We start from the raw sequence: 272,574 nt of genomic DNA, 5'->3' as shown, positions 1-272,574 counted from the left end.
TCAGGGAGCATCTAACAGCTCCTTCTGGTTTTCATGCTCCTGTCAAATCCTTTCAAGTAGCATCTCACCCTTTTAATTCACACATTAGGATGATAGACGTTAATGGCACAACAATCTCTGCTAACACCTTCTCAGGATCTGGCAGCAGGGTGCTCGGTGCTTACCAGAGAAGCCGATCTGCATACCGACATGTTTCTCATCTTGTGGGCAAATGGAGGTGCCAGGAGAGCTGGGCTAATAATGGATTTATGGTTTTTTGGTTCAGTGGCAAGGCTGAAAAAGATACATTTCAGGTCAAACCAAAAACCCTGAAGTTTTCAGCAAATCAAAAAATAAAAATAAAAAGTTTTAGCTGGACAAAATGCTTTGTTTTGATTTTGACCATTTAAAACCTTAATTTCCTTTAATTTTTTTTTGGTCACAAAGTCATTTTGTACCAAAAAAAATCAAAATGTTTTGTTTAAAACTCCTTTGATACAAGAGTTTCAAATTATTTTGGAATTTAAGGCTTTTTTTTTTTTACTGAAACTGTTTGGTGAAACTGACACAAACCACTGTGGTGTTACTGAAGCTAGAGGGTTTGCTGAATAATTTTTTTGGTTTAAAAAAGAAAAAAAAGGTCACCAGATTCTAGGTACATGCAGTAGCTAGTCTCCCCTTTCCCTATATAAACATCACAACAGATTGGCCCACTTCTAAAAGGAATTTCACTCTGTAGGCCTGGGACCTAACTCACCCCCATACTAAACTAGCCTTGACTGGGTGCCCTAGATTATGCGGATAAAATCTGGTTTAACCCCCCACTGAAGTCAGTCACCTAAGCAGAGAATTTACCCTAGATTTCTAGATATACCTTGTGCTCATAAAATGCCTTTTCTCCAACCACGTCCCAAATGCTGCGAATTAAATCCCAACCAGGGCTGGCTCCAGGCACCAGCTTTCCAAGCAGGTGCTTGGGGCGGCATTCAGAATGGGGCGGCGGTCTGTGGCCCGTGGAGGCAATTCGGCGGCAGCTCTGCCTCTCTTCCGGCTGCAGTGGCAATTCGGCGGCGACTGCTTGGGGAGGCAGAATTGGTAGAGCCGCCCCTGATCCCAACACCCGTGGGAGGCAGGTATATATCAGCCCATTTTATAGAGGGAGAAACAGGCTCAAATTTTCAAAAATGGTCTCCACGTTTGGGTGACTAATTTGTGATACCAAGGGCTTGATTTTCAGAGCCGCAGAGCACCCACAGCTTCTGATGACTTTACTTGGACTTGTAGGTGCTCAGTACTTCTGAAAATCAGATGCAGGGTGCCTCATGGGAGGGGGGGGGCAACCAAAAACCTCGCAAAAGCCATCTTTGAAAATTTTGTGCTAAGTAACTTCCAAGGTCACATGGCACGTCTGTGACAGAGCCAGAGGAAGCCAGAGAACGGGTCCCAGTCGAGTGCTTCAACTCCAAGACCACCCTTCCCTTTAAGAATACGAATTACATTTAATTTAGCCATACAGTAATCTCCCACTTACCCAGCTCTGCTGTATGGTTAAATTGGAAGGCTCTCCTCAAAGGGCTTTAGGATGTGCTTCTCTCTGACAGTAGATTTGGTCACATTCAGACTGGAATTGTAGTTCATCTGAAAAAGAGAATGGCCTTATTGCAGTTTGTGGTGCAAAGGTGTCCACAGCCTAAAGACCATCTAGGATTCCGTCCCTCCCCCCCGCCACCCTCGGGCTGGCAGCCATAAGGTGAAGAGCAAAGACCGAACTGTCCTTTTGTTGTGTGTACAGCGCCTAGCACAATGGGGTCCTGGTGCAAGACTAGGGCTGTAATTATAATTACACGCAACAATAAACGGACATAATTCTTCCGCTCTACTCCACACTGATTAGGCCTCAGCTGGAGTATTGTGTCCAGTTCTGGGCGCCACATGTCAAGAAAGATGTGGACAAACTGGAGAAAGTCCAGAGAAGAACAACAAAAATGATTAAAGGTCTAGAAAACATGAACTATGAGGGAAGATTGAAAAAACTGGGTCCGTTTAGTCTGGAGAAGAGAAGACTGAAAGGGGACACGATAACAATTTTCAAGCACATAAAAGATTGTCACAAGGAGGAGGGAGAAAAATTGTTCTTCTTAACCTCTGAGGACAGGACAAGAAGCAATGGGCTTAAATTGCATCAAGGGCAGTTTAGGTTGGAGATTAGGAAAAATGTCCTAACTGTCGGAGTGTGAAGCACTGGAATAAATTGCCTAGGGAGGTTGTGGAATCTCCATCACTAGGGATTTTTAAGAGCAGGTTGGACAAACACCTGCCAGGGATGGTTTAGAAGATAATACTTCGTCCTGCCTTGAGCGCAGGGGACTGGACTAGATGACCTCGCGAGGTCCCTTCCAGTTCTGTGATTCTAGGAGGATACTGAACTGTCTATATTTTAGTCCTAGAGGTACCTAATCTAGAATAGCAAAGCACTTTACAGGGAAGGAGCTGGCATTGCTGCTGCCTTTGCTCTGCCTGGTCCTCTGTTTGCCGACAACCTTTGGGCTCCATGGCTGTCGAGCTCGTTTTCTTTCCCCTTTCCAAAAAAAAAAAAAAAAAAAAAAAAAAAAGGAGCATGCATTTCATGCTCACACACCTCTTGCAAAAGAGCATAAGAGAGATGACGCAACACATGGGACTGTTGGTAAACCAAAGTGGAACCAGATTGCTGGCAGGTAAAATTAGAACGGTCATAAAGGAGTTTTGAAAGTAAGGGCTCTGGGGGAAAGCCGACAGGCGCAGAGGAGCACACACTTTGGACAGGTTTCAGAGGAACAGCCGTGTTAGTCTGTATTCGCAAAAAGAAAAGGAGTACTTGTGGCACCTTAGAGACTAACCAATTTATTTGAGCATGAGCTTTCGTGAGCTACAGCTCACTTCATCAGATGCATACCGTGGAAACTGCAGCAGACTTTATATACACACAGAGAATATGAAACAATACCTCCTCCCACCCCACTGTCCTGCTGGTAATAGCTTATCTAAAGTGATCAACAGGTGGGCCATTTCCAGCACAAATCCAGGTTTTCTCACCCTCCACCCCCGCACACAAATTCACTCTCCTGCTGGTGCTAGCCCATCCAAAGTGACAACTCTTTACATAATCAAGTCGGGCTATTTCCTGCATAGATCCAGGTTTTCTCACATCCCCCCCACCCCCATACACACACAAACTCACTCTCCTGCTGGTAATAGCTCATCTAAACTGACCACTCTCCAAGTTTAAATCCAAGGTAAACCAGAACATCTGGGGGGGGGGGTAGGAAAAAACAAGAGGAAACAGGCTACCTTGCATAATGACTTAGCCACTCCCAGTCTCTATTTAAGCCTAAATTAATAGTATCCAATTTGCAAATGAATTCCAATTCAGCAGTTTCTCGCTGGAGTCTGGATTTGAAGTTTTTTTGTTTTAAGATAGCGACCTTCATGTCTGTGATTGTGTGACCAGAGAGATTGAAGTGTTCGCCGACTGGTTTATGAATGTTATAATTCTTGACATCTGATTTGTGTCCATTTATTCTTTTACGTAGAGACTGTCCAGTTTGACCAATGTACATGGCAGAGGGGCATTGCTGGCACATGATGGCATATATCACATTGGTGGATGTGCAGGTGAACGAGCCTCTGATAGTGTGGCTGATGTGATTAGGCCCTGTGATGGTGTCCCCTGAATAGATATGTGAGCACAATTGGCAACGGGCTTTGTTGCAAGGATAAGTTCCTGGGTTAGTGGTTCTGTTGTGTGGTATGTGGTTGTTGGTGAGTATTTGCTTCAGGTTGCGGGGCTGTCTGTAGGCAAGGACTGGCCTGTCTCCCAAGACTTGTGAGAGTGTTGGGTCATCCTTTAGGATAGGTTGTAGATCCTTAATAATGCGTTGGAGGGGTTTTAGTTGGGGGCTGAAGGTGACCGCTAGTGGCGTTCTGTTATTTTCTTTGTTAGGCCTGTCCTGTAGTAGGTAACTTCTGGGAACTCTTCTGGCTCTATCAATCTGTTTCTTTACTTCTGCAGGTGGGTATTGTAGTTGTAAGAAAGCTTGACAGAGATCTTGTAGGTGTTTGTCTCTGTCTGAGGGGTTGGAGCAAATGCGGTTGTATCGCAGAGCTCGGCTGTAGACGATGGATTGTGTGGTGTGGTCAGGGTGAAAGCTGGAGGCATGCAGGTAGGAATAGCGGTCAATAGGTTTCCGGTATAGGGTGGTGTTTATGTGGCCATTGTTTATTAGCACTGTAGTGTCCAGGAAGTGGATCTCTTGTGTGGACTGGACCAGGCTGAGGTTGGTGGTGGGATGGAAATTGTTGAAATCATGGTGGAATTCCTCAAGGGCTTCTTTTCCATGGGTCCTTTTCCATGGGTCCAGATGATGAAGATGTCATCAATATAGCGCAAGTAGAGTAGGGGCTTTAGGGGACGAGAGCTGAGGACAGTGACTTCCCCTAGGGAAGGATTTATTAAAGGGGATACTCTATATCCTAAAAGAGAGGAGAGCTGAGCAAAACAGACAAACGAAAGGGAGTCCCATTCACTTACATCACATGAAAGCAGACACCTAAATATTGACAAATTTTGTAAGCACTTGTAGACAAATGCTAGGAGTCTAATTACTAAGGCTCTTGAGTGCCTGGCATTAAAGGAGGATGTTGATATAATAGGCACCACAGAAACTTGGTGGATGATGATAATCAATGGGCCACGGTAATACCAGAGTACAATATATAGGAATGACAGTAAGTCGTGCAGGTGTAGGAGTGGCACTATATGTGAAAGAAAGCACAGAGTCAAATATAGTCAAAATTTTAAATGAATCAAACTGTACCCTAGAATCTCTACGACTAGAAATTCCATGCATGCATGATGAGAATATAACAGTAGGAATATACTATTGACCACCTGATCAGGATGGTGACGATGACTGTCAAATGCTCAGGGAGCTTAGCGAGGCTACAAAAACAGAAAATGCAATAATGGGAATTTCAACTAGCCCCGTACTGATTGGGTACATGTCACTTCAGGAAGAGATGCAGAGGTAAAATTTCTGGACACATTAAATGACTGTTTGGAGAAACTAGTCCTGGAACCCACAAGGAGCGAAGCAATTCTTCATTTAGTCGTAAGTGGAGCACAACATCTGGTCCAAGAGAGGAATATAGCTGTCCCATTCAGTAATAACGATCATAACGAAATTAAATTTAACATCCTTGCAGGGAAGAAAAAATACCAAGAATACCCACCACAGTAGCATTTAATTTCAAAAAGGGGAACTACACAAAACGGAGGAAGCTAGTTAAATGGAAATTAAAAGGAACAGTCACAAGAGTGAAATGCCTGGAAGCTGCATGAAAACTATTTAAAAAACACACAATAGAGGCTCAAACTCAATGATCTCCCAAAGGGGGAAAAAAACGAGACCCCCCCCAAAATGCCACCGTGGCAAAACAGCAGAGTAAAAGAGGTAGTTAGATACAAAAAGGCATCTTGAAAAAATTGGAAGTCAAAACCTACTAAGGAAAACAGAAAGGAGCACAAATTCTGGCAAGCAAAGTGTAAAAGTATAATTAGGCAGGCCAAAAGAGAATTTGAAGAGCAACAAGCAAGAGCGACCAACACAAACAGCAATTTTTTTTAAATACCTCAGAGGCAGGAAGCCTGCCAAACAATCAGTGGGGCCACTGGACGATCGAGGTTCTAAAGGAGCACTCAAGGAAAACAAGGCCATTGCAGAGAAGTTAAATTAATGCTTTGCAATTCTTCAATGAAGAGGATGTGAGGGAGGTTCCCACACTGAGCCATTCTTTTTAGGTGACAACTCTGAGGAACTGTTCCAGATTTAGGCGTCAACAGAAGAGGTTTTGGAACAGGTTGATAAATTAAATAGTAATATGTCACAAGGACCAGACGGTATTCACCCAAATGTTCTGAAGGACCTCAAATATGAAATTGCAGAACTACTAACTGTAGTATATAACTTATCGCTTAAATCAGCCTCTGTACCAGATAACTGGAGGATAGCTAATGTAACACCAAGTTTTATAAAAGGCTCCGAAGGCGATCCTGGCAATTATAGGCTGGTAAACCTAACCTCAGTACCAGGCAAATTGGTTGAAATTATAGTAACGAACAGACGTATCAGCTACACCACGGCTTCTTTAAAGGGATATCAAGCCTCTCCAATCTATCAGAATTTTGTGTAGGTGTCAACAAGCATGTGGACAAGGTGATGCAATCAATATCGTGTACTTGAATGTTCAGAAAGTCTTTAACAAGATCCCACACCAAAGACTATTAAGCAAAGTAACCAGTCATGGGATAAGAGGGCGGGTCCGCTCATGGCTCAGTAACTGGTTAACATATAGGAAACAACAGCTAAGAATAAATGATCAATTATCACATGGAAAGGAAAATAGCAGGATCCCCAAAGGATCTGTACAGGGACCAGTGCTGTTCAAGATACTCATAAATGATCTGGAAAAGTGGGTGACCTGTGAGGTGGTAAAATTTGCAGATACAAAATTACTCAAGATTGTTAAGTCCAAAGCTGACTGCAAAGAGTTACAAAAGGAGCTCACAAAACTGGGTTACCAGGCAGGAAAATGGCAGATCAAATTCAATGTTGATAAGTGCAGAGTGCTGCGCATTGAAAAACATAATCCCAACTGTACATACAAAATGATGGGGGATCTAAATTAGCTGTTGCTACTCAAGAAAGAGATCTTGGAGTCATAGCTAGCTCGCTGAAAACATCTGGTCAACGTCTAACAAGCTAATAGGAAAGGCCTAGATAAAACAGACAATATCATAATGACACTATATAAAGCCATGATATGCTCACACTTTGAAGACTGTGTGCAGGTCTGGTCACCCCATCTCAAAAAAGGTAATAATTTTAGCATTGGAACAAATACAGCAAAGGACAATAAAAATGATTCGGGGTGTGGAACAGCGTCCATATGAGGAGAGATTAAAAAGAGTGGGACTGTTCTGCTTAGAAAAGAGATGACTCGGGAGGGGTTGATAGACGTCTATACAGTCATGAATGGGGTGGAGAAAATGACGAGGGAAAATGTTATTGACCCCTTCACATAATATAAGAACCGGGGTGTGCGTGTACGTGTGTCACTCAATGAAATTACTAGACAGCAGGTTTAAAACAAACCTAAGGACATATTTCTTCCTAGAACGCACGGTCAGCCTGTGGAATTTGTTGCCAAATGTATAATTGGGTTAACAAAAGAATTAGCTCAGTTCACGGAGGACAGGTCCATCAATGGCCATTAGCCAAGATGGTCAGGGATGCAATCCTATGCTCCAGGGGGCCCTAAACCTCTGACTGCCAGAAGCTGGGACTGGATGATAGGGGCGAGATCACTCGATAACTGCCCTATTCTGTTCATTCCCTCTGAAGCGTCTGGAACTGGCCACAGTCGGAAGACAAGATATTGGACTAGATGGACCATTGGTCTGACTCAGTATGGCCAGTCTTATGTTCTTCAGTAGCTAGCTGGAGAGGAGCATGTGACCCAGGTAATTCAAATACTTCAGGGATGTGTGCAGGACAATATACAGCCCAAGCTACTTGTGGCTCTGAAGAGGGGTAGGCTACTGTTATATAGCCAGTGGCGATTTCCCATTGTTCTCTAGCTCTGTGCATCTGATGACTTGGGCTTGGCAAACATGAGGAGGGATTCAGATGCAAAACAACCGGAAGCGTTCAAGCATTCTAGCACAAGGCCATGCACACAAGCAATTATTCTCTACTTTGGAAGCCACCGCTTACTGCGCATTGGCTGCAAACTCGTTATCAGTTCATTCAAACCCCTGTCCAAAGGGGTAAAAGATAAGCTTTGGGGGCTGAGTGGCGGACACATCTCCCAGTTTTAGGGCCCTCTCCATAAGGAACTGGAGATGCTATAAAAGCACAGGTCTCAGAGCCACTGAACAGTCGGAGGAAGCCGGGAAAATGTATGTGCCTCTCAAAATTCTCGTCTCTGTGCCAAAGATCAGATCCTGCTGACCAGGGAAATGTATGCAAATATCCCACATCGTTTGATGTTTATTCCTGGGTTACTGGAATGTTCTGGTAACACTGAAATAACCTTTGGCTCTTTGGGGGGAGGGGGCTTTTGGTTAGGACCCCCCTCCTCACCCTACAGCACAAGCTGTTACTGACTGAGTTGACCTTTTTAACAGCAATGCTGCACCTGCTGCCAGCCAGAGACTGGGAATGTCAACGTATGTTACGATACATGTAGTACGCTTCCCAGACCCGAAGAAGGGCTCTGTGTAAAAGCTTGGAAAAGAGACGACTAAGGGGGGGATATGATAGAGGTCTAATGAAATCATGACTGGTGTGGAGAAAATAAATAAGGCAGTGGTTATTTACTCCTCATAACACAAGAACTAGAGGCCACCATATGAAAGTAATAGGCAGCAGATTTAAAACAAACGAAAGGAAGTATTTTTTCACGAAACGCACAGTCAACCCGTGGAACTCCTTGCCAGAGGATGTTGTGAAGGCCAAGACTATAACAGGGTTAAAAAAAAACTAGATAAGCTCATGGAGGATAGGTCCATCAATGGCTATTAGCCAGGATGGGCAGGGATGGTGTCCATAGCCTCTGTTTGCCACAAGCAGGAAGTGAACGACAGGGAATGGATCACTTGATGACTACCTGTTCTGTTCATTCCCCCTGGGGCACTGGCCACTGTTGGAAGACAGGATACCGGGATAGATGGACCTTTGGTCTGACGCAGTATGGCCGCTCTTATGTAAACTCAAAAGCTTGTCTTTCTCAGCAACAGAAGTTGACCCAATAAGAGATATTACCTCACCCACCTTGGCACTCTCATGGAACATGTGGCCTCATGGAAAGTCGTAATCAGGCTGGATTTTGTATACCAACCAACCTATATACAGATCAGTTCTGCCAGCATTCGAGAGCTATGGCTAGGAATACAGTGGGAGGGGATAAAAGGCTAGAGGCAACATCCCGGAGTGGCAGTGAAATACACTGGGCCACGAGAATTTAAATTGGTTAGTCTCTAAGGTGCCACAAGTACTCTTTTTCTTTTTGCGAATAGAGACTAACACGGCTTGGACAGGATTGTATTCCTAACAGCCCAATAGCACCTTAGAATCATAGAATATCAGGGTTGGAAGGGACCTCAGGAGGTCATCTAGTCCAACCCCCTGCTCAAAGCAGGACCAATCCCCAATTAAATCATCCCAGCCAGGGCTTTGTCAAGCCTGACCTTAAAAACTTCTAAGGAAGGAGATTCTACCACCTCCCAAGGTAACGCATTCCAGTGTTTCACCACCCTCCTAGTGAAAAAGTTTTTCCTAATATCCAACCTAAACCTCCCCCACTGCAACTTGAGACCATGACTCCTTGTCCTGTCATCTTCTACCACTGAGAATAGTCTAGAACCATCCTCTTTGGAACCACCTCTCAGGTAGTTGAAAGCAGCTATCAAATCCCCCCTCATTCTTCTCTTCTGCAGACTAAACAATCTCAAACAATCTTATTTCAATGTGACTAGCTTGGAATGTGAGGATGTGACTGGTCGCTTCCCAGCTTATGGCTGCCTCTGCTGCTTAGCCAAAGGCCTTAGCCTAAGAGCAAGGCCTCAGACTGTTACAGTAAGAAAAGGCTCTTACACCGGCAGACAGAGATTTTGATTCTTTCTTTTATACCTCTATAACTAGCCAAATGATAAGAATACACCTAAATTCTTAGAGTGTAGGCCTTTACAGACAGGCCTGAATATCTGTATCCTAACAGATGGTTCCACTCTCCCTCCCCCACCTCCCCAATAAGTCATTTGATCTCTCTTCCTCACACACAGATACACCAACATTTTCCCTGCTGGTGAAATCTCGCACAAGAGAGGGAGTGAGCGTGTGAGAGCGAGCGAGCACATGCACACACATGTGCACAGATAGAGCAGCACAAATCTCAGGATCTGGCAGGGCCACAACAGATCCACATGCATTTAGAGCAGCAATCCCAAAACGAGAAGAGCGTCAAGGCCTGAGCATATTACTGACAAACCCCCTTCATTTCGTCCTGACTCTGCTACGGGCCTCAGGCAAGTGGCTTCACTGCTCTCTGACTCTGCATCTCCTGTCTGTACGAGAAGCGAGTGCAGTCCTTCACCATAGCAGGCTGCTGCAGAGGGTGACCAGGTGTCCCCATTTTATAGGGACAGTCCCGATATTCAGGGCTTTGGCTTAGACAGGTGCCTATTACCCCCACGCCCATCTCAATTTTTCAAACTAGCTCTCTGGTCACCCTACTGGTTCAAGGCGTTGTTAGTTCATGTTCCCAGAGTCCTTTTCACCCCTGCTCCACAAGGGTCAGCAAGCTGAACACTTCACCGACTTTCACGTTCCCAGTTCTTCAGTCACATTATTTCCTACAGCTAGTATGGTAATGTGACCCCACAATCTTGATGGATGCCAGGGGCCTCTGGAGATAAAATCTCGAGTCTCTGCGGTTTGACCAAAGATCCAGGCTCTGCTGCTGTGAACAGTAACAGAATCATACCCTTTCTAACTTGGGCACAGAGGTGAATACACAGAACCGAAGGTTATAATAAATCTTGATCTGGGTACCAGACCACAGATCCAGGGCCCAATTCTGACACCCTCAACCACGTAGGGCTACTCATGGAGTAAAGTAGATCTCAGTGTGAATTGGGGCTGCACAATCAGGCCCTAAATTAGCATCTCCCACTGTTTTAGGACCAGACATTCAGATGCTGGCCTCCATTTTCGTGAATGCAGTTTAGGACACATAGATGCCTAAATTCTTGATTGCACTAACAAACTGGGCAGTTTATTATTACTTATCTGCGTTATGGTAGCATCTGGAGGGAGTAGGTACTGTATAAACTCGTACTAAAAGACAGTCCCTATCCTGAAGAGCTTACAGTCTAAATAGCCAAGACAAAGAGCACTAGGGGAAACTGAGGCAGTGATTTGCCCAAGATCAGAGGCAGAGCTGGGAATTGAACCTACGCTGCTGTCTCTTAGTCCAGTACCCTATTAGGCAGACTGTGCTGCCTCTCCAAACGGTAGGCACAACGCAGCACCCAACAAAAGCAACCTGCCTCTTATGGATGTTCCCAACATTTAGTCTATTCCCAGCCTTTGACTTCAAGAACAAATTTTATCAGCTCATGGTCCTGATTAACAAGTACACAAAAAAAATCCAATGCAAATGTGAGCTACAAATACATTTCCATGGTGAAGGCACTGGTGCTTTGCATGCAATGGGTAAAAAGGAAAGGGGGTCAGTTTAGGCTGAAGACTTTGATTTTATTATTATTGTCCTACCATAGTGTCTAGGGACTCCAGTCATGGCCCAGGACTACATCTGTGCACAGAACAAAAAAACTAAAGCAAGTTTGAAAAAAATTGCCTAAAAACAAGGGTGTTAGAAAGCATTCTGCCTTCAAACCATGCGATTTTGTGTTTGCCTTAGTTTCACTTTTTCCTGTTCAGGGGGAAAGAGGGCAGGGTTTGGGTCTGTGTGGTACAGGTGTAAGTGGGGGGAATGGTCCTGCTCTTGTGCGGGACTTTCCTGGTTTATACACTACCCTGGTGAAATGGGCTAACAAAAGGATCTGAGTCCTCGCTCCCACTTCCTTTACCCAGAGACCTGCCTGACCACAAGGACCCTCCCCTCCCCTTCCACTCTCCTAGGTGGGTGGCAGAGACCTTGTAATCCTGACAAGGCTAGGCCCAGGATTCCTGGAGGCTCGACTCCCAACCTTGTCATGGTCACTTAGGATAGGGGCTAGGGTGTCCCCCACTCCAGGGTGCTCTCTCTGCTCTGGACACTTTCCTAACCCACTGATCATTGCATACAGTTCAAAGCAAATACAATGTATTAAACAGCAACTAATTAAAAAAAAAAAGGCAAAAAAAAGGAAAAGGTTAAAGGAAAACTCGTCACCTCGCTCTGTGGCATGGGGACATCATAACCAGCCATCTCTGGAACATAAGGGAAGTTCAGTCTGTCCCTCACATGTCCCAGGCCTTCTCAGGCCCTGGCTGCAAGAATGCTGCAGGTCGGACACTTGCTCAGACATATGCCTTCAGATTCTAGGTCAGGGTGGGCAAATTTTTGTCCTGAGGGCCACATCTGGGAGGGGAAATTGTATGCAGGGCCATGAATGTAGGGCTGGGGCAGGTTGGGGTGTGGGAGGGAGTGTGGGGTATGCAGAATGGGGCTCAGGGCAGGGGGTTGGGGTGCGGCAGGGGGCTTAGGGAAGGGGGTTAGGGTGTGGGGTGCAGGAAGGGCTTGGGGTGCGGGCTCCAGCCCGGCGTCGCTTACCTGGAGCTGCTCCGGGGTGGCAGAGGGGCTAAGGCAGGTTCCCTGCCTGCCCTGACCCTGCGTCATTCCCGGAAGTGGCCAGCATGTCCAGCAGTGGCTCCTGGGGGTGGGGTGGGGCAGGTGGCTCCGCTGCGCGCTGCCCTCACCTGCGGGTACCACCCCTGAAGCTTCCATTGGCCGTGGTTCCCCATTCCTAGCCAATGGTTCCCCATTCCCGGCCAGTGGGGCCTGTGGGGGACGGTGCCTGCAGGCAAGGACAGCGCACGGAGCCCTCCACCTCCCCATCCTCCAGGGACGTGGTGCCAGCTGCTTCCGGGAGTGGTGCAGGGCCAGGGCAGGCAAGGAGCCTGCCTTAGCCCCACTGCGCCACGGGGCTGGCAATCCTCCGGGCCGGAGTTTGCCCTCCCCTGTTCTAGGTGGCAGGGTCTTCTTCCCAGTGTCAGACACCAGCCACCCACCCAAGTCTGGCCTGCAAGATCATCTCCCTGCACTGGGTCCACTGCCCAGGGTCCCCCCTTGCTAGAGTGACCAGATAGCAAGTGTGAAAAATCGGGGCAGGAGGTGGGGGGTAATAGGCGCCTACATAAGCCCTGAATATTGGGACTGTCCCGATAAAATCGGGACATCTGGTCACCCTACCCCTTGCTCTCCCTGGCTGCTCCAGCCCCACTCTGCCTCAGTGCTGCTGCTGCTCTGCCTCCTGCTCCCGGGGCTGCTTTTCTGGCCTCTCTGGCTCTGGTTGCTGCAGCTCTGCTCCCAGCACTGACCTACTCCCTGGGCTACTTCCCTGGCTCTTGCTGCAGCTCTCCCTGGTTCAATCTGCTTATCTGGTTTTCTCTGGCTCTGGCTGGCGCGCGCTCCCCAGCTCAGCTCAGCCTCCTGCTCTCTCCTTAGCTTGGCCCTGGCCGGACAGTTCCAGCTCACACACGGAGGCCTCCTGACTCTCATTAGCCTGCCTGCTCTGTCAATCAGGCTGACCTGGAGCGTTGGCCTCTCTCCATTGCCCCTGGGGACTGCCAGTCTCAGGGTCCTGATTCCCCATCGACCCTGTCCCTTTCTTTTGGTACCGACAGCTAGCCAACCAACCTCCTCCTGCCCACTAAATTTTAGTAATGGACCAACAGTCCCCTTACACTGGGGTCTGGAGTGAGGACTTCTACTGATTAGTTATATTACAACAGCACCCAGAAGTCACCTGGATCAGGAAACAGGTAGTTTGTCCTGCAAAACATTTCAAGATTTTTTTGGGGGAAAAATGGGATGAAACTACATTTCGACAATTTACTTTTAAAATTTTTTACCCAAACGGACTGGTTTATTTTCATTGCCCAAGCTGGGAAAATTGCAGAGAGAACAAGCAAACAGCTTTGGAGGTGGAAAGGCCATTAGATTTTTTTTAAAAATTCCATGATAATTGCCTAAGTTGCTCTTATTAACACAGGCAGCGAATTTAAACCTGACAGTGTCCCTTTAAAATCTCTTTGGTGTCCCGAAAACTTCACTGGTGCTAAACACAGGTGGTCAGCCACTTATTGTAGCCACCTTTAAGATTTTAAAGAGGCTAGAGGTCAGCACTTTTTGAAAATCAGGCCTCTTTAAACAGTACTTCTGATTGTGGTGCGCAGACTTTAAGACACCCAAAAATCATTAGTCAGTACCGAAAATGTAGACCCTAAATAAACAAATGTCATTTTCGGATCCCATGCCTGCTCCTGAGTCTCCCTGTTAATTGTTGGGGCTTTGTAACCATGTTTTCCTATTCTAAATTTTATATATTTTCCCCTTGAAAACAGAGGAAACTGATTACAGAGGGACAGGGAAAATGACAACACACGCCACCATCTTCCGACTTTCAAGTCTCAACCTGTACAGATGTACAGGGAAGCGAAGAGACAGGCCAGTGGCTAAATGAAGATCAGAACCCAGATCTCCAGGCAAGTAACCCTATCAATTAGGCCATGCTGCCTCGCACTTGATGAGGGCCTGATGGATTTCTGCGGCGCACTGGCAAATGCACAGGCAGGAGCAGTCCCTTAACAAACATCAGCATTACAACCACTGCCTTCTAAAAGGCATTTCTTCTTCCAAGCAAGGAGTGTCCCATCTGATGCACAGCCCTGCTGGCTTTAACTGCCCATGGCAATGCAATAGTCCATGAAAAATGTAAACACACACAAATCCTTTCAGGCTGGCCCCTTGAAATGTATGTAAATAAGTCAGCAGAAATGTGCGAAAACAAGCACCAGACCCAGGAACTGGCAGAGCCTGGGCAAGAAACTTACTCTGGGTGCTCACCAGCAGCTGCTTATGAAGGCACCATAGAAGCATGAGGAGCACAGGGGTGTTAGCTATGTGGGTTAGTGTTTTGCTGACCATGGCCGGCTCAGAGAGACAGTATTCTGATTTCCATCTGGCTGGCGATTACCTCCTCGGGGGGCTTTTCTCGCTGCATGCTGAAACTATGAGCAACCCCCATCTCAGCCATTCGACGGTACCCACGTGTCAAGCGTAAGTAGGAAACAGGCATCGCTGGGGCTGGGGAGGGTGATGAAATAGTTTGGGGCCACACTGCAGCCAGCATTGGCTTGTTCCTGGTGAAGGGGAAGGAAGCAAGGACTTTTGTGGCTGAGGCACCTGGCTGGGACTCATATACCTGGGTTCTGTTCCTCACTCTGCCACAGACTTCCTGCGTGTGACCTGGGACAAACCATTTAAGCCAAAACTTTCACGCCTAGGTGCTGGACTATAGGCACCTAAACTAGCTGCCCCCTTGTCAGAAGTGGTGAACTCCCACAGGCTTTAATGAGAGCTGGGGTACTCAGCCCATCAGATAAGGAGGTCACTAGGTGCTCAAAATTAACCACCCATGTTGGAAAGTGCTGGCCCTCAATCTCTATTCAACTATCTTGTGTCACAGCAGATGCTTCAAATGACACAAAACTGATCAGCTGTTTAATAGCTGAAATGGATCTCTCGTGATGCTTGGCTCGTCTATTTATCTGACCATGAGGATCGCTGCCGAGCTGTGCAAGCCCTTTTCCATCCCACTCCTTAAACAAATGGCTCTTGCTCATCCAAGCAGACCCATTCAGGCTAATGGGACTGCTAATGAGGACTGCTCATCAGGGGCCAGTGGATAGGCTATTGGATTGGGAGCCAGAAAACCAAGCCTGGCTGTGTCCCTGATCTGCTGTGTGACCTTGGGTATGTCACTTTGTCTCTCTCTGCCTCTGCTTCGAATCCCAGTTATGGTCTGCCTTGTCTATTTAAATTGTGAGTTCTTCAGGGCAGGGTCTCTTGCTTACTATGTATACACCCAGTACCCAGCACAATGAACAGAGGCAGAAGGCTGGTTCATGGGAAGTCAGGAGACCAATGTTCAATTTTCTGCTCTGCCACAGATTCCCTGTGTGATCATAGGTAAGTCACTTAGGCCTAGATCCTCAAAAGGTTTTTAGGCATAGCAGTGAAGCTGCAGCAGCATGGGTTTCAGCGGTGGCTGTAGAAGTTTGCCCAGGACCCTGGGCACTTATTCAGCTGGCTAGTTCAGCTCGGAGATCACTCTAGTGTAACCCACACACCTCCCGGGTGTGGCGCTCTGTCCCCTCCAGTGGCACGGAGACCACTTAGAGATTAATGAGCCTCTACTGCATGAGCTAAAAGACACGTGGCTCTTAGCTCAGGCTCATTAATCTCTAAGTGGTCTCAATGCCACTAGAGGGGACGGAGCACCACACCCAGGAGATGTGTGGGTTACTCTAACTACATCAAATCTAGCTCAGGTATGCCCTACTGATGCTGTAATCATACCTCCGATGGCAAGCGCAGACATACCCTTAGCATGCAGCCTACTCAGGGGTGCACCTTGCCCGCTGCTGATGGCCAGCATTCCTGAATCAGATACTCCTGAAGGTGTTCAGCTAGACTTTTGCCCCCAGGACACACAACACAGCTGAACTCCTAAGGGACACATCCTAAGGTCTTTGCTCAGGCCTGTGCAATTTCTCGTCTCACCTCCCAGCTTTTACCCTGGCACATCAGGCCAAAATGGGAGCCCGCCCCACCACCAAACTGACTTCAAAAGGCGTTTTGCCTGACGAAGGGCAGGACATCAGGCCAGACCGTGCTGTTAAGTCACAGGTCCATGATGGAGGCAGTGGGGAGCCGCTCGGCCTCAGGAGGGCATTTACCATGTTTCCCCAGAGCTCTGCAAGATGCAGCAGGAGCACACAAGCTGTTCCACTTCTTGGATGGGGGCAGCATGTACCCTCCTTTGCAGCCAGCCAGCTTAAGTGGTACATAGGCCCTGTTCAGGGCTGAATTTCACTCACATTGCATAGTGCTTTCATCCAGAGATCTCAAAGCCCTTCCCAAGCACGAATTAAGCTTCATGATCCTCCAAAGACACCCATTTTGGGATGAGAGGCAGGGGGTGGGATGGAGTCCAGACAGGTTAAGTGCTCAAAGTCACACATTTGCAAAGTCAGCAGCAGGGCTCACTCTAGAAACCAGAAGTCCTCGCTTCCAGAAGATAATCTTGGCCCAGCTGGTGGAGGAAAACACTATTATAATCCTGCCTTTAGTAGCAAGCATAAGAAACTAGCAGAATGTGTGTCACATCTCCCCACTGGTGGCTGGACCACTAGAGGATAACAGCCTACTACACTAACTAAGGAAGTTACTCTTCTAGTTCAACTGGTAGAGGCCTGTGCTGAGGGGATGGGGTTCAAACCCTGATCATAACAAACCCTAACTCTTATATACAACTTTTCATCAGTAGGTCCCACAGAGCTTTACAAAGGGATGTAATTATCGTTATCCCCGTGTTACAAATTGGAAACTGAGGCACAGAGAGGGGAACTGACTTGGCCAAGGTCACCCAGCAGGCCGGTGGCAGAGCTTGGAAAAGAATCCCGGTCCCTTGAGTCTCACTCCTGTGCTCTGTCCAACAGACCACGCTGCTTCCCATAATGATGGCCCATTATGCACCTGGCTCCAATTGACTCCTATAGGAGCGCTATATTCAGCGTAGAATTTGGGGCCCAATCCTGAGCTAGTGGGCGTTATTAGTGCACAGCACCTTACAGAGTTGGGCCCAGGGTCCTAAGACTGCAGTGCTATGCAACACTAAGGGAGGAGAGTCCTCTTTGAGACTCACTGCATAAGCCCAAAGCAAGACATGTTCTCTCACTGGACGGGTTCCTGCACCCATCACTCATCGTTTTACACTCCTCCTAGGTACACGCTGAAGACAGCAGGCTACAGCTACCTCCGGGCCATGAGGTTCGCAGTGGAGCAGATTAACAATTCCAGTACCCTGCTGCCTGGTGTCTCCCTAGGCTACGAAATGGTCGACGTCTGTTATTTCACCAACTCCATCCTCCCCATCTTGTATTTCCTCGCCAACGAGCACTCTGTGGTGCAACTGCAGAATAACTACACACACTACCAGCCCCGGGTGCTGGCTGTGATTGGCCCAGACTCCTCACAAGCAGCTGTTCTTGTGGCCCATGTATTGAGTCTTTTCCTCATTCCACAGGTACGTCGGTGCCCATATTAGGGCTGGACAAACCTTCCAGGGCTTGCCTCACTAACATACCTGACTGCATGAACATATCCCCTGCGCTTTGGTTTGAAGTGAGTCAGCCCCCTATAGCTTCAGCATACTCAAACCTCCTTGTTGACATGCTCCCCATTGGGTGGCAAGCAACAGGCATCCCATATTTTCATTGGGATAATCTGGTCACTTTATACCTAAATCACACCAGATGTGCAGAGTGCGGCTACTGCTGGACTTCTCACTTGGGCATCTCCTGGCTTTCTGGAACTCGGACACGCACCAGTTCTGTAGTTAGACCAGCCCCTAATTTGTGCATTATGACAGCATTAAGTCCGCAATCCAGAGAAAGCCAATCCCTAAATCAAGACGCCAACGCTGTTGTACAGGGTGTAAGTCATGTCTGAATATTCACTTTGTCCCTTCCTTGTTCCTTCCTGCCCCTAGATCTCCTACAGGGCCACCACTAATGAGCTGAACGACCGCGAACGCTTCCCCACTGCCTTCCGCGCCATTTCCAGCATGGAGCAGCAGATTGTGGCCATGCTGCTCCTGCTGAAGGAATTCCAGTGGAACTGGATCAACATTCTGTACAGCGACGATGATTACGGGCGGCAGAACCTGAAGCTCCTGTGAGCCAGGGCTACCGGGATCTGTGTGGCATTGCAGGACGTCATCCCGGTGCCCCGCAGCAGCCAACTGCTCTCACTAGAGTTGCAGGGAAAGACCAAGACCATTGTCAGCAAGGTCAACTACAGTACGGCCAAGGTGGTCATCATCCTGTCTTTGGAGCTGATGCTACCGTTCTTCTTCCAAGAAGCTGTCCGCCAGAATGTCACGGATTTGGTGTGGATTGCCGCCGAAGCCTGGGCCATTGAGCTGACCCTGTACAACATCACTGACCTCTGGAGGGTGGGCAGCAAAAGAATTCTCCATTCCTGGTTTTGATGACTTCAGGGTCAGCCTGGCAGAAGGAGCCAATGGGCAGGCGAGCGACCAAACTACGTGCAACCAAGCGTGTGACTAGTGCCTCAGATCTGCCCGAGACGCAGACCACACTATGAGGGCCCAAGGGGAGCGCACAGACTTCAACGTCTACTCTTCTGTCTACATCGTGGCTCACGCTTTGCACAGGCTGCTGGGCTGCAATACCACAGGATGCCACAAGCGGATGGTTTACCCCTGGCAGGCTGGCCACATGCTTGCACTGAGAAATCCAAGCCACGTTTTAAGGGCACGGGACAAGATGCTTGGGGCATCGGGAAAGTGCTGTAGAGTCTTTTGCCTCCAGCCCATATGGCTAGGAACAGAAAGGTTCTAGTCTCTGATGGCTGCTTGGTGGTCTGCATCAGATGGGTCACATGACCCCAACCCAGTTCCTAGCAGACAACTGTCCATGTTGCAGAATAGCTTGCCCACCGTTCCACGTGGCTGTCCCAGAAGCACTTAGCAGGGACAGGTAGATCATGCCTGCACCCAGCTCAATTGGTCAAATGACCTTTTGCAAAATGACAGCAGGTACCGAGTCCCAGACTCACGGTAGGGCAGAGACACAGCAGCATAGAGTCCACCTCTATGCAGGTGTACACGCCCTTACCCTAGTCTAATTTTGGCCCCTATCCAAAAGACGGCATCTCTATGAGAACAGTGCCCATCTCACACAAACACCGCATTGGGTGTGTGTGGCACGGGTCAGCACCGACTCAGATGAAGAGCACCACTACTTCATTTACCACAACCATTTCCTCCCGCACCTTTTGGAGCGCAGTTCTGTTCTGAAAAGTGGGTGTCAAAACGGCAACATCTTGCTCAACAGACCTGCTCCATGGTCTTCAGAGAGTCAGATCCACTTCCCACAGACCAGAACGAGGATGGCAGAATCCGCCACTCTCTCCCCTTACTCAACCAGCAGTCCCTTTGTGATCAATCGGATGCAAGATACTGCTCAGCATGAACATGGGTGGCAGGGTTTTTAGATCTTTTGCAAAGCCAACATAATTCCAGGGGAGCGAGCTGGCTTCTCTTCTGACTCATGCATCAGCCTGGTTGATCGAGTCCCAGTTGCAGAATCTTTGGGGATATGTGAGCCAGAAGAGCCCAGTTTCACTTTCTGATCCAAGGGTGAGTTTGCCATGCTGGTTCTTAGAAGAAAATTTCTGCTGACTGAGAGCATTTGACCTGGAATCACCAAGTAAAAAACCGACGGCTGCTCTTTAGGCAGCATCTCTTTTCAGAGCAGAACCAGACTTTCAGGAAGTGACACCAATCTGTAACTTCAATGCCTAGCAGTACGTGTGCATTGATCATCTCATCCTTCTCCATTTGCAGCTAGTGCCAGAGGTGAAGCGCGTGGACTTCTCTCTGCTTGAGAAGAGGATCAATTTCAGAGAGAAAGGCAACACTCCGAACAGCTTCGAGATCATCCAGTGGAAGTGGGACCAACCAAGCAACCCTTTTCAGAAAATCACCTCCTATAGCACGAAGAACCAGAAGCTGCTGTTCATCACCCAGAACATCTCCTGGCACACCCCAAACAACACGGCAAGTTCCCTCCACCCATTATCACACATGTGGGAACGTCATGGAACTACCTGAGCAAAACCCAAGGCAGTAGGGCTTAGTCAATAGAGTACAGAGCTAGACCTGGCTTCTATTCGCCATTGGCATGCTGGGTGATCTCAGCCAAGTCACTGCCCCTCTTTGTGCCTCAGTTTCCCCATCTGTAAAACAGAGAGAATGATACTGACCTCCTTTGTCAAGTGCTTTGAACTCTTCGAATGTAAAGAGCTATATAGGAGCTAGGGATTATTGTGCCATAGTTACACACACAAATGGGACTCGAGCATATAAATCCTATCACTTGGGCAACAAAAAGACAGGCGACAAGAAAAGCGGTCAGAATGGGCTGCGTGTGCCAGACTTGTACATAAACAAACAAGGCTTGAAAGTCTCACCCTTTGCTTTAAAATTTTAAATTGCCTCCTGCCAGAAGAATGTTCCTTCAGCTGTTTGTCTGGTACAACAGCGACATCCGGTGGCTGGTTAGGTAATTCCCGGATGAGTGTTGCCTTTGTGGCTATGCCCATCCCTCTTCTCTATTTAAAGGTGATGCAGTAGCTAGATTGATCCCAGGAATGTTTTGCTTATGACCATCCCAAGAACTCCATCCCTGGCTCTTTGCCATTGGAACATGGTAAACTTGCTGGTAAAGTTATTGCAGGTATGTATAACTGATGGCTGAATCCCAAGAGGGGCACAGTCTAAACACTGTTCCCTATTTAAAGGTAAAGCATATTGCCTGGTTGGCTTTATCCTAGCTGTGTATCCCCTTTCCTGTCTATGCTGTGGCTGAACTGGAATTGGATAGCAACTATTATGGAGCATTTACAAGTTCTTCTGGCTCACCTGGAAGTTACTATGAGATTGTCATTGTTTTCCTCCAGTTCCCTTTTACCCAGGTCCCCATTTCAGTCTGTTCCCAGCAATGCGAGCCTGGGCAGCGGAGAAAGCCCACAAGTGTTAGCAGCTGCTGTTTTGAGTGTATCGACTGTGAAGCAGGGACTTTCTTCAACCACAATGGTAAGGAAAATGCAGCGTACAAGCCTAAACGCACTTTGTTTTCATATCAGTCCAACAGTGCTTGTTCCCAGCAGAAGGTCTATAGTTAAGTTAATGGGCTCTAGATAGGGGTAGCTGAGTGAGACTCTCTGATCTGTGCTATGCAGGAGGTCAGACTAGATTATCTAATGGTCCCATCTGGTCCTAGAATCTATGAAAGGAATGAATCTCTTACCCGAAGAGTTGGTTTCAGGTCCTGGCCTTGCCACATTTCCGATGTGACCTTGGGCAAGTCACTTAGTCCTGTTAGGGAAAAAGGGTTCCCCTCCCGTCTAGGGTTAGGAGGGTAGCCTTCCCTAGACGTCTGTATTAGCCAAACAAAACACAGAGTCTTGGCTCTTTGATAAAGTGAGGCACTTTATTGCTAGCAAATACGACAGCTGAAGGGCTCACCAATTTCCTCTCTGGGCATCAGTCCCATATCTATAATATGGGGGTAATAAATCCTTCCTTTGTCTTCTTCATCGGGATTGTAAACTCTTTTGGGCAAGCACTGCCTCTCGCTACATGTTTTTACACCAGCTGGCACAATGGAGCCCCAGTCTTGGCTGTGATCTCCACTATTGTAATAATAATCCCCTCAAGGCCACGCTTTCTCTCACTGATTCAGATTCTCTGTGTGTGGTATAGGGAGCGGGAGCTGGCATGGCGGTAGAGGTGTAGTTAGAAAAGGGGATGAAGAGTCAGAAGACCTGACTTCCATTGTCACTTCTAACAGTGATTCACCATTTGACTGTAGGCAAGTTACATGGCCTCACTGTGGCTCAGTTCCCACATCTGTAAAATGGATTTCATACCGCCCTACCTTATCGGGGAGCTGGGAAGCTTAAATTAATGTTTGCAATGTTTTGTGAAATCCTCAAATAGAAGACCTTAGGTGTTATTTATATCTTAAATTTGCATAGCACCGTCTATCCTGAAGGATTCCAAGAAGCTTGACAAACTATGTACTCTGAGGAAATTTGGCCACCGTTGAAGTGCAGTCACCTCGAGGGTAACAGTGCACAACAAAACTACTCCAGCAGGAAAGGAAAAGGAACACTGGCTCCAACTTCAAGTTTAGGGGGAATTTGGGGATGTAGAATGCAACTACCCAGATTGGAATTTAGCCAAGACACTAGGGTTAAAATCCCTGCACTTGCAAAGAAAAACAAACCAAAACAAACCCACAGGATCACTAAGGACGGTAAGTGGCTTTACCTCTCCTTTGAATCACTTCACCTCCAACATCAAAGTGTACCCCTAAGACCAAGCTTACGGCACTGGTTCACATATTAATCAGAAAGAAGAGTTTTCGTTACTGTAGAATCACCACTACTTTGGGTTTCCCATGAGGTCTCCCAATCCAGAACTGACCAGGTCTGACCCTGCTTAGCTAGTGAGAGCTGACAAGACAGTAGCCTGAGCCAGTATGGGTGCAAAACCTTTACCATCGCTCCCATCAGTTCTGCTCTTATTAGACACATTGACTATTTACAGACAAGACAGCCCTTACTAGGGTCTTTCAGAAACACCATATTTTGTTTTGCAGACCTGTACAACTGCCAGCCTTGTCCAGCTGACCAGTGGTCCAGTGCCAGAAGTCAAGAGTGCTACCCAAGGCTTGTGAAATACCTGCAATGGCAAGAAGGCACTACAGTGGTGTTGCTGCTATTCTCGGTGCTGGGCCTCATAGCCACTATAGTCATATCTGTCACTTTTGCCATTCATTCGCACACCCCCGTGGTGAAGTCCGCAGGAGGCAGGATGTGCTTCCTCATGCTGGCATCTCTGATCATCAGTTTCGTCAACGTCCCCATGTATGTAGGGATCCCGACAGAGTTCACGTGCGTGTGCCGGCAAACAGCGTTCAGCCTCTGCTTCACCGTGTGCATCTCCTGCCTCACCGTCAGGTCTTTCCAGATCGTCAGCATTTTCAAGATGGCTGCCTGGCTGCCCAAAGCCTACAGCTACTGGATGAAGTACAATGGCCAGTACATTTTTATAACCGTAATTATAGCTCTGAAAGTCACCATCACTGTGACCAACTTTATCATCCACCCTCCTGCTCCAGTTCTGTTAGCTCAGGAGGACGACCCCCCTACAGTAGCACTGCAATGCAACAAGAGCTACAAGTTGGCCTTGCTGATGAACAGCAGCCTAGATATGTTTCTCTCTATTCTGTGCTTCTGTTTTTTCTACATGGACAAGGAGCTTCCCAAGAACTACAACGAAGCCAAGTACATCACGCTGTGTATGACCTGCTATTCCATTTCCAGGATTGCCATTTTCCTGGTCGTGTCTAGGTACAGAGGGGTGCTGGTGATCCTCTGTGATGCTATGTGCATGGTAATCAATTTGCTTGGGATCTCCATGCGTTACTTTGGCCCCAAGTGTTATCTGATATTTTTCCATCCAGAACGCAACACAGCTGCTTACGTCCAAACTGCCATCCAGAGCTACACCATGAGACAGGACTAACCAGGTACCTTGTCTTTGTATGGAGACAGTCCCCATAGCGAAAGAAGCCCCAGTTCCAACGTGTCTGTGTTGGAGGCGAGTCTTTATCGCCTCAAGAAGTGCATCAATGCTTTGTAGATTGTACAACTGTATGAATCTTGCAAATTTCCCTCCTACCCCCTCAAACAAGGCAACATGTACAACAACTAGGGTGGGCTGGAAAACAAGAGTCCTATTTCACGAAACAACTCAAGGTTTTGACATTTGTTTTTGTTCTGCATCAGAACAAGAACTAAATCGGTCAAAGTCTTCTGCAAAAAGAGAGTAAGCAACTCACTCCAGACAAGCCAACAGCCCAGTGGTGAGGGCACTCACTTGGAATCTGGGTTCAAGGTGTGAGTCCCTGCTCTGAATCAGAGCCTCATTCCCATATCCCAGCTGAATGCCCTCATCACCAGGCTATGATGTCAAGTCTCCCAGTCTCGCCTGTTGTAGCTGTTCCATTTTGTATAAATAATTAAATATCCATTGGGCCAGATACAAAGAGACTGACACTATAGCCTGGTCATCATGCCTCCCTTCGTTCCTGCCCCGCTTCCTGGAATGTAGGACCTAAATTCCATCCTGGACCAGAGAAACCTTCCCAATGAAACTTTCATCCAAAGCAATACATTTCCACAAAGAGTTTTGCTTTGGATGAAGTGGCCCTTCCCAACAATAAAGTTGTCATGAAGTTCACCCTAGGACAAGACATTAAGGCCCAGCATTTCCAGAAGTGGCTAGAAATTCTGGATGCCCCAATTAGAGGCCTGTGGGTGGTCAGCATCCCTAAAATAAACCGGGCCCCCAAAGGGTGCTGAACTGAGCACTGAAACTCAGTAGCCATTACTGAAAATTTTGCCTTAAACAATCAAAGCTGGATAGCCGTGTCCATATTTTGAGTTAGTTTCTTCTAGTTGATAAGGCCCAAGTGCATTGCTATGTGACCCTATGCAATTAGACAGGATACTATTAGCTTGGAGCTGCCATAAAAATCTTTTGAAAGCAGCCTGGCAAAGCATAGGACTAGCAGCTAATTCAAACCAACAAACATGGCTGGAGCTTACTGGACATCCTTATTCCAGGTGCACAAATCTGATGCTGTTACATTTTTCTGTTTGTTCCTCTACTATAATAAAGATTTTAAAAACTGACTTAATTTGTTCTGATAATGTTGCGATTTCGCTGAGGGGCTAATGTCCCAGATTTAGGGTTATGATGGCATTTAAAACTCCTATCTGAGATTGGAGTGCCATTGTGTTAGGTGCTGTACAGTCATAGTAAGTGACAATCCCCTCTCCAACAATCTAAATAGGCAAGACAAGTAGTTGGTGAAACTGAGGCACTGAGAGGGGAAGTGACTTGCCTAAAGTCACTCAGCAGGCCAGTGGCCCAGATCTCCTAATTCGCAGCCTGATGTTCTACCCACTAAACCACACTGCCTCTCCTCATACAACCCTGCAATCTTGGGCTCCAAGAGAGACTAGCGCAGATCACAAACAACCCGGATTCTGGACCGCATGATGCCCCTGTGCTCTCCGAGCTCGCAGACTGACAGGAGTTGGAGCTGCTGGGTCTTAGCACCTCTCAGGACAGCCCCTGGGGAAAGAATACGCTTTCCAGCCCAGTTCCCAGACCAAAGTGGTTCGGATCAGCATCCCAAAACTAATCCAAACGGCATCTCTGAACCTTGTTAATTCAGGCCATCAGCTCGTTTAAATCTCATTTAGAGATCTGACTAGCACCCCCCCTGCTCAGAAGCCAGGGAACTCGGAGCACTCAGTTACTGCCTTTGACTCATGCCTTTTGTGACTTAAGGCCAGAGTGTCAAGTGGATTTTTAGCCTTAACTCTGAATGTCATGGCTTTTGTGACTTTCAATCAGGGCCTTAATGCTATTTAAACAGTTCTCTTTTTGAAGTGGCTAAATGCTCCTGCCTGTGTTTGGGGAAGGTGGGGCGATGAGGAGGAGGATCGCAAGGGAGGAGGGATAGGAATTTCCAATGTTCTGATCAGACAATTGAGATGTTCTCCTGCCTGCTCAGATGCTTCTAACATTCTGCCCAAGCTGGGGGAACAGAAATTCTTATATCCCAGGGGAGGGGAGGGTGGAAGGGAATGGACAGCAGGGGCTATCGGTGCTGCTTTACATAATCCCAATATACAGCACACACACAATGAAGAGGGAACAGGTTAAGGGCACCTCCTTAGCTCAGGTTCAGTGCCACACCTGTATGAAGCAACAACAGCCACCAGCCCTGCACCAACCTCGGTACTTACACATGTCCCTGCTCCCCTCTCCATCACCCTTGCACCCTTAATTGCTCATCCTCACTCCTGCATGTCTAAGACCTGCTGCCGCCTGGTGATTTTAGGAAGGGGCATTCAGCCCGGCTCTCCCACTCTCCAGAAAAATGGCAAGTGGCAGATTTTTCCATACGATAACGTATAGATCCATCTGCTTTCGGTTAGCAGTTCTGACTGAGGATAATTGGCAGATCAAACCATGTGATGTACCATGTTAGGTACGTAGTTATAAGAGCCCAGATTGAGTCTGACGCTTCTTGGATGGATCCCAAAGTCATTCCTCCCCCCGCAACTCCCCCAACCACAGATTGCTCATGGTGCTAATGCAACCCAGATTGAATGCACAGAAGCTGCAGGGGTATTAACAAGTGTCAAAACGCTTTGAACTGTTCCCGGCAAAGGGCCACGCTACATTCTTCACACTGAATGGACCTTCGTGTTAGGTTCCGAGACAAGCAAGTGAAATTTAAGATCTAAAGTAAAGCAAATGAGAAAGCAGGGGTAGTGCACACCCAATAAGATGGGGGCAATAAATGGGAGAGATGGAAAAAACAGAGCAAATTCCACTGTAGAAGACATGAACTTAGAGATCATTTAATTTTTCTGAAGGAATGGTGTTTTTCTGGCTTTCAGAACAGTATTGCCTACACTGAGCAGGCAAAAGGCATGAGTCAGGCAACAACAATCATGAGATTGGCTTACAAATCATGAGATCATCAATCATCATAAATCTTGGGGTCACTGAATTGCTCTCTGGTTATTGTGCCACTAGGGGTCACGTTTTCAAGCTTTTTTCCACAGCCACAAAGGCTAGATTGTGGTGAATTCTCCATCATGGGCAATTTTTAGTTTAAAATTGGATGGTTTTCTAGAAGATATACTGTAGCTCGAACAGGAATTACTGTGGGCAAGTTCTATGACTTGTGCTATACAGCAGGTAGATCAAATGATCACAATGGTGTCTTCTGACCTTGGAATTTATTAATCTAAATGTACTTTAAACGGTGGAGATTCTCACATAATCACATGACTCCAGGAGCTTCAGCACCAAGAAAAATGCCAAATACCATGAGACTCCCAGTAAAATAATGAGTACTGGCAACACGAAAATGCATAGATACCTCTAGTGGAGCAGATATCCAGCTCAAGTCTCAATGCAGTAATTATACAGATATACACACAAATATTGACTGGTTATACTGTCAATACCAGTGAAATATTGTCCAAGGGGCAGGATAGCCCCTGAGACTGTGGCATATGAAGTGCCTGCGAACATAGTAGACAAACCCCCATTATCTCATTGCCTTGGAATAGCTAAAGCTCTAGGTAAATCAAATAAATGCACCTCAGAATCAGCAACAGGAATGCAGTTCAGAAAATCAGGGTTGAGCTAACTGGGGTTTCGCCGTATTACATGGAGGGGGATCATCAAACTGGGGTCTCTCTGCATTGTATAGTCATGGGGAGTGGGATCAGCTAATCGGGATCTCTGCACTGCACTGTGTGTGTGCGCGCAAGAGGTGGGCATGGGAGGTTCAGTTAATTGGGGGGCTCTGCATTGCACTCCTGTGTTGATACAGGGAAGGGGAGATTTAGCTAATTGGAATGCCTCAGGAAATAGTTTACCCAGAGGTAGCATTTTATGTACGTATGTACGAACTGTGATCAATGCTGGAGACTGCTGGGATTCTCCTTATGATTTCTGGGACATCCTGCTCTCCCAAACTACCTGTTGGGATTCTTGGGGCTTTTTCTCGTGGCAGAAGGAGTCTGCAAGGGAGAAGAAGCAGGCTCTCACCCCACAAGAGCAATCTTTATCCAAAGCCCAAGCACTGAACAGAGCAGTCTGCGTGGCTTGTCCTACACCACAGGAACAGTCACAGGGAGGAAGATACTGTACCCTTTCCCACCTTGCAACAACTGGGCCTGCTTCCACAAGGCAGCAGGAAGCAGCCAGGCTACAGCACCAACAAGTTTGTTTTCCCTTTACCTGGGTGGGTGAAAGTGGATTGTGTAGCAGGCTCCATTTGGAGGTGCCTGGCCTAACTGCTGCACTTAAGGCAGCCCTGTGACATGTGTGTGCTGCAGACGATGGCTGCACTGGCTGGCTCACTAAAGCAGGGACTTGTGTGTAGAGGTTGCTGCAGCAGAAGACAGAGTCTGTAACCCTGAAGTCTAGGCATCGCATTTGGTTCTGGGCATGTGTCCCCACCTCTCAGGCTCTAGCAGAGGTGATGTGTAACTGTTGATGATAGTAGGGAAGGCACAATTTAAAGGGGGGGGGGCATACGACCACCCCATGCGTCACCTCTGGCCCCTTTCTCGCCCCCCACTCTCCTGCCGCACCTGCCAAGGGTTGGCTGTCCTTAAGAATGAGATTTACAGCCCAAAAGAGTGAGATTCAAGGCCAAAGAATGACACTTCCCAGGTGGAGTGTTAGGTCATTGTTTAAAAAAGGGACTCATCTTTGATCCTTGGCAATATCCAATAGTCCAGGTTTTTAATCCAACCAGTATAATCAGATTTTCATAAGCATGGATGTTAATAATATGCTACAAATAGTGAGTGGATTTTTTTTATGGGATATAAGGATTGCAAGTTTGTGTCTGTATAACTTTGTATCGGTAACATACTGTATTTTAATAATCCTGTTGCCTTAGATAAAGGGCCTCATATTTAACCCTCATCGGGACACACTGAAAACTGTACAAGAAACAGAAAATCTTGGACCCAATACAAATTAATTCATAAAAACAATCCAAACTTTCTGAAAACATTGCACACAAAGTTTATGACAAAGTACTAGGAATAAATTACTGTACTACCAAAAAAAAAAAAAAAGTCAGCAAACAAATTACTGCTGGAAAACCCAAGTGCCCTGAAAGGGTTAATAAATAATAATAATAATAATAATAAATTAACAACAGTAATCATAATTATTAAACACATTGGACTTACTTTATCAGTGAGGGGATTTGCCATGGGTACAAAAGGAATTTGTGACTCTAAAGCCATTGCTCTGCTATTTGTGCGTGTACTTCACTCCCCAGATGACACGTTGTATCCTTTTCTCCTTGATGACCACAGGACAGCGCCGGGCAACAGAGCGTACATTTTAAAATAAGAAGCCTTGCCTTGACAATGAAGGGCCAGGAATTTGTCCAGTGGGGTTTAAATTTTGAACTGTATTTTGCAGAACCAGCAAACTTTCGATCAAGTCCTGCTTGTTTTTTGGGCAAACTCATATTTTTTTGACGGTCAGGTGTTCACACCCACCAAAAAAATCCCGCGTGTAGCCTCCTCTCTCCCGCCTACAGACTGCAGACCGGTCGTCTCCCTGATGGCCACACGCTTGCAATGTGGCTTTCCAAGCTCTAAGGCCCAAGCTTGGGGCCCAGGATGTTTGGTTGTATCTTGCAGTGCCTGAGTAAAAATAGTTTCAATCTTTATATATTTTCTCAAAATGAGTGAGATAAGCTTAGAAAGGTGTGCGAGAGTGAGCTAGCGTGCTACTGAGTGAGTCTCACACCCAATGAGTGAGGCTTGACGTGTCTCCAAACTGGTACCACCTTGCCCCCCACGTCCCTCAGAGCTGCTTCCCCACTTCTCCCACCGCCTCCCTGCATGGGCGGTGCATGAACCCCACTCTGGGGAGGCCAGCCCCCGGGCCCTCCCCTTCCACCCCAGGCCCCGGCCCTACTGTGCCCCCTCGCCCACCGGAGACCCAAGACCTCCTCCCCAGTGGCCGGAGGAGCACAGGCCCCTGAGCCCAGGGCCGCCAGCCAGCCCAGCCTAGCCCCGCCAGCCAGCCTGAGCACCAGTCCGCCCGCCCCCGCCGCCCCAACCCCTGGCTGGCCAGACCCCCAGGCTGGCCCAACTCCTGGACCGAGCACTGGTCCAACCGCCAAGTTGGCCTGAGCCGCCCCAGGCCACTGGCCGGCCCGAGCACTGGCCTGAGCCACCCCGGGCCTGGCCGCCGGCTGCCCCACGCTGGGCTGCTGGCCAACTCGAGCCACCAGCCTGCCCAAGCTCCAAGCTGCCAGCCTGAGCTGAGCCCCGCCCACCTTAGGGTAGAGGGGGCATGAGGGCGGGGCCTCGGGGTGGAGCATGGGCGGAGCCACGGCCAGCGTTACGGGAGGCTTAGCCTTCCCTGGCCTGTTAAACCCGCTGCCCATGCCTCCCTGCTGTGGGCCGGAGCTGGTTCCGGACACCTGCTGTCGAGCATCGGTACCCGTGGCGGGGCCAGGACCCATCGGGCTTCTCCGCGACCCCTCTGCCGGACCTGGGCCACCAGCTCAGTCTCTCTTCCCTGCTCCTGGCACCTCCTAGCAGGGCTCAGCGGGAGCGCAACGTGCTGGTGCCTTTCCCAGAAATCGGGGGGGGGGGGGGCATGTGATCCGACCTGTCCCCTCTGGGCTCTAGCTATTTCTGCCATTAAGCCAGCTGCAAGGCAAGTAACAGATCTTTTCATGCTGCCGCTGGGTGTTCCCTGTCAACATCTGAATTCCCTTAGACGAGTCCTGAGCATCATTTCCTAGTCGAACAAGTCAGTCTGTGTTTTAAAGGAAATGATTAGCTGCCTACAATGTTATTAGCCCCCTAGAGGGACTGTTGTCTTTAGCTTGGGCCCAAACCAACCCCCCACATACGAATCCTCCTGAGCTCTGCAGCCCTGCCTTTGCTTGCTCAGAAGTCTCCTGGAGATCCACATCATCCAGGAAACCTCTCAGACCACGTGCAGCTGCACTAGTTCTGTAAGCTCTTGCACTGCATTGCATTCACCCCGGCCTTTGGGCTATAAGTCCTCGGGGGCAGGGACTCTGCTGTTCTCTGGGCATATTTACGCTCTGCCGGGCACCAGATACATGTTTCTTGGATATTAGTAACCACATGCTTTGTGCAGATCCATCCTGGACCATCGGTAACGACCCAACACGTGACCCACTAGAGGTGAGGTGTAGAAATTTGCTCCCTTCCTCCTACAGGCAGGGGCAGTGGGATCTGCTCTTTGGGACAACCTTATTCTATGGCACCCATCGTTGTCACAGCATCACCAAAGGTTGCTCTCCCCGTGCCAGAAAGGAAGAGTTATCCTCCTTTGCACCCACCCTCCCTACCCCCCAGGTCATTCTGGGACCAGTTTATTCCCACTGCAAGCATATATTCTTGATGTGCCTGCTCCAGCATGTCCCCACGACGGGAGTGTCATTGAGCATGGCGAAAACACACCAAACTGTGCCCCTGCAACTGTATACGTTGGCGGAGTGGTAGCCGGCAATGACCCCCACCCAGAGCCAGAGTACCCCAGTGTCCTGGTCAGCAGCAGAGGCTGAAGTGGAGCCGCCAGGCAGGGGACCAGGAGAAGGGGCTGGTCCTGAGAGGCAGCACCTCTCAGGTCAGCTGGAGGCGGCTGGGAAGTTCGCGGCCATTCCCACTCTGAGCTGCTGCACCCCACGATTTGTGGCTGCCGGGCCTAGGGTGACCAGATGTCCCAATTTTGGGGTCTTTTTCTTATATAGGCTCCTATTACCCCTAACCCCCTGTCCCGATTTTTCACATTTGCTATCTGGTCACCCTAGTCGGGCCCCCTGGAGTACCAGCCCCGGGGCCCCTCCAGGGACCTGGGCTCAGCGATGCTGCTGTTTCCACCTGGACAATGCTTTGATTGGGACCATCATAGGTAACGGCCAGGCTCGGCCCATGCGCCTACCTCTGCCCTGCACTGGTGCTCCCCGAGCCCTTCCCTCGTTCCAAGGCAGGCGGTGACTATGAGGCACTCCAGGGTCCTGGGTGGGTGACTGGGGCAGGGCTGCCAGGTGACCAACTCAAGGCACTCAGCAGACCTGTGGCACCTGCCTGGCCCCTTCGCCCTCTCACTGGCTCTGGTCCCTTCTGAGGTGAGGAGGCCGTAGGACTGCTCTTCCTGATGGAGTGGGCTGCAGTACCTATTGCAGCTGCACGGGTGGGCCTCAGGGAAGAAAGTTTAGGGACCCCTGCCTCAGCTAAACACTGCGTCTGAATGTCTAAGCCCTTGCACCAAATGGAATTCCACCTGCCTCTCCTGCTTCCCCAGAGGGTGCCCCCCCAGCTGGATGTGACAGTCTGAGGCTCCTGGGGGAGGAAGTCTCCTCACAGTCACACCTGCCAGAGAGTGTCAAGCCAATTTCTTTCCCCTTTCGCAGTATGCAATCAGTGAATGGCTTGGTTTGAGTCCAGCTATGGCAGAGGTTTTCAAATCGTGGGGCGAGCGGCGATGCCAGGCTGTGGGTTTCGGGAAGGGAGCACCAGCTCCACTCCCTGCCTCACTTCAGCGGGCCACCCAGCCTGTGGGTCAGCTGATTTCTGCTCCCGGCAGCCTCCAGAGACCATTGCATGCACCTTCCCCAACCCTGAAAACCCAAGCGGGAAGAGGCAGGTATTGGCCCTTCCCTAGTGGTGCAGCCTGGGTGCAAGGTAGAAGCAGCCCACTGCTGAGGAAGCTTTGGCTGTGGCTGCAAGTAATGGTGGTGGTGGGAGGGGGGGGGTGACAAATTCCATGAATGGTAAGGGGGGGGGCGAGACTGGGAAAATTTACACACCACTGACCTATGGGCATTTACCATGGGTCAGCTGCGTCTACACAGGTCCATGAACATGCACTGCCCTCTGCTGGTTGGGATATGCCAGGCCTGCACACCTGTATTAATCAGTTCCTGCTAACAGCCAAACCCTGGGGGCTTAATCTCATTTTCTCCAAGTAGAGGGGCAAGGTTTTCAGGGTCACGAACTGTGCGTCCTATATACAGCTGTTGCAACCCTGTAGGGCGCTAAAGCTTGCCCTGTCATGCATCACAAGGTTCAATAGCTTTGGTGGATCCAACAGTGGTAGCAGAACGGGGAGCAGAAGGGGGAACCCTTGCTTGGCTGAGAACAGCTCCAGCAGCCAACTGTGGAGCACACAGGCAGGCAGGGATGCCCAGTCCTGTCCTGGCCGATCTGGTGTTTCAGGCTGATAAGGGCCCTGAGGCTAGTGGGAGGAGGGGATAGCAGAGAGACTCCCCAGGCCTGTCCCTGGAAGTTAGGGAGGAAGAGGAGAGAGTCTTGGAGGAGTGTGGGCCACAGACCTGGGACAGATTTCCTCCATCAGCTTGGTACCTGCAGCACTCCCCTGGGACAGCCTTTCAGCGAGCCCCGCGGGGCCCTAGAGGGGTTTGATGTGAGAGGGGAGGGGGAAGCAGTAGGGCACAGAGCAGGGGGTTGGAGGAGGGACAGAAGAATGATGAAGGGGAAGTGATGGAGGGAAGATGGGGAAAAGGTGGCAGCGACTGAGAAAAGGGGGGAGGAGAAAGCAGAGATGGGTGATGAAGGGGTAGCGGGAAGGGGGGAATGAGTAAAGGGAAGAGAGAGGAGGTTGCTTGTAAGGAACGTGCTGGGGGTGGGAATCAACAGGGGGAGAAAAATATGAAGAAGAAGGGAGAGAGTGAGAGGAGAGGCAAAGGAGAGAAACAGACAATGGAAAGAAAATGAAACACGGTAGGGGAAAATATTGGGAGTAAAACAAACACGGGAGAGGATTTGCTAGGGGACCGAAGGCCTCTCTGTCTGTCCCTCTTTCTGTCTTGTGCTTTCTGCGTCTCCCTAGTTCCTTGTCTGTTGGTCTCTCTCTTGCCATCTGAGTCCCTAGTCTCTCCCCTTCTCCCCATGCTGTGCTGCACTTCAGTCCTCAACACCTGGAAACCGAAATGCAGGGAAGTGGTTTGATACCCAGTTTTGGGAACTGTCAAGGACTCCAGCTGCACGCAGTGCTGGGATCAGACAGCAGATGGTGCTCTTTACCCCATTCTCCACCAGATCAGGGAAAGGTGGCCTGCAAGCCAGCCCTCATTCAGATGGAAACTGGGACGCCAGACTTTTACCAGAGACTGGCTTAAGGTACAAAGTTAGGATCAAACATCCCCTGAGTCTGAAGGGATTGGAGCACAGGGTGGGGACGCGTGGTGGTTCAGCCTGTTATAGAGAGTTAAAGCTGCCACAAAGGTCTGCTTAAGATCCAAATTTTCACATAGTTCTGGGGGGTAACAAGGACTGAGGCTGTGAGCCAGGGATGCACAAGCTCTACGAGTACAGAAATAAGGACCATGGGTAAGAAAAAGCAAGAAGGGGACAGGGTTTTCTAGAGCACATTGAAATTGCCTGCCTCCCCCATTCTCTTTAAAACGTGTGTATTAGCGTTGCCAGACTCTTGTGAATTTATTTATTTATTTGGTGCTTTTCCGGAAGCCGTAACTCCTGCAGTCACACAAACGCACCAGCATCTCACCTTTCATTACCAACCCAAACGAGAAAGTTTCTAGCCCTTGTGGCTGTTTGGACAAGCTGTGAAATGTGATCCCCAAAGGGACAAAATCCAGAATGCAAATAAGAATCCAATCTTTATTATTTTTTAAATCTTGTCATTTAAAGCCAATCTCATGATTATGTTGACTCATGGTTTTTTTAATGTTTGAGGTTGGCAACATGGGTATTTAGAGCCCTGGAGCTTGGAGTCTCCTAATCTATCCATAGGACAGATATAGCCAGAGCAGCATGTAAGTTTCCTGCACATATCACCCTGCCAATATGTCTCTTTGTGGCATAGAGGGAGAGTAGCTGTGGCCTCTCTGTGGAGGTGGTTTTGGGGATGCAGACACTTGGTGGTAAGAACATTCAGTCCCAACTCGCCTGTGCCACATTTGAACCCAAGGCGAAAAGCAGCACTGCTAGTTAACAGTGCCCCAAGTCTCCCAGTCCCCTGCACACCTAGAACATTGCTGTCTGGAAGAGGATCTTGCTTCCCTTGCCGAGTTGGGTCCCTGCTCGCAAAGACCTTGCTAGATGCTGCTACTGAGCCACAAGGGACAGAGGTGGGGAGACAGATCCAGAGGCTACACCCAGATTGCATTTAGGGCAGACACAGGTTATTGGCTCACGGAGATATGGACTAACTGTGGTCTGACAGGTGGGCAGAAGGTACCCAAAGGATATTACCTGTGTGCACATCTCCCCCTGCTCCAAAGTTCTTGGGAGCCTTAGAAATAGTGGGCCAAATTGGCAGAGCTCCATTAAATCAGTGCAGCTGATTATACTGGCTGGGAATTTGCCTCTCAGTTTGTATGCTGAGAGGCTGGGTGACTCAAAGGATTGTCAGGGGGTGCAGAGCTTTTCAGCTCCTGGTTGCCAGGTTAAATCCAGCCCAGGCTGGTAATGGCTGATTTTATAGTGTTGCCATCTGATGGCTCTTTGGTGGTGGTGGTTTGTGTGTGTGTGTGTGTGTGTGTGAGAGAGAGAGAGAGACAGAGAGAGAATGGTTCCCAGATGGCAGAGCTGATGGAAACTGGCCTCCTTGTTGGCTGTGTATACAGAAAGGCTGGGGGCAGAATGAGCCATGGAGATTGAATGGCTTTTCTCATGCTGAGGGGAAGTCCCTCCAGGTTACGGTTAAGGAACATTGGTGGGGAAGCTTGAATTACATTGTGGTACCTGTTCTGGGGACGGTCTCCAGGCCTTCCATGAGTGCTAAATTCACTTTGTATTTGTATCAAAGGATTTCTGTTTGGGGAATGAGGCTCCTTTGTATGAACACCTGTGGTTTCTATTCAGAACGTTCCAGCTGTCCAATCAGCAAGCAGAAAAAATATCAGGCTACGCAGAGAACTAAGCACACAGCCCGAATACTTTGACCAGCCAGTGGTGGAAGCGGCTGGTTTGCGAAGAGCTGCTCAGGAGATTTGTCTGTACAAATGGCTGTTCCTCCAGTAATTACCAAGAGATTAGACAGAATCAAAGTCACTGACACCTCCCCCTCCCCGTTCCCAACCTGGGACTGGACAGAGCACCTGATTTCCTGATCATTATGGAATCCAGGTCATATGCAGAAAGACATGAGACACACAGAACCTGGACATCTACTTCCACTGACAGTCCGAGCTCTGAAAGGCCCCGACTGCTCGGAGAGGTGGGCAACGCTGGCCATGAACCACCCTCCAGAACGGAGGTCTGAATTTCTCAGAGGGGCCTGCTCTTTGAGCACATAGGTGGGAAGTTTCTGGGTGTGGATTGGGAAGGGGAGCAGGAGAAGAACATACCTACCCCCATGTTTCTCAGCGTGCCCCAGGGAGGCCTGTCTGGATTTCTGATGCCTTGGAGCCAGCCTGCTTGAGAAGAATAACAGGTGAATGCCGTCTGCTCCGCTGCCAGCAGATTCTGTCTTGGAGCCTCTCCTCTTATGGCTCTCTGGGGAAACCCCCCATGAGATAAATTATTTGTTGTTGTCTAAAGACCTCAAGGTTGGTTCACATGGCAAATAAAAAGGCTTCTGACAGCCCGGGAAACCACAGCAAAGTTGGCCCAGGGCGGCTTGGGATTAAGAGCAAACTCCTCCATCTGCCAAGCCTCTGAATTCCCCCCGGTGCCTTCATCTCAGCCTCTCCTACGCCAGCTGTGCAGTGTGTTGGCTGCTTCCCCTGTCACGTTAAGGCAGTTTTGCATGGTAGATGGGGCTCCCAGGGCAGGGGCCGGGGGCAGCCAATTTGAACACTTGGCCAAGCCAAAAGTCTGTAGAAGCAAAGAGTGTTTACTGAGTGCTGAGGGGCAGCTGTAGAGGTGATCAGGGCCGCCTGGGGGAAGTGACAGAGTTGGTCAGGGGCAGCCTTGAGAAGGCAAGGAGCTGTTGAAGTGAAATGGTGAAAAGGCCAAATTGTCTCCTGTACCCAACTAGCCATTTGAATGACAGGCTTAACTGTAGGGGAGAAAGAAGTCCTCTGTTAACCCCCAGGATGGGTACAGCCTGGGCAGTGGTAGAAAATCTCCCTGCCACACTGCCTCACCAAGGCCCCTCTCAGTCAGGATGGGGGTGCAATGTCTCCACGTACACATAACCCTTGGCCTTTCTGCTGAGACTGCTAAAATGGCAGCTGGTGAGTGCCAACGGCGAAGGCAACAATTGTGACATGGACACTGCCCACTGGGAACTGGACTGAGACCCACCAAATAGCCAAGAGATGGCAAATAGCTTTAAGTTACTCCTAGCCTAGTGATCCACCAGTGACATGACGCATATCCATGTCTCAGTATACGAAATCCCATGGAATGCCCAGGGTGAAGCCATCTCTATGCCTGGGAGTAGACCTGTCTCAGCTTCGGTGGAGCTGCACCGTTGCTCACTGCTAAATGTCAACATGGGGAAGACAAAGATTTGCCCTGATGGAGGCAATAGGGATATACCCCAATGACTGGGAAGAGCTCCCCATAAACATCCACAAAACTAACTCATCCTCCTCCAACCCTGCCCTTCTGCTGACAAAACTTGACAACAGTTAGGCTACTGGTGCGCTGAGACCTTTGTTTGTGTTGTTGTTCCTTATTCTGTCTGTATCCCTCTTGTCTTATGCTTAGATTGTCAGCTCTTTGGGGCAGGGACCATCTTCTTGGTCTGGGTTTGTACAGCGCCTAGCACAAGGGGTCCTGGCCCATGACTAGGGCATCCAAGTGCTATAGTAATACTAATGATAAGGTTAACCTTGATTAAGTTGGTGCTAGGCCCTGTAAGTCCCTGCAACACTTTGATCTTAGCCCTGGTGCAGCTACACTGATCGCTGGCTACAGATGAGTGCATTGGGGCTTTTCCCAAGTGTACGTGTGGCCTTAGATTAACAAACTGGCATCAACACCTTCCTTTGAGCCCAGCAGCTGGAAGAAACAGCTAGTAGCCAAGTTTGAGAGGCATTTTCCTACCATCTCACAAGCAGTGCTGATGTTTTCACATCGTGCCGTGGGTGGTTCTGGTGTTCTTAATGCTGGCACTGGGGTGGCCTGACACCCAGCTGGCCCTGGTGTTTGTACATAAGGGCCTCTCTCCAGCTCCTGCTGCTGTCACGCCTACAGTAGACACATGCTGGAAGAGACATAACTCTGCTGCCTGTCAAGCACCTGCAACAATGCTGATGTTTAACCTAGAGGCTGTCGTGTGGAGATCCAAGTAGCCATGTGCTCCAAAAGAATCAGCCAGACTATTAGCCTAAAGAGGAAGAATGGCCAGGGGTTAGGATGCCAGCCTAGGATTTTAGAGACTTGGGTCCATTCAAGACTTCCTGAATGACACAGGGCTAGCTCCCATGGGAGTTAGGTGCCTAGATACCATCAAAAATCTGACCCTTAGTTCCTTTGGGCTTCAGTTCCCCATCGGTAAAATAGAGATAACAGCACTGATTTGGTTCATGAGGGTGTTGCAAGGATAAATACATGAAAGACTGTGAGCTGCTCAGATATTTGCAAGTACCTTTGATCGTTAAGACAGATGGATAGTTCCTTCAATTGCAAGGGCAGGGATCATCCTTTCATAATGTGTGTTTAGCGCCTCGCACAATGAGTCCTGATCCTGAATTGGAGCCCCTATGTGCTACTGTAATACACAGAAATAATCCCGATGATATTCTTTTCCAAAGGGAATAAGAGGGCTCATTCATTCACTCACTTGTTAATCACCAGACCCTGGCTCTGAGTAGTAATTTATTTACAAATAACTGTAGGATGCATCGTTCTTTGTGTGCATGATGGTCAGGCGGTTCCATAGCCCTTAATGACAAACTGATCTTTTACAGTGTCTCTTTCGCTTTTGGCTCCCCTGTGTATATAACAGAACAACGGTCTTTGAACACAACGATTAGAATGAAAAATACCTACACCTGCGTGTACCACGCCTGGGGCGATCTGGGTCCACATTGCAATTAGGTTCTGAAGTGACACACGTTTGCTGGTCTCAGGCTAGTTGCTCCATTTCTAAACCGCCATGGGTGTGATTATTGGGTGTGATTGGCAGCTTTTGATAAGAGCAGGGGACGTTACCACTCAGGTGCAAGGGGCGTCGGCTGAGTTGTGTGGAGAACCCAGGATCAGAACCGGAAGGAGCCTGAGGGCAATACGTTGCTAGAAGGGAAGGGAGCCCAGTGCTTAGGGTACTATTACAGGTCGTGGGGAAAGCCCGGTTCAGTTCCCTGCTCTGCCCCTGACTTTCTGAATGACCCTGGGTAAGTCGCTTAGGGAACGTCTACACTGCAATTGCCATATGCGTGGGCCTACCCAAGCCAGCTTAATAGCAGTAGCAGCAAAGCTGAAGCCATGCAGGCTGGCCTCCTGAGTAATTACCCAGGGTCCTGGGCAGCCTTTTCACAGCCCGTCCTGCTGCAGCCCCATTGATACGATACCCGAGCTCGCTCAGGCACCGTTTCCTCACACTGCAGTCCCACTGCCCCATTGCAGTGTAGCTCTACCCTTAGTCTCTCTGCTTGAGTCCCCCCAGCTGTAAAAGGGGGCTCAGCACTTCCCTGCCTTGCAGGGGTGTTGTGAGGATAACTAGATTAAAGGCGGCAAAGTGCTCAGATACTACAGAAACGGGGCAATCGAAGTACCTAGGCTAGACAGAGAAATGGGGGTGTAGGTAGCCCACAGCTAGAACACCAGGGGCTCACATGGTCGGATTGAGGGGCAGTGGTAGAGCCTGGAGAGACAGCATCTGCAAAACTTGTGCCAGACAGAAGCCAATTCTTTTAATCCCTCACCAGCTCCAAAATTAACCTTGTTCTCTCCCCAAATTAAAAAACAAACAAACAAACAAACAACCTTCCCCCTTCCTCTAACCCACTGTCCTTAAACTCCCCCTTTGCTTGGCGTCGCTGCCTTCACTCCTGGGCCTGAGGCCACATGGCTATCTGCTCCAATCTAATGCTTAGTCTCAGTATCCAAATGGAAAAGTGCTTTGCAATACAAACCCTTCCCCCGCCCCGTGCTCCTGGCTCCCCCCTCTGCCCCCACCTTCATCTGAGTGTTTAAAATGTATCTAAAGTTTCATCTCGGCTGCTATTTTCCATCCTTCAGTGATAAGGCATCTGTGTGTGTGTACACAGCACCCAGAAAATTACTTACAACCATCAGTCTCCTCCACGGCACTTTGTTTTGGTATCAATTATTAATATTATCATCACAGTTCCCAACCTGTTCCAGTCTTATTTTCATTTAAGATTTCCCCCCGTCTCTTGCCCCCCCCATTTAATTTTTTTCCCCTGTGTTGTGGTTGCTGATTTAAGATCACAAACCTGACATTTCAGTGCCTACTTCACAATGCCAGGAGGGCAATGCTGCCTTGAACAATTGATTCTCTCTGCATAATCTATCAGTACCATCCAAAACATTTAATCAACGCAAGATCAACCCTTCCGGCATCTCTCTCTCCTCTCTCGATTTTTTGCCAGCCCATGAAAATACAAAGGAAAAGATACCCCAAAGTGAAGCCTGTTGCACAGGATTGAATTGCAGGGCTCTGCATCTTGAGGTTTGAGGCTGAGAAGGGGAGACAGCTGAAATATTTCAGAAACTCTGCTAGGGGTTAACAGGTCAAATGGATCAGCTGACGGGGCCTCATGGGGTCCCCTTAATGTCAATTGGTGGTTTCTTTATCTGGAGTCACTTCCCCCACCCCGCTCTTCTGGGCAGGAAAGTGGTTCTAGGGCCCCACCTTTTGGATAAATCCAGGCCGTGCTGTTAGCACAGGTTGGGCTGCCCTGTTTGTATCAGGAGTGAGAATTGGACTAAGGCAGGATCCAGCTCCCGCAACACTCAATGGCCACACTCCCATTGACTTCAGCGGGGCAGGATTGAGAGACTAGTGAGTCTGATCTGGATAGCACATGTGTCTATCATAATATCTGAGCATCTCCCAATCTTTAATGGATTTATCCTCATAACCCTGTGAGGTAGAGTTTTACCTGACAGCTAAGTGCTATGATCTCTATTATACAATTGGGGATCTGAGGCACACAGAGGCTAAGTGACCTGCCCAAGGTCACACAGGAAGTGTGTGGCAGAGCAGGGACTTAAACCCAGGTCTCCCAAATCCTAGACTGGTTCCCTCACCACAAGGACCATCCTTCCCCATCCCGCCCTGAGCTGGCTATTCTATCACCTAGAATCAGGACAGTTTCTACTAGGGCTAAACCTTTATTTTCCTAACCCCAGAACTGAAGTGCATACTCACATGCAGATTTCCCAGCTGCACCCCTCCAAAGCTAGCACCTTGCTTTTCCCCCCCTTTGCTGGTGGAATCACCCCAACCAGCACCCCCAGAGCAGCTCCTCGGGGTGCTGCCACAGGCTAAAATAGCTAAGCTCATTTCACAAGCGGGCCCTCCCCTCTTTTGTAGCTCGGCCCAACCACATGGGATGGTTTTCTGGGCAGCCTAGGGCTATTCACAGTTGAGAAGCCTCCACTGACATGTTTTGTCACTTTCAGTCTTTAGTTTACACTTTTTAAATGGCTAATAATGAATTAACAAAACCAATTAAGATTTCATCATGCCCTCAGTGGACCCTTTTAATTTATTCCTCCCCTCCCTCCTCCCCATGCAACTTCCTAAAGTCTAGAGAATTCTGCCCTAACGTGCCTGACAACCACTGCTGAGGCATGAGAGTGGAGAGAAGCACTTAGGAGACTTCCCCCTCCCCCATGGATTGCATGGGCCTGAGTCTCCTCACACACTGGTGTAAAGCAGGAGGAGCGCCACTAAAAATGGAGGATCAAACTGGTGTAAAAGCAGAGTTAGGCCCAGTGGGTTATAACAAGCTCACTGCCCTTGGGCCACCAGTGGAGTTTGAACCCAGGATGCATGAGCCTCTGTAGAAACCTACCAAGCTGTCAGCCACAGTAGATGGTTATCCTTTTAGTGGACCAGACACTAGAGAGGGACAAAGACTCATTCTCCTAGTATGGGTTACACACAGATCCTGTGTTGCCACAGCCTGGGTCTGAACTGGGATCCTAGACATCTAGAGGTAGCAGCTGAACTAAACCCAACTCTCCTAGGCACGTCAGTAAGATCTGGGTTAAGCTCATCTCAGGTGGAGGGTGCTCTTGCAGAACTTACAGCTAAGAGAAGGTGAAGGCTGGATTTTATTTCTTAGCCAGGGCTGCGTTCCCAGACTTTCACGTGGACAGCTCTGAGCTTCAAGTCTGATGGCTGCTTCAGAAGCTCTGTGGTTACCTGGCTTCCCATCCAGGCGCCTCTATGCTCCATGCGAAACTAATTTGGAACATATGCCCCTAAATAAAAACCTGAACTGGATATAGGCTGATCTGGTTATTGTGCCATGCTATTCTCAACCTACCCTGCCCTCTTCTGCACAGAGTAATGGGAAGTGCTACCCTAGAGATACTCCCCCTCCTTTTGGATCTCACACGTCATATAACATGCAGAGGACATGTATGTGTCCATATTTAAAACATAATAAAGCTATTAAAGTCAGCCCCTTTCCATGATTCATAAAATCTGTACAGATATGACACGAACATTAACAAATCTATGACCCGTAGCACATCCTGGTTGTCAATATCCTGCACATTATGGCCAGTCTGAAATTCACGGCACTAGAAGGCTAAGTCCCCAACTACTTGGGCTAAAGGAGACTCTTCATTAGCTATAGAGAGGCTATGACACACAACAAAATCGTCTGAGTCTACGCCACAGTGGGCAGTGACACACACACAAGTTCATTACAAAAGATATACCTCAGCCCGTCTCCACCTCTGGAGGAAGCTGGTATCTCAAGTTATCTCAAGTGCTTATATACGAATGCACAAAGCCTTGGAAACAAGCAGGGAGAACTGGAGGTCCTGGTGATGTCAAGGAACTATGACGTGATTGGAATAACAGAGACTTGGTGGGATAACTCACATGACTGGAGTACTGTCATGGATGGTTATAAACTGTTCAGGAAGGACAGGCAGGGCAGAAAAGGTGGGGGAGTAGCACTGTATGTAAGGGAGCAGTATGACTGCTCAGAGCTCCGGTACGAAACTGTAGAAAAACCTGAGTGTCTCTGGATTAAGTTTAGAAGTGTGTGCAACAAGAGTGATGTAGTGGTGGGAGTCTGCTATAGACCACCGGACCAGGGGGATGAGGTAGATGAGGCTTTCTTCCGGCAGCTCACGGAAGCTACTAGATCGCATGCCCTGATTCTCATGGGTGACTTTAATTTTCCTGATATCTCCTGGGAGAGCAATACAGCGGTGCATAGACAATCCAGGAAGTTTTTGGAAAGCGTAGGGGACAATTTCCTGGCGCAAGTGCTAGAGGAGCCAACTGGGGGGGCGCTTTTCTTGACCTGCTGCTCACAAACCGGGTAGAATTAGTGGGGGAAGCAAAAGTGGATGGGAATCTGGGAGGCAGTGACCATGAGTTGGTTGAGTTCAGGATCCTGACGCAGGGAAGAAAGATAAGCAGCAGGATACGGACCCTGGACTTCAGGAAAGCAGACTTCGACTCCCTCAGGGAACGGATGGCCAGGATCCCCTGGGGGACTAAATTGAAGGGGAAAGGAGTCCAGGAGAGCTGGCTGTATTTCAAGGAATCCCTGTTGAGGTTACAGGGACAAACCATCCCAATGAGTCGAAAGAATAGTAAATATGGCAGGCGACCAGCTTGGCTTAATGGTGAAATCCTAGCGGATCTTAAACATAAAAAAGAAGCTTACAAGAAGTGGAAGGTTGGACATATAACCAGGGAAGAGTATAAAAATATTGCTCGGGCATGTAGGAATGATATTAGGAGGGCCAAATCGCACCTGGAGCTGCAGCTAGCAAGAGATGTCAAGAGTAACAAGAAGGGTTTCTTCAGGTATGTTGGCAACAAGAAGAAAGCCAAGGAAAGTGTGGGCCCCTTACTGAATGAGGGAGGCAACCTAGTGACAGAGGATGTGGAAAAAGCTAATGTACTCAATGCTTTTTTTGCCTCTGTTTTCACTAACAAGGTCAGCTCCCAGACTGCTGCGCTGGGCATCACAAAATGGGGAAGAGATGGCCAGCCCTCTGTGGAGATAGAGGTGGTTAGGGACTATTTAGAAAAGCTGGACGTGCACAAGTCCATGGGGCCGGACGAGTTGCATCCGAGAGTGCTGAAGGAATTGGCGGCTGTGATTGCAGAGCCATTGGCCATTATCTTTGAAAACTTGTGGCGAACCGGGGAAGTCCCGGATGACTGGAAAAAGGCTAATGTAGTGCCAATCTTTAAAAAAGGGAAGAAGGAGGATCCTGGGAACTACAGGCCAGTCAGCCTCACCTCAGTCCCTGGAAAAATCATGGAGCAGGTCCTCAAAGAATCAATCCTGATGCACTTGCATGAGAGGAAAGTGATCAGGAACAGCCAGCATGGATTCACCAAGGGAAGGTCATGCCTGACTAATCTAATCGCCTTCTATGATGAGATTACTGGTTCTGTGGATGAAGGGAAAGCAGTGGATGTATTGTTTCTTGACTTTAGCAAAGCTTTTGACACGGTCTCCCACAGTATTCTTGTCAGCAAGTTAAGGAAGTATGGGCTGGATGAATGCACTATAAGGTGGGTAGAAAGCTGGCTAGATTGTCGGGCTCAACGGGTAGTGATCAATGGCTCCATGTCTAGTTGGCAGCCGGTATCAAGTGGAGTGCCCCAAGGGTCGGTCCTGGGGCCGGTTTTGTTCAATATCTTCATAAAGGATCTGGAGGATGGTGTGGATTGCACTCTCAGCAAATTTGCGGATGATACTAAACTGGGAGGAGTGGTAGATACGCTGGAGGGGAGGGATAGGATACAGAAGGACCTAGACAAATTGGAGGATTGGGCCAAAAGAAATCTGATGAGGTTCAATAAGGATAAGTGCAGGGTCCTGCACTTAGGATGGAAGAATCCAATGCACCGCTACAGACTAGGGACCGAATGGCTAGGCAGCAGTTCTGCGGAAAAGGACCTAGGGGTGACAGTGGACGAGAAGCTGGATATGAGTCAGCAGTGTGCCCTTGTTGCCAAGAAGGCCAATGGCATTTTGGGATGTATAAGTAGGGGCATAGCGAGCAGATCGAGGGACGTGATCGTTCCCCTCTATTCAACATTGGTGAGGCCTCATCTGGAGTACTGTGTCCAGTTTTGGGCCCCACACTACAAGAAGGATGTGGATAAATTGGAGAGAGTCCAGCGAAGGGCAACAAAAATGATTAGGGGTCTAGAACACATGACTTATGAGGAGAGGCTGAGGGAGCTGGGATTGTTTAGCCTGCAGAAGAGAAGAATGAGGGGGGATTTGATAGCTGCTTTCAACTACCTGAAAGGGGGTTCCAAAGAGGTTAGCTCTAGACTGTTCTCAATGGTAGCAGATGACAGAACGAGGAGTAATGGTCTCAAGTTGCAGTGGGGGAGGTTTAGATTGGATATTAGGAAAAACTTTTTCACTAAGAGGGTGGTGAAACACTGGAATGCGTTACCTAGGGAGGTGGTAGAATCTCCTTCCTTAGAGGTTTTTAAGGTCAGGCTTGACAAAGCCCTGGCTGGGATGATTTAACTGGGAATTGGTCCTGCTTTGAGCAGGGGGTTGGACTAGATGACCTTCTGGGGTCCCTTCCAACCCTGATATTCTATGATTCTATGGTAACGTCTGAAAATGGGCAGGTAAAACTGATGCACACTTGAAGCTCTCTTGCACAGGGAATGTCTCTTTGACTATGTCAGTACATCACCTGGTACAATGGGGCCCAATCCTGGGTTGAAGCCCCTGGGGATTACTGGAGTACAGATAATAAAGGCTCTCAGGGCCAGGTCACAGCTGCAGGGGACAAGCAGATAGTATCTGGCTGCAAACTGAGGAAGCAGGGCCTTGCCTTGCCTGTTCTGAAGAACATGGGGGCTCTTTGCTCCTTATTTTGGTTAGGGACAGGGGACCAGAAATCAAGACGCGGTGGATCTGCCGCGCAGCAAGTGAGGAGCACCAAACAATCACCCTGCAGCCATTGCAATGCTCTGGAGGATACAAGCTATATTCCAGGTGGAGCTAGCTCTCAAGAGAGATGCCAAATGCCTGCCACGCTGGATTGACGGGGGATTTCCAGAGAGAGGCAGGGTAAAGAGGCATTTTAGTGACGCTTCGCAGCCCAGCCTGCATCTGCCCCCACTACAACCGCACTGTGACCCGGCCCTGGGAGGGCACTACCCTGTCTGGTCCCTTGTGCGTTTCTGCTGTGGGGTGAAGGAGCAATTCCTCAGGATGTTTTGCTCCTGGCAAAGCCTGAAGAATAAGACTAGCCCTTTGAGAGCTGAGCGTCCGGGTGCCTGAGGGATTGAGCATGGGCCTTTCCCCACAGGTTGCTGGGCTGAATCTGGTCCATCTCAGTGCTTGGTGGTGGTTTGGCAGGTTACATGGCATGTGTTTGCAGGGGAGTCTCAGGCTAGCTCCTAGTACATAAAATCCCACCATCACAATTGGCTTCTTGTCTGCTGGGGCAGAGCCAGGCCAAGGATGTGACTAGGCCACAGAAACCAAATGAGCCTCCCAGGTGGCCCCTTTTGAATGTGGATGGTGAAGCAGTGGAGGGGAAGCCGGCTGTCTTGATGTCTGTGCTGTGCACAGAGGATTTCAGGCCTTGACTTACCACTCACTTCGGGCATGCCCACACCGCAGCTGGAGGTATAATTCCCAACGTGAGCAGAGGGAGCATGTGAAAAATCGCTATGTAACCATGGCTGCATGGGTGGCAGAGAAGCGACTACAGATGACACACTCAGGCCACCGGTAGTACGGGGTGAGACTGAAGAAGGCAGAAGAGGCAGGTCCCTTCTGTTCCCCTTCAGAAGGACTCAGAATCCCAGAAACGGATGTAGAGTGCCCACCTACGTGTGCCGGGATGATTGTTTCGCCCATGAATTACAGTTTGATAGCGCAATCTCGTTGCTTAACAAAGCAATAAATAGTAAAAGTACTTTGCCCTTCTCTAGCAGCTTTCACTTGAGCATGTGGAAGTGCTTTGTAAACACGGACCTGTTAAGACTCATAGCTCCTCCCTAAAATAGGTGAGGGATATATAGCAATTGGTTCCTCCAGGGCAGCCCTCCCTTGCATGAGCTGCTGCACATGTTGACTAGTGCACAGCAAGGCTTGCTTCTACTGTGCGCTTACTGTATGTAACCCCTTCTCAGTGAAAGATATCAAAGCGCTTTGCAAAGATGGGCCAGTATTGTTAATCCCATTTGACAGATGGGGAAACTGAGGCACAGAGGGGTTAAAGTCACGGGCTCAAGGTCACACAGTGAGTTGGTGGGCATAGAAAGCAGCTATCTGGATTCCAAGTCCCCTGCTCTAACCCTTGGACAGCGACACCTCCCTGCTTCACGTAGGCTAAGGTAGGAAGTGAACAATATTTGCAGGGTAACTTCAGGGAGGCGGGATGCAATTAACTGAGCTGGAATTTGGCCAGGATACCCCTTACTCTTTCTTTAATAATTTATGCAGTGCATAAAAGCCACAGAATCTACTGAAAGCACCACGAGATTTTTAGTGCCCACCTGCAGTCAGGATCTCACCCATAAGACCACTCCGCCAATGGCAAAACAATCTCTCAACACCATCGTGCATCATTGGCTCAGTACCAATTCACAGCATGGTGGCTGAAGGCAGAGGAAGGTTTGGACACTGGATCTGCACTTCTCCTGCTCTCAGGTGAGCTTGCTCCTGCCTGGGCAGATGGCCGCAGGGATTGAGGTATTGAGGGCCATCTGCCCACTGACATCACCGCTCCCCCATCCTTGAGGGCCACAGGGCTTGAATCACCTGCTTCCCTGCACTTGAATAAACTTCTTTCTGCCCTGCTCATGTCTCAATGCAGAGGCGTGGGATTCTGGAGCGTGCGGGGGTGGGGTGGGGTGGGGTGGGGAGTGGGACAGGAGTTTGGGAGCCAGGTCACATGACTGAATAAACACACACACACACACCCGCAAATCCCAAGGAAAGGGGAAAAAAGTGCCAAAGTGACGTACGTCCTCGAAGAATGTGTTCCTACCCCTCCCCTTGGATTCTCCCCCCTTCACCCTAATCCTGCGGTGGCAACAGGATGGCTGGAGACAGCTGTGCTTGTTCCCATCAGCCCCCTGACATCACAAACCTGCTATGAAGGCCCGGGAATGAGCTACACTGGCAGAAGCTGGGCTTCTCCTATTTTTCCATCGAAGGAGGAGGCTGAGGGGGGATATCGCACGCATTAACCCTCTCTGGACAGATGGAGTTTCTGTTCGCAAGGCGCATTAACCCTGTGTTTGCCGAATGGCTCTGAAGCACATCAGGTGGTATTTAAGCCAAGAGGCTGGAGAATAAAGAAAACCACCAGCTGGTTTGAAATCTACAAGCCAGGCCGGTTCCTGCTTGGGAGCCTGCTGCGGCTGGAGATAAAGCCCTTGCTTCGAGTGGGATGCGTGTCTATAACAATGGACCGTGATGCATGCTTGGGCCGTCACGTTTATAAAATATGGACTGACTACTTAGGAACATGTACAAGGGATATTACGGAGAAGCCTAAAGTTCCCCAAAGTGTCCGCCCATGCCCGGTGCTGTAAGTCTGTTACCTGAAAACCAGCTCACGGTGTTCTCTGTCACGCCTGGAAGCAGCGCTGCATTCACTGTTTGTGGATATTGGGGGGTGGTTTTGGATCTGAAGAGGGTTTTGTGAGCCCGTCTCGTAAAAATCATTCTGAAGTCTCCAGTGACACCCCCACCCCCTGCAAATGGACTTGTACTTGTTTTCTAAAAGGAGGGGGGAACTATTCACAAATACCAAACATAAATACAAATGGGCTTTTTATTCAAACAACCCCAAAGCCTCCCACCACAGACTGAAGACAATGCAACAGCCAAACACAGGAGCCACCCGGGAGACACCTTCCACCCCTGCAGATGGAAAGAAAAGCCCCAAAGCACCAAACAGACTCAGGAACCCAGAGAGGAAGGAAAATGTTATTATTAAAGCCCTGGAGTCTGGGCATTTGCTTTTTAATCCCAGCTGTGCCACACACTCCCTGAGTGGCCTTGGGCAAGTACCTGAACATCCCTGTGTCTGAGTTCTCCACTTGTGAAATGGGAATAACAGTCCCTTCCTTTGCTTGGCCTGTCTATTTAGACTGCAAACTCTTTGGGGCAGACGCTCTCTCTCGCTTCAGGTTTACACAGTGCCTAACACAATGGGGCTCTGATCTCAGCTGGGGCCCCTAAGTGCTACCGTAATAATTAAAAAAGTTGTTCCAAAAGACAAACAGTGAGAATAAAAACATTCTCTGCAGGGTTCATTGCGTACCAGTCTTGCTTCTGATCCCACTTACACGGCTGTAAATCCAGACCAACTCTATTGACTCAAGGCAGGATCTGTCCCCCTGGCATTCAAGTCCCCCACCACTTCAAACCCAGTATGAACAGAGCACAACAAAGGGAAGGCGTTGCCAGTGGAGGTATCTTTCCAGGTGGGATGTGACACCTACAATCTCATAATGGGTGTGACTCCAGAGATCAACGTTAAAGGTACCAAGGGAAGTGGAAAGGGAGTGGGGGGGATTGGTTGTTTAACCTTAACTTTGTAATTTCATAAACTGGAACCCTCATATTAGATTTCCAGCCTGTCTAAAGTGTAGTTTGATTGATTTCTAACGGATCTTTAAGCCATTTTCCAAAGAGGTTATATATCAGCTCCAGTTCAGCGGCAGTTCTGTGCCTAGGAATTGTAACAGTTCATTGGGCAAGGAAAGTACTGTATAAAACCAAAGAGCCAAATTCACTCCCACACTACCATTACTGACCAAGTATAAGCACGCACACGCAAACAATTTACAATTCTCCTTTTAAAAACACCCTCATCTAGGACACCATAATCAGGCAGACATTTCAGAGGTCTCTCCTCTGGGCAGCGAGATATTAGAAAGCTCACTCAGTGCCATTGTCCTGGCTTCTCAAGCATGCTGGATTCTGGATAACATTGCCACACAGGCAAAGTCAGATGGTTTAACAGGGGTCCTCCTGCAATCCTTAATGCTACGCTGCTTTCAGGGAAAAACTGAAGGGGACACACTGGGAATTTTTTTCATCTGAGTAGCTTCACCAGTTCAACCCCTTAGGAATACACTCTGCCCCCTACTCTGGCTCCCATATGCCACCTGGTGGTGTATAGGGACCTACAGGGAACGTGGCCAACACAGGCTCTAGTACATACTGCTACGGAGATTCTGCATGGCTCGAGATGGCTGAGCAGCCCTTAGGTGTCCTCAGGAGGTTGCCATAAATTAGACCCTGGGGATAGCAGCCCTGGGGCTGCTCTAATTTACACAGCAGCTGTATTTGCCCCTGAGAGCAGCCAGAATCCTGAGGTGGAAAGGTGGCTTACACCTTCTGAAACTGCAGCACAGAATCTCAATCCTTGCGTGGATGTGCTGCACTGGTGTAAATAGAGACTTGAATGAGTACCTCTTACCCTGGTTTTCAAATGGTGCAGCAGGGCTACTGTAGCAATGTACACCAGTATCAGTGCAAAAAGCCCTAACCAATCTAGTGCAGATAAACTCAAAGCCTCACACTTAATGAACTAAGTGGAAAAATATAGCATCACTAGATTCATCCTATGCCAACAGGAGCATGATCTAGTGCTTTGGTAAGGGGAGAAGAAATCAGGACTCCTGGGTCCTGTTCCCATCTCTGTTGCCGACTTGCTATGTGCCATTGGGACAGCGGTTAATAAACAGCAATAATAGTATTAGGACCATAGCGTTGGTCCATCTAGTCCAGGATCCTATCTCAAAAGCAGTCAGCACCAGGCACCTCAGAGGAAGGTGGAATAAACTTTCTGGTGGATAATCATGGCATAACTTGCTCGTGGCACAAGTTTCTTACTAATCCTAATCAGTTACTGGTTGGTGAACTAATTAATTTCTATTTTATACAGTCCCATTTATACCCGGGCACTGCAAAATGCTTTAGAGATTACTCAGTAGTTTCAGACAAATCAACGATTCATAGATACCAAGGCCAGGTGGGACCATTCTGATCCTCTGATCACTTTCTGTATAACACAGGCCATAGAACTGCCTCAAAATAATTCCTACAACAGGTCTTTTGGAAACAGATCCATTCTTGATTGAAAACCCCCCAGTGCTGGAGAATTGGGAACACCACAGGAACATCCATTGGAGCTCAAGTGGCATGTAACTCACTGGGAAGGTTAATGACACCCCTGCTTTGTCCAGTCACCTGGAAAGGGCATTTCTTCCCACCCTAGATAGCACTGTATCACTGACCCTCCCTTTACTGAAGCTGCCAAGGATGTGCAATGCACCAGGGGGTTAAAGGGATAGTACTTCTGTTTTAAGAAAGAAGCTGGAGTTCCTGCTGGTGCTAGTCATACACATGGGCATTTCTGAAGAGTGGTGGGTACATCTTTGCATCTGGGCTGGAAAGCCAACACATTCTGCACTGGTGGTGGTTATGCAACGCTACATCCAGTTGTACGACTTGGAAAACGAAAAGTGGAGCTTGTTGCTCTGCTTGGTAAAATAACCACCTGCCATATTGACGGGTCAGCTGAAAGCTCCTTGGTAGGCAGGTGATACGGTTGAAGTGATTGGAAGCGGGGTGGGGGTGGGGTTAGGGTCAGACCTATTCATATGGCATTCCCTGGCTAGCCCCTTAACACAGAGGTTTCTCTTCTCTGGTAATGAGCATTCAGGTCCCCGCATGCCCGCACCATAGGCAGAATGGAATCATGCCAGTGCATCCAAACCAAACCCTTTCTGGCTCTCTGGGTTGCTCTCCACAATTGCACTCTGCAAGATCTGCATGTGCCTTCTAGTGCCACCGCCCAAGGCCAGACAGCGCAAGTGAATGGTTTGGATGCCCTGGCAGGATTTCCACCAAAGAGATGATCCTACTGCAGTGGGGGTTTTCCCCTCCTCTCTTGGCCTCCCTCCACTGCTGATTCGTTAGTGGGGCAAGGGCGACAGATCCCGGGCCGCCACGGGGCTGCAAGGGGGGATAGGATGTCCGCCGTCTGAGCCCTTGAGAATCTGATCTTTCTGGGTCTATCTGCCTGATGTTTACTTTGGAACCATCAATCAGCGCATGAGACACGATCATATTTTATAGCCAGAGTTGCTTGTGAAACCCAAGCCCTGCGGCAGCCCCAGGTTCTGCCGGCTTGGCAGAGAAAGGCAAAACTTGGTCACTCCCTTAACCCTTTATGATGGCCCCTTCCAGCTAGGAGTCTTTAGCAGCTTCAGCCATTTTCTTTGCACCATTCCTGCCCTGTCCTAACCTCAGCTTTCTCAGAGGCAGGACACCTGTGGTGAGGCAGAGGAATAGGATGTGCTGGGAAGATGTGGCCTGGGGTATATCCACACCCATCCAGTGGGCCCACCTGAGATATACCCATGCTGCTCTGAGCATTCCTTGTAGGGACTTCACTCATCGCCTCCCTCCTGAGTGCTTTGCTTCATCCTTTACAGGACCCATTCCAGGGCTTCTCCACCCTCCTAGTGAAATAGCTTTTCCTAATATCCGACCTAAACCCACTGCAACTTGAGACCATGGCCTCTTGTTCTGTCATCTGCCCCCACTGAGAACAGCCGAGCTCCATCCTCTTTGGAACCCCCCTTCAGGTAGTTGAAGCCTGCTATCAAATCCCCCCTCACTCTTCTCTTCCGCAGACTAAATAAGCCCAGTTCCTCAGCCTCTCCTCTTAAGTCATGTGCTCCAGCCCCCTGGTCATTTTCATCGCCCTCCGCTGGACTCTCACCAATGTGTCCACATCCTTTCTGTAGCGGGGACCCAAAACTGGACGCAATACTCCAGATGTGGCCTCATCAGTGCCGACTAGAGGGGAATAATCACGTCCCTCGATCTGCTGGCACTGCTCCTACTAATGCAGCCAGTATGCCGTTAGCCTTCTTGGCAACAAGGACACACTGTTGACTCATATCTAGCTTCTCGTCCACTTTAATCCCCCAGTCCTTTTCTGCAGAACTGCTGCTTAGCCATTCTGTCCCTAGTCTGTAGCGGTGCATGGGATTCTTTCATCCTAAGTGCAGGACTCTGCACTTGTCCTTGTTGAACCTCATCAGATTTCTTTTGGCCCATTCCTCCAATTTATCTATGTCACTCTGGATCCTATCCCTACCCTCTAGAGTGTCTACCTCTCCCCCAGCTTAGCGTCATCCATGAACTTGCTGAGAGTGCAATCCATCCCATCATCCAGATCATTAATAAAGATGTTGAACAAAACCGGCTGCAGGACCGACCCCTGGAGCACTCCGCTTGATACCGGCTGCCAGCTAGACATCGAGCTGTTGAGAGCCCAATGATCTTATATTCTTATGATCTAGCCAGCTTTCTATCCACCTTATAGTCCGTTCATCCAATCCATACTTCTTTAACTTGCTGGCAAGAATACTGTGGGAGACCATATCAAAATCTTTGCTAAAGTCAAGGGATAGGATATATACAGAATATAGTTGAGGTTCAGAATCAATCATTATTCAGATTCTTTCATGGAAAACCTTTAACGGCACTGGCCACTTGACCCAGCTCCAGCTTCAGAAAGTTTATCCTCATATTTTGATCCAGTTGTTTTCCTTCTCTCCAAGAAGCATGTACAGTCCAGCCTTTCCCATATATAGAGAGAGCTCACCCCACTGCGAGATGGCCTGCTCTGGAAATTGTTCTGGGGTCTCTGGTTACAGTCATCCAGGAACAAAGCGGCGCTCTCCAAAGGGAGAGAATCTTCACGGCAGGGGGAAGGAGGGCGCCTCTTTGAGACGAGGGACACTCAGGAGGACCCGGTGACACTTTTACAGCCCCGCTGTGCCAGGCTGATGGATTGCTGCTGGGAAATCAATTTTCTGGAGGCTGGATACAGCTGTAAGTGGTACTGAGAGACCACAGTTCATGCAGGGCAATGCGCTCCAGGGTGGGAAGGGGTCCAAAGGATGGGGAGTTCCAACATCCTGAATGGGCCGGGCAGGGAGGAAAGACTTTTCCAAGGTGTTGGATGTGGATGGAATTTGTTTGTTCTTTTTTATTTTAAGCTTCATGATCCTGGCAGATGCTCCATTAGCAGCCCTGGAGAGGGACAGGGCAGATGAGGGATAGCACACGTTTTCCATGCATTCTTCCATCAGTGTATCTCTGCCTAGCCCTGTGAGGTCCTTCAGTGCTTGGTCTTTTGTTAGGGGGCACCCCGAGGCCAGGTTTGTGGTGATAGATACACAAAGCAACTGTGTAGGCAGACACTGGGTGTCCATGTAATACAATCAGGGGGTTATGCAGCCTTTAGAAAAAGATACTAATGGCTATCACGGACTCTTTCATTGCCTGGGATAAATTATATTTGGGGCTGCTACTGGGCACTAGCCTTATAAATTTAAAGAGCTCATTGGAGCCAGAGTCTGTCTATGGGATCACCCAAGAGAAGCAAAGGTAGACGAGGGGACGCATCTAGGAAGCTGTAGGTTGGAGGACTATAGTGCCACATGGAAAACAATGGAATTACTCCTCTTTCTCCACCCTCACCCCCATTCTTTTCTTGTCCCTCTCTTCTCCCTTCTTTCTCTCCCTCCTTTTGCCACCCACCTCCTCTCCCTCCCCCCTGTACATTTCCCAGCTGAGCCTATGGTCAGAGTGTGACTAAAAGCAGCGGGTATGTTGTGGGCACATTGCACAAACATGGGATTTCTGCTCCTCCCAGGGGAACACAGCTGGGAGTCAACAATAAGTAACTACGCTGCTTTCACCCACCTCCTCATGATTCATTTCTAGCAGCTGGGCAGCTTTCCAAGTCTCTAATGGCTGAACATCAGGTTGGTCATCTGCCCCTTATCTTCAGGGATGCCCTTCAGCTGAGCTACCAAACAATGGGGCTGAGAAACGCCTCGCTTCTTCTCGTTAATTTAACTCTCAGTGTTGTCCTCAGGCCGCACCCAGAACTAACATCAACCTGTGGCCAGAGGGAGAGCTATTGCATCCTGGAGTCAGGAAGCCACCTGGTTCATCACTCAGGATTCTAAGCCTGGGAAGTGTCAAGCATCCCCGAGCAGCCTGGAATTCGTCTTGCCTCATCAGCTAAAACATCCGTCTGTGGCTCAATCAATGGAGGGCTAGATGGTGCCACAAGGACAGAGCCCATCGTAAGGGGGGGGGCAGAAAGTTGTGTGATCTCTGTGTGATCACGGGGGTGTGTGTTAATTTACTGCAGCAAATTGTACCCCCCCCTTCCCTTTAACAATGGAGTCTGTCTCTTATTGCTGCCTTATAATGTACTGGCTCTGCAAAGGCATGTGTGAGGTTATTCTCCAGGGGCCCAGGAAGGCTTAAGGACTTGCTGATTCCACGAGCAGTGGAGAAGTTTTTTAGCTCAAGTGGTGAGGGCCAGTTTGATGGGGCTGGAAGACCAGGGTTCTATGCCCAGTGCTCCAGCTGTGTGTAGTCGTCTGTTGACTGCAGCTCGTGGAGTTATTACAGCATGAGAGAGTGGCTTAGGCAGAGGGTCAGGAGTTCAGAATCCCGAGGCCATCTTGTGTTCTTATTTACACTGGTGTAAATCCAGAGCTACTCTGTTAAAGACTATAGTTACGCTCCATTTACACCAGCATAAATGAGCAAAGAACATGGCCCTCCCCAGGTCTCAGTTTCTGCACCTGCGAAATGGGGTAAAGCAATTGTTAGCAGCCTACGATGTGGATTAACCAGTCACTCATTGACAGAATTATTTAATTCCTTACAACGCAGGATCCTGGGGCCACGGGGTGCCCAGGTGTGCTGCATAATTCTCTCCACACATCTCAAGGGGCTGAAGGCACTCTGCTTCCTGCTTCCAGCTTCACAGACCCACCTGCAGAGCACCCGTGCTTCTGTAGACAATCTGTATATATCAATCTGTATGACTTCTGTAGTCACAATGAGACCCGGCTGGCAAATGTTGGATTATAAATGAATAAGTCTATTGAAGGAATAAATTGAATGCACACCAAGGAGATGAGCTGGAGTGGTTTCCATGCTATCAAAAATAGGAACCTGCTGATTAAATCAGGCCTTATTTCCATTGGCTTTGCAAGAAGCTGACTCTGGCATGGTACTAAGCATTTTGTTTGAAGGTTCAGGGATTGCAAGGTTACAGCTTATTGTACCTTAAGGCCTGCCAGGCATGCAGAATGTGTCAGGTGAAAAGATTGCTCTAAGAGACAACATTAGCAAACAGGGTACTAGACTGGCAGTTTGGGGACCTGGATTCTATTCCTGGCCCTGCAGGTGACCTTGGGGCATTTACACTGGTTTTAAACAAGTATAAGTCAATGGAGTTACTCCTGGTGTACCTCAATAAATTGAGACTTACATGAACTCTGGGTGTCTCTCACCATCTGGCAAAGAATCTGATTTGCATTTGTGTACTTACCAAGAATGGGTTTGGAGTACCTCCTCCAGGAGATGAATTTTAACAGATTTGCTTAGGGCGTTAGGGACTCTCATTAGTGGTTAGAGTAGGAAACTCAGGGTTTCACTCTCCTCTTTTACTCCTGTACCTTCAGTGAAGTTACTCCCTGTTTACACCAGAGTGAGGGAAAAGAGTCAGCTCTGCAGCTGTCTCCCACTGGATAAACTATTTAACCTGTAACTCCCTTTCCGCAGCTGAAAGGTACAGGCTGAGCTCCCAGGCATGTTGGGAGGATTTGGGGCCAGATTCTCAGTTGCTGTAAATAAGCCCATTTTCACTGAAGTCGATGGAGCGGTGCTGATTGACACCAGCTGAGGATCTGGCCCGTGGACACCAGTGAAGCTGGATCAGCTGAAGATTTGACCTCTATGCTGCAGCGGGCCATACAGGACTCTAAGGCCTGGTTTCTAACCAGAAATCTCCGCCAGCCTAGAATGTCCTTTGCACCAAACGTGGCATCTTAGCAGCACTGATTTACTACCATCCGTGCTCCAGGGATGGCGATAATTCCTTGGTAACACCTGCATTTATGGGCCTTGCAGTCGCTCAGCTTCCCCCTGTTCGTCAACCCCTTTTAACTGCAGCCGATAACTTCTGGGGGCTCTGATTCCTCCCCCCCCGCCAGGGTTGGCAATGTGGTGAGCAGCTGCATATGTAGAAAGTCTCATCTTTCTAGTCAAGCCAGGGAGAATCCTTCCCTAACCTCTCAACCTCTCATTTTCATTACAAACACTAAGACTTTGGCAGCACTTCAGACTTTCTCTCCTTTCCCGGGCTAGGATGGGAGCCAGCTGCAATGCCTTCTCACAGCCTGGGAAAATACTTCAGGACTCAACTTTTCCCTGAGCCCCCTGAAACCTGAGTGGCTGGCTCCTTCTCTCTACCCCTCTCCCCAAAGGCTCCCCCCCGCCTTGTCTCTGCCATTCTCTCTTTCATTTTCCCCTCCCTTTTCTCACCCATCTCTCATCTTGCTTCTCTCTCTCTCTTTCTCTTTTAAAAATTAAGCACCCTGATTTACTCATGGGGGGCCAGATTGCATCGCTCTTATCCATGCCTTATTCTGCAAGGATCCCCGTTGGTTTTAATGAGGAGTCAGGTACAAAGGGTGGCACGTTCTAGCCAAAGTGTGTGTGAGGGAGACACAGAGTGTCATTAGTAAATATTAACCCCAGCCCCTTCATCTAAGACAGTCATTCTCAACCTAACCTGTTCTAGGACACCCTTTTATTTAGCAATATAGGAAAGGCAGGGTGGCCACAAACCCCTGACACCTGTTCGTGACCCCCTTTGGGGTTGCAATCCCCAGATCTAAGACTCTCCAAGTTCTTCACAAACTTTAATGAATCAAGCCTGTTTATCTATTTTAGGCCTATATCTACATGGCCCCATCCTTGTAGTAACTGAGCACTCGCAATCTTTAAAGAGTTTACCCTCAACACCGCTGTAAAGTAGGGCTGGGCTATCGTACTTATTGTACAGATGGGGAACTGAGGCATGGAGAGACTAGGTGGCTTGCCCAAGGTCACACAGGAAGTCTATGGCAGACCTGAAGCAAAGTCCCCTAAGTGCTAGGTTAGTGCACTAACCACTGGACCATCCTTCCAAGCCCTCCTCCAAATGATAGGAAGTATTATTATCCCTACTTTACTGATGAGGAAACTGAGTTACTGAGAGGTCACCATGCACCAGCAGTAGAGACAGGAAGAGAACCCAGATGTCCTGACTCCCAGTCCTCTGCTGCAGCCACTAGACCATCTGATTTGAAAGAAATAGTGAAAAGACCCCCATTTGTGTCCCTCAACATTCTTCTCCAGGTGTTTGATTTGTCCTGCTTCATTGCTCCTTGATTAAACGGCCATGGACTGTGAGCACAGGCAGACCACAAAACTTTTGCAACAGAACCTCCTGAAAACCATGTGAAACGTTGGCTCTTCCGGAGTAGGCCGAATGTGAGAATCGCCCCATCTGAATTTTTGTGGCCAGTGACCGGATTTCTCAATTCAGATCGCAATGTTTTGCTGCCTCCGGATGGGCAGGCATAGTTTGAAACTGAGTTTCGTGGTTTCATGATGAACATCTGCTCGCACTCACATGATAGGTATTTTTGAATGAGCAAACCCTTGAATGAGCAAAACTTTGGGAGCCTATATGCACTGTAAAGCCCTTCGAAGCAGCTGTCACCAGCTTCATCTGGAGCTTTGCCATCCCCACACTGTGTTTGAAGAGAATGCTTAGGCACTGGGCCTCATTCTCCATTGCCCTGCACCATGTGTGCAAAATGCTATCAGATCCTACTAGCAGAATTTTAACACCTACTTTACACTCGTGTAAATTCTGGCATGAGGTGCAGGGCATTGGAGATTCAGGCCTTGAGGTAGAGATAGGAAGAGAACCCAGATGTCAGTACTGTTCTCTTGCTCCTTGATTAAACTGCCATGACTGTGAGCACAGGTGGAGGGCAAGCATACTAGAGACGTGCGTGACAGCCTGTTGGGCTCATTTGAGCAGGCACTCAGATATCAAGGAGAGGAGCATAGCATAAATGTCTACATCAGTGGTTCTCAAATGTTTCTGTACCGTGACCTTATGCTACAACAGAATCATAAAAATATAGGACTAGAAGGGATCTCAATAGGTCATCTAGTCCAGTCCCCTTCAGTGAGGCAGGACTAAGTATTATCTAGACCACCTCAGGTGTTCGTCCTTGGAGGTTTTTAAGAACAGGTTAGACGGAGTCCACAACCTCCCTAGGTAATTTATCCCAATGCTTAACTATCCTTACAGTTAGGAAGTTTTTCCTAACATCTAACCTAAATCTTCCTTGCTGACATTTAAGCTCATTACTTTTGGTCCTGCCCTCAGTGGCTAAGGAGAACAATTTATCTCCCTCCTCTTTACAACAAACCTTTATGTACTTGAAGACTGTTATGTCCCACTTCAGTCTTCTCTTCTCTAGACTAAACAAACACAGTTTTTTCAATTTTCCCTCATAGATCATATTTTCTAGTCTTTCAATCATTTTTGTTGCTCTCCTCTGGACTTTCTCCATGTAGTGAAGTGACATTGCATTGTCTTTTGTGACAGGATAGAAGAAAGTTTTGAGAACCCCTTTGCCATAAAGACAGGGGAAGATGATGGGGGTCTACGCAGACAGACAGTAGCTAGGTGGAACAATTTGTGCACAAATTATGCCCAAACATTAAGTGAGCACCCTACCAAGCTAAAAGATTTGTACTGCAGATTCGTGATTTTTCACAAATGTTTTTCAGTTTTCCTGCAAAAAAGTTTCCCAGAGTATAAGTAGTTCCCTCATGTCCATGTTTCCCAAGCAGCCAAAGATTAACCAAACCATTCTGAACAGGTCTGTTTCCACCTCTAGGCTACTACCCTTGAGGTCCTATCTTCACTGAAATTCCTACCAGAGTGGGGAAATTGATTTACAGCATGATAGTCCCTCAAACCAGTTATGATGATCTCTTGCAGGATAGTTGGGTCTGAACTATATTTTAGTCATGGTCCTGAACAGTACAATGCTGTAAAAGGCTAAGGATGCAACAGGTTAAATGCTTTGCATGACCAAACCATATTTCAGCTGGATCCAGAAACTACTGTTTGTAATTGTGACTGGCATCTTATAGACTGAGATCTGCCTGTATAGAACCCCATCTTTTCCTGTTATCCTTGGTCTGTCCAAAAATATTCCTCTTCCTCCTGGTCTCTCTCTCTCTCTCTTTCTCTTTTTCCATCTGAGAAACAAGACTGATTTAGCCACAAGGAGTTTGATTTCTTATTGGAACAGACTAATGGTCCATCTAGCCAGTAGCCTGTCTCCAGCAATGGACAGCGGTAGATGCTTTGAAGGCACATCTGTGATTTGCATCAAAGTTATGGGCATTGCATGATTTAGATTAGAAATTGGCCAAACTAGACTTTCAAATTTCAGGGGTAATAAGGTAGCTCAGATGTGAGTCCTTGGACCCTAACCTACCTCCATGGTTTTAATGCCAGGTCTGATCTAAAACCAGAAGGGCCTTGATTTCTGATTCTGGTTCAAATGCAAATGAAACAGCAGGACAACAGCATATCACAAGAGCATGGCTCAGTAGGACAGCAATCTGGCAAGAACAATGACTGGTGGGGTTTCCAACATTTGCAGGAAGAGCTTGGAAGTTTTTGGAGCCAGTCAATCCAAACCCCAGAGTTCAGCTAAAACTTACTCAGAACCTGTGCACCAGTGTCTGAGCCCACCTCTGCCATCACTGAGAAACCAGCCCCAAATTCACTTGAAGTTGGGCCCGGTTTTGCACCAATGGTTCATGAACTTTTCAGTGAACCTGATCTGATTTTTCCCCTCTGCAGAGAAATTGGGTAAGTTTCATGTGGTTTCACATTTTGTACGGCTCTAGGTAAATGAGGGCTGATTTCCTTTCTGTTACACCAAGGACAGTTGCATCTCCAAAACATACAAGAGCCCTGCGTAGGCATTCACCTTTCCATGGCTGATATGGCCCAACAAGGATTTTTACTTAGTGTGGGCCATTATTTCTAGGGTACAAGACTCCCAAGAACTTCACCAAGCAGTGGCCAGCAGCAGACAGAATGCTAAGGTCCAACAAGCATGGAACATATATGAGAATCTCAGCTGGACAAGAGTTAGTTGGCTGGATCTGTTGTGCCTGACCCCTACTCCACTCCCCCCAACCCCACTTCCTGCTGTTTTCCATGACTCTGGAACCTTCTTTCTCTTTAATCTCCCTCTGAATATCTTCCAGCATTATCTTTAGCAGAACTGCCAGAGCCCTGCGGAAGGGTGGAGGTGGTACAGCTTTTGTGAGGTTGGCATTCCTCCCTGCTGACCTCCCCCTCGCTGTTTGGTAAGAGGAAGTCTCCCCCATGTCCTTGGCACATCACTCAGATCTAAGCTCCCTTGCATGGGAAAGGCACATCTGGCCATTGAGAAGAATCCAAACTCCTGGACTCTCTCCGATGACCCCAGCTGGCAGGGCTCAAGCAAGTCCTGGCACTGAGACACCAGGGGGATTTACTGTAACGTTTCCTTCCATTCCATTCCTTGCCCTGGCCGGATGCTTGCCAAGAAGACATCTCAGGAAGGCAGCAGGGAGGACGGGAGGTGAGCTGATGGAGACTATTTATATATTTAGATTGTGATCTCCAGGGGCTCTCTCAGTTGCCAGGAGGGGGAGGGGGAATGAAAGGGGGAAAAAATCAGACCTTAGCTGAATGAATGGAGAAAGAGGTGGCCAGGAGAGCTGAGCCCATATCTGGGAAACAACCTTTGCAAATTAATTCTGTCCCAGGACAGCGGGGAGACACGGCAGGATGGATATAGATGCCTGGCCTTGCTGAACTTTGGTATGTGTGTCCCTGACCCTGTGTGGGGCTACAAAGAGACACGTCTTTCACAAGGAGGCAGAGGAGGGCTCCCACCTACTCTGTGACACTGGAGAAAACCGCCCTGTTCCCAGGGAGGCAGAGGGAAACTGGGTCCCCTGTAGAGCTCAAGAGAGAGATTTCTTTCACAGAGGGGAAACTGTATAGATGAGCGTGGTTCTGGGCTGGACGGATCTATGCATCACGGCAGCCAAGCTCCGAGCCATCACACTGGGAGGCGGCATCAGGGCAATGGTAATGCCACATTGCAGTAGGTTGGGTCGTTGCCCTGCAAACAAATTCCCTGCCACAGGTGGGTGTCCCGCTGGCATCTGGCCTCCTCTGGCAAGCTCAGGGGAATGGCAGAGATGGGCTCAAGCAACTTGGTGAGATTCAGTTCAGTTCTGAACGCCTCCCTCCCAGCTCCAGGGGTTAGTCTGGCTCATTATAAAGAGAAGGCCAGATGGGTGCATGAATTTCAACCCCCCCCCAAACAGCATGAGGGCTTGGGACTGTGCTTTGGCCCGCCTCTGAGGAGCAGAATCTTGTCTTAAAGGGAAGGGTAACAAAGAAACAAAGGACGGAAAAGAAAAGAAAAGAAAAGAAAAGAAAACCCGTGGGCCCAGGCAAGAGAGAGACTAGACTGCAGCCTCCTCAAACCCAGCCCAGCCCCGACCCTCTATAAGGCTTCAGGGCCTGGAGCCATCTTGAAATCTGACAGCAGTAATGAAGGCTGATGGCTGAAAGGCCCTTCGTTAATTCGGGCCTAATCACCGCAATAGGAGGAGGCAGCTTCTAACAGCTGTGAAATGCTATAGGGATCAGAGCGGCGTCTCTCTCTCGCCAGCTCTCTCCCTTGCTCCCAGTTTGATTCATTCGCTCCCACTGGCTTTCTGGTCCTGGATTTTGTTTTTGCTGGGGGGCGGGGGTTGCAGGGATGTAACTTGATCACTTGAGAAAGCTACCATGGGGTGTCCGACACCTTGCACTTTTGATGTGTTCAAAATCCAATGGGCCCAATTCATTTCCCCAGACCTCCCACCCTTCTCCACCAGCCTGCCTGTTAAGGAGGTGTGAAAAATGTAGCAGGAAACTGTGAAGGCCAGTGGCCTGATCTCTGCTCGGGAGAGGTGATTTGGAGAAGGTTTATGTTCCTCTTCACACATGCTGGCTAATTGAATTTACACTGGAGCACCAGCAGCCGATAACCTACAGCACGGGTGTTTCTGACGTGCTACTGAACCTGACAATAACTTCTGAGAAAAGTATTTCATTTCCTGGTAGGCGGAGAGGAAGGAGGCAGGTCTTGTGGTTTGGGGGTGCAAGGGGAAGGCAAGGTTGCTCACAGCGGTATGAAGAACAGACCAAACCACAAAGGGCCCATCTTGCCCTGCAGATTTAAGGCCTTGTCTCCACTATGGCCAAGATTTTCAAATGTGGCTAAGGATTTTAGGGGCCTCACATTTTTGGATACACAGCTTGAGACACCTTACAGGAGGGTGCTATTCAGAAAACCCTGGTCACTTTTGAAAATCATGATCCAAACTGGTTCATGACCCTGTTACCACTCAAGACAGAGATCTTGGAGCCATCATGGAGAGTTCTCTGAAAACATCTGCTCAATGTGCCATGGCAGTCGCAAAAGCATATTAGGAACCATTAGGAAAGGGACAGATAATAAGACAGAAAATACCATAATGCTGCTATATAAATCCGTGATACACCCCATGATGTGCAGTTCTGGTTGCCCCATCTCAAAAAAGATATATTAGAATTGGAAAAGGTACAGAGAAGGGCAACAAAAATGATTAGGGAGATGGAACAGCTTTTGTACGAGGAGAGATTAAAAAGTGTAAGGACTGTTCATTTTAGAAAAGAGACGACTAAGGGGGGATATGCCAGAGGTCTGTAAAATCATGACTGGTGCGGAGAAAGTGACTAGGGAAGTATTATTTACCCCTTCATAGAACACAAGAACAAGGGGTCACCCAATGAAATTCTTTGCAGCAGGTTCAAAACAAACAAAAGGAAATACTTCTTCACACAACGCCCAGTCAACTTGTGGAACTTGTTGCCAGGGGATGTTGTAAAGGCCAAAAGGATAACTGGGTTAAAAAACTAGATAAGTTCATGGAGGATAGGTCCATCACTGGCTATTAGCCAAGAGGGTCAGGGGTTGCGCTGGGTATCACTAAACCTCTGACTGCCAGACTGTGGGACTAGACAACACTGGATGGATCACTAGATAATTGCTCTGGCATTGGTCACTGTCGGAAGACAGGATACTGGGCTAGATGGACCATTGGTCTGACTCAATATGGCCGTTCTTATGCACTTATGACATGGTCGGCACTGATCACCTTTATGTCCACATGCCACAAGATGGATACTAAGTTAGTAATGATGGCAGCCAACCATGTGTCATCATAGCTTAGCCCAGGGCTGTCGTCTGGTAATCAGGAACATTGTTATTTTGCTGTGTAGATGGGATCCGCCCCCTTTCACCGTCCCAGGATAGTCAGTCTGGCTGATGATCCCTCCTCAGTTCTACGGGCAGTGGGACACGGCCACCTATTCTGCCGGCGCTGCTGTGTGGGCATGTCTTCTGCGCAATCTTTCCAAGGATGCACAAAACAGCTCCGGTAGCCCAGCAGGTGTGGATGCACAAACCGTGACTTGTGGTTGTGTTGTGAAACCTCCCCTGCAGTGTGTGTGTGGTGCCATGATTGCCATGCTATACCCAGGTTTCTTGCCCTCCCTGCCATGCGTGTGTTCGGCGGGTTGTTTGGCCACTCCCTTTACCTCCCAGTTGTGTGTGTGGTGCCTTGCACCATCTGAAAAACACTCACAGGCCCCTGCGGCTGCCGCCACCTGCCCAGATTTTCCCAGCATGCACTCCTCAAACACAACTGGCCAGCCTGCTCGGCGTGAAAAGACCAACCTGACACAACCCTTGGTTGTGCCAGGAAAACTCTACTTGGACGGACCTAGTGATCTGTGTTAACTGCAGCCATGTCAGAGACCAGATCCTGCAGCAGACGGGGTTCAAGCATCAAGAAAGCAATGGTGATAGAGAAACCCCTGAGAATTCAGCTGTGTCTCCAGCCTAGCTGTGCTTCTTGAATTGGCTAAACTGGGCTGAGAATTCGGTGAGATCCCCTCCCCTGAGACTTCACCTTGCAGCTACTTTTCCAGCTGGCAGTTGCTGAAAGGATCGTTGTCAATACACTCTCCCCCATTGCCTGAGTGCTCTGCTTCTGTGGAACTCCCAGCTGGGAGAAGGAAAAAGCAGGAGAAAGGACTAGGACACACGTCTCCTGTATGGGACTTTAATAATGCACTTTGATTGGTCATCTGGGCATAAATTCTGCCTTTCTATCCTAATACTTACCACTTCCACATAACTAACCAATCTTTACAGCACCCTGGTGGGGTGGGCAGGTAAACGTGATCTCTACTCTACCTGTAGGAAAATTGAAGCAGAGAGCTGCTGAGTGATTTGCTCAGGCTGTACATTGAGACAGTGGCAAAGTCAGGCCTACTTGTCAATAAGGACAAGTGCAAAGTATTTCACATAGGAAGGAAAAATCATATGCACGACTGCAAAATGGGGACTAACGGGCTGAAAAGAATCAGGGGGTTATCGTGGATCACAAATTCTCCCGAATGACTCCTGAACACACCCAGAGCGTCCCTTTCTCTTGAATTCAGTGCTCCTTCCTACACACTGTCTGGAGGGTTTCTGGAGAAAGAGGGGTGCTGGCTTAGAAAAGTGGAGTGGGAGAGGCATAACCACAGTAAGGTAACCAGGCCCTGCAATGAGCCTGAAGTGGGCATCTGATCAAGCATTTCTCTGGACTCCAAGCCCACAGACATGACCCATTTCCACGTGTGTTGACCAAGTTTTATGGCAGTTAGGCATGTGACCACCATTAATGCCAGTGGGATCATGTTCTTATGTTCTGTGTGGCTATCTCCCATGAAACTCTGAAACTTTAGGGATCTCTGTTCCTCATTGGGGCAGTTTAGGAGCCCGATTCTCCACTCGCACTAATTTCAATCCAGGGTATCTCCCCAGTGAAATCACTCCTGATTTGCACTAGTGTAAGCAAGCTTAGAATCAGGCCTTAGATCTGCTCTATTCCCAAGAACGGGGTGTTGCTGTCCTCACATTGTTGCTTGGATAGGGCTGTTTATCTGGGCGCTTTCGAAGCTCTGTGCACCTGGTGAGCAGAATATGGACTAGGATGTGATGGGGGAAGATGACAAACAAAGCAGAACAGTGCATCTGACATCCTGTGAATTAATCAGAGAGCGGGGCCAGCGTGCTGGGCAAACAAGCACTGGAATTGTGTCTCTAACCTTGATTAAATTAGAAAGCTCTCCAACTAATACAAACACCCCTCGATGAACAACTAGGAACAGGGCTAATGAAGTGAATAAGAAGCAAGTTGACAAGTGACGGGGGTTTGGCTAGAGAAAGGGAGGAACTTAGTGGCAGGAAGGGAGAGAAGGTGGAACACAGAGAGAGGGAGAGAATAGGGAAGGGAAGGAGAAGGGACAGAGGGATGGGGAGGAGAGGGACAGAGGCAAATAGAGGGGGCTGAGGGATGAAATATAAAACAGAACATGTCAGAACCCTCCCCCGAATAACCACCACAAATTCACATGTGACTTTACAGACACAGGACTAAGCCACATGCTAAATTATACATGAATGCCTCAGGCAGCTTTAAAATGGCTATAAAAATGTCAGTAGAAAAGGTTTCCCACAGCATTAAAAAAAAAAAGACACTGGATGCTTTTGGCTCACCAATGAAACCACTGCTAACACAGTGGACGACATAATTCAATCCCTTCTTACTGTAGAAGTGCACATCTAAGGTCAGATAACAGCAACAGGGCTGGAGTCCGCTCTCACCAGTGTAGTTCCATTAACTCCTGATTTACACCAGCGTTCATGAGATCAGAATCAGGCCCAATAGACTACACTTAGCAAAAATCCCAATAGAAAGCTGCTGCCGACAGTTCTGCATACAAGTGTTATACGCACACAAGAAGACGTCTAAAGCTGGCTTCAGTGAACAATGGAAATTCCCTCTGCTAATCGCTATGTAAAAGGAACAAACCATTTCTGGTGCCATCTCAATCAAAGCACCATAGAGTCCATCCATCAACAAGGACCAAATTCTGCCCTGATGTTCCTGTTTACATTTCCATTGGCTTCACTGGAGTTGCATCAGCTTACTCTAAGACCATGGCATCAGAAATAGAGATCTGGCAAGCACACAGCTCTGATGTAAACATCGCTCTCTGGTTTCAACAGCATTAACTTCCTATCGCCCTTGATCCAATCCCATCTCTTAGTCGGTCTCTCTGACTTGGTATTCTGAGATGGTTTGCTATCAGTTTACACTTAACCCAGTCAAAACTGAGCTCCTCCTCATCTCTCCCATGCGGGACACCGGAAAAAAACTAATTATTTTTTCATGGTTCTGGGTTGTTTTAAACTTTCCTTGGAAAAAACGTAATTTTTTCCCCCAATGAAAAATTGAAACTAAAACCCAATATTTTGTTCCCATTTTAAAAAAAACATCTGGGTTCAGTAAAGTAGTGGTCTAAACAATAAACACTGATCCAGACAATGAAAATGCTAACCAAAAGGTATGTAGGTGCTTTTTTGTTTTTGAACACTGAAAAGAGACATTTTTTGTTAATTTTTTTTGCTTTTTTTCCTCCCACCCCATAGAAAACTGGAAAATTTCAACTAAAAATGGTCAAAAAATTCATTTTGATCAAAAAGTCATTTTTCTTTACAAAACAGATTTTTTTGAAATTTTTTTGATCGGCTCCACTGCCAAGCCCTGTCCATTTCCCCTTTCTGTGTCTCTGACTCTCCCCCTGTCCTCTCCGTCACTCAGGCCCATAACCCAGGAATCATCTTCAGCTCCTCCATCCCCTTTGTCCTTCTCATCCAAGGTCATGTCCAAATCCTACCACTTCTTCCACAACATCTCCCAGACCTGATCTTTGCTGTGTGCACAGATACCAGAGCCGTTCATCAAGGATAACATCATCTCCTTTAACTTCTCTGGCTTCCCTGAAGCCCTCATACCACCCATCCATCAGTCAGAACCCCACCACACAGAGTAACTGGAAAGTGACATGCCATCTTAATTAAAATGTGAACCAGTTGAGAATGGAGGACCAGATCTTCAGCTGGTGTAGGTCAGTGTCACTCCAGTATCAATAGAACTATCCTGAATTATACCACTTGAAGACCTGGCCTGGAGTTTCCTCTTCCCTCCCACCCATGCTTCTTATTCTCCTCTTCAAACTATAGTCAGCTTTGGATGACCCTCAGTCTGGAGACCAAGCAGAGCCTCACTGATCTGGAGGAGAACAGAAGTCTCCACTGCTTCTGACCTTCCGCACTGGACACTTGGTTCTCCTTGTGGTAGCAAGTCATAATTCCACCACCACCTTCTCCCCGTAACGTGTCCACTCCCCAATCTAGATATTAAGACTGAAAGACTCATAGGAAGGAACCTAGAGTCTGGGGGCTCTCAGCTCTAGGCCATCCCCACCGTTACAACTGGATGGCTGCCTGTGTGAAATAAGATGCTGGTTCTCAGTTCACTTCTTGGAGGAATGGTGTCCACACCAAACCACCAGATCTGGCGCCTTTATTGACAATCTCAGTCCAGAGACCAAGGATGTGGAAACAGCTTTATCTTCTCACACTGAATGTGACTCTCTGTGGGAGGCGCACTGGCAGGGCACTGCCATGTGAGGGAAGCTTACCCTTATGTTACCTGCGCTTTACCCTTTCTCCAGCACAAAAACTAACTTCATATTTCTTTGTGTCCCCATTTTTCCCAGAGGCAGCCTCCTATGTTTGATGAGCCCAGATTCCTGACTGGAAGCGTCTCAGACCTGAGAAAGATGAGGGGATTAAAAGCAAAAACTCCACCTTGCCAAAGGCTCAGAGGTAGGGTATCTTACAGACCTGGATTGGCCAGGTGACTGCTCCCCCCACTTTCCCACCAGCTGGAACTGATGGAAATGTGGCTGCCAACATTCATCTGGCAACCGTATGGTGTCGACTCGAATGGCAGAAGAATTTTGCTTCGTCACCAATGGATGCTTCGTCACCTGCCGTAAGAACGCCCAGTTTACTTTCAAGTTGTACACCTCTTTGGACCCTTCTGCTGCTGCTGCATTAGAAAGAGTGGGAGTTTTCTTTCCTTCTTTTTCTCTTTCTTTCTTCCTCCAGTGCACGGTTAACATGGAGGCGAAGCAAGAAGGTTCGCGCCCCTCCCCACCTCTGCTATGCCAGTGAATTTCCAATTTTCAGCTAATATCAAGGTCATGACAGAAAGCGCAGAGGCCCTGGTAGGACATAATGGCAGAAGAATTGTAAATGTTGCTTTTAGTGAATGCAGAATGAGGAAGGGCCAGGGAGGGGAAATTTTCCATTCAGCTCTGGCCTCTGAATAAGCGAATACATTTTCTCTTCGAGTGTGTCGCATTAGATTTCCAGAGGTGCTCGGCGCCAGGTACATGTCATTAGTAACAGTTTGCGTGGTAATGAATCCTTTTATTTCTCTTCCACACAGCTCATGAATACATAAAGAGGCTGGTTTCAGTCGCATCTGGTTCAGCTGCAGGAGCCTCACATAACTTAATTTTGTGTCTTCTCTAATACTGTAGCAACCCCAGCTGGGGCCAGCTTTAAAGGGGCCGTGTGGCTTTTTCAACCTAAGTAGAGCTAGACTCAGCCACTCGGTTTTCGTTGAGTTCGGTCTTTACTTTGCTACACTCTTTTATGAGGGATCAAACTAGAGATGGGACATTGGGCGTTTTAACTCAGAGGAATGGGACATACTTTGGTTCAACCACCAACTGTTGGTCTGGATGCAAGAATCACGGGCTTAAATCCTGTGGCTGTGTCAAGGTGGAGATGATTATAATAGCTCCTTCTAGAACCCGCTACAGTGCAGGCACACGACAGCCCAAACGCAAGCTATGGGCTTGTGTGAAGGGGTTCCACTCGCTGCAAGTGAGCCCCCTCGTGGCTAGGTCTGGGAATTAGCTCTCACCTTGTCTGGTTGCTCATAGTGTGGCTCCACCTCTCTCCCCGAGACTCGGGGGTGCTCCCTCTTTGGGACTCCACCCTCTGGCCAGGTCACTATATAGTCCTCCACTTCCAAGGTAGCAAAGCACCACCGGACAAGCCGTCTGGACAACATCTCCATTCCATTTTTAGATTCTGTGCCACTTCCCCGTGGCTGGTAGGGGAATCCAAGCCCACCCACTACTCCATGTTCCAGCCCAGGCTCCCAATGGCGAGCAATACCCTCTGCTCAATCTCAGCTGCTGTTTCCCTAGGCTCCTTCCAACTCTACCCTCTATCTCCCGGTTTACTACTGGAGCTTCCTCTGCTTCCCATGGCTACTTCACCCATCTCAGACTCTTGATAGACTTCCTAGACCAGGACAGGATTCCAGGGCTTACTCTCCCCCTGGACTTCCTCCTTGTCCCTGATCAACTCTCTTCCCCTGTAGAAAGTGACTGCAGGCCCCTTCCCTGCAGCCTCCTCCTATGCTCACTTCCTGGCTTTATACTTCCCTCCCCAGTTTGGCTTCATCGGCCATTAGGCCTTATCAATCCCTAGTTCCCCTGCAGGTGCAGCATATCAGCTGGTGCAGCCTCCTTCTAGCACACATTAACTCTCTCAGGGCTTGTGTGGAGTGGACAAACCCTCACAGCTTGATACAGAAGTTACTGGGTGATCTTCTATGGCCTCTGGAAAGCAAGAGGTCAAACTAGATGATCCTAGTGGGTTCTTTTGGCTTTAAAAATCCACCAATCTATGAAAACCAAAAGACGGAATTAATCATATAAGTTCCAGATGGAAGAGGTCACTAGAGCCCCTTTTAAAGGAATGTTGAAAGAACACATTTTGTGTCCTTCCCCAAGCCAGACATACAGGGCAGATACCTGGTGTACATTGGAGCGGTTCCATTGGGTTCAGTTGGAGCTACACTCATTTATACCAGCTGAGGATCTGGTCCATGGCTCTGACATAAAAAGCTAAGGACATCCCCTCTCAGTGACTAGCAAAGGGAAGACCTAACTTCAGAAATGTGTCATGATGCCCCCTTTTGAAATAACATGCACCGACTTTGAGACATGGACCCTGGTAAAAGTCAACCAATCAATAATACTATCTTAGATGTATAAAGCAACCTTTCATCCTGGGGGATCCCAGAGAGCTTCAAAAACTCCTCAGCCTCCCCTGTATTACAGCCACTTCAGGGGTCAGATGTAGAGCAACATTATCCAACAGTGCAGGGAAGAGGAATCCCACAGCCAAATGTAACTGCCTGGGGAATGTAGGGCAGGGTTAGTTAGGCCCAGATTTTCAGAAGTCCTCAGCACCTACAATCAAGGGCAGATTTACAAAACAGTTCAGCTCCCATTTAGGTGAACAAGTGTGACGATGCCCCCCATAAGGCTTTATGGAAATATGCTTATGAATGTATATATGACATAACTAGAATATGTTTTATGCTACATATGCCATGTAACATATCTCTGTAAAGGTTATGATCTACTGAATCTATTAATCCTATTTATATGCATGTATCATTTTTGTATTTGAAGTTATGAATATTGGCCGTGTACTTGCTTGATTTTTAAGTAGCCTTTGTAAAGCATTTGGTCAGCTTATTGAGAAAGGAATGTGCAAATTAAGTGCCCAATCAAGGGCCCTTAAGGGACAATGGATCTTGGAAGGCTCCAATCCACATAAGAAGTCTACCTGAGGATGTTCAAGGTAGCATGTAAGCAATGGCTGCTGCCTGTAAAAACTGAGTCATGCATGGACATGTGACTTGCCCATGTGACTCCAAAATTCTATCTTGGAGCTGGACTTTGCATAGGAGAGAGGAGGGGGTCTCCACCCACAAGAGAAAGTCTATTTAAGCCCGTGGGAGACCCCTCCATTTTGTCTTTGGCTGGCTAAAGAGATAGCCTCTCCACCCCCCAAGGATACCTGAAAGAAGCTGGAACAAAGGACAGTAACTACAGGGGGAGTGAGTGATTGCTGGACCCAGACTAGAAGGAGACTAATCTGTTAAAGGAAGTTTACTGGAATTCCTCTGAGGGTCAGGTTTTATCTGTATTCAGGTTTCTTAGACAGACTACACCCCACTGTATTTTCCACTGCATGCATCCAATGGAGTGAGATGTAGCTCACAACAGCTTATGCTCAAATAAATTTGTTAGTCTCTAAGGTGCCACAAGTACTCCTTTTCTTTTTGCGGATACAGACTAACACGGCTGCTACTCTTAGACAGACTTGCGTGTTCCATTTTATTTTGCTTGGTAATTCACTTTGTTCTGTCTGTTACTACTTGGAACCACTTAAATCCTACTTTCTGTATTTAATAAAATCATTTTTACTTATTAATTAACCCAGAGTATGTATTAATACTTGCAGAGGGGGGGGGGACGCAAACAGCTGTGCATATCTCTCTCTTAGTGTTACAGAGGGAGAACAATTTTTGAGTTTACCTCTTCATACAGGGTAAAACGGATTTATTTGTGGTTTGGACCCCACTGGGAGTTGAGCATCTGAGTGTTAAAGACAGAAACACTTCTTAAGCTGCTTTCAATTAAGCCTACAGCTGTTAGGGGACGTGGTTCAGACCTGGGTCTGAGTTTGCAGCAGGCTAGCGGGTCTGGCTCAAACCATGCAGGGCACTGACGTCCCAAGCTGGGTGGGCAGGGAAAGGAAGGGCAGAAGTAGTTTTGGCACATCAGTTGGCAGCCCCAAGGGGATTTCTGTGATCCCAACCCATCACAACAAGTTCTTAAGAAAAGGTACCATGGGATTTTTAGTGAGCCCAAGTGCTTAGGATCTTGGGTTGTCATCTCATCTGGAGGACAGCACGTAGGGCCCCCAAAAGGCATAGATTTAGTACAGAGAGAGGGAAGAGCATTGCCTCCTGAATGATCACTACCATTTGCAGTAGCACCTGGGCATCTGTAGAGGATTCCTATCCAAGAACTGTTTAAATTGGGAGTGGTGGTGGGATAAATCCTTTAATCTGCTGAGTCCTTTATCTTCTGCCGCTAGAGTAAAGAAGAAATTACCTGAGATGTCTCCGAAGTTCTAATAAGTTCTCATACGCCTGTCTCTTTCCTGCAGACTCCCAACCCAGTGTCCCTTATAACGACTTTGGACCTTCCACTCAGGGCTCAATTCTACTCTCGGAGACAAGGGTGAATGTTGCTGTTGAATTAAACAGGAACAGGGCCAGGACCTTTATAAGAAAAAAACTTTATGCTTTAAAACTGTTTGGGTGTTTCAACCCTATTCCCTCACCTGCTAAGCTGAAACACTTACAAGCCTGGACTGCTTGACAGTTCTGAAGCGTAAGGGCTGCTGTGCACTGCTTTGGGTGCTTCTGGTGTATCTTTAGAGCCCCATCCCCAAACCTGCTGTTCTGGTTCCATTTCTGCAGTACTAGGAGTGCTGGTCCCTTGTGCTCTCTCTAGGCCTCCTATGTATTCCTGGGGAACCCCAGCATTTAAAACTCTCCAAACACTTGAGCAAACAGTTGGACGACAATTCCAGAGCTGTCATTTGTGTGTGTGAGAGTTTGGGCGGGGGTGGAGAATTTAATCTTCCCTGTCCATTTCTTTAAAAAGAAAAAAGGTATCATGTAAATTGTATGCTAGTGAAATTTAGGTTCCAGACTGACAGCTCCTGAGAAGGGAAGGCCTCTCTATTCTCCTTTTCCATCGGTGTAGCTCCTAGTTAGCCACTACAAAAGCCACATTAACTGCAGCTACAACCACTGTGGACATCAAGATTACAGGTGCAGTTTGGCCCATTTTCCTTTATTGTAAATCATATATTGAGGGGAAACCATTTTTTCCCCAATGTTGCAGCAACTCCCTTGCCTGCATCCATCCAATAAATGGTACAAGGATCACATTGTCCACTGGAGACCCCCCTGTGATCCGTAGACTCTTCTCAACTTGGTTGCTGGTTTTCCATTCTTGTTCCAGTGTTCCACTGAGGCTCCATCATTGCATGTGAAATTACTGGGACAGATCATGCTACACGGGATAGCACTGGATGCAAGGAGGTGCCCAGTGCACATGGCTATGGTAGGTGGCAGCAAAATGGAGACTTTAGACTGTAAATTAGAGCTGGTCAGACACTGGAATTTTCCTGTTCAGTGGGAAATCCCATTTCAAAATTTTCCTTCTGAATCAGAACAAGTCAAAATTTTGAAATGTCTTGTGGAATAGAAATTCTGAAAAATTGATATTCACAATCATCCAAATGTTTTGTTCTCACAAATTTGAAATGTTAGAATAGATCATATTTAACATCTAATAATGTAATGTAATATCATATAATATTTTAATGGAAAAGTTGGAATTGAAATGATAAAGTTGAAACTTAACTTTTACCATAGCAAAATGAAACAAAGAAAACAATTTGTTTAGACATTTTTCCAGTGAAAATTTTGTTGAAACTGACATGTTCCCTCAAAATATTGCGATTTTGACAAAACTGCATTTTCCAGTGGAAAACTGTTCCACTGACATTTTTTTTTAAAATCAGCTTTACTATAAATCCTGAGCGGTGCTGAACAGTGACCTTAGTGTGAGGGGTGAGTATTCTGGGGATCAGGCCCCTCCGCAGTATTTGTGACAGGCATCAACTTTCCAGGAGAGTTTTATTTTTATCCTGTGAAAAGGAGAGATGAGCCAGAACCAGACTCCCAGAGCCAAGTACACTGAACCTTTAGGGCTGTTTTCAAAAATCTGTATCCAAACTCTGTGGCTTAGGTGCAGCTGCTAGGAAAGCAGAGCTTGCTATGCAGGTCAGATACTCAAACATTGGGATGGTCCTGCAATTTTCAGGAAGGCTGACATGAGACTCCTACAGACCAAGAAACAGGAGTTTGGTGCATTGCAGCCTTCACAGAATTCCCATAGATGTGAAATGTGGCAGCTGGCTGGCACCATCCTCCCCAGCAGTGGTGGCATTTCTTTCTGTATGTAGTTAGCAAAGTATTTTGGCATCCTTTAGGTTGAAAGGCAAGTGAAAAGACATATGTAAACTATTCTTATGCTTCTTATTACAGGCTCTGGAGATTTGTAGCTTTTGATTCACCAAGAACTCAACACTTCGGCGACCCATTCGTTTGCAGCTTTAGTTAAAAGAAGAAACTTCCAGTGCATAAGGCAGGTAAAATGCAGGACTGTGCAAAGCTGATAAAGAAACAAATCTGAGCACTAAGCCAACCCACATTCCGTAAAAGGGTTGCACTCTTACAGGAATACTTACTCATTCAGGGAATAGAGCCTTCAAGAGGAACTATTTGCTTTGTGTGCTAAACAGGTTTCTGCTGGAGATTTTCCTATAACTAATTTCATAATTCCACTCTCTGATAAGAACAGGAAGAGTTCATCTAGCCCTGAATAGCTGATCTTAATCCCCACCTTCCTGCTTTTTATTTTTTTCCTCTAGACTCCTTCAATCCTCTCCTTCTTTAAGAGAAAAATCATGTCTCTTGAACTCATTTATGCTCTTTGCTTCATTTGCCTTCTCTGGTAACTTATGCCATATGTTTATTACCTTTTGCATGAAATAGTTTTGCTCAACTTCCCGCATTTATTCCTGGCTGATGTTAATCAGTTACAGTCGCAGAAACAGGTCAGCAGTAGGGGATGCAGCAGAATTTGGATCGGAACTGTCCAACATGCTAAGTACTGGGGGAGCGGGGATAGGTACTGCTAAGATATAAACTGCACCCCTGCAGTATCCAAATGGAGGTTCTAAAACTGGATCAAGTTGTGAGTTTTTACAAGTCTTCCCTTATTTACACCCATGCAACCCCACGGCAGACAATGGGATTGCACACGAATAACTGAAGGTTGAATTTTATCATTCGGGTCAGATTGTCATCCCTTACGCCTGTATAAATCAATGGTGTCTTCATTGGAATCAGTTGAATTACTCCTGATTTACACCTGTGCACTTTAACTGAGCTCAAAACCTGCCCCTTCATTTATTTGGCAGCAGGTATTCCAGATGACAGTAGAAGGGGCTGATTAAGTCAGGTGCAGCGGAGATATACTAGCTCCTGATAAGCTAATTCTGAGGGGTGAAATGAGACCCAGACCCAAGCCTGGGTAAATTGGAGATTCCCAATGCAATTCAATTCTGTCTGGTATGGTATGGCCAGGAGGAGAGTTGGAGCTGAGGCCACACAAATGTACATCAGTTGTGACCTCAGCTTGAACTCATACGCCAGCAAAAGAGGAAACAGTCTAAAGCAGCAGAAAATCTGCTCAAACCTTTGCCCCCTCCGGAAGACCTGATCCAAATGCTACTTCCAGCGTTACTGGTGACACCATAACTGACTGCCCTCCTATGAGCCCCACAGACATTCACATCCTTGAAAGCTGCTCCAATTTTTTTTTTTAAGAAACTTCTTTTTCCTGATAAAAAATGATTCCTCAATAAAATAACTTTTTTGGAAAAAAAATCTGTTCTCATCCACATTTTGGGGGGTTTCATCAAAAAACCCTAACCCCCCTTTTTTTTTAAAAAACACTTTTTCATCCGTTGAAAAGCAAACATTTGTGGTATTAAACCTAAATATTTTGGCTTTGGGGTTTTTTTGACAAACACCTGAAAAATGTCAAAGAAAAAGTTTGAGGAAAATGAAAAATGTTTTGCAGGGAGGAAAAAACAACAACCCAATAACCACCCCTGACCTGCTCTTGTATTCTTCACTTTAGTATCTGTCTGGCAGAGAAGTCAAAATTGAGAATTCTCCATCAAGAAACTCACATTACTCCCCAGCACACACAATGATCATGTTGTGCTCCTCTACGGAAGATTTCCTCTAAGAATCTCAAAGCACATTATGAAGTTTAACTAACTGAGCTTCACATAACCCTATTGAGATAGGTAAAAGACAGAGGGAATGCTTCACCTATTGCTGAAATGAAGCGACCTTTGGAGTGGAATAAGAACACCCTCTCCTACTACCCTCACCCCGCACTCAGTAGGTTAGAACAGGAAGTGAATAATACTACTGCATCCAACAGAAACGGCCATTAAATCTTGAACGACCATTGGTCAGAGCCTCAGTTTTGCTCCTATGAGTCAACAGTGTAACGCTGTTGCAGGAAAAGCAAACATCATTCTGGGATGTATTAGCAGGAGTATTTTAAGCAAGACGCAAGAAGTAATTCTTCCACTCTACTCTGCACTGATTAGGCCTCGAAAGGAGTATTGTGTCCAGTTCCAGGTGCCACGTTTCAGGAAAGATGTGGACAAATTGGAGAAAGTCCAGAGAAGAGCAACAAAATTGATTAAAGGTCTAGAAAACATGACCTAGGAGGGAAGATTGAAAAAATTGGGTCAGTTCAGTCTGGAGAAGAGAAGACTGGGAGAGGACATGATAACAGTTTTCAAGTATGTAAAAGGTTGTTACAAGGAGGAGGGAGAAGAATTGTTCTTCTTAACCTCTGAGGCTAGGACAAGAAGCAATGGGCTTAAATTGCAGCAAGGGCAGTTTAGGTTGGACATTAGGAAAAACGTCCTAACTGTCAGTGTGGTGAAGCAGTGGAATAAATTGCCTAGGGAGGTTGTGGAATCTCCATCACTGGGGATTTTTAAGAGCAGGTTGGACAAACACCTGTCAGGGATGGTCTAGGTAATACTTAGTCCTGCCATGAGTGCAGGGGACTGGACTAGATGACCTCTCAAGGTCCCTTCCAGTCCTACCATTCTATGATTCATCTGAAAGGCAGAGCCTTTTAGCAGCACAGAAGGGCATTGTTTCCACACTGACTCAGAAGCATGTCATCCTGCTGTGCGAATCACCATCATTTCTTCCTTCAGCACCACAGTTGTGCTTGGAGGTCTCCCATTCCCCAAAATGATCCTAACCCTGCTTAGCTTGTGAGAGCTGCTGGGATAGACCCTCGCCGTGGTTCAGTTTAATAGCTGACAACCCACCCAATTGCTAGGGACTAATGTTGCTCCATCCTAACTTGTTCTTCACCCTTATGCCCTTGGGCACACCTTAAATATCAGCCTTTGACATCCAAGATGGGTGCCAACCCTCCAGGATTGTCCTAGAGTCTCCAAGAATTAAAGATCATGTCATGCGATGATGAAACCTCCAGGAATACGTCCAACCAAAATTGGCAACCCAAGGTCGAGCTCACTCTCTTTGCAGGTTCGTGGGACTCCTGGGGCCAGAGTTAGTTCCCAGCATCTGAACTCTGACTAAAACACAGTGCCATGCCTGAGCTGGACCCTAACCGGGTGTAACTTATAAGAAGCATTCACTGGCAGCAAGGTGTAAATGAAGCTAGGTGCAGACCTCGTGTCAGCCAGGATGGAGGATGCTAAATTTGCAAGCCACACCCACTTAGCATCAACACAACCTGAGACTACTCTTGAGATGATCCATATACTCAGGGTTGGCTAACTGGGGTGAGCAGGGAATGAACCCGGGAAGCCACACTGGTTAAAGTGCTTGCCGCTTTGCGAAGCAGGTCCATTCCAGCTGTCCAAAATCCAGTAGTCACAAATTTGACCTTTAAAATGTATTTCCAGTTCTGGCAAGATACTTTTAATGCATTTTCTAGTAAATCACTAAAAATGTGTGTTTCTCTGCTATGGGGCCCTGTGCTGGTCTTAGACAGTTTGTAAGACCCTACATGGGGTTCCTTTGCGCAGTGACCTGAGCAGCAGGAAGGGATGCTGTCTGCCTCTCACTGGTGCTGCCGGCTGGGCTAGTGAACCTCTTTACTATGGGTAGGGCCCTACCAAATTCACGGTCCATTCTGGTCAATTTCACCATCACAGGATTTTAAAAATAATAAATGTCATGATTTCAGCTATTTAAATCTGAAATGTCACAGTGTTGTAACTGTAGGAGTCATCACCCAAAAAGGAGTTGTGGGGAGGTGGCAAGGTTATATTGCGTGTGTGTGTGTGTTTGTGTGTGGCGGGGGGGCTTGCGGTACTGCTACCCTTACTTCTCTGCCGCTGCTGGTGATGGCTCTGCCTTCAGAGCTGGGCAGCTGGAGAGCGGCAGCTGCTGGCCGGGAGCCCAGCTCTGATGGCAGATCTGGAATTGCCACCCTTACTTCGGCGCTGCTGCTGACGGGGCACCGCCTTCAGAGCTGGGCGCCTGGCCAACGGCCACCGCTCTCCAGCCACTCAGCTCCGAAGGCAGGGCAGAAGTAAGGGTGGCCATACTGCAGCCCCCCTCAAATAACTGTGTGAACCCCCCTGCAACTCCATGTTGGGTCAGGACTCCCAATTTGAGAAACACGGATTTCCCCTGTGAACGCTGTATAGTTTAGGGTAAAAGCATACAAAAGACCAGATTTCATGGAGGGAGACCAGATTTCACGATCCGTGATGCGTTTTTCATGGCTGTGAATTTGGTAGGGCCCTAACTATGGGCCTCTGAAGGCAGGTGGTGCAGTGCTCCTTGCCTGTTGATTGCATTGTTCTGGATCTTACATATAGCAGGGTTTGCCCCACAGAATTCTAGCTTGATTTCATAGCCTTCAATGTGACTGTGTTACACTTGTGTGGCCATTTTAAACCCCATTATGGCTCAATGTGTTTATGATATCCCAGTCCCCTTCCTGCCTTCTTTGGAACTCTTCCACCCCAAGGAAGAAGTTGATATAAGTTCGATGTACCCACAGTGAGCAGTACTAGCATGAATTGGGGGGTGGGTGCTGCTAAAGGAAGAGGGTCTGGGGCCCACTTGCAAAATTTTGGTGCAAATGCTTTACTGACGGGAATCGGTCTCTTAATTTAGCACAGAAACCCTTTAGTCCACCTTCCCACACGCTGAATAACATTGAATGGATGTCCCAGAGTCTGGGCTTTCTTAGAAAAAACAAAACAAAAACGAATCACCCAACGCTTCTGCCTCACCTGCTTTGGGGAAAACCCCTTGAAAACGTGCACTGAACTCGACCAAATCTCTCTTCTCAACTATGATGACTAGAAACATTCTAATAGGCTCCCCCTCTCCCGCTGGCTAATGTTGCAGGTAGATGTGTTTTGAGAAAGGATGGAGAAATAGGAATTGAAACAAAGTTCTTTTGTTGGGTGGAGGTGCTGGTCGCCAGCTCTAGGGGAGGCAGGAGCTGCTGTACGAGGACTTTGCCTGGGTTAAAGTATGTGGGTTTTTTTGACAATGTGGTCTCTCCTTTGGATAACCCTGAAGCTACTCTAGTGGAAGGAGTGGGATGGAAAAGCGGGATAGCCTGCATACCACTATATATAGATTTTAAAACACATGAGCTGATTCTGAGGACTCAACAAGACAACAAACGTATGACAACAAAAATAACTATCACTGATCGTCACAACTAGGAAAGAGACAGGACTGAAAGGGAGGCTCTCGAGCGGGGCTATAACTGAGCTCAGCATAGCTCGGGAGGTATTCATGCAGAGTTAATCTGGGTGATTGGCACTCGGGTTTGAGTGCACAGGTTAGTCTTGCCCAGGTGAGAACAGCTGCACTGCAAAGCCCTGCCCAAGTTACTGTGTCTTGGCTGGTGCTGCACTTACCTATTCGGCACTGGTGAGGCCACATTTAGAGTATTGCGTCGAGTTTTGGGCCCCCCACCTCAGAACGGATGTGGACAAATTGGAGACAGTCCAGTGGAGGGCAATAAAAATGAGTAGGGGCCTGGGGCACATGACTTATGAGGAGAGGCTGAGGGAAATGGGCTTATTTAGTCTGCAGAAGAGAAGTGTGAGGGGGGATTTGATAGCAGCCTTCAACTACCTGAAGGGAGGTTCCAAAGAGGATGGAGCTCAGCTGTTCTCAGTGGTGGCAGATGACAGAACAAGGAGTAATGGTCTCAAGTTGCAGTGGGGGAGGTCTAGGTTGGATATTTGGAAACCTGGGAGGGTGGTGAAGCACTGGAATGGGTTCCCTAGGGAGGTGGTAGAATCTCCATCCTTCGAGGTTTTTAAAGCCTGGCTTGACAAAGCCCTGGCTGGGATGATTTGGTTGGGGTTGGTCCTGCTTTGAGCACGGGGTTGGACTAGATGACCTCCTGAGGTCTCTTCCAACCCTGATATTCTATGATTCTATGACTTCTGGGGGCACATCCCATGGTTCTTAGCTCTGCAGTAAGTCGAGCTGCTCTATGATTCTTTTCCAGTGAATTGGGGGATAACTTGTGTTCTTCTAGGCACACGGGGGGAACTGTGGTGTATTGGAGGACTATCAGCACTCAAGTGATTTAGCCTGCATCCTCACTGCAAAGTGGGTTGATTATCAGCAGTACTCAAGTACTCTAGTACTATATCTTAGGACTGGCCAACTAGCCTGGCGTTAAGCACATCAGACTTGGGTGAGAAGGTTTTATGTGGAGATGGGAGGGGCTGGGGCAACACCCAAGTAAGAGCAATGGTTAACTCTGCAGTAAAGACGGGACCTAGGAGTGTGTGTATGTGAACAGGTGTCTTTAAGCCCCCTCTGAGACCCTTGGATCCCAGCTCAGCCTCTAGTACAACTTGTCTTCCTTGCAGCGTTAATATCTGTTCACACACAAAACCCTCTCACCCTAGTTAAGTGATACTTTACACCCAGGCTTGCTGACCCCACCTGGGCTATAGGCCAAAGCCCAAATACTGTTTACACTCAGGCCTGTAACCTGCCCACTTTGCCGTGAGGATGCAGGCTAAACTGCTTGACAGCAGATAGTCCTCCAATGCCTTCCCACAATTCACCTTTGTGTGCCCAGAAGGACAGACAAGTTCTCGCACAATTCACTTCAAAGGAAGCAAAGCAGCTGGGCATACTGCAGTGCTAAGAACGGCATTATTCCCCCACCCTCATGACACCCCCATTCCAGCACACTAGTACCTTCGCCAACAACACTCAGTTTCAATTCAACAATACTATCTCCCTCCGTGCACACACCAAACAACCGAAAAGTCACAGTGCAGAGCACAACCTTCACGCTGACCTGCCGATTTGGTAGTTTGGCATATCACATATTGCGAACAGGCCTATGAGAGATCATAATTATTATTCAATAACAGCACTGGAAAGTTGGAGGTAAGGGTGAGTTTTTCAGGGTGATTTTCACTTTGAAACTAAAATGGTACATTTTTACTGTAAAATCCCTTGCACCTGTCATCTAATGATCTCCCAGATACTTCACAGGCAACAATTAGACCTCAACCAAACACCTGTGACATGGCTGAAGGATTGTTACAAGCCATAACTGAGGAGCAGAGCTAAGACTTGATTCTGCTTGGTGCCGAGTACGCTAACCCTGATCTAGCAAAGCACTGAAATCCGTGGGTCTACACGTGTGCTTAAATTTAAGCATAAGTTTAAGTACATTGCTGGATCGGGGCCAGGGTGCTCAGCACCATGCACGATTGAGCTCATAAAGAAGTTCCGAACAATATTTTCAAGCATGTGCATCTAAAGTTAGGCACCTAAATCCATAGGCACTTCCTGGAAATTGTTTTCAGACGAGATGAGGAGATTGCTGGGAGCTCTGGGTTTTTGGGACCGCTGAGCATCAGACCACTTTGATGTCTAAATACAGATTCAGGTGGCTCACTTTAGACATCCAAGTTGAAAATTTGAGCTGAAGGAACTTGCCTAATTTATACCCTGGCAGTGCTGGGAAGCCCAGAATTCCAGACCCTTGTCTAACCATTAAACAATGTTTCCTCCAATAAAGAGCATTAGCCATAGCTAAGAGCGCTCAGAATACATAGGCCAGGCTTAGGCAGAATGCAGACAGGCCAGGGAGCAGATCAAATGGCTGCAAGCCCCAGCGCTGCTCCTCTCTTGGGATCACCAAACTTGTCACTTTCACACTGCAGGGAGGCAGCAAATGCTTCTTTCACATCCCTCCCCTCCCTACTCTCCTGTCCCCATTCCTCCACCTACTTCTTCCACAAAGTTTCATTTTTCTTCTTTTTTCTCATGTGCGAGCCTGTGTACTAATTTCTCTGATTTGCCTTGTATCGCCAGCCATAAAAAGAGGACATAATGGAAAAATAATTAAAAAATAAAAGGGGAATTAAAAAAATCATTTTAAGGGAGGAAGGGAGGGGGGGAATCTGCAAAGTTAGTAGATAACCAGCAGATGTGATTTTTGCAGATAAGCATAGTAATTTAGATAAATCTGGGGGCTTTAGAGCCTTTCGCTTGCGTTCTCTCTCTCTCTTTCTTTCTTTCTGTAAGATTTCTTTTTTTCAATTTTATCTCGCAACTCGAGGGGAGGGAGAACGAGAAGAGGGGGGGAGAAGCTTAATCTTTGGGTCGTTTTTCTTTTCTGTTTAATGTGTTTTCCCCCAGAAGGTGGGATAATGCGAACAGCACTCACACACACATACACACAGAGAAGCCGGGGCTATGTTTTTTAAAAGCGGCGGACAAAAATCAAAATATTTGAAAATGTATTTCATGGTAATTATGTCATATTTCATGGACTGATGCCACTACTGAAAGAGAGCCTGAATGCCTTAATTTGTATAGAAATTGTAATCATTTGTTCATTTCAAGGTGAAAATTGCATTTTTTAATTTAAATTGTATCCTGCGTGATAGTCTATTATCTAGTAAAATTGTCTCCATGTCTGAATGCCTTATATGCAGCTGCAATGCTTGTTACAAATCCAGTTATATTCATAAAAGCTTGGTCGATGTCTCGGGAAATGTGAACAGTTTCTTGTGGGTTTCTTTTTTTTTTTCTTTTTCTCTCTCCTCTCTTCCTCCCCCTCCTTCATCCCCCCCCTTTTTTTGGTGAAATAAACCCATATCTGTTATTAATAATAATTAGCCTGGATGTATATGAAAGACAATCAGAGGTGGGTTGGGGATACCAGGGGTGCCACGTTTGTATAATTTTTGGTGGTGCCCAGAATGGGCCCAAGCAGAGCCGTCCTGTCCACAGGACGGACCTGTGCTACCGCCCCAGGCCCGTGCTTTGGGGGGGCCCCGCACTTCAGGGGGACACGGGGTCCAGGCAGAGCCGTCTCATCCATAGGATGGACTGGGGCAACCACCCCGCGCTTTGGGAGGCCCCGTGCTTCAGGGGGACTCAGGTCCAGGGCAGCCGGGGGGGTTAGCGAAGGGCCTGGCGCTGGCAGCAGCGAGCAACCTGGCCCCAGCCCACCCCTGCTATGCCCCCTCCCTGCCCCCATTTCAGCCCTTCCTCCAAGCCCCTGCCCTGCTTCTTTTCGGCTTCCACCCCCTCCCCCAAGTGACACCAGGAGCCACTGGGACGGAGCGGAGTGAGGTGGGCTGGGCCAGGTCACTTGCTGCTGCCAGCGTCAGGCTCCCCGCTACCCACACAGTCTGCCTTGGATCTATGTTCCCCTGAAGCGCGGGGACCCCCAAAGCACAGTCAGCCCAAACATTGGTGGAGCCAGGCCCATGTTCCTAAATACTGGGGGAGCACGGACCCATGAGCCCATATAACTCGCTGCCTATGGGGGATATGTAGAAAGCCTTCCCTGTTCCTGCTTTTTTAAGTGAACCATTTTGAGGTTGCATTGGGTGGGAACAAGCGGCTAAAGAGAAAAAAAAAAAAGAAGCTCTCTTTCCACAGATAAGGAAGGCCCCGATCCTGCAATGAGTTAATGGGCAAGATTCTGTGGAGTGGCTCTTGGAAATAGAGCACACACAGTCTCAGCACAAGGGGGAGGGGGACATGGTGGTTTTAGGCCAATTTGATACCCTGGTGAGTCTGGGCCAGCTGGGGACTAGTGTGGCCCCCTGAAGGCAAATTTAGGGGACCCCTGCGGCTGCTCTAAGTTATGACAGCCCTGCCTGGGGTGTCTGTGGGCAGCTAGCAGTGCAAATTAGAACCACCCGTGATCCCCATCGTAGCTCTGCAGGGACTCTCCTTCCGCCCCCCCCGTGGCCGCCCCCTCCCCAAGCGCTGAGGATTCTGAGGGAGGTGGGGCTTGTGCAGGGTGACTATGGCAATGCTGGCTAGTGCCTGCTCTGGGGGAATTTTCTCTCAGTAAGTTGTGAGGATTTTCCCTCCCTCTGTTGGCTGCAGTGGTTTGTGAGGCCTCTAGACAGGTGTGGAGCCATCCATTCATCCCCATTTGCACCTTCTTTCCTATGATTTCATAACACACGCACAAACTTTATTTATGCGGGTGTCACTGTCCCCACTCTGAGGTCAGTATTAATGATCATCCCCATTTTAACGGGAAGGAAACGGAGCCTGAGACGTTAAGCATCTTATCCAAGGTCCCACAGGGAGTTGGGCACAGCAGTGAAAACCAGGTCTCCTAACTCCTTATATTGTACTCCAAGCTCTAGACACTCTGGCTTGCTCAATACCTTGACTGTTTAGAAGGGAAGTCAAATAGGATATCTACATCATACTTATTCTCAACAGAGGACCAGTCAGTTCTCCATAGGAAACTGTCCACTTCTTTCTCCTCCTCTTCCTCAATCACATCGACCTTTCTCAGGCAGGTAAAAATGGATGGGTCTCCTCCCTCTCACACCTTGAATGGCCACAGGGTCACTGCACAGTGATGCCAGGAAATCCCACCTCTCCAAAAGGCTTTACGCTTCCACAGACAGTTCCTAACCCCACCCTAGCCCAGAAGGTGAGAGACAGTGTCCGGAAACCAAATCAGATTCTCATGTGATTAACCAGAGGGCTATATAATGTGACCTTACTAACAGGGTCCTGTTCCCCTGCTCCACCATTGTGATCTTGGACAATTCACCCTCCCAGTGTATGAGTTCAGTAAAACAGAGCCGAGGTGTGGTACGGATTAAAGTTTGCATACTGCTTTGAATTCCTCAGAAAGGAACATAGGAATTGCCACACTGGATCAGACCCAAATATCCAATCTCTGATGGTGGCCAGCACGCAGCTGCAACAGGGGAAGTTGCAATAAATCCTGCATCAACAGCTATGGGATAACCTGCCCTGAGGAGGCTCCCTTCTTAACCCCCACTAGTTAGACGTTGGATTAAGGATGTTATGTGTTATAGATATGCAGGATAAGATTCTCAGCTGGTGTAAGATCAACCCAGCAAATTGACTTCTTCGGAGCTAAGCTGATTTATGCCAGCCGAGAATCTGGTCCATAAAGTACAGAATATTAATTACATTAAACTTCAGAAAATGAGACCCACATGAAAATCCTTTTAAAGTCATTTAATTCTCTTTTCATGTACCTCTCCCTGCTCAGAATGCCCTTATTTTATGCAAGTCCACAGTCTATGGTAATAAACTTTTCTATACCTATTCAGAAAAGAAATTGATCATGAAGTGCTGTAATGCTGAAGGCTTCCAAGCTAAATTTGACAGCACAGTAACTGTACGATAGCTACTGAGATCAGTGACAAAAAGACTAAACACAGGTCATGAGGTGTGACAGACATCTGAGGCAAGTGAATGTACCCTGATAGTTAAATTATTGGACGGGGGTGTGCCAGTCTGGCTAGCAGTGTAGTTCATATAGTCAATGCTACAGGATGCATTAAGATCCACTCCAGACATATCTGGATTTGTGTGTTAGGAGTTGTATTGTCATGCCCTATGTGGCAACATATGGCAACTTCCAAGTTCATCGGGGAGGCTCAGCAGATAGTATATAGATAAAACACACACAGCTAAACATACAAACCAAATCCTATCTTTAAGAGGAAATTATGGAGTGAGGTGCATTGCTTTTGAAAGTGAAGTGGTGGAAGTGACTAGAACCAGGTATCATGCACAAGGTCCTTGAGCAAGTTCTCCCACAGCTGTGTCATCACATCTAAATCCTGATCTGCAACACCCCCTGCTATCCCAGTCATAGTTTTCTACCTTGTGACACCGTGTCAGCTAGAAACAAGCCATCTAAGCTCATTCCACGAGTGACTTAAATAGGACTTGAACTCGGCTGTGCTGTGAGGAAAAGGCTATGGCTGAAATTTTCAAAAGTGGCTAGTGATCCTGTATGCTCAGCATGAGACCCTTAAAAGGGGCCTGATGATCAGAGGGTGAGTGCACAGCCCTGACTTTTTCAGAAGTGCTTTTCTGGAGGTCTCAAATTGGGCACCCCCAAAATCAAAATACTCAAAATCACAAGTATCACAGATCTGGTCAGGTTCCTCCTGCTGGCACCCAACCAGATTCCTGTGGGGGAATTCCAGCCTTGGGATCTGAAGAGGTTTTAAGTCTCCAGAGTCAAAATAAAGTCCATGAACTGTCCCATTCTTCAGGTTCCTAGGCACCTGAAGTTGGAGTGCGGACCCTGTATCTAATACTCCCTCCTGAGACTTGCAACACATCCCAGATGCTGATCCCAGAAGCCCCAGTGCTGACTCCTCTCGCTTAAACACACCCTCTCCAAGAATCCCACCAAAGGCTCACCCTTCTGGGTTACAGTTTAGCTTTCTCAGGAGGCAGATGTAACACAACACACACAAACACTTTGCACAGAGTTCTACACAGCTTTTACTCTCTACTTAATCACATGAAAAATATAAAAAGAAAAGGAGTACTTGTGGCACCTTAGAGACTAACCAATTTATTTGAGCATGAGCTTTCGTGAGCTACAGCTCACTTCATCAGATGTTTACCGTGGAAACTGCAGCAGACTTTATATACACACAGAGAATATGAAACAATACCTCCTCCCACCCCACTGTCCTGCTGGTAATAGCTTATCTAAAGTGATCAACAGGTGGGCCATTTCCAGCACAAATCCAGGTTTTCTCACTTTAGATAAGCTATTATCACTTTAGATAAGCTATTACCAGCAGGACAGTGGGGTGGGAGGAGGTATTGTTTCATATTCTCTGTGTGTATATAAAGTCTGCTGCAGTTTCCACGGTAAACATCTGATGAAGTGAGCTGTAGCTCACGAAAGCTCATGCTCAAATAAATTGGTTAGTCTCTAAGGTGCCACAAGTACTCCTTTTCTTTTTGCGAATACAGACTAACATGGCTGTTCCTCTGAAACATGAAAAATATACAGATCCCTGCAAGAATAATAAATCCTACATATATTTCCCCTCACTCTAACTCACCCTTCCCTTGGTAGGCCATCTGTGTTCAGGTAGGCAGGATCACCCTGCCTCATTTGGCTCCGGCAGCAGCTTCCCTTATCTTAAGCTGGCGAAAAATGGCCAGAGAGGGAATGGAAGAAGAGCAGCCTCTGCCCTTTCTAATCTTCCTGTCTTCTGTGTCAAGTGACTTCCTGATCAGCGCTAACAGGTGACCACAAAGCCCTACCAGGTGACTTCATTGAGAGGCTACCACTCCCCTGACAAACCACTTCTCCTACTTGGAAGCTAGTCTATCATCAAGAGTGATTAAATTTCAGTGGTCCAGCCCTTAAATAAACTACCCCCTTCTGCTAGTCCTTTACCACCTCCTTTGGAACTTCAGTCCAACATGGAGGCAAAAGCACAAAGAGAAGGCAAGTAGCTTCCATATTCAAAATGGAGCTTGCCGCTTGTAAAGGTCCATACAGAGTGTTCAGAATCTCACACAGAATTCATAAATTGTATAAGACAGACTCCCCAAATCAACACAACTAGTCACTTCCAAAAGTCTTGGTGTATTTGTTGTCAAAAATGTATAGTGATGGATTCACAGCGTACCTTTCAAATGTACCCTTTTGGGGCTTACTCTCAAAGTCAAATACATTCCCATACATTTCTTATCCTCTGAACTTTGTTTTTCTAAAGTATATATACATCAGAAATAAAGAATCATGGAATTCAAGTTATAGAAACAGTAATTTAAAGAATTTTGGGTTCCCTGCATGAATAACCTTTGTATCCCTCATTTTGGGCCAGTCACACATAGCATCCCACATTTGGATGGGGGTGCAGGCTCCGGGGTAGGGCCGGAAATGAGGGGTTCAGGGTACTGGAGGGGGCTCAGGCCTTGGGGTAGGGGGTTGGGGTGCAGGTCAGGGTGCAGGCTCTGGCTGGTGGTGTGGGCTCTGAGGTGGACCCAGGGATGAGGGGTTTGGGGTGCAGGAGGGGGCTCAGGGCTGGGAGAGGGGGTTGGGGTGCAGGCTCCAGGAGGGAGTATGGGTGCAGGAGGGAGCTCAGGGCTGGGGTAGGGGTGTGGGAGGAGGTGCAGGGTGTGGGCTCTGGGAGGGGGCTCAGGGCTAGGGCGAGGGGTTGGGGTGTGGGCTCTGGGAGGGAGTTAGGTGCGGGAGGGGGTTCCGATCTGGGGCAGAGGGTTTGAGGTGCAGGCTCCGGCCAGGCGGCGCTTACCTCAGGTGGCTCCTGGTCGGCGGTGCAGCAGGGCTAAGGCAGGCAGCTCCCATTGGTCATGGTTCCTGGTCAATGGGAGCTGCAGAGCCAGCATTCAGGGCGGGGGCATCGCGCAGAGCTTCCCTGATCGCACCTGTGTCTAGGTACTGCAGGGACATGCTGGCCGCTTCCAGGAGCTGTGCAGAGCCAGGGCAGGCAAAGAGCCTGCCTTAGCCCCACTGCACCGCCGACCGGACTTTTAGCAGCCCAGTTAGCGATGCTGATCGGAGCTGCCAGGGTCCCTTTTTGACTGGGCGTTCTGGTTGAAAACCGGATGCCTGGCAACCCTACCAATCTGAGTGACATGTGACTGAACTACAGGAGGTGAGTTAAAAGTGGTGCACAGTGAGAGGATAACACAGTGGTTAGCTTGTTAGAAATGGAGCCGATTGAAGACTTTAGAGGGGGTGGGACTTGAGGCCCAGTGACCTCAACCAGGAACAATTTTTTAGGAAAACATCTGCTGTTTAAAGCAATCTGGTCCATTCCAAGAGCAAAAGGTTCCCCCTTTCACAGGTTTTATGAGCCCCTCAGGATAAGCCTTGCCTAGCTGGAGTGACTGAGTGGCATCCGCAAAAAAGGGAGGTTACCCTAATCCAGTGGTTCTCAACCTTTCCAGACTACTGTCCCCCTTTCAGGAGTCTGATCTGTCTTGCATACCCCCAAGTTACACCTCACTTAAAACTACTTACTTATAAAAATGCAAAAGTGTCACAGCACACTACTATTGACAAGCTGCTTACTGTCTCATTTTCACCGTATAATTATAAAATAAATAAACTGGAATATAAACATTGTATTTACTTTTAAGTGTACAGTATATAGAGCAGAATAAACAAGTCATTGTACAAAATTTTAGTTTGTACTGACTTTGCCAGTGCTTTTTATGTAATCTGTTGTAAAACTAGGCCAATCTCTAGATGAGTTGATGTACCCCCTGGAAGACCTCTGAGTAGAATCATAGAATATCAGGATTGGAAGGGACCTCAGGAGGTCATCTAGTCCAACCCCCTGCTCAAAGCAGGACCAATCCCCAATTTATGCCACAAATCCCTAAATGGCCCCCTCAAGGATTGAACTCACAACCCTGGGTTTAGCAGGCCAATGCTCAAACCACTGAGCTATCCCTCCCCCCCAGGGTTACCCCTGATTGCGAACCACAGCCCTAATCCACCTTCTGTTTGAGAGCCACCTCCAGCATGTCATGGGCTCCTGGAAGTAACTATTGTCTTCAGAGGAGGAATGTCTTTCTTCCACTACTCTGTCCTCCATTTAAGAAATCCAGTCCCCCTAGTGTAACCAGCCCAACTCTCAAGGTGCAAGTGAAGGTGGGGAGTTGCACGGGTAGGCATATCTGGCCTACCTTAAATCTGGCTAGCCCGGGGAACAATAGTTACAGCTCCATTACTGCGGTTACTCATGCTCGATGGGATAAAGCTACCACAGGGATGCCTCCATGTGCTACAATCACACCTTCTCTTGCCGTGTAGACACACCCTCCACAGATGGGTGCTGTGGAGAGCAACCACCAGCTATTTTATAACCCAGGGTGGTGGGGAAGCAGACACAGAAATAAAAGTTGGTTGGAACGATACCCCAGTGGAATATATGGGCTGCTCCCCATGTATACGTACGTGTGTGGGTGGGTATATGCTAGTCCAGTGCTAACGAGATGATGTTATCACTCTAAAGCGACCCTTGGCATGGCAGTTCCTACGCTGGAGGTACTGCATATTTGCAAAAGTTGTCAGCTGGTGTCAAATTGACTCCAATTTGATTTAGCACCGGCTTATCAGCAGATTATAGCCAATGACTGCTCAGAGCCATAATTGACCATTGATACTGGTATATGGAGCTCTGTCAGTAAGAGCAGCTCCCTCAAGGGACAGCTTGATGTCTCTCAGAGGGTAATGGATCGAATCTCACAAGGTCTGGCGAATATCCTGTTCCACTTAGATAACGGTTGGAATCATTAGGCGAAAGGAAGCAGAGCACTTGGGACAGAGGGGGGCAGTGTTGAAACACTAGCAATTGCAGGGCCTGAGGCAACAAACGTCTAAGAATGATCGTTGTCAGAGCCAAGACGCAGCCGCAAGGGACTGAGAGGAGGCACAAGGATTTCACCTTTCTACAGCAGCACTGGCCAAAGTCTCTGTATTAAAAAGGGCATGCAATTGGAGGTCATTTTCTCCATTCCTACAGTTACTGTGTAATAATAATAATCTCTTGTTTATATGGAGCCTTTCATTCAAAGAGCTTTCCGAATGTAAACTCAGCAAGCGATCACGTCAGTCCCCACTGAAGTGCAGCCATCTCTGGGGTGAAACACCACAACTGTTTAACAGCGCACAGCAGCATCATGTGACACGTTAGGGCAGGAAGAGAAGACTAATAATGTCAAATTTGCAGAAGCAGGATGTAATTTACCCTGGAACTTGGCAAGGAGGCCAGGGGTAATTCCCGCTTGTACATAAACTTCTGGGGGATCATTAATAGCCACAGCGGTCAGAACCTCAATTTTACATCCTATCACAAAGCCAACAGGTCTGATAGATAGCACAATGCCCGTAACATTATGGTAGGCCATTGATTTAGAGGGAAGAGTGCTCCCTATTAGACCATCAACACTATTACTGCAGTGCCTAGATTTCTCTTGGAGGTCTCTCATCTAAGCACTGTGTCAGTCCTGTCCGGCCTAGCTCATTGGAGCTAACAGGAATATAAGATGGCATAGCTGCAACACATCAGATCCTTTTCAAAGCTGCCTGCCATTGCAAGGCATCTGATCAAGCTGTTAGCGAAAAAGAGCACTGTACAGAACAGAGGGGTGGCATGGTTTAGAAATAGCTCAAACTCCTCTTGGTTCTGCTCCTCGGCTCGGGAGGTTTTGATGCATTCTGACCCCAATGCTTTGTGCCTTCCAATCATCTGATTTATCCTGGTGGGCTCGGGGTGAAACCTCTCATGCAACGTCGGCCGAAGAATGACAAAGCTTAGGGACTTCTGCTGAGCTCTCCCCAACCATGTCATGAATGCAGCATAAAGGGGAAGATTTTCAAAGGCACAACAGGAAATTATGTACCCAATTGACTTTCATCATTTGTACCTTTGAAAATCTCCCCCTACATGCCTAAATAGGTAGAAAAATGACTAGAATGCTTTCAGCTCTGAAGCCCTGTGGGAGGCCGAGCCACTTGACCAAGTCCAGATCAGAATGTCAGACAGGTGCTGGACGTTGGATATCAAGATAAATACTGAAGAAAGCTGCTCTCCTGTTCAAGTGAAGCAGATACCCCAGTGGTATCCTCTACAGATAACACTGCTCCTCCCTGGGCAGAGGGGCACAGTCCTGACCAGGCAAGGCCACAGTGAAGACAGACAACAACAATATGTTACAGGGTGCTCATCACCTGCGTGCCTGGGCATAATGTAGTCATTCTGGACAATCACTGGTTTTACTGCCAACTCCATGGGACACTCCCTTGCCACGCCCCTCTGTGACAACTTGGACAAAGGGGTGGGGGTTAATTCTTGGAAGTGTGCAACTTTGCTCCAAATGACCTGTTGGTGACATCAAGCACCACTTGACTACAGATGGTCCCGAATGAACCCTTCGGATCCAAACACTCTCGAGCTTTGGAGGAGGCAAAATCGAAAGTTAGTGGCTCAGGTCCAGTGCTACCCAATGTGGTTTTACACCATCCTGCTTAGATAAATGCAGACAAGATGTTGCCAAAATAGAAAAAGGGCAGGAAAATATGACCTTTCATCTCTGGCTGTCGGCTTTCCTGCCCTTCCTCTCCACCTTCCTCAGTCACAGCAAAGGGCAGGATTTATACCATAAATGGTGGTTTATTTACCATAAATGGTGGTTCCCAACCTTTCCTCTGGCGTGGCACCCTTTCATACCTTCAGTTATTTTAAGGCAAACCACCATATTGTCTTCAAGTGAACCCATCTCTCACCACCTCGGTTTTATCTGTTTACCACCCTGGCCATTCACAGTCTACAGGGAGTGTGTGTACAGAGCGGGGTAGCTCAGGGTGCAGGGAGAGGGTAGCTCGGGGCGGTGTGGAGAGAGGGGGTAGCTCAGGGTGCAGGCAGGGGCTGTATCCGAGGGGGTGCTGCTGCAGGACCTGGCTGTGCTCTCTCCCGAGTTGGCACAATGGGGGCAGCTCTGCTCCTTGTGGCCGTGTGCGCGCCGGGCCAGGCCAAGCCAGGACATGCCGTCCTACACAGAGACCGTGGGCACCAGCACCCAGTGGTTTGCAGGCACCAAGGACTACATACCTGAGCCTGGAGGGCGTGGCGGCCCTTACCCAGCCCAGGTGTGGCAATGACCTGGACACACGCAGCATCTGGCATCGCTGCTCACCCCCCGTCCCTGAACATTCCTCCGAGCCCTCATAGGGGATGTGGCCAGCCTGAGCCCCCTGTGGGGGGGGAAAGAGGGGGAGGTGCGTGGGGAGGCAGCAGGGCCAAAGGGAAGGCAGAAATCTGCCCCCGCATGTGTTGCCTCTGTGACGTATTCAGTTTGGGGGGGGGGGCAATGCGCCAATACCCTCCCCATCTCTGCCTATGCAGGTGGGGGTAGATGCCCTCCCTGCCCTCCCTAAATGCCTCCCCTTCCCCCAGCCCCCATCAGTTCTGGCCTCACCCTCCACCAGTTCACTCCCGCACCTCACCACAATTCAGCCCCACCCCTATTCCAGGGCTTCCACACTGCTGAAGGGCCACAACCCTCATCTCAGGGCTCCTGCCAGTGGGCTCCCAAGGCTTCTCCGCCTGCAAGATGTACCCTCTGCTGAGTGCCTCCAGGATCACCCTCTTGCGTCTGGTCTGCCCCTGGCTGAGCTGGTTCTTCCCCCTTCCCTGCATGAGCCTTCTTCCTGGCAGGTTCCCCAGTTTTGGCCAATTCTGTGACACCTTGTCTGCACCAGCTCTTCTCCACCAAGTGGCTTCCAACTACTGCTCTCACAGTATTCATGCAGCTGTCTACAGAGACCCTGCTGTTAACTTCCTGTTACCCCTGTCTTCTTCCTGTCCCCTAGCTGCCCCCGGCTCTTTATAATGGCCAGGTGCCCTCCTATTGGGTCATAGGTGAACTGGACTCGTTCCCTCTTAAAGAGGCCAGTCTCTCTGTGACAGGACAGCTGTCCAAAATGGACCTCCTCTAGGAATGAGAAGTTAGTTCATCCTTTGCACCTATTCGCAAACTGTTCTTTCTGCTGAGACAACTGACAAAGATGCCAATTGTTGTGGTAGTTTTTGTGATGTTGGCCCATAGAAATTGGACTAAAATAATCTAATTTCACAGACATAGTGCAAGAGTCATCAGATGATAATGACTTTTGACCTCTAACTTCTGTATTTGAGTTAGAGGTGAAATGCTCCATTCCCAATTGCCAATCCCATGAGCCACTTATTCCATCATTTGTGATTCCCTATTAGAAACTTGAAAATACTTTTCCTCCCATTGATTTTGTACTTTTCCATTGAGCAAACTCCAGTTTCTTGACTGGCACTGAAATTAAAATGGTGCCTTTTGTTCAACAACATATTCAGCTCACACGGTGCCTTGCCAAGCCAAAACACATTTGTTTGTGCACAAAAAGCATTGGTTATGTCTAGACCTGGTTGGGAAATAATCTTTTTTCCCCTTTGAAAATTTTGATGCAAATGAAAATTGCTGATAAAACTTTTTGTAGAATTTTAAAGAATTTTTTGGTTGAATAACAAACAAACAAACAAATACATAAACCTGTCAACCGCCTTGAAAATAAAAATTGTGGTTGCCAGCAAAAAATGTATAGTTTTCAAAGAAAAACAATTTTTGGTGAAAATTTCTGATTCAATGAAAAGCCATTTTCCATTAAAAAGCAAAACAAAACAAAACCCAAAAAGTTAAAAAAGAACAACAACAAAACAACCTTCTGATGGAATTTTTTTGACTTCCACCCTAGTTAACTATTTAGAGTCTTATGCTGTGCCCATCATCACGGTATCTGAGCCCCTGCTGGCTCTGAGAAGTGTGTGGGCTAATGAACCCACTGCTGCCAAGGAGAGGTTAAATCAGTGTGTTGTTGGTCCTATGAAAACAACCACTTTGTGAAAATGCATTTCTTTGCATTTCATAATGTGTGTTAATATGATTAAATTAGGTATGTAGGGCCTGAGTTGCCCCTCACTTTCAAATGACCCTATTATTAGACCAAGTACCCATAAAACTCCAAGATCTTTGACATGCAGCACCCATTTTATTGTATGTGACACACTGCGAAGTGAATGAACTAATTCCTCCAAAGACATTTTTAATTCTTTTTTTTTTAATGTATAACAGTTATGCCTGAGTTACAGAGAGACACCTACAGGCAGCAGGTAGTTAAAGCAAATACCAGTTTCTCTTTCTATTCTACTACTCCATATAGCTGAATAAATTATGGTGCGATTATATATATACACACACACACACACGCACACACACGCACACACACACACGCATACACATGGAGCAAAATGGCTATGAGTCAAACACAGAAGCAACATATCCGCAGTTACTAGGAATAAGGAATGTTCTATAGTGCTATGTAGATATTCCCCAGATGGGTATATGGAGGTGTCAGGGGTGATGGGTTAGAAGCATTAAATACACAAAGTCTCTGAGCAACAGGGGCTAATCTGCTGAGCTGCAGAACGTGGTGAGATAGTGACCAGCATAGTCTTGGAATGGTGCCGGTGGGTGGGGAGATAGAGCAAATCCGTTACTTCTTTTCCCACAAGGATCATGTTCACAGGCATGGGAAAAAATCAACCTGAGAGAATGTCCATTGAATGTGTCCTTCAGTTGGTTTGTTTTATTAAGCACGGGATTTGTTGGGGTTCCCAGGTGTCCCTGCGTCCCCATGATTGGAATGTCTGCTCATGGCCTGGTCGTTTCACTTCAAGTGACTCTGGCCAGGCGTTCTCCAGGCTCCTGTGAGTCCGATGCTTGCCCGTTGCCAAGAGCCGCAGTTCCACCCTTCCTAGCGGTTCGCCTTTAGGGCATCTCTCCCTCCGTTTTGCTTCCCCACCTCATCCCCCAAGTTTCTCTTTTTTTTTCAGCAGAACTGAGGTTGGCAATCCATAAAACAAAACAAAAAAAAACCTTTTGACTTTCATACATTAATGTACCTTAAAAAAATTAAAACACAAAAAAAACACCCCCCCCACACAAAAACAAGCCCATCCCACCCCAAAGATTCTGGAATGTATTTTGAAAACACACAATATGCAAATTTCTACCGTTTGCCCCGTTTTTTTTAAACTAGCACAGCACTCACTGTGTTTTTAGTATATAAAAAAACTCAACTTTCTATAAACATACAGCACATGACCAAATATCCAACTAATGTACATAAGTGCGACCTCAGGGAGAGGGTCAGAGAATAGCTATTCGCATGGGACGTTTTTCATATTCCTCTAAGAACTCTATTTACAGCAGCAGCCAGGATGTTCATGGACTTTCTGGTGAAGGTAACTGGTAAACAGATTTCTATAATGCTCCCTCTTTTTCAGACACTTTATCTTAGGCTCCTGCACTCTGGCTCTTAGCTTAACTGAAGTTGTCTGTTAACAACATACCCACTACTAGAACCTGCTGTATGCTGTTAAGGGCCACCTTACAGACTGGGAACTGTTGCGTGTCTCTTGCTTTTGTATATATGCGCACACAAGTACACAAGAAAACAAGGCAGAGAGAAGAGGAAGTTCTGTGGGCGGGATAAGCGGCCAACCGTTTCTCGTTACAAGCTGGGTCTTTCCTGCTGGTTGTATCGTGTAGCAGATGAGGAGAAATCAGTCTGGTCAAAAATGGCTTTAATTAGTCGAAGTATAAAATGGCTTTTAGGACTTGGGATATGATTAGAGCTTTTTGACTGGCTGTCGGTGATCACAATGCTCAGTTAATACAGGGGACTAACATCTTCCCTCTGTACATTACATTTCCTAACAGCACCAAGAAATACCAGTTTGTACATTTCTCGGGCATGACAGCCCTTCTTGGGTGCTTCTCCTCACTGAGCTGTCAATATTTTTTGCTGATTAATGCAGCTCATGGCCCACAGTAACATCCCCGTTCTATTGCCCCGGCAGTACTTACCGGTGTCTGTTCAAAACCCGCAGGTAACCGTGAGGTATTAGAGCAGGTTAAAATGGATGTTTCAGTCACTGACCCCATGGATTCAGAGGAACAGCCGTGTTAGTCTGTATTCGCAAAAAGAAAAGGAGTACTTGTGGCACCTTAGAGACTAACCAATTTATTTGAGCATGAGCTTTCGTGAGCCACAGCTCACTTCATCAGATGTGTCTATCTCATGGAAACACCCTAGCATCTGCTTTGTGTTTCCAGATGTTCCTTTGATTCTCCAGGTTAGATGTGGTTGGGGTAATAATGTTATTATATTTCTCTCCTGCTGGTAATAGCTCACCTTACCTGATCACTCTGGTTACAGTGTGTACGGTAACACCCATTGTTTCATGTTCTCTGTGTATATAAAATCTCCCCACTGTATTTTCCACGGCATGCATCCGATGAAGGGAGCTGTAGCTCACGAAAGCTTATGCTCAAATAAATTGGTTAGTCTCTAAGGTGCCACAACTCCTCCTGTTCTTTTTGCGGATACAGACTAACACGGGCTGTGACTCTGAAACATGTTATTATAGTTACTCGGAGGGACAGTCAAGCCAGAAATGGGATTCAAAAGTTGCTCTTCCTCATTTCAGATCCAAACCAAAAGCACATAACTCTCCATTTTCCTTTTCTATCACACTAGCTTTAGGCAACACCTCTTGTCTATCATATCTCAGTTTGCCAGTAACCTCTAAGAAACCAGGATTCTTGCCTTCATCCACTCCCGCTTTATATGCAGTATTTAGTCTTGGAAATGGCATTGTGAAACGCAAGAACTAGGAAGTTCTGCGATCCCAGGAAATTCTCCTGTAGTCGAGGGGAAGGTCTGGAATCACCGTTTTATTTGTTGCACAGTTGGACAAGTAAAAGGAGGGATTTGGATTCCCTGTACAAATCATTGCAGAGGATTCTGTGTGCAATTGTTAGCAACCCAGCTGCTGAACAGCAGTGTGTGTGTATAAATAAGAGAGATGAATCTTGTGTGTTAAAATGCTTCCAGGAGTTCGGAACAACAAATCCCAGTGAAGCAGTGGGCTGGACGAAAGCCATGGATGGTGTCCGATACAATACAGAGCAACACATGAAGCAAAAATTGGCTTTGGCTAAGAACTGGCAATTTGCCCATGTGGGTTGCCATGTCCACGGGAGTTGGCCACTTTGTGGTTAACAATAAAATGCAGCCAAGGGCAAGGCACCAGAAAGCCTGAAACAGCCCAGAAGATGTTGCTTCAGGTGTAAAGACAAGGACTGATGGTTTGAGGGAAATGCAAAAAGAAGAAGCTGAAGAATGCAGGGAAGAAATCCGCCCCCTCACCCACCCTTTAATCCTCTGTCACTGGGGGGCAGAAAGTAGGTCCCCCCACATCTCTCAACTCCACTGAAGATACGTCCAATATAGACACCAGAAAGTTGTATCTGACTGACCCAGTGTGCAGCATCTGCTGCCAATCCACTGAACGTTGGACCTTACAAATTAGTCACTGGCTGGCACAAGATCATTGAAAGGAAAGGAACAGGATGGGTTGTTTCAATGGCAACTTTCCTCATCCTCTTCAGGGTGATGAGTAAACAGAAGTGTGTTCTTGGAGGTGAGTCATTTAAATGCAGTCAGAGAGTGAAGAAAGTCTAAATGTTTAGGGACCTGCTACAGCATTTTATCGGGGGGAGTGAAGATTGTTACCACACCATATAAATAAATTGTATAAACCCCACGTGGTTCGTGATTCAGATATAACTTGTTATTCCCAATTGGGTTTATCTGAACATTGAGCTGAGCAGGATCATGGGTTGGTACAGAGGAAAGAGTGCTGTATGCTACAGAAAAGAGGGAGGCAAATCTGAACAAGAACAAAATCTGAGGCCTAGAGAGAAAGCACCTCCAAAATAAACAACACAGAAATATGAAGAGAAGACCAAGAGATCAACCTGTCCGGTAAAGGACCAGAGGATGGTGAAAATGACGAGTTACTTAAGGTAAGAGACAAGTACTTATCCTGGTAGGTTGGGAAATAAAGAGTTGTGTGCATAAGGGCACAAGAGTCTTTCCTCTTTCGTCCAGTACAGCACAAACAGGTGCATTATGTGGGTTTATGCCTCCCTCTCTCTGTGGCCAGTTGGAGACAGACTGTCGTGGTCAGACCATTCCTACAGCCCTCTGTCTCCCCAGCGCATGATGCACACTCCAGTTTTGTGTGGCACTCTGCCTTAACTAATGCACTCCCTCCATCCCAGCAACTAACTTGTCCCTCAGGCCTTCGCTTGGCGGGAGACATCCCTGACAGGTGCCTTCAGAAAGAATCTCATTTCATTTCAATCATTTTTCTAGCAGCGGAAGAACCCAGTTCTGAAAGCTGAAGTATCTCCAGCTAGGCCAGACCCAGGCTCGCTACAGCACCCATTGGGCAGTGCACCTCCCTCGCCGACATACACAGCCACTCTCCCTCACTGCCAGGATCGAACTCGCTGAGTGAAAGAAAGAAGGTCCTTGTTCAGTTCTCACTCTGCCCAGTCAGACACCACCTGGCCCAAACATTGTCCACGCCAGCCCTCCACATGCACATGTGCCAACATTTCCTACTGAATCTCCTGCTGCTATTGGATGCAAGTGGTTTTCAGCCAGCCCCACACCATCCTGTCAGGATCTAGTTGGTCCCTAAGAGGAAAAGTGAGCGTTGCTCATACCTGCCCCCAAATTCTCATAACCCCGCTCAACAATTTACATTTACGCTTTCCAGAGGTCCCAGGTTGGAGCATTTATAGCATCCATCGAATCCCACCCATGTGGAGCAACATCCCTGCCTACTTTCCCCTTGCTACGGGATCCTATCAGCAGCGTGGGGGGTGGGACAGGTTTGCTGTAACTTTCATTTGTTTTTTAAACACCTTCTTATATTTGGTCCAAAGGTCTTTTGGTCCCGAATGACATCACCCTTAGTGATCAGCTTGGTTACTCCTTCTATACAACGTCCACCAAGTTACTACAATAAAAAAGAAGGGGGAAAAATAAAAATATATATTTTACAATGGAAAAAGAAATTCAGCGTTGACTGTGCCAACTACCGAGATCAATGGAAAGTCATTAAGTGTGGGCAGCATGCCAAGCTGACCAGGTGGGCTGGAGGGAGGGCATGAACATTAGGATTAATAAATGTATCCAACCCATTGTCTCTGGCCACAGAAGGAGTCACGGTTAAAGAGGCTGGGTTGGCGTCTTAGAAGAGTGCTTGGTAAGGAACTGGATACATGGAGAGCCTTCCCCCCTCTTTTCCATCTCCTTCACAGCTTGCGTTGGTGCAGAGTGGTGGGGATTTGGAAAGGAGCGGGGTCTGGGCAGAGGTGGAACCCTGGAAGGCTGCTGGTGGTGTTTTCTCCGGTGGTACCAGGTTGCTGGAGTGGGTTGTTGGCACAGATGGACTCTTCAGTAAGCCTGGCCTGTCTCTACTGGTAGGAGGCCCAGCACAGCTGAATGTTCTCCCAGCTTCATCCTGCGCTGTGTAGACAGGCTGACATTCTTGGCCAAATAGTCGACAGCAGCTGTGGGGGAAAAGGGAGTGGAAAAAAAACACAGCATGAGGATTGGGATTTGGGGGGCATGAGGCATTTTAGGTCCATTTAAAAGAGGATAATAAACAAGCCCTGCCACAAGGGGAATCACTAACAGACAGGCCCAGCCATGGCGGGAGTTGCAGACACATGAGCCCAGCCATACGGGGGAGTCACAGACCCATGCCCCACCATGGGGAGCAGTCACAGACAGACAGGCCCTGCCACAAGGGGGAGTCACAGACACATGGGCATCACCACAGATAGAGTTGGAGATGTGCATGCCCTGCTGTGGAGAAGGCGGCATCACAGACACAAAGGGGTCCTCTGTGGTGGTTGGGGGAGAGAGACAGACCCCGCCACTAGGTTAGTTACAGATGGACCCGGCCACTGAGGGAGTCACAGACAGGTGGGCCGTGCCGCGGTGGGCAGTCACTGACAGACAGACCTTGTCGCAGAGAGAGTTGCAGACAGGCTGGCCCCACCATGGGAGGGGAGTCACAGACAGATAGACCCAGGCCCTGCTAGAGCAGCCTGACAGAAGAGGAGGCCCTGCTGGAGCTAAATGCAGTGATTGCCTTCACAGAATTTTGCACACGTTGCTACAGATGTACTCATCTTCCCCAAACCTAGTGAAAATGTCTGGAAAAAACACAAGAATTCCCCATCCCCCATAGACAATGGAATCTCCTGGGGAGCTGCCTAAGGATGAAGGTTGAAGAGGACAACAGCTGGTAAGAGCGCTGGGTGAGCGCAGAGATCTCCATGCTCAACTCCCTGTGTTCCCTCACAGCCACAGAGCCCACCACTGATCTGAGTTACGCTGGTGTAAATTATTTCACTAGTTTCAATGGCGCTAGCCCAGTGTGAGTGAGATTAGAATCTGACCCAGACACCGTATGTTGATACATCTCTGATAGTTTCATTCCTCGCCTCCTTCCTCCCGTTCTGGGAGAAGCCTCTGTTGATCATCATCATGGAAGACATATTGGCAACTCCCGAGGTGATCCGGGGACTCCATATCCCAAGTTGTGACCAAGTTCCAGCTCAACAGACCGCCCCATGGACTGAAGGGGAAGAGGGACAGGGCAGGATGGTGACACCGCTCATTAGCAGAGCTTCAGTCAAAAGTCTCTCCCTCTCACTAGCTATAATGTCTCAAATTAGATTAATAAGGAGCTGGCAGGAGACGTACCATCGGTGCCAATGAGTAAACAAATTTCAGCCATCAACATCTTGTCAGATGCCTGCCCCAAAGGGGGTCCCTTCCAGACACAAATTCTTATTAGACTTGTCATATCTATTAGAATTCCTTTCACGCTTCTGCGTTCCATCACCGGCATCATTAGCATGGCTCCGGCCTCTGGGAACTGTAAGGACCACATTAATCTGGCACCCCTGCTCCCCACCGGCTGGGACAGAACATGCTGTGTATTGCCTCTGTGTATGAGTGTTCATGGCTTGGGACACGTGAGCGGCAAATGGACTCAGGCACAGGATAAAGTTACATTGAGGTGTGAAGGGCAGCATGAGGCCTGTTAGGGAGTTCAGCCCCTGAGGTGGCCCACCTGCACTGGAGTCTGATGGGACCACAAGACTGGGAAATGGGGGGTGGATTGGGGTGCGCAGAAGATCCCGGAAGAATGAGATTCCCTTGTCCCTAGTTTGCTTGGTCCTAAGGCTTAGCCCTGTATCTTTGTGCTGTGGTGCATGTGTGTTAGGTGACTGTTTACATGTGAGATGGGCTAGTAGACCACATTCATTCCTGACACATGGCCAAATTGCCCATACAATTAAGAGTGCTGTGTGTGTGCGTGGGTGTGTGTGCGTGCGTGTGTTTGTGTCTATGCCTGTGCTGGTTCTGTGCATCCATCCTTATGTATATCCCCACACACGTGCTGACATTTGTGCAAGGCACGGACTCCGACACGTACTTGCGGAGGGAGGAAAAGCAAGGCCAGCTGGGAATGTTAATTCTCCTGGGGAATTAGTACGTTCTGAAGGTTGGTCAGAAGTTGCTCTCCCTGTTTTGGTCATCACTTAGGGATAGAAATGTGGTGGTATTATTATTAAAAACCAGCCAACCAACTAACCAAAGCCACCCATCCGTCTCTTTCTGTGCCTCTGGGAAGGGTTCATGGGAAGTGGGTCATTCCCTGCCAGAAATCAGAGTTGGTTTAATACAGAGTGGAAATCAAAACAAAAAGAAATGCACAGGAGTGTGTGCGAGCGGGTGTGTGTGTGTATATGCCTGGTGCTGACTACCCACAGTTCTCATTGACTATACCAGGTACTGCATGTGCTCAGCATCTCTTAGATAGACAGATAGATCATGTTCTCTCTGGACCTGATCCAAACCCTATTGAAGTCAATGGGCTTTTGAGCAGGCTCTGTACAGGGCATCATATATATATATAGGGATTTTGCAGCTTCAGATGCCTCTGATTTTAACACACATAATGTTGGTTTGTGGCCACAGTTGCCATCCAGCACCCAATTGAAAGGCAGGAGTATTACACAGGGAACAGTTGGGCTTCACTGGCTCATCTGACTGAGAGTGAATCCAGTTCCCAGCAATGGGAAGAAGTGGTGGAGGTTGTCTGTGTGTGTGTGCGTGTGTTAAAAGCTTCTCACCCTACCTTCACCTCGGCAACAGGAAGGGACCCTTTGTGGCTGGCTACCTGAATGTCTCTGGGGAGCGCGGCACATCTGGTCTAACTCTGTCAATCGTACGAGATTTGCTGCTGGGCACAGAATGTTTGGGAGACCGGGTTCTGATTGAAATAAACCGGAAAACGTTCCCACTGCAAACCACGCCCGGTGGATTGAACCGTAAGCTCAAAACCAGACTTTGAAATTGGATGAAAGTCTAAACACTCTGCAGAAAAGAGGGAGACACGAGACAGAAACAAAAAAGGGGAGACAAATAAAAGAATATCAAGGGATTTGAGCGGATGGTTTCATAAACACAGAGAGCCCCGAATAAGAATCCCTGCAGCAAAACAAGACAAGCATTTCTTTCTCTTTTCTCCTCCTTTTTGATCTTTTGCTTGTCTTTTCTCAACTCCTTCTTTTTATTTTAAAATTTTATCCCCCCCCTTTTTTTTTTACACACATGGGGTGTGACTAACGTCCTGCCCGAAGGGACCTTTATTGGAAATACATGGTATTGGAATTTGTTTAAGATTTTTATCAATAGCACGTGTGTCCAGCCTTGCATCCAGAAGTGAGGGGAAGGTCAAGGGGTCGCAGATCAAGCTCCCTAAAAACAAAAAGAGGAGGGGCGAGGGGGAAGCAGCTATTGATCCTGTCTGCCGCCACAGCCGGTTCTCATTTAGCCATAGAAGTTAAAGACATTAAAGGGCTGTGACGGAGGGGGGAATAAAAAGCCATGGCCGAATGGAAGGAAAGGTCACCGAGGACAAGCCATGGGCATGCGGGAGAGCTAGGGGAGGAAGAGGATGCACCTTTAACCCATTGCGGGTCACTCTCTCACAACACACACTTATTATTAGTTTAACACCGGCAGGTGAGCCCTCTGCCAGGGTCTCTAGCGTTTTTGTGACCCAGCCATTCTGGAGGTGAAACTGACCCTCCCAACCGCTGTCTTTTGGGCCTGATCCATAGCCCACGGAAAGTTTCCACTTGATTTCAGTGAGCCTTGGCTGAGGTGGCAGACCCTTGGCACCAGCCTCGCCTCAGAGGCAAGTGAGGATGCTCAGAATGCCTTACACAGATTTTGTTGCCAAGGTGAGCCATTCCCCCAGCCCTCAAATGTTGGGGGCTCAAATAAGTCACAGAGGGGTTCAGTTCCAGATCTAAATTTCACAAAAGTTTGACTGTGTTCACACCCAGGATTCTGACTCTGGCCTATCTCTAAGTTTCCTAGAACCAAACCTGGCTGACAAGGTTTTGCCAAATAATCAATCCCCAGTGTTGCCCAGTGAGAGTCACAGATTCCCATACAAAACCTTCTCGAGAGGCTGGCACCCCTCTGCTCCGTACACACACCCCCACTCCCCCTTTAAGCATTTTTCTTGACTGAAGCAACAAGTGAGATTTGATGGACCAGGCCTGCCATGGTCACAAGGGAAATGGTGGGCTGGAGGCATAAAAGACCCAGGGGCTGTGAGACACTAAGGTTTGGAACTGGCACCAGGCTTGGAAGGGACACTTCAATTCCACCCGTGCTGGGACTCCTGGATATGATGTCGCCTGTGAAACACACACGTGCCTGGCAATTTCCCCGTCAGCATGAATTTTAACATGAGAAGCCCTTTTCCACAGTCAGCAATTTCTGAATGTTGGGAAAGGCGTGTTACCTCCATTCATCCAACCCCCCATCCCCATCCTTGAGGTCAAATGGAGGCAATAGCAACAATAATTACTATGCAAATTTGGAAGGGGGTGGCTGCATTCAAAGCACCCGAAAGTCCAGAACCTACCTGCACAACTGTACCTGCTGACATGTCGTGTAACTCCTAACGAAAAGGCTAGAGAAACTCTCTCTCTCTTTCGTTTTTGTTTCTTTGCTGCTTGGATTCTGTTCCCAATAGGGCTGCATGTGTAGTAGCAGAGTGGCCATGTATCCCACCTCCGTGTGTTTGGCATGAGTCTCCTCTGGCTGAGGAAGCCCCAGAGCTGAGAGGGTTTGTCACCTTAAGCATCTATCTTAAAGAGGTGGTGGGGGTTTTGGCAGCTGGGTCAGAACGGGGTGACGGGGACTGTGAATTGTTTGAATGGGATGGTTTTGGCCGCTGAGGATCTGTGGTGTGCATCAAATGTGGTTTTCCAATGACGGACTCACGCTGTGCTGATATCCGCCCTATATTTTTATTGACAGGTTGGGTTGGTGCAGCTGAGCTCAGTCCCTTGGCTAGTGATGTCATGTTAGGCATGTCTAACTCTCCTGGGACAGAAGCAGGGTCACCAGGATGTAGGGTCTTTGAGGGAGCAGAAGTAGGAGATGGGGAAGCAGAGGGATCCTGGAGGTACCCCTCCTTCCCTTACAATATAAATATTTCTATTCAATATCTTTCATTCAGACTTTTCCAATAGATGGCAAGTGCGTGGGGGACCCTGTACAGAGCATGGAGAGAGCGGGATGGTGTCTGTTTGATTAGTCCCTAAAGAATGATTCTCTGTACAAACATCCATGGGAATCCAAGCCAACACCCCATCTGACTGCTGGTTCCTCTACCCCAACTCCCCCCCCCCACCTAACTCTGCTTAAGTCCAGCCGACTTTCTGGTGGGATCGATACTCACTTTGTCCGTACTGTCCGTACTGGTAGCTGGCCACGGGGTCCACGCTATAACCAGTGGTGCTGTAGGTGGGAGGGCAGTAGGACTGCGAGGTGGGGAGGCTGTCAACAGACTTGATGGAGTCGGTCCGCTGGCTGCAGCTGGCAGAGATGGAGTTGGTGGTGTCCAAACCACCGTGGAGGGGAGAGATGGAGAAATCAGCCTGGGGCTGTGGTGGAACGCCGCTCGGGTTGCTTAGGATGCTCATCACCTGGGGAAGCAAAAGGGGAAAGCGTTGTTGATGGGCACATGAAGAGAGCACGCTTAGATCCAGCAGGATCTGCCTCCAGGTGGTCTTGTGACAGCCAATATCTATGGTGGCTTTTAAGTCAGTTTACATTTGCCAAACGGTGCCAGATTGAAGACCCTGGAGAATAAAGTCAAATAAAGATAGAATAAAAGTCATGAGATTTCTGCCATCTTGGGCTCCTGTTGGAACCAGATCTGAATAGTAACCTCCCGGTTTCGGATCCAACCCGGAAGAGCAGGCTTTGATCTGGGGATTTGAACTCGCCCACCCCCTATCCAAAAGCACAGGTAAAGGAAAGGGGGTTAAATTGCTGGTAGAAGCTCAGCCCATCTCAGGATTATCCTTGGCTGTAAAATGTAATTAAGGCTGCACCTAAACTATCTTACCACTTTGGGACTGTAAGCACAGTTGGTTCATTTTGCAGAGAAAATGCCTGTTAGAAGAGAGGTGTTTGGAAGGCAAACAGGAGCAGGATGGAGCGAGTCAGTTTGCTTATAGGGATAGGAACCGGGGCCCTGATCCTACAAACCCTTGAGCACCTGCTTAACTTTACTACCACACGCAGCCCTATTGAAATCAGTGAGGTTCCTTGTGGTTGTCAAGTGTATAAGTGTTTGCAGGCCGGGAGCCCTGACCAGGAGCTGAGGGGAGGAGAGGCGCCTTTGACGCAGCTGGGCTGATCTCGTCACCTGTCACTGGGTAAGTGCAGGCTTGCGGCATTTGTGCTGGCTGCTCGCCCGGGGATGGGCAGCGGTCACCTTGGGAGCCAGTGTGGAGCTCGAAAGCAGAAATGTTGAAAATCTCCACATTTAGCATAACCTTATTGACATCAATTAAAGTGGCAAATTGAAAATATTTGCAGCCCAGCAAGAGGCAGAACGAGCCCTTTATCCCCTGCCGGTGGCCTGGGGAGCTATTGTGCAGAGGGTTCATTCTTCGGAATGACACAAGGGGGGATTCCATAGAACAGCTATTTCCCTCTCTACTCAACCCCATCGCCCTCCTCCCCTCCCTGCCCTTGCTAAGTCAGGAGCTTATCCTGAATGATGGGGGGGGAGGGGGCGGATTGACATTTGCTTTTTCACCCTCCCTCTCCCCTGGAAGGACTCAGGAGTCCAGCAAAGACCTTTTCCCTGGACTCAGCGTCACCTCCCGACTCGGGCAGGCTGAGTCCCTTCTCGGGGATTTGTCTCAGCGTTGGATTCACAGATCAGCAATGGCTGGAACCCTGAGGAGAAGAAGGTGATGGGGGATTGGAGCGGGTGTCAGCCTATCAGCTGGAAAATCAGTATAACCCCTACCCGGGGGTCTACTGGGCTGGGGGGTTCAGAGTTCCTCCTCTTCCTTGCACATTATTTCAGCCCCAGGCTGTGTGAGCCAGGGCATCACAAAGCCAGCAGCAGTAAGTGCTACATATCCTAAAGCCCTGTACATACTATATGGAGCTGTCCACACTTCAGCTATATGTATCATCAAGAACTTCATTGCCTTTTCCCACAACATTTTTGGAAAGGGATGTAAACCCTCCTGCATCATGGCTTATGCCAGCCTGTAGCTGCTGGGGATTAGCGGGGAAATTTCTCTGAGAGCAGGTTATCCTATAACACTACTGCAGGGTTTCTTGTATCTTTCTCTGAACAAGCTGGTATTGAGGACAGGTTGCTGGACTAGACAGATCGCTGGTCGAACCCAGAATTGCAATTCCTATATTTTTAGGCCTCTGGCTCCAGATGCATACTGCCTCCTTTGATTCCAGGTACAATACAGATAAGGGGGCTCTTCACCCTGGGATCCCAGGGGTTTCTATCATCTTTGCCCCAACGTGAATAGCACAGGGTCCTAACTTCCCCCAGAACTCTAACAGTCTCTGGGAGCTCAGGTGATTTCAGATGACAGGATGGACTAATGCAGTGGTGTCAAACTTCTGTGGTGGAAAGGGCCAAAATCCACTTTAAGTCCTGGACCGGATGCCCAATGGGATCAATCTGGCTTTTAAATGCTAACTAAACTTTTAGTTACTATTGGATCCCTCAGTAGAAAAATAAGTGTCCCTTTGGGCCACTACTATTTCTGCCCTTCACTTCTCTTCTTTCCCCACCTCCTTTCGCCCCTTCTTCCTTGTCTTTTTGCGTCTCCTCTGCTCTTCCCTCTATGTTCCCTTACAGCAACACCTGTTTCCAACCTCCTGGGGTTTTTCTCCTACCCCCTTCCACATTCCAGCTGCTGAAATGATCAGCTATGCAATAGTTCATCTTGACTTTAAAGTGCAATCATTTGAGTTTGACATTCTAATGAGATTTATAGGGACTGGGGATTTTACACCTCTCTGAGCCATTGTTTCAGGCTCTCTGAAGACTCAGGAAGGCAACACTGCATTGGTTTTCCTTCCGTTCATATCTGGAAGTGTTCTTCACCGTCACGAGGGTCAGAAACTTGCTTTTTCCCTTTAAATAGACGCTGAGATTCTGCTTTAAGTGGAATCTGAATAGGACACGCAAGTCACACAAATACATCAGGCAGCCTGGATCAGGCTGGCCGACTGTCTGTTTGACACCCCTGGTCTAGTGTAACCTGATTTCATATGGTCCAGCAGGAGCTTCATGACTAGGAGAATTGGCTCAGAAGGAACTGATCATCAATGAGGCAAGTGGCTTGGCTATTTATTATTATACATACATCTAGGGCACCTGTCCCAGGCATATGTGGGGCCAGACTGAGATATTAAATTCAATTCATGACTAGGAGCAGGTGCACAAATGGCTGTTGTTAATTATTTTTGGAAAGCCATAGCTCGGCTAACTGAAGGCTAGGATATCACCTCCTCTCTCCTCCTACACTCCTTAGTGAGCTGTCCAGTGCTTGTAGTGCTGTACAAGTGAAGATTTGGTCATACTACAAATTCAGAGATGCTGCAAGTAGAAATCATGTGGAACTGGGTGGTTTTCTTTCACTTTGAGTTTGAGGGATTCTATGAGCTTTCAAAAACGTAAGGTGAAACTCGGGCTGACCCTCGCTTGCACTCTGGCAGTGTAAAAGGGCCTCAAAGTGGGTGCCAGTTACAACTACACTCACTTTCAGACACACTGACAAGATGGAGTGAGGTGAAGTGGTCTTAGTGTAAACAAGTCTCAGGCCCACATTATCCCAACCTGTGAGAGCTGAAACTGGAGAAAAGCCTGCCTGAATCTCTGCAAAAAACAACAGCCGAGTTTCATGCAGCTGAAGACAAGACTCCTGCGCTCTGTTCCCAGCTCTGCTCCTGACTCTCTGTGACACCGTGGGAAAGCCACTTAACTTCTCTAAAGCTTCCTCATTGCAAAATGGGATTGATACTATCTCACAAGGGTGTCGAGATCCTGAATTAATACATGCCTGTAAAGAGCTCTGAGATCCTAGGACATGAGATGCTATGGTACAGATGTGCAATTACTGTTATTATATTAGAAGCCAAAAGGGTCCCAGAATATCAGCACCCCGAGGAGCCAGCAGCATAATTCTGAAGCTCTGTGCCCTGAACCATGATGTGGATTCTTGTTCTAGATCCCTGGTACTCTTAGGCAAAGAACATCAGCTAAGAAGACAGCAGTGTATTCCAGATGAATGCTCCCACATGGCTCTAAGGGAAGAAGGGTGGTGGCGTGTTTCAGGTAGTGGACTGTGTCACAGAGTCACTGTGTGAGCTTGGACAGGTCTCTCAAACACTCTGTTCCATGGTTCCCCAACTGTGAAATGCTTTTTTGGTCTGTCTTGTCTATTTAGCCTGTGAGCTTTTTGGGGCAGGGATTGTCTCGTCCTATGTGTTTGTACAACCCTAGTACATTGGGGAGCCTTATCGCTAGATGCTATTGTATCAAAAATAACAAAAGGTGGACCCTGGATTCTTCCACCCCAGCTGACATCAGCCACCCAGTGTTGAACACCCTCCACAAGAGGGGGTGAAGAAGAGGCCTCCAGCTTGGGGGAAGGCTAGCACTGTCTGGCATTTCACGCCGACTGGTGCAACTCATTTTCCAGCAACCTTTTGAACTTGGGGAAGTGGAGGGCAGATGGAGTAATCCCCTCCTTAAGAATGCAAAGTCCTTTTACCTTTCCTTTTCTGACCTTGCTTTCCTATAATTTATTACTTCTTGGTGCATTACCATCACTAACTAAAAATCAATACCCACTCCACATCTGTAAGGTTTTATCTGGAGGGAAATCTGTTACCTGTCAATCATGGCAATGGACAGCTTTGCCTTCCCCTCCCTTTTGTCAATCCCCCCCCCCCCAATCTCCTTTTCCTTTGCTGCTGCCCCAAATCAGTCACAGGCTTGGTGTGAGCTTGCACTTAAGGGTAAGTCAATAATGGCCATGGTGCTATGAGGCTTTGGCCTAATTTCCACCCTTTTAGGAGACTGCTTGTCATGGGGGAAAGGAGGATCTCAGTGTGTCGGGGTGGAGGGGCGCTGAGGATAAGGTAAAATGGAGCCTCCTGGATGAAATAATAGGAACCTCCTTTCCTGCCACTGCCCCCCCATCGTCTCTGCGGTCCCCCAGTTCCCCCCCGCCCCCCCCCGGGACGTTTCATCACTCTCTCCTGTACTTTAAAAGAAGGGGAGTTTAAAAAATGTAATTAATTCCCTCCATTTCTGAGCTGGCCCTCAGGGCCTCTGGCCGTGGAAACTGTAGCAGGGGAAATGTGCACCCTTTATGATAAACGAATGTGGCTTTGGAAAGTGAAGTGCAATTAGGAGCCTCAATCTCTGCAATCAGGGCTCCAGATTTTGAGGTTTGGAGGTTGTGTGGGTAGGTATGCGGGGGTGTTGTGTGTTGTGGGGGAGGAGTTTGAGAGGCAGCGAAGTGATGGGGCGATATTTTTTTATATACAAAAGGGAGCGGGGTGAGGTGGGGGGGAAGAGGGGAGAGAATATTATGTAAGTTTCATGATCTGTAGAAATGTGAAGAAAGACAACCCCCAAATATCCCCTCCATACAGTTAACTCTAGAGACCCCTGCAGCACCCCGAGGCTGGAGTTGCTGCTTTTGGCCCTGTCTTGTTTTCACTGATATTCTCCCCCTCACTCCAGCTGCTCATTGCCAGGATGGGGAAGGGCCAGGTTAGTCCTTGCCCACTTTGCTCGGTGTGGAAAGGGAGTACAAGCTTAGGGTGCTCCCACCCTGTGAACCTTGAGTCAAATCCCCGTCTGCTTCCTTCCCAACACACAAATGCCTTTATGCCAACTCAACACACATAATACCCGACACAGCTTCTAAGGAGCTAGAAAATGGGTCAGAGAAGGACAATGTGGGAATCTTTCAATCTGTCAGCTGCACAATGATTGATCTTTCTTTTGGGAGGCAGTACATTGGGGTGCACCTCCACAAACATGAAAACAAACAGGATCAGGTCATCCACTATCCCTCGCTCTGGAGAGGAGACAGGCTGCAATGAATATGAAGGGGACTCCTCATTGAGGCTGCTGGACACAGACAGAGTCTGTGGTTCTCTCTAGTTCTTAGATTGAACTAACAGCCTGTGCTGGCTAGTGTCATTACACAGGGTCTGGGGAAAGCAGCCATGAAAGGGACTGCAGATATCCCACAGGCAATCACTCCATCTAGTTCTGCACTTTGTTTCTGGCAATGGCCAGTGTGACACTGGCGGACTCATGCCAAAGCCCCAGGCCAATTCACTTGTGAATTAGTATAGATCAAAGCAATTGTTAAATGTATCAGAGTGTATTTGGTGTTTAAACTTCATGAAAAACAATGGGATGTTACTAACATTGTTTTCGCGTATCTGCACCCTGTTATAATGTAGTAGCAAACATTTACATTGGGTAGATCCCTGTAACAAAATAACCCGTCAAAGGAGAAAGAAGCCTTGTAGAATGCTAATGAAGAACGCTAACAGAAAAGAGCTCATTTCAAAGCGAGTGGTCACTGTGTGTGATGACTGGAGGTCAAAGACTGAAAATGCATTCCTCACTCTATGTCATCAAAGGAAAAGCCCACGTGGGTAGTGACCCTGTCAGCGTGTTTTCTGTGAGAAGATGCTAGATGCATGGATTCAAGGAAAGATCCTTCATCTCTGAACTGTTTGGACTCTTATAGGGAAGTGTACCAGATGCAACGCAGAGATCCCCAGAGAGAACCTGGGTACCCAGAAAAGACTTTTGGGAGACTGTTTATTTTGTTTATTACATCACTATCACCATTTGGAGTTACAAACCATGACTCAGCCATGCATTTATTTTACCTGCTTTAACCTCTCAATAACTCTCATTTCCTTTTCTTAACTAATAAACCTTCAGATAGTTTACTATAGAATTGGCTGCCAGTGTTGTCTTTGGTGTAAGATCTGGAGTACTAATTGATCTGGGGGAAATGACTGGTCTCTTGGGGCTGGGAGCAACCTGAAGTGGTGTGATTTTTGGTTTGAGTGACCTTTTATCACAAAATCCAGTTTGTCTGGGTAGCAAGATAGGGTGGAGAATCTAAGGGGACTATCTGTGACTTCATTATAAGACCAGTATTGTGATTCAGGAGTTCTCATTTGTTTCTGGCTAATTATAGAACATACCACCAGTTTGGGGTGTCTGCCCTGTTTTTTGACAGTCTGCTCTGAAGTAGGCACTCACAGTCGTGAGCCACTCCAGACAGCGTGACCGCCCACATATGATATGGCAGAACAAGGCAAGAAATTCCTCCCACAATGCACCTGACCAGTGGGGGAGAAAGGGGCTAACATCAGTTCCTCTCTGACCCCAGAAGATAATCAGCTTATACCCTGAAGCATGAGATTCAATTGCCCCATCATAGTCTGACGTTGCCTCGCTACAAACTTGAATGATAGAAAATTATACAGCCTCCTTCAAAAATCTCTCCATTGTGAAAATGATATCCATGGTGTGCAGGGAGGGTCAAAGCAGGTGGCTGGGTGCAGCAGTTCTGGATTCTGTTTCCAGGTCTGCCATGGACTCACTGTATGACCTTGCCCAAGCTATGTGGGAGAGGTAGTGTGAGCTAATGGTTAAAACACAGGCTTGGAAGCCAGGAGACTTGGCTTCTATTCCCAATTCTCTCATTGGTTCACTATGTGATGCTTGGGCAAGTCACTTAACTTCTCTTTGCCGCTTACAAGGGAGGATAATAACAGATCCAGGGATGAAATTTTCTGTGTCAATGCACATTATTGTTGTTATTGCAAAGGTGGGACCCCTATGGGCAGCTCTGTGGCCCCTGCTCTCCCTGAAGCGCAGTGCCATGGTTTGTACCATTACTTCCAGAAGAACAAACACCAGAATGTGGCACTGGGCGGAAAAACAATTAAGGGCTAGGATTGCCAACTCACTGCTGCTACAATGCCTCTCCCAGGCACAGAGACATCTGGAAACAACTTGTGTACGTTCAAATGGTTACACCAAAGAGCAGCAGCTCAGTATGTAAGGAGGAGAGTACTCGCTGCAAGGAGAGACAGCTACCAGGGAGAAGGAAGTCTCCTCATTCATCACAAGGTGGCTGATCATATCCCATCCATGAATCTTGTACTTAGTCAGCAGACTTCCTTCATGTTTAAGTGTGAGGTTTCCAATAAGCAGATTGCTAGACTGATGTAATGTGAAGGCTAGACAGGTGTGACACCAAGACTAGATGAGCAAGATATGGCCACCAGGTCAACCCCGAGGAAAATGGCTATCAGAACTAGAGAGAAAAGATACCGGGTGGTGCTGGGTTTGAATAACCAATGGCAGAAAATTGCACCCTATGATCATTCCCTAAAGAGCGGATAAAGTAAATCCTTATTGGTGGTGGGCATAGATGTGGTCATTTTTTTGATACCCAGGGGAAGGGGAGCAGGGAAGGTTGATATAATTTTAGGTGCATTTATAGAGGCATCACATCATGTAGCAGGATGGTGACATTGCATTTACTTCTGGACCCCTCATTACCAGAAAGATATGAACAAATTGTAAGGAGTTCAGAGAAGAGCAGCAAAAAATGATCAGGAGGCTGGATGGACTGGCTCTGGAGGAAAGGAGAACAGAGCTTAAGGCTAATAGTTTCTCAAGTGATTCTGAGTGTCTCCGTTGTCGGGTGTCCATCTTCAGACACCTTAAGGCATCCAAAATCCATGGCTACTTTAGAAAATGTTGGCCTCAATATGCATAGCTTGGCTAAATTGTGAATAAAGGAAGGCCATAACATTCTACAAATATTTGGAGTGCAAACTCCAACGAAGCAGAAATCTTACACAGGGTTGTACGAGAGAGTGTAACTTGGAGTAATGGGAAGACATTCAAAAAGGGAAACTTTAAGAAGAGCATCCTGCCAGGGAGATGTATTTATTGGGCAGTGGAATTGTCTACTAAAGGATGAAGCGGAAAGCCCCTCACTTGGGAAAGAGGGGAAATGCTATCACTTGGAACATTTAAAACTAGGTTGGACAAAACACTAGAAGATTCCCTCTAAGGAAAAATCCAACTTTGACTTCTGTGGTGACACCTGTAAATCTCTTCCCTTTAGTTTCACTTATCGCAGCATTTGCAAAGATTGCTGGAAGAGGAAAAGGTTGACAGAGCCCTAGATGTGTTCTTGGAAACATGTCAGTTCCTCCAGCCCCACTACCTGCATGGAGCAGGTTCTTCCTCTGTTCTGAATTCCAATACAAGGAGCTGATCCACACCATCAGTACAGGTGACTCAGTTCCCGCATTTGGAAATTCATTCTCTACTCCCCAAGTCATTTCAGAGATGGTTTATTTGTACCTAACTTAATATTTCCCATTTCTACTTTGAGACCCTCTCACCTCATCTCACCCCTCTCACCTACTGAATAAGCCCTAATCTTTCTTCATATCAATACCTTTTTAATATCTTACTGTCATAGGGCCAAAAGTATAACTGGGTTCAAAAAATCACTCAATGATTGCCCTGTTCTGTTCATTCCCTCCGAAGCATCTGTCATTGGCCACTTTTGGAAGCCAGGATACTGGGCTAGATGGACCATTGGTCTGACTCAATATGGCCACTCTTATAGGTAGAACAGATTATTTTAAACCTACATTAAACAGTAGCAGAAGGGAAATGTTACTGTAGGACCGATGAAAGACTTGGGAGGAGATAAATAAAGTTATAAATAATAAATAAATAAATAAATAAATAATATGGAGACCCAAAGATCTTCACATTAAAGGAAGTTGACTATAACCAAATGTGCCCATGGGTAGAGAAATACAATGATTATATTGTAATCATCAACACTTTACTTACAAAACCAAGCACTTAATTTTGAACTTCTAAAAATCCCCAGGCCCAGATGCGTTGTATCCCAGCATACTGAAGGAACTCTGTGAAGAGTATGGTAACCCATCAGGTGCACAAATTAAATATATCCTTGCAGTCAGGCATGGCAGCAGAGGACTAGATAAGGACTCATATTATCCACAACTTGAGAAAGATCTAATCAAAATGATCGTAGGTCATTTAGTCTAACTTCAGCAAACAGAGTCAGTCCATTGGCCAGTGGAATCAGTGGGAACCAGAATGGGTCCAAATACATTATCTTAGAAGAGTGTGTTTTACTTCTGGAGATTTAAGTTATGTAAAATGCAATCAAGCTTTTAAATTAGATTTTAAATGACTGGGGTGAAATCCTGGCCCTAGTGAAGTCAATAAAAGTTTCAGCTCTGACTTCAGTGGGGCAAGATTTCACCCCTGGAATCTATTACCTTATAAAAGATAGCTTGGTGGAATGAGCTCTGCCTTGCTAGATATTTATCATGCAACCATCAGCATGGGATCTGAGTATCAGAACATGGTGTCTAGGGCTGAAGAGAATGGGAACCAATGTAGTCTTATAAAAATTGGAAAATTCTTGATCAACAAGAGGCCAGTAAGGCAACTGATAAGGGAATGGTTCAAATATTATCTATCCAGAGTTTATTATAACTTTGGACGAAGCACTGCAACAATGTTCGATTCCTATACTAGTCAACGTGTTTCGGAAACTCAGGTATCTTGATTGGATAAATATATATTGAATGGCCAGAAGCCAAAGCTGGTTATTGCAGATGGCACTGGATTGCAGTGATGTCTCTAGAGTGGTATCTCAGATGTCTTCAGATAACAAACCTTTGCTTTGATAGCGTTTTCCATTTGCAGATTTCAAAGTGCTTTACACAGAAGGGCAAGTATCATTCTGATGCAAAAACATGCAGAGAGAGGGCATGCTCAAGGTCACGCTGTGAGTCACTGACAGAGCCAGGGACAGAACACGAGACTCCCGACTCCCGCTCCAGCGCTATGATACTCGACTATGCTGTCTCCCTTTTCAATGTTCTCATAAGTGGCTCACTGTGGACCTGTGCATGGGGAGTGGTGTAATTTGACAGCCAGCAATAAAATCAGAAATACCATTAATACCGTCAGTGACTGAAAACATCTTCCAGGTTTTTTAAATACATAAGGGGAGTGGTTTAGGGAACAGTTGATGAAATGGACATGAGCAGTTTTATTTTTGGGTCTAAAAATCCTAAGCTGACCTATTCACTGATGGATGAAGAATTGGCATGTACTGACAATGGAAGAGACTTATGGATTCCCATTGGGAATGACATGAAGTTGGGAATACAGTGTCACTTGCAGCAACGAAAGCCAATAAGATTCTAGGCAGCACCACGGGAGTATTAGAAACAAGACAATGAGAAGTTATTACCTGATTATTCAAGGCTATCATGAGGTTCCACCTGGATAACTGCCTCTTGGTTTGGACACCCTGCTACTGTAGAGATGTAGAAATTATGGAGATGGTCCAGAGAAAAGTTTCTAAACTATTCAAAGGTGGGTCTTAGCTATGATGATAAGATGAGTTACTTGAGCTCGGACAGTTTGGAAAAAAGAATGGGGATCTCCTTTCAGAGCAAGTCCCTAAGAAAGTAAGAAGGGCGATGGGGAATCTTCTTGCAGCTTAAGATTAATTTCCCAGGGCATTGTTACATGTGGGGCTTGAACCCAAAACATCTGGATCTAGAAGCATGAGTCTCTATCCCTTGAGCAAAAGGACCAAATCCAGTGTATCAGAAGTAGTAGCAGACTCAACAACAAAGAGCCACACTATGTTAGAGCAGGTTGCCTAAGGTAAAGGAGGATTCCAGTTATGTGCATATGGACTTACGGTAACTAATCAGACATGGACACACTTCCCCTGGAGACGGAAGAAACCTCAGGCCAAGAGATTCAAAAGTGATTAGAGATTTTGGCACCCAACTTGAGATACCTGAAATCACCCTCCTTCTGAAAATCGAAACACCTTTCTTTAAGGTGTTTCAGGTAAGCCATCCAAAATCACTAGTCACTGCTGATAATTTCGGCCCCAAGATTAGTTAAATGCGTACAAATGGTTCCCCCACACCAACGGGTCAATTAATGTGTGTACGGCTCTGCCCAGGAAGCATTTTCAGAATACTGAACAAAGATAATGGGCTTGACTCTCCTCTCAGGCTGGTTTTACATCAGTGTAACCCCATTGACTGTAGCAGAGTTACATTTGCACTGGTGTAAGTGAGAGGAGAATCAAGCTCAATAGTATCTCAGGTTATAAATGGGATTCACTGATAGATAGCAGAGGTTCTTGATCACATGCATTGATCTGAACAGACTGATAAATTTAGGATTGGGATGGAATTTCTCCTATGGAATAGTAGCAGACTCTCCCCCTCCATCTGTAGAGCCCTGTGTGGATACAAAATTTGTATCCGCATCTGCTCCGCGATCCGCAAACATAGTCTGTGGATATAAAGTGGATAGCTGCAAATTTTCAGGGCTCTATTCATCTGAAGCTCTGAACATAGATCTTGTTAAGCTATTCATCACCAAATAATGGGACAGATCCTGAAGATATGCTAGCTTATACCAACTGAGGATCTGCCTCATCAACTTAAATGGAGCTACATTGATTTACACCAGCTGTAGATCGAGCCCTATGTCTGTTATGAATTTATTTCCCCTTTTGGTTAATGAATTGCTCGTGAACTACTCCTGATTTCCTTCAGACACATTCCCTATGTGTAAGGGGTCATTGAATAGCTTTTCCAGCTTATGAGTTGTTTCTGAAGTATTCTTTTTGACCATTAGTTATTTATGTTGGTTGGTTACCTAAGTCACATGGTACTTTTTGTGCTCCTTGATTGGATGGCTAAAACATTTTAAACAGAGGAGTAACAAATAAGTAAGGTGAGTGGTTCTCAAACTATCACTTGCCAGAGAGCTGGCTGGTCACATGGGGCTGGCTCCTCCTCCTCGTTTCCAGCTGCTAGATTCCATTAGAAGAAGCTAAACATACATTAAACACTTCCCTGAAGTTATTTCCCCCCTCAAAAATATTTCCATGTAAAATGCCACATGGGTGGAGTGGGAGGGGAGTTGTCCATGGGACAATCTCTTTGTTAAGACATGGTGCAACTATGAAAAAGTTTGAGATCCTCTGAGTTAGGCATACGGGTTAGGCACTTTATCCACAAAATGATAAATTACTAATTTAATTATTTCCAGGTTCTGATTGGGAGACAGCTGTCTGGAGAACAGTCTTGCTCATGGCATTTCAGCACTCACGGGGTCACCTGGGATGCAAAAGCAGAGAGGAACAACGACGAAAAGTAAGAACCCCCAAACATTTCAGAATCTTTAAAAGGGTTTAGTTTGGGTTTGGCTTTAGAGATGGACAAAGGTTTGGGGATCACCTTATTCTTATCTTCTGCAACTGTTTGTCCATCCTGGGGTGATCTCTGAAATTGGCTGGAGAAGGGGCTGGAAAGAAAGGGGCTGGCAAGAGATTTACAATAGCAAGAAACAAAAAAGGGTGCCCGCTAAATTTGTTGCGGTGCATCGGCTGGATGTGAATAAAGGCTGGACGTGGGTCTCAAACAGGATAGCTAAGTCCCAGCAAATTAAACCTGGTTTATAAACTTCTTCTGTCATTCAACCCCTGAGAGCTCTCTCCTATCATCAGCTCCATACCAGAGACTGACAAAACCAAACCAAAATCCACAGAGGTGTCTCCTCTCTTCTCCCTTCTTTGCCATTTTTTCCTCTCTCTATTTTTTTTTTTCAATTCTCAGCTAAGCTGATATGTGCTCACTCACTATCACAACCCCCCGCGGACACTGGTAATAGAGTGTGGGTGCTGACTTATTGCTTCCAAACAAGATTTCCTGAGATCCTTTGAGTCCTCCCCACACCTCCCCTCTCTGCTTCTCTCCCTCTTTTTTTTTTTTTTTGGAGTGTGGAGGGAAGCATCTATAAATGTGAAAGGAAGCTGCACTACAAAGAGTCCCCCGAGTGGCATATCCCAGCCTCAGGCAAAGCTGCCTGGTGCACTGATAGCCCTGCGTATCTCCTCTAGAACTCCTCTCTCTCCCCTCTCTGATCAATCAAGGGCTGTAATCAGTTAAGGCCTGGCTTAACTGCACTGTAAGATACACTAGTTAAGTCAAGCCAATGCCTTCAGGGTCCCCATCGTAAATACGGAGAGGTCATGGGGAGATGAAATAACCCTGATAAGTTCAGCCACTGCAATGCTAGCTAGACTCAAACCAACCATTTAATAACTCAGGCTGGCAAAAGAATGAAAGAAAGGGAAAATTAGCAGCATCCCATACTGCCACCTGCTTGGCTGTCTGTTCATTTGCTCTCTTGCTTCTCAGCTTTCTTGGGACGTTTTGCGTTTTAAAGGTAGGCCGGCTCCTTTTCAGCTCATTCACCCTAACAAACTTGTAGCAACTTGAGAGAATTTTAGGTTTCTGGGAACCTGCAGCAGGGATGAGTTTTAAAGTCAAGGGTCTTCCCTTCAGTCCCGCAGGACAAGCCAGGAATCCAGTGGAAGTGGCTTTTCGCAGCCCCACAGTTGGTTTCTACGGGTCTCTCTGCTGCGTGAGGCCGAAACAAAGATTTCAGGGAGAGATTTTCAAAAGCACAATGGTGATCTATGCTCCCTGTCCACCTCTAAATCAAAAAACACACTCAGAGCTCAAACCTTCTCAGAATATTCAAGTCAATGGGGCTCTGTAGCTTTGCACCAGCTGCGGATCTGACCCTAGAGTTTCATTGGGATAAAGGTACCACTGAAGGTAAATGGGAGAGTGATGATCTTGATTGAGATTTTAGTCTAGGGCTTTTTTTTATCTCATAGTCCCTCTCCCCACCCAGTTCCAGGTAGAAAGTGGAGTTTTTTCCTTCTCTCTGGCTGCGTGTATAGTTACTAGAGACGGGCCAGAGAAAAGAACCTTGAAATTGAGCTCCTGTGAATTTATTTATTATTTAATGCATTCAGCATTGTACAAGGCACAAAATACAGACAGTCTCAGAGCTGAAGAGCTTAAGATCTAATGATGCTTTAAATATTAGGAGGGCTTGGATTCCGCTTTGGATCTTAAATCCACCCTTATGTTTTTGGTTCTATGCAGGAAATGGGGGAAGAACTGTTTTCCAGTTACAGTTCTGATGCAACTGAAACCTCGTGGGATTTCAGCCCAAGATGGCAGAAATCGAGTGAGAACAGCTGATTTCCACTCTTCAAGATATCAGAAAACTGGTGAGATTTTGACACAGTGGAATCCTGACCCTGACTCTATATCTGACTGGATCTTAATTCCAAATCGCAGACTAAACCTAATACAGATCTGGATCAAAACACCACTGCATTGGCCTGTCTCAAAGATTTATATTGCAGATAGGAATGAATGACCACAATATACTAAAATTCCCAGACAATCCTACAAAGTCCAAAAACTCAAAAAGGTTCCAGAGCTTCAGATGAGATAAGCATCCACTGTTTCTCTGAACCACCCAAACCTCTTGAGTGTAGTTGGTCTGGAAATCTCATGAGAACAGGCTTTTTTGTGTAAATAAGATTACTAACTCTTCTTGTCTCAGATTGAGGAGCACCTTCCCTTGATATTTTGGCATTTTCACCCCCTGCTGGGAAAAGGCAGCACAAAATGAAAAGGGGAAGAAATAATAAAATTAAATAAAAGTTTAGCAAAGTTTTACAAAATGAAATTCAAACCCAGGTCAGTTCATGTTTTAGGAGAAGCTGCAGCTCAGTTGGCTTTTTATCTGAATTAGTCATATTTCCCTAATTAGTGCTAAAAATATCACCTTAGAATAACAATACTGTCAATGGAACAAATCCTGGAGTCTTTACATAAGTCTTTGGTTATAAGACTTCAGACCCATTCAGCAGTTCATCCCTCTTCAGGAAAGCACTAAGAACGTGCTTAACTTTTAGGAACATGCTTAACTGACGTCAATGGGCTTAAACATGTGCTTAAATGCTTTTTTGCAGAATAGGGATGGACATAAGCATGTGCTGAAATGTTTGGCTGAATTGGGGCTTTAATTCTATGCTATGAAAAAGACACCATCCGTTTATCAAAATCACAGTGCCAGATTCTCTGTTGGTGTAAATGTGTTTTAATGGGTCTGAGCAAGGTGACACGAGCAGAGAATATAATCCACACACAATAAAACCTCACTAACTTGCAATATCCTCTGAATTTTGTGAATTAGCAAGTAAAAGAACAAGTACAATTTAAAAAGCCAGGGTAAGACGTCACAGTACTTTTCTCATTTTTGTCAACGGTGGTTCAGCTTTGGTTGTTTCTGATGATATTCCATAGTATTTTAAACAATAATACTGAGAGTTTTCCAGAGTATACTACCTTATTTTAAATCTTGAGATCACAGTAATATGAGATCTCACAATCGTGGCTGTTATTAAATCTTTGCAGAGGGACAGGTAGAGATCATCGATTTTTGTGTGTGGATTATAAAGTTTACCTTTGAGAGAATTTCAAATTAGTGAAGCACCGTAAATATTTTTAAAATTCTCTCCCTCTCCTACTAACATCTCAGATTGTTAAAAATGGAATAATGTCAAGAATTTAATTTGTTATTTGCCTTGTAGGTTGTTCGCTTACTTTATGTGTTTCACTCCATTTGGACAATGAATATCACCTCATCAGTTTAATTACCCACGTAGTTTCACCTTCATGCACTTAAATCTAGTCTATCTTGGAGAATAGTTTTTTTGTTAGTGAAGGCACAGCCTAAAAGTTTTGGGTTGTAAACAATGCAAGGAATTGTTCAAATCAAAACAAAACCAAGCAAACGAAAAAAACCCCATTTTTATTTAAATTTCTAGTCATTTCTGTGAGCCCTTTTCGGTTACTATTGCTATTACTGCATCACGTAGAAGTTCCAATCGACACCACAGCCCAACTAACGAGAGTGCTGAAGTTAAAGCCGTACAATGCCCCTAGGGTAGATGCAGATATACCTGTATAAAGGTGCTCATACTGTGATAGCTATCCCCATATGGGAGGGGGAATTAGCTATAAGACACCTTTATACTGATATAACTGTGTCTACATTGGAGGACCAGTGTAGCTCTTTCACTAAAAAAAAGAAAAAAAATCACTCCCCAAAACACTTTTATTGCTACAAAATGTGTGCCTAGATCCAGCCCTAATCTCACCTGGATGGCACAAGCCCAGGACAAGCCCATGCAATAAACTCAGCGTCAAGCCCACAACTTCTGTCAGAGCTACACCCTATCTTGTAGAAAGAGATCTTGATCTAAAGACCTCAAGTGATGGCGAATCCACCATGTCCCTACGCACGCTCGGGCCCACTCCCTTCCATCCTAACTGTACTGCAAAGTGATCTGACTGATCTATCACGCCCTGCGTTACTCCGGCAAAGTTTAAGGCTCCTCGCGCGTGAAGAAGTTTGAAAGCACACGAGCTTCTGCTGATCCAGAGATAAATGGAGGAAAAGGGATTAGAAGCGATTTAGCGGAGGAGAGGGAAGACTCAGGAAGGGCTGATTATTTTAAAGATAAGACTATTTAAAGATAATGATTGCATAAATTTAATTAATGCATTTTCATGCCGCAAATGGCCGTTTTGTAATTAATGTATCTGGCCTCGCTAAGCATGGGAGATCACATCTTCCAATCCCCCTCTCCCTTCCGATTCCCCCCTCCCACCTCCTGTTTAATGAAAGACAGAAAGCAGATGACAGAAACAATTTGTCAGCCAGTGCGGGTGTCAGATGCCTAATTGGCCGCGCTGAGTTAGTGGAAAGTAAGGGGGGAGGCTGTTTCTTCTTGAGGCCTGCTAAGCTTTAGGGTGGGTGCGTGTGTTGGCGGAGGAGAGGGGAGAGAGTGTACCTCATTAATTGATGGAGATTAGGACACAGATTGGCTGTGGCAGGGACGGGGCAGTGACAAGGAGGGGACAGGAAAGGCTGATTAACATCCGTGCAAACAAGCTGCCATATCTCACAATACGTTAAGTTCCAGCAACATTGACAACATGGATGCTGATCACTCATTCTCTTTCTGCTTCCCTCTCTCGCCCACCTCATCCCTGGTCCCCCTCACTGCTACTGCTGGCTCTGGGCCTCATGAGGTGGAGGTTGGTGAATGGGTACATGCTGCGTTGTAGCTCATGGCCAATGGACGGTGAGCCAGATTCTGACATCTTGCCCAGGGCCAGATTGTACCCTCTGGGTCTGCCACTGGCGGCGACCCTGGGCTGTGTGGCCTCTACCGACCACCCCACCCTGCTCTGGATCCCATGGAGGGAGACTTGATAGTGGGGAAGGAAATGGCTGAGGACATGCCAATGGGGAGAGGCACTGGCCATATCCTACGGAAATCTGAGGGGAGATCACGCCGACAGCTGTCCGCACTAGCCTCCGGGTCACCCCGATTTCTGAGCAGCTCCCTGTGCACAAGTCGTGGTATGTGTCATTCTCAAATATTCTTCAAGAATCTTGTATGGAGGCTCATCGGGATCCTCTTACTCACCTTTGAAACACATTGTATTGCCAGCCCCAAATATTCTACAACCATGTCAGCTCCCACCACTCCCAAAATCATGAGATGGGTGTTAAAAATCATGAGATTTTTTTTAAAGACCCTTGGAATTCATTTTATTTACATCCTGGTTTCTGAGTCTCTAGGATGTGTTCTGGACACTAGCCATAAAACCTTCAGCCAACCATATTCACCCTCACTCTGCCATTACATGGTGAGGAGCCACCTACCGCCTCCTGTCTGCCACATTCAAACCAACTGGTTTGGTTTGGGGCTTGAAATCTTTCTGAATTATGGTAGAGATTTTCAAAAGACTCTTCAGTAAGTCCCATGATAATTCAATGGGATCAGAATTCCATAGACACTGAAAACCCCACTCACTTCCTTCCAGTCCAAGAAATGCCCTTGTGTAACCAACTGCAGCCCATACACACAGACACCACTGCTCTCAGCCTGGACAGAATTCAGAGCTACAGCACCAAATCCAACCGCCCCCTTCCACTTGAGCTGAAGATGAACTCTTCCGGCTGTAAACGGTTGGCTGTTTTCCTCACTGAGGGCTCGTCTCTGATATAGCTTTACTGCCACAAAAGAGTTTTACTCTCACAAATCCATGGGGCACTGCAGCATTTAGGGGACTGATCGCACCTAACCCACTCACAACACGCAACCCAAATCTCACAGCTGAGCTGGCATGACAACCAGAACAGGTTACAATTCTGCAGCACTGTTTTTGGCAGCCCCTATGGTATCTGAGCATGTCACAAACTTTAATGGATTTATCCTCATGGCACCCTGGGAAGTAGGGAAGGACTAACAGGTCCATTTTACAGAAGAGGCACAGAGAAGCTAAGTGACCTGCCCAAGGTCACACAGGAAATTTGTGGTGGAGCAGCAGGGATTTGAGCCCATCATAGAATCTCAGGGTTGGAAGGGACCTCAGGAGGTCATCTAGTCCCATCCCCTGCTCAAAGCAGGACCAATCCCCAACTTTTGGCCCAGATCCCTAAATGGCCCCCTCAAGGGTTGAACTCACAACCCTGGGTTTAGCAGGCCAATGTTCAAACCACTGAGCTATCCCTCTCCCCAAGACCTAGGTTAGTGGTCTAACCACTGGATCATCCTGCCATTCACATTTAATGAGCATTAACAAAGTAATGAGGTGAGCCTCATAACACTGCTGCCTTATAATATAAAAATAAATAAATAAAATAATAACAATTCTACTCTTATATCGAGCTCTCATTCAAAGAGCTAAGAGTTCTTTATAAAAGCTGAGACCGTTTTATTAACTCCATTTGATAGCTAGATGGACAAACTGAAGAACAGAAGGTGGATGGGCATGAAGGAGAAGAAGAAGCCAGGAATAGACATGTCCAAGTTTCTGGCTCCTGTTCCTTAGCTCTTATCACACTTAGACATGCTATCTGTGAAAACTCACGTTACTAAGGTACAGTTTTATATTAAGGCTCCATTTATAAGTGGTGTATACGGGGTTAATACGTAAGGAATAGACATTACAAACAGAGATGGTCAACATTTTCTTCTAGATGAAAACAGGACTTTAAAATAAATGATTTTTTGTGATATATTTTAGTTTCCTCTGAAAGGTTCCATCTTTTTTAATGAAACGATTGTCCAATAAATTGGTAGGGTTTTCTGGAAAAGGGAAAAGAGGAGAGAAAGGTAGAAAAAAAATGAAAATCAAAAATAAAAAAGGGAAACATTTTTGGTTTCCAAAAGCTGAAAGAAAATTAAAATTTTCAATTTGAAATGAAACAAAAACTTCTGGTTTGAAACTAAGTGAAAAAAATTGTTTCACTCAATAAAAAAATTGGAAAAGTCCTGAAAAACCTGAAATGAAATGAAACTTTTTTCATTTTTTTTCCCAAAATTTGTAATGGAAAAGGGTTACCTTTTTCAACCCCAGACCAAAAAGAGTTTACTATCTAAGCTCATCAGCAGACGGTGTTATACGGTTAATCAGTCCTGGTTATAAACAACCTACTGACCTAAAACATCTGCTCAATGTTTCTTAAGAGAGTGGGGGTAGAAAATGGAATTTTTCACTGCACAAAATTTCAGTTTTTGGACAAGAAAGTCAAATTGTTCCACGGAAAGCAGACAATTTCAGTGAAAATTTGCATTTACTTGAAAACCCCATTTTCCATTGAAAAAGTTTAGATCCGCATGTGCAGAGGGGTTGGTATTTTCCAGGCATCACCCCTTTATCAAACCCAGAGGTCTCCCTACCCATGTTAATATTGACAGAGCCCCTCACTGATCTCCCTCTTTCCATCAAAGGAAGGGCCAGGGAGCACATCTCCAAGAGAACCCAGTTCCCCTGGAGGGAAGGGGGCATTAGTAGAAATCTCATTAGAATCCTTGCACTGCTTTCTCTCCATGTCTGCAGAGGGACCAGCAGCTCAGGAACCAGCAGGCTGGTAGCCCACTACTGTTCCCAAACTGAATGGCCAATGGGAACAAGTAAGAATCAGTTGGAAATGTATATCTGGAATTTCTACTCTGGGAGGGATCGCCCTGGCCTGTCAAGCATCCCTGAGATGCACAGATTTGGGGGATTTTCCTGTTCCAGTGAAAACCCTCCTCCCGTATTCTCAGAACCAGGAAAAACTCACCAGGTTCCTGTGTCCCCCTCTCTGCAAGGGCAAAGTAGTCAGAGACTGGATATCAAATGGATGCTACACTCAGGGCCTGATCCTGCCTTTCTTGAGCACCACCGAGTTCAGTGCAGGTGAGCCGGTAAGGCAGAAGAAACCCTCAAGGCCAAGAGTTAAGATTGTCTCAAATTTTCAAAAGTGGCCTCGGATTTGAAGAGGCTCCAAGTGTAGATTCCTGGCCCTGAGACATGGGAAGCTGTGGGTGCTCCAAGCCACTGAAAATCAGGGGTCAGGTGCCTGAGGTCAAAAATGGTTGCCCCCAGCATTTGGGCCCAATTATATAGCTATATAATAGACACCGATCAAATGCTTCGGATGTAGACTAAATAAGTATGAAGCAGGATCTCTTCCAACACAGATGCTTCAACGCCGGGATACGCATAAAACCCTTCCTTTCCATCCAGCTTATAAACCCTCACAAAGAGCGAGTGGGTCAGATCAATGCCTGGTGGTAGTGGAGTCATGCCAGGGAGGAATGTGGCTTTCTGTATCTAAAATAAATAGCAGTCGATGACAAGCACCACACTGGCTGAGGATGAAGAAGCCTGTATCTGTCACATCGCTGCTAAGTGAGTAAATGTTAGTGCACAACTGATCGTTATTAGATGATCTACAATAACTGTCTCATTAAATCAGAGTTTGAATGCGGGCTGGGAGTCTTAATTTAAAGTGCCAATGGTTGCAAGTTATTGAAATCAGATGGATTGGGCAGGGAGGGAGGGGAAGGAAAGAGGGCCTAAGGAGGTGTAAGATAGCTACAGGTTATAACCCACACATCCAAGGATTTTCTTATTTCCATGCTGCCACGGGGCCTGGTGAAAATATTCGTTCTCCAACTGCAGTCGCTTTCTGTCTTTTTCCTACCCCTCTCCGCACGCACTTTAAATCGCTACCTAATAAACGATTGGGCACCTCTCTCTGTGTTTTAAATGCAGCGTCAAAAGCAAAGGTTAATGCCTGAGATTGCATTCCAATTGAAAACGCGGCCACCGGTAAATTTGGTTTGTTTAGAGTGGAAATGCTTGAACTGCTGTGGACGGGTGGCGGGGTGCAAGAGCACGCGAGAAGGGGGGGGGGAACCCCCCTCCCACCCCCGTGCCTCTCCTGGACAAAATTTAATTCCAAAGTTTAATGAGTTGCGAAGGGCGCTGGATTAGAAAGGCCGGCTTGCGTGCTGCCAAAGCCGAAGCGCTATGTTAGTGGCTGCTGCAGCAGAAAAAAAAAACAGGGACGGGGTGGTGGGGGGGGGGGGTGGGGGGAGAGAGGGAGAGAGAGAAACCAACAGCTCTGAAAACGCCAGGGAACAGAGCAAGTGAAAAATGTCAGGGCAAATTGCTCTTGACAGTGTTAATATCTGCACCTCATAGCAATAATTACATGTAAATAAATAGTGAAATAGCTCTCAGCTGGAGTCTGCACTCTGAGTGCAGATGCCGCAAACAGCCAGCTGGGGACCTTTTGCTCTTCGGCTACTTATTTCCCCCTCCTTCTTCCCTCCCCCAGTCTCATCCAGGCGGGAGCTGAAGGGAGCTGAGGGCACGATTGCCTTCATCTGAAGAATTCTCTTTGCTGCCTCTTTCTCTCCTGCACTGAAGGTACCCCATCTTTATGCTGTCCTTTGCCAGCTAGAGATGCCTGTTGGTCACAGGGTTGCGGGGGGTGTTACGGTGTTGTTTTCGGTGTCATAGAGCCATAGAGTCCAAGGCCAGAAGGGACCAGCAGATTGTCCGGTCTGGCCTCCTGTATATCACAGGCCACCAACCCCACCCGGCACCCGTACACTAACCCCAACAACTGAAACGAGACCAGAGAATAGGAGAGACTGAGATGCACCAGTGCCCGAGGCCCCCGCAATCCTGGCAAGTGACCCGCACCCACCTGCTGCAGAGGAAGGTGAAAACAGCCCAAGGTCACTGCCAATCTGACCTGGGGGAAAATTCCTTCCTGACCCTGCAGATGATGATCAGCCAGGATCAGCTAGCTAAGCACCTGAACGCTCACTGCCACCTCAGAGTCCTGGCCCTCTCCGTCCAGTGTCCCATGTCCAGCCATGGTCACCCCTTCCTTCAATGCAAGTGAAGGGCGGGAGGCTTGGTAGCTCCCCGGTGGGCCTGCCTGCACATGGACCCAAAGGGTAGTTAACTCACTGCCTGGATCTCCTGTTCAGCATTAGGAGCCTCTGCACATTCAAAAGATGCTCCTGATCTCTTCCCATGGCTGGACAGAGATGGGAGGTATCTTCTCCAAGCACTGAGATGATATTTTTCCTACTACTGAAGCGGTTCATCTTTTAAAGGGGTGTAGGAAAGTGTCCGTCTGTGAGCTGGCATCAAGGGAGAGCAGATGCTTGGTTCACCAGGGGACGATTTGGGGTACGGAGTTTAAGCCAACAAGGAAGGGTTTTTTCCCTTGGCTTCTATTATTCTCAGTAGCATCCACCTTGCCTGAGAAACCGCATCACCCATTGTTTCTCTGAGTCAGACTGGATTTAGGGCTATACACATGCAAAATGCATCTCTGCGCTATTCCCTCCACCGCTGCCACTCATCCCAATGCCACGTTGGGAGGCAGAGATGCCCGTGAGAGGGGAAAATGTACATCATTCCAGCAGCCTCACAGTTGGTGAGATGGCTTGAATCTTTCAGCACCACTCTTTCCCCCAGCTCTGCAGGTTTGGGGGAACCTCTTCTCTTTTCAAACCAGTTACCATGGCACCCCTCAGCCCTGCAGCCTCCACCGGGCATGGGACCAACACCATCCTTCCACCCCAGACATGGGAATTCCAAAGCTACAGCACCGAATGCTCTCCACCAGCCTTAACAAGGAGATTTTAGCTTGTCCGTGGGAGGAATTTTACCTCTGACTTTTAGCAAGTGGAAGCAGTGGGTGTGATCCTTTCATTTTTCTACTTTATGTCCAACCATCTTCACAGTGAAACCCGTCATTTTGACTGCAGATGGCTGGACTTGACTGCCCTCCTTGTGTCCCATCAATGCTGTGTTCTAGAGGCAGAGGGGTCATTGCAGAAAGATACAAAGGTCTCCATGCCCAGAAAGCCCCCATCCCTACAGCTCCAATAAAGGCATCATCTTTGAGTCACTGATGTGCTTGAATTTCCCATGTGAACTGACAGAGATCACATGTTAGGGTTAGTGATCAAGAGAGGTAATATGGTCTCGTGATTAGAGCACTAGCTAGGCCACAGAAGACTTGGGTTCAAGACTTCCTGGGTTGGGCAAGTCTCTCTGTATTTCTCTTTGGTAAAATGGGGATATCTGTACAGTTCTACTTCACCAGGGTGAGGAAAAATACATTAAGGATTGTGAAGTGCTCAGATAGCACAGTGACAGGGCCACATAAGTGCCGTAGACAGAGATGAGTGCCACATGTTAGCCTCAGCCTACTCCCATTTAGCCAAGTATCAGAGGGGTAGCCGTGTTAGTCTGTATCCACAAAAGCAACAAGGAATCCGGTGGCACCGGACTCGTATCCACAAAAGCAACAAGGAATCCGGTGGCACCGGACTCCTCATTGTTTTCCCACTTACCCAGTTCATCAACATACCCCCTTGGTCAGAGGAGCCAAATATTGTAACACTAAGGGCTCGCCTGCCAGCTCTCCAGGAGCCCAAGGGCTGCATGTAACCTGCCATGCAGAAATAAACAGGCTTGGCCATAATACACTCGCTTGTATTTGAATTGGCCTTGCTGGGTGAATAGAAGTTGCGGGTGGATGGGCACAACAGGCTATCAGGCCTGCAATTGCTATTACTAGCCTGCATAAGGAGAGGGCAGCCACATGCTGCAATTTAGGGTTGCCCCCCATATTTCAATTAAGAGATCTTTCTGAACGAGATCACCTCCTTCAAAGCAAAGCACGGCAACACATGCAGAGATACCTCACCTCTCAGTCTCGCTAGCACCCTGGTCCTGCAGCAGGGAAAGCACAAGCCCCTACCTCTTGAGCGAAATGAGTAACTCCAGTAGCTGCTGAGTGAAGCGCTTATCCTTGCTGGGCTGAGCCACCAGAAGAAGGCCGTGATCTCACCTGCTAGGCCAGTGACTGACGCAGACACAGCTCATTAGCCACTTCCTAATCACCATAGCCTCTGGGCGAAACCAGAGCCAAACCTGGGCGAATAAAAAACCCCAAACCTTTGCCGCAGACAGGAGAGGTTCCTGTCGAACTACTGGCTTATGCAAGGGGAAAAGCTGCAAGGCCTTTCCTTTTGGCTAATGAAATTCACAACATCATCCCACACTGCACTGAGCAGCAAACACAGCTCCATTATTTAGAAAACAAATATGTTCTTTAGAGCTTCCTGGTTGTCAAACACCTTTTTGTTTAGCTCAACAACTAATCCACTTATCGGAGGATAAAGCTGCCAGTGAATCACCAGTATGATAAAAGCATGCACAAAATTAGCAAAAATTTGCCTATGGCTCCTGCACATTTAACAAACACCAGCTCAGAGAAAAATTATTCCTTTTTTTTTTATAACTGAGATCCCCAGGAGAGATTCTGTCAGATAACAGCTTTTTATTTTGCTTGCAGTTTTTTTTCTCTCTCTCTCTGTATAACCCAAACACTGAAGCTGGAAGATGATGGGAGATAATATCGGATCCACTGTGAAACTGACGGCATTTGAATAAGCAAGGAATGCAACCAAGGCAAAATTTTAATAAGTTTAAAAAAACCCCAAAACCTCATGCACAAACCAGAAAGAACTGAGTGCATCGGGTGCTTCCTTAGGTGCTCAGCATTGCTGGATGTGATCCCCATTTGTGAGGTCATGAAATACGCAGTGGGCAGGACATGTCCCTGTCTATTACCTTTCATCTGAGGAGCTCAGAATGTTCTATAAACAGTCAAGATTTCAGCCTTGCAATGCTCGCGTGAGATGAATCAGTACTATTATCTCCATTTTACAGATGGGGAAACTGAGGCACCGAGGTTTTTTTTTAGTGACTTGCCCAAGGTCATGCAGTCAAGTCAGTGGCAGAAGAGACAGCTCTCATGTCTCTCAGTTCTATACTACAACCAGTAAACCATATTTCCTCTTTAACTCATCTTAAGCCCATCTACTTAAACCGCGAAAGGGACCTTGCTTCTTTCTAGTGGATAAATTGGTGTGGGATGCTCTCTGACGTTTATCTAGCTCTGCAAACCTTGTGAGTCTCTATAGCTTGGCTGGAAGTCCTCTGAGAAAAGACTTTTTCATGAGATTTCCAGCATTTCTGATCCCAGCTAGAAACCCCTAGAAAGGGAAAACTCCTTAGAGATGGGCCCAAGGTACCATGGAGTCCAGATCCAGATCTGGACATCCCGAAATGCTGGGAGTGTTAAGAACATAAGTGCTGCCAGTGGGGTCAGACCAATTGGCCATCTGGCCCAGTATCCTGTCTCCGACAGTGGTCCATGCCAGAGCTTCAGGGTTGTGTACAGAACAGGGTAATTATGGAATGATGCCCCCTTGTCTTCCACTCCCAGCTTCTGGTAGTCAGAGGTTTATTGCTGCCCTGAGCATGGTGTTGCCTCCCTGGCCATGTTGGTTAATAGCCATTTGATCCTCCATTAACTTATCCAGTTCTTTTTTGAATCTAGAGTGTTCAGATTTGTGGTTCTGGTTCATTTGCAGAGATAGCATCTGATCCTGCAACTGGCTCCACTGAAGTCAATGGGGCCCTGCACTGGCATTTGTATCCATCTGCATTCATGATCCATTTGCAGGATCGGGGCCATGGGCCTGGCTCTGGAGTCTGGATCTGGTTTTCTTGTCTAACTTTCTCCACAGTCATGGGGACTCAGAGCCAGCATTATGGATCCAGACCCCTCACTAAAAGAACCGCTCAGAACATTTCAGCATTTGAAAAAAAGTTTGGCCCCAGTCTCGTAGAAATGGGAGAAGGTTCGAGTTGGGGAGATTGTGTGGTGGGGGTGGGGGAAGGCACAGCATAGTCAACAATCCATTTCAGGCCAGGCCTTAGGAAGGTCCAGGAAAACACCAAGCAGCTCCTGGGCAGCACAGGTTGGGTCAGGCTGGAAGCCAGAGAACACCAAGGAGTCTGTCTGTATCTTCAAAAACAATGAGGAGTCCTTGTGGCACCTTAGAGACTAACAAATTTATCATTGTTTTTGCTGATACAGACTAACACGGCTACCACTCTGAAACCTGTCTGTATCCTGCAGCCTCAATAAAGAATCCCCATCATATTTGTTACATTGCAGACCAGTCTCTTCTCGATCACGAGAGACACGACATGAGGACTGATATTCTTTCTGGGCTGGTTTTCGCCCATCGTAACTGGCAACCAAGACAAGCACTCTTATGGATCTAAAGGCAGAAGAGGCCTGGGATTACTTCAAGTCAAAGCTGCAGAAGCTATTGGAAGCCTGCATCCCAAGAAACAGGAAAAAATTCATAGGCAGGCGTTGTAGACCAAGCTGGATGAGCAAGCATCTCAGAGAGGTGATTAAGAAAAAGCAGAAAGCCTACAGGGAGTGGAAGATGGGAGGGATCAGCAAGGAAAGCTACCTTCTTGAGGTCAGAACATGTCGGGATAAAGTGAGAAAAGCTAAAAGTCAAGTAGAGTTGGACCTTGCAAAGGGAATTAAAACCAATAGTAAAAGGTACTATAGCCATATAAACAAGAAGAAAACAAAGAAAGAAGAAGTGGGACTCTAAACACTGAGGATGGAGTGGAGGTTAAGGATAATCTGGACATTGCCCAATATCTAAACAAATAATGAGGCTAACGAGGATCTTAGGGAAAATGGTAGCATGACAAATGGGAATGAGGATATGGAGGTAGATATTACCATATCTGACGTAAAAGTGAAACTCGAACAGCCTAATGGGACTAAATCGGGGGGCCCAGATAATCTTCATCCAAGAATATTAAAGGAATTGGCACATGAAATTGCAAGCCCATTAGCAAGAATTTTTAATGAATGTGTAAACTCAGTGGTTGTTCCGTATGACTGGAGAATTGCTAACATAGTTCCTATTTTTAATAAAGGAAAAAAACGTGATCCGGGTAACTACAGGCCTGTTAGTTTGACATCTGTAGTATGCAAGGTCTTGGAAAAAATTTTGAAGGAGAAAGTAGTTAAGGATATTGAGATCAATGGTAAATGGGACAAAATACAACATGGTTTTACAAAAGGTAGATTGTGCCAAACCAACCTGATCTCCTTCTTTGAGAAAGTAACAGATTTTTAGACAAAGGAAATGCAGTGGATCTAATTTACCTAGATTTCAGTAAGGAGTTTGATACTGTGCCACATGGGGAATTATTAGTTAAATTGGAAAAGATGGGGATCAATATGAAAATTGAAAGGTGGATAAGGAATTGGTTAAAGGGGAGACTACAGTGGGTCATACTGAAAGGTAAACTGTCAGGCTGGAGGGAGGTTACCAGTGGAGTTCCTCAGGGATCGGTTTTGGGACCAATCTTATTTAATCTTTTTATTACTGACTTCGGCACAAAAAGTGGGAGTGTGCTAATAAAGTTTGCAGATGATACAAAGCTGGGAGGTATTGCCAATTTAGAGAAGGACCGGGATATCATACAGGGGGATCTGGATGACCTTGTAAACTGGAGTAATAGTAATAGGATGAAATTTAATAGTGAAAAGTGTAAGGTCATGCATTTAGGGATTAATAACAAGAATTTTAGTTATAAGCTGGGGATGCATCAATTAGAAGTAACGGAGGAGGAGAAAGACCTTGGAATATTGGTTGACCACAGGATGACTATGAGCTGCCAGTGTGATATGGCCGTGAAAAAAGCTAATGCAGTCTTGGGATGCATCAGGCGAGGTATTTCCAGTAGAGATAAGGAGGTGTTAGTACCGTTATACAAGGCACTGGTGAGACCTCATCTGGAATACTGTGTGCAGTTCTGGTCTCCCATGTTTAAGAAGGATGAATTCAAACTGGAACATTCAAACTGGAACAGATACAGAGAAGGGCTACTACGATGATCCGAGGAATGGAAAACCTGTCTTATCAAATGAGACTCAAGGAGCTTGGCTTGTTTAGCCTAACCAAAAGAAGGTTGAGGGGAGATATGATTGCTCTCTATAAATATATCAGAGAGATAAATACCGGAGAGGGAGAGGAATTGTTTAAGATCAGTACCAATGTGGACACAAGAACAAATGGATATAAACTGGCCATCGGGAAGTTTAGACTTGAAATTAGACAAAGGTTTCTGACATCAGAGGAGTGAAGTTCTGGAATAGCCTTCCAAGGGAAGCAGTGGGGGCAAAAGACCTATCTGGCTTCAAGATTAAACTCGATAAGTTTATGGAGGAGATGGTATGATGGGATAACATGATTTTGGCAATTAATTGATCTTTAACTATTCATGGTAAATAGGCCCAGTGGCCTGTGATGGGATTTTAGATGGGGTGGGATCTGAGTTACTACAGAGAATTTTTTCCTGGGTATCTAGCTGGTGAATCTTGTCCACATGTTCAGGGTTCAGCTGATTGTCATATTTGGGGTCAGGAAGGAATTTTCCTCCAGGGCAGATTGGAAGAGGCCCTGGGGGTTTTTCGCCTTCCTCTGTAGCATGGGACACGGGTCACTTGCTGGAGGATTCTCTGCACCTTGAAGTCTTTAAACCATGATTTGAGGACTTCAATAGCTCAGACATAGGTGAGAGGTTTATTGCAGGAGTGGGTGGGTGAGATTCTGTGGCCTGCATTGTGCAGGAGGTCAGACTAAAGGATCATAATGGTCCCTTCTGACCTTAATATCTATGAGTCTTCAAACTCAAGGACCAGAGGCCAGAAGAAAGGACTCACCATCAAAGTACTATTGTGCCTTAAAGATCACTGAATTCCTCCCCGCCTTTGTGAATCCCCATATGTGTCCCATTATTGCAAAGTCATGGTGATTTACAATGATTCTTTACTGAGTGCCAACAGGGTGCCCAGAGGGCCATGCGCGCATAGGAGAAGACACGGTCCCTGCCTTAAGAAGCTTACAAGCCATTGCAGAGGCCCATCTCAGAAAAACTCAGCACTGGCTCCTACCAGACCAAGCGGACAGGATGCTGTCTTGATAAAACTGCTGCCCACAGATGATAGGGATCTTGGTTTAAGCCTCAACGGGATGGTTCCACAGCCAGTGGATGGGGAGATTAGATAAAGTCGTTCCAGTGCTTGGGCACCATTGGTGGCTAACAAGATATCGGTGTGGAAGCCTTCTCCTTTGTCATCACTGATGGGGACTGGTGGGAGAGGCAGATGGCTCAGAGTAGAGAAGTCATCACAGGGGGTTTAAGATCCCAGTTTGGACCATCTCTTTATTTAAATGTAGCCTGAATGGAAGAAGCTCTGTAGGGGAGAATCTGAAATGATTCCATTAGTCCAATGCATTAAGTAGGTGCCATTCCAGGAAGCTATCTGGATAAAGCCCAATGCATTCAAATACCACTTCTTTGCTTGCTTTCTTTGCTGTGGCGAGGGCAGGGCTGGAGCACATGACGATGGGAACATTTAGGGGAGCTGGGAATTAATCAAGAGGCACACACCTGTCAGGCTGGAATCTGGAACTAAACGGAAACACTTGCTAGTGGGTGACCTTTCACCCCGCAGACAAGCCTGCAGCTCTCGAGCTGTTTGAGAAGCCATCCCACTGTGGTTGTGGCTCTGAGACCCCGGATGAAATACAGCAAGAAGGGAAAGCAAGAAAACAGCAGGGAGGGGGGCTGAAACCACTTTCTAAGCAGCAGGGTAGGGGGAAAGAGGCCAGGGGCTGGGTGGGGGGTACAGGGGCAGTCGTCAGCGAGGGCTGGGAGAACGTAGTCTGGCAGCTGACCTAATGACATAGAGAGGTTGGGAAAAACCATAGCAGATATTTGGCTGGCCAACAGGGAAAAAGCAAGATGGAGCTGAAGGCCAATGCTGAGGTAACCAAGGTGGGATTTTCAAAAGATTTAGGGTCCCAAGTCCCATTGACTTTCTATAGTTCTCCTATGTTGCTTAGGCCAAAACTCTGCAGTGACTGAGGTTCAAATGGCAACTGGCAAGGCAATGTTAACCCTTCCAGCCAGCCAGGCAGAATCCTGGCAAGGTGGCTAGAGGAGCTGGAGGCATTCTCAGCTCTAAATGCTAAGACTAGATGTGCCATGCTGGCCCTTTAAAAAGTACGGGATCTATTCTCCTCGGGACCCCCGCACCCGGCCCCACCGAGGATGCCGGCGGATCCAGCTCCGCACCCCCCGGACACTCGCCATCTTGGATTTTGGGGGAGGGATAGCTCAGTGGTTTGAGCATTGGCCTGCTAAACCCAGGGTTGTGAGTTCAATCCCTGAGGGGGCCATTTAGGGATCTGGGGCAAAAATTGGGGATTGGTCCTGCTTTGAGCAGGGGGTTGGACTAGATGACCTCCTGAGGTCCCTTCCAACCCTGATATTCTATGATTCTATGATTCTATTCTCATCTGGTGTAAACTGGCATAGCCATGCTGTGATGCTGCTCTCGACACCAGGCACCCTGGGGACTAGGATGTCAGAATACCCCAGATCGTCAGGTTTTCCAGCTTGAGATTCTTTGAGGTAGGGAAGGACAAACACATCAGGAGGATCCAGCACTCATACACTTCCCCAACATTCATGGAAACATAAAGGTGCCAACCCATAGAACAAGATCCCGCCAGCAGCACAGTGGAGAGGGGCATGAATCCCCCAAAGGCGGTGTAATTCCCCTTCCGGTACCTGCGCTAGAGGACAGTGTACCATTACGTGACTCAAGGAGGTAGGGGCTCAGCTTGGCATGTGCTGTAAAACTGGGTGGGGAAAATCAAGTGACCCAATTCTGACTCATTAATTATTGTTGATTATTTGATTACTGGCATTTCTTGGGCATGCATCATCACAGCCCTGGCCGCCTTGCCAACGGATGAAGCAAGCTTTGCAAACCTCCCACCCTAGTGAGATAAGCACTTGCTGTTACCACACACAGGAAATCTGAGGTATGCAGAGATTAAGTTCATCAAGCAAAAGTTTCAGACATGTCTGGTGATTTAGGAACATAAATCCCATTGACATTCAATTGGGCTTTGGCTCCTGAATCATTTAGGCACTTTAGACAATTTTGCCCATCTTCAAACCTGGGTTCCTCAGATTAGGCACTGAGAGACATATTTAGGTACCTAAACCATTGACCTGATTTCCAGAGGTGTTTAGCAGCCACGTCTCCCATAGACATCTCTGGGAGTTGGCGTGGACTCAGTGACTTGCTGAAGGTCACAGAGACCAGATTCCGGATCTCCTTGCTCCCAGGCCCAGATCTTGAACTGGTGTAAATGGGTGTAGCTCCATTAACGTCAATGGAGCCATGCCGATTTACACAAACTGAGGCTCTGGCCCTGCAGTGCCCAGTGCTTTGCCCATGGGAACAGCCTTTGCTATGAACCTGGAGTAAATATTTTTTGGAGGTTGGATGAATATATGTTCCCATTATTATGTTGCTTCTGGGTCCTGCCAGATGTGACAACATCCCATAATAGAAGCTGAGATGTCCAGCCCAGTTTTGCTCATCCAGGAGCTAAAGCAAGTGTTTCAAATAAGCCTCTGAACTTCTGGGTACCCATCCAAAATGGATTGCTCCATTTTTTGAGGTTCACGCTGACTTCGAAGGAAGTTGAGGGCATCAAGCACCTAAATTATGTAGGAGCCTGGGTCCCATCTACAGAAGAGTCTGACGCGTTTAGGAGCCTAAATCCTGCTGACTTCCTATGAGACTTCAGCTTCTAAAGTGCTGATGTCATTTTTGAAACAGGCTAGATTTTTCAACATATTTAAAAGTTAGTGGGATTTTCCAAATGCATCTCGGCCCAGATTTTTAAAAGGATTTAGGTGGTGCTGTGCTCAGCGCTGCAATACCTAACTGATTTAGGAGCCTAAATCTAGTTTTCAAATGGGATTTAGGCACTTAGTAGTCTAAATGCCATGGACAGTCAATGGTTGCCTGTGTCCCTCTGTGCCTAGAAATCTGACTTATCAAATGCTCGCGGAAAGTGGATACAAAAGAAACATGAACAGGGATGGAGCAAATTCCTTAAAAAACATGATTATTTGCAGCATTTTGGGGTTTTTTGGCCATAAAATAGAACCCAGGCATCCTGGCTCCTGACCCTGTGTGCTTGACCACAGTTACCCATTGTTGTAGTCATGGTAATCTCGTCTACTTGTGAAAGTGTTACAGACACCATGTGCGGGCTAGCTAGCTACCTAGATTTCATTAGTTCCCACTTTTTGCCTAGTGCAGGTACAGGTAAACAGTGGAGTGGATTTTTGTGCCCACCTAGAACAGACCCTGGCCACTTCCCCTGGCAAAGGCACCAGTTTCGATCGGGGTGTGAAGTTACTCAAAGACGCTGTCTAATCCTCCTCGGCACAAACAGCGGCGTGACGGTGCTATTATCAGCACGCAATGCCGAGAGATTCATTATATCCAAGGAACTGCACTCCCGACTGAGCCACTGAATCCGTCGTTGGCTTTTGGGGTCAGGGAGACCCCATGTGGCTCCTTATTTGAGCCTGGATTTGTGCTCAGCTGCACACTTTAATCACTAATTAAAGGTTTGCCATCATCCTCAAGCAGCTGTTAGAGTCCTACAGGTCGATCCCCAAGCAACACTCTGCTGATGGAGTTCATTGGATGGGCTACCTCAAATATGAACCCCTTCTTATCCCCCCAACACACATGCTAACTATTTCCCATCAGAAAGAGTTTGTAAACTCAGGTATTGCTGGTTGACCCTTCTCCGCTCTCACTTCTTCTTCCCCCTTCCTGCAATTTAGCCAAAGAAATATTTTTCCTTTCTTTTTTCTCATTCTTTCCTTATTTATTTCTTTTTTTGGAATGAAAAATGTCATTTGGCGCCTCCTGAGCCTCTCTAGCTGGGCTCGGCATCCGTATCAGCTGGAGGAGCTTAGAGCCTCGTCTCCTCGGATTTAGACTGAAATTTTGATTTTCTGCCGTGCTCAGATAATGTGGCAATCCCGTTCCCCGATATTTACTGTTTATCAGCGAAGTGCAGTGCGGTTCTGGGGAGGGGGGAAGGGAATCTCGCTCTCTCTTTCTTTCGCACTACCTCTATGCCTCCTCTTGTGTCCCCCTCACTTCCCTTTCTCTCCCAGCCGTCCCTACTATTCCCGCATATTAATGGCATTTGACTTTGGAGCAGCCGGCACAAGAATAGCCTCATTATTTCAACCAGAGAAAAGAAGGAGAAACTCTTTCCAGAGGCTCCACGCCGCCCCACAATGAGCTCCGATTTCCAGGGCTCGCTGTCCCCTTTCACCTGCAGCAGCGAACCGGAAGACCACAATCCCCCGCTGCCTGGACTATCTTCCCATGGCCATGGATGACAATGCTCAAAGGAGCATGACCTCTCCAGGCTTTTGGGCTGTGAGATCTCCGCCTTGTCTCCTGGGCTTTACTGCCTGGCTAGCGCAGATCCAACGCCTTTGCGGTGTGTTTCAACTTGGGGATGGGGCAGCGTAATCTGACCTTGCCAACTAAACAAGGGATTGCCTCTTCTCCCTCCACCCCCGATTTTCCTCTTGCTGCTTTGTAGCCACAGTAAATTTCTCCTCTTTCATCTGCCCAAGTCAGCACTGTCCGATCTTCTGCATGGCCACGTCCCATTGCAAAGGTCCAGCTAAGTTCCACCGCACATGGGCTGTCCCCTCTCCTAAATTCCATTGCTCTGAGTTGAGGGATTGTCTTGACTGATGGGGAGATGGGATCTGCTCCCATCTGTGGGCCTGATCCTGAGAGGAACCTAGCACCTGCCATTCCCCTCAGCCGCTTTGGTTAGGGTTGCCCATTTTGGTTGGACATATTCCTGGAGGTTTCATCACAGGACATAATCTTTAATTAAAGACTAAGCTTTAATGCCTGGAGATGCCAGGACAATCCTGGAGGGTTGGCAACCCTGGATTTGGCTGTCTGGCACCTCGCAGGGCCGGGCCCGGCCTTTGCGTTGGCACTGGCTTGCGGCCTGAATCTGATCAAATTCCCTCCGCTGGCACCTTCCTGCTTCCTCAACCATGCATAAAAGATGACGGCATTTCCTCAAAATGCAGATTGGTGTTGGCGATGCACCGAGCTGAGCCCTGCCAAACTCATTCCACTGAACAGCCCAGAGAGGTAAGGGGAGAAAAAAAGGCTCTCTGGCCTCCTGTGTAAGAAGCATCAACTGTGCGTACAAACCTGGGACTCCTCAGCAGCAGGGGAACAGCTTTGAGGGCCACTTAGCGCCTGGCAGGCCATAATGCCCTGCTAATAATGAGCAGGCCTGCTGCCGATCCCTAAAAGGATTGGTTATTGTCAGATAATGTAAAGGTTTCCCCCTGCAACCCTTTGAATGCAGGCATTTCCCTGTGGTTAGGGTCGAACAGAATAACCCACTGATGTTATTGCCACCTGCAAATTCCCTGGGCTTTCTCTGCAGCATGTAATTAAACTCAGCACTGGGGTAACCGACAGCATCCATCTCAGCGTATTAGAGAGGAGGGGAAGAAAATGGGGGGAAGACGGGAAACACGATAAACCCCAGCCAGGCTCTCTCTGTATCGCTGTTCTCTGTGCAGCTTGGCTGCTGCCTGGCTCTTCTGGTTTAAAGTGACTCTGCTTCTTATTGAAACGGAGAGGAGGTATTAAAAAAAAAAAAAAACCCACAAGACACAGAGAGCTTCCTTATCTCAGGGAGACAGTTGTCAGGAATCACTTTGACTGAGTCGTTTTGTCTCCATGCCTTTTTTTGCTGTCAAGCAGGCCTCAGGACATGGATCAAAGGAGAGGCGCCGAGTGCTCGCTGAAACTTCTCATCCCTTCTCAGTACAGACGCTGGAGTGGCAGACAGCTCTCCTCGACATCAAATGGAAGGAGAGGAGAGGGAGGAAAAAGAGAAGGGAGAGGGAGAGAGAAGGGGAGGAAGAGAGGAAGGAGCAGAGGAAGAAGAGGAGAAGAGCTCTGTGGGGTTTTCTCAGTGCCACCTCAGATCCCATGGGTGGGAAAGCATCAGCCTGAACACCTGGCCCCACTCTTTCCCTCTCCCCAACACTGTTTCACTGGTGTCCGGGCCACCTCTGAGGGGTTTCTCCGGGTCGCTCTATATAAAGCCACTGGACGGTTAAAGAGGCAGGAGGGGCTGATTTAAGAGAACTGCATCAAGCCGGGCAGTTGGCAGAGTGGGCAAACAGAGAGCCTGGCCCCTTTGTGGGGGTGGATTTCCAGCCAGCGCGGAGGGGGAGCTGTCCGCTCTCTGGCAGACACCTGCTGCCTGAGGAGGACTGACAGTGGGAGATATGGGGTTGGGTTTTCTCCCCTCAGGCCCTTTTCCCTGCTCTGAGCAGCACCAAGGGGCTGGAACCCTGCCTGGATGGGGGCATATGGTCCATCAGGAGCATCTTTTTGTTGTGTGTGTGTGAAGCGCCCAGCACCATGGGGCCCTGGTCTGTACCTGGGGTTCTTGGGCGCTAGGGTAATACAAAGAATAAATAATAATAGTACTAGCAAGAGGGGCATTTTCCTGAGCCTCGCTTGGGAACTATGGAGGTGAGACTCAACCAGACGAGACCTGAACCATTCTGCACTTTGCTTCCATCGCCACATCGCATCAGCTTACACAGCGCTCCACGGGCGTTATTCCAGGAGGGTCCTAGAAACACCAGATGCAGGGGGAGCAGGGAGGAGAGTCATGGACACAGCTCTGCCCAGGCCCACCCCTGGCCATCAAAACAGACTCTGTGGGAGAGGCCCCTTCCATCATCCCAAGAGGTAAGCCCTACTCCATGTGTGCGAGGAAGGGGAGCCTGCCATTCTCAATCACTGCCACTGTGTCTCGGAGCGGGATTGAGCCGAATGGGGACCAGCTTCTTTACTGCAAAACAGCTAGTCCCTTTGGGCTCCAAGCTGTTCACTGGCCCGGTGGGCTTTCCATCGCTCTGGGGCAAACTCTGGCAATGGCCATTCCCTGCCAGCAACAAGCCCCTTGCATAAACCTTGTATATTTCCTTGCAAATTCCCAGGAGTATCCTGTGGATTTTCCTATTGCGGCTGAGCAAGATTAGATCCTTCCTCCACCACCCCTTCGTTGTATGGCTTATGATCGCCTTTCAGGTACTTATTCCCTGCAATAAGATCCCCCCTCATCTCCCAACTCGATAGGCTTAAGGACTGACTCTAGCTTATCACGGGAGCTAAGACCATCCACACCTTTGATCAACTTACTAGTTGCCCACCCCAAGCCCTGCTAGAATTTCTGATCTTCAGCTCCTGCTGTAAACTGATCTCTTGTATGCCGGTCTGCTGGGGGTGGGTGGGAGAAAGCATCTTTCAGGAGGAGACCCAGCTGCACGCATGCTGCTTCCCTTAGGGCCATCTCTGTGCCAATGTCTATGCAAGGTGGCGAGGTACTGCACAGCCTACCCCACAGCTATGCAGTATAGGGCCAGAAAGACTGGCCAAACTGGCCCCATAGTGCATGGGTGGGCAAGGGCTGAGTAGTGCATAGATCCCGTCTTGTGCGTGTTACAGAGTGGAGGGCACCATACCCCCCATCTAAATCACGACACAGCCTCCCTCTAAATCGCTTACCCACAGCCCCTCCCATAACGCTCCAATGGCTAACGCAATCCTGCCCTTTTATACGCCCCAGGTGATGAAGGCAACACTCATGCCCCTCTGCAACACTCCAAAGGCTAATATCACACGCAACTTCCCCCCCATAGCCCACGCACCCCACTCACTCTACCTGTGCGACTTGCTAAGCCATTGTTCCAGGAGGAGGCGCTCAACAACTAAAAGAGCAGGAAGCTTGAATGCAATAGTGAGGGGAGCTTTCTTGTAAGCTGTTTGCAACCTCTGGTCAAAGGCCTTGCATCCCTGAGGCTGGTAATTCCCAGGAGTACGCAGCAGCAGGCTGGCATGGGCTGGGAGGGAGGTGAAGTTGGGACTCACGTCAATGACAAACGTGCTTCCCTATGTTGGACATTTGCGAGGTTCTGGCTCATGCAGTAGGGAGGGCTGGTGCTGCAGCAAAGGAAAGAGCTTCTTCCGATCCCCTTCCATTACCACCCTTCACCAAGCACCTTTATTAACTCCACCAATGCTGGGCCTTGGCGGCACACCACTGCTCTGTGGAAAGCGAGGCTCCGAACTCATTGCACAGGGCAGCTTTATCGCCTGCATGGGGACAGTAAAGGGGCAAAGCTGATGCTTTACGAGGTGGGGGGGACTTGGGTGGGAGGGAAAGCTACTGACTCCCTAACGCTTGCAATGTACGGTCTGGGCTGTGCCCGCCTCTGTTGCCCAGTAGGACTGGCTCTGTGCCTGGTCCCTTGCCAAAGCAAGAAAGCTTCACCGTAGCATTTAGGGCCCGATCCGAAGGAGTGCTGAGTGTCTGCAGCACCCAAGGAAATTAATGCACAGTGCACACACATATGTGTGTAACCGCCGAGCATCCGGCCCTGCTTATGCAAAGATAAGGAGCAGGGCTGGGCTTAAAAAGGAATCCACTGGAAGCAAGCTGCCAGCATGATCCTCTCTTTTTTCTCAAGGACTATTGAAACTGGAACACGCATGTACATGTGCATGTGCCCCCTCCCCCTCATCCACGCACGTATACACACGCATGCACCCAAGAACACGCACACACATACATGAGTTCACACATGTACTACAGCATTTATATTCTAATTATTTATCTCGTTGCCTTCTTTCTGTTTAAGCTTCTCCATCTACGAGTCCTCCTTCCTGGGCAACCTCCTTCTGCACTGTGGCCTTTTTGATTCCTTTCACAGCTCAGCACCAGCTCCCAAGTCCCTGGGTTATTGCAGCCCCGCGGTAAAATGCTCGCCTCTGAATTCCGAAGGTCGCTTGGCAATGCCTGTCACCCGTCTGGATTCTGTATTAATTGCTAATCTCTCATTTTCTCTCCCTCTATCTGCCCTGCCTGCCTTGTCTCAAGTTCCCTTAATAATCATAAAGAAGGGCAAATCTGGCATTTGAATTCTCCAAGTCCATGTCTACCAGCCAAGTCAGGGGCTCAATCACTCTTAACCACCCCCGTGCAGAGAAGAGACAAAACCCAGAGGACCTGACGAAGAGCTCTGCATAAGCTCGAAAGCTTGTCTCTCTCACCAACAGAAGTTGGTCCAATAAAAGATATTCCCTCACCCGCCTTTTCTCTCTATAACCCAGCGGAGACAGACTTCGAACAAGCCAACCTATAGGGGAAAAAATACAGCTCGTGCTTGGATTCAGCTACTACCGACCATATAAATGCAATTCTAGCTGTACAGATATGATCTGTCTTGGCCTGGCTTCACATCATAAACCAAGATCTGATACAATATGAGGCAGAGGAGGTATAGTTTAAATGTGTTGGACAATTCATAGGTCTGTGTGAGTCAGACCTTTGAGTATTGAGAAACAGGCTCAGGATTCCTAGAGGCATCTGATTAAAATGATCTACAGGAACTATATATAACTAGGAGTAATCATGGGACATATGAGGACTGTACGTGGGACCTTTTTCTCTTCTCCCCTTCAGTCCTCTTTCATTGCTCTTCCCTTTCCTCTTCCTTTATTTCCTCTCTCTTTCTCTTCTCCTCTTTTCCCCTCTGTCCTTTTTTCTTGTTACTTAGATTAATACGTAACATGGGAATTATGGGGCTGTATCGATCGAAGTCAATGGCAAAGTTCCAATTGCATTCAATGGCTCGGGATCAGACCCTATTTTCTCCGAAATAGTTCAGTGCTCATAATGTCTCAATATTCCCTCAAAACTCTCTCTCACTCCACATGCAGATGAGTGTGTGTATCCCTGCTTCTCATTTACACAAGGCACTAATGCAGCTTTACTCTGCCAGTGTAACTTAAATGAGGATCAGGACATATATATGTATGTACATATATAGGATATATCTATATAATGTCTAAAATATAAGTCACACTATTCTGAATGTATTTAAAGTAATATTTTAGGGTGAGATGATCAAAGCTGCCTAGGGGATTTGGGCACTCCATTTCAATGTGCTTCCTATGAGAACTGGGCATCTAAATCCTTTAGGCCAGTTTTGAAGTCTTGGCTGTAATTTCACACCTAGTTATTCTTCGGTGTGATATGAGATGCAGGGCCAGACTCCGCAGATGCTTTTGCATGCTTTTACTCACATGGTGCGACTTTACTCTTGTTTGGAAGCTTTTCCAGAATTGGGGCCACCGTTTGTATGGGTCACATAGGTAATTTATAGCGAGGCAATAACACTGAATGGACCTGTGGGGAACATTTATGGTTTGACCATATGGGAAGCATTGAAAGGAAACATGTAAGGGCTGCAACGGTGTCTCGGACCCCCCACATCTGAATCCCCCCCCACTCCTTTCACCCCTATAAACAAAGCAATTAGAAAGCAGTCAAATAAATACGTGTCTATTTTCACATGAGAAAAATATTCTGTTCTCCCTTTTCCTTGTAGCCTGTAGCTGAGACGTTTAATTGACAAGAGCAGATGGCTTTGTTTGGTAAAAACTTTAGCAGAGGGGGTGGAGGGGAAAAGCTTTGCAGGGCCATGTAGGTTAAAAGTTTACAGAGACAGAGCTGTATTTGATATTGAGCAATAGAGAACACCAAAGGGATCAGTAAAGGCAGCCTCTCCGAGGGGGAAAAAGAGGGTTTCAATTGCCCCCCCCACTTTCCTAAATGACATTGATTTGATCACATGCACACACTCCACAAAATGCAGCATCTCGATGGGACTTGCACATTCTCTCGTCTCTGGGAAAAAGCAGCCCTGCTTCCCAAATCAAAAAACATAGAAGTGGTAGCAGCTTTCCAAGGGGTCTGGTGAATGAGGCCAGGTGTGTGATGGCCTGTGCATCAGAGAACCCTCAGCTAGTCCAGGAGAATAATGTTCCCCCAGAGACACAGGAGATAAATACCGGGCATAACAGCAGGGTAGGAGGGCTGCAGAGTGAATTCAAAGGCGGATAATGGACAGGAGGGATGGATGGAAGGGAGGGGAGGTGGATGTGTGTGCAGCACAGATCCAAGAGGGAAGAGGAGAGAAAAGGAGAGAAGAGAAAGCGAAATGGATAGACAGAATGGGAATGGGAGAGAAAAAAAATGGAATGGAAGGAGGCCAGAATGGGAAAGGGAGAGAGGAGAAAGCAGGGTGGGAAGGAAGAATGGGAAAGAGGGTTAAAAGAAAGGAAAAGTGAAAGGAAAGACAGGAAAAGGATGGCGAGGAAACCAGGAGAAAAGTGGGAAAGAAAAAAAAAAAAGCCATTGTGGGATGGCACCGAAGAGCGTCAGAGTTAAAGACTATTAAAAGAACATGTTTCTACACTAAGATAAGCCGGAGAAATGAATCCTTATCCTTCCAAAACCAACCCTTCAAAATTCGAGCGAGAGAAGGGTCTCCTTTCAGGGAAACGGGAAATCCTTAATGCGTCCTCCCTCAGCAACGGTAATGCCAGGATGTTCCCAATCTGCTTTGAGGGATGGAAAGATTAAGAATAATAAAAAAATTGCAATAAAATATGTGTGAACGAGGGGGTAATTGTGGACAAATGCAGCATTCAAATTCATTTTTCAGCTCTTTTACACACCATTTCAATCTTATTTTCTGCTTGTTAATGAGATCTTGTTGGTTGGGGTGGGCCAGGCTGCCCAGTAGCGCTTGGGTAATTGCACATAATTTTCTCTCTACTAGTGATTTGCATCAGATTTTTTTCTTTCTAATTCTTTGCTATTTAACCCCCCCTCCAAATCTTGCCCCCTCCCCTCTTTCCCTCCCCCAGCCCAGCAAGGCTCATTTTAAATGCTTATTATAGGCACAGTGTCTCGGACAAAAAAAAAAAAAAAGAGGGAGAAAAGGAACCAGACGGAAAGGGTTCATGTCACTGAACGAGCGAGCGCTGTCTCTTCGGAGCCAGGCGCTGCGCACTGATCCCCCTCACCAGCCAGCACCATGTCCCTCCCAATTACCAGGCTTCCTGAAAAGGACTTAGACCAATCCTTCCACCAGCATCAGCACGGTTACAGCCAGGAGGCCTCTGGTCCATGACTTAGCCAGGTTCTGCACCACTGAAATCAATAGAAATCCTATGATGCATTGCTGCGGGAGCAGGGTTGGGCCCTAGATGGGAGATGCTGTAGCGTAGTCAGAGATCATGCTGCAAAACTGGTGTCCAGACTTCAAAGATGATGGAGGGCAGGTGGTCAGAGCTGGTTTAATCTCTACGATGGAGGATCTCAGTCATCTGTCCACTGCCCCCTTCCCTCTCCACTCACTCACTCCTTGTGCTGGTTGGAGGGTCTGCAAGAGATGGTTCCTCTTAGCAACCCAGGAGCTCTGAAAAACTCAGGGAATGGCAGAGAAAGTCCTTCCTTTCCGGCTTCTGCTCTTTCCAGGACAGAATACTGACTCCATCCTTTACAGACAATGGAAGGGAGTGGGCGGTGGAGTGGGGCTTGAGGATGTCTCTCCAGCCCCACCCATCATTTTATTTCTTTAAAATGATGATGCATTGGGGGGGGGGAAGGGGGAATCCTCAAAAAATGGAGGCAGCCTACAGTGAAAAGTGGCCGCAGGCAGGGGACAGAGCAGGTAATCTGTAGGGGGATGAGTCAGGAGGACAGAAGCACTAGATCGGGGTGGGCAAACTTTTTGGGTATGGAAATTGTTTGCTGGGCCATGAATGCTCACAACATTGGGGGTTAGGGTGCGGTGGGGAAGTGCTTGGGGCGGGGGCAGCTTGCAGACCCCCTGGCTGCCCCTACGCATAGGAGCTGGAGGAGGGACATGCTGCTGCTTCCGGGAGCTGCGCGGAGTGGGGCAAGCCCCGGACCCTGCTCCCAGCAGGAACTCGAGGGCCAGATTAAAACATCTGGGGGGGCCAGATGCGGCCCCCAGGCCATAGTTTGCCCACCCCTGCACTAGATACTGATATGACACATCGTGCAGGAAGACAGATTCAGGCAGGGACCAGGAGGGATGTGGGTTTGGAGATGAGGACAGCAGCACGGGCTCAACTCATTGCGCGGCCCCCCAGTCAGAATCAGGTGCTGCTAGGAAAGGATGCCCCCAGTAAGTTGGCAGCCCTGCTGATGTTCCCTCACAGCCTGCGCTATGTAGCGTCCCATTTGTGGGCTGTCATGAGAGAACCCTCACACAGCTTTACAAACAGGAAAACAACATGAAGGAAATACAAATGGCAGGGCTGAATTAGCCACATGGCCTGGCGTGATCAGCAAAGGTCACCTTGAGGCACTGCCCTGGCCCATCCACTCGAATGCAGCCTGGAAAGCCAGACACTTGTGGGTGAAATAAGGAGCAGAAGCAGCCCATTCATGAGGGCGAGCCTGCCTGCAAAGCTCCGCCGCTCAACCCTCAGAAAGGTAAGGTGCACGAGCATCAAAATCACTGACAATGCCAACTTTCAGATCCGGGCCTCAAACCTCTCTGTGGAAACATTGTTAAGACAGCACTGCACTTCCACTACACCGGCCACGCACAGATTGCAAAGCACGTCAGAGATGTTAAACCCCTCTGAGGTTGCTCAGTGGTGTTATCCTCATTTTACTAATGGGGAAACCGAGGCACAGAGAGGTGATGTCACTTTCCCAAGAAATGGTGGCAAAGCCAGACATAGTGGAACCCAAGTCCTGCAACATTCAGTCTTGTGGCATAGCCACATGACCACTCAGTGGTGGAGTAGCACTGCGGATGAATATGACGCATGAAGGGGAGGGATAGCTCAGTGGTTTGAGCGTTGGCCTACGAAACCCAGGGTTGAGGGGGCCATTTAGGGATCTGAGGCAAAAATTGGGGATTGGTCCTGCTTTGAGCAGGGGGTTGGACTGGATGATCTCCTGAGGTCCCTTCCAACCCTGATATTCTATGAGTGAAAGCCACCCATAGCCCCGAGAAAACAAAAGCAACAAACACAAGGAGGGGGGGTCTGAGCTTCCTGATATTTCTGGGATTGTCTTGATCTCCTCAGGTTGACTTTGTGGGCCTGCAGAACACTTTAAAGGACTCAGAAAGAACATTTAGGGCCTGCACAATATCATATCAAGACACGTGATTTTGGCCATCAAAGGCACAGTCAATGTAAAGTAGCCCGCAGCTTTGATACTACAGTGGTGAGCACCAGTACAAAGAGCTAGATACATCAATTGCCTTGTAAAGGAAACCTCGAGGAGAGAGGCTTTGCGGGTGAAACAGTACAAACATTTTGGTGTTTTCATATTTCTGTTGATTCTGTGAAACAACTAAACACGTTAATTTAGCTGAATGTAAAATATGTCCTATAGCCTTATTCCCTAGATACCCGAGAGCTCTTGGCTAAGACAATCACCAAGCTATGTTGGCCATCTCCCATTTCCCCAGCCTGGACCCTTTATAAAGACCAATATAATGACAGATCATTTTCTACCTAAACCATCTAGAGCTAGTTGCATTGTATCAAAGACAGATGGATGGGAAGGGCAAATGCCCCACTGTCCCTACAGACATGACAACCTATTAGCTAGCAAGCCATCTTGATTAGCATTCTTGTTACCCATTCACTGCAGACATAGCAAATAGATATACACTGATCAGAAACGTTTGCAATAAATCCAGAATACCATCTATTTTAATAGCCTTTTCCATCCCCAGAGATCCCAATGTGCTACACAGGGATGTCTTCACCCTCACTGAATGGTACCTACATCTGGGGTGGAAGCCCAGCCATGACAGGGTAACAGGGACACCCAGTCAGGAAGTGGAGAACAACATCTAATTAAAACTACCGGGGCATTTAAGCCGACAGAATGTAATTACTCAAGTTGAAATCCAGCCAGCATGCAACATGACCAGAGCTTTTTTACTCTCATGGAAAGCACCACGGGACTCTTCCATGGTCATGAGTGGCTGGATACTCAGTTTTATGTCTTGTCAAGAAGACAGCAACACTGTGCTCCATCCCTCTGTGCTCAGTGGGAAGACAGCAACTTAGTTAATCCCCTACACCGGTTCCTGCAGAGCCATGTACTTCCCTAGGAGCGCTGTCAACCAAGCACTGATCAAGCCTCAATTGTAATAAACTAGATAGTGTATTTCTGCACTGCTTCGCCTTGATGAATAGACTCAGAGCTGTGTGTCAGAGGCCCTATATTGGTGACCACAAATGGAGATTCTCAAGTGACAGGGGTCTGGGTTTCTGAGCAGAAGGATCTGAGTTCTATTCTTGCTGTCAGTGGGAAGTTTGACATAGCTGTGGTGTGATGCATGAGGAAGGTCAAGGTGCTTAGTTTGGTTATTAATGAAATTTTTGGAATGAATTTTGATTTAATTGAAAAATGACTTTTTTCAAAATATTTTTTTTCCGAAGTGTTCCTTTTTAGATGAAATCGAAAAGCGAAAAAATGTTATAAATAAAACCTTACTTATGGTTTGGGTCTGGTTTGGTTTTGTTGTTTATTGTTTTCCCTTTTCTTCCTTCTTTCTCCCACTTTTTCAGTGGCAAAAAGGAAAACCAGAAAGGGGAGGGGGGAAGGAAAAAGGGAGGAAAAGAAAGCAGGAAAAATGTCAAAAACGATCATTTTTCATATAAAAATTGTGGGAAGTTTCAAACCAACACAAAATTATTCCTTTCTGGAATCTGTGGAACAAAAATGAATGGAATGTTTTGAAATTTATTAATGAAATTCCCACCCCACCATTTTTCAACCTGCTCTAGTTCCAAGGCTTCAAGGGCTGGTGAGATCACAGCTCCAGCGCCTGGGGGCTGCAGCCCGTTTCTTCGGGAGCATTAACTTGCCACTTGATCTTATTTTTTAGTCTCTCTCTGGGTTTGTCTCTCTTCCTCGTCTCCACCTTGCTGAGCTCTGCTCAGGCATTTGATCAAAATCTGCCTAGTGGAAGGATGTCGCAAGTCACCAGTTCAGCCCGACAGACTCTCTGACTTCTGCAGGTAGAGGTGCAATCTTTTGAAACTGATGGGTACGTAGCTCTTGAAGATCAAGTTCTGGGTCTGCTGTGAGCTCCTACGAACGAGTGTTGTAGCCCCTAAATCCAGCCTGACAGAGGTGCTTTGACACAGCTGTGATGAGGACCTTGAACCAGAACATGAAGGGATGCCGTGGGTCAAGGTTGAGGTGGAACAGCGGAGCAGTCACCCTCTGGAGGTCCCAGGACCGGAATAGCAGGGAAAGCTGCAGGACAAGACTGGGAAGCTGTGTAGTGACCTAGGGCCGGAACTGGACTAGGACAGTGTGTTAGCACAGGGCTAGGACGGCAGAGCCCCAGAGTGAGGCAGCAGGATCAGGCTAATAGGGGACGCTGTGACTGAGTATCGAGGTGCTTTGGCAGTGCTGTTTGGAGGCTGATTACACAGCACATCACTGGCCAGCGCTATCATTCCCTCATTAGCACCGACATGCACCAGGTATGGAAAAAACAAACACACAGGGCTACCATTTTCCACAGGCTCTAGGCAAAACTTTCAGCAGTGTCTGCTCCCTCTGTCTGGAGCGTAGGGGGGTAGTGTCAACCCTGAAGAGGCCGAATCTAATCCCCCTTCTCTCTCGTGAGAATGGGAAAACCGTGCCCGGCCTATAGAATTTCAGTTACCAGCACCAACCCCGTCTGGTGGATTCTGGCTGGGATACCCAATCCAGGGGTAATTGGATAGCGTTCCCTGTGGCAGCAAATGCGGAGGGCTCTGGCTGTAACTCAGGGTCCAGTCCCCCGACCCCCGGCCGTTTCTCCCTGTCCAAACTGCAAAGAAAGCTCCCTCCTGCTGCTGTTGAGGGATGAAACCAGAGAACTGTCTGTTTGCAGCTCATACAAATCACCCGCCGTATCTTGAATTTCTAACTTTTTTCAGCCTCCTAAAATCCCTTTCATTTGGATATTTACTCCTACTGACAGCAGCCAGATGCCACAATGAATAGATAGATAGGGTATATGGGGATAGATAGATAGATAGATAGATAGATAGATAGATAGATAGATAGATAGATAGATAGAGGGGGTGTATGGGAATAGATAGATAGATAGATAGATGTGTGTGGGGATGGATAGATAGATAGATAGATAGATAGATAGATAGATAGATAGATAGATAGATAGATAGATAGATAGAACTGCATAAAGGGTTTATCTGTAGGGCTGTGGATGCTTGCATTACTCACAAGTGAGTTAGGCAGGTCATCCCCAAAACCTTTACCCTACCCCAGCCCATCATGTATTCTGCATGTGCCAAATATGTGAGGGGAAAGGCATTTTACGAATGCCTTGTAGACTTTTTATTTCCGTTACTGGGACTATTTCTTGTATCCTTCCTCCTGTAAAACCAGGGGTCTTGGTTGCCATAAGTCCAACAGTGCAGGGCTCAGAAGGGCAGAGAGGAAGTAAAACTAACGCATGTAAACACCCAGAAAATAACCTAAAACAGGTTTTTTAGACACAAAAATCTGGATGTATTTATATGTGGATACCTTGGGCCTTTCTAGGGTTAGAAGTGAGTGCTTGGAATCTCACCTTCTCAACAGCATTAAAGCGCCTATTTCTTCAAGGCTGCAAGATCTTGGACTCTACATTTTTAAGTATTGAAAGGCTTTTATTGGCCCAGGACTCACCTCCAAGGCCTGAGGGCAGGGTAATTTGGAGTAGGGGTAAGCATGGAAAGAACCATTTCTCTGGTAGGGTTGAATGAACCCGTTCAATCAGTTGGAATATCCCTGGGAGATGGACCAGCAAGCAGGTGATGCAGTCGTAGGCATGGGATAAATTGCACAAGCATTGCACAACAGTGTATTTACCACATGCTCGTGCAATTTATCACATGGATATTGCCCCCATGTATGTCCGTGTAACAAATTACAAAAGCACGTGATAGACTTGTGCCCGGGAGCATCTAACCTGTGCTCTGCCCATCAGTCCCAGGACACATGCTCACGTCTCCAGCCCATGTCCAGCTTTACTCAGCTGATGTTACAAAAAAATTCCAACAGTCGGAGAAATCTTTCCTTATTTCCCGCACAAAATCTCGCCAGTCTGACATAATATTCAGTCCTGCCCCAGCAGAAGGTTTAACCTTACATAACTTATCATTTTGACAGCATACACATACCGGTATTGACTGGAACAGGCCTTCTACACCACACACCAGCACCCATTGTGCTATACCGCCATGAGAGTTATAACCATCTACAAAGGGGAGTTTTATGCCATTTTGAAGGACTGCATTAGTGCAAACTAGGTACCTTATAGTTTGCACCTGCAGGGTCTACACAGGACCCTTACAGTGCAGCATGCTAGTGCATGCAGGGCCACTGGAACCATTTGCACAGCGTGGGGGCTGAGAGCTATTGAACCAAACTGTAAACCCTGCCTATAATGGAAACCACTTTAAGCCAGGGGGTCCAGCAGTACCCCTACTTCCAGCACCTATGCGTGCATCCTGCAATTTACATGCCCATAATCCAAACTGGGGGGCCCTCCGTATGACCCTTTTCAGTGGCAAAATGGAAAACGGAAAACAAGGGCAGCAAAAGGGGGGAAGGGGGAGGGGAAAAAGGAGGAAGAGAGACAAATTTCTAAACCAAAAATGTTCATGACAAATCTTTGCAAAAAAAAGTTCAAATCAATGAACAATCCTAGGGAGGTGGTGGAATCTCCTTCCTTAGAAGTTTTTAAGGTCAGGCTTGACAAAGCCCTGGCTGGGATGATTTAATTGGGGATCGGTCCTGCTTTGAGCAGGGGGTTGGACTAGATGACCTCCTGAGGTCCCTTCCAACCCTGATATTCTATGATTCTATGATCATTCCTTTTTGAAACCTGTACAATGAAAATCACTTCAAAATGTTTGAAATTTTCCATGATTCCCCTCCTCTCCCCCCCATTTTTGGACCCACTCTAATTTTTACAGCATTTATACCTTTTTCACCCAGTCAGTTCAGTACAGCATGGCTTAGAGGCAAAACGTTATGAAGAATGACAGGGAGACAATGGGCTGAGCACCCTGCAGAAACTCAGGAGAGCTGGGGTCTGTTCCTGGCTCTGCCACTTGTCTGCTGGTTAACCTTGGTCAAGTCATTGCCCTGCTCTGTGCCTCAGTTTTCCCATATATAAAAAGGGGACAATAATACTGACTTCCTTTGTACAGTGCTCTGAGAGCTATGCACGAAAAGTGCTGTATAAAAGCTAAGTATTATTAATACCAGTGATCCTTTAAAAAGCATTTCTAAAAGAAGTTTTTCCACAACAAAGGGGGGAGAAACAAAATATACCAGGGTGTAGTGTAGTGGAAATGTTGTATTGGGATGCATTTGAGATGACCTGGGCAGCTCACACATGGAGGCTTCTTCATTTGTGAGTAATGTGGTTATTCCAAAATCAGGCAAATATATTTAGATACATTAGATTACACCATACTATCATCTATTCTCTATATGCAGAGTCATAAAGGGATCCCTACCCAGACTCCTCTTTTTTGTTAGTGCATCTCTTGAGCAGTCCATACTTTTGTAAGTTGTCCCATCTCCAGGGAGATCAGTGATCTCTTGTGGCAATGAGTTCCACAGGCTAATTATTGGAGATGGGTGGAGAACAGAAATTTCATTTCCTGAAGAATCTTGAAATTTCAAAATGTAGCTTTGTTTTGAATCAGAATCAAACCCAAACATTTCAAAATTTTCCATGCTGGAAAATTCAGAAAAAATATAGTTTTGGATCAATTGTAATGTTTCATTTAGATTTTGATGTTTTCTAAATATATTACGATATATAATATAATACAAAACAATTGAAAGGAAAGATCATTTTAAAACAAAATATCAAAACATTCACAAAAAAAATCTAAACATTTAGTTCCAAAAATGTTGAAAAGGAATTGTTTCGGGGAAGTTCTCTGATCTGTGTTATATAGGAGGTCAGATGAGATAATCACAGTGGTGTCTTCTGATTTTGGAACCTAGGAATCTATGAACTGGGACATTTCAGCATTGTTGGAATTTTGTTTTTGTTGCTGTTTTTCTCCTAAATAAAATTTCAGCAAAATCAACATGATTCTGACAGAGTTGCATTATCCAAGGGGAAAGGGTTCAGGGAAAGTTTTTCCAACCAGCTCTATTAATTATGCATTGTGTTAAAAGTTTGTCCTTGTATCTCTTTTGAATGTGTTGTATTGTTTCATTGACTATCCCCACATTCTTGTATTATATTTGCTTTCTCTAGACCAGTAACTGTTTTATATACTTCTGTTCTACCTTTTTATTTGCCTCCTCTCTAAACTAAACAGTTCCAACCTTTTCATTTCAAACGCCTACTGAAAATCTCCCTGTAGTTTCAGTTAAATAAATTATCCTGCACTTCCTGTCTTAAACAGTGCTGCTGAACACTCTTTTACTGTGTGACCTGGTACTATGTTAAAGCACACTAACAAGCTTTCCTTGCACACCAATAGGGTCTACATGGACCAGTTAATGTGCAACACATTAGTGCACTTTAGAAATCACAGCCCTGTAGTGCACCATACTCCATTGTGTAGACAAGCCCTTAAATAACAGCCATATTTCACCTCCCAGACAGTTGTATTTCAGTGGTAGGAAAGAGCAAGAGTGCAACGCCCTTTGGTATCCTTCAGGATAACAGAAGGTAGGTGAGCACAAGTCATTATTGTTATCCATTAACATATGATAAGTGTCTTATTACAGCTAAAAGTAAACATGCATATAGGAGCCAAAGTATGACACGTCAGAGAAGAAGAGAATTAAATGCTCTGTCTGACAAGGCTGAGGTATGTTGGATTGACAGAAAATTAGCATTAATATTCCAGATGATCCAGTGTAAGAGACTGGTGGGCCAAATTCTCAGCTTCTGTAAATCCTTACAACTCCATTGACTTCAATGGAGCTCACCAACTGTGGATCTAGCCCTGTGAATTTTTGAACCCCCACCATGTAGTCTAGTGGCAGGTTAGACTAGTGGTTGGGGCAGGGACTGGTTGTCAGGAGTTCCACATTCTATACTGGGCTCAGGGAGGGAGTTTGAGATCAGTGGTGTTGCACCAAGTATGAGTTTGGCCCGGTAAGTTCAATACAGATATGCTCTATTCTTTTATTTGAACAAGTAAATGGGGAATATGTGTTTTCTCTCTCACAGTTCATGTGGCTCTCCTTATTTATGGTAGGTCATAAAGAAAATCAGTTACATCACGATTAGTTCCTGGTAGAGACTGGGAACCAAAATCCCAGGCCCAGACATCCCTGACCTTTGAGGAAGTTCAGACCCTGGTGGGCATGGGAACTTCAAAGCCGGACCCACCTCTGTAATGGGCTGGAACAACCCCCCTAACCCTGTTCCAGCCAACCCTCAACTTGATGACTCAAGCGAGTCTCTAGATACTTGGGAACAGAGTGTGACATCTCAAACACAGGATCTGAGCTTTGTTACAGGTTTCAGATGCTGTGGCAATAAGCTCAGGATGGATGGATGGATGGACAAACAGACAGACCGATCTGGGCTCCCTGAGAGCATGCAACAACTCTTTCAGTAACAATGTTGGACAGCGATAGCATGCAGCCTGCCCTCTCCCATAGGATCTGGGCTGACCGAAGGCTCCTGGCTTGGAGAAGAAGAGTGGAAGAGCACTGTGTACCTGTGGAGAGAGGCCGTTGCTGACAGGGTTCATGTGATTGGCGGGAGCTGCAGGGTTCATGAAACTGTCCGTGTAGCTGGAGAAGCTGTGTCGGGCCCCATAGGCGGAACTGGTATCAGCGGCGGCAGCAGCTGCCAGCCCTCCCTGGTGCATGGTGGATGGTGGCAGGGGCTGGGGTCTGTGCACGGTGCTGCTCCCATCTGTGAAGAAATCATTCATAGGGAAACATTCATGAGACATGACAGAGGCCGTACATGCATCATCAGGCAGTGGGGAAGAGCCCAAGGGCTGCTGAGGGTAACAGCAGGGAGAAGAGGGACCTGGCACAGACCAGAGAGGCATTCCCGTATAGTTCCCACTGTTTATTTTTCCCAAAATTGTGATTGAACGTAATGTTCTCCAGCCAGTGAGGAACTGACTCTGGCCAGCACCCAGCATTCCCTCACCAGCTCTGCCAATGCACCTCAGTCCTGACCGGCACCCCTGCTAATCCAGTCCTTGGCTTCCCATCCAGGACTGCCAACACAGCTGAGTCCTGACCTGCAGCCTACCTGGCTAGCCTGGGCATGGGTCTTATGGGAGCACAAACGGCGAAATCGTACGGCAGTTTTCGGAGCTCCTCGGAATATTATGTGGAAGTCTGAGATGCAACCAGCAAACACTCACTCCCTGCAGTTATGCAGAGCAGGAACTGAGCTCTGTTCTCCATGAGGCCCCCTTGCTCCTGATCTCAGGAGCACTCTCTTTTACAATACCAGCCTCTCTTTTGCAGGTAGATCTAGACCAGATGGTTGCAGATTTTCTCCATTCGGCGTTCTCTATTCCCCTAGGTCTGGAGATCGAGTCGCCTGAAAAAGCTCCAGTAGTGTTCCCCAAATCCTCCCTACTATTTCTAAATCTTCCTTCTCCAACAACACCCCTCTCCCCACAGTTTGCTGGGGCGGCGCAGGTGAGGGAGGAAGAGATGTTACGGACAGTTCAGTCTAGAAAGAAATACGCAGGAAACACAAGGCAGGAAGAGATGTTGGTTTGAGGTCCCTAAGGTTGTAAGATCCTTTGTAAGGACCCAATCCAAAGCCCATCGCAGTCAACAGGGGACTTTCCACTGATGTGGACGGCCTTTGAATAAAACCCCAGCATCCCCACCCGGCCAGAAAACCAGCTCCGCAGCCAAATCCAAGAGCTGGTGCAAGGGGCTTGAATTCGGACTCCAGTGCCGGAGGTTACCTGTCAGCTGCTGCCCAGTGCCTAAAGCCTTGTGTGTGTGGTTGCTGGTGTCCAGCTCACTACAGTGCAAAACGCTTTGTTTACTCTGTTAAACGGGCTCCGATACTATTCTTATGTGACTTTCCATGGCTGCTGCTGCAGAACTGGACAGAGCTGGGCCTGGCTTTTCAAATGTAGATTGTAATTGGAAGATTTGTTTTTAAAAAGGGGAAAAATACAGAGGCAATGTGGCACAGTCTCCCACCTGCCTGGTTTCACGGTCAAAGCAGCTGCACATGTAGGTTTCCCCTTGGGTGGGAGGCCAGTGTTTCACTCAGCTGAGCCATGTCACCGGTCCCACATAGAATTCACTCTGGATTCATTAGTCTCCACTCTCAGTGACATGGTAAGTGGAGCTGCCATAGTCATGGGAGACCTTGATGCAGGGGATATTGACTAATGGATTTTAAGCAGACCGGCTGTGTTTGGTATCAAAAATGGAAACTATTGAGCTTCCATCCGCCTGAATCAAACGTTGGCCTCCCAATCAAGGCCAACCTGCATAGAGCAGCTGCTTCAAAGGAAGGTAGTGATGGGAATCCAGCATGGTAGGGTGGCCTGGCTGGCGGAGTGGAATAATAGATGAGAACAGACCAAGAAATAACCAACCACTTTATTCTGGTAGTTGGTGCTCACCTTGGGAAATAGTGGTGGTTGGGTAGGTGGAATCTGGCAGCTGGTAGGGTGGTAGAGTCGGCATTCCAGTTGGCGGAAAGCCCCCTGGCAACAGGTGATTAAAAGCTGCCAGCTGATTGGCTCCTGCTTGCTTGCGCCACCTGGCTCTTCGGTTACTGAACCACACCTACGATGGAGGACAGGAAAGAGAGGGTGAATCGTACCGAGTTCCATCCATTGCAGAGACTGTCCTGTTTCACCGTGATCTCTGATGCATTTCCTGATCAATAGCGATCATGACACTGGAGGAATCATAGTGAGAGAGAGGAAGGGTGAGCAAGAGAGAGGCAGAATGGTTCAGTGGTTAATGCGTTAGCCTAGAACTGGGGACACCTGGGGTCAAGGTTCCTGCTTTGCCACAAACTTCCTGTGTGACCTGTACCTCAGTTCCCCATCTCTAAAATGGGGATAATAGCAGTGCCCTGTGTCAGAAGGATGCAGAGAGAATTAGTACCTTAAACATTGGTTTGTGCTCAGATCCTCTGGTAGTGGGAGCCAAATAAGTATCAAAGCGTGAGAGAAAGGATAATTACTAAGCCTGTGCGTTCCAAGAGGGCCCCTAGGAAGTGGAGGTACTGCTGTCATCGGGTCCATCTGCCTCATTATCTGGCAACTTTGTGAATCATGCTGTAGGATTAGGTTTCCGTAATGTCTGCACGGGTAGAGAGGATAAATAGATAGATGAACATCTCAGCTCCTAAGTTTGACAAGCTAAAAAGACAGGACCAGAAGGAATACAGAGCTCTCCTAGTTTCTCTGTACTGCAACAAATCAGTACTGCACGTGGCTTCCTTGCAATAGGCGCTGCAGTCCATCTAAATTGCTGTGCATTAAAATTAGCCCAGTATTTATGCATGTGCAAAGCTGGGCTTGCATCACCCTGTTTTACCTATGAGATTCAAAAGAGCTTTTCTAAATGCATGCGTCTGCCCTGGTGTGTTTTATCACAAGCCATCTCCCTCCTGGATAGCGTGAAGGGCTGCACGAGCCCTTTCTAGGGTCTGGTTTATTGTGTTTAATCAGCAAGGCTCTGAGGACCGATCCCTGTTTGGGGTTGAGAAGTATGCGGATAAGCTTTCAAGCCAGATGAGAATGCAGCTGCTGGACTCTGTGAGGCCTAAAGGGCTAGAAAACATGATTAAATTTCACAGGGACAAGAAAAAATGGAGCAAAAATCAAGAGTGAAAAGCATTCGGGGGCGGGTGGGGAAGTTCTCCATCAGGCTTTCAGGCTGCTCAGTGACAGATTAGGAACTGGGGTGACAAAGGTGGGGGGTGTAGTTCCCAAGAGCACCCTCTGTTTTGGTGAACCAAAGCAAACCTCTCTTTTGTGCATGTAGTGAAGACTCTGGATCTGATTTTCCTTTCACTTAGGGCCTGAAGCAAAGACCTTTGAAATCAACAGGGGTAGTTCCACAAACTAATGAGTATAGTCCCTCATGGGCTACTTTGTGTCACATTGGGTAAGTTTAATTCCCCGGGGGGGTAGAGGTGGGGAACAGGTTTTCTTTATGCTCTTCCTGTTTAATGCATTGCTATATCTCTCCAGGTGCATGCATTCTGCTAGTGACTGGGTTGTACGCTGGGGCACAGTGACTTGGAGAGATTACGGCAACAAGCGAGGTTCAGCGTAGGCAAGTGTATGGACTCACATATGTCGGGACCAGGACTGAGGCCAAACAGCAGGGGAGAGTTGCAGGCTGCAAGAGGAAGGATATGGGTTTGTTGCAGGAATCCCTGTGGAGATTGTCTGGCCTATGTTATGCCAAAGGTCAGTCCAGATGATCATAATGGACCTTCTGTGCTTAAAATCTATGACCCTGCAAAGGGATGGGGCAGTCCAATGGACTTACACTCAACATGATCAGTCAAGACAAAGGGGAAAAACTCAGAGGTGTGTTTGTTTGTAACACACTAGCAAGCTGTCTGTCACACACTCTAGTGGATAACAGCCTACTACTGCTATCATCTAATAGAGTTATTCCTGTAGCTCAAGTGGTGTGATGCTGAAGGTTTCGGATCCAAACCCTGCTGATGACACATATGGAGAAGGGGTCAGTACGTGTGCATCCTGGACCATAACTGTGAAAAAGAAGGTGGGATGATCCTACATAGCCCTTACTTCATGCAGTCATTTACATCATTGCGAAGTGGGTGTACCAAATTATAAATATTTTGCCATTCTGTGTACAGCTGGGATGGAGAGAGGTTTCCTGTCCTCAAAACATTTCTGAGATACTAAAGAGCTGAAAAGTCAAAATTTCAAAAAGTTTCACAAACTGTAAATCCAGTACATGTTTTGGGGTGGGCCAATCAGAACATTTCATTTCAATAATTTGGAAAGATTTCATTTCACAGTTTTGACCATTTTGTATTTTTTACTATTGTTAGCTTAAATTTTGAAACAAAGAGCCATTTTGAACCAGAAAAACTGGAATTTTTCACTTTGAAAATGTCATACTGTTTTGACAAATTTGAAACTTTATTTTCCAAAATTTTTTTGGGTAAAATAATTTATAGAAACCAACCTTTTCCTGCACACAGTTTTGGTTTTGACAAACTGGCATTTTCCAGCTAAAACACATTTTGTCAGAAAATACCTAACCACCTTTACTTCCATAGCACCTTTCATTTGAGGATCTCAAAGCACTTTACAAACCATTCAGTTGCACGATTAGAGCTAAGGGTTTGTCTACATGGGAAAGTTTTACCACTTATACTCTAGTAATTCTGGTATAACTCTGAAAAAGGCACTTTTCTTCTGGAATAAGAGTTCCCACATGGGGATTATTACCAGTATAACTATAGCTGTTTAAATTCACACTTTAGCTTATACTGGGTAGACAAGCCCCAAGTGACCAGCTAAGATTCAGTGTGGTATTGGACTAGGAGCCAGGCAACCTGGGTCTGCTACTTACCTGCTGCATTGCACTGGGTAAATTATTTCATCTCTGTATGCCTCCGTTTCTCCTCCCACCTGTTGTCTGCCTTTCTATTAGAGCACAAGTTCTTAATAGGAAGGATTGTCTTTTACTCTGTTTGTTCTGTGCATAGATCTCACTTTGGGCCTCTAAGTGCTACTGAGACACAAATAATAATAATCTACACTCAGTCATTTATCAAAAGAATTTGATTTCTTTTTCTCTTTGTGGGGCATTCATGCGAACTCATGATTTTTTGGGGCCTGTTTGTTATTTAAAAATCATTAATGAATTTCCCCCTCCCCCCCCAATCTCATTTACTGAATGGCTTGTGTTGCTTTGTTATGATTGGTCACATAAGTCACATGGTATTGTTTCTGCTTCTTGACTGGAGGGGTGTAACTCCTACAGCAAGGTTTCTGGCAAGGACGCTCGCAGAAAGTGAATTTTAAATTTGCTTTCTGTGGATGTTGGAGCGCGGAAGCTCGACATTCATTTTTGGTGCGTATTCATTCTAGTGACCCTTGACTGCAAAGCAGTCACAAATGGGGTGCAAACATGGATGAAATTAATTGATTGAGCAGCACAGGAATTGCAATAGAGGACCAGGGGTTCATCTAGTGCAGCATGCTGTTTCCAATAGTGGCCAGCACCGGCTTCAGAGGAAGGATCCTTGTAATTGTAGTTATGGGACAGTCTTCCCGCAGTGCAAATTTCCTTCTATATTTAGAGGTTGACTTATGCCCTGGAGCCTGAGTTTTTATGGCTCTTCTAAAGGTCTTGGCTTTTTTAATATTTACTATTCTAAATCAGGTTATTCTTCTTATTCATACAAATGTCTAATTCTTTTCTGAACCCTGCTAAGCTCTTGGCCTGAGTGATACCTTGTGGCAATGAGTTCCACAGTCAATTGTGCACTCTGTGTTTAATTCATGGGCAAATTTCTGCATTACTCACAAATCTACTACAATATTGTTATTATATCCATATTAAGGATAGGTAAACTGAGGCACATAGAGCTTAGGTGATTTATCCAGTGCCACACAGTAAGTCAGTGATTGAGCTGAACACTGAACCTAGGAATCCTGACTTTCAATTCCTTGCTTTAATCACTATAACCCACCCTACTCAGATTCCCCATGTTCAGTTTTTGGCACCCATCCCCAAGCATTACCAGCTAAATCAGGGACAGAGTGGAGGGTCAAAAGGATGAATTCACATCAAGGTTCATAACACTTTGTAAGCTCTTTGGGGCAGGGACTGTCTTTTTTCCCTGTGTTTGTACAGCGCCTAGCACAGTGGGGTCCTGGCCCATGACTAGGGCTCCTTCATGCTATGGTAATACAAATAATAAATAATACTAATAATTTAACATTTTGTTTTTCATTGGTCATACAAAGTAGATGCTCCTGTCCTTTCCCCCATTTGTACTCCAAACACCCCCCAACCCCCCCACACAATCCCTCTTCATTCATGCTAACAGGGACTCTTTCCTCTGCTTATGACATCACCTGCTCCCACTGCAACAGTTGACAATGACCCAAGAAAATTCAGAACATTCAGATCAATTGGTGAGCAGTGGTAGGGGGCAGACAATGAAGACGACAAGGTCCTTGGCTTGAAGAGCTTCCGTTCAAACCCAGAGCTGGAGATGGTGAAGAGGTGAAGACAACACAGGAGAGAAACTGTCTTGGTAAAAATATCTGTTGGTCAAGATCTCTGAGTCCGAAGAGAAAGAGGGCTGGCACTCCAAGGGAGTAAAAGCCACTTCATTGAATTCTGACACTTTCCTGAAGTTGGACAGGGTGGGAAAGTTCCTTTTTATAACTGAGAGCCAGATGCTGGCAAATCCACTGTGGATTAGGAGTTTTAGAAGAAACACATGGAGAGGGATGGGCAAGCAACCTACCCACAATGACTCCTGTTCCCCCTCGGGTGATTTTGTCTGTTGGATTGGCTAACATATGATCAAAATGCAATTTCGGAGAGATTTGCGTTATGTTATGTTACATCATGTACGGTTATTGTCTTCGCTCTCACACACATGCGTGTGCACACACACACACACACACAAGTTCAAAATTGAAACACAAGGCTCCTCGCTGCAGCAGTGTCAGTGAGTGAACCAGAGTGAGCTTACGATGGTGCAAATATTGTGAGGGCCTGGGAATCCCATTCAAGATCCCCCTGCTCAACCCTTCACAGCTCTATTGGTCTGATACATTGGAAATGTGACCACTGACTTCAATGCGAGCAGGATCCGGCCCTATCTAAGCACTCACCTGCTTGTGTTTCTATTCTCATAGCAACCTGCTGCCTTTACTGCTCTTTCCCTGCTCTCATCTGTGCACATTTAATTCATCCCACCAACCCGCACTTGGAAGGCTCTCTAGTCTCCAAAGACCCTCCCTTTTCTCCTGAAGATCCCTCCCTAAAAGCCTCTTCTAGTCCGTCCCAAACTGATCTGCTCCCTGGTGTTGCCTCGCAACCCCATCTTGAGCCCAGTGTTTTGTTTCTGTTTGCGTTGGAACATACGATGGCTTCGCCTTGATACAGAGACCTGCCACCGCCCTTCACACTGCCATGCAATTATCAGAATGGCCAACGGTTATTTGTTTGCTTACTCCTGTCTTCCTGCCGGCTGCATTGTGTAGATGTGTTCCACATTTCCAACTAACAAGTGCATATCCTTGGAGAGGAAGGATAGTCTTGTAGTTAAGGTACTAGATGAGCGTTCAAGAGATCAGTTCCCTCCTCGGCTCCCTTTGTGAAGTCACTTAGCATCTGATCTGCAGTCTGTGGAAGTCTTTAAAATGAGGGCAACACGACTTTCTTTCCCCAGCCCTTTGTTTTGTTTCTTTAGCCTGTAAGCTCTTTGGCGCAGGGGCTGTCTCTTACTGTGTGTATGTGCAGCGCCTTGCACAATGAGATCCCAGTAGCTGGGGTCTCTAGGCCCTGTTGTAAACCAAATAATAAATACTCATTATAACAAGAAAACACAGGTGCGCCCAAGGAGCTTCGCAACTGCACGCTAGTGATTCCGAGCCGAGGCTGGCTAGCGGATGATATTAGGGCCTTTAAAACAAAACCAACAGACAAAACCACTGAAACCATCCACAAAGGAATGTATAGGATTTATCTCCCTTTGCAGAGGGAAGGACATTTCATGGCTGAAACAGGTTAATTCTGTCCCTTCTTTATAACCCACCGGAAAAAAAAAATAAAAAGAAGATACATTCCAGCTAATGACGTTAGCAATTCTTTCCTTCCCCCACCCTTAAAGGTGGCTCAAGGCTTTAAGCTTAAAAATCATTTTATTGGTAGTTAAAATACACAGGCTCAAGCATCTAACTGTAATGCGAGGCTCACTTCAAAGGGAACCTGCTTTCGCTTCACAACAGTTAAGGTTTTATCAGCCACTAAAGATTCTCCAGCCTGAAGATCCTGTTACCAGCATGTTAAGCCCAGGGTGAAGGCCATGGCTGCTAAAACCAGACCATTGGGGGGTGGAGGGGAAGAGGAGGAAGAGGAAGCAGCCTTGAAGCTGTCCATCTGCCTGCTGCGGCATTGTTCCCATCCATAGGCCATCAGGATGGGCTTGGGCAGAACTGCATAGCTAGTATCTTCCTTTAGGACAAGCTGTCTGGCACTTGGAAAAGAGACTGCACAAGGTACCTGGAGGCAGGTGGACATGCATGTCTGGAGTCTGTTTAAAAAGAGGCAAAAGGTCCCTTGGGTTCATTTGTCCATTCACTGCAGGGGGATCCATTCACTGTAAATTCACTGAAGATGCACAGGACACAGGAGCAAAATTTAGATCACTGCAGGCAGCATTTTGCATCTGATAAAGACATTTGGGGTCTGCACAATGTCATCGGTGCAATATATCGAAGTGACAGGTTACAAAGAGCTGATTGCTGGTCCAATATCCCTGCATGAAGTTTCTTATTCCAAAAATGGATTTAATTTTGGGCAGAGCCCGAACAGGGTGTTGCTGCTCTTCATTTTACACCCGATGCTAATAGGGACTTTACCTCTTATATTATCTCACATTGCCTCTCTTGAAAAGTGATTGTAAATACAGCAGCTCAAATGGACACTATCGGAAGGAGGAGAGGAGATTCTTCTAACCGTCTGCATTAGAGGTACCACATGGGATCTGAGAATCAACCTGATTTGTTTCTTCGTCTGGTATCTCTAACAATAAGACAGATTTCGCAGCTGGAATTTAGTTGGGCAATTTCACTGAATGTGCCTGGTGCAGATTAGAACCCAGCTTGTTCTCCCATAGCTGCACTGACTCTTCAGGGACCACCAGTAAGGAAACCAGGCTTGTTTCAGTAAAGGAAGTTGCTGTGGCTTGCCGACATGCAAGGAACAGATATGTGGAATGGGGAGGTGCCATTTTTACACAGTCCCTTTTTGGGCTAGTGAACACAAAGCAAAATCCACCTCCCCTTTCTAGTCTCACTCTCCCTTTCCCATTTGCTCTCACTGCAGTGATCTTCACAGCCTGTCGGGAAGAACAAAGGAGACAGTGATGCTACACAAATCATACCGTGGGGTATGTGCTTGCAAAGGACTGGGGGGCATGGCATTCCATCCCGGAATGCCCAACCAGTCACGGTGGGGGAAACTCGTCCCTGTGCAGAAAGCCCATGCGCCAGGCCTCTGCACCAAGAAGCCTATACACCACTTAAGTCCACCACCTATGGGCGTAAGCGGTGCATAAGCCTCAGGTAGACCTTCTGCATATGGGGTGAACTTCCCCCACTGTGATTACCAACACCATGGTCATGTAGGAACCCAAGCTTGCTCATGAACATATAAAAATGTTATCTGAACTTATTATTTGTATTTCCCTAGTGTCTAGAGACTGTCAGTTGCCATGAGGGCCCTGTTGTACTGGGCTATGTACATACACACAGTCAGAGACAGTCCCTGCCCTAGGGATCTTTTGTTCTAATTAAACAAAGGGTGGGAGAAACAAAGCATTCTCCTTCTCCTCCCCATGTTACAGATGGGGAAATGAGGTACAGAGCAACTAAGAAGCCTCCCCAAGTCATTCAGGGAGGTTGTCACAGAACCAGGAATTGAATCCAGATTTCTTGCATACCAAGCCAACGCCTTACCCACAAAACCACCCACCTTCTGTCTTAGCAGCTCAGACAGATTTGGTTTGAACTTGGGACAAAGGTCAGAGCTGGTTCTTATTTAAACTGAACCCGTGCACCCAATCCTGCCAAAACTCGCACTCGATGTACTAGCCACTTGTCTTTGCACCCAGTACAGCCACACGGCCAAGACAGCTGCCTGCCAGGGGAGGCTGGACTGAATTATCCCAGCAGACATCGAGATCTGGGTCAGCTCCCACAATTTGTCAGACAAGGAGAAGGAAGGGAGGTCAGGAAGAGCTTCTCGTGGGAAAGAAAGGCCGCTGTGTTCCTCCTCAGCCTAATGAGGACTCGATGTTGGAGGAAGATGGATGGGATGAATGAACTGGTAAATGAAAACAGGGATGGAACAATCAAGTCCTGCCCTCAACCTCAGACAGAAGGGAAAAGGCACAACATGCGTTTGCTTCCACATGTTCAAAGAGTTGCAGAAATCAGGGATGGAAGAGACCTATTTAGTCATATATGGCCCAATCCCATGAAGAGTCTGAAGTCAACGTGGTGACTTACCGGCATAACTAGGGATGCCAACCTTCCAGGATTGTCCTGGAGTCCGCAGATTAATCTTTAATTAAAGATTACGTCATGTGATGAAACCTCCAGGAATATGTCCAACCAACATTGGCAACTCTAGGCATAACGATTGCTCATGTGACAGGTTTTGCATGATTGGGTCCTCAATCAACTCCTAGGGATCAGTGCAGGATTGTTTCCTATAGTGAATTTTATGTGTGTATGTTTCGTCCAGTCCACCTGTAAATGTCCTGAACAATCACCAGCTATTCAACTGAGAGGGTTGAGGGTATGTTCCCAGAATGGTGGGGACATGGGGGTGGAAAGGCACTTTTTGGAGCTGACTGGATGAGCTGAGTTATTGTTCCTGTCTTCATGTTTGCTTTTTAATGCTGGTGGGGGGATTATTGTATTGGAAATGTAATTGCCAGGGCCCCTAGAGCTTTTGTATAATTTTCTTTATTATCATTTACATTCTAATGACATAACAACTAAATAAATCACCATGGCCCCTTTCTCTGATCTACCATCAAGAGCACAAATTTTGAACACATATGCCTGAGGAAGGATGGCCCAGTGGTTAGAGCACTAATTTGGGACCCTGGTTCAGGTCTCTGCTCTGACACAGGCCTTGGGCAAGTCACTTGGTCTCTCTGTGCCTCAGTTCCCAATCTGTAAAATGGGGATAAGGGAGTTACACAGTAAAGCTAGTGAGATGCACAGATAACAGTGCGGGGGTCATATAACTACCTAAGACTGCTAAACAGAGCTACCCATATGCTTCCTCTGCCAGATGATGAGAAACGCAGGAAAGACAACAGAGAGATACATGCGCCGCTCAAATGATCATCAAAGGTTATTTAGATTTTGACAAATCTCTACAGATTTAGAAAGCGGCTTATAAATATGTTTAGGTCGTAAGCATGCACATTTGAAGCAAGGCACTGTATTTACCTGTACAAGTATTGCTACAGAGCAAAAGCCGTGCACAGGCTACCCTATGCGAACTAGCTTGAACCCAGCCAGCAGGGTAATAATACCAGTGAACACAGCACAGTGAAGGCTTCAGCTCGGAGTACAAGCCTGCCATGGACCCTGTGTACATACTTGTCTCACGAGCCTACCCTGAAGCGTATGGTCACTGCTGTTGTTACCTGTGCTAGCTGGATTCAAGTTAGCTCAGGTAGGCTAGCCTGTGCACAGCTTTGGTTGTGTAGACAGACCCGATGTCTGTACAGCACCTTGCACAATAGGGCCCTACCACTTCTGGGTGCTACCACAATATAAATATTAAATAATATTATTAGAGATGATCGAACTATTCTTTACAAACAAAATTATCCAATTAATGTAGCTGGTTTTTCTCTTTGAAAATCCTAGGAACTGTGAATGTGTTAGTTATCTGTAAGTATCTACTGAATGGGTTGGACTGAATAATATGGACTGTTTGCCAACTGTTTAATTCAGCTATTCACTATTTACCATTAGTTATTCAAGATGTGTGACTGGTCATCTATGACATTGTTTCTGATCCTTGATTGGATGCCTGAAATTGTTTTTAAACAAGAGGATAGGGAATAATGAATAATAGATAATGAACAACAAATAATAAATATTATTGTCCATTCATGAATACAGTCATTCACATATAAGTACATGTGTTAATACAACGAGTAACCCATTTCTCAAGCACTTTTGCAACCAACGTTTCATCCATCTGCTTATATGGTCCTAATCACCATAGTATCTGAGCATCTCACAATCACTAATGGATTTTATCATCAACACTCCTGTGTGGCAGTAAACTATGATTTCCATTTTAACAGATGGGAAACTGAGGCACAGGATAAATTAAGTAACTTGCCCAACATCAGACAGAGATCTTCTGTTTGAATCAGGAATTGAACCCTTGGCTCTTGAGTCCCAGTCCAGAGCACTGCACACCGGTGCATCCTTCCTACTCATCTTATGAAGGATGTTATTAATATCTGCATCTAGCAAATAAAAAGGACTAAAATTATGGCTGGACTGAACAGCTGTTTGGAATATGAATGAATGTTTGCGAACATTGTTTTGCAGTATCTTCCTGTTCTACAGCATATATATAGAATTTCTCAATGATCATTTCAGTGGTCAAAAGAAATGCTGTTAAGTAAATAAAATGAAGAATAAAATCACTGTTTTCAGTTATCTATTTATCTCCCCTGCAAACTATATGTCCTGGGGATAAACTGGGAAGCTGAAAGACACTAGAATAAATTCACTGATGGCATAAAGCAGTTGCATAGTAGTGAGAGGTTTTTTATTTAAGTGCCTGATCTCCGCTTGAATACCTGCTTCTTAGATGGCCCAATCTTAACAGTGTTACAGTTGCATTTAAGCCTTCCAAAACAGGCTTTGATGTACACACCTCACTGAGGTGAATAAGGTGTTGGGAAGTAGATTTCCCACTGCTATTGTTTGGCTGGCGATAGGGTTTAACAACAAAACAGCAGCACGTTGATTTACATTGTGGAGATTTTCTTTGCAACAGAAAAAGCTATGAATCTTCTACAAAAATAGCTTCAGTGCTGTGGGAAATAGATAAAAGAGTAAAATATCTTGGCAAACACCAGGCTTGATTCTAAGAAACATTTTCCATTGTTAACCACAATGAAATCTACTAAATTGGTGCCCTAGTAAATAGCAGACCTGCAAAATTGGGGTAATCGCCAGGAGAACAGATTGAGTGCCATGAATTTCACTGGCTCTAAGCACTGGATAAGTGGCACCCTTATTTGCTTTAAATGCACATGGGATGGTGGCAGAGGTGGACCTAGAGGTTCAATTTAGAGAAGGGTGCAGCTTATCTGAACCTTTTTGGTCTGATAGTTAAAGTAAAGTAATGAAAACCATGTTCCAGTGCTTATTCCATCTGAACTAGTTCCTCCATGTCTACGCTGCAAGCTTACGCTCAGCACTAAACCAGTGTGAAATGGATCACCATTTGCTGCTGTAAATTACCTCCCGTGTTCATTTCATAGGGATCCCTTGCACTATGAAAGCAAAACAAGTTGATCTTGCCTAATTATAGGTCCAGTCCTGAAGTTCTTATTCAGTCCTGGCTCCCACTGGCTTCAGTAGGGGTTTTGCCTGGACTAGGACTGTAGGATTGGGCCTGTGAAGGGGTGTATAAAGTCTTCACTGACAGGAAAGGGCTGGGGAGACTCCTTGTGCTAAAGTAGTCCCACCCCTCCAGCACTGCCAATCATGCCTGCTAGGGAGGAGGGCTTTTAAAGGAGAAAGCTACAATACACAAGGGGGAAGCACCACAAAGGGAGTGACTAGCTCCTGGAACAGCAGGGTGAACCCTCACACCGGAAACCTCCCAGCTCTGCTGAGTCCCCAGGGGTAAGCCCGCTAGGGAGGGGCTGACTCAGCTACCCAGCCATTAGGGCTCCAACAAAGCTGCCACCCAGGCATCCCTGAAGTTAGGCAGTGCATTGGATCTTTTTTGCCTTGTTACTGACCTCAGGAGGGGCTTGGTTTGTGCAGAGCTGGACTTTTGCTTTTCCCCCACCCAGAAGCAAAGTCAACCTGCCCACAAGGGCAGGGCAACTGCCAGGAGTAAGAGGTGGCCTGCTGGTACCCTGTTCTAGGCCAGCGCCATGCTGGAAACTGGGCATGGCAAGAGGTCCCAGCCCAGCTGGGACGACACCTCTGGGAGGCTTTTTTTACAGGGCCCACTATGTTTTTTGTAATGTTTAATACACTTAATGAAGTAGGAGAGACTCTATCCAGTAAAATCCCCTCCCCTCGGCCTCAATCCCTTAACTGGCACCTTTCTGTTTCCATTTGGGGCTGTGCCAGTTACAAGGACTCTGACATATATGTCAGAAAGCATGCATGCAATTCTAAGCTCATCCTCAGGTACTAGGAGGTGAGGGACATCCTGGCAATTCTTATAGATGATCTTTAACTTTGCCAAATCCACATGGAGAAGAACTGCCACCATGGTTTGGGTGACCTTGGAGAGCAGAAGATTTGAGATCCAGCCTAGTGGCTACTGGACAGATGTGGGGCTTTTTTGGACGGTGTGGTTTGGGGCAAGGGAGTTGTGGGCTTTCCTTTTATTGGACCCATCTCCATTTCTATTTCTAACTCAGTCTGGGGAGGTGGGAATGACCAGCTACAATAGAATGAGTAATTCAGAACAGTCCTTACTGGCTTTTCAGAGTGGAATGCTCCTTTAAACTTGGCTGGGTGAGTGTTCTAACCTCCCCCCCACACACACACACACCCGACCTTTTCCTGGGAGCTGAATGTTGACTGGCATGCCTGTGCATTTATTTCATTGTCGGCCTCTTGCAGTGCATGGGCACATACAGGAAATGCCACTGACATGGCTGCCATAGTGCCAGGGGCTGCTCTGTGTGGGTGCCCCCATGTGTGAGAGAGCCATTTAGCTGGCCGCGTGCCACAGAGCATGAACACGCCAACCCGGCCTCTGCTAGGAAGAGTCCCTGATCCTGAGCATAGCCTCTCACACAGTTCCTGAGCACAGTCTCCCCTGGCTGCTGCCAAAGATACAGGGCAGCTGTTGTGTCATAACCTCATAGCAGCCCCCCGTGCAAGAAATGCAAAGGAGTCAAACCCCATGGAAGAAAGAAAACAGTCTCCACTGACCTTTGAGAATGAAGGGATTGCATTAACAGAGCCCATTTGGAAAAGTCTCAAAGAGCTTTAGAATCAACTAGTCAGGCACGCTGAATTAAACTCAAGCAGCCTCACATGTCTCCGATTAACGCTCAGATCTGGGGAAGACATTGACCATCGCCACACGACACCTCCAAGTGCAGAAGGTCCTCATAATGAATACTAACAGACTGCAAGACTAACAGACTGGGTGTGGTAATGTCTTTTATTGGACCAACTTCTGTTGGTGAGACAGACGAGCTTTTGAACTTACACAGAGCTCTTCTTCAGGTCTGGGAAACTAACTCCACCTTGTATTTAGCTGTGACACTCTGAGTTAGTTTCCCAGACCTGAAGAAGAGCTCTGTGTAAGCTTGAAAGCTGGTCTTTCTCACCAACAGAAGTTGGTCCAATAAAAGATGTGACCTCACCCACCTTGTCTCCCTAATATCCTGGGACCAACAACCACGCATGTAACAGACTGCCACATAGAGACATACAATCAATCCACTGACCACAGAGATTTCTGACTGATAGAGTACTGGGCTCCGCAGGGCCTTGACACATTGCAGGCTGCTGGAATCCTCTTTTACCTGCTGGGAACTTGACTCCAGACTGGAAGTCTTTCTATAGCTGGAACAGAAAAGGGACTGGATTCTATGGGCCAGACACTCAGCTGCTGGAAATTGGTATAGCTTCGCTGAAGTCAATGGATGCCATTTCAATCAATGGAGCTATTCTGATTTGAACCACCTGAGTCTCTTGCCCTGCGTTCCCGCATTCCTGAATTCTGCAGAACATCATCCATTGACTCATTTTGATGGAAGGAGAAATGGAGCCCAGTTGTTTGCACTGGGCCTTGTGCATCATTGCCTGCTTTTGAAAATGTTTTCATTGCTCAAAGCTCCAAATCAGCTGAGAGGCCGGCGGCCACTTATTCCCCAGTTGCTTTCTTGGTGCTTTCTGGTGAATTTTAGCTCTTTTTGGTGCTTTCTGGTGAATTTTGGTGCTTTCTGGTGAATTTTAGCTTTTTTTCTCTGTCTTTTCCTCCAGTTAGTCAACTAAGAAACCCAGAGCAGCACTTAGCTACCACAGTGATGTGCTCTTTAGAAATGCTGCTAGATAGATCAGCAGACAGCATTAGATCAGGGAGGAACCATGACCCCAAGAGATTGGGCACAGGACGGAGAATCAAGACTTCTGGGCTCTGCCATTCGCTTCCTGTGTCACCTGGGGCAAGTGACTTCAAGAGCTAGTTGGGAAGTTTTCATTTTGAAATGTAAGTTCAATTGAGGTAAATAAAACGAACTAAAAAGGTTGAAATTGAAAGGAATCATTTTGAAATGATCAAAATGCAATGTTTCAATTGACTTGCTCCAGGTTTTTTTTTCTTCTTTCAGATCTTTTGGCTTGTGAAAATTTTTGAGTTGTCGACATTTTGTCCCGATTTGGGATGAGAAAAAAATTTGAAATCTCAAAAATTCTTACAGGACAGGAAAAGCATTTCCCACCCAGCTCCAGTCACGTCTCCTCTCCAGGCCTCAGTCTTTTCATCTGTGCTGTCAAGCTCCTAATGCTTATCCATCTTCCTGAAGCACTTGGAAATGAAAGGTACTATACAAGCTCACTTCAGAAGGAGACACTGAGTAGCTTGCAAGTGAGTCTCACGTGACCTGGGACTTGCCTACCTGAGAGATGTCCCCTTCTGTGATGCTACATTTCTATAGTTGAGATCAGTAGAGGTATCTGACCTAAAACCCCCCTAGTTTAAATGAGAGGAAGATGCTAGTGGGCATTTTCCGTGAGGAGGCCCTTGAATCTTGATTTGAAATCCCTGGCCCCCACCCGGTAGCTTGATTTTGCTGATGTTCACGGCACAGTCGAAAGCCCCTCTTGTTTTTATGGGCAGGGGGAGTGAGACTTGGAGGCAGAATGAGGAACCTATTTACTCTATTGATTTACACCAGCTAAGGATCTGGTCCTAGAAGCCTGGACACCTGATGGTGGTCACTAACCAGGAAGTTAAATGCCCGTAATTAACTGCGCCCACAGAACTAGATACTGAGTTTAACCTTGGGCCCAGGAAGCCTACTGAAAACAAGGCACCGTAACAAAGCAAAGAGTTCACCACCATTAATCTAGGTTTTATAAAACCAAGACCTCCCTGGCTCTAATCCAGTGTCAGCTCAGGCCTTCCTGCTACCATTGGGATCAGCAGTGCAGACACCCCAGCCCGGCCTCTATGTCATGAGGCTAAGGGTATGTCTACACTTCAAGCTGAGGGCATATTCCCATCTCAAGGATATGAATTCTGATTGGGCTAGCGTGCTAAAATAGAGTGTGAGCAGCAGGAAGGGCTAGCCATGCTGAGTATGGGCCTTGCATCTCAGACAGGTCCGTACGCAGGGTGGCTAGCCCCTCCCACAGCTCACGCTGCTGCATTTACCCTCTGTTGGTAGTGCACTAGGCTGGATCAGAGCTAGCGTGGTACATCTCCTTGAACTGGGAATGACATCCCCATCTGGAAGTGTAGACATACCCTGATTAGCAACCAGCACTGCAGTGACCCCACCTTGGTACGGGGAGCTTGACTGGATTGGGGACTAAATGCAAACACTTGGCAGGCGTGGTCCCACTTGACTCCCAGTGGTCTGGTTGTTTGGGGTGGAAGTGGGAGCAAATGAAGTGAGAGTGACCCAGAAAAAGGAACCCCCCACGTGTACAATTGGAGTAGAACACAAGGGCACTGTCCTGTTCCCATTCCAGTCAAGGGGGGGTTTGCTGTTGCTTTCACGGGCAATAGGTTCAGGCCCTAAGAGTCTGATGCAAGACCCACAGACATCAGTGGCAGCCTGTCCGTTGACTTAACGCCCCTCTAAATGACATGTATCTTGGACCCTGTCGGTGCCAGCATGCTGGACCCCTGCACCCTGACTGCACAGAGGTTACTATAGCCCTATCGAAAATATCACTCACTATTCCATGATCTTCTTAGCAGATGAGAAATAGGAGCCCACAACTGGTCCTGCGTCCCCCTCCCCTTGTTCTTCAGCCGGCAAATTTTTATTAGCTGTCAACGTGTCAAACTTCCACTTAGCAGCTGCACGACCCGCCAAGTTCCAAAGCCTTGCCAGTGAGTTTAACAGATCAAGGGGCTTCTCAGGTGGAGGGGAGTGGGTGGGTAAGGGCTCAGGGATCAGAGACACTCAATGGGATAGGGCAGCGTACACCTAGGAAAGGCATTACATATGTGAAAACAAACAGCGGAGAGAGAAAGAGTGAGAGGCAAGAGGAAGGGAGATGGCAGAGGGACCCTGTGTGTTCTGTGAGACTGTGTTTGTACAGCGCCTAGCGCAATGACTGGGACTCCTAGGTGCTACAGTAATGCATCTCCAAAGGACATGTTGTAGCTCCACCACAAGTTATTGTGCTTGATGCCAGAATGACTGGGTGAAAGTCCACAACCTCTGTCATGCAGCAGGGCAGACTAGCTGCTCTGGGAGGCAGTGGGACCCAATGGGTAAGGCAGTAGATGGGACTCAGGAGATCTTGGGTCGGCTGTGTGACCTGAGTCACTTCACTTCTCGGTACCTCTGTTTTTCCTCCCACCCTTTGTCTGTTTTGCATTGTAAGCTCCTTGGGGCACGGAGTGTGTGTGTGTGTCTGTCTGTCTGTCTGTGTACAGCATCTAGCACAATGAGATCCCGATCTTGGCTGGGGCCTCTAGCCATTATTGTAATATTGCTGTAACTACTGTTAATAAACATCCCCTCTGGCCGCAGACTCTGCGAAGAGAGGGGAAAAGGGTTGCGGGACTCTTCCCGTTGTGTGTGTGTTTTCCCCAAGAACTTGATTGACTGATGTTTGTGGCTCCTGAGAGCCAGTGAAAGATCCGCTCTGATATCCAGAAAATTTTACAAGGGGCGGCAGGCTTAAAAGCGGTGGGAAGAAGCCGAGCCTGCCAGGATGTCGGAATGAAAAAGCCATCAGGAATGTGCCTCGGAGAACAGCTGCTCCTAGAACTCTGGCAGGAGCCTTCCCCACAAGCTGCCTGGGAGCCAGGAGAGGGATTCGGAGATCACAGCTTGAGCTAAGGGAAGGGGGCTATTTATTTATTTATTTGGTGGGCTTTGCTTTCCTCCACCCCGTTGTCGCTCCGAGGTTGGAACTCCTCAGAAGGAAGGAACCTGCCACGGGTTCACAGCGCAGCCCTTCCAGCTGCGTGGGTGCCTGGATTAGAAGACTTGGCAGGGGCTGTGGGGAGGAATCTGAGCTCTCTGGCACTCCTCGGGCTTTCCCTCCGCTCCTGTGACTAGCACCACAGTACACTGAATTCGGATATATTTTTCACCGTAAAAACGTGCGTAGGGGTCTTTGCCCAAGTAGAATTCTCCCTCCGAGCACCATTCTCTGGGTGGGTTTGGCTCACTGGCACCTTCTTACTTCTTGTTTCTCTGCTAGGGTCTTCCCATGTCCACATCAGCCAAAGTAAATCACAGGAGCATGCAACCCCCCTTGGTATTTTATCTCCAGCACAAGCCCCTGCCATCCATACAGCCTGCTCCCAAGCTGGGTGGAGCAGGGCTTGCTTCAGGAGCCGGTCGGAGAATTTTCAAGAGGTCAGAAGGTCTCATGATGCAAAGACGACCCCTTCTCTGCTCCTGCTTTCGTGAAGATGCCTTCTTGCTGGCTAGTGGCTATCATGGAGACTCAAAGACCGGAAGCCCTGTGCTTCTTGTTCTCAAGAAGAGCACTCAGACCTTGCACAAACTGGGATCCCAGCAGGGTGATTTTGCTGGCCTTGTCCAGAAGGAAATAAAGCAGCATTTAGGTGATGTAGCTGCTGTGTTTCTGCTCTAGACCAGTTACCGTAGACTGGCTTTCACCACCAATATGCTGTAAACCAAGAGGATGAGCAACCCAGTGTAATGTAAAGAGAAGGATAAACTCTTGGAGCAGCACATGGCCTGTTCCAATGCTCACTGCAGGCAAGGGGGGTTTTCCTTGGGTTTCAGTGGGAGTTGGATTGGGCTCATCATGCACAAATGGCATTATTATTGCTAAAATCTCAGGAAGACCTTCTTGACTAAGGTCAAGTCTAGTATCATAGAATCATAGAAGATTAGGGCTGGAAGAGACCTCAGGAGGTCATCTAATCCAACCCCCTGCTCAAAGCAGGACCAACCCCAACTAAATCATCCCAGCCAGGGCTTTGTCAAGCTGGGCCTTAAAAACCTCTAAGGATGGAGATTCCACCACCTCCCTAGGGAACCCATTCCAGTGCTTCACCACCCTCCTAGTGAAATAGTGTTTCCTAATATCCAACCTAAACCTCCCCCACTGCAACTTGAGACCATTGCTCTTTGTTCTGTCATCTGCCACCGCTGAGAACAGCCGAGCTCCATCCTCTTTGGAACCTCCCTTCAGGTAGCTGAAATCCCCCCTCACTCTTCTCTTCTGCAGACCAAGTAAGCCCAGTTCCCTCAGCCTCTCCTCATAAGCCAAGTGCCACAGCTCCCTATCGGTCTAATGTCCTCTGCATCTCCTCTGCTGGGGAAATACAGCCTATGTTCCTGGGGAGAAGGTTTCACTCTGGCACAGGGTCTGTTTTCTGTCTCAAGGTACAATGGGTCAGATCTTCCCTCCCCAGGAAAATAATAATAATCCCTCACTTTTATATAGAGCTTTTCATCAGTCGATCTCAAAGCGTTTTGCAAAGGAGGCCAGTATCATCAATTCCACTATACAGATGGAGAAACTGAGGCACAGAGCGATCCTGGGTGGCTCAAGGAGACACACTGCAGTCACTGAGCCTTTGCTACACCCACGTGCCGTGAGTCTGAGCCCGAACCTTGGCAGCTTTCAGAGAACATGCATTGGGCAGGAAAAGCCAGTGGGAGGCGAACAGATACACAGGAAATGTTGGGAGCTGTAGAATTGCCGGCTCTTCGTCTCTTTTGATGGCAGGGGCAAGACCATGAACCGAGTGGATGTCCAAGAGGTGTGAGGCCTGGTTTTGGGAGGATGCAGCCCTATGGCTGGGCTGGCCTCGGGGTGATTAACACAGGCCGGTTCTTATTCTGAGGGGAATCTCAGACAGAAAAACGCCTGTTTTGCTTCCAAAAGGTCATTTCACTGAATAGCTATTTCCCTGTCATGAGACAGGGTTGCTTGTTCCCTCCCTCCTGCCTCTGCAATTCAGCGCTGGCCTCGACACACAGAGCCCCCGACGCTGAGCCTGAAACCTAATAGCGCTGCCCACACTGGCTGTTGGTGTCTCCATTTCACTTCTTTAACCCAGCACAATCCTCGGCCCCCCCCTTCCCTTTCCCCGGGGGACTCTATTATACCCACCGATCTGTTCACACTTCTTATCCCTCTGCATGTTTGCACACACTGCTGACCCAGCCTTTATCTGGAAGACATAAGGGCCTATGTGCGGCGTTCCCACAAGGGCTATTAATTGTGTCGATGTCATAGCTCTCTCCCTTCCTCCTCCTCTCCCCTTCCCTCCCTCCCCCCACCGCAAACTCTCAGGAGATTGGCAAAAAGAAAAAAAAATTCACACGCAGAATTTGCAAACTTTGCAAAATATGATCCAAACCCTTGGGCGGGGAGAGGGGAGGCTGAGGCATGGTAAATGGTAGAAACGACCCCGGCCACTCCTAGGTAAATGGTATACAGCCCCTTCCCAACTCAAGGCACTAAACATAGATCTGAACACCCCATCAGCTTTGGGAAAGTTTGGATCACGATCCCAATCTGGATTGAAATTTTGCAGTTGTAATGGGCCAAACCAAAATCCCAGGTGGGAACATCCTTGGGCTATGGGGAAACTTTGGATCTGGATACAAACTTTACATCTCAGGCACAGGTCACCTGGTCCTACAGAAATGGAACACCCACCATGTCATCCTCCAACTCTCAGCCCCTCCTCATCATGGATAAATGATAGGGCCCCCTTCTCCTAGGTCAATGGACCTAGAGAATCCCTTGGCTGCTGTGTTATCGGGGGACTCAGACATGTCCTGACTCTTGTCCTTACCTGTACTCGGGCCTCTGTGAGTTTGGTCCTCTGGGCTAGCTCCTCTCGTGTGTAGATATCTGGGTAGTGGGTTCTCTCAAAGGCCTTCTCCAGCTCCTCCAGCTGCTCAGCTGTGAAGGTGGTCCGGCTACGGCGCTGCTTGCGTTTCAAGGGTAGGTCCGGTTCAGACTCAACATCTGAGCCTTCATCCAGCCTGTTACCTGGCAAGGGAAAGAAAAGGAGGATTGAGGCTTAAATGGCGGAAAAGCCAAAGGAGAAGCAGGTGCAGAAACAAGAATTAAACAGCTACAGGGAGGGAGAGAATCCAATACGGTCATAGAGTTTAAGGCCTGAATAGATCATCAGATCATCGAGTCTGACCTCCTGTAGATAATAGCCTACTAACACCTCCCAGCCACCCCCCCAACCAGAATTAGAGCAATTCTACAGTGATGGTGTCCACCAAGCCAACTTCTACTTCTGGGTAGAGCTGGTCGGGGATATTCTGACAAAGCATTTTTGCCAGAAAAATGCTGATTTGTCAAAACTGAAACTGTTTGTGGGAAAGGATCGGCTTCGATGCATCTCCTGACTCGAAAATTGTTTGGAAAAAAAGAAAAGTTTCCAAATGGTAGAAATGTCCCATTTTGATATTTTTGAACCAAACCATTTCATTTTCCAGCTGGGAACTATTTTTCATTTTGAAATGTTAATTTCTATTTTTTCTAAAAAGTTTCAACATAGAAAAGGTCAGAATTGAGAGGAAACACCTAGAAATGATCCAAACATGCCAGGTGACCCAGGTTGATGATTATAATATTTTTCGGATGATCAGTACGTGAACATTTGTGAACGCTTTGTCCTGATTTGGGACATGGAAACAAAGGTGAAACCTCAACAGCTCTCATGTGGCATGAAAAGAGTTTCTGCTTCTGGCCTGCCCAGAGGGCTGCTGGCTTGATGCTGATGGAAACAGCATCTCTCCTCAGAAGCTGAGAGAATGTACATCCTCTATAGATGCCCAGAGCTGGGTAGGAGCTTTAAGTGGAGGGCAGAGGACCTAGCACCACTAGCTCGGGCTCTGGGACCTTCTGCAAGGTGGAAGGTCCCAGAGCTCAGGTTGCAGCCTGAATCCAAACAGTCTACATTACAGTTAAACTGCCCCTTAGCCTGGGTCAGCTGGTGGCAGTTTGATGCCCCTTGTGACAGGAATTTAGGGGTCTCGGTTTAGTTCCTTGCGAACAAGCATCCATTTTCCCCAAAACCCGCCACAGCCAGTGCTCATTGTTGGCCATCTCTGCAGAAAGGCCATGAGCTGAGTGAATTCCCCTGTCAACCCTAGAGGTGGTCCCTTCTGGTGGGCATGATGCACCTTTGCTGGGCCCAGTGCACAGGAAGATTTCACGGCTGCTGCCCCGGCTCCACCTGTCCTATGGATAAAGGGAGGGTTTTGTTCTCCAGAATTGGCAATCCAGCATATGTACCAGGACCAAATTCACAAGAGAGACAGAGAAACTTCCCCAACTTCCCGTCCTCAAGAGTAGCATTTGGCCCCCTGATTTCAGTGAATAGGACACCCCTGGGCCCCACTTTGGGAGAATGATAATGAGTCCATAAAGGAGCATTTTTTACTGGCTAAGAGCATCTTAAGGGAGACGCTAGGAGTTTAAAGAACTCCCACTAGCTTCAAAACAGCTCACAGGGAAAAGTCTCCTGTTAAGTCAATAACTGCATCTCCTATCAGCATGGTACAAGGTTAAAGGGAATCACAACTCACAGAAAAAGTCCTTGGCTCTTGGAGGGGGAAAGCAAACAAGTTTCTGTTGTTTGCACATGTTTTGACTACAGTCCTGGCTCTCACTCTAACTACTCTGTCTTCATTATTAAGTCTGATACCACACCTGCTACAATCTTTTATCTGGGAGGGAGGGAAAGAAAGAAAGAAAGAAAGAAAGAAAGAAAGAAAGAATCATGCTTCAGCATTTGTTTGTGTTGTATTAACCTGGACCTGCTGCCAGTGTAAAGTCTTTGCTGTGTATGGGACGTACCATTAAACAACAAAACCAAATAGACCATACCTGGACTAAAAGAGTTTGCCCCAGAGTTAGTGGGCCTGATTCTGGTCTCAAGTGCAAATCCTCAACTGATGTCCACAGAGTTACACCAGTGTAAAAACGAGGCCCAGTGAACCTTATTGGGAGGCTTGGGAGAAATGTGCTAGACTGCATCACTTTTGAGCGCTCCCTAGCGACCCCGCCGCAGGTCAAGTGGCACCTGCGGTGCAGATAGCGATGCACAAAATGCTTAATCTAGGCCGGTACCCCATGTCTCTGTGTGGGAAGGTGAGAGACAACTCCAGCTCTCGTGGTATATGCCCTAGGTCAGTATGGAGGCAGACTGGAAAATATGATGTGTAAAGCCTTAGATCTCCTCAGCGAAACAAGAAATCTGATCTCTCTGTCTGTTTCTCTTTCTCAGTCTCTCATTAATACAATAGACTGTACTTAAATGCACATTGATTAACTACAGAGGACCTGATTCTGATCGCCCATACCCCAGTATAACTCCACTGACTTCAATGGCATTACTTCCTATTTACTCTGATGTAGCTGAGAGCAGAATCAGGACCATAATCTGTTTCAGTGCATAGTTCACAGCCCCAATCTGCTCCTATTAGGCCAAACCTTTATCAGCTATGATTAAATGCATGAGTAACACATGCAGGGCCAAATCCATCCTTGGAATAATCCGGATAAAGTCAATGGAGCTGCCCCAGGGATGAATCTGGCCCCTTTTTCTCCACTGTGCCCTTTTGTGGTGATCAGGACTTTCCACCAAAACCTCCTTTTTTTGCTTCCAGGACTGGGAATCCCAGCTGTGGCGTTCTCAACAGCTGCTGAACAATGCGGACAGCCTGTGGAGCATGAGGCAAATGTCCCAACGGGGGCCAATTATTTATAACGAGCAGGTCAAACATGCCATTGGATCCAGCGTGCTGCAGGGCAGGATGCTTTCCTTTCTTGGTTCTATGTGAGGAGGACTCAGTGCGTCTGAACTGAGCTGTTAGACGCAGGCGCAATGGGCCACGTCCGTTTGAGTTAACCAGGCACTCCTTGGGCTCTGCTGTTGCTGTAGTGGCTCCATGTTCTCAGAGCTGTGGGAATCACCGTGCCAGGGGCTCCCACTGCTTGTAACCCAACCTCTATTCCCACCTGTGGGATACCAATAGAATCAGCACCGTAGGACTGGAAGGGACCTCGAGAGACCATCTAGTCCGGTCCCCTGCACTGAGGGAGGACTAAGTATTATCTAGACCATCCCTGGCAGGTGTTTGTCTAACCTGCTCTTAAAAACCTCCAATGATGGAGATTCCACAACCTCCCTAGGCAATTTATTCCGGTACTTAGTAGCCCTGACAGTTAGGACGTTTTTCCTAATGTCCAACCTAAACCGCCCGTGCTGCAATTTAAGCCCATTGCTTCTTGTCCTATCCTCAAAAGTTAACAAGAACAATTTTTCTCCCTCCTCCTTGTAACAACCTTTTATGTGCTTGAAAACTGTTATCATGTGCCCCCCTCAGTCTTCTCTTCTCCAGACTAAACAAACCCATTTTTTTCAATTTTCCCTCATAGGTCATGTTTTCTTGATCTTTAATCATTTTTGTTGCTCTCCTTGACTTTCTCCAATTTGTCCACCTCTTTCCTGAAACGTGGCACCCAGAACTGGGCACAATACTTCAGTTGAGGCCGTATCAGCACGGAGTAGAGCGGAAGAATTACTTCTCATGTCTTGATTGCAACACTCCTGCTTGTACATCCCAAAATGATGTTTGCTTTTTTTGCAACAGTGTTACACTGTTGACTCATAGTTAGCTTGTGATCCACAGATCCCTTTCTGCAGTACAGTATATAGTGTCCTCATATTTTCGATATTTCACGTGTTATTCCCAGTAGGCCAAATCGTGGTTCCAATGAAATCAATAACAGTTCTGCTGTTGACCACAGTGAGACCAGCGTCAGGCCACTATTTTTAGAAGGCCTTTAGAATCCTGACTGTAGCACAAATCTGGTACATGATCAGCTTCATTGGTTCTTGCATTTTCAGGAAAATCTCTAGATTCTTAAATGGTGCAACATGCACATCTGGGCCCTAGACAATTCTAGCCAGGTGCAGGCACATCTGGGCTCTAGAGAACCAGACTTTGCACAAGCACATCTGGAATCCAATAACATATTATTAATTTCATTCACATCAATATAATTGTATATTTCACAAGCAACTGTCAGTTTCATTAGTTGGCATTCTTGATGGGAATAATTTGCAATAATAAAAGTTGGGACAGAGCTAAGTTTGGGTCTAAAATGAAGGCTGTCCCTGGTAATGAGATGACACTTGAGAGTGTTTTGTCCACAGCATATGAACAGAGAAGTTAGATAAAAAATATAATACACTCCTGCTGGAAGGCTGCATAGGAACACTATTTTTGTTCCTAGACTCCAGAACAATGCACAGTAACCCAAAACAGAGAGAGACAAAGCAGGCTGCTCACTAAGGCAACAAGGCACAGTTCACCCCACTTTGCTTTAAACTGGCTCCTTCCAGACTTCCTCTGCTCACATACTTTCCTAAGAGCCTGCAAGCAGGACAAGCAAGCTCCCCCACACCCCACTTTTAAAGTGATAAGCTTTAGTGATTAGCTTGCAATTACAACAGAGTCCTCAATACACCACAGACAGTTGTGAAGGCAAATTAATCAGATTGAACATTATTTCACTCTGCACCAGAATGTGTTGTTGTATAGACAAATACACACACACACACACAGCAGCGATGCTCAGGCTGTTGCATAAGGAACAGCTACTTAGTGCTGCTCTTTTCATTGTGCAGTAATTATAAGAAGTTTCAGATTTACTGTGTTATAGGGGTGGGATGGACTTGTTGGCCATTAGAAAACATGCAGGCAACCTAACCACCTGAGAGGACTTCCAGAGTCCCTATTGGCTTTGTGATTACTATGATCACTGATCCTGACCTTAAGAATTGCACAGATCCAATTATTTCTGTTCCCCTGCCTCCCTCACCCCTTAAACTTGACCCCTTTTTTTGTCTCATCCACATGGTACTTCTTGTTTTTCAGACTGTAAGTGCTTCGGACCAAGGATTGTAATTTACTATATTATTGTACAGTGCCTAGTGCAATGAAACCCCTGATCTGGACATATCACAATATAAATGTGACCTTAATAATAAATAATAATATTTTCACCCAGTTCACCTGTCTACCTGGGAGTGGTGCTAGAATATCTATAGACAATGGAGCTGGCTCACCTGGCTACCTGGTGGTCGTGCTAGACTATCTATGAACAAAACATCCAGCATCCAGGTGTTTTATATACCTGGAGGTAGTGTTACAATATCTATGGACAATGCATCCCACTCTTCTGGCTATCTGGTGTGAGTGCCAGAATACCTGCCACTAATTCATACAGCCCTGCTGCAACCGAAAATATTATCCCCGCTGGTGTAGGAGAAGGGGAAGTAGAACGAGAGAGCCTCCCAAAACTCAGATAAGTTTCATTTCTCCCCCGTTTGCCTCCCCTAATGGGAAGGAGCCAAACTTCTTTAAACATCTGCGAATTGTCAGGTCAAAAATCCCTTACAAGAAGCCTGGCAGGGAATAGCCAGTAGTCATGACACCCAACTGATCATACCCTTGGGACTTGCTGGCCATCTACCTGGCTGCAGTGCCAGATGGGAGAGCGCCAAAGCCATCGTTATAAAGTGTCTGCAGTGATACACTGACCTTCCATAGCACTCCCTGTCTGATCATTTTCCAGAATGCTTTAGCTGACAAACGGGGCATGGAGAGTGGAAGGGACTTGCCTGTGGTCACGCAGCAGAGCTGGGAATACAACTCAAAACTCCCGATGCCACATCCTGTACTTTTACTGCAAGACCATACGGAACAGGCCAGGGAGCAAGACAAATCCCAGGGCATGTCTGAAACCAGCTGGTCTCAGCAGGATGCAGCTGCCACTGTCAGGCACAGATTTATTAAATAATGCGGGCAGCCTGCTGGCTAAGATTGAGTGTAGTATCAGCTGATTAGCCAATGCATCCTCTACTATCAAGGGGATGATCTCCCGTAACTACATAAAGATAGACTCAATGCTCTAACAAGTCTTTTCCTAGTCAGGGGGCTCCTGGGGTGGGGGGGGAACCTCACGGCTATTATTCTCAGCAAAGTTCACGAACAAAAAGGTTAAGAAAGCCGCAGGAATAACCACCCCCTGCATATAACACAAAAATAATGGCCTCCTCCCGAATCACCAGGAGCCTTCATCCAAAACTTGAGCCAACTCTTTTCCCCAGTTTGAAAGTGTTTAGATGCCTTCCCCGCCTCCCCTGTTTATTACTGTTCTTCTCTGGATGCCTCTGAACAACTGGGCTCCAGCCAGGATAGGCAGCAGAAGCAGCAAAATAGTGCGAGACAGGCTGTTCTGGAGGTATTTCGATCCTGGCTGGAAAAAGAAACCGTGCAAAATACCCAGCCTGATTATCACAGAAATGTAGGGCTAGAAGGGACCTCCAGAGGTCATCTAAGCCATCTCCCTGGGCTGAGGCAGGACCCAAGTATACTAGACCATCCCTGACAGGGGTTTGTCCAACCTGTTCTTAAAAAACTCCAAGGATGTGGAACCCGAGATACTGGATAGTTTTGAGAAGCATCGTTTGATTAGGGCCCCAGATTTTGCATCGGTGTTACTATGCCATTTACAGCTGTGGGTTTTTTTTTAAAACCATAATAATTATGCTAGCACAATTCCTAGTGTAGATACAGTTACACTGTGATAAAGATGTCTTATATTGGTCTAATTTACCCCCTTCCCTTATAGGAATAAGCCATAGGGTATAAGCACTGTTAGACAGGTCTAATTGCACCCACACTAGGGCTCTTATATTGCTTTAACACTACCAGTCTAGTTAAAGGGGTACACTACAAGAAGGATGTGGAGAAATTGGAGAGAGTCCAGCGGAGGGCAACAAAAATGATTAGGGGTCTGGAACACATGACTTATGAGGAGAGGCTGAGGGAACTGGGATTGTTTAGTCTGCGGAAGAGAAGAATGAGGGGGGATTTGATAGCTGCTTTTAACTACCTGAAAGGGGGTTCCAAAGAGGATGGATCTAGACTATTCTCAGTGATAGCAGATGACAGGACAAGGAGTAATGGTCTCAAGTTGCAGTGGGGGAGGTTTAGGTTGGATATTAGGAAAAACTTTTTCACTAGGAGGGTGGTGAAACACTGGAATGCGTTACCTAGGGAGGTGGTGGAATCCCCTTCCTTAGAAGTTTTTAAGGTCAGGCTTGACAAAGCCCTGGCTGGGATGATTTAGTTGGGATTGGTCCTGCTCTGGGCAGGGGGTTGGACTAGATGGCCTCCAGAGGTCCCTTCCAACTCTGTTATTCTATGATTCTAACTTTTGCATGTAGACAAGGCCTCCGAAATATAAAGTCCATGAGCCTGATCCTTCGCCCCCTACACCGTGTGTCATCACGTGCACCTGAGGAAAGGTGTGTGAAGTGGGTGTATAATGTCACCACTGGTGTGAGAGGGTGGCAAATCCCACTTCGACTGTAAACTTTGTGGGGTGGGGGCATCTCTTTGTTATACGTCTGTACAGCGCCGAGCACAATGGGGCTAGGGCTTCTAGGGGCGATTGCAATGCAAACAACAGTAACAGTCATTGCAATTGGGGAGCATTTTACGCCCCCTCTGCGCAAGTGTAATTGACCACCCTAAACGCAATGCAGTGGAAAAACCAGGCAGCACCTTTCGCATGGGTCACCCATCACCCCTTGTAATGAGGGACAGGGAAAGATTAGCTCGCTCGCCTTCAATCCCTCAAGGATGTGTGGGGATTGCCTGTGAAAAGGAAAGAAGAAGAAGAGAAGAAGGGAGAAAAAAACATGGGGAAAATGGCACAGAGAGGGGAGATGAAAAATCAGACCCTCTACAGTATATTCTAGATACAGGACACACACTGGTTCCAGCCTAGTTTTTGAGGGGCGAGTCTATCTCCAACACACAGTGCAGCTGCCCTGTAGCTAGAAAAACATTTTTCTTTTCTTTAATTGAATCACCCTTGGAAACAAGCAACAAATGTGGGTTTACAGCACAGGAGAAAGTTTGCCAACTTGAAAATTGGCAAGGTTTGCAACACTTCTTAAGTTTCCCCCATTATTTAGATCCTTAGCCCTTTGGGGGAAGGTCTGGCTGGCTCGGACTATGTTCGTGTACAGCGCCTAACACAACAGGACTCAGCTCTCAGTTGGTGAGCATGACTGTAATACAAAATAATTGATAAAGATAGTAATGGTCCGGAACCTCAGCTGGCGTCAATCAGTGTCACTCCACTGACGTCAATGGGCCAGATTCTCAGCTGGTTTAAACCAGTTCAGACCCAGTGAAATCAATGGAGCTATGCCGATTTGCAGAAGCAAAGAATCTGGCTCAGTAAACCCTAGCCTAGCGGCGAGCAGAGATGAGCCCACGCTGCAAAACTTGAACTAGGGAGGTGGTGGAAACAGTTCCAAACAGTTCCAAAGCTGGGGGACATTCAGCTCTGGGCTCATGGTCCAGCCCTTCGCTGTAGCATCAACTTTCACCTTGAACAAAATCCCAGGAACAACCTGACACCATCACAACCTCCCACCGCCAAGAGGATGAAGAAAAGGTGAGGAGAGGCTAACTGGAGATTTGCATGATCCGCTTCAAGCCCATGTCTGAACTGAGGATGCGTGGGATGAAACAAGATGGCTCCTCCCGGATGAAGGGTATGTGGTCAAAGCAACACACGCAGGTGTGTTGGTGCTGCAGGGAGGGGGTCTGAAAGACAGGAGAGAGCTGGAGGGGAGGAGGATCTGGTTTTACAATCCAGTCTAGCATGAGAAAATGTGTAAATTAGGGCCAGCAAACGTGCATTTCTGGGTAACGACACCAGCTGAGGTGGGGTGTGTAATTAGGAGGAGCTGAGCAGAGGGAGTTTGCAGGAGTTTGAAAGGGAGGGGAGTGGAATGGGGATGTGGGGGTGGGGGAGGAAGAAGAAAAACCCTCAATAATTAAGGGGCATACTTCTCCTCTCTCTCCCCAGCCCCTTCCCCCGCCCTTTCCCTCCATTACTTCTGGGAGCCTCTTAGCCTTGGAGTTAAATTAATCAACAGGATTAGGTGGAATTGGCCACGGCGAGCCCCTCCAGGCTCAGACTGAGCCCTCGATGCTCTACAAGGGCCCGTTGCCTCGTTTTGAAGCACCTCGGTGCTTTCTGGAAGGATTTGCAGACAGGATTGGACATGAAGACGCATTCATTATAGCAGAGATCGGATTTGGGCGGGGAGGGGGGCAAAAAGGGGGCTGTGTGTTTTCTCCTTCAATATTTCTCATCTCTCTCTGTCACCCTCTCTCCTTTAACTTCATTTCCTCTCTCTCGCTCCCACCTGCCCTGTCCTAAAAAGTGACTGAGAGGAAGAGAGAGGGGAACGGTTTTGTGAGTGGCCGGGAACCTGCCGGAGCCAGTCAGGGTGCTGTCAGCACATGGTAAGCCACAGCCTGAAAGGGGCTGCATCCCAAATCACTCCGAAGTCAGGGGGGCAGCTGGGGCATCCCAAGAAGACTGCATCAAAGGGGCTGGGGTGCCTACTCACTGGGAAGCTGGGTAAGGCGTCGGGAAGCCTCGAATCAACAGCACAGCACGGGGTGGCGTTAACCCACTCTGAAGACTTTGGCCGTCCAAACCCTCTGACCCACAATGCCCCTCAGGAGGCCGCGTGGATCCGTTCCTGGGCTCTGCCACCCACCCTGAAACTCTGCTCTGAACCTTAGGAGTTTGGGCCACAGGCTCTTCCCACCCTGCGGGGCAATTAATTGCTCACGGGGCAATTAAAGAGCATTATTCTGAGGCCTCTCGAGGCCTGGTTGGTGACACGGGAACCAGCCCCCGCTGTGAGGGGACACTGTTTCCTCACATCACGGCAGCGGGTGACGTGGTGTCACGTCATCACAATGCAGCCAAGAGGCACTCCAGGGAAGAGCTCGCTGGATGGAAATCTTTGCCACCGCTGGAGCATTGGGCTGGGTACACGTTCTGATCAGGACCCCATGACACATGCGCCAGGCCAGACTCTGAACCTCTTCCTCATGCTGAGCGGCACCTTACACCATGAGTAGCCCTGCTGAAATCAATGGGGCTACACGTGGGGTAAGGGCCTACTCTGTGTGAGCAAGGGCATCACAATCCGGCTCGGCGCTAGGAAGACTAAACATATATAGATGAAGGCCGTATTCCTCCTCTCCATTTGAGCCCTCCTGAATTGGCTTTTCGAGGCTCTGATGGAGTACAGCCTGGCTCTTTCACTCTGGTGCCATCTTGCTTTCTCCTCCCCCTACCTCTGGAAACAGACGGTTGATGGCACTCAGATACTATGGAATGGGTGGCAGTATAAAACCCTAACATACGGCCGTGCAGAGATTTCACACACTGATTTGCATTGACATCAGAAGATTGGCTTGCTTTGCCAGGCAGGCTAGTTATTTTTGTGCAGGAAAACGAGGCTGTCAGGGATAAGAATAGCCCACAGTGCTGGCCATAGCTGCTTCGTTTACTGACCCAGACAAGTTTTCATGCTGCAACCCATGCTGCGGCAGGAGAGCAAGAGGGTTTCTGTTCTGCCTGCTGCATCAGTAGCAGAGTTGCGGGCTAGAATGCGGAATCAATATTGATAGGGTTGGAGGAGGAAGCAGAAAAACCAGGGCTTGGGTGCCAGGTGCCAAGAGGGGACAGCGGTGCTGGGGTGTGGATCATAAAATCCCTTTTGGATTCACCAACTGACCTCAACTGGAGAGGGGAGCAATTCGGGAGGGTAAATAAGCCACAGAAAGATGCTTTTTTTTCTTTTCTTTTTAATTTGCAGAGAGTACTCATTTTCTGACCACAACGGATGGTTCTTTCTGAGCAAGAGCAGAGCAGCCCTGGGAATAGAGTATCTGCCTCTGGAGCAGGCACCGGCAGAAAGCAAACAAAATCCATCAAAATGCAAACAAGACCCTCTAAAAAGTGAGCTGAGGAGAGAGACAGCGGTGGCGATATTGCAGGCACAAAAGAATGATATTTCCATGAGATTTTTTTTTTTTGAACGGGAAAACAAAAATGCCCCTCCCCCCGTCTCTCTTCTTTGAGACCGATGAAGTGCTGAGCCCTAAATGTGGGATTTCTGCAGAATAACCCTTCCTCACTCTCCCTTCCCAACCTAGTTAGCTGCAGGTGTGTTCAAAAGCGAGCCAGAGAGATATTCCAACTCCAGATGCACCCTCCCTCCCTGCCCCATCCACAAAGAAACAATAACCGGTGCCTACAATATAGCTTGGATTCTTCATTCTCCCCAACCTGTAAACTCCTCTGTCTCCCCATTCCTCCCCCCCCCCCCCCCGCCACAGCTATATTACAGTTTAACATAGTTTAGGGGCTGTGGTGTGAAGCGATAGCAGAAAACTGAATCACATAATAGTTGATATGCGTTTTAATCAAGTAATTCGGTCCAAGCCGAGTGATGGTGCGTAGTGGTGGGGTGCCCTTGAATACCAAACAGACTGGGTAGCCGGGCTAGGAAAATGAAAAAGTCATTTACAGCTCAGCTGGGGACCGCAGTGTTCAGCACAGCACTAGTATGGGGCTTCAGGAGATGAGGGGTTTGGTGTTTTTTATTATTTAGGCATTGAACTGGTCAGCTGTAACCAAACCACAGATGGAGGTAATGTCCATTATGGACTTTACAACTTCGCAATAACACTAACAATGAGGCCGATGCTCCAGAAGGACGGGGGCAGGGGAGGGAGGCATTTCCCTTGTCTCCTCTGAAGGTGCAAGATTGTATTGGGGTGCGTGAGAGGGGAGAAAGCTAGTGAGAAGAGAAAGCTGGAGATTAACTAGCCTGAAAAAGAAGCGAATGGAAAATCAAATGTCATTCCGAGCTCCCTTCTTAATGTGTGGGTCAGCAGGTTCGATCAGGCAGCAAACCGAAATGCAGCAAGAGCTGTGCAATATACAGAGATTTTGGTCTGCAGCAGGTGATGAGTTTCTTTTCCAATTTTGGGTCCCCTGGATTCACACTGCAGTTTAAAATTGAAATGGTGAATCTGAAGATTCAAAGTGAGACTTGGACTGGCCCCCCACGCTGTGCCTGGTTCCGGTTAAAAACATGGCAAAACCACTGCAGTTCCACCAGAACTCAGGCCCCACTTTGCAAACAGAAGCTGGGAATGGGCGACAGCGGATGGGTCACTTGATGATTTCCTGTTCTGTTCATTCCCTCTGGGGCACCTGGCCTTGGCCACTGTCGGAAGACAGGACACTAGGCTAAAGGGACCTTTGGTCTGACCCAGTCTGGCCATTCCTATGTTGTGGGCTCATAACAAAGGTCAAACTGGGGTGTATTTCATCAGGTGCTTTGGCATGAAATGATCACACAACTGTTGCAGAACGAGAGGAAGGAGGGTACCGTGGCTAAGGCACTAGCTTGGGACTTAGGAGATGGCAGCGCTATTCCCTGCTCTGCCACAGACATCTGTGGGACCTTGGGCAAGTCACTTAGTCACGCTGTGCCCCAGTTCCCCAGCAGTAATAAGAGGAAATCCAGCCCTCTGAGGAGTGATGATAAATACATTAAAAAGATTGTATGGCACGGGGGGAGGGGGTGATATAAGCACCTAAGATAGATACAAGCAGCACCGTTTCAGTCACATTTTCGGCCTAAACTAATCAGCAGCCCAAAGCTGCTGCACCTCTGTGTTTATGTTGAGACCCAAAAGGCAATGGGAGCCTCTCTCCAGCCCATGGTTCAGCCCGGGGAAGAGTGGCACAGGGTGTCATGCGTGCTGGATTCCACTCCAAGTGGAAGCAGGCGGCTGAAGTTGCAGATACACGTTGGTTCTGTCACAGGTGCTGTCCAGGGTAGGATTTTCCCAACAGAACACCACATGACATGGGAATGACAGGTCAATATTCAACAGCCTGACATGCAAGGAGAGAACATTGCTGAGGCAACCGTACAATGTCACAACACCCGCAGTGCATTCAGGCGTCCCACACTGTCTTGCACCATGGGACTCATGAACTGTGGAGCAACAGACCCATCAGGAGCGGAGCAGTGCATGAATTTTGGAATGGAGAGCACGAAGCCTGACCATCAACAGCACCACCCAATATTCCAGCTTGGAGAGATGTTAATTTTGCAAGAACTAGGGAGATCCACCATCACAAAGAGTTTTCACTGCTCCTAGTACTGGAGTTGAGTGAAGACTTGGGCAAGGACTTCACTTTGGAGTCCTGCCCATCCATCTCTCTCTCTCTATCACCACACAGTCTTCTCTATCTAGCCATCCATCTAGCCTGGTTCAATTTTCTTGGAAATATACATAAAGCCCATTACATGAGCTATGTTTGGACTAGATCTCCAAACCACTTGCACATTCATATGTTACAGAACTGACGGTGCTTTGTTCAGAGATCTTTACCACTTAAATGTTTGCTACTCCAAGAAGGGTCTCGGGGATGCCAGGCAATGCAGAAGGGGGCTGCTTAACACTTCACCTGGACAATGCCATGCACAGACCAAGCCCCCTCCTATGCTGACATAAATCGGTGCAGCTCGTGGCGTGTCCATGGAGCTTCACCCATGGGGATCTAGTCCTAGAGTCTCCATCTACTTCTCTGAATGTGAAAGAAATAAAAGCCACCAGGACCCCCAGTGAGTCCCACTGGAAGTCCGCGCTTGGTATGGCAGCTGCCCGCTGCCGTGCCCCACAGAAGGACCCCCGGTCATGAAAACAGATTCTGTTACGTCTGAGCTGTGAACAGAACCAGAGCATCCAGAACATTTGGGGAGAGATGGTGGGGGAGGGGAGAGACGAGAGAGAGAGAGACTATGCCTGCGACAGCCTTTGTCAATTCCCTGCACTAGCCTGAGCATAAACAGATGGAATATCCATCAACTCCAGTCTCTTTTCTTTTCTTTCAACTTTTTTCTAGTTCTCGCCTCCCTCCCCTCCTCCCCCGCTTTCTTCTGGCTTTTGTTTGGCCTTTTAAAGCACCCCGAGGTAAAGGGGCCCTTCCCGACTCCTCAGCACATCTGTGAAGTCCATAAAAGGCCCTTTTCGCTTCAATATTCATAGCTGCGTGCTTGTGGCAGGCACGGGAACCAGCTGAGGGCTGCATGAGAGGGACCGTGGGGACTCGCCTGCTCCTCTCCTCGCTGCCTCTCTTGCTGCAGCATTTCCCTTCAATGGGGCTCCCAAAATTGGGAAGAAAAGGTGGTGTGCAGGAGGAGGATGAAGGCCAGGGGGAGGATGGAGGTCAGGGAGCGGGAGGGGCCTAATTATTTAACCTGGGGGGTTCCTCTCATGCTCTCATCCTTGGCCTGCTCCACCTCGCTAGTTCCCTTTAATCATTTTTCATACACGGAGGACAAGCTCCTGGGCCAGATCCTCAGCTGGTGTAAATTATGGCAGCTCCATTGCAATCAGTTGAGCTGTGCCAGTTTACACCAGCTGAGGGTCTGGTCCTCTGATGCTATCCCGAAGGATGGCAAAAGAGAATTGGGCTCGGAGGACCAGTGTGCTTAGCCCTCCAGCAACAAGGGAAGGGGATCTGGGTAGGACACAGAGGGGAGGGCATTGCAATGACCTGGACTTTGGTTTTGAAGATGTGGCCAGACTCAGGAAAAGCCATTTGACCAGCGAGGCAGAACGCGTGGTCCTCAGTACCAGTGGGAAATTCCAGCCTTACTGGGGTCGGGGAGAGACGTTGTTGCATGGGGGTGATGGCTGGAAGGGTAACGTACTGGCACAGGTAATTTATTTTGTTCTACACCGTGTGTTTTGGTTTGATAGTGATCTGCGTGTACAGATGCCACCGCCGGTGTGCACGCAGCCACTAAGTCCTCGCAAGCTAGGCAGTAACCTCGTTCAACTGATCTCAGAAGCTCACCCTTGTGATACCATCGTTCTGAGCCTGTTCTGGTCTGAGTCCATTCCCCTGCATAAGTTAGAGTAACCTGAAGGGTGCTCTAAGTTAGGCCATTGCTCCAAGGGGCTGAAATGTCAACTGGAGATTGGAGGCAGGTGTAGGGACACCTCAGCCATGCCCACTGTGCTCTGTCTATACCTTCTGTGCTCTGTTCACACCCCTTCCACCAGCAGCAGGGGTGGGTGGCGTAGGAATCTCTATGACCCAGATTCTCACAGGAATATTTAGGTTCCTCGATTCCATGAGCCTAAATATTTTTGAGGATCTGGGCCTATATCACTAGGGGATCCCACTACATGGGAACGATTCTCCTGCAGCCCTATGTCCCCATTCCAAAGACAGTACAGTGCCAAGTGGCCACATCAGACCCCACATTGTGGCCCAGTGGCCTCGGTCTAACTACAGCTGCAGCATTAGTCATTATAGTGGGCCAGATCCTGGCCCCTCTCAAATCAATGCGTGTTTTGCAATTGAGTTGACTGGGACTAGAGCTGGCTGAAAAACAAGATGCATCTTGCAAAAATCATCGTATGAAAAGCCTGTTGCAGATTTGCCTTGAACGATGCTAAAATTCATATTTTTGGCCATCTCTAAATAGGCCCAATGTTTGTCTTATTAATTATTGTTATTTGTACCGGGGTTGTGCCTAGGAAGCCCAGTCGTGGACCAGGACCTCATTGTGCTAGGCACTGTACAGTGTGTTTAATCCCAGTAGCGCTGGGGACAGAAGAGTCGCAAATGCACCATCCCACTGAAGATGCAGGAGTTACACAAGGGACCAGCTTGGCCCTATGAATATACTACAGCATGTCTCAGGCAAGGGATTGGCCAGCACATATACACATTTCAGAACGGCTGCTGACAGCTCTGCTCCGGGGTCAGGGTCCTCGAGCATGATCTTTTCTGTTGCTGCTGCCTCCATCGGGGATCAGTGCAGATTAGGGTTTGCTCATGATTTGAGTGCTGGAAAGAGTTAGGTGATTTTCTTTTAGGGGTTTCAGAGGATTTCAACATTAAGAAAAGATGAAATCATTATCCAAAACCTTTACTCCTTCACCGCTCATGATAATTCCAGAGCAATTATTAGGGCTCATTGTGAGGTGTTTTAGGTGCTAATACTGGGAGCTATAGGGACACAGGGCACCCTCTTAATTCCCTGCGTGGGCAATCTGCATCACCAGTCTGTGCATACAGGCGGGCCACTACTCTCCTTTCCGCACAGGCAGGCAGGGAGGGGGAGTGGACGGAGCCTTAGCTCCACTTCCCCAAAGCACCTGCCAGCACAGGTGAGCTGATGCAGTGGGAGAAGTAAATGGGTAGCGGGATGGTTCAGCTTTCTTCCCCTGGAGCAAGAGGGAGCAGGGACTGAACTGAGACACTGAGTCACAATTCAAGCCCTGGCTTGCTCCTGGAGCAGTGCCCCTCACGATGGGCTCATGGTGGTATCTCTCCCTCCCCCAGCCTTTAGAGAGATGCAGTTATCACTGAGCAGTATGTAAAATAATTAAGGACAGAGAATTGTTCCTTATAACCCTCTTATACTTTTATCCTTCATTTCTACAGGTGGGCCCATTACTGTTCCATATAGTGCACCACTCCCATGCAGGGGTCTTTGTGCTGAGCTAGCTGATTGGTATTAGGTTCCCTGTGCCTGATCTTGGATAGAAAGAGCCCGGCACAGCTCAGGGCTGAATACAGCTGCGTTGAAATCAATGGGAAGACTCTCAGCAGATTGGGCCCGTACTAGGCAGTGAAGCAGATAGCAGAAATCTGCCTCCATCTGCGGAGGGAGGATTCGCAGAGCTCAGCATTCCACGGTCTCAGAGCCCGGGGCCCAGCAGTACCAGCGACCCAGGTGAAATCCACCAGTGGCAGAAAACCAAAAGGTACAAGGCTGTTTTCCCCCGCAGTGGAGCAGTTGCTGCTCTGGCTGACCCAGAACACACAGTGCAGTCTCTGGTAGGTGACCGAAAACCAGGGATAGTTGCTTTTATTGAATACTACTCCACGGCAGGACACACACCTGCCGAATAGAGGGGAGAAGGAAGAAAGTCTGAGGGCTCAAGCAGCGTGCAAACGATTTATCCTATAGGAGAAAATCATGCCATCACATTGTGATGTTGCATTGTAACTACACAATGCTGTATTGTGACACGCGTTTATCCTCACTTTACCCTGAACGTTGGTACGTTAGAAAGATAGATCTGAATTATGAGGCTTAGCTTTTTCTCTAACAGCGATGCAATATCACCATCACTTTTCAAAAATATTTATCCCGTGCCATCAATTTACCCACTGCACTTTGCTGACTACAGAAAAGCTGTGGGCTTAGGGTTGGAAAGGGCTAAAACGTAGTACACACAAGACATCAGGCTGGCCCCAAAACACACAGTCAAAGCTCACGCATGCAAAAATCCCTCGTTTGTGTGTTGCTATCACCATGGCATGCACACACGTTCATCTGAACATACAAATACATACATGTTTGTGTTGCAGAAAACTGGAGGTGTTGCACACACACAAAATTGGGCAAGGGCATTTCCAGAGGCCTACTTGAAAAAGCAGCTCTGGAATTTCATGGATCTGGGGAAATCTTTGCCCCACTAGAAGTTCCCTGCTGCCAACACAGGAGGAAATGTACCCTGAGATAATCTCCAGAGACCCCGCCTGCTTCTCAGGATTCTGCTCCTGCCACTGGCCCATGGTGTGACCTAGAAGAAGTCACTTTGGTTGAGCTTTTCAACCTTAGGTGCTTAGAGTTAGGCACCTGAATATGAGTGACCTGGTGTTCAGAAGCGGGATTGCCCACAAAGCACGCTGCCATCCGTGGGAGCGGCAGTCGCTCAGTGCCTTTGAAAAGCAAGTTGCTCCTATTTAGGGTCCTAAATATGGATCTAGGGGCCTAACTGCAGGCATCCCGGTTTGAAAAGGTTGGACTACAGTTACCTCTCTGTGCCTCAATCTCCCCACATATAAAAGAGGGATAATAACGTGCCCCACCCGGCCTCACAGGGGCTGTTCGGGTGCTTTACTGAACAATGTTTGCAAAAGCAGTGGGGCATATATTTAGACTGCAGGCAGCTGGAAACCTCAACCAAGAGCTGGACCTTTATTGTGCTGGGCAGTTCTACATACACAGTCCCTGTCCCAGAGAGCCAAGACAGACAAACAGCGGGCAGGGAAGAAGACATTGGTGAGGCCTCATCTGGAGTACTGTGTCCAGTTTTGGGCCCCACACTTCAAGAAGGATGTGGATAAATTGGAGAGAGTCCAGCGAAGGGCAACAAAAATGATTAGGGGTCTGGAACACATGAGTTATGAGGAGAGGCTGAGGGAGCTGGGATTGTTTAGCCTGCAGAAGAGAAGAATGAGGGGGGATTTGATAGCTGTTTTCAACTACCTGAAAGGGGGTTCCAAAGAGGATGGCTCTAGACTGTTCTCAATGGTATCAGATGACAGAATGAGGAGTAATGGTCTCAAGCTGCAGTGGGGGAGGTTTAGATTGGATATTAGGAAAAACTTTTTCACTAAGAGGGTGGTGAAACACTGGAATGCGTTACCTAGGGAGGTGGTAGAATCTCCTTCCTTAGAGGTTTTTAAGGTCAGGCTTGACAAAGCCCTGGCTGGGATGATTTAACTGGGAATTGGTCCTGCTTCGAGCAGGGGGTTGGACTAGATGACCTTCTGGGGTCCCTTCCAACCCTTATATTCTATGATTCTATCTATGATTCTATGATTCTAAGAGGCCCCGCTAAGGGAAGTGACTTGCCCAAAGGCCCACAGCAGGGAATAGACCTCACACCTCCTAACCCTCAGTCCAGTACCTGCCCATTAGACCACGCTGCCTCTCGCCTTGGGGATGGGGAGTGTGTGTGTAACACACATTCTGACTTCACAGGGCTCCATAAACAATAAGGATAACAATGCAGAGGAAAGGGGAGATTTAAGTGCAAAGCACCATCGCCGACCCTCCTCACCATTCACGCAGTCCAAGATAATATCAGAGGAAGCAGTTTAGAGGGGGCTTGTTTTGCCTCAGTTGTGATGAGTCCCTATGTCCTGTCTCACATGGATATATCAGGGAAAATCCCCCCCACCTCCCATTCCTTCCTAATCATCCCAGCCAGGTGCCGGCAAGGCCCCTTCATTGGAGAAGCCCATTCATTCCCATCTGCAGCTCGTGAAGCCTTGCCAATGCACCTCAGCCCTACTCCAGCCCCAAGCCCCACACCCTAACCTGACAACACACCTTAGTCCTGACTTGAGGCACCTCTGCTATTCCAGTCTTGAAACACTCCCTCCCCAGATCTGCCGATGGCCCCATCCCAAACTGCCTATACCCTTGCTATCCCACACAACGCAGGCCAACAGACAGTCCAATGCTCCTCACTCTTCCTCTTCCAGTCCTGGGCCCAATATAGTTCTGTTGAGTTACCTCAGTCTTGACTTACAGCATCCCCTGCTATTCCAGTCTTTGGCTCTCCAAAAACTCTCCCAGGGCACCTCCATCCTGACCTGCAACGAGCCCCTTCTGGGTCAGTCATAGTATCATAGTATATCAGGGTTGGAAGGGACCCCAGAAGGTCATCTAGTCCAACCCCCTGCTCGAAGCAGGACCAATTCCCAGTTAAATCATCCCAGCCAGGGCTTTGTCAAGCCTCACCTTAAAAACCTCTAAGGAAGGAGATTCTACCACCTCCCTAGGTAATGCATTCCAGTGTTTCACCACCCTCCTAGTGAAAAAGTTTTTCCTAATATCCAATCTAAACCTCCCCCACTGCAACTTGAGACCATTACTCCTCGTTCTGTCATCTGCTACCATTGAGAACAGTCTAGAGCCATCCTCTTTGGAACCCCCTTTCAGGTAGTTGAAAGCAGCTATCAAATCCCCCCTCATTCTTCTCTTCTGCAGGCTAAACAATCCCAGCTCCCTCAGCCTCTCCTCATAAGTCATGTGTTCTAGACCCCTAATCATTTTTGTTGCCCTTCGCTGGACTCTCTCCAATTTATCCACATCCTTCTTGTAGTGTGGGGCCCAAAACTGGACACAGTACTCCACATGAGGCCTCACCAATGTCGAATAGAGGGGAACGATCATGTCCCTCGATCTCCTCGCTATGCCCCTACTTATACATCCCAAAATGCCATTGGCCTTCTTGGCAACAAGGGCACACTGCTGACTCATATCCAGCTTCTCGTCCACTGTCACCCCTAGGTCCTTTTCCGCAGAACTGCTGCCTAGCCATTCGGTCCCTAGTCTGTAGCGGTGCATTGGATTCTTCCATCCTAAGTGCAGGACCCTGAACTTATCCTTATTGAAGTCCTGAGCCCTCTCTACAGCTCTGCCAATGCCCGTCACTCCTGTCCTGCAGCACCCTGCTATTCCAGCCCTGGGCCTCGCTGGACGGATAGATCAGACCTTTCAGCCTAAAGCTCTTGCAGCAAAGATGCGCCAATTTAACCCTCATAAACCTTTTCCGCTCCTGAAGAACCAGACAGCAAAAATGAGATGCTGGAGACCAATTAACCACATGTGAAAAACGGGTTCCTCCTGCTGCCTGCAGGCCTTGGTTCATTTATCGGGGTGTCAGGCTGCCTGTCAGAAGCCAGGCGGGGTGAGAAGAGTGGAGCGCGGGGATTTTCTATGTTCACCTAGTTTGTCCTTTCTGTGTCCCGGGCTGCTGGACAGCAAAGCAGTGCAGCACATGTTGTGACCATGGAGGACACACTTACTTCTGTCTGTTTTTCTTTCTCTACCTTCCATCTCCTTTGTCCATCTGCATCTATGCCTCTTTCTCTGCATCTTTTATCTCCCTGCTCCCTCCACTTTCTCTTTCCCTTCCACTCTCCTTTTCCCTCTCCTCCCTTTCTCTCTCCCTCACTCTCTCTGTGGTATGGTTCGCCCCCTCCTCTTTCTGCCTCTCCTCCCTCTATCTATCCTCCTCCCCCACCCCCCGCACTTTGTGCTTTACATTAATTTTAGTCCTTTGGAAAAAGCAACAGCAATGTGAGCGTAGGGAACTCCAGGAGAAAAAAGGGGCCACTAGCCAGACACCAGGCAGAGGGTGCCCTCAGGAATCCCTCATCACGTTGGCCAACGGCACCTCCACTGCCATTAAAACGGCCTTGAGAAGCCGGACTGTGACATTCGCCTGCAATTGAACCCCTCTGCCTGTCTCTGCCGCTCTCCTCTCAGCCGAGCTGGGAGAAGAAAGAGAAGAAAGAAAAATAACAGGAGGAGAGAATGAAAGTGACAGAAAGAAGGATTGAATGAAGGAGCGAAAAGAAAGCAAGATATCCCTGCGCTGCTGGGCCCTTTATCAGCCCTGTCATCTGGTGCAGAGCCCCGATTGCATTGTCTCACCTTGGACAAAACGAAAAGGCGTTTTTGTGCAGATTCCTTTAGAGCTGCCAGAGCTGGCACCTTAGGGGGCCGTTAGAGCCTGAATGTGCTGCTGACAGCCCTGTGCAGCCCGATGTGATATCAATAAACTCCGGCATGTCAACTCTTCAGCGCAGCTCATGTGGAAGGTACGGCCTGAATATTAAAACCCTGAGCGGCCTGGAAAGAAGCTTGGGGTGGAGCGGGGCCGGGGGTGGGGGGGAAGGGAGAGAAGGGAGAAGAGAGGAGGACAAACATCAAGAGGGTGCTTAGCAGAGCTTGGGGGGGGGGGGCAAGATGACCCAAAAATACATTCCCTGATGTCCAGCTAAATGGGTCAATGAGTGTTTGCTTTTATCCTCAGCCATAGGGCCCCAAGACAACAGGCGCAAAGGAGTCTTCAGCCTGGACAAGACAGTCTCTGGTGGGAGCCAGAATCGGATTCTTCCAAGGAAGGTACACGAACCCTGCAAGGGCATGACAGTGCTCCACAGTCTGTCCAGGGGAGGGAGCCCTGAAGCTTTGTTCCCACAAGGAGCAGAAGGGCCATCTCTCCCCTAAATTATTTATTGTATGGTAGTGTCTAGAGACCCCATTGCACTAGGCACTGTACACACGCATAATAAGATACAGTCCCTGCCCAAAGAGTTTTCAGTGTAAATAGACAAGACAGGCAAAGGGTGGTAAGAGAAAGGAAGAGCTATGATCCATATTTTGCTGATGGGGAACTGAGGCAGAGAGATGACTTGGCCCTCATGGTGCCTAATCAAAATGTTACTCCCAGAAGACTGTGCAGACCTTTGTAAAATGATCACCTCTCTTCTGTCTTGGACATTTGGATCAACAGAGAAATATTTTACATTTTTGACATGTTAAAACATCCCATTAGGTTCCAGAGTTAACACGTTCCATTGAGATGACGAGGGGCAAGTCACATTTGGCAGAATCTTTGTGTCAGGCTGTCTGCAGACTCCAGCAGACCTCACTACATCAGTTTTCGCTCAGCTCATCTTTGGAAGGTTTATCTTTGTGACCGTAAGCATTTTTGCCTTGAACTGAAAGCTTAGATCCTGGAATGCAAGATGGGGCCCTCTGGGAAAAAAGTATACTCTCAGTGAACCACCCTGAGGCAGCCTAGTGGAACGGCAGGGTGTGGAGCTGGGCTGAACTCGGTGGGTACCGGAAGTGGTATGAATGTTCCCTTTAGTCTTGGAGAAGTTGAGTTAACATGTCCTCACCTTTGCTCCCAGTTCTGAGTTCAAAAGCAAAATGCACCTGAAAAAGGAGAGTTTCAGCAGGTGTCGTTTGTGTCGTGACTCCAGGGGCACACAGCTGCCACGAGGGATCATGGTAAGAGAGGTGAGGGAATTGGGAAGCCAGAGCTGATTCCATGGGGGCCTCAAACTGGACTCTGTTTAATGGGGGAGCCAGTGCAGGATGCCAACAAGCAAGGTGATGTCTACATGCTGACCCTTTTCAGTGGACAGAGGGACATCATCCACCTGAACAACTGATGCTTTGCCCTGGCCTGAAGCCTGGCTGAGAGGGTGCCAAGACACTGGCAGGGTCAAATGGTGTTGGAGACTGGTTTGTGCTTGCCTCTGAATTAGCTTGCTTAGCAAAGGGAGGTCAGACACTAAGTGGTGGTTAGCCAGGTCTGTAGCATCAAGCACTGATGCTTCACTATCGATCACCCCTTCCACAGCTACTTGTGCACCTGGAATGAGAGTATTTGTGGTTTTGGTCCTGTGTGCTGCCTTCTCTGTGGCCCATGAAACCATAGCTAATGTTGGTGGTCTTCTCTAAGACACAAGGTAATTCCTCACAGTGAGGACAGTATGTTGATGGGCTCCTAGGTACATCTAGTTGGTTAGATGCAGGGATAGACAGACAGGCACCTGAAGTTAGACAAGCAAACAGATGAAGGGTAGGGATGAATGGATAAAAGAAGAAGAAATCTCCCCTCATTAAAAGCCTCAGCCACAAACCCAAACCAAACCTTCTTTAAGATCCTATTGGAATCAGAAAGAAAAGGAGTACTTGTGGCAGTTCTCATGCCCGTTCTCTTTCCAGCCTGAACAGAGACAAGTGCACAAAATTCCATGTAAAAACCTTTGTGCCCCATAGGTTCCCAGCTAGTGATAAGCCCAGACTGTAATCACCCCTGATCTTTGATGGTGCAGGTGAAATGGTACTTGCATCCAAACCACTCAGGTTTCTGCAGCCAAAACCTAAGTGATGAGAATTTGCAAAACCTAAGTCCCTTCACTCATCTCTATTTCTAACCAAATTTTGCAGACCAACAAGGCTCAAAGAAGCATCTAAACCTTTGGTTGTTTCAGGAACCTTTAGATGTTCACCTCTTTCCAGTTCCTAGATAATTTCAGCTACTCACTGATGAGATTCTGGGTTCAGAGATGGATATTTTCTCTTGTAATGGGGACAGCTGGTTTGGATAAATTAAGAATTTACTTTTATGGAACTTAAACCTTTCCTGAAGTTTCTATGATGTTGGTTTAACTCTGGTTGTCTTCATCTTCCTGAATCCCTGTGTTTCAACGTTTGTACATTTATTCTTATCTATATTCTAGTAGTGCCTAAAGTCCACAACCATTGTGGTAGGCACTGTATGCTATCTAAACAGACAAGGAGGACAAAGAGTAGGACGGGAAATAGAGAGGTGAGGTAAATTGCCAAAGATCATGCAGCAGATCAGTGGCAGAGCTGGGAACAGATCTTGGGTCTTCTGACTCCCAAGCCAAGCCAGCGTCTGACCCACTGGACCACTCTTCACAGATGTTAAGGAAAGAAGGGACCATTATAATGATCTAGTCTGACCTCATGTGTAACTCAGACCCAGAGATTCCTGAATCAGGGATTCCTGAATCAAGTCCATAACTTCTGGTTGAGGTAGAGCACACCTTATAGAAAGGCAACCAATCTTGATTTCAAGACTTCAAATGACAAGGAAGCATCCACACACATACGTAAGTTGTTCCAGTGGTGAATTACCCTCACTCTTAAAAATCTGCCACTTTTATTGCAGTATTTCCCTCCAGGCTTCGAAAACCCACTGTGCACAAGATGCAAGGCTGCTAGATAGCCCCAGAGCTGTCAGCGAGGCACATCACCCTCCTCAACACCAGACGAAGCATCAGAATTTCATCTAACAAAGTCTGAACCTCGTCAACGGTCTGAGGGATGATCAAAAATGTAAGTACGTTTGGACGTTTACCTGGACCAAACCTCTGAATTTGTGGATGCTCACCGCCGGTCACTAATTTTCACCCACTGCGGAGTAGAAGAAAGCACCTTACATCAGCAGCATCGTTCTTAATTTAAACGACAAACAGCCTTCTCTGTGCATCTAAATAAATGAACCTCCCAGTGAAATGACTGGAAGTGCAGGCAGCAAACTTAGTTGCAGAGCCTTAGCCAGTCACAAGTGAAAGGGCTGGACCACACCCTCTGGATTTCATTTTAACCCTAGGAGTGCTGTAGATTCAGAGAGAAACCCCGTCAAGATATTCAGTCATCAGGATGCGACTGGCAACAGTGTGAGCGGACCCCATTCTGGGGATGGCAGGGCTGCTCGGGGTCCCATGGACACTGCTCAGAATGGTGTTCTTCTACTCCTTTAGAACCTTGCCAGAGAGCTCAGCACCAGATATTTCCAACTGGCTTTGGCAACACAGTGGGAACCGGGGGGAAGACTTGCCAGCTCACTGTGATGGCTACGCTCTTCAGTGCAATGCTGCTGGCTCTGTTGCTCCACTGGAATACAGGATAGATTTTCCACTCCCTTTTCATCCATATCTCGTCTGTCTGTATTGTCCCCACGGGGACAGCTGACACAGAGACACAAGCCACGGGGTTCCAACAAACCCTGCACTTCCTGGTGGTCGTCACCATTGGGTCTCTGTAGGTATGTCTACACTGCACACTACGCCCAGGTTCTGACTCAGGTTTGTGTCCAAGTCCCTCTCCCATCCACACACAAATCAGCCTGATTTGGATTAGCAAGCACTCAGGACCTGGGTCTAGGAGCCTGCTCTGTGTGGGGGTAGGCGGTGTCAGATCCCAAGTCCCGCAGTGACTCAGATCTAAGTCCTGTCATTTTACAGTGTGGACGCATCCTAATACACAGACCCAAGTCAGAAGGGCTGCGCGGTGCAGCATGGATGCATTAGCACAGCTGTGAGACCTGGGTCCAACAACTGTAAACCCAGCCTTACAATGCAGTGTGGACGCTCAAACCCAGGCTTGGAAACACCAAGTCCACAAGCCCAGGCCCCACAGACCCAGGTTTATGATGCAGTGTAGACATACCTTTAAAGACACAGTCCACTGCACTGTCTACCTCCATGATCTACAAAGGACACTGATATTCACAGGGGAGATTTCCAAAGGCACCCAACTCCCATGAGAAGTCAATTGGAGTAAGGGGACTCCCTCCCATTTGTGCCTATGTAAACCAACCCCTATCAACTATTATTATTAAACATTCACATTGCAGTCACTCCTAGGGGGCTCTGTTGTGCTAGACCAGGGGTGGCCAACCTGTGGCTCTGGACCCACATGCGGCTCTTCAGGAGTTAATATGCGGTTTCTTGTCTAGACACCGACTCCGGGGCTGGAGCTACAGGCACCAACTTTCCAATGTGCCGGGGGGTGCTCGCTGCTCAACCCCTGGCTCTGCCAGAGGCCCTACCCCCACTCCACCCCTTCCCGCCCCCTCCCCTGAGCCTGCCGTGCCCTTGCTCCTCCCCCCACCCCCAGAGCCTCCTGCACGCCACGAAACAGCCGATCGGAAGGTGGGGGAGGCGCAGATCTGCGGGGCTGCCGGTGGGTGGGAGGTGCTGGGAGGGGAACTGTTGGGGGGGCTGCTGACATATTACTGTGGCTCTTTGACAATGTACACTGGTAAATTCTGGCTCCTTCTCAGGCTCAGGTTGGCCACCCCTGGGCTGGATGCTGTAGAAACACACAAGACGATGTAGACCCTGCCCCCAGCAGTCTACAGTCTCCTGATTCGGCCGGCAGCGCCGCACAGTCAGGACCCTCCACCCACACTGAGCCCCTTTCGAGGTCCCAGCCAAAGACTTTCACCCACCGTTTAATTTCATGAGTTCATAAGCACTGCCCAGAGCAGATCCCAGCTAGTATGTCTGAGCTGTACCGCTCTCTGCTCTTTACCGGATGCAATCAGACCTGCTTTAAGGTCTATCCGTCACAGGCACTTAGGACTGTGTGAACGTGTGATTTCTTCCCCCCCCCGCCCCCGACAAAAATGTTCACAATGTTATTTTGGTTGATTTCATGCCTAGAAAATGCCAAGATTTCTTTCACAAAAATCAGCCTTTGCTTCCAGAAAATTAAAATGGGTGGAGGTTTCGGGGAAAACATTAATTTTCCTCTGAGAAGATTTCAAAAACTACCCAGGCTTCAGCTCAGAAAAAGTGATATTTGGATTAAAAGCTCTTTTCCGTATAGCCCTGGTCTACACTAGTGCCGGGGGGGCGGATCGATCGAAGTGACGCCACGTCAGCTACGTGAATAAGGAAGCTGAAGTCGACGTACTTAGATCGACGGACCGTGGGGTCTCTGCCGCGGTGAGTCAACGGCTGCCGCTCCCCCGTCGATGCCTCCCGTGGCGCTGGAGTACCGGAGTCGGCGGGAGAGCGCTCGGGGGTCGATTCGTCGCGTCTAGACTAGACGCGATAACTCGATCCCCGCTGGATCGATCGCTGCCCGCCGATCCGGCGGGGCGTGAAGACATACCCGCCAAAGCAATCATATCTGCAAGCAAAGCGCTAGAAAATGTCACTGGATTTTTGTTAAATCTGGCCTCAAAGTCTCAACACACTCAAAACACCCCAGATGGCAAGGATTTTTGAGTTTGGCTGTTTCACACAGCTGCACAGTGTCTCCCTCTGCTGGCTGGAGGACTGAGAACATTAGAATCACAGAATCATAGAATCTCAGGGTTGGAAGGGACCTCAGGAGGTCATCTAGTCCAACCCCCTGCTCAAAGCAGGACCAAGCCCCAAAATTAGCATTACTGTTACAGAAAGCTAATGTGCACAACTCTGTCTCAGGTGACAGACTTGCTTCCTTGCACCTCCTGACACTGGTACAAAGTGTGAGAGCATCAGAGTGAGCTAAGGAGACTAGAAAAGAGAAATACAAGTTCACAGATTTCAGATACATATACACACCCCATTCTCTGGGGACCTGGGCATAAAAGTTCCCCACAGATTTCTATGTTCTTGGAAATAAGCCGTGAACAGAGTGTGCCTGGTATCCTCTTTATATTACTTCCTTTCCGGACAAGTTCTTTCGACAGGCTGGTAGATGATCCCTGTTTAGCGACAGGCAAACCACCAAGCCTGAGTTCCAGACTGGATGTGTTCAAATAGAAATGGCCATATCGGGTCAGACCAATGGTCCATCTGGTGCAGTATCCTTTCTCAGGCGGACACCAGGACTAGAGGCTTTAGAAGAAAGTGCAAGAAATCCAGGAGCGGACAATTAAGCAATAACCTCTGTTCGGAAGGGAAGGGTCTTCTCAACCCACTCCGTTCACCCCCCATCAGTTCATGGCTGGCTTAGGCCCTGGAGATTTGTACCCCTTCTTTCTAAAGAAAAAAACATGTTATCCAGAGTTCAGGTTGCATTTGGATAAGGATCTAAAAGCTTTGTTGCTTGTTAGAACTTCTTGGGTTTGAGCAACCAGGCTGGAAAATCTCACCAGAACAGCATTGGCAGTGAGTTTTCTAGCCCTTGCAATGTCAGACAGCATAAATGAAAGAACATGCCCTCCATTACTCCCAACCTGCCCAGAAAGGGGGATCTGGACATTTCACAACCTCCAAACAAGATTTTGCTTGGAAACCAAAGATTTGGAGGAAGGGATTATATTTTATTCAAATCAGGTCATTCACCCAGATTCTGCATTGGTAAGACATTTTCCTTTTATATTCATAATATGATCAAGGCCATCACTTCTACCTACCTCTGGCTGGCTGTCTAGGCTGAGATGTTAGCTTAAGTATACCGGTGACCTGTCCTCCTGCTGAAGTAGTCTAGGACATTCTTTTAATTTAAAATTGGGCTTCCATTCCAAGCACTTTCTCAAAAGTGCAAGCGGTCCCAGCTTGGTGTATGTGAGTGGATATTCTAGTTGAACATTTTCATCTGGTTCCTATGGTTCCATTTGGCCAACTGGTTTTGAAACAGAGGAACAGATGTATCTGTTGTCCATACTGATCAGCTATCCATACTAGCAAAAGTGCCAGGATAAGCATGGATTGTGCAAGGCAAGGTAAGGATCACAGTTTGTATGCTGCCATCATAATTAGTAAAGGATATTCTTGTATATTCCATGCAATCATCCTTGCGCTTATTTTGGCATGGATGATCTCTGGAGCTGCTCAACCTCAATTTGAAACCAAGAGAGACTGCTTAAAAGCCTGAAATGGAGACTGAGTTTCTGTTCAGGCTGGTGACAGATCTTGGGATCCTGTCCCAGACCCCTTTCTGACAGGCATGAGATTGTGCCATGGGGGAGGTGAGACATCAAGCGATGCTGATGCTCTGGTGGTTCATGAGGGAAAAGATGGGAAGGGAAGTGGAAGGAGGGACACAGGAAAGGAGGGGAATCGAAGAAAGGGCTTGTACTAAAGTTGCACTGGTTTCTGAATGGGGTATTTCTTCTTGCTCTTTGAGCTCTTTAGCCCCTCCAAGTGCCAGGCGAAGTGGCTTATACACCACTCCCTTTGGTTCCCGCCACGGCAAGGAGACAACTGACTCTGCACTACAGCGGCTTGTGGGCTTGAGCCTGCCAGGGCATCTCTTGAGAGTTAATGAAGGTAAGCAAAGGTAGGACTTATCACCAGGAAGCTGGAAAAGTTAAAAAGCCTCAATCTGAGGCAATGGCCCAGGTGGTCTGTAAGGCCAGGGAAGTGAGAAGATGCCAGTGGAGAAATGAGGCGCAGAAGGATTGACTGATGGGTGGATCGTTCGATGGATGGATGAAGGGCAAGGGAGGGTGAGGTTGTTCTTTCACCAGCAGATCTGCCAGTGGAGAAAGGGGATTAGGCCAACTGAAGGCAAGTGCTATGTTTGCATGGCCAGACTTGGAATCTCAAGGTAAAAATGATGGAAGGATGAAGAAAGGCAATCAGGGCCAGATCCTCAGCTGGTGCAAATAGCCATTGCTTCATTGGTCAATGGGCCACATCCTCATCCGGTGTAAATCAGCATCACTCCATTGAAGTCAGTGGGCCAGATCCCTAGCAGGTGCAAATGTGAGTCAATGGAGTGACACTGATTTACACCCGCTGATGTATAAATGTACTTATGTGCATGGACCATATGCCTGGGGAAAACTGCCTCCCACAGCTCCCTTTCTCTCCCCTCCCTCCTCCATCTGTGGGGGCAGCAGGAAGCCTAGGTAACAAAGTGGCAGAACATGACAATAGACAAGGCCCAGTGGAGTGTTTCCTAACTCCTCAGCTTTTTCTGAAACAAACCCAACAGCAACTCAGCTGGGCTGTTTCTATTATTTTTGTTGGAGTGACTCTCCCCTGCTCAGCCCCTCCCTCTCTATGGATCCACTGCTAATCAGATTCATGTAAGTGTGTTGTACACCTGCCAACATTAGGACAGGAGCGGGCGCTGGCTTGTGTGGGGTTTGTTTTTCCTGGAAGAGGTGTGTGTGTGTTGGGAGAATACCGCAGTACCAATCGTAGTGACATGAAAATGCAGCAGTAACAATCTTGGAAGCCAGGGCCCTTTGCACCATTGTTACGGGACCCTGTGGTACTGTTTTGATATAGGGGGAGGGAGACCGTGGTGGAAGGAGAAGGCGACACTTGCGTTTGCCTGGAGGATCCCTGATATTGTCCTTATTGACTTAGGAATCCGCTCGGACAGCCTGTATTTATTCCATGCACATACACAATATTGTCCTGCCAGGTGGACGGGTGTGTGTTTGTACTCACTACTGCCCCCTTTTGGTGAGACACCGCGGCCCAAAATTCTATGGAGGCAGCACTGCAGTCGTTTGTTCCAGGGGGCCATGGGAGGGGCAGGTGCTGAGCCTCCAGCTGCTACTACGGCCTGCGGGCAGTAGGAGCAACAGAGCGGGTGCCCTGAGCTTTGTCCCTGGGTTAGAGAGGGAAGGTTCTAACCCCCTGCAACCCCTGTGCATGACTAATCATTTCTACCTTTGGGCCTCATGCTGCTTCCGTTGAAACCAACGGCAAATCTCCAGGTGACTTCAGGGAAGCAGGACCAGAGAATCGGCGTTTGGTCTTGTCCTAAAGCAGTACACAGTATGACTAATGAAACATAATCAATGAGTGTCCCATGAAACTGGGCCCCAGCATGGAGCAGGCGGAAATGCGGGGAGAACAGCAAGACAGATGGACCCAAAAACTAGAAAGACAACAGGGGCCCCTTAGGTACTATGATGTCTTTTAGAAAGGGGGCTGCTGGTTGAATGGAAAATCATCATCGTCATCTAACATTTCTATTGTGATAGTGCTAAGTGGCCAGAAAGGGTGGGGACCCACCATGCTAGGTTTTGCACAGATATATAGTAAATATACATTGTAAATGGCTGTCCCTGCCCCAAACAGCTCAGACACAAAGTTAAGAGAAAAGTTTGTGCTCCAGTGAACACAGGTGATGTGGGAGAGACAGTCTAGCGGTTAAAGCAAGTGACTTAGGAGCCAGGACTCCTGGGTTCCATTCCTGACCCTTTCTACTGACTGCGAATATGAACTTGGTAAGTAACTTTCCTGGTGTGGAGAATGGGGCTAATGCTTTGTCTCACAGGAGCAAATATTGTTCAACAAAGTTTTCATTTGAAAATAATTTTTTTTAAAAAATAACTTCATCCTTTTTCAGATTGGTGAGGAAGGAGTACTTACTGAATCATGTAGGGAGCCTGAGCAGGATAAGGTTGCACAGTGCTAGGTGCAGTACAAATGTATGGGTCGAAATCCTGGGGCCACTGAAGTCAGATTTCACCCAGGGTTCCTCCCACAAAGAGCTTACCAATTGTATGTTTCACTTCCACTGCTGCAAAGGTTTCCCTTGCAGAGTGGCCTTCATAGAGATAATATCCACCTGTCTATGTTGAAATCCAAGGCCTTTTTGAGTATGAATATGAAAGAAATTATTTTTGTTTTGCCTCAGGAAAGTCAGACAAATATACTATATATGACACACACAAAGACTAACTCTAATAAAGTTGTTATTTTGCAAAACAACTGCCCTCGTAACAGAGGTTCACTGCGACCAGAATGGCAACTGACAATGGATTCATAGACAATATTGTTATGTAATTAGTTACTATTGAGGCCCCGATCCTGCAATCTGATCCATGTGTGCAGAGTCCCATTAGCTTCAGTGGGACTCCAGCCACAAGGATCAGCTCGCAAGATTGAGGCTTGATAGAGCACCATGAATTTACACACACAAAGCCAAATTTGGCTCTCAGTTCTCCTCCATTATAGTCTGTGCAGTTACTCAGGATTTACTCTGGATCTTTACTGAGATCAGAATTTGGCCCGTAGAGTAAGACACGTTCCCTGAGTTGCCCAGCTTACAATCTAAGGACCCAATCCTGCCAAGTGTTTTGCATAAGTGTTTGCAGGATTGGGCCTTATGACACACAAAGAAAACTACAGGTAAAATAGGTGACAACCACTGAAGTAAAGAAGGGAGTGGAGAGGATGCTGGAGGGCAGAACAAGACAGGAAGAGTTCCTGGAAGAAAGCCATTTAAAGGAAGAATGTCAAGTAAGAGTGATGACACTTGGTGGGGAGGTCAGGGAGACTGTTCCAAATGTAGGGGACAGCATGAAGAGCAGGAGAAGAGATGAAAAACAGTAAGGGAAGAAATTGGGTGCAGTGCAGGGAGCAAGACTGAAGGGCAGAGGGAATGTGGAGTTGGGGCCTTGTAGGGGAAGACTGGGAACTGGAATTTGATACTGCAAGAGGCAGGGAATCCAGTGAAGGGATCGGAGGAAGGGGGTAATGGGAGAGGAAGATCATTTCAGCAGCAAGGTTTTGGAGAGACTGAAGGCTGGGGAGGGAGAAGCAATCAGGGGAACAGTAAAGACCTGGTAGGGCATCTCCTCCGTATCTCAGTCAGTGCAAGAGTGTTCCCCGCAGAGGTTCTGTCAATGGGAAGTTCTGCATAGGAAAGGATAGCCCAGGATATGTCCTAGCACTTTGTCCCGACTTAAAATGCCCCAGAGCTGGAGCACTGAAGCCATCTGGGTCTTTCTAGTTCACAAAGAGCCAAACCCTGAGGTCCTTGCTCTGTCCGCCTGACTTCTCCTGATTCCGACAAAACTCGCATTGAAGCCCAGGGGGCCGAAGGCCAAGGCATTTGCTCAGAGCTATTCTGACCTCACTGTGGTGTAAATATGCAGTGACTCCATAGTCTTCAATGGGAGTTTGCCTGAGAGCAAAATCTGAGTAAGGACCTCAGGATTAGGCCCTATAAAAGGTTTTCACTTGGGGCTACACCAGACTACCCAGAGAGGAAGGATGGTCCAGTGGTTAGGACACTAGTCTGGGCTTTGGAAGAATAGGGTTCCATTCCCTGCTCCACCGGCATCTCCCTGTAAAGTCACTTGGCCTCTTCATGCCTCAGTTCCCCACCTGTACAATGAGAATACCTCTGCCCTGCCTCTTGGGGGTGTCGTGATGATACACACATTCAAGAATGGGAGGTACTACAGTACTAGAGACCACATCAGGACCTTAGATAGATTATTTATAGTGAGTACTTTGCCCCACAAATCATTCCACTGAAATCAGAGGATTTCTCTGTGTAAGCGCATCAGGATCTGACCCATGGAGTAAATGGCTGGACTCACCCTTTACCAAGGCAAAGTCACCAGCAAAGAGCTACATGCTCAGCTGGTGTAAATCAACAAAGCTCCATTGAAATTGGCAGAGCTCTGCTGGTTTATGCCGGATGAGGATCTGGCCCAAAGGCTTGCAAGGACTGAGTGAAGACGTCAGGATTTTGCCCTCGCAGGCAGGACCTATTGTATAATTTCTTCAAGTTTAAACATTTGAAGAAAAAAAAGGCAAATCAAAACAACCCAACATCCAACTTCTCTCTTGGCGGTGGGAGGAGAAAACCGCAGATAAAACGCAACCCAAGCAGCAGGCCCTTTCCTCCCCCCTCAGGTCTGATTCAATCACATCTTTCAAAAGAAACTCCTGTCGCCACAAACTGCCTTTTCATGCCAGCGTCCTCCAGCTCCCCCATCCCCGCCACTTCCAACAGCACCGATCAATCTGCATGCGACGCCCTGCCCCCTCTCCCAGCTGGCTCCAGCCACCACCGTTCCCAAGCAAAAAGGCAGCTTCACCCAGGAAGGTGGTGGAAAAAATGTGGACAAATTTCTGATTTGCAACACTCTGGGAATGGGTTTATTGCCATTGTTTGAGTGCAAATGTATAAATAAAGCAAAACGAAGATTCCAGGGTGAGGCCGATGAAAAGCAGAAAACAAGAAATTTTATGGCCATAAGTGGCGTGGGCTAATGGTGATTTTTGAGGCACTGGACCATGGTAGTTACTTAGCTAAATGATTGCTGTGAAACCGGGCAAGAGGCTTATTTCTTAATTACTGTTACATATTATGTCAAGCTGACACTCCGAGGCGTGCTGGTGCAGTGGCAAAGTTAGCCAAAAACAAAACAAAACGAAGAAGGAGAAGTAGAGAGCCTCTTTTGAAAGCACGTTACATGGGGGTCATGGACGACTCTGGGAAAGGAGGGGGGCTAACCCCCCAAAAGGGTATATTGGGATCTCTAAGCCAACAACTAGCTCCAAGCAAGGAATCCAGGATAAAAACTGAACTAACGCTATCCAAGCACAGGGAGAATAGATCCCTTTGCTCGGCTAACTTTGTCCTGAATACTGTGTAAAGGGGATTGTGAAGAGGTCAATGTGTGTGTTTCTTCCCCCCGGAGAACTTTAGCGTATCTGACCCAGCCCAGGCCCAGATTAAAGATCGGTCAGCTGAGTTTAGTGTGACAGAACACTCAGTGTACTGCTTACTTCAAGAGCCACAGGATAGCGATAACAGTGCACGCCCCTCTGGGAATCTGGCTCCGGCAACGGGCTCATTCACGGCTACTGTATCACCCACTACGACTCTCTGCCTTCCCTTCTGGTGCTCTGAACTACGCTAGGACAGCTACTGCCGTTTGTGAGTGGAGCAAAGAGATATATAAAGGGTTGCAACCAGCGAGGACTGAATCCACCCAGGGGCACTTAAAAAGGGATTGGCAGGGCAGAAGGTGGCTCCCTTCCACACAACCGTTTTGAGAGATTTATAGCCAAAACCTGCTGTCATCTACTTGGTCCTAAGTCAATGGCGCTCTTGCCAGCTGAGTAACTGGGAGCAGAATTTGGCCCTTATAGTTAACACGAAGGATCAGAGAAAGGCCAGCTTATCAACTGAGTTAAATCAGCATATCCCCATTGAGCTACACTGATTTACATTGGCTGAGGATCTGGTCCAGTATATGCCCACATGTTTCTAGAACAGAAATCCCTCCAGCCAGACACCCATCCAACCCCATTTTTGTTGTGTCAAAAGATTTGGATTCAGTTTCTCACGGCTAGGGTGACCAGACAGCAACTGTGAAAAAACGGGATGGGGGTGGGGGATAATAGGCGCCTATATAAGAAAAAGTCCCCCAAAAAAGGGACTGTCCCTATAAAAACGGGACAGCTGGTCACCCTACTCATGGCCCACTTCTCTGCAGCTCTGCGTTGCACACAGCCATTGGCAAACCTCGCCATTTGGATTTAGCAGCCCTTGTATCACTGCTGTCACTGACTGGATAAGGTGCACCCTTGCTATGATTTCCTATTCCTGGCTTTTTCATCCCACCTCTTTCGTTGAGTATAGATCAGTATATCATGGGTGTGCCCACGGACTGATGGTATAGATGCACGTCATTTCTATGTAGCTATTATACACCTACACTTACAACTCGGGCAGGCAGGCCTAAGTTCCGTCCTTCGCCATTTTACTATTTCTATTGGGGCAGCACCCAGGAGCCCCAAACATGGGTCAGGATGCCATTGTGCTAGGCGCTGTACAAACACAGAACAAAAAGACAGTTCCTGCCCCCAAAGAGATTACAAACTAAGCTATAGTGATTGGATGGGTGTAGGTGAGGGCAGAATTTGACCAGTGCCATTGATTTCATAGCAGGGCACTTTTTATTCTGGGGACTCGCACCAAAGGAAACCCTGTTTGAAAGAAAAGCACCTACCCAGCAAACTATTAATCATGGAGTATTTTTGCCTGGCTAGTTCCCCTATCATTCCCCCTTGTGTGCTATCTGAAAAGGAAGCAGTCCGAGCAATAATAAATACAGAGGCATCCTCTCACCACGATGACATTCCCCCCCCCCCCATTCCAGACCAGTTTGCTCCAAAACACAAAGCAGAACTGCAATGCTTTTAAACAACCGGCACCTTTCTATCTGCTTCACCTAAGGAGGGATACGAACACATCCTTCTGAACGTTGGGCAGGGTGGGATAGAACTCTGGACCGGGATCTAAATTCCCTGAACCATCCGTGTCTTTATCATGAGCCAAACCAAAGACCACGGAGCTGCACACCCCTCAGATCTGGGACGTTCAACTGCTCAATCTGAATGTTGCCACTCAGTTTCGTTCTCAGGTCGTGGATTTCCCCAGCACAAAAGCGCATTGTACCAGAAAGATAAAGGCAAATTCATATTCACCGTTTCTTTGCCACCCATGCCTGCATAATAATAACTCAGTCGATCTTCAGGTTTTTACGTATGTTTTGCGAAACAGAAAATTACTCTCCTTAAAAAAAATAAATAAAAAAAGAAGTTGCGGGAAACTTTATTTCTCGGACTTGAGAAATTCCATCCCTTTAGCACTCGTTTCTGTTCTTCCAACTCCCCTGCACAAATGTAATTATTTGTAAATTGCAGGGCTCACTTCATGCCTAGCTGGCTGAGCTCCTGCAAAGGCATCAGTTGCCCATTGATGTTGGAGAATAAGTAAGGGCACTCTTTCAAAACTTTGAGGGGAACAAACCAAACACACAGACACACACACACACGCACACACACACACACACACAAAGTCAGGCTTCTTCTTCTTTTTTTTTTTTTTAATTCCTTCTTTCCCTTTCAGCTTTTTGGAATCATTTGCCTCTGTGAGCCCTGGATTTGCTCCAGTATATTTGAGGTAGGAAACATGCAGAGGTTTGATCCTTTATTGACTCCATCAGGTTCAGGTTACGTGTTGGGGTATAAAATTATAAACAAATGGATGGCATTTACATTTCTGAAGCATTTCCAGTCCACCCCCCTCCTCCGCCTCACTTAAAGGTACATCGTCTTAAGTAGTGCCTGATGGGAAAAGGGAGCCAGGTGGCTTATCCAATAATCCTTTATACCCTCTTTTTAAAAATGTTCTGCCTTTTCCCCCAGGTTCCTGGCGTGAGTTCAAACTGGTGTCTCACATGCAATGAGTTGGTCAGTCTCAGCTGAGCCCCTAGGGAATCAATCTTTTCCCCACATCCATAAGTTTAAGGAATTATAATTTAGACGTCTCAGTATTGTGAGAGACTCAGCCATACATTTCCTCTCCTCATGTAGGAGCCATCCCTCCCCAGCGTGGAATATAGACCCTCAAAAGGATGGGACAGGAATGGTTGCAGTAATCCTCTCTGCAGCTCTACCAGTTTCCAGGAACACTAAACACAGGGGTCCAGACACTTAGCAAGTGTAAGGCAGTGTGGCTCCAGCCTCCATTGACTTCCATGGAGCTATGCTGGTGTATACCAGCTGGGGAACTGATCCATGTGGTTATTTTCTCCTAGAAAAACCAAGTTCGCTATTGGAAACCATTGTTGTGAATGGAAAGTCCTGGCATGGAAATTGTAAAATGTCACAGCTCTAAGCAAGGCTCGAGGGCCCAGATCCTCAAAGAAATCAATGGGAGTTAGGTGCCTAAATACATTTGAGGATCTGGGCCAAGGTCCCTGGAGAGAAGACAAAGGGCACCAGTTCTTGCTACGCCATTTTTTGTCCCAGCACAACTAAAGTAGACAATCCCCTCCAACCCTTAAAGCCCATGGCAAAGATCACACACTTGGGTTCCAAGAATACCTAGGTAGCTAGAAGGAATTCTGCAAAGCCAGCAAGGCCTCGCAAGAGTCACTACCAGTCAGAGTTTACCCACAATATAATGATTTGATATAATGTAATGAATATAATGATTTATCCTTATTATTTAGAAGTACAACACTTGCAATAATAATGTTTAACCTTAACCATGGTGCAGGTATGGCCTCACCCTATCACTAATACTTGTAGCCTTCTTGCCAAAGGATCACCAAGCACTTTACAAACTTAAAGGATACACAAATTATCCAGAGACATTGCTACGCCCGTGACTGAAAGGCAGCCACCTCTGGGGTGAAATGCAACTGCCGTGCAACTGCTAACAGTGCTCCTCAGGAGAAAGTGAAGCAAAAAGTAGCTAATTGCAACCTGCTTACTCTTCCAAATAAAACCATGGGATGTCCATGAGCTGTCAGGGTGTCTGTTTTGTGCCTTCTCCATGATACAGCAACTCCAGCAAAGCCCTGCTAGGATCATGGTAGCATGTTAATCCAGTGCTGATTCAGAGGGAAGAATGATCAGCACCACCCTAGTAGTACATGTTCCTTAGAGATCCTCCATCCACAAGCTGATCAACAGCTGAGCTGTTTTATTCTTAGTATTTCTTCTTTGTATAATAGAGACCCCAACCAAGACTGGTGCCCCATTGTGCGAGGCACTGAACAAATACATAGTAAGAGACAGTCCCTGATCCATAGAGCTTACTAGCTAGACAAGACAGAGGTAAAGCAACTTGCCCATGGTCACATAGCAGAGACAGGATTAAAGCTCCATCTCTCCATATTCCCATTCCAGTTCCCATTCCAGTACACCATCTGCCTTTAGAAAGCAGATGGGATCATAGTTTAAGGCAGTATGATCGCAGGCTAACGGAACTAGTGCACAAAAAAACCCCAAACCCTCAGTTGCTTTCTGATACTAATGTTAAGATTTAACGGGTAAAATCCACAGCTGATGTAAATTAGCATAGCTCCCCTGACTCTATGAAGCTATGCCAATTTACATCAGCTAACAATCTGGCCCTTAAGCCTTGGAATATATAAAGAGCCTCTACGACAAGGGCCACAGAAGTGCAGCCCTAAAACCTAGGAAATATTACCCCAATAACTCAATGAATCCTGACTATGTCAACCTCGTTCAGGGAGATTCTGGCAGAAACACCTTCTTTGGTATAGCTGCTGTGTATAGCATGCCAGCTGGGACTGCTCGCATGTAAAAAGTTAAGCATATGCATAATAAATTGCAGGTTTGGGATGTGAGATGTTAAGGACCATATTTTCAAGGAGGCCTCAACCCAAGCCTCTGAAGTTGCACACCACAAATTAGGGAGACGCAGTTATAAATGACTACATTTCCACATGCCCACCCTGTCCTGCAACTCAGACGTGTACCCGTCATATTTGCATGCACAAAACTGAGTTTTGAGGGAACAAAAATGGGGCCCACGGTTGTAAAGAGGGTAAAAATGGCTAAATTCTTCTCTCTGATCCACATGAGGGATCTCTTGAGGTATAATCCACTTCCCTACATGTGCAGAATCCCCTGCTGATGTCACTACACATTCTAGGTGTCAGAATGAACGATATTTAACAGTAACATTATGCAGCCAGTCGAATAATTTCCCCAAGCATCAAAGTGCCAGTCCCAGAGGTATTCAAAAATAGGCTAGACAAAGTCTTTAAGGAGAGTGGATACCAAGGGATCTGGATCTGATGATCTGAGATTCCCTTCTTCTCTCTCTCTATTATGGCCCAGCTCCTCCGATGATGTAAATCAACATAGATTTCCTTAGCTAGGCCAATTTACACTAGCTGAGGATCTAGCCCTATGATTGGGATTGGTCCAGCCAAGTAGAATGATTGAGTTATAATCTTGGCATTGAACAGACTTGTGGGTAGGAAGGATGGCTAGCGGAAAGGGCATTGAACGGGGGATACATTCGACCTGGATTCAATTTCCAGCTCAACCACAGACTCCCTGTGTGACTTTGGACGAGTCATTTAATTTAACCTGTGACATGGTGCACAGATGGGGACAATGCTTCCTTACCTCCTGAGCCTAAATGGGTGACCTCCTGAGGTCCCTTCCAACCCTGATATTCTATGATACCTCACAGGGGTGCTGGGAAGCTAAAATCCATTAGTGATCATGAGGTGTTCAGCTGCTTCAGTGACAAGGGCCATATAAGCCGGTCATGTTACTTAGCTGGTCATGTTTCTTAGTGCCCTTTTAAGTGGGTTACACTCTGCGACAAAGTGTGGCCCCACCACAGAAGAAGACAGTGACCCTTTCCATTCACGACTTGCTCGCAAAGAACAGAACAACATTCAGAACAGATACAAGCGCTGACGGGAGCCTTGAAACGGTTCGGTCTTTAACTGTGATGTTGCCTGTAGCTCTTTACAGCACTTGTAAAGCATCAAAGCTCAGATTTGTTATATTGAACCTGGAAAGCTTCAAAAAGTTTGTGCAAATTAAAATAAAAAAAAAATTAAGATACCAAAAGCTCTGAAGTGGTATTTTTTTAAGATGGTCATATGCACTGATTTCAGTTAATGAGAATACTACTCCCTTCCCTCCCCCACACATCACCCCCGACAGAGATTTTAATGCAGCAGAAGGGGGGGTGGCAAAGAAGACATAAATTGTCTTGGTAAACAAGTAAATAGTGTCATTTAACTCTTCCCCTTATGGCTCTTTGCTGGAGTTCTGAATGAGTTTATGGCAGATCTCTGCCAAAGGACCCCCTCCCTGGAAACAGAGGTGAAACCTCAAAAGCCTTTGTCTCTTTAGTTAATTAATTGAGGTAATATTGAGTTGAGCTTTGCTTCTAAGTTCGCGGAACCCAGCTGGGGGCAACAGCCTCTTGTTTGATGCCATGAATACAGTGGAATGAGCTCCAGGCCCTGCATTAAAATCCAGAATCATTTAAAACATTCCAGGGGGGAGAGGAAAAAAACAAAAAAAGCAAGCCCAATTTATGCGGCTTTGCAGCAGGTCGAGCTGCCCCCAAACAGCTACAGGGGGCTCCCCCTTTGCATGAGACATCAAGCCAATATCCCCGTCGCCTGAGCAACGGCCAGTCACATCCCACATGGCTTAGATTTTAAGGCTCAGATAAATAGGAGGCGGCTATTTAATTTTCGAAATACGGACCGTCCTCGGAACCAAGTGAAATCACGAAACCTGCTAAGGAGTCTCTTTGCAGAGCTGGGTTAATACCATGCTCTGTTGCAACAAGGAAAGACGTGGTGGTAACAGGAGGCCCTGATCCTGCAAACTTGGTTGGTGGGCAGTTTTACTCCCCTGAGGAGATGTTGCAGTGAAATGAATGGAACGACTTGTGTGAATAAAGTTGCCATTAATACAGGCAAGTGCAGGATTGGACCTAAAATGGGCTTGATGTCCCTCTGTCAACAGTTCTATTTCTCTTAGCTCTAATGAAAAACAAAGCCCATATCCTGAGGTCCTTATTCAGTTCTTCCTTGGACAATAGTCCCATTGACATCAGTGGGGGTTTTGCCCGAGTAAAGACTGCAGGGTTTGAAGCCAAAAGAACAAGAGAATAAGTAAGAGGTAGTATGATCTAGTGCAGAGGGCTTGGCTTGTGACTCAGGAAATGTGGGATCTAGTCCTGCTCCAGCTTTGCTACTGGCATGCTGTGTGACCTCTGGCAAGTCACCTCACTTCTCTGTGCCTCAGTTTCCCCTCCCATCCTTTGGCTGTCTTGTCTATTTAGAGTGTAAGCTCTTTGGGGCAGGGATTGTCTCTAACTGTGTATATGTGCAGTGCCTAGAACAACAGGGTTCCCATCTTCATTGGAAGTGATAGGCCCTACCATAACACAATAATTAAACTATATTTATCACTACCCTCTGCAAGCCAGAATGAGACCCTAGTTCTGATCCATCCCTTATTCTGGGTCCTGTTCCCACATTTTAATATGGTTTTGTCTATTTGTTTTAAATCCAAAGAGGAACCAACAAGTTGCACAGTTCAGGATTTGGAGCATGCAGATTGCATGATCTTCATGGATTTGAACCTATTCTTTCTCGTATATACTGAGTATTATCATCCTTCACTGAATTAGGTCTAATTTAATTTGATACCTTCTCAAGGCAAGGATCCAGCTTTCTATTCGCCTGCCAATAGCACTGTATAAAAAAAAACAGTGATCATAAAGAGCTAGAAACACCTGCTGGTGTCAAGCTGTCAACAAGTGATAATCCTGTGAGTAGTTAAATAGGAAGTTTGGGATTCTGTAGATTGGCCTGGTTACTGGTTCCTCATATGTGAATAAGGGAACTTGAGTATGTCTGTTTATATTTTTCAGATTTTGTTTTTTAATGCCTCGGGGAGTGATTTCTGGGACTGAAATTTCCCAAGATCGGTTCTTCTCATGGCACTTTTAGTTCCTTATCTTATTTTGGCCCTAGAAATGACTCCTTGAGGCAAGCGAGCCCAATGAAAAGCCTACAATCAAATGCCAAGATACTTGCAAATCTCCAAAGTAGAACCTGAGTCACCAATCCTGCAAATACATATGCACAATGCTCACCTCTGTGCACGTTAGTAGTTAGAGTGACATCTTGGTGTTCACATATGTAAAGTTAAGCATTTACATAGAATCATAGAATCATAGAATATAAGGGTTGGAAGGGACCCCAGAAGGTCATCTAGTCCAACCCCCTGCTCGAAGCAGGACCAATTCCCAGTTAAATCATCCCAGCCAGGGCTTTGTCAAGCACATCTGTGCTTGCAGGATCAGGGCCATAATATCTATTAGCCTGGGTCCAAAACCCGCTTGCCTTACTCACACAAGCCATTCCGACTGACTTTAGGGTGCAAATATTTGAGCTACTAAGTGCAGGTGCCGCTCGTAGCCTGGCTTCAGACCCGCTGAGCATCCACAAATCCCAGTGAAATCAAGAGGAGCTAGAGGTGCTCAGCCCTTTTGGGGGGGAGGGGCGGGGGGAGTGGAATCAGACCACAAGGCTATCAAGAATTTATCTCCCCCGACTCCCAAAGAACTTCACTCTAAGCAGAGATTTACTATCATCGCAATTGCAAATTGGGCTTCCCTGGTGCATTTCAAACCTCAGCTGGAAGTATTTCTTTTCTCCTTTGTCCATATACCTTATAAATTTCCCTTCTCTCTCTCTTTAGATAGCACCATTCACAGGAGATTCTAGGAACAAGTCCCTCTACTTATGGGTAATGTTAAACTCTTACACTATTCCCTCTGTAAAGCATTTGGGAATACAACTTGTACAAAGGACACTATATAAAACCAAGGCCTCATCCTGCAAGGTGCTGGAAGTGAGGCACTGAGCAATCTCAGCTCTGTATTAACTTCACTGGGAGAGGAAGGCACTCAGCACTTTCCAGGATCAGGCCCCAATCTTGAGTTGAACTAATTCAGGATCTTCGTCCTACCTTATAACTGGGTTCCATGTCTATATAAAACATGAACCAAGAAGATATAAGAAGTTATGGGTCCTGTTCTGATAGCCACTGAGGGCACATGAGCTGTTCTGGACACCACTGGGTTAGTTAATTTGAGCTGGCATCTTCTGTAACTGGGAAACTCTTCTGGTTTTTCGCTCAGGAGTTCTTTTCTTCCCCATCATTGCTTTTTTTATAGCCTTGATTTGCCCTTGTGATTTAGTCTCTGCTCAGGTCATCTCTCTAGGGGTACTTGTCCCTTTTGAAAGTTTTAAGTACAGGTTACAAGGGTCATAAGTCACAGAACCCCCTTGAGGGAAGTTTGACTTTAGTCAGTCATGAAATAGCAACTGTTCCATTGGTAGGAAAAGGGGGATGTGTGAATTTTTTTTTCTTTATTATTATCAGCGGTTGACCTTCCAACCCGGCACTCAGAGCTGTCTCTCGTTAGGGTTGTGTAAACAGGCATATGGCCCAGCAATCACCACTGTGTAACTGTAGCCATCCATCATGTGAATTATCACTCTGAAACCTGCTCTCCTCCACACCCACTCCGGCAGCTACTGGCTGAGATGCACCCACTGAACCAGACTCTCCTCTCATTCACATCATTGCAAACTGGGGGCGTGACTCCAGAGGCACACTGGTGGGACTGAGAGCAAAAACTAGCCTACCATCCACATCTGCCGTAGGAGGTTTGCAGGGAGAAGCGAGAGAGAATGGGACACCTCAAACTGGCAAAGAAAACTTGGAAGAACGTAAAAATAACCAGGGCTGTGCATTCAGGCTAGCAATCTAGATCAAGCCAAATATGGTGGCATTCTGGTGAACTATCTGTTCAGTATCTTGACATTTTTCATGGGCTATTTGTTCTGTTTCAATAAGTTATTGGGAGTTAAGGCCCAGATGTTCAAAAGGTATCTAGGCGCCTAACTTCCATTGTTTGAAATACCTTTGAGGTTCTGGACCTCAGGTAATATGAGACCTGCTTTCTCATAGGAACTGAGATACCCCAGGATCATAGACACTGAAATGCCATAAAATGTAAATATAAATTAACACACGAGACCCCCTGCACGCACTTTTAAAAATTAACCTGAGCTAGACCAGCAGGGGACAGGGGCAAGAGTGTCTGTAGTGGGGGGAGAAAGCAGGTGGTTGCGGGGAAAAAAAGGCAAAAATGCAAACCCACCGGTCAATCTGATTTCAAAAGAACAAGTTACGACCTGCGCAAGCAGTGACAACACTAATTTTACTATTGTTTTATTAAACCCCCCCGTCCATCCCCTCCTCTGAGCCTGCCAGTTCATTCTGGTGACTCTCTGAGCCCTGTTCTCAGTGTAAATCAGGAGTCACTGGTGAAGTTAATGACAACTAAGACCCAGTGAAGGCAGAAAAAGCAGATCCTGGGTAAAAGCCTGGACCCAATAAGTCGCCGTGGCATTGACTTCCCTGGGGCCAGGATCTCATCCCCTATCCCTATCTAGCTTCATTTTGTATCAAGCATATTGTTGTTACTGAACGGTTACAGTAGCGTGGGAGGCAGGAAAATGTGCTCAGATCCAGTGTATAGCCCCCCTCCCTTGGTTTCAAAGCCCCTCTACTCATCCTCCTGACTCTGATTTAATATTTTTCCTTTGGCCTCTTTCCCTTTTGTTCATTTCACCTCACATCCTTCTCTGATGGGGATCCATTAAAACTCCCCCCCCCCCACCCCCACCCCGTTCCCCTCCTCCTTTCCCCCAAATAACCAATGGACAGAATCTCGCCCAGCAGGAGAAGAGGATGGACCAAAACCACTGTCTTCTAGAGTCATCTGCTGGCCTATTGTCCTGCCCCTCACTGGACCTTGTACGGCCAACATCTCACAAAAGAAAATTCAAACAATTTTGCAGCGAAATTTAAGGAGGGGGCTTCGAGGAAACTTGAGTGGCCATGAGCGAATCCTTGAAATGAGCATGTTCTAAAGTCGGGATTTTAATAAACCACCAAGTTTGTGCTGGCTGGAGCCTTCTGACTAGATAGAGGTCTGGGGGTCTGAGCTGCGGCATATGGTGCAAAGAAACATTGGTAGAGTGGGGGTTGGGGGAAAAACGGACATACACAATCCTAAGGAGCTATTTATTCCTCCCCCTGCAGATGTACATTAATGCAGGAGAAGTCGGGGGAACAGCTCTTTGGGGTGGAAAAAGAGAAACAGCACTCCTTCCTTTTAACATGCTGTTGTCTGGCTTGATCTTGTCACTCCAAAGGAGCCCATTGAGAGGTATTCATGCATCTGCCTTGAAGGGACAATGGGACCCTAGTTTATAAACTCCCTGTCCAGTTGCCTGCAGCCTTTAGTCCTTTTGTTTTCGCTTCTCTTAATAAACTTTTTGGGGGAGTTCATCAATACGCTTGAATAGCTGATGGTCTCATTCTCAGAGAGGGGGAATAACAGAAGGGCTCGGGTTGTGTTGTTGTTTTCTTTTAAAGAGTGGGTGGATGGGGGGGGGGGGTGTTTCTAATAAGGGAACCAAGCCTTGAAAAGCATCAGAAACCCTTATTTTTTTAAAAAAACCCAAATCTGCCCAAAACAAAACTCTTCAGAGACACACTGTGTGTGTGTGTGTGTGTGGGGGGGGGGGGGGAATATACAACATTTATTTGGCCTCCCTCTAAGGTCATTTGTAACCAGCAAACTAATTGGAAAGCTCTTACAATATTTTGGGTAGTGGGATTGGAAAAGAGTTTCTGAGGCCAGGCTCATTGAGAGAGGATTTAGGGTTGTCTGCCCCTGCCCCTGCCTTTCTTCAAGAGATCGCAACCACCACCACAACACACACACAAAGAGCCATACAACAACTGTCTAGCCTTATCGCCACTCGAAATGCATTTCCTCGCCTTCCTTTAGCTCGGGTTTCTCTCCCCCTACTCAGACACACAAATAGGACGCTCCCCTTTGAGTAGCCTTGTATCTGAGTCCAGCCTGGAGCTCGCCCTACGCCAGACCCAGCAACGCAACGAGACACAACGAAAGATCAGACTCTGCGCGCCGCGGACCCATGTGAAGTCCCCGGGCGAGTCGTTTCATCGCCCCCCTTGCAAACGCTGCCGTGACGTTCTTTCTGCAATGGGCAACCCCCAAGCGCGGCCCCCTCCCTAACCGTGCCCCCCCCGCCCCCAAATAACTAAGTTTAACCACGCAGCTATATATTTCCCCCTGTTGAAAAGAGCAGAAATCCGCCCTGCTCCTCCATCCCCTCCCGAGGTCGGTTTCCAGAGAGGCACTCCCCAGTGGCCCCAGTTCACTGTTTTAAAGCCCTAATGAGTGTTGACAAGTTTAATGAGTTTGTTTTAAAGAGGAAAAAACTGGTCAAGTCGAGATTTCCGAGTCAAATCCATTAGGGGATCCCATCCCAGCCCTGGCTGACAGCTCCGCGGCCCTCACACTTCATTGAGCATTTGATCAGCCCAGGGTTGCCCGACTGTTCACTTTGGCGAGGCCGCCAGCCCCCTCTCTGCAAAGCCGCCTTGGGCTGGGCTGGAAGGACTCCCTCCCACCCCCCCGACTTCCAGACGTGATCTCTGCTCGGGTGAACAAATCTTGGGTGCAAACAGCGATTAATAAACAATAATAACCGTCCGGCGGGCGCTAGTCTGTGTAGCGATTGCACCGGGGGGGCTGGGGGGGGGGAGGGGGAACGGGGATCAGTGATAAGTGCTAGACATAATCTGGACCTGAGCCACTGTGGGGCTGGCGGTCAGAGGGGCTTGGTGGTGGTCAAGGCAAGGTCCCTGGCTCAGGCTGGACCCCGAGTGTTTTGAAAAGGGGGGGTGGGGAGAATAAGGAAAGACAAGTACCTTCCCCCTCCTCCTCTCCGCGGATGCAGCGGAGCCCTCCCTGGCCGGGAGCTGCGCGCAGCTAAAGCGCAGAGCGGAAAATGACGCGGGTGCACCGCGGAGTGCTCGGCGGGGCCCGATCCTGGAAGGCCGAGTGGCTCGCAGGGCCCGACCCGGCTCCCGGTTGGAGGGTGGCCGCTGAACTTGCAAGGAGGAGCCGCCTCCCCGAGCCCGGCGAGTCGGGAGAGCAGCGCGCCCCCTCCCCCCAGGATCGGGCCCCTGCTGCAAAGAAAGCCTCTTCTCCCATACCCCGCGCGCCTGATTGGGAGGGGATTGGGGCGGTATAACGTTTTTGCATTTAGGAACAGCGGGGGAGGGGGGGTCTGTTGGCAAATGTCTGGGGTGGGGGAAGGGAAGCAGATTGCTAGATCTCCACTGCCCCCCAACCCCAGTCGGGTTTGATGTGGGTCCGCTGCCTGCGACACCCCCCGTCTTAACAGTGTCAACTATTCATCGTTTGCTCCTTGGTTAGCAAACTGCTCCCCGGGCGCAAGAGTTTGGGGCTAATCTCCCGCGAGGCGAAGGAGGACCGGCGAGTCACGGAATACGTGTGCAGGTCTTTTGGGAATTTCATTAAATGCCCTGGTGTTTTTCTTTTTTCTTCCTCCCCCTTCATATAAGTAACCAGCCCTCTGAAGCCGAGGCTGAAGGTCATGTTAAGTCATGCAGTCTGACTTCGTGAACTTTGAGCTGGCTGATTAGAAAGAGGGGTCTCTTTTTTCAATTTCTCCACTTCCTAGGTCTCTCTATTGTTCCAATTCCAAACAGCTGCTGGGGCTAATCTTTCGGTGATTTGCAATCAGGGAGGAAGAAATACGCGCCCCCCCAGGGTGCTTCTAATATTAGCCCTCCCCGCGGAGTAAAGAACCCACTGGGAGCTGAGGATAGGGGGAACCAAACAAAACGAACTTATTGAACTCAGTTTGACTCTGAGCCGTTCAGGTACCTTTCGGTCCGAAATCCTGGCAGGCAGAAAGCCTTGGGAATTAGACTCACAGGTACCCACAGCACTTAAGGGCAGACCTGATCTTAAAAAGGTTAAACTCCCCCCAGACCTATTGGAAATCTGGCCAGACTGGAGGCGGGGGCCTGGGTTTGTAAGAGAATGCAAGTTGTGTGCAAACTGGAATTAAAGCCGATTTAATCGTCAAACCAAAACAAAGTTGAAAAGAAACCTGCAGAGAGAGATGCCAATTGATGGAAGCCCGAGTTTGGACGGGGTTGATTTTTAGTACGGGACTTTCTGGAAAGGTGAAAGCGATTCAAGGAATCAATGAGTTAATTGAAAAACGTAGGGTTCCCTGTTTAAAACAAACATATTGAAACGCCCGCATAAATACACACGGATTTGCACCTCCTCCAGACACACGCTGGGATGTGCATGTAGAGTCATACCATTCAGTCAGACAAAGGTTTTTAGTTTGTTTTAAATCAGGGAAGAATGGATTGACCAGTTAATTGTTTTCTTGGTTTTATCTCTAGTCTATATCGATATAGATATACACTTCAGGTATGATCAAAAGCAACTAGTGATCTTAGGTGCCTTAAGGAAGTGGCTCTCAATCTTTTCGGACTACTGTACCCCTTGCAGGAGTCTGACTTGCCTTGCGTACCCCCAAGTTTCACCTCACTTAAAAACGGCTTGCTGACAAAATCAGACGTCAAAACACAAAAGCGTCCCAGCCCCCTGTGACTGAAAAGCCGAGGTTCTCAGTGTTACCGTCTAATTCTGAAACCACTTGGAATAACGACACTGCACTTACATTTCAGTGTACCTCTAGCATATGGAGCTGTATAAACCAGGCCTTGGCCCTATGAAATGTGATGTTTGTATGAAGTTTGTACTGTAGCCTGTTGTAAAACTAGGCAAAACTCTACATGAATGGTTGTGCGCCCTTGGAAGACCTCTGGGTTGAGAACCGCTGTCTTAAGGGGACCTGCTTTTAGGGGGCGCACTGCACTTTTCAGGGATTTTCCCCAAAAGTGTCCTACATTGGACTCCCCAAAATCGCAGAGCCCCTTTTGAAAATCTTGCCTCTATCTGTTGTTTGCGAACAATGATCTAAATAGTAGCTCGCTTCTCTGGGATTTACCAATGCGGGGCCTTAGCTCTGAAGGGGGGGGGGGGAAACAACCCCATTGGTCCTGGATTTTCTTTTAAAAATCCGATCTGGCCCGCAGCCTGGTTACCAGCAAAGCGGGGCCTTTATTGGTTTACTTAGGTGTTAATCCCTGAACAATCAAGTTGTCTGACCACAGGGCCCTGTCTCTATTCTTGTTTACATCTAATTATGGCTCCGAAATGCTACTTCCCCTGCACTTCCCTCTCGCCACCTTTTCATTTCACCCAATCTGAGCAGGTAAGGTTGCTCCCTCTCCCTCCTCTGCCAAGTTCTCCGAAGGAAGCAATTGAAGATAATTAAAGCAGCTCAGGTCACCTTCGCTATGTCCAGGTGGCGAGGAGCTGGAAGGGAAGATGCAGGGGGCTGAGCGCCCCACTAAGTACGGATCAAAGACCAACACCCGCCTCCTTACCGTGTTTGATCCACCCCCCCCTTCTAAAACCAAAACGGAAGGCAACCAATTCTGGGCGCGGAGGGACGAGACGCAGCCCACGTTGCAAGACCTTTCTGGACCTTTTTGCAGGACCAGCCGCCTTGTTTTGGGGAATGGGGAGGGAGACGCCCCTGTTGGCTGGGCGTAACTTGGCCCAAGCTCCGGCCCAGGAGTAAGGGGCAAAGTGGAGCAGCTCCCATCCCCATGTTACCAGCCCCATAGAGCTTCACTTCATTCAATGAAGCCTCATAACTCCAGGAAACCAGCCGAGGTCCACGCAACCCAGTCAGTCGCCAGTGCTAACAAAGGCACCTTTATTTGCAGGGGGTGACACAAAGCCCGGCTATATATCTCGTGCGCCCTCCCTACACCCCCCAGCCTCCTTCGGGGTTAACAATTCAGACACCGATGCGAGCTCTGGGACTGCAGCTTGGCGGAGATAGTGTCTCTGCCCAGGGGCAATTCTTCTAAATCAATTTTCAAAACAATCAGGTTAGGGGCTTTTAATTAAGCTTTCCAGCGGTGGTTAAAAATAGCCGTTTACTTCTCTGGGATCCTTGCTAGGCGCCAGGATCGAAATGAATCAGAATGAGGGGGCGATTACCCGCCAGGATACAGGGAAATATATGTTTATATATGGCCCAAGAGGACGGGATTCACAAAGTTACTTTCTTGCATTCGCAACTGCTACCTTCCCCATGCCCAGTGTTGTGCTGGTCCTTGGAATTCCAGACCCAGAATCGTTTCTATCCCTCTTTCAAGGGCTGTGGTGGAAAAGAAGTTGAAGACGGAGAAGGCCTTATTACATCCTCTAGTCAGTAGGCCGGTCGATGCCGGATTGGCCCCTGAGGCCTCTTCCCCGTATCTGTGTTGTTATTTGTAGCCTGATGGCACGCAGAAGCCCCGTTGTGCTAGGCGCTGCACATCAGTAAGACTTGGTTCCCGCCCTCAGGCGAACTAAGAACACAACAGGTGCCGAGTCAATTTCTGAAGGTGAGGGATACAAAATCCTTATTCTAAGGATGCGGAGGGCTCTGTGCTTGCAGAGAGGAAAAACTATTAAACGCCCGGCCAAACTTGAAACTGATCCCAGGCGCTTGAAAGAGGAGCCTAGAGACCAGGGTGATGGACGCTCTACAAAGGTCCAGACAGAGCCATCTCAGAGCGTCTAAAAGACTTCAACCCCCTCCCTCTCTAGCTGTTTGGAACCCCTCCGCAACCAAAGAAATTAAACAGGAAAAAATACCCTGAAATCCAGATGAGGTTGAAGGTGCCCTCCTTACCTCCACCCTTGGTTTCCTAGTATAGAGAGGTAATTCCTAGCCTATGCAGATCTTTTATAGTATATAACCGCTGGAACAGCTAGACACAACAGGGCGAGGTAAGGGTGACCTCTTTCCATGTCCATGTCGTTGCAGTTTTACAGCAGATCCCCCAGGTTATTTTGAGGTGTTCCTCCCCGCTTTAAAACTCCTCTAACTACAGCAGAAGGGAAGCTTGCTGTGGTCCAGTATGAAAGAATAAGCTGCAACAGTTCCTTCCCACACAAGAGCCTGTCAGAATGCAGATGCTTTGACTGAGGTGTTTCTCCCCAAGGGAGCTCTTAAAGGGACCACTGTGTTGGGTTGATTAAAGAGTAATTAGGGGCAGTGGGGCTCCTTCAGGGCTGCTTTGGACTAGCCCTGCGCAGCGGGTTTCTCCTTAGGTGACCCAGATACATTACAAATATGGCTGAAATAACTTTTGTCCCGTATGGGTTGGGATGGAAACCCCATGAGCCCATCCTGCAAATCCCGACACAGTAGCGGCTAATTAGGCGCTCAGGCGAAACACAGCAAGGTAAAAAGAAATGACATAGGCACAGAGCCCTTTCCACTTGTAGCTCTTGGACCTGTGAGGGCATGAGTTGATTTAGTTGGGGTTGGTCCTGCTTTGAGCAGGGGTGGGACTAGATGACCTCCTGAGGTCCCTTCCAAGCCTGATATTCTATGATTCTGGGATAGGTTAGGGTTAGTTCATCGCATATTCCCCACTGTTCCCTTTTTTCCAACCCCAGAGCAGAAGAAATTCCTGGAAACTTTCACCCAACTAAGACACCCAGGCGACACCCTAACCTCATCAAAACAGGGGTAAACTCAGATTCACGCCAGCGGATTTACTCTGGTGTCACTGAAGTCAGAACCAGCCCTTCCTTCTCTGTCTCTGTGCTGATGGAGCATGGGAAATCTATGCTTTTCCACCCCTGCCACCCACCTAATTTTGGATGTCCAATGAGACACCCCCAAAGAGCTCGGATTTGCACGGGGAGGATACTCAGCGATCAGCTTTCTTTGACGTGTCTCAAGTTGAGCACCCCCAAAATCGCCAGCCACTTTTGAACATTTCGGCCAAAAGATGACACCCTGTTCGCAGCGGACACAGATATTCCTTCAGAGCTGAGCGCGACTCTGTCTGGTCCTTCCTCCTCCCGCTAACTCCCTTGTCGGTTTCACGAAGAGGGTGGGCAAGACTGGGGGTCAGAGCGATAGGGCTGGGGATCCCTTTGAAACAGACTCACAGAAATAGAGATCGTTGGATTCTGAATCCGAGGGGGAGAGGGGAGATGCCACAATCGCATTTTCTAAGCGAATGAGAAAATCGGGACTTTCCAGGATAGGCTGGAGGGAAAAGAAAATGTGGGCATACGAATTTATTTTTGCTTTCCACCTCGACATTTACTCCCATATCGGTTTCAAGCACATTGGACTACTTTCCTTGGCTTCTGCACTAGGTTGTCTTTCCTCCCCCCCCCCCCACCTTCAAACCGCTTCCCTCCCCCTTTAGATCTCAGCGTGTTTGCTCTTGACTTCATCCACTAAGTCAATAGTTTGAAGATGCCCTCATCCTCAGAGCCCAGAGCCCCCTTGTCCCCTCCCTGTTTTCTTCTGAGGATAATGGTGCCCTTTTGTTGTGTAATCAGGCTCCTGAGGGGTGGGGAGACAGATATAGATTCTTGGCATTTGTCGGTGAAAATGAAAGCTGGATTAGGCAGAGACGGCTGCACACTCCATGGTAAAGGACAACAACTATTCCCCCATTGAAAGTCCCATTCTGGTTTGGTTACTTTATCTTTAAAGTTGTTTGTATTTCTAAAGTGGCTATTGATGCACTCAGAAAGTGTAGCAAGCTGTCAAGGCTCACTTCAAATGAAAGGAAAGGAGGTTAAGGGGAGAAAAGAGAGTGAGAAAAAAAATACCATAATAGGAGGAGAGGGGAATAGTTTTTTTTTAAAAAAAAAAGGATCAGATTCAGCCGTGTATAAAGTTTAAAAACTAAGGAGAGCAAGTCATGAAGTCACAGCAGCAGGAAAAAGAGCAGGAGCTCCTGATTAAAGGGTGTTTTGGGGGTGGTTGTTTTTTTTAAAGCAGCCAGGATATTTACACTTTCCTTCCTTCCCTGGCAATTTGAACCCCTCTTTAAAAAAAAAAAACATTTTAAATATTTGCCCTGCTGCGTTATTAGTCTGCCGAGCTGTTTTGACTGGGGGATTTCTCTCTACCCGGGAAACTTGACTCTTTGCAATGGAAATCAGAACTGATCCAGATCTGTGCTCTTCAGTGAAGTTATTTTCTTCTTTACTATCGATACTGGTAGTGAAAACTTCTCCTTGACACGGATTTGGGGAGGGTCTGCTGCCAAGCCTCAATGAGGAAGATTGTTTATCTACCTACGATTAATCTTTAAGCACTTTCCCTTCAGGAGAATGGAGATTCTAACAATGTGTGTTTCCCCCCCAAACATCATTTGACTGCATCAGTTTCGGGTTCTTCAGATTCGTTTTAATCCTGGACATTCTCCCCCATTTCTCCGAGGCAGTGACTGATTATTTCCCCCTCTTTCCAACAAAGAGAAGGGGGTGTGTGTGTTTTTTTTAATATAAAGAGACATTTTTAAAAAAGTTTTCTGCTCTCTTTGCCGGAGTTTGAGGGAAACAAATGGCTGCTTACCCGCTGCGAGGATATTCAGCAGAACGCAAAAGAGAGGGTTGGTGGCTGGAACGAGATTAAGGGGGAAACTCCAGGAAAAAGCAACAAGATACAAACCAAATATTCGCAACCCCCCCCCCCCGAACAGGGCTTCAAATAGCAATATGTGCTGCGTTTTAGCAACAAACAATAATCATGTCTCGGCCTGGGGGGTGGATTTGAACGCATTTGAAAGCGTGGAAGTTTCTGCACAGAAATAGTGAATCCAAAAATTCCCACATTTCACTCAATATATTTTTAGTCTATTAATTGGTAGCTTCGACTGTCTGCCATTGCGTCTACTCCAGCCCCATTCGAGAATCTGCGGCTGGGATCGATGATTTACAATCTAGAAAGGTCGTGTGGTATTCTTCCACCCCTACATTCCTCCCCCGTCCCAGGTCTCTCTTTCCTGGCAATCAAATGGGTTGGAAAGAATTCCTTAGAGTTTAAACAGGAGTATCTTTTGAAATCGACCCGCCTTTTGTATATTTCACACGCTTTTTAAAAGACCTTGGTCACTAAAAAAGATTCCCCCTTCATCTCATTCTATCCACAATTTTGTTGATCTTTCATGAAAAGTAAATCACGAAGAGTCTAGGTACACGGATCCCTCTTTGGTCCCTGCAAACAAGTGAGGTATTTTTCTTTCAAAAAGTTTGCTTAAAATAATTTTTTTTTAAATCGACATTTCAAAATCAACTTTCGTAGCCTCCTTTCTAGATCAATTTTAGGAACGTCTTTACAATCCCCCAACATCCCCCCCTCCCCCAGTTGCTGGAAAGTTTCTGAAAAACAGCCTAAATAGTCTTGTCGAATCAACTTTTCTCTTCCTCCTTTAATTCCCAATAAGTATGCAAATCAATTCGTCCCCATAATAGAAGCCAACAAAATTATTGCAATCATCTTCCGACTTTTTTCGCCCACTCCAGATTTGGACTAAAATGTAAATTGCAATAGGTCAGGGGGGAGATTTTTCCCTCTAGTTCTTTTGCCAGCTGTTCACTGGAGAATAGCGAAGTAAAATCATAATAAAAAACCCTAAAGTTTTTGAGCGGAGCATTTTCAGGGGAAGGTACCAGGGGATTGAAACAAACGCCTGATTAAAAGGCGTTCTGGCAACACACAATTTAGGAAGAAGTCTGGGAGCGGAATTTATTAGCATGATTAAACATTGGACCTCATTTCCCATTTCCACCACTTAGTCATGATGACAATTAGAAAAGGGGAGCTGGGGAGGGGGAGGAGGAATCAAATCTGTTAGAAAGCCACAACCACTCCAAACGTGCTGATTTGCTGAAGAGAACCTCCCTCGCTGATGCTGGAAAGAAATAAACCCAGCTACACAAGCCAGGCTTTTCTGCTTTATGTTTCCAGAAATCCCGAGCACCCACAACTCCAAAGTAGCCCAGCCCCTAGGGGGAATCAGCAGGAGAACCGATTCCAAACACTGAGGCGTATCATAACTAGTTTTCGACTCCCCTCCCCCATCTCTGTCTTTTTAAAGAAGCGCCCAGGTCACTTTGATCTGCGATCTTTAGGGTCTTCAGACAAAGAAGCCAGTGAAGGCTAAACGACTCCTAAAGTGTCCTCCTCCCCCAGCTTCTGTACCTAAACCGAGAAAGGACCCTTGCAAAAGAGCCATGCCCTCCGTTATTATACCCCAGGGTCAGGCAAAGTGCTTCCTTCCAATTTTAGAAACAGCAAAGCAACGCAGAAGAGAGCGAAAATCCAGAAGGGTTTCCTCTCGCGTTCAGAGAGCCTCGGGGCAGAGGGACAGCGGGTTTAAAGAGGAGTGTGTGTCTAAACACCGTTTGCTCTTCCCTTCCTACGCATTGCTCCCACAACCGCCGCAGCACCGCGCTGGCAAAGAATTATTTAGGGCTTCCTTTCCGTTTCCCTGGCAGGGTCTAGGCACGGGGTGGTGGATAAGGCCTTGCACGGTTCGAGGCCTGGGCTTCCTTTGGGAACGGGCAACCGAAGCTGAACTGTGGCGATGACTCGTTCATGGGAGATTCTCTTTTAAGGAACCCCCTGTCTTTCTTTCTTTCTTTCTTTTTTTTAAATAATATCAGGTTTAGCTCGACGTTCAAAGCCAGCTACCATCGCCGCAGCAGGTGTGGGAGATGCTGCCAGCAAAGTCAGCGTCCTGTGATTTCTGGTTGAAGGAGGGGAGGGGAACTATATTTAAAACGTGTCCCTTGCCCCCGGGGTGCCATCTCCCAGGGAAGGAAAAACAACGCCTAGTTATAGGAGAGACTTTATAGGTTTGGGGAATTTATTTTTTGGGAAAGCGCTTTCCCTTTTTAATCACGAAGAAAAAGAGTCACAGAAGCCAGGATCACAAAATCTAAGTGGCTCGAGAAGAACGGTCCGGAATTCTCTAAGCATATGTTGTAATCACCCCCCCCCCCCATAATGAATGAGCAAAGACGCTGCCCCCCCCCCCCCCCATAATGAATGAGCAAAGACGCTGCCCTCCATACCTATACTTTATGAATGAGCATTAAGGGCGCTTCTCCTTCTCACTCCCCCCGCCCCCAACCCTCTCCTCCGGCTTCTTTGACCAACCCTGCAGCGGCTAGAAACCGAAATGGCCCTTCTCAGCAATTCATCCCAGGACCCAGAGCCACCCAAGCAAGTAATACGTAGCCTCAGATCTAGTCTGTCCCACAAGAGAGAGCGCCTGCTAATTAACAGCCAGCGGTTCCTGCGAGCAGCCCGAGCAGTCTGTAATATGATGAACTTTCTTTGTACCGGTGTCACCACAAATGTTTCTGATAAGGAAAAGCAGCCAAGGATCAAAGGCTGTAAGCTCCTCAATTTCCTCACCCTGCCTCTGCTTTCCCTCACCTACTTTCCCTTTCACACTCTTGCCCCCACGAGCTGCAACCGCCTCCTCTCCCCGTTGACAACTCGGGCCTCAGAGGCAGAGGCTATTTCCCAGCTCTTCCCAACATAACAATTGCACTTTCATCTTCCTTCTTCAGTGGGTTTCCTTCTCGGTTCCCTCCCCCAACCAGGAAGACACGCGGTCTTTATGAACTGTCATTAGCCGGCATCTGATTTCTTGGGGGGGGGGGGGGGGAGATCAGAGAAAGTACAGCGTAAAAGTGACCCCTCCAAAAGCAGATTCATCCGCTCCCCTGGAAACATTCTTTGGAGCCAGAGAACTCGAAAGACAAGCGGGAGGCGAGGCAGGCAGGCACCGGTTGATTATTTGCAGCCACCAAAAGGGGACAGTTATGATTCGTAATAAAAATACGTACAAAATCTAGCTGCTTCCGTGTCATACCGGATCTCAGTGTATACCCCCCCCGCCACCCCCCGGGGTGTGCTGATCGCCCCCGTAGTTTAGCTAAGACACCTGTCCTCCCCTCATCCTCTGGCCAGGTTGGATATTTTAGCAAGCGCTCTCAGCAAATCCCAAGCATGTGGGACACCCAGACTTGAAGATCTCTTCCCTGATGCACCCAAGCCTTGTAGCTGAACTTTCAGGGAAAGGCCTGGAGCGTCAGCTTTGGTTGGGATTCAGGGTTACAAACTTTCTCTTCTTTTTAATGGTCTTTTTAATGGTTGCCCTCCCCACTCCGAGAGTGGGGAGGGCAACCTAGAATGAAGGCTAAAGTCTCCTAGTCAATATCACTCCTAGTCAATATCAGACAATATTAGGAAGCACTGAGAGCCCTGATCCCCCCGCCCAACCCCGGCCAATCGAGAACCTAGATCATAGCGCATTTCAGATTAAAATGACAAAGCAAAACCCACGGGGGGGGGGGGGGGAGAGAGAAATGTAGCAACTGATTGAAATCTCTTTTTCTTTCTTTCTTTCTTTCTTTCTTTCTTTCGCGAGGGAGAAGAGCCCGACTATAATATCTGAAAAAGTTCAGGTCTCAAGAGGGTCCCTTATTTGCTTATTTCATATGTAACAAAGATATTTTTCAGCAAGATTCGCCCCCCCCCCGCTCAAGTAACCTTACAGCTTTAAGGCAAGTGTTATATGTGCTTTAAAATCCTGCCATGTAAATTCCACTGAAAAATTTGGAAAGCTTGGGGGTGGGGGGGGGGGGAGGGGAGGTTAATCCGGGTTTAATGCTATGATGCAGTCACAGGACCAGGGCTAGGCTGATTGTGTTATCTCTTCCCAACATTTGGGTCTCCCATATTTCACCCAGCCAAATAGCTGCGAGAAAAAAGTGCGTATGGAGGCACTCCTGACGCCTCAGGAAAATATGTTATTAATATCTAAATAACTTCCCAATACTGTCTCTAAATCTCCCCTGCACCACTCCAGATGATGAATTCGTTTGAAGTATTCTCCCCTCTCATCTTTTCACTGTCTCTCTTCCTCTCTCTCTCTCTCTCTTTTTATACCCGGCTTATTTCAAACTGGTAAATATCTAATTCCTTTAACCACACTGCAGACACCTCCACTCTCTTATTTGCCATTCTCATTTAGATAGATCCCTATAGATCTCTCTAATAAACCCCGTCACAGCCCTCAACTCTTTCTGGAAATTTTTTTTTGGGTCCAGGGGCTTGCTAACAATGCACATCCACAGTCCTAGGTCAGACGTATCTGCCTTCGATTCTTCCTGCCATATAATTGAATGTCCCCCCTCCCCCAAACAAAAACCCGTGGGTTATAAATACCTATTCCTTCTATTGTCTTCCCTTTCCCTGGTTTATCATTGATCCTAACCCCTATCCCCACCCCAAATCAGGGATCATAACTACCTGGTTCATACTTGTCCTGGTGTATAATTAAATCCATGCCCCCCCCCCCCCCAAGCTGGATTATAAACATCTTCCTTATATTATTCCTCTTCCTGCTGAATAAGTGAACTCCCTCCTTCCCTCTCCAGCATCCTTGTCTTAAATTTGTTTTTGTTAAAGTGTCTTGTATTAGATTATACTGGTGTATCCCCCCTCCTACCTTATCTGTCCTCCTCTCCTCTCTCCTTCCCGTCACACTCGATTTAGGAAGGAGTTTATCTTGCAAACATTTGCCTACTTTGTTTATGTAGACCAGGTTCTGCAGCTACTTGTTCCCAAAAGCCACTGTTTGCCTTTGTAATTGTTATCTGTGTTTATTGTTGTACCTCATTTGTCTCCGCTTTTTTTGTGACATGTAAGCTCTGTGTGTGCTCATACATAGCCTCGCCCCCCCCCTTTCGCTCCCTGGTTTTTTTCCCCTCTCTCTCTCTCTCCTCTCTGAAATATGCACAGAATAACTGAGCCTAAAGCCAATGAATTGCCTGACACCACCCTATCTTTTTTTCTGCCCCCCATTATTAGAGCTGATCTCACTCCGAACACTCACAAATCCCGCCTGGTCTCTGTTTGATTAGATTGCCAACCTTAGGTAATCCCTTGATTTGATGAAGTGTCTGTTCCCTTTCCCTTCTCAACATACATTTACAGAGAAGGCGCTTGTTGGTTTTAAATCAATGCAGATTGCTGGCTGATAAACCGCCTGAGACCCTCCCCTCCCCAACTCCGACCCAGGGAAACAATCCCCCTTTCCAGGTGTGACAGCACAAAAATGTTGCCGAGAAAGAGGGTGGGGGCGAGGGGGGAAGGAGTCCCCTCTTTCTCCTCATTCATTCACTCCCCTGGAGCCTAATTAAATTTGGCAGGTCCTTGTACACACAATCAAAACAGCTTCCTTCAGTGTCGCAAGCCTCCGAAAACCACATTAGCAGCGATTGCTGCTGCCAAATTAAATTGTTACCACCTTGAGCTGGAAGTGTCTAAATATCCCCACCTTTCCTTCCCCGCCTCCCCCTGTCCCTTGCTCCCGTTCACACCTGTACATGGTCCCTTCCCGTTTTCTGCCCTTCTTCTTTTCACACCCTTCCCACACCTCCCCGAAGCAAAACTGATACGGTAACCCAGATAGTTGCTTCTGGATCTTTTGCACCCCACGGCAAAATGCGGGTGTTGCTCACTTTGTGAAACCCTGTGCCACACACACTCTTACAAGAAATCGACCAGGGGGTTGCAGTGTGGGGAAATACGCAAACACACGGGATCTCTCTCTCTGTCTCTCTCTCTCTGTGTGAACACACACACACACAGAGAAATCATCTTTCCCTATACTGCTCTGACTGTAACCTGGTCAATTTCTTATGCCTGTTTAATTCTACAATTAAATATTTCACACAGATCTCCTTCCCTCATACAGTAGCCTAGTTTTTATATATGTAAATTTTGAGCAATATACATGTTGCTAAGGGTTTTTAACATTGATCACACATGCATTTTGCCGTTGCAGACGATGCAGATAAAGCGCGCGTGTGTGAAACTGACCAGATTACAGTATGGGGAAGATGTGTCCATATACGCAAGGCATATAAGGAACTGATCTTCACCTGGTCGGTTCTTTACATGCCTTGCCTATGTAAAGGCTGCACACAGATCATCTTCCCATACAATAAACTTATCCATTCCTTGAGCGAGCCAGCCCCTATCCCCTTCACTCCTATTTCCATTGATTGTGGAGCAGTCCGCAGCGCCTGGTTGCAATTAATACCATTTGCTCGTTTGCACTAGGCCTTGCCCCCTCCTCCCCTTCTGCGCTGAACACGAGGCATCTTCCCGGGGCCCTAAGCTGTTGGTTGTGTCCACACCCATCCTCGCCGCAGCCCGCAGGATTCGCATCACCGGCGTTCGGCGGGGCCGGTTTGGGTGCGAATTTGCAGCGCCACGTGGCGCTCCCTAATGCACCCCAATAACCACAATCAATAGCAACACCAGCACCACAAATAATAACAACTCGGGTTTAACGAGGCTAAAAAAAAAAAAAAAAAAAGAGGAGGAAGAAGAAGAAATGAAGCCTCATGAATATACGCCCAGGGCTAGCTGGAGTGAGCCGTTTAAAGATGAAAGTGCAGAGAAATAAAGGCTCAATTTAATCTGCCTTAAAACCCTTCAACTTAACGTTTGTGCTTGGAACTCAGAGAGTGAGCACTGATTGGGGATAAATACATTTCTTAGCATGCCTTGGAGCTATTACACCCCTCTCCAACACAGCTCCCTATTCAGCGGCCACAGTTTTCATTACCAGCTCTAATAAGTCTTAACATTATTAAATGCCAAGCAGATGATAGAAAGAAACAGGCGCAGGGTGGAATCTTTCTTTAACGCTTAAAAAGGGAGCGCATTGAGGGCTGTCTTCCTCCGGCTCCCTGCGAGGAGAGCCCCCAAACAGAGCAAAGGCATTTGCCACGAGGGCAAAAAGCCCCCAAACAAAGTTCTCTGCCCTCCCCCCCTCGTCGCTTCTTTTCCCTTTTCCTCCCCCCGATATTTTTTTTTTTTAAATAAAGACCAGAGCCTTTCGTGGCTGTGCTTGAAAACTACCGGTCCGAGTGCCCAGGGGTTGTCAGTCGTTAAAAAAAATAATAATAAAAACCAAACCGAGTTGCCATTTTGGTTAAGCAGAGGGGAGATCTCTAAAGATTAAAAGTGAGCCAAGCTGGGACTCTCTCTCTCTCCCCCCCCTCTCTGAAGTGTGTTATTAGTTACTTTAATTGGGGCCATTGGAAACTTCTTCGGGTTGCAACAAAAGATTGCGGTGAGATCTTGTTTTGGTTTTTATTAAAAAACCCAAACCAACAACAACAGCTCGCCTCCCCCCGCGATAACGCTTGGGGCCAGCGGGTGAGATGCAACCGATCCGCGGCTGCAAACCCATCGGGCTCCCACCGCTCACGCACCCCGGCCTCCGACAAAGGGCGGCGGCTGTGTTTCGCTCGCAGATCTGGGGGAGCCCGAGCCGCTCTCCAGAGCCGGGGCCGCCGCGGCGAAAAGACCTGGGGGTGTCCTTCTGCAAGGAGCCGAGGAGACAGCCGTGGCACGGGGGGGTGGGGGGGGGCTTTCTGTGCTGCACGCGTTCTCCCTCAAAATCCCGAGATGTTCCACAATTCGCCCTTGATCGAAAACGGACTGGGTCCCCCCCCCACACACACCCCTACATAAATCGGGGACCACATATGTGCATGTATTTGCTTCTGGAAATCAATTTACCTCTTAGTAACGGGGCAAGGACGCTGACAGCTACGTTCCCGCTTTATTCTTATTTTCTGGGGAGGTGGGGAGCCGTGGGGGGGGGGGGATATTTGTGTAGCTTTCTCACCGGCGGATTCGTTTATTTATCTATTTTTTTAAGCAATAAGCTCAAACTAAAATCTTTTAAAAAATAGCGCAAGGGGGGAAATAATCGGAGACCCAATAGGACCGATTTGCAAATGAGCATTGGCTCCTTCCAAAATCACACGAAACGTTTTGCAGCGTCCCACGGCTCGCCTTTTCCCAACAGACGGTCCTATAATATTACAAAACTACCTAACAGCAGGGAGTTTTGAATAATTTATCTCCTTTTCTTCCCCTCCTTAGCCCTTTGTCCAAACTTTTTCTCCTCCTTGCAGAATTTTGAATGAGAATGGACAACGCTTCCCCCACCCCCACCCCTTTACTCCATTTTTTTAAGGCAGCTTAGATTTTTTTTTCTCTTTTTAAACTGTTTGCTTTTGTGGCCAGGAATCTTTTGCTTATAAAGCTTCAATAGACGGGAAGGTCTTTGCAAATGAAGTTCATCTTCAAGGTTGGGGGAAAGGAAAGAAACAGGAGGGTCGGATCCTTCAAGCGCCCCCTTTTGTGCACCTTTATTTGAGACTTAGAGTAATGTTTGATCGTGACACTTGGCAGCTTTTTCTTCCCAATTCTGCCCTCCCCCTTTCAAACCAAAATCCCGGGACTTCGATGTCCCAAGTCACTCGCCTTGTCTCAGCGCGGGGGAAACGCTGCAGCCGGTGAAAACAGATTGCAAGAGTGAGCTCCCCCCAACACACACATTTTGGAGGCTTCTGTGACAGAAAATAACTATTTTTCCCCTCTGACCCTAAATTCTGTCACTAATATTACTGCAAATCGCCCGAAGAAACCGCAACCTCTTCACACCAAACCAAACCAGAAACCAACTGATTGAAAAAAGACTAACCGAAACCAGAACCCTTCCGAAGTGAAGTGAGCTGGAGCTCACGAAAGCTGATGCTCAAATAAATTGGTTAGTCTCTAAGGTGCCACAAGGCCTCCTGTTCTTTTTGCGGATACAGACTAACACGGCGGCGACTCTGAAACCTTCCGAAGTTGCCATTTTCCCCAGCTTTCTACCCATTTCATAGAAATGAGCGAAATCCTTTCGAGGGTTTTCCTAAACGGACTCCTTTCCTCTCAGAAAGCAAGTGAGACTCCCTAACTCAAGAAAAGAGCTGATTTCCCTTCAAATAAATACACAGGTTTCTGGCCCCCCACCCCTGGGAGTTAGCGTCTAGTTTTGATTTAGAAGCCGAAAATATCTTGATGGGAAAATCCCAAACCGGATCTTTCCCTTTTCTCTCCAGTGAAAACGAGCCCTCGTCCTTCCATCAAGATCGATGTGAGTGGGAAAGAAACAGGGACTGAAATGTTTCAGAGTCGCAGCCCTGCTCCTCTGTATCCGCAAAAAGAAAAGGAGGACTTGTGGCTCCTTAGAGACGAACGAATATAAATCTCCCCACTGTATTTTCCACGGTATGCATCCGATGAAGTGAGCTGTAGCCCACGAAAGCTGATGCTCAAGTAAATGTGTTCGACTCTAAGGTGCCACAAGTCCTCCTGTTCTTTTCACAGATTGAAATGTATATGCGACATTCCTCTCTCAAACTTTTTATTGACCCAACATCCATTTCACGCTGTTTATTTTATAGCCTTTCTCATGCTTGTTTCATGGATTCGCATTGACAATTTTTTTTGGGGGGGTCCCAGAACGGTTTGGAATCAAAAATCTAGAAACGGTTTCGTTGCAAACATTTTGTTTCTGCAAACTTATCTTCCTTCTCCCCTGCAATTTCCCTGGGCACAAGAACTGATGTTTATCAAAGTTTACAGGTTGCTCCGGTGTTCTCCTTACCCAAACCCGCGAGAGGAGATGGCAGACGGGAGATTTCAACAAAGCGCTCCGCTCCTTCCCGCCCCACGCCCCAAATGGGCTAAGAAGCCTTTCCTCCATCTCCGCCGCTTTTGTTTTTCAAGGGAAGATTTCTTACAACTGCTCATCTGAGCACCATCACCCCCAGACGGGTCGCTCTCTGGTTAGCAACGGCGCCTTTGCTGGTGCCCAAAAGCAGAACACATCCCAGTCTCTCTAATTGATATTGATTGCCCAAATCGCTCAACTGTCAGCCAGAGTTTCAGGGGACCACTTAGATAGCAGGAGAAAAATCTGTCTAACAAATTCATTTAGGAATCTCTGATTCCCCCCCCCCCCAGCCCCTCCCTCCCTTCTCTATAAATAATTGATCCACAGTGACTGCAAGGAAAATACCAACATCTTTTTTCCGGCATCTCAGATGGCTCGGAGAGGGGGCGGAATGTGATACAGGTACCCCATTAATACCCCCCCCTTTCCAAGGGCCCATCTATGTACAATTTCATCAAGGCCTTTCTCTCCATTTGTCTGCTTTTCTCGTAGATCTTTCAGAAAGGGCCCTGGGGACAGCTTGTGTCCTATCTATTAAAACAAATCTGGGGTGATGGGAGTAAAAAAAGGGAGGTGGGAGAAGGAGGGGGCAGCCCTTGTCTCAAAGGGCCTCTAAAGCATTTGATTATATGGCCGGTAACTTTTGACATGGGTGTTGATTTAGGAAACGCTTAATCACTAGAAAGAGGTGGAGAAAGGCAAGTTTTGCAGACATTTGCTGATCCTGCTTCACCAAATTTTGCCCCGACCTCCAGTGACAGCACGATCGGGTCCAGGCAAAACCCATCAGGGACCAGAGTTTCGGCAAGTGACAAATATTAAGCAAGTGTCGCTTATTGCAGGCGGGCGGGCCCAGGTCTGGCTGCCCGTCGAGTTACCTTTGTCGCCCAAAATGCCGTCTATGCTGTGCTTGGCTTTTTTCTCCCCGTCTTCCTCCTTCTTGTCGCAATCCTCCTCTTCCTCTTTCTTCCCGAACTTGATTCTTAGCACTCGGCTAATCGAACTCACTAAACCTCAGACAGTCAAAGACAAAAAGGCAAGTATAAGCTGCTTTGGAAAAGGGGTCGAAGAGAGACAACCCGCCAACGCTTCCAAAGTTGAGCAACAAGAAAAGCAAAAGAATGCAGCGGGTCGGCAAACACATGCCAGGAACACAAACTACACACACACACAAACCCAGATCTATGCACACAAAGCCATAAACTTGCGAACACAAACTCATAATAGAAAAAAAATCCACACACATAGACTCCGAAATAGACACATGCAATGTAAATACACACTCAGCAATTTACACACGACCATAAGCTGAACACCCACTCAGGAATAAACACCAACACGCACTAATTCCCACGCGTTTCCCTCACTCTCGTTGCACAAACACACAGATCACATACGTGCACACTTCAAGTCACAAGCTTTGACACCAACACCCTCGTTAACACGAATACACACTTAGCACTCCCCAATGTGCAATCACATGCATGCAGGCAATTACACACACCCTAATAGGTATGTCTCACACACCCACATGCTCTTACCTCTGTCACCCACACATTTATCACACAGACACAAATTCACACTTATCACACACGCACGTGAAAATCACAGACACACACAACCAGAGATACCCACACGGAAATACCCACTTATCCCACCCACGCTCCCCCCCTCGAGGACACAAATACATACACGGCATCTCGTTCTCGTTTTGTTTGTAATTGTGAAAAACCGAGCACGGGTTGGCCTTTCCCCCTTTGCTTTCCCTCCCTGACATGAATGGGAGATTGATGGGGGTAGGAGCAGGGGTTCAGAATCGGGCCCACTGCTGCTTTTCCTTTAAACTCTTGGTCTTGAGGTACTTCCAAGGAGGGAAGTTTGGGCGTGGGGAGGGGGTTTGTCCTGCGGAGACTGGAGAGCCATGGTGCCCCCAAACCTTTGCTTATTTATTTTAACCTGAATTGAAAGATTCTCTCCCCACCCTCTGGACATCATCGGGGGGAGAAATTTGTTCCTTCCCTGAGCAACTCAGAAAATCACCCAGGGGCGATTGAAAAACCCCAGGGTGCTGGTAGGTGCTATGTGTTCACCCCCTTTAGACTGTCTCTGGCTCCTTTGCTGTGGGATGGAACAGGTAAAGTCTCACCAGTGCCCTAAACTTGGTCTCCTTTCCACCATGGGTTTAATGTTTGCCTTATTCCATTTTTGTTTGTTTGTTTGCAGAGAGAATTTAAATGTGCACTTTCAGGTTCCTTTCTAGGGAATCTTGAGATGATTTTCTTTTAACATCACTTTATTGCCATGCCCAAGAGACAGAAACTCCTTTATTTGGACGCAGCCCCTGAGAAGACGTTTTGTAGCCTTTGGATATATGCTGGGTGTCAGTCTGTGGTGGCTGCAGATAATCGTTTCCCTAGATCTATTTCTATCTGGATGTTTTTTTTCTCTCTCTCTCTCTCTGTGTATTTCTTGCCAAGCTGCCTTCTCACCTGAGGGAACAGTGCTCCTGTCACAGTGCCCATCTTTCAGGAGTCTATCTCGGATTTCCCAGCTAAACATCCCTGGATTCTCTCTCTTGTACTCCTCGATTTTCTTTTCCACGTCGGGAGTGGCAACCTGCTTTTGTGATCAATGGAGATCAGTGGGGGGGAGCGGGGGAGTACGTGCAGAGAACGGAGAGGGGGGTGGGAGAGAGAAAAAAACACTTTTAATTTAAAAAAGAACCATAGGCTTTCAGATTTCCCATCGAGGTCTCTATTCCGGTCTAACAAGAAAGATATTTAATTCCAAGTAAGGTGGGGGGGGGGGGCGGATTAAATCTGCCTATATACCCCCACCTCCCAAGAAACAACTTGATGCCAAAGATTCTTTTGTCCCAAGCTCTTCGCTTGAAATTGACAAGGGTAGATTTATGGTGTGTGTATGAAATCGAGTATGGGAAGGGGGGAGATATTTCGGGGAGATCTAGACTCACATCCACACCACACCCCGATTTATCCTTCAAATGCAAAAGGGCTCCCCCCGAGAGGCACCGGGAACCGAAGCAAATGCTTGAGTGTGCCCCACTTGTTGCATGTTCTAATTTATTCATTGCCTTCAACTCCACACCGCTTTTCTACCCAGTTGATTCTGCAAATTGCAGCTTTATTAGACGCCCACCCCCCCCCTCCCCTGCGCGCGCCTGCATATACGTTTCATCCAAACAATGCATTTTAACAGGGGTGAGGGGCGACGGGGCCTCTTGGTTTCTTGCGCTCAGCTTGGGGGCCAAGGCACCGTCGGGAGAGTGGGTGCATTATTTTTTGGGGGAGGAAGGGTGGGAGTTCAGTGCCCAGGCTGCATTGGAAATCGGAGTTGATGGGAATTGCCAATGGGATGGAGGGGGGGGAGGTATTTTCCCATTGGCTTCAACAGCAGCAGGGTCCGAGCTGTAAGCCCCCAGCGCCTGGCTGGAGCAGCCTCTGCTTGGCTTTGCACTCACCCTGGGTTTGCTCCCTCCGATCGCCCCGGGGCGGATGGAGCCGGTCTCCTGATACCTGCAAAGGATTTTGGAGACGCAGCCATGGGAGACTCGCAGCTGCCTGGAGATCACGCAGGGTCTGATGCCGTGGTGGGCCATCTCCACTATCTTGTGGCGGATATGGTTTGGCAAGGGCCTGCCATTAATGAACACCCCGCCGAGCTGGTTCACTCGGCCCTGGCCCAGAGGAGTCGACACTAGAATTCAGAGGGGGGGGGGGGCAGAGGAGAAACGCCGGGTCAGTGACAACTAGACCATCTCTATGCGTGTATCTTCCCTCTCTGTGCATCCCCCTCTCTCATTTATAGCTACACGTGTTTCTCTGTGTTTGTTTTGATGGCTGTAGATCTCTCTCTAGTTCTTTCTATAAACCTTTTCTCTCGCTCTCTCTCTAGATCCGTGTCTGTATTTCTATCTGCATCGATATACTTCCATCTACCACCTGTATCTATTTGTATTTTCCTCTCTACAGAGAGATAATCGACAGCGGCAGTAATATTCGCCTATCGAGCTCGAGGTCTTCATAAGAAAATAAGGACCCGTTTTTCTAGCGATAAATGAAAATCATTTTTCTCCTCCCCAAAACAACCAAAGTATTATCACCTTATACGGCTGATGGTCCCCATAGTTTGAACCTGGCTTTGAAATACAAAGGTGTTTAAAACGAAAGTTTCCTTGCGCTTTTTTAGTGCCTGATCCAAACCGCAGGAAAAGGGCATGTTTTTAAAAAATCACACGGCTCAAATGACCTCGTCAAAACCCTCCGGTTCTTTCTTTGCTCTATGTCTATCAGGGGGAAAGGGGAAGGATATTTTTGTTAATGGCAAGGAAGCCGTGCCACGGGAACCGTCTTAACATTTTAACAGCAAACTGGACCAGCAAAACGTCGGTTCTTTGCGGTGGCAGCGATTAACAAGAGCGCACCTTGCACTGAGCACGCATCCTAATGCATCCGATGAAGTGGGCTATAGCCCACGAAAGCTTATGCTCAAATAAATTTGTTAACCTCTAAGGTGCCACAAGCCCTCCTGTTCTTTTGTCATCCTAATACAGAGTCTGCAGAATTTTCTTTCAGGGGCCTGGGGGCGGCAGGCTTTCTAATCCCGACCTCCCCCATTGGTTTAATACCTGGCAATGTATATCTTGCAGATTAATACAATTTCACAGTCTCGAAAACACCGAAGAACTCAGCTGCATAATTTGCGAAGAGGTGACGGGGGGGGGGGGGGAGAGGGGCCGAGTTTCTCTTTGCAAAGAACAGTCGATTCCCGAAATTGCCTCGCGATTTAATAAGAATCATGCACTACGAATTCGAAGTCACTCGGGCAACACTCGCTGGATACATCATTAGCGACAGATAACACTCGAGTGGCCAATTTTACATTCAAGAGGTACTAAAATCACCGGCCGCTCTCTGTTCATTATTCCCAGGCATGTTGAGCAAATATTGTTGTAATCCTTTGATCCTTTCCCTGGCCGTCTGTTTTACTTCATTTGCTACAGAAAAGCACTCGAGCAAATCCCCCCAGCTTGTGTGTTTTGCAGCCTGCGTGGGTTTCCATCGGGTTTCGGTTTGGCCACTTGATCACGGCTTGCCTGAGACTCTCTTGTTTAATGCATGCGGGGAGAGGGGTCCCACTCTGAATTTGCCTCTGCTAAACAGCCAGCAGGCGGGTGAGAAGGAATACTAATAATAAAGGTAATGTGCAAACACACACCCAGACACCCACACAATGCAGGGGCAAATAAATCGAGAACTGAATGCAGCAGCGCTGCGAGCTGGGGGGGGTGGGGGGGGGATGACAGCATCTGACAGCTCCAGGGGCCTCTCATGAGCTAAAAAGCCCCCACACATTCGGCGGCAGCTGCAAGCGGGTCCATTTAGTCCTTAGCAGGGACCCTTGTGCCAGGGGTGGCTACGGTCTCCGAGGCTTGGGAAGCCGCTTCCAAAGGTTGAAGCGACGCAGCCCGGGAGCGAAACAAAAAGTTTGGGGAGAAGCTCCGAATTGTGTCCGTCTAGGGGCGTGAGGTCTGGAGCGACAACCAGCATGGGGGGGGGGGGGGTGGCGGCGGGGGGAATCAAACTCACCACGCTAGTTAAAGTCAATTACCGGGCAAATCACTGACGGCTGTGGCAGAAAATCAACCGACTGAGATCTGCCCCCTAAACTATCTGAGGGTTGAAAGTTACAGGGTAATTAGCTGGGGAATCACTCCGTCTGTTGAAAGTTTACCTTCCCCCTGGGCGCTAAGGCTGCATTATGGCCCTGGCAGGGAGGGAGATGTCCCCCCCCCCCCCAGCGATCGGCTGTTTAGAAACGAGTCATTTACAAGAGACATATTGGTCAAGACCTACCTTCCAAAGGAAACCCAGTGCGCGGGTAGTTCTGTCCCGGCGCGGGGCGCATCATTCTGGGAACTGTCCCGGGTAAAGTTGCCATTCCGGAGTCAGTCTGGGCCGGTTGGGTTTCAAACAGACACACAAATCAAAGCCGGGCCACCCCCTTTTCTGGGCTGAGCGAAGCGAAGTCCCGCGCGCTGCAGCAGACGCGTGTCTTCTCCCTCCGTTAAGGCGCAGGGCTCTCCTCCCCAGCCCCGGGCTGCAAAGACAACGGAGAAATCTTTTGCTCCGACAGGGAAAAGGGGGAAGGGGGGGACTCACCCCCCGCCCAGAAATTCTTCTTAAAGTTTTAGTGGTGTGGCTCAGCTGGCCTGAGCTTTCCTTCTTCAGGAATGTAAGACACCGACTAGAGGGGGAAGCAGACACATCCCGAGCGGTCTCAGGGCTGGGCTGGGCTTCTGGGGGGACTGCTTCCCCCCCTTCTGTTTTATTTTGTTGTTGTGGTGGTGTGGGTGTGGGTGTGGGTGTGTGGCAGTTGGCGATCGCTTAGGGGATGGCTGTTTTCAGGAGATGAGGGTGATGGGCGGGGGGGGGGGCGTTATGTCAGCTGGAAGGTTTGGAAATTAAAGCGCCTAACTTTGGCGCATTGGGGAGGCAGAGAGAGAGCCCCAGGCGAGCTGTGATAGGTTCCAGCGTCTTTCTTTTATTCATGAACCGGGGAAGGGGCACTGTTGTGGGGCCGAGGGACCAATAGCAGAAAGCAGCTTTAACGCCCAGGCATATATAGGGGTTGGGGTTTGTAATTCATTCCTTGGCTTGGCCTCGTTTGCAGGGAAGGCTGGGGATTTTGTGGGTGGGGGGGGACACAAACGGGGGGAGAAAACTTTGGGAAAGCATCTCCCCGTGGTAGACACGTTCCCTTCCCAGGGCACGGGGGCTTCAGCTGAAGGAATCTTTAAGCGCTTACCAGCATTAACCCCAGCAAGGGCAGCCCGGAGCGCCCGGCTTGCCTTGGGCGACGCCTTTCTCCTCCAGTGCTGACTCCTCTCTCAATCCTCTCTCATCAGGGGAGGTTTTGCCACAACTAAGGACTCAGTAAACATTTAACCCAAGCAACCCTTCTCCCCAGCCTCCATGCGCCCGCATCTCTCCAGCTGGCTCGCTTTAGGGGATCTCTCTCTTTCTCTGCGACTCGTTTGAATCCGCTGACCAAGCTTCTCCCCGCGGCAGGTTGAAAATGAACCTCCCCCCCACGCCCACCCACCCCCAAATGCGGGGAGCAGAGAGATGAGTCCAGTGCGAATGTGCCTGGTGGGAATAAATGACCCGGAGAGTTACAAGACCCCAACCCAACCGCTTTGTATGTGGACACATAAACCATCCTTGGCGCATTCGCAGCCAAACGATATCACCCCTTTCCCTGTGCTTCTTTACGAGTTTCCTTCGCTGCGATTTAAACCCTATTCACGTTTGTATGGGGGCTTTCTCCTCTTTCATCCCCCCAAGTGCCTGGCCCGGGGAAGTCCCGACTGCTTCTCTCCAGACCCGGAGACAAGTTTCTCTCTTGTCTTAGGAGACCCTCCACATCAATCTGGGGATCTGTTTTGGGGGCGAGGAGTAACCAAAGAGTCAAATGCGGGAAAGAGCAAAGTCAATAGCCAGGTGGAGTGGGAAAAGGCCAAGGGAAGTTGTGTAAAAAACTCTCCTAAGGATCCGGGCAAAGATCACGCCTTGATCTATGAACCCAGCCCCACAGACCTTCGCGTGGCCCTTTCTCGAGTTGCCCTGTGTGGCTGGCTCATCATTCGTGTTTCTAACCGACAAAAGGCAGGTTCGAAACAACCTGACTCCGGAGTGCCTTTCCCCTCTCTTCTTTCTTCTTCCCGCTCTTGGGCAAACAAAACTCCTGCCGGGGGAGACTTGCCTCCAGGGAAAACATTTTGCAGGGTCGGTCCCTACTTTAGAAGGTGGTGCTGAGAGCACGGGGGCGTTTGCCACAGAGGTGATTGCTCCCCCCCAGGTGCCATCCACTAGCGTGAGGTGGAGCCGTGGCTTCCCCCTGGGGGACTGTCCCGCTGACCCAGGACAGTCTGAACAAATAGCAAATGTTTCCCTTGAAGGTGGCTGCTTTGGGACTTGAAGGGAACAAAACTCCTTCTCAGCAGGGCATGACGCCAGGGCTTTGCGGACTCTTTTGTTTGCATCTGTAAAAGGACTTTTCCTGGAAATCAGGGAAAACTTTAAAAAAAAAAAACAAAAAAACTACACGTGCAGTTTTTCTTTCTTCATAAAAACACACGTTGTTGCGACCAAAATCAGGTCTCCCAAACCCTCTCCCATTAAATCGGATCCCCTCCCTCAACGAAAAAGAATATTGCCGTTGCAAAACTAGCCAGAATAGGGAAAAATTCCCAAGATAATATAGGTTTTTGATCACTTTTCCCTCCCGTTTTGTCTTTTCTAATAATAATCAATATGCTGCTAGATAAATGGGTGGTTCTCAATCTCTCTTCCAATAAGGCAAGGGCATATCAGCATCTGCCCCCGCCTAATGAAAAGTCCCCCCCCCCAACTAGTAATCGGTCCTCCCATTATAAAATTTCTCCATGCCTGAGGCGTTTGAGGTTGACAGTCTAAAGCGGCAATCCAACCATTCAAAGAGACCTCCCCCCTTCCGCTTCAATTTTTCTATCCTTCCCACTTCTCCCATCCCCGGCCTGGTAGATCTCAGGCACTTTGCAAGGCACAGAAAGAAAATCCCTCCCGTTAAAAGTCGCTTGGAGTTGAACCGTTGCAGCGTGTGTGTGTGTGTGTTTCCAAAGATGACCAGTTCCCAGATACAGTAAAGAACTTGAACTAAGTGATGAGAGTGAGACCAAGGGTTAGTTGATTGGCATTGGTTTTGTGCCAGACCGTTATGTTTCAAGAAGGGAGAGACAAAAAATGGATCCTGTCAATTTCTTTCCAAAGAGTCACATCGCTTCAGATATTTTCCATCGCATCCCTTCTTTCCCCCTTCGCTTGTCAGCTCCTAAACTTTTCGGAGAAGCACCCTGCAAAGTGACTGGGGGGGGGGGGGGAAGGGATGCAACGGAACCGTCTGAACTGACTTTAAGATCCATCTTCGCTGCATCCCTTCGGCGTCGCTCCAATTCGTTATTTTCGCGTCAACTTGTCCTCACTTGGTTGGGAAAAAAATAAAGTTGAACATTGAACGGCTCTGATTTTTAACGCCCCCCCCAGCTGATTAAGGAAATGGGGGGGGGGCGGAAATCTTGTCCCCATTAACCCTCTTGCTTAGAACACCTCCTGAGAGAGAATCTCTCTCGATAGTCCTGTAGACACACGATTATTTGAAAAGTGTCCTGCCTTCCCGGCTGCTCTAAGGTCACCTCTCTCGGATAAAAATCCCAGAGCAAACGTAGGATTTGTTTTTCTTACCCTGCCCAACGGAGCAGGGAGTATTGAAAAAGATTTGACACTAGAAACTTCAGAGCCCCCCCCCGCCCTTCCTTTTGTCCAGTGTATTTTTTGTAATAATCGTCTCCACAGACAATGAGTAGTCTCGCTTGATGAAGGCATTATGGCCAAGCAGGCTGAGGTAACAGCAGCCCCGATCCCACCTCTCAGGGCCAGATTGTTGGCCTTGGACACTTGATTTCCAACTTTCAGCTCTACCGATTGCATCGAACCCAGAGCAGGAGCCCAGTGTCAACTGGGCATTTATCATACAACCAACGAGGCAAAGATGGCACCTGCCTTTTTTGTGTTGGCATTTTAAGCAGCCCTTAATTTTTCAAATTGTGTGTGTGTGTGTTGGGGGGGGGGGGCAGTAGGTGTCTATCGGGGGAAGCAGGTTGTCAGCATCATGGGAACTCCATGCCTTGGAAATGCAAGGTGGTGTGTGTGTGTAATAAGCGTGCACCGCTCTCCTGGTGGAAAGCAATTTCACAAATAATTTTTCCAACAATTAAGGAGTGTGCAGGGGTGAAATGGCAATTTCACATGCAGATCTGGGGGCTGCAGAGGAGGGGTTGTTACCTGAGCGCCCAAGCGGAGAGCTAAGAAAGGGGGGGACCCTTTTCGCCCCTTCCCCCAATGCTTTGCTTCATTACCCATGTGCACAAAGGAGAGCCCCCTTCTTTTCTCTCCTGGGAGCGCTAAGCAATAGATTAAAACAAGCATCAATCAAGAAAAGGACCCAAGTAACTGCTTAAAGAAACAAGACAGAATTCCTCTCTTCTTGAAAGGGACTCCTCACTTCTCTGCGTATCTCCATGGTTTCCTAAGGTATGTTTCTGGTTGATAAATGCTATATATCACTGCTCCCTTTGGAGAAATGGCTTGTAAATCAGCACTGAAAGACAACTCATAAGGATAAGGGAATAGGAGTGTTATTTTCCCCCCTCCACCTCCCCCCCCACCCACTCCCCAGCTCATCTTCCTTTTGCTTCTGGTGGAATTTAGAGCCACTCAAAGGAGGGGTGGCATATGTAAATTGCGGAGGAGCTGGCTAACATGGTGATGCGTCCTGTCAAGGTCTGTTTATTAAATTCTCGACTCGAGGAAGGCATATAGGTTAAGCTTGCCCAGGAAAATCACTTAGGCAACGAACGCGCTGCCAAAAGCAAAGCTGCCCACCTCACTCGCCCGCTTAGTCAGTGTGCATTTTAGAGACAGGCTATTAACGATGGCTTTTAAAAAATTCTTATTCTTTATTTATTAGGATCATGCCTGTGAGCGTCTATTTTGATACTGCTCCAAGAGAGGATTGAAAGGAGAGAGCGTCTCTTCAAAAGATCATTCAGATCAGACTTGCCTTTTAATACGTGCTTTTGAAAATATTAAAAGCTGGAGAATTTGATCGTTATTTTGTTAAAAAGTAATTAAAAAAAAGCCGGGGGAGGAATTATTTAAGGGAAAGTTACTCCCTTCTCCTGAAATGTACACGACGATTACTCATGTGAAGGTTTTTCACTTGAAATTTCGGTGTAATGAGGTTATTTTAAAGCGATTATTCGATGCAACTCTCTTTCAAAGGTGACCAATACGCCTCGAAAACCGGGGATTTAAAAAACCAAATATTTCGGAAGGGCTTTGCCGTTGTATGAGAATGACCATTGCAAAAAAATCATTAAGAAAAAGTCACACGCTCGTTCTGGCAACGTTTCCCCCCCGGGAAGAAGAGAGACGGGATATTTGCAGCGAGCATCGAAGACAAGAGGAAGGAGAAGTCGTTTGTTATATAAAAGCGTACTCCAGCTACATGCCACGAAAGAGCTGGTTCCCAGGGAAAAGTAAAACAAACAAACAAATAAATAAAAAAACAAGATCTAAAGGGCACAAACTCGACACATGACAAAGACCTGATTTACCGTTTGTGTAAAAACGTGAAACGAAATTGACATGAATATTTTCTTGCAGAAACTAAAGGGCTTGATCCAAAGCGTATTGAAATGTCCCAGGGGTGACGATGGGCTTTACATCAAACTCGGTGTGCGGGTTAATGACCTTAATACGTCTGTCTGTGTGTAGCTCTATTCTAGTCTGTATCGGCGCTTAAGTTATAACACACTTTATCATCACAATATCAACATATGTGGCCCTGCTTCCTGGCCCGAAAGGAGGAGGAGTTCTGTGTTCAGGTGACTTGCCTTGACTGTGTTCAGGTGACTCCCTTCGAGGAGTTCTGTGTTCAGGTGACTTGCCTTTAGTTTAGCCCGTGCTTTTTATGTGGGCGAATGGACTGAAAAGTGAAAAAAAAATCGGGTTACGAACATTTAAAACCTGCTGCCACTGAACTCCCGGGCTCCAATGGGAGCAGAATGCGACCCCTCTAGTTGGTATGGAGAGAGCAGCGCTGGTCTTTAATGCTCGGTTTGTGAGCCTGCGTCCTCTGCCTCCCCCCCCCAGCCCCCCTTTCTTGGGAAAACAAGGCTCTGTTTATTCGCGATGCTCTTCAAATAATTGCTTAAAAAATAAGACGTCCCATGCCATCAGGCCACAACAGGGCTTTCTTCAAGCCCCAAGGTGGAAGGGAGAAATAGTTTGACGTCCAAGATTGCATTTAAAAACAAACAAACCCCAAACTGGTTTGCAATTTCTTGCATGTCCCCACACACTCTCTCTCTCTGTGATGCAGTCCTTGCAGCCTCACAAGGAAGGCTGCTAATTTGTGTGTAATGGGAATTCATTTATTTTCCCAGGGACTTTCTCAAGGGACAGCAAGGCACAAACCCCCGAATCAAACTCCGTCCAGCTCCGCTCCCTGGCAGGGTCCCGAACAAAAGGCGAAGTGTCCCAACGCTCCGGGCTGGATGCCACAGGGCTCCTCGGAGCGGCCTTGCCATTGGGCCAGGTTTAATTTGCCCGGAGTGCGGTCTTAATAGGATGTAAGCCGCGCCCTTGAACAATTACCTTGTCAAAGCCTAACATCGATGGAATGAGCGAAGTATTTTCATTAAACAAATCAAACTAATAAGGCGGGCACTGGGCTTGCTCAGTCTTTGAACCCATCAGTTGGCTTTAGAGAGATTCAGCCGAATCACACTAACTTCTATCCCATTGGTAGTCGCTGCTTAGTTTTCCTAAAGAAGATTAAATACTCCTTGCTCAAAGGCTCAGTTCTACTCGTTGTCAGGGTGCAACATCCTAATTGGGTTTGCTCTGCCTTACAAAGTGCTTTCCCTATACCCCTGCTACCAGGCGCAAACAGCCTCCTTCAGATGGCATTAAGGCAGGGGTGGGGCTGGGGATACTTCCCTCCCTCTGTGTGTTGGGTTTATTCGTCATATGATGTGGTAAAAGGGTACATAATAATAATCAGGAAGAAGCTGATTGAGAGAAGCTGGGAATGGATGACGGGATGGACCACTTGATGGTTGCCCTGTTCATTTCCCCTGGGGCACCTGGCCTTGGCCACTGTTGGAAGATGGGACACTGGGCTAGATGGACTCTTGGTCTGACCCAGTAGGGCCCTTCTTATGTTCTTACTGCCTCTCCCCTGTTCAGCAGCCATCTCGCAGGGCTAAAGCAGGACACTCCTGCTGATGCGGAAGGGTGTGTCTGGGAACTGTATGATCCTTTGTACTCCTTCTGGGGGTTGCTGCATGTGGTTTGGAGGGGTGTGTGTGTGTGAGGGACACGGGTGGATTCCAGCTGCCTGCAAGCTGAGGCAGCGTGTCTAGTAGCGAGAGCAGGGACCGAGGTTTTCAACAGTGACTAGTGGGTGGAAGGAGTCTGAGTTTCAAAAAGTGGTGAGCACCTGCCCTCTTAGCATCTAGGGGTCTCCACTTGGGCACTCAACACCACTCAGCACTTTCTAGGGCCCAGCTCTGCTCCTGGTTCAGCCACTTGATCTGGTCTGGTCTATCCTCTGGATTAGCCCCAGTTCCGCAATTCAGGACCAGCAACGGGGCAAGTCCCCAAACTTCTGCCAAGGAAAGCTGTGATTTGCCCCCTGGCTCAGCTTCCTCCAGTTTCAAGCAGGGTTTGGCTCCACCCTTGCAAGCGGCCTATGCAGCGGGGGAAGCCACGCCGCTTCTCCTTGGCAAGTCACTTCCCGTGCTGTGAAGTGGGGCAGATGGATATTTGACCCTTTGTGGAAAGCGCTTGGAGATCCTCAGCTGAAAAAGCGGCTGGAGTTAAGTGCAGAGACTAGTTATATTCCACTGTGTGGTCTAATCCTTTCAGGAAGACCCTGGCACCAATGAGAAGGAGGGTGAAAACTCCTGGGGGAATGTGGCAGCGGAAAGGTTATGGGAACGGTCCAGATGAAGAGCCTGGTTGTCACTGAAGTGGATGGAATTGGATTCCAGCTGCATATTTGTTTAGGTGAATTAAAAACACAATTCCTGCTTCCCAGAGGGATCACTTGGTTCTAGTTATACAGTTAGTCTTACAGGTGTAAAATAGGTTCCCTTTATGCTTACAGACTCATTTCTTTTTTCATTTGAATTTCAAGGCTTTATTCCCTTCTTTGGATTCAAGTCTCCTACCTGAACCTGATTCTCCCTACTGCCATTAATTCCTTCATCACTGAAATGAATCCCATTTAATTCTCTACCGTGGTTGTTAAGATAGATAAAAAAAAAGTGCATTTGCAAAGGTTCCCCTAACCCCTGCTCTCTCTCTCATCGTTCCCAGCTCACTTGTGTCTTGAAAAGGCTCAGAATCAGAAACCTTCTCATCCTTATTCATGGTGGGTTTTCTCTCCTGCTCCTTTTAGAAATGGGGCCATAGGTGTTACTTAGAACTGGAGGTGCGGCTGCACCCCCTGGCTTGAAGTGGTTTCCATCCTATACATATTTACAGTTTGGTTCCTTTGGCTCTGAGCACCCCCCCCCCACACACTCACTGTACAAATTGTTCCAGCCCCCCTGAATGGGGGATGGATCTATTAAAAAGATCTTTGTGTTTTCATAGATTCCTCCATTCTAAGGCCAGAAGTGACCATTGTGATCATCTAGTCTGACCTCCTGTGTAACACAGGCCAGAGACCTGCCCCGCAAATAATTCTTAGGGCAGAACTTTTAGAAAAACATCCAATCCTGATTTACAAATGGTCAGTGACAGAGAATCCACCACACCCTGGATAAATTGTTCCAGTGGTTAATTACTCAATGGTTATTTGCAGCACTTTACAATTTGGTCCCCACTAGGAGGGCCACGGGACAGATCCTCCGCTGGTGTAAATAGCATAGATCTGTTGACTTCAATGGAGCTATGCTGATTTATGCCAGCTACAGAGTTGGCCCATTATATCCAAGTATGTTGCCCTCAATTCTTTCCTTCATCTCCAATCAATCAATTTAATTTGGATCAGGGAGACACACTTGAAAACCACTGGGATAAAACCAGAATCTAGGTTCTTTGGGAGGTTGATAGGTGAAGAAAAAAAATGTTATCGAACTTATGCACAAAACAAAATAAAAGGGAATCTGCTTCCCCCCACTGGACAGAACAGTTCTGATTATTTATCAGAGTGGAGAGTGAAGGGGGGATAGGAATTAGCTCTGCCTCTGGTAGATTTCAATTTCCCTTCTCTGTGAACAGTGTTAAACCCTCCTTACCAAGAAACAATGTTTATCCCTGGCCACAAAGATGTATCTGCTGAGCAGAAGTGTGGGCTGGATTCTTCAATCTGTTCTACCACTTTCATGCCAGCGAAACTCCAGGACAGTCAATGGAGCTGGTGTAATACAGTGTGGAATCAGGTCCTCTGTCTTTACATGCATCAGATAGCAGGCGATGTCAAGAAAACTGCCCCGGAGATGAGATCCCAGGATCCTCCCACAAGAAGATCTATTCTCCTTCCCCTGACAATTGCCCAGGAATTACTGAACATCCTCAGCTCCCATTGACTTCAATGGACCCAGCCCTGAGGCCCTTATGCAGAGTCAGGCTGTGATCCCAGCTACACTGGTGTAACTCCAGTCAGGGTAGTGGATTTACTCAAGATTTACGCTGTGATGTGCCTGAAAGCAGAATTGAGCCCTCAGTTCTTACTTGTCCATCCCTAGTGAAAACTCCAGTTGAAGTTTTTCAGGCAATTCCTTGTGGTTCCAAATGCAACTGGAGTTAGGAATGGAGCAACAGACCCATTGATCTTCTGGGCCCCGGAGCTACTGGCCTTCCAGGAAAAAACAGTGGAATCCAGGTAGGAATCTGCAGTGACCAGCAGAAACTAACAGAGATCAGGTGAAAGATTCTAATGGAATCTACTGTCATTTCTCTTAAGCCTTACTTAGGCAAACTTACCTTGACAGCAGTGGTGAACAAGCACTAATTAAAAATGGACTAAGGAATGTAGGATTTGGCCCAATGGCAATGGAAAGCACAGCAGCCCTCAGAATCAGGCCCTAATTTTGCTATGGGTAAGGCATCTAGTGAAGTTGGTTGCAACTTATCCCATGCACCGTCCACCATTTTAGCAAACCATAGATTATCTTTTCTGAATCAGTTTCTGAAATACCAAAAGTAAACTCTGGGTATATTTCTCTTCTTGCTTTATCCGCAGAAGGCTGAGGACAACTAATGTCGACAAAGATTTCTTTGCATATATTCCCAGCCCTCCTCCCCAAACTTTGTTAAACAAAATTAAGGTTGAGCATACATTTCCCTTTAAAACCAAGAAGCATAAAAGGTTATAGTTTAAAAAAACAACATAAAACTCAAAGAAGTTGAGTTCAGAGTTTCTTACATTAACCTTAACTCTGCCCCACTAACCTTAACTCTACTCTATCCTCCTTTATCCTCTGATATATTCAGGGTCAGCTGGCTGGCTTCTTTGGCCACTACTGTTGAGGGCAGGGACTGTGGGTAAACAGGCAATGATAGGAATGAGGGAAAGGAATGGGGCCACGTGATTCTAAATGAGGTGGAAGCAAACGGTTTCCAGTATCTGTAACTCATCTGAGGGGGATCTCTCAGCTCTCACTGAATCTTATCCGGGGAACATGTTAGGGTAGCTCTGGAATAGTATTGGTGCAAGCACTCGCATCAGTGTAAAGATGAATTAGGGTGGCTTTGTGGCGCTCATCTCACTTAGCCACTTTCACACTCATCTGAATCCATGGACCAGTAGCATTAGTCCAGTGTAAATGTGAAGAGAATCAGGCCCAATATTTCATACAAATTGCCATAGTAACTGCTATTTGAAAGGCACTATGCTGCAGCACTGAATGGTGAATGTTTGTGAACACAAACTGCAGCAGAAGGCTGGTCTTGTGGTTAAGGCAGTGGGCTGGAACTCAGGTGAAATGGTCTCAGTTCTCAGCCCCCCTGTGGGGGGCTTTGATTGAGTCACTTAATTTCTGTGTCACTTCTCATTGAAATGGGGGCAATGCCATGGTTGTCAGTCTTATTTATTTAGACTGTAAGCTCTTTGGGGAAGGCACTATTTCTCATTCTGGGCATTAGTACAGCACCTGGCACAATAATAATAACACCACCTAGCCCTTATATAGCACTTTTCATCAGTAGCTCTCAATGTGCTTTACAGAGGAGGCCAGGATCAGTATCCCCATTTTACAGATGGGGAAACTGAGGCACAGAGAAGTAAAGTGACTTGACCAAGCTCACCCAGCAGGCCAATGGTAGAGCTGGAAATAAAACCCAGACCTGGGTTCCCAACCAGTGCTCTAACCATGAGCCCACACTGCCTAACTGGGTCCCAGCTCTCAGTTGGGGTCTTTATGTGCCACTGTAATGTTTAATATGGTTTGTGTGTAAATTTACCTCATGTTTCATGAAGCTAGACCAAACGTATGATTTGGCTAGTGCTTTGGACAACTGCTCCCCTCACACATTGGTACTGAATAGTTTTATAATTTATTTTCCCTGGTCCTCTCCCAAACCAGTAAAACCTGTACAAAATGCTCTCATTTAAAATGTCAGCAGGCTGAAACATCACTGTCTCCTCTCGGCAGGGTCTGTGCTCATGCTAACGTGGCATTTGTTTCTTTGTCAGTGTTGTCTCCTCCCTGGCATGTCACCTAAGCCTGGCAGGGCCTGTTTTAATCCTTGAGAACTGTAATTCTGTCCTTTCCAGGCTGTAATTTGAGAGAGGCTAAGAGTCCCTTTTCGAAAGCAAGTTTGAATTTCAGGAACTTCTAGAGCTGGAAGGGAGGCAGTTAAGTGGGAAGGAGGTTGAAGCCCCACCGAGAAAACTTCAGTTCCCCGCTTTGCATTCACACCAGGTAGCTTCTAATTACACCAAATGTAAAAGGCCAGAAGGTGGGTGGAGGATGCCACAATCGGAAAGAAAAACATTTTATTAGCTGGTAAACTAAAGAAGAGTCCGCCTGCTCCCCTCCCCCCGCCAAGTCAAGAAATACCACTCCATACAAACAGCTCTTCGTGTCTTTTAAGAGTTGCAGTCAAAAATAAAGTGGAATGTTTTTTTTCCTAGCCTTTAATAGTTGGGATGGAAAAATATTTAGCATATCAGGGTTATGGGCCTGATTCATTCAGCTGTTTCTTGGATGAGTTTTACCCCATCCTCACACCATCAAGGCTAATTCTCCTTAAACTCCATTTTCACATGGGCACAATGCCCTTAGCATAAGCGGAGTTACTCCTGATTTACGTCTTCTGACTGCCATCTTTAAAAGGGATGGTCTTTTCCTGTGTCTGTAGAGTGCTCCATGCAATGGGGCCAATCCCCATGGGGGCCTCTGGGTGTAATAGTTATAATGATGACAATAATGGGGCAGCGTGGGTCAGTGGGTAGTACTCTGAATGAAAAGCTTACCAACCTGGATTCTATTTCCAGCTCTGCTACTGGACTTGTGAGGAACCTTTGGCACATCACTTATCTGTGCCTCAGTTTCTCCATCTGTAAAATAGAGGTCGTGACATTTCTTTCCTTTGTAAAGCACTTTGAGATCTACTGATAAGAGCTAGACGTGCTCGAGATTTAGCTTTTGTATCCGAGATGCAGTTGCTTCCCCCCCTTCTTTTAAAATATTATTTAAACCATTTTATTGATCTTGTCATAATAATTATGGCACCAGTTCACAATAATACAAATCAGTAAAGGGGAAAACTCTCACTTTCAACATTCATCACATTTGTGTCAGATGAAGAGAAGTCCTCAGAAACATGGAAGGAAATTTACACGTGACTCAGCCTTATAGCACTTTAATCTCCTGCAACTGTCATTTCTCCTTGGCTTAGCATAAGAATAATGAAATAGCCATTACAATTAAAATCAGCCCCCCCCCTCAAATCTAATAAGGACCCAGTTACATCAACATCTGAACCATAATCCAGAGTAAAGGCTTGATCCAAAATCAATGGGAGCCTTTCTACTTACTTCACTGGTTTGGAACAGGCTCAAACTGAGCTATTGTCCTTATCTGGCATTTGGGAAGCAAGAAAGGGTTTTTTGTTGTTTTGTTTTGGTTCTGCTTATTCAAGGGCCCAATTCTATCATCCTTATTTGAATCGATAGGACCCAAATCCTGCAAATGAATTCAGGCAGGCATACTCCTGGGCTGGGGTAGAACCCCAGAGAACGCAGGGTTCCAGCCACATAGATTTGTTTGTTGGACTGGGGCCTTGCTTCGACAGCAGTCCCATTGATTTAAGTGGGGATACTGGTTTAGTAAAGTACCACCTGGTGTGAGTAAGGGTGGCAGAATGGATTTTATACCAGAGACAGAGGGGTAGATTCTTAGCTGGTGTAAAATGCCCTAGAGCTATGACAATTTCCATCAAATGTGAATCTGCCCCTTAAGACTCTTTTCTTGACTGTAAAATTTGCACCAGTGTAAGGAACTGCTTTAAAAAAACCACACACCTGTACAGAGCCCCTAATGTAGGCACACTCAAACTGGTTTAAACCATGTGGAATCTGGTTTAGTTAATTCACTGAACTGTTATGTTAAAGCATGATTTAAACCAATTTGAGTGCATTTACGGGAGGGGTTTGCTCTGGTATAACGAATCCAATTAGTTTACACTGGTGCAAGAAATCCATGCGCAGACCAGCTCAGTGAGACCTATTCTGATCATAGTTGTGTTGGTGTAAATCAGGAGTAACTCCATGGAAGTGGTGTAAGTGAGAGGAATATCGGGTCCAGGGAAATTAAGCACAAACTCCACTGACTTTAATGGGCTGTGGATCATGCTCTGATATAACAAAACGCTGTATCAAAAACTGCAGCCAAAGAAACTTTTGCAGTCAAGATAACAGAGGAAGCAAGCAAACCAGTTGGAGTTGGAGGAGCTCTTGGGTATGTATTTTTGCAGGGACTGTTCTCTGGGAGCTCTCTTTAATTTGGTGCTGACTTCTGAACAAAGAAATTCTCCTACTTGAGACCAGTTCAGGGCTCTGAGATGGAAGATAATCTAGTTACTAATGCACCATAAAGTTGAATAAATATCTGCTGACAAACCCAGAAAACAATGCAGAAGGGTATTTTTCAAGAGTCAATTTTCATTTCCTGAATTTTCATTAGAAAAGTAATGGATAGGTTATTCCTCTCCACTTTGTTATTTTTTCTCCTTAAATCAATTGTTTGTTTAATATCTGGTGTAGCGGGCAATAAATTGATGCAAACACAGCATTGAAAGTGAATTATTTGTTTTCATTTGAAAAACTGAATTTTACAATCAACCACTGGAGATGACAATTGAGGGCCTGCTTCCGGTCCCCTTGAAGTCCAGGAGAGTTTTGCCATTGACTTCATTGGGAGCAGGACTGGGCCCGTATACAATATTATCTATTAAGAGCTAACCTTGCAGATTGCTAGATTCTGACTTTAATGAGAGTTGAAGGGGAGTGGTGCTTCCCAGGACTGAGCCCCATCTGTTACAAACACAGAACCTGATTCTGATCTTCGTTTTACTGGCACAAATCCAGAGTATCTCCCATAGACTTTAATCGAATTACTCTGGCTGCATGTATGCCATTGTAATCGAGATCAGAGTTTGGAACTCGTTTTTTAAATCAGTTTTTTAACATTCACAAGGTATTTTATAGTCTCAGGGAAAGAATACCTATCTACCTTTGGAAGGTCTTACCCTCCTCCACAACCCCGACAATTAAAAAAAAACAAGTCATGATTTTTTCCTTCTTCAGTTAAAAAATATGTTCACTGATTAGATGTTGAAACAGCTACTCACGTTATTTCTAAAGCCCATGGTTACATTTCTTTTATATGATGCCGTATCTATAAAGGAAGGGTCTTTTGCTTTTAACATTCAGGCTGTATTTGAATGTTTGGTATTGACAGGAGATAGAGAGCTGCATGGAAATTAGCCTTCACAACCCCCGGTATGGAAAGACAAGTTAGCAACTATGCTCAGCATATAAAGTGACCCATTCCCTTATCGTAATCCATAGAACCACTTCCCTAACATCACCTCCACTATTCAAGGGAAAGGTAGAACTATCTCCCAGGCTGTAGCTCACTAGATAGCCGAGGAGCCATATACTTATCACAGAGCGCAGCGGGCATAATGGGAACTGAAAATTGCTCTAAAAAGTTACCAAGGAATTAACTTCTAAAGGGTGGAACTCCTCCGAGGTGGTGAACGAATAGCACTGACCAAGCGGTTGCCATACAGAATCAGATTCAAACCTGAGCTTGCTCCTGCGACAACTGCCCCTGGCTTTGTTCACAGGAAGTCAGTTAAGGCCCCCAAGTCAGCAAAGCACTTAAACACGGGCTTACTAGGGCTTCCAAGTTAAGCACACGCTTTGCTGAATCAGGGCTTGACAGCATATCTTTAATTAAAGAAGGAAATGGCAGATACAATGAAATGAAGAGCCATACAATAATCATATTGGATAGTGACACAGCCCCTCTTGGGGCCAGCCTGGCTGCTGAGTGCTTCCTGGTGTCAAATCCAAAGAAAGCTGGAAACATGAAGCACTTTGCATGAGGTGCTCCTCATCCTATAGGGTCTGGCCTTGCTCCTGAAGGATCCGAATGTCCCACAGCACTGGGGCCCCACCCCTGCAAGCTCATTCGTGCAAGCAGACCCCTTAGGCCTGTGTGAATGAACCCACAGGAGCCAGGGCCTTGGCCTTGATCCTGCCTTCAGATGAATAATCCTCAAGTGAGTGAGGATTTAGACCTTGGATAGGAGTGGTGGGGAATGGTGCCCTTGGAGCCAGTGAACTTCCCATTCATATGTCCTCTCTGTGTGTGGGTCTAGGGGGCAAAGTCTAACATAGATGCTGGAACTAGGGGTGCTGCAGCACCCCCTGGCTTGAAGTGGTTTCCATTATATCCAGGGTTTACAGTTTGGTTCAATGGCTCTCAGCACCTCCACTATAAAAACAGTTCCAGCCCCCCTGCAGTCTAATCACCCAAACTGGAGTTGGACCAGACAATATGTTTAAAGTATTTTAATTTTAAGGGGAATTCTTATTTTTGGAATATTCTTAGGCACAAGCCCTTTATGGGATGATCTGCCAACCACTGTGACAGTCAATAATCCCACATTTTGAATAGCATCCTTAGTTGATTTGGGTTATTTTAAAATCAAACTGATTGAGTTCTATAAATAATAAAAGAGGAACTCTGAAATGTTACATGTTTTCCACAACATGCTTAATAAAAGTCCCCTAAACTAGGTAAAAAGATATCATTTTGTAGCCAATCCACTGAGTGGAGGGCAAAATAAATAAATAAAAAAAAATCAGTGCAACTATAAGGATGAATGGAAGTGTTTAAAGGATACGGGCTGGGTCATCTGCTGGTTTAAATTGATGTAGCGCTGATTTACACGAACTGGGCTTCTGTCCCATTGATTTGGAGCTACTTTGATTTGCATCAGCTGGGGACCTGGCACATTGACTTCAATGGGGTACAGCGATTTACAAGAGCAGAGGATTGGGCCCAGAATTTATACTTGGTTGTAAATTACGGTGCATTTCGGACAGGAGTGGAATGATTAAGCTCAGATGTCTTTATCAGGTGATTTCCTTTCCAAGTTTCATGTCTCCTTGATGTTTAAAAGTTTCAGTTGTGAAACAAATGCAGTTTTGTAGCCAGCGCTGAGATCTCTGCGCCAGTCCACTGGTGCAAGAGCCAGAACCTGTGGATTCTTGCTGAGGCTTCTGTGAAAGGGGAGGCAGGACTGTTCCCTGCTCCTGTCTGACTCTGCTGAATCCCCTCAATTCAAACGTGAAGGGTGGAGCCGGGTGTGGGGACAGTGCCAGGGAAGAGCCTTAGTTTGCTGTACTTGAACCTCCAATGGTTATGGTTCTTCGAGTGTGTCGAAGTTGGGCCCTGATTCAGCAAACCACTTAAGCTTTTGTTTAATTTTAAGCATGAGCTTCAGTCTCCTTGAAGCCAACGGTGCTTCCGGTTAAGCATATACTTAAGTCCTTTGGTAAATCAGGGCCTTAACGTTGCAAGAAGCAAGAGGGACCCAGAAGAGCAGCATGTAAGGGATAGCTTTCCATGAGCCAGAGATATTCTTCCTTGCAGTCTCCACGTGCTTCTAGACCGGTGCAGACAACCGATTCCTCAGTTTCCTGGCAGTTCTGAAAAATTGAAAGAAAAAACAAAGGTGGGGGTCGATCCAAAAAGCCCAACATTTCCCCAGTTTTCCAGTGAAACAAAACATACATTTGTTTCGGGTCAGGCAGTTGCTTTGTTCAACTCAAAAGGAAACGTTTCGATTACAATGTTTAACATTTTTGAAATTTTTGAAAAATAAAACTAAAAGGAAAATTTGAAACAAAGCGGTTTTGATGAAAACAATCGAAACATTTGCGTTTTAAAAGGTCAAAACCAAACCTCCATTTTTAAGGTTTATTTTGGACCAAACCAATGTGGTGAAAGTGACACGAATTCAGGAAAAGTTTCAATGTTGCCAAATCTGTATTTTTTGCCAAAAACAGTTTCAGACAATGAAGTTCACCCAGCCCTATTAGCACCTCTCCTGGATCCCACCTGCCAAGCCCCTACCCCTGTAAAGGAGGATTAATTTTGAAACTCTAGGAGATTCAGCTCTACTCCTGACTCTTTGTGACCGTCGGTGAATTATCTGTAAAATGGGTATAACAGCACTCACTTCTCATGTCAGTCTAAGAGTCTGTGCAAGGCTTTGAAATTATTGAGCCATGAGCAATGTTAGGAGTCATCTCTTGGGCTGGACTGCTGCTGCTGCCGTTTTGCATTGTGAGCAATGTCCCAACTGCCAAATAATCCACAGGGCCAAAAACAAAGGGCGCCCCAGATGTTCTGAAAATACTAACAACTGGCAGGCGATTGACATGGATGAGCCGCGCTTGTTCAGCACAATCAACGATGACCAGGGAAGAGCAAAGATAAACAGCAGGAAATAAGATACAAGACTATAACACAACAATTGCAAATTATAACCAAAGACGTTGATACATAAGGGAGAGTTAACCTCTTTGGAACGGGGACTGCCTCTTATTAAGTCCCCTATTCTACGAAGATTTCCTCATACTTTTGACTTTATGCATAGCAAGCAGTTCCAATGGAAGTAAAGTTAAGTGTGTGCATAAATTATTGGAGAACCAGGGTGTAGGTGTTTCTACAGCTCCCAACTCTATGGGACCCTGATCCAATACTGTTAGTAGTAGGCTTTGAGAAGATTTAGTTCACATTTGCTCAAATGAGTTTGTCTCATTGATTCTTTTATCCAAATTGCTTTGTTACGTCAATTTATTATGTACACAATGCATTTATGCTTATGTTCATCATTCAATAAGTGATGTTTGCTTGTATGTTATACAGTAACTCTCTACAAACAATAAAACTTTACCAAGAAGGAAAATGTTTCTTCTTCCCAGAGATACATTTTGTAGTGAGAGGATAGTTTTATTTTACACTCATTTATTCTGCCCTCCCTGAGGGCCAGCCTTTGACCATCCTGCCTACAGAAATCTCTCTGAAATCTCTGGCTGCTTGAAGACCTTCAGGTGGCTTCTGATCATCTTGTTGAAGAAATGTATCTTCAATTAAATATGTCTGCGGTCCCAGGCCAGCAAAGCATTTCAACATGTGCTTAAGTCCATCCCTATTCAGCAAGGTTCTTAAGTAGGCATTAAAGATAAGCTGGTCAGAAAACGGATTCTGTCCTGCAAACGACTGACTTAAAAAAAAAAAAAAAAAAGAAGAAGAAGTCCTGAGCTGGGACAAAAAGCCAAAATGCTGAAATTATTCATTACATTTTTTTTTATTTCAGGTCTACCAAAACAGTGTTTCAACTTTGACCCATTTTCATTTTAAAACATAAAATAAAGTAAATTTTTGAAACAAAGTAATTTCAAACCAAAAACAATCAAAACTTTTCTTTCTGAAAATGTCAACACAGGACCTTTTGAAAACATTTTTTTTAAATTGAGTTAAAATCGATACTTTTTTTGCAAAAAAAAAAAAAAAAAAAAAAGGCTGGTTTTGACAAGACACCATTTTCCAATGGAAAACTGTTTTGATTAGAGTTTTCCGATAAGCTCTGGTTTACGCATATGCTTAAACACGTACGAGAAGACAATGGAACTTAAGCAAATGCCTAAAGTTAAGCATGTGCTTAAGTGCTTTGCTGAATAAGGATGGGCCACTGAATTGAGGCCTAAAGGAATCACTGTATTCTGGATTCCAGGTGCTTTGGAATTTTATAACGTCTAAGAGGTTTAGAACACCAGGAAAATGACCTCCCTTCCTCCTGCTCTGTTGGCAGCTGATGACCAGAGGCTGATCTGCAGATTTTATTTTCTTATCCGAAGCTGTCCTGCCTTCCCCAGCACACCATTAGAGACACTTTCAGTGCAGGCATCATCCACTCAGAAGCTCCTGCTGCTCTGTGAGCGGTCACCTCCACCTCTACACTTTGCTGCAGAACAATGCGTGGGTTATTTATTACCCTGCAGTCGTGCTCCCCAGGCCCACTGGTTTAAAGTCGTGGAGGCCAGCGTGATGGTGGTGGGGAAATCTTCATTCCAGGCTCTTCCCTGGCTCTCTCAGAAACGTTGACCTTTCTCTTTATCCGCACAAAACTTTGTTCCACAGCTGCCTGTTCTCTGAAATGAAACCGTTCACGTTGCAACAGCAGACGGTTGCTGCCACCTAAAGGCCAACGTTAGCAAGTAGAAAAGGCGGACTTGTGGCACCTTAGAGACTAACCAATTTATTTGAGCATAAGCTTTCGTGAGCTACAGCTCACAGCAAGTGTTCTTCAGAGGAAGGACTAGCTAGTACTGCTCTGGGGACCCCTTTGAAAGGGCCGGTGTACGCACAGAAGTTGCGTCGGATTAGTTACACCGGTTGCACATCACACCTTTAGGTAGGGTGTGACTACAGGGGGACACGCAGGAAGGTTAAGGTGACTCAACTAAAACCCACACCTCCTAGCTGACAGTTAGGCCAGCAAAACCTCCAGCGTAGTTACAGCTATGCCAATCCAAGACTGCTTCTGGCAGCATATCTAGTGTCCTTTGGGGAGGTGGTGTTACTATACCAGCAAAAAAACTCTCCTTCTGTCACCATATGCTGTGTCTACACTCGTACAGCTGTAGCGTCAAGCCTGTGCCGTGTAGATTAGCCCTCAATCGTCTTCCACTACAGCAAACTCAGGCCACTTTTGCTCCTGGATGAGAGCATTCCCATGGATGTTTAATGCACTTTAACTTTCCACCTTTAGTTGATTTTGCCTTAACTTTCCTGAGTGTCCCCCCTGTAGACCTGGCCTCAGATCAGTACAACTTTGTGTGCAGACCAGGGCAAAGAAAGAGAGAGAGCTCTCTTCCCGGCAGACCCTAGTTCCAACTGCTTGGCCGTCAAGGTAGTTCATTATATTGAAGGGTTCCATAGAGCACAGTCTGAGACCCATTGCAATAGAAGAGATGAAACAGGGACTAGAAATATTTTAAACGGTTACTTGTAGTTTGATTTGAGTCTTCTCTGTGCCAGAAACTTCCTTCCCAGACCCAATTGCAGTTGTTCCTCCCAGTACTGATCCACCCAGTACTGATCCAGATTTCACACTCCATGGCAGAGCGGATGTTATCTAGGGTTGGTTGCCGCTGGGGTCTGTTAGTCTAAATTGTCACTTCCATCAGATAACACTATGAACTAGAGTCTGGGTTTAGTTTTGCCCCTGGAAAATCTTTCAGCATTTATTTCAGATTTACACCAGCATAGCTGAGATCAGAGTCTGGCCTCATAGCTACAGTCTCCTAAAGTAAAATGATCCTAACACACTTCCAGAAGGTGTGCAGTTAGGTAGAGATTAGAGCTGTTAAATTTTTCACAAAAAATGTCATCCCTTTTTTGTGTCAAATTTCAATTATTTTAACTTGAAAAGCGATGACTTTTTTGTATATATATATATATATATATAAAAAAAGACCAATTTTCCCACCAAAATTTGAATCAGTTTTGAGCAGGTTTCACTGAAATTTTGAGTTTCTAAAATTTTTGACTGTGTTAGTAGAAACACCTGGTAATTTGTTAATTGACAGAGAACCAAGACTAATCTTTTCTCTCTTGCCCTCATGTGTGTCTGCACATCACCCAGCACACAGCTGGAGCTATGGAATAGTTCAAAGAGGAAGACCTGGAAGAAAGAGCCAGTCACAGTAACATATGTTGCTTCTGGATTGGAAGTTAAAGTTGTATGCTGTGGCTTAGCTGGTCCAAGCCTGCCAACCTTTGCTCACAATAGCCCCACCAATGCTCTTACTGGCTTGCCTGTATATTTAAAAGCAAAGGTGTGCTGGGGACAAGTGCCAGTCACATAACCTGTCAACATTTGCCTTCCATGGTTCATGGAAGAGGGAATAGGTAAGAAGGTGTGTGTGTGTGTGTGAGGAGACTGGTTTTCAGATGGAATGAGGAATTGGCAAGGAGGATCGTTAGCAAAGAGTTGTCCTGCTTGCCACATTTTCATTTCATTGCTGATCGTAGGAGAAGGCCAGCCGAGTGAATAAGAATAGGTTGGTATCACTTTAAATAGTTTGTGGGCCCTCCAGTGGTGCTCACTGTGTTTTATTTTTCAGGAGCTGCCAGCACCATTCAGGGCAGCAGTGTGTGAAGGCCTGGCACGATTTGTGTATATTCTGTAAACACGGTTCTTTGAGACCCAACTATGCCTGTGTGGTTTCTTCATATTGTTTTGTTCTGTGAAGAGCAAAAGACAACAACCAGCATTTCACATATACCTCAAGCCATTTTAAAGCTCCCGTAAAAAATATTCTCCAATCAGTATATAACTTGTTCTGCTGAGAGTCATATGATACTGGCCATTATTCCAGCCTAAGAGTTATGATTGTCTTGTGGTGAGTGCAGCTCAAACCCTTTGGAGCTTGGGTTTGGTGTGTGGCTAGAGTCCATTGCTTCTCCAAATTATGTGGAATCCCTGAGTCTTCAAAATTAGATGGGGAATCATAAGATTTCCAGGACTCCTGCTTGTGTGGGGTGGAAATACCAGGCAAAGAGCCTTTCTGCTTCCAGCCCAGAATGTAGAAGAGAAGAGGCAAGCAGGAGAAAGAAAGGAAAAAAAAAAACCCCCAACAAAACAGGAAAGGAAGTTAAGCATATTTTTCAAATTTCCTTAAAGGTTTGGTTTGAGTTTGTGTTGGATAGATCTGGAGGGTTCTTATTTTATTTAAATCTTCTTGTCCACCTCTAATTATAAACTAGTGGAACCATTTACTGTAATTAAAGCATGGTCCTGGGGATCCAGGAAGGCACCCACCACTCTGATCACCCTCCTTTGCACAACTCTTCCCCTCACCTGTGCCTGTCTTCTCTACTCAAGGGCCCAGCCGATGCCACTCAGTGAGGCTTTTTCTGTTGATTTTGAAGGGTGTTGGATCAGGACTTTATGTTGTAGCTTTTCAGGGGAGAGACTGGGCCAATTTTCAGAAGTGCCTAGGTGACTTAGGAGCCTGAGTCCCCTTGACTTTCATTGGGAGCCAGGGCTTGTCTACACAGGAACATTCAGGAAAGTTAATCTGTGTGTGAATTTAAAGTGGATTTGTTAAACTGTAAATAACCTTTCAACTGATCTACTTTGAAAGTTAATGCAGATTAACTTTCCTGAGTGTTCCCATGTAGACACACATTTAGGTTCCTAATCACCTAAGTACTTTTGAAAAGCTCACCCACTGACTCTGATTATCTGTTTGTATAGCACTTACCACAGTGCGACCCTGGCCCTGACTGGGGCCTTTAGGTGCTATGGTAGGACAAATGCTATGTAATATAATGACAAAGGGCCTGACTGATCTCCTATTGGTTTGATTTCCAGATGTAACTCCATTGATTTCAGGGGAGCCACTACTGATTTACACCACTGTAAGCGACAGCACAACCAGCCCCATGGATGATACTGTCAAACTGCTTTCTCTTTTCAGGGAGAAGCAGAAGAGGAGACAGTGGTGGGGGAATAGCCTTTATTGTAAAACAGGCACGAGCTGCAAAATCCTGACTGGAATATGGCTGTGTCCTGGGAACCCCCTGATGTTCAAGGGTGGTTGATCTGGGATTTTGGCTCAGGACC

The 272,574-nt window shown here is 47.3% G+C and overlaps 2 protein-coding genes and 1 long non-coding RNA gene across 7 annotated transcripts; 2 read left to right on the top strand and 1 right to left on the bottom strand.

The window, feature by feature from the left end:
- Positions 1 to 14,731: 14,731 nt before the first annotated feature.
- TAS1R2 (taste 1 receptor member 2) lies at positions 14,732 to 25,125 on the top strand. Its single transcript, XM_048825299.2, is given in 7 exon segments — positions 14,732 to 14,865; positions 17,596 to 17,896; positions 18,362 to 18,834; positions 18,836 to 19,103; positions 20,243 to 20,455; positions 21,373 to 21,493; positions 23,064 to 25,125. Coding segments are annotated over 7 exon segments (2,439 nt in total). The 3' UTR covers positions 23,993 to 25,125.
- Positions 25,126 to 97,688: 72,563 nt separating this feature from the next.
- On the bottom strand, positions 97,689 to 250,735 carry PAX7 (paired box 7). 5 transcript variants are annotated; one of them, XM_048824707.2, is made up of 10 exons: positions 250,544 to 250,735; positions 249,592 to 249,835; positions 247,197 to 247,432; positions 246,205 to 246,334; positions 244,594 to 244,728; positions 180,144 to 180,343; positions 159,779 to 159,944; positions 157,877 to 158,076; positions 106,364 to 106,610; positions 97,689 to 101,087 (listed from the first exon to the last, which is right to left on the bottom strand). In XM_048824707.2, the coding sequence occupies exons 2-10, from the start codon at positions 249,674 to 249,676 to the stop codon at positions 100,972 to 100,974; spliced, it is 1,515 nt and encodes a 504-aa protein (XP_048680664.1). In that variant the 5' UTR covers positions 249,677 to 249,835; positions 250,544 to 250,735; the 3' UTR covers positions 97,689 to 100,971. The 5 variants fall into 5 exon arrangements, with proteins under 5 accessions (XP_048680664.1, XP_048680665.1, XP_048680663.1 ...); XM_048824708.2 differs by lacking the exon at positions 250,544 to 250,735 and having other exon boundaries at positions 246,205 to 246,331; positions 249,592 to 250,117; XM_048824706.2 differs by lacking the exon at positions 250,544 to 250,735 and having other exon boundaries at positions 249,592 to 250,115.
- Positions 250,736 to 253,696: 2,961 nt separating this feature from the next.
- Positions 253,697 to 254,446, top strand: LOC125624244 (uncharacterized). Its single transcript, XR_007353253.1, has 2 exons — positions 253,697 to 253,866; positions 254,303 to 254,446. It is a non-coding gene; the product is annotated as an uncharacterized LOC125624244 (long non-coding RNA).
- The last annotated feature ends 18,128 nt before the right edge of the window (positions 254,447 to 272,574 follow it).

This window comes from Caretta caretta, chromosome 18 (genome assembly GCF_965140235.1).
Source record: "Caretta caretta isolate rCarCar2 chromosome 18, rCarCar1.hap1, whole genome shotgun sequence".
NCBI classification, from domain to species: Eukaryota; Metazoa; Chordata; order Testudines; family Cheloniidae; genus Caretta; species Caretta caretta.
Note: the sequence above shows the minus strand (reverse complement) of the source record. Positions and strands in the feature narration are given on the sequence as shown.

Bases quoted from the DNA above. Each gene is read 5' to 3' on its own strand.
- PAX7 (XM_048824707.2), bottom strand. From the start codon at position 249,676: ATGGCAACTTTACCCGGGACAGTTCCCAGAATGATGCGCCCCGCGCCG. The intron at 158,077-159,778 runs GTGAGCACCAAC...ATTTCTTCACAG, and splicing joins AACCACCACTATTTCCCAAG to ATGGGAGCAGCACCGTGCAC. The intron at 106,611-157,876 runs GTACACAGTGCT...TTGCTTCCCCAG, and splicing joins GCAACGGCCTCTCTCCACAG to GTGATGAGCATCCTAAGCAA.